Raw genomic sequence first — 288,358 nt, forward strand, 5'->3', positions numbered from 1 at the left:
GCCATGTCCATGGTAGCAGTGGAAGAGGTGATGTCATTGGCCCCCTCAGGAGGTGATGGAGCTCCTAATAGTAGGGGCAGATGGTAGGTCCTGTCCCTGACCTCCAGCCAGCATCACGGGCCCAAGTATACTCCTGCCTGAGTTCTTTAACCTGAGCCTGCATCTCCCTCCATGGCACGGGCAAGATGGCTCTGTTCCACCAGGGTGGTGGCCAGCCAGGCATATGCACCTCTTGGCAGAGGGGTCCAAATGGCAGGATGGAATGGCTCTGGGAGTGTTGAGCAGAGCATCATGCTGCTGGGCTGCTTTCCTGCTCTCCACTTCCTGTTCCGGGATTTCCAGGGCTACCTGCACCTTTAAGAATGGCCGGAGGTAGGGAGCATACAGCTGTGATTGCTGTAGGCAGAGTGTCTCTGCCAGGCCAGCTGGCTAGTGCCATGGAGGACTCTTCTGTCAACAGCAGCCGCCACCTCCCCCCCAGCCCACTTCTCCCTGGAATGTCCCCACTTGCTTTCTGTCATCAGATTCTGGGGAGTGGCAGAATGATCTCAACAGAGGTGCCACATTCTGTTAGTTTACTGTTGACAGAACGCATCTCTAATGTGGACGCTCCATGAGTTTTGCTAACAAAACTCTCTAGTGTAGATGCAGCCTTACAGTAGGGTACAGAGAATGGAAAATGGAAAATAATAAAGGACTGACATGCAAAACAAATCTGATTTTTTATTAGTATTTCCAATTTTGATTCAAGGTAACAATTTAATGTTTCTACTTTTAAACACGGGCTTAATCAGTCACCACAAGGCAAACCATTAATTTTCATGAATTTGTTCCTCTGGAAAAATTAAGTAAGTTGTATGTAGGTGCATAGAAAAGCAAATGGATATGAGAAAAATGAACATCTTCCTTAACAGTTTGAAACCCCCTGAACTGCCAATGCACCAAATAATTATAGAATTATTTCAGGGTGTGGGAGAGAACATCTTCTTAGAACACTGAGATTTCTCTTACTCTACCCCCAGCACCACTTTTCTTTACTTGGGCCAACAAAAATTGTTATCAATTATTATTATTTCCCTCCATTGCCATTTGCAATAAAATTCTGTTTCACTGCCTCATAATATTACTTTCCCCACTGGTAAAGAACTTATTAGGTAACGACATTAGGACTTATACAGCTCTGTATTTATCTGGATTGCCTTGATGACAACTTCTGAAATCAATGCTTTACTCCTTAAATCATTTATCAAGAATGATGCTTAAAATTTCCACTCCTTTCCAAGTTTACACTCACCGGCATTCTACTGTCTTTTTTCCATAATGTGCTTGTGAGGTTCAGGCTTAAGCTTGCTTGTAACTCTCATAAATGTAGAATGGTGCTACTTAGTACAAGCACCTATAGTCCCTGGAAATGTTTCATTTATCACAATCCTTTTATGAAGGACACTTGTTAACATTTTTCGCCCTAGGAGTTATTTTCACCATATGCCTATTGATAATCACCTAAAGCACCTCTTGAGAGCTTAATGTTAATATCTCAGGAACACCAGAAGGCTCAAATCTTCGATCTAATTCATAATTCTCATAGTAGTACATCACTTCTTATCTGGATTATTCAAACATCTTTGGTGCAGATTTGAGATCATTTACAGTAAGTCCAGCAAATGCACAGCCACTTATAGCTAAAATTGCACTTCTGCAAATCAGCATGTTATAGCCTTAGTGCACACCCCTTCCCACTCCCACCCCACAACTTGTTGATTCAGTTGTCAATTGATGTTTAAAATCTTTTTTGGTCATCCAGGTGGGTAACCACGCTGCACTTGTGGACCTGTTTCAATGCAAAGGTTTCACTTCAATTACGATTAATGCCTTGTAAGGTAGATGTGGCTATCACAAAAGATGCTTCAGTCTCCCAAATGGTGGAGACTGCTACACAGTTCACAAGTTTATTCTGGCAGGATTACACACAGAAGAGACCGGCAAATGAATGTATCTATGGTGGAATGAAAGGAGTGATATAAAAATTTAATAGGAAGATAATGAAAATGAAATCTAAAAGGCCCAGAATCATAGCAGACTTAAATCTCAGTATTGTCAAATCACCCAAAACCCTCTAGGCCGGGAAAGCTATTTTTTTTCTCAGTAACTGAAGCCATACCAGACAAATAAAGCCTGCACTTACAAACAGGGACTGGTCTTTACCTCCTTACATTTATTTTTAAAACCTAGCTTTTGCCTCTAGTCCTACAAATCACTATTACCTGGCATTGGTTAGACTAGCAGCCATCTCTTACTACTTAGACCATTATGGTCATACACTTGACTTGTTACCTTCTCCTCTTCTCTTCCTCCCTACTTCTGTCACTTTACTCATTCACTATGCATTGTCTAAGATGCTGGACTGTTAGCTCTCTGGGGTGGCACATATTCATGGACTTTATTTGTACAATGTTTAGCACAACAAACCCTAATCCTTCTTTGGGGTCCACAGGCATTACCTCAACAGAAATAATAATTATTTATCCCAGCAATCAGGTAGTAAGCTTCCAGGGTGGCAGATGGCAACTAGCCCTGGCTTCCACTATGTAAACAAAGGGGCTGCAGTGCTACAATTCTGCAAACACACAGTGCTGGTTAGCTGGGGAGACATGCTGGAGTACGGGCTGACTAGAGTAGCTGTACATGGGTACTACAGCCCCAAGCTAATTGAGTAGGATCAGTTCATGAGCTGAAGGAATCCTGATCCAAGTTCCTTCTGCAACTGAGAGAAAAAGGGATTCTTTGTCCAAAGAGCTGCAACTCATTCCTGTCTGAGGACTTGTCTATACTAGCACAGGTCCATCAACTTACATTACACAACTTCATCTATGTGAATAAGGCAACTGAAGTCAACATGCTTAGGTCACAGCAGGTAGTTGATGCTCTCCCACTGACTCTGCTTATTCTTATAATTTTGGTGGAGTACTGGAGTTGATGGGAGGGTGCTCAGTGGTCAATTTGTCTTGTCTATACTACACATGACAAAATGACCCCAGTGCATTGATCTCTGCCCATTGATCCAGCCCGTAGGAAACACATGCTCTAACTTTCTGGTTGTTCCAGATTTCCTTTACTACCAACGCCAAGGTGTGCCTTTACAGTTCATTTGTCAACTTAGCCCTTATCCATGGAGTTGTTCCAACCCAGCATGGCTCTGCTACTTAAGAGTACCTTCACATTCCCATTCATGTGTTTTAGCATGAATCTGAATCTGCTTCAGGTTCCTGAAGTTCACACAGGAGGACTGTGTTCAACCCTGTGCTCCCTCTGAACTTTTTCTCTTTGTGTGATTTCCTTTGGTGCTTCTGGTTCAAAATCACTTTTACAGTTTGCCTATGTATGGATTCCTGTGCTATTGTTGCTTGTTTCTGGTGTGGGCACCTGAAAAATTTTTGGACACTACAGCAAATGTACATTATGGGTGCATCTACACTTCCATTCCTCTTTCGAAAGAGGTATGCACATGAAGTAAATTGAAAATGCAAATGAGGTATAACTTTGCATATTTAGCACCTCATTTGCATATTCTAGTTTCAAAAGTGCTTCTTTCAAAAGAAGAAAGCCAGTGTAGATGCTGCTCTTTTGAAACTAAACCCCATCTTTGAAAGACTCCTTCTTCCCATTAAATAAAGGGAAGAAGGATTCTTTTGAAGATGGGTTTACTTTCAAAAGAGCAGCGTCTACACTGGCTGTCTTCTGTCAAAAGAAGCTCTTTCAAAATTAGAATATGCAAATGAGGTGTCAGCTATGCATGCCTCATTTGCATTTTCAAATTACCTCATTTACATGCCTCTTTCGAAAGAGGAACGCAAGTGTAGACTCACCCTATGACTTGAATGTAAAAGGGATGTGTGTGTGTATGTGTGTGTGTGTAAAACCCATGCTTATTTATACTCTGGAATGATGCCAAATGCCTGCTCTCATTATGTTTATGAAATGATCAAACAGTAGAATTCACATCCTGATATACATAGGATGTGTTTACTGTGGAATCCAGGTATAATTCCAAACATTCTCTCTCTCTCTCTCTCTCTGTGTGTGTGTGTGTGTGTGTGTGTGTGTGTGTGTGTGTGTGTGTGTGTGTGTGTGTGTGTGTGTTTTGATAAGGACTATCTCAAAAAAGAATGAAACAGGTACAGAGAAGGTAACAAAAGGTATTAACAGGATGGAATAGCTTTAATGTGAAGAGAGATTATTCAGCTTGGAAAATAGATGACTAAAGGGGAATATGACAGAGCTCTATAAAATCATGACTGGTGTAAAGAAAGTGAATAAGGAAGTGTTATTTTCTTCTTCATGCAAGACAAGAGCTGAAGGTCAACCAATGGGAAAAAATGGGCAGCAGGTTTAAAACAAAAGGAACTGTTTCTTCACAGAACACACAGTGAACCTGTGGAATTAATTGCTGCAGGGCAATCCCTAGGCATATGCAAAATACACAGCTGTGTAGGACACATGAAAATTTGGGCACCTGAGAAGGGCACTGACCAGCTCTGCTGGTTCCTCTCCAGCCTCTCCCCATGCCTGCTGGAAGGCTTCTCCCTGCCACTCCCTCACGTGCTCCTCTTGGCCAATAGCATCCAGCTAGTGTATGCTCCCTGCTGCCAGATTAGCCCCCAGCCTCTGCCGCTCTGCTCCAGCCCCAGGGAAGCCCTTGAATTCCCATCAGCTGTGTGAGCCCCAGGCCCCCAGCAGAAGTTGAATGTGGAGGGGAGGGAGCAAGGCCCCAGTAGAAGCCACACAGGGGTGGGAGGAGGAACCACCAAGCCCTAAGCAGGAACCACGCCAGGGTGGGGGTAAATGAGGGAAGCACCATGCCCTTGGCAGGCAGCCATTCAGGGCAGGGGGAGGAAAGAAACACCAGGATCTATAGCACAAGCCACATGTGGGTGGGCAGGGAAGCATCTGGACGCTTGCAAGAGCTGCACAGGTGGGAAGGAAAGTACCTGGACTCTGTAGGAAGCTGTGGGGGTTGGAGGGGCAGGCCTCAGTTATATAAGGCCCCATAGTTTGTAAGGACAGCCCTGCATTGCTGGGTTTGCTGGGAAGGGCAAATCTATAACTGGACACAAATAAAGTGCTAGAAAGGCAAATGGAGGACATGACCATCAATTGTTATTATTCAAGATGATCAGGGATGCAGACCCTGCTCTGAGTATTCCTAAACCTCTATCAGATGTCAGGACTGGGTACATTATTCAATGATTGACTTGCTCTGCTCATTCTGAAGCATGTTACAGACACTGTGGGAAGACAGGTTAGTCAGCTAAAGTGGATCACTGCTCTAACCCAGTATGGCCATTTTTATGTTATGTGAAATATCCTATGTGTAAAAAGGGCAACTTTTTTAATTTATGCTAAATACTGACAAAAACAGCATGAGAATTATTATGTGTAAAACATATAAACCTAAATATTGTGTGTTTCATGAATTTAATTACACTGATTTTTCTAAGACTACTTTTAAAATTGCTGTAAGAGAAGTTTGGTTTTCTCTATAGTAATAAAACAACTTGTACATGGTGATTGAGTAATTTGATCTTTTTTTGTTAGCCTTTATTATATAGATTTTTACATAATCATTACTCATAATGTTCTGACAGATGATGTTATTACTAGTGTTACTGTCTTTGGTATCTTCAGGCTTTGTAAAAATTTTAATTTATCAAAATGTAATAAAAGCACGTCTAACATGAATCATAATTTATGAAAATTTTAGATGTCCAGCTTGACACTCATACCAATGGACCTCAAAAGTTTCACATCTGAAATGTGAAATTACACAGATTTTTAAAGATTCTGATTCAGCCTGTTAACGAGCACTGTCCTCTGTAAAATGTGTATGTTTTGCTTTAAACAGACAGGCGTATGCAATTTTAATGTCAACACTAGCATCTCCAAAAAGTGCCCTGGCAATCAGTGGAAAGGTTTAATAGGTTTCCTGTCTTGTTCTTAATTTGCTGAAATTACAAAATCAATATGTTCAGTTGTAGCTGCAGCTACCTGTTTTACTGCTTTAAGATAAAGTCTACAAGAAAGTAACCTTCACTTTCAATTTGCAATACAGAACATCAGGGTGTTCTTGGCCACTAACTATTCTGTTTTCGCTTATCCAGAATCAGACATTCTGGATGTGCTCGGTTACCTTTAAAAGGAAAAGATACATATTGACGAGGGTTGTGATTAACAGGAAACAAACGTATATATTTATTTTGCTTGTTTTAACATCTCTTCCCTCTGGGTCCTTGGACTAAACTTCCCTCCACATGGCTTGCTCATTATCACTATCTCTTTCTGTCATGCACTTTGGATTTATACTAGGCACACTCCAGTGGACCTAAGATTTGTTTTGCCTACATCAGTAGGCCTTTTTACCATCTTTTATTCCAAAGGAAAATGACTGAGGATGATATAGAGTCAGAAAGGAATAGAACCCTGTGTTTACACATGCTCCTTCCTTTCGAAAGGAAGGGCCCTTCCGAAAGGACCCCTCAGTTTTTGAAAGCCCTTCTTAAGGGAGACAGCGCAGAGAGGGCAAAGAGTCCTGTAAAGGATCTTTGTAACCTCAGTGGATTTTTCCCTGTTGCTCTCCTGGGTGAGTTGGCCTGATCATTCTCTTCGGCTGTGTCTACATGTGTCCCTTCCTTTTGAAAGAGGCATGTTAATGAGCGGGTTTGAAAGATGATAATGAGGCACTGCAATGAATATGCAGCGCCTCATTAGCATAATGGCAGCCACCGTGATTCGCATGTGTGGCTTTTCAAATCACGCGCCACCCACGGAGATGGGACCTTCCGAAAGGACCTCTCCAGTTTTTGAAAGCCCTTCTTCCTATAAGCTCTATAAGAAGGGCTTTCAAAAACTGGGGGGAGTCCTTTCAGAAGGTCCTGTCTCCATGGGCGGCGCGCGATTCAAAAAACTGTCATTATGCTAATGAGGTGCCGCATATTCATTGCAGCACCTCATTAGCATCTTTCAGACCCGCTCATTAACATGCCTCTTTCGAAAGGAAGGGGCACGTGTAGACCCAGCCGAAGAGAATGATCAGGCCAACTCACCCAGGAGAGCAATAGGAAAAAATCCACTGAGGTTACAAAGATCCTTTACAGAACTCTTTGCCCTCTCTGCGCTGTCTCCCTTACACTGCATCCTGTCTTGCCACAAATCTCTTTGAAACAACACCATTTAGATGATCATACCCTTCAAGGTGAGTGGGAATCCCTAATGCATGGTCAGTCTCATCTCCCATCTGGAGTCCTGTGGAAAGATTCTCTCCCTCATCAGGCCTGACTGATAAAAGGAAGATTCTTCCTGTCTTCTCACACTCCTCTGGCAATGTAAATATTTTCTGCTCAAAGAAGGCTACAAATCTTTCTGGCCAATGGTCACATAATCTGGCTAGGCAACGTTTTGAATCTGTAAGGAAGGGAAAGATGGTTTGGCCTTTTAAATGTCTCTTGCTAAATCACATGAGTACTGTTAAGCAACTGTCTCCAAAAGATTACAGTGTAGGATTTCCCAGTGCTATCCGGCAATGCAAAATGTATTCTTACCATGCAAAAAGAGCTCTAACACCTGCCACCATGAATGCTTATGAGAATACACACTGCTGAGATGGTTAGCACACTTTTCAGCTGCAGCACTCTTATTTTGGAAATTACATTTGACTGCAAGTGAGGGAAATGATGTAAATAGAGGATATATAGGTTGAGTACGGCAAATAGTAAACTACCCACAGAAAACCCAAGGATACCAAATATTAAGGCTTCCTTGCTCACATGGTGAGTGAAGCTTACTTTACTAACTTGTGCAAAAGCTGCTTGAACTACAAGTCTGCTATGTAACCTGCAACAGATTCTTTTTATATTTAGTCAGATTTTTAATTTATGAACAATCTTCTGTGTCAGAAAACAAAAGGCATTCATCCATAAAAGAGTCAAGAGCAATGCCAAATGACTCAGTGAAGATCGCTTGTGTCACTCGTGTTTGTTTTGAATCGTCCTACAATGTTTACAACAACTCAACAGGCTCAGAACCCCAAATCTATATTTAATTTAAAACTCTGCACCATCAGTCAGAAACCTTTCAACTGTCTCACTCCAGTCTAAAGAACAAGGGCAAAGGGACCTGTTTACAAGGAGCACCTTTTATGTGCTTGAAGGGATCATAAAAGAGTTTTCAGTATATTTTGTGAAAAAAAAGACTAATCCCTGAAGTGTTTCTACAAACACAGTATTATGAAGTAAAACATGTAGTACTGCTTTTAAGATTTCATTTACATTATCTCTTTTTAACCACATATCCCCCAGAGTGACATAGTAAATAAAATCAAAAATAAACCAAAAAGTTTTTAATTCTATAAAGTAACAATTCCCCTTAGCCTTAATTTTTATCATACTTGTATGACAAGACAGTATATATAACTTAGTATAAAATCTATATAACAAAAGCTTTGTACAACTTTCCCATCAGTCTGTTTAAATAAAACAGCAGTACAATTATAATTCTTCAAACATAAGTGAGTAAGGTGATATACCTGCATCTCTGTCTGTACAAATACTACTAGTAAATTTTAAAACAATGAGGGGGTTGAGCATCCACAGGTTCTAATCACTTCACTGAGAATTTAGGTTACTTGATCCCTTGCAGAATCAGACAGTGCAAATGAGTAATTACCCTAGCTGAAGAGCTAATATTCAGAACGTAGCAGAGAAGGTAATATGCATTAAGGTAACACTATCAACAGCAGTTTTTAACCTCAAGTTGCTGACACTAATTTTTCAGTAAAAATACAGAGAACTCCTAAGGAAAAACCAACTTTGAAAACTGTACATGGTTCATTGTACACAGTTCTTCCCGTCTGGTGGGAAGAATTTGGTCTCATGCAGAGGTCATGAGATTCATGGGGAAAACTGGTTCTTTCCCCTTGGATCTAAGAGCTGCTGTGCACAGATTCAAACTCATCACTGACTACTCTCCAGGCAACATAACTGTTTCAGGAGCTTTGCTGCAAATGGCTATCCTGTCTTTGGTTGGGCCATAGCTGATATGGATTTGAAGTTGTTGCTACTCTAATAGCATCACTTGCAAATCCCAAGCCTGTCAACCTCAGTGTGGACTTCTTTGGAAACAAAGTACCCTGTAGTAATGAGCTCCCTCCTTGATGTCCCACCCAAATGTTATGAGACCTCTGGTCTCAGAATATTAGAGTACAGAATTTAAGGCCAGAAGGAACCACCAGATCATCTCATCTGACTTCTTGTCTATCAGACTAGAGCTGTGTCTACACGTGCACGCTACTTCGAAGTAGCGGCACTAACTTCGAAATAGTGCCCGTCGCGGCTACACGCGTCGGGCGCTATTTCGAAGTTAACTTCGACGTTAGGCGGCGAGACGTCGAAGTCGCTAACCTCATGAGGGGATCGGAATAGCGCCCTACTTCGACGTTCAACGTCGAAGTAGGGACTGTGTAGACGATCCGCGTCCTGCAACGTCGAAATTGCTGGGTCCTCCATGGTGGCCATCAGCTGGGGGGTTGAGAGATGCTCTCTCTCCAGCCCCTGCGGGGCTCTATGGTCACCGTGTGCAGCAGCCCTTAGCCCAGGGCTTCTGGCTGCTGCTGCGGCAGCTGGGGATCCATGCTGCAGGCACAGGGTCTGCAACCAGTTGTCGGCTCTGTGTATCTTGTGTTGTTTAGTGCAACTGTGTCTGGGAGGGGCCCTTTAAGGGAGTGGCTTGCTGTTGAGTCCGCCCTGTGACTTTGTCTGCAGCTGTGCCTGGCACCCTTATTTCGATGTGTGCTACTTTGGCGTGTAGACGTTCCCTCGCAGCGCCTATTTCGATGTGGTGCCGCGCAACGTCGAAGTTGAACATCGACGTTGCCAGCCCTGGAGGACGTGTAGACGTTATTCATCGAAATAGCCTATTTCGATGTCGCCACATCGAAATAGGCTACTTCGATGTAGGCTTCACGTGTAGACGTAGCCTAGCAGCACTACTCCAGACCCTTACCCTAATCAAAATTAGACAAATTCATTACACCCCTCAGAAGATTTCACTATTATATGTGACAGGCAATAAACAGAGGGACCAAAGTGCACCAGTGTCTGAGACCCCTGAAAAAGCTGGGAAATGACTGAGACAGACATACTCAGATAATCCTAGCCAAGGAGACACACCCGCACACAGCAGAAGAAAATGAAAAAAAATAAGGTCCCTCTTGATCTGACTGGGGGAAATCCTGTCCTGACCCCATATATGGCAATCAGGCAAACCATGAGCATGTGTGTAAGAACCAGCGACCAGTCAGCCAACCACCCGAGAAAGAGAGAATGCTCATTGCCACCTAAGTGCTCTGTTTCTTTCCATCCCCCGCCATGACTACCCCGATACTCAGTGGAAGGAGCTTAAAAAACAACCACCACAAATGGAATACATTGCTGAGGCATCAGGGGTTGAGGGAAACCCTTCCTGACTCTTGAACATGGTGGGCTGAAACAGTGAAAAAATGAACTTATGAACACAAGACATGCATTGGCAGGGAAGGGCTGATTCTGACCACCACCCCAGCACCCATGTGGTGTTCAGGGTGCCCATAAGGTCAAAAGGCACCAGGGGAATATTTCAGGACTAGCATAAAGTCAATGCAAACAGCCTAATGCCATTGCAGGTGCCAGAGGAGACAGTAGGCTGGGGACAGTTGGCCATAGCATTCTGCACTACAGAGATTGTGTGATACAGTAGAAGCCGTAGGCAGCCCTGGGGAGGCTGCTGTTAGTTAAAGTAACCCTTGGGGCTGCTCTAACTAGGCCAGATAGTATTTCAGTCTCCATGGCAGCCTAGAATGTGGAGGGACAAAAGTGTTTTAAACTGAGCTGTGCCTCGCCCCTACTCCCCTGGGGCTATACCTTCACTGCTGCATCTCTCAAGGCACAACACTAAATCATCCCTGGAGAGTTTTCTCTAGGCTTGAGAGAGGGACACAATGCTGTGCTGTCCTGCCTCCCTCCCTCTCTCTAGGCTTACCAGACATATTTGTCCAGTGATCTCTGGTCTCTTCATCCCTTTCTGCCTCTCCGCAGACAGAGTGATTTATCTCAGAAGATATTGGCTGTTTAGATCTTTTTAAAATTTTGCAAGTAATTCTATAGTACTTACTAATGTGGTGTCCACTTACAGTATCAGATGTCCTCAGATACACAGCAACAAGTGCATGGGTTATGCTCAGTTCTGCTTGGTGCACAGTTTCACAAACCTCAACGTAGACTTCCATGTTGGACAGCTTGGTCCTATCACATCACCCTGGAATATAGTTCAGAAATAGGCGTTACTTTTGAGGGATTTCTTGGTTCAACTAACAAAAATTATTCCAACTTCAGTTTTATTCTAGCTTACTAGCACAGCACTAAGTTTAAGTTAACAGCGATCATCTTTCAAGTCTTTTATAGAAGATTTAACTCAGAATATTTTGGGTCTTGCCTCTTTGAGAATGTTTCCATGAAACACAGAATAGCAACATTATATTGGGATAACTGAAATAGGAAAAAGGAATTTAGTACAGTAAAAAGGTATAATGGGACAAAATTAATACTGGAGTATTTGGACTGAATGTCAGTGGGGGAAACAAAACCCTGACAGTGAGATCTATCAGACTGTGGAATAATCTCCCTAAGGAATCAGAAAATGGCACAATGCTACTAACATTTAAAAGAAGGAACTAAACATTAGCAAATATACAGTGGGAAAAACAATTCTGCATTGGCAGAAAGAGGGGACTGTGTGACCTTTCCGTCTTTTCTGTCTCTTGATTCTATGAAAGTGAGCAAGTAGATTGAGCTTCTTGATTGACAAATGTTGTGAAATTCTGAATGATGGCTGATCTGAGCAGATTGCACTGCTTTTCTCCGTGCCAGTGTCACCAGGGTCATATTCCTCTTTTCACTGAAAAATATATTATTGCTTGGGATGATTAATTATATGTAAAAGTATTTAATTATTATTTGCTCACTCACAGAAAAATATGTTAATGATATGACTAACAAATTCCAGCATCTAACAAAGTTTATAGAATTGAAGGATAAGCCTTATTAAAGCTTTTCAGATGCAATATCAGAAGTATAACTTGATAAGGATAAAGATGTTCAGAACCAAGACCTGTACGCTGTCAAATATGATGTAAGGCTACCCATAGGAAACCATAGGAACTAAAACATTGGTACCAAAAAAGTGACTTAACGAAGACCTCAAGTTTCAGAGGGGCAGCTGTGTTAGTCTGCTTCAGCAAAACAATGAGGAGTCCTTTGGCACCTTAAGGACTAAAATTTCTTGGGGCATAACCCTTCATGGGCTGGAAGCTATTTCATTAGATGTTAGTCTTTAAGTGCCACAAGACTCCTCGAGAACAACAAGAGGTCCTGTGACACCTTACAGACTAACAGATATGTTGGAGCATAAGCTTTTCGTGCACCAAAATATATGTTAGTCTATAAGGTGCCGCAGGACTTTTTCTTGTTCTCGAAGATACAGACTAACACAGCTACCTCTGATACAAGACTCCTCATTTTTTGTAGTAAGACATAGCAGCCTTAGCATAGGAGTTTTGCATTTTTGTAGTAGCATTTATGTCTAGTTTTTATATATTCTTCATGTGCAAGTTAAAAACTAGCTGACATACGTCAAATAAACAGAGTAGCCACTATAAGACACCAAAACTTGCTCAACAAAAGGGACCAGAGCTGTCTCCTCAGGATGTACCTTTAACTAAGGGTTAAATTAAACTATACAAGAAACTGTAGAAATATTAGATTGACTAAATGCAGCGGATAACTTATTGTAGGTGATCTGTAATGCAGGTCTCATTGCACACAGTCTAAAAACTTGGTCATCATAGCAACCTGAAACACTAAAACATGGTTAAAATAAAAAATGAGTCTTCTGCACAGCATGCAGACTTGTGTATAATTCAGTGTGAATTTCCCAAGTAATATATATTATATTGTATGCCAATGCCTGCGCATACTAAAATATTGTCAGAAATGGTTTTGCATATCTCTTTTAGACATTCATTTGCTTTTAAAAATATTTCAATAGTTCATATTACAGTCTTGACTCATACTAACTTCCTCTCCATTTTTAAAGTTGTCATTTTTCAACAATATAGCAAGTATACAAAACTCCACAAATTATTTTTTTGTAAATCTGTAAAACAAAAATAAAAAAAAAACACCACATCACAACACACAAACTGATTTTTGGTATGTTTCTAAACTCGATCAGTACTGACGATCTGCGTGTCAAATTTTAACCTGATACAAATTGAAACGGCAAAGTTACAAATCTCTGGGGAAAAAAAAAAAAAAGAGTTGAAAATGGAAACTCTGACAGGTTCTGTCTATAGTAGCAGAATCATCAATGGCTGTAATTTTATAGAATTAAATATGATCTAGTTTAAATTGTTATATTGTTGTGGCCAAAGCAGTGTAACTTTTGGTTTGTCAGGACTACATTGCAAGTTTGATAATCTGATGTTCAGTAAAATTTTTCTTCCTCTATATTTATGTTGAGAATACTGTGATATGCACTGTAGCTAATAAGAAGCTAAAAATATGTTTCTATCCTATAACAGTCAACTTTATAAGTGACATGATAGTAAAATCCCTAAACAAATAGAACATAATCAGATGGTGGTACGGCAATAATATCTTTTATGAAGTGAAGTGCAAAGCCATTAATATGACTCTTCTAAATATAATTTTAACCTGCATAATTCTTATGTTTAAGATTTTTATATCATTCATGAGTGGATTAATTTCCTGGCTACAGATTTTCCACAGGACTGTGATTTCCTTTCTGAAACAATAGTGTGATGTGCATCCATTCCTTTTTTACACTGAAATAAAAATAACTACAGTATTTTTACATCTTGTGACTACAGTATGTGTAACATGGAATTGTGAAAAATTTAGGAGGATGTGTTATGCTGATATAAGCTACAAAGGCATTGAAATGAATAAAAAGGCCAATGTATATTTAAATCATATTGCATAATTTAACATCAGTAAATTGTTGTGCTCGGAATTAAATAAAATGTTTTTCCTACTTCCAGGGTCATCCCTAATACACACACCGATTGCAGAGTTGTTAATTAAAACACCCAGAATGTATTCTTATTGTACATATGAGGGTATAGTCTCACATGTAAAATGGTTGAAGGTAATGCATAAAGGAAATAATCTGTTACATGCTTTCTCACTGCTGCTCAAACATTTTAGAATAAATGAAGCATAATTAATGAAATAATATATTAGCCACTCATTTGTGATGAGTCAGTGCAATGCTGTTTTTTACCTATCGCTATCACTCAGCATTTACTGAGAGGAAAAAGTCAATTGATTCACTTGTATAAAAGTATTTAGGGTGAAGTGGAAGTTAAGGGGATGCTTGAAACACTGTGCCACTTTGGTCTCCAACATATCCTGTGCATATATGAGTGCATGCATGCAAATTTCGATATCTATCTTTGCTCTCTGAATATTGTTAGCATCCACACCTGATACAAAACATAGTTCTTTTATGCATTCTGATGCTTATTTCATCTGTATATGAAATTCTATAAACTATACCAACATTTCAAGTGCAATAGCTGCTGCTTTAAGTTGAAAACTTCAGACTACTTAGTATCAGTATATGCTATTTATATCCTGCTTTAGATAAAAAAAAAGTATCTCAGCATACTATTTTCCATTGCACCTTCCTTATAGTCGTACAATCAAGTATCAGTATTATTCCTAGAAATTACATTTTCATTTTCTAGAATTAAAAATATCATTTATTCAAACATAATATAAAATTGGTAACGTGTGAACATAATATTTGCACAGAAACACTTTAGATGCTTGTATAGATTTTTCCTTCTAAATATCAGTTATACCAAAATTAAATGTAGATGAAATTAAGGTTCATTTAAGCCATATTTTATATTTGACAATACTAGCTACCTGTTCCATTTGGATTTACAAAAATAAAACATTCTTTATATTACCCTTCAGAGTGCTCAGAATGTCATCTCTCTTACTTTTTGTTTATCACTGTTCTTTTTTTAGTATCTGTGGTTATTAAAGCAGTTTTATTAGCCACACATTCTAGATCCCTTACAGTTCCAGGAAATACACAAGCCATGACATGGTGAGTAGCTAGTCTGCACATAATGACACAGCACTGTACCCCTTAATCAGGAAGGCAGATAAAGGGACACAGTGTCATCACATTGTGTACCTGTAGACACAGAAGTGGCATAAAGCTAAGTTTGGGAACTTTCTCTCAAAATCTTATTGAGTTTTATCACTCTTAGGCTTTCTTGAAGATAAATATTTCAAGTTAAACATATTAAATGCCACAAATGTTTGCAAACTACAGGTTTCTATTATGCAGGGCAAGAAAAGAATTCTGAAATTTAGACATTCATTTCATGAAAATCTACTGCTTTATTTTCAATAAAAGAAAATGTTTTTCAATGAGTCATTTGTTTTAATACTGTACCTGTACGTGAGCTCTCATGTATAATTTTGTTACTGAGCTTTTACCTTTATTTGTATTTGTGCTAGTTCCAGAAGGAAAACCTGCAACACTCATACCTACAAAGGAAATATAATGGGGATATAGGGAGGTAGCAATTTAGATTCTATAGTAACCTTTCTATAAAATTTACATTTTCCATAAAATATAAGTAGCCACCATTTTGCTGTAATCCCAGAGCAGCAACGAAATGGTGGTACAGAACAAAACTACCCTATCAGACACATTTCATCATTGCTTCTATCCATCACTATCTTCCTTCCACGGCATGATTATCATTTACCTTTCTTCTTCTTACAAGTAACTTGATATTTTTTAGATTAAAAAGGGATATAAAATAATAAACATTTAATGGTTAATTATCAAACTGAGATCTTAATCCTACTACAAATCATTGCCTTTTAACAAAACTGCAAAAAGTACAGCATGGTGTTGCTAGCACACGCTGACGAATATGTTTCTTGGAGCTGTACTGTATGAAAGCTGTGTCCTAGAAGTAGAGCACATGGTATGGAATATGGCAGCTGCATTGGTCAGTATATTTTAATTATTCTATGATGAAATAGGCGTATGAATAAACATTCAAATGACCAAAACAATTTTAGCTAATTAAGATATTCTTAATATGTATTATACATTTTTGTCTTTTGTTAAGTCTTATGTTTTAAATTAATAAGCATATTGGTATATTTGGAAATGTCTATTTATATATCTGTCTTTCTAAGTGGTGCCACTCCTAGTTTGGTTTACATATCCCTTTCTGTAAGATATGCATAAGAAGAATTCTTGCATGCAAAGGGAAAATAAGATTTGTAGACTAGTTAAAGAATATATTGGTGATACAGTTCTGTACATGCTAAACAAACTCTTAAGGTTTATACAGTAAGTTTTATGGAAGTACTATACTCTAGATCTTATAGTAAGTAGATCCTACATTTTTAAATTGAAAATGTCCAAAAATGTTTCTCACTCTTGATAATAACGTAGTTGCTTACTACTATAGTTCATGAAGTGGAAAGTGTCACTTTTGAATAAAGTATACTACAGAAAATTTTGTTGACTTATTTTCCAGCTATAAGCTAAATATTTTGAATTCTAGAGTAATATTTTATTTAATAATCACTGTACAAAAAAAAAGCTTATATGAAGGATGGATACTTAAACTCTCTTACAAAAAGTTTTCTAAAACATCCTCTACTGTATTAAATTTGTTTCATTTTATATATATATATATATATGCAATTATGCACAAGTAAAACACATCATGTTCTTCTTAAGTACTCCAGTCTTTTTCAAATTCAGAGAAAAGAGCATTTAGGTAACACTGCCACCTATTGCTTAAATATTATAGTACCTACAATTGTTGACATTGTTGTCACTCATCCTTGCTGCTGTGACTATACTTGTATGATTTCTGATTGTCTCTCTTTTCCATGTTGAAAGATATTTAAAGATGTAAATATTTATTTAAAAATAGCACAGACATAATTTACTTAACTTGATTATAGAACATAACCTGTGAAACCTTAAAGTAAAATTTGAATTAATATTACTTTATTTAAAATGTAGTTACAGAAAAAGCATGTTCGATACATGAGAATGTAACACATCGAATCAAAAGTCTATGTGTTAAAACAGCTAAGCTAAAAATACCCTATGCTAGCCAGACATCAGAAGATTTTTTTATTTCAGTTTTTTAGGTGCTAATTTAATATTCAAAGTAGGGACTGACACCTGCAACTGTTTCTCAGGCACATATAAGGCTATTTAAGTCAATCATTTCAGAATTGGGCAGCAGTCTTTTTAACAAATAAAGCAATGTTTCCATGACAGCCCACAGTGAATCACCACTTCTACATCCAAGAGAAAAAACAAAAATAAAACCATTAATATCATTAAAAAAGAAATAGCGCAATAAGTATTTATATGGATTTATTTTAAAAAGGTTGAAAATTTTATAATACTACCTTTCTTAAATATTTATGGTGAGGGATCAGCTCATAATTTCTTTAATATCACATATCACAAAGTTATATGTATTTATGTAATATAAAGTATCATTTAAATTCATTGCTGGATGAATAGAAACACCTGAAATAGCTTACAATAAAAATTACTGAAATGTTTATAGTGTCCAGAGAAATCTTCAACCAGTTTTATATTTCTAAGAGGGAAAGAGTAAAATAAGTTTACTTTACCTCACCTCCTACTGGGTTAGTAAGTAGACATAATATAGTATGCCATGTATTTCTCTTACTACTGTTACATTGAAGCCTACAATAAAATGATGGCTGTGCCTAAAAATGTTCAAGGTCATCTAAGTGTGGAATGTTAAATCACATTTTTCTTTAATTTTTAAATTTATGATTCTAGTTGTATTTCAAAGGTTGCTGGCACACGAGGCAGATCAAAACGTCCAATCCAATGAGGAGCCCCAATGGGGTTTATTTAAAGGGACCAGTTTAAAGTAGCTTTTGATTACATACAATACTTTAAGTTACTTTCAAAAAAAAAGTAATTAAAACCTTCCAAATAGCACCAGGAAACTGCATTTATAAAGCAGTTGTGGTAAGGCAGATGCAAGAAATTCATAGGTTTCCATATGTCATAAACTAGTTAGTAAGCACACCTTGCTCCAAAATTAAAATTACTGACAGTAATATATAATTATTACACAATAACCCTGAAAATGTAGGGATAGCTCAAAAACATATTTAATTTGTACATATTTATTTTGTGACTTTTTAAAAACTGTTTTACGGCTACCACATTACTTATCAAAGGCAGTCACCCTATCAAAGCCAAGTGCTGTACGGACACAATGCAGCAATGTATCTGTGGTAAGCTCCATAATGACTGGTCTCAGAAAAGCAATAGACTCCCCCCCCACTTTTTCTATATTATACCATCAATGTTTATACTGCATAGCTAATGAAAATGACCATACACAGAATTTTTTTAAATAAATGGAGTTCATAATACCTAAAACATACAGTATTAAATACCAGAAGAAAGAAGGATATTTTTCAGATTACATTAAACATTAATGTACTTAAAACAATTTGGCATTAGCATCTTCTACCTTAAATTCACACAGCTTTGTGTCGTAGGATAAATTATTAATGACCTAATTGATAAACACTGATTTGTAATGTAATTATTTAATTAATTCACCAGTTTATGTAAATATCAGACCAAGAACTAAAATGCTAAGATTTGTACATGGAGAACCATGGTGAGATAAAACATTCTTTGATTTTTTTTAAAAAAAAGTCACTTATTAGAGATAGAGATACAGATTAAAGATACAGATAAAGAAGTCTCATCATTAACCAGTTTAAGAAACAAACTTTATTCATGAAATAATAATCCTATTCTTTCTCAAATGATTTGTAGCTACAAACTTCAGATGTAACTCTTTACTCCTGTAAGTTACCTAAATTATGATATACATCATCCTGGAAGCCTTTTAAGATATTTGAAAATGCATAAATTCAAATACCAAACTAATCAGAAAATAAATAAATGAAGAGAACATGCCATAATATGACACATACTTAATAATAAATGTTAAGAGCATAACATCCAAAAGAGACTGGGAATGAAAAGTCTAAGATATATAGTACAATACACAAACAATTTCTTAATTCTTCTTATTTTCTAAAAGCCTGACACATCTACATTTAGAATAACATGATATTTTCTGTAGTCTAGTGCACTTTGGCCTACTCTACGCTGTAAGAGTAACAAATAATACACATTCATACTGAAAGCTCACGAGAACACTAGGATGCTTTGAATGTCATCATTTTCCATGTTAAAATACACATGCACTAGATAAAGGTAGAATTTAATAGAAATAAGAGAGTACTTTAACCAAGAAAAAGACCTTTTCACCTACATTCTCTTTAATTGGTTAAATATACACTGTGTTAGGATGCATGTTACAATGCAAAGATGGTTATACATCAACAGCTAACATCATCATTACTTTTATATCTTGGCTTTGCTAGATCATTGTTTTAAATGAGCATCACAAAACCAATGGAGCTTTAGTCTCCACATTTTATTTTCTCCATCATCATTTTCAATTTATTTTTTTTCCTGCATGTCATCATTTTAATGTAAATCTTTCTTTTTCTTTTCAATAAAATGAAATGATTAAGTAATCCTGCTTTTTGCATGATTAAAGATGACGGATAAGCTTGGGTGGATAAAAATCAAGGCTCCTAGCAGAATCTGTGCACCTCACATGTCAGAATCCTTCTAGCTTGCTCAGTGTTAATGACAGGAAAAATTAGCATGTCTGTGTATCACCTAAAAAGAATAACAAGTTATCTTTAAGGGACCTAGCATATATCTCTATTCTAAATTTTAAATGCTTTTAATAATTTTCTATAATTAAGCCTTGATTAATTGTTTAGTAAATATAAACAAAATCTTTGTTTAAAACAAAATGTTCATCTGAAGTCATCCAGTCAGGAAGTGTTATTCTGTTGTTTAATAAGCACACTTGTATCACAAATCTAACATTTAGAGATAGAAATATGTAAGAAATAAAAGGACTACTGTATATAACAAAACTGGTGAAAAAAATCACTATTTTTATTTCTTTGTTAAACATGACTCAGTTTTAAAGAAAATTAAAAAAAAAAAACCTATTGATATTTACCATCGTCTTTCCTTTCAACAGCCCTATGCAATATGTGTTCATCCTTTTTTGACTCAGACAAGTAAACTAGAAAGGGGATATTACAATATAGCACATACATACTTCCATAGCCTCTAGACATATGACCCAAAATGATGCTAAGAAGTCTCTCTCTGACCTCCTGCTAACCAGCCTCTTGTGATTAATTCAGCATGTCCTTGAAAGTATCTGCTAGAGATCCTTGGGTTTTTTTTTTTAATTTAAGAGTTTCTGAAGCCCACCTATAGTTTCACCGATGGATATTTTTATTTATTTTTTTATCAGAGGAAAACCATTAATCTATGGACTGAGGTCTGCGGTAACAGAAAAGCACCACCTGCCTCAGCATTTGCCAAATAGGACCATAAATACCACAACATTTCCTGACCTAAGTTTCGTAGACATCTGTATCATGGTAGCACTGCATTTCCCTTCTTTGACAGATGAAATTACTATTCTTTGATTTCTCTCTCTCTCTCTTCTGATTATGTTCTGGATGGCAAAATTTGGGACACAAAATGCTAATTTCTACCCTAACACCATGACAGCAATCACAGCCATCACAAGGATGGAATAAAGAGAGCAATCTAACATCCAGGGATATGAATTTCTGATCAGTGGCTGGCAGACTGCCGTGAAAGCTTACAGTAATCCCATTGGACAGCTAGGGTTGATGAAGCTTGGGAACAGGCAGCCACAATGTAGGTAGTTCACAATTGCAAGCATTTGTCCATAATTTAAAGCTATATGAGAAGTGGAGAGTATTCATCTGAACAAGCTGTAATTTAACTAGAGTAACATTTACACAGTTTTTAAACCCATTAAGTCCACCTACTCTCACACTGACATTCCCTCTTTCCAATGCCCTTTTGAATAAGAACAACAAAAAAACCCTACATACTAAGCATGCACGTGTGTAGGATTTGAGAAGGGGGTACATTTATGATTAATTTAATATTTGAGAAGCCCCGTATAATTCAGAGCTATCAACTTTTATTGTGTAATGTTAGGGAAAATGAACGGCTTCATTTAAAAATCTCAGAATCTTGTCCTACAAACATTCACTCAAGTTAGTAGTATCATTGAAGACAATGGGCCCTACTCTGACATCCTTCCTCATGCTGAGTAATACTGTACCATGGGCAATTCATATGAGTAATGTACTACTCTGTGGGTTTCATGGCTCAATTCTGCAATCAAATTCTTGGAGGAGGACCTATATGACTGTGCAGAGCTAGGGCACGTTTAAGTAAACGAGGTTATGCTAAGGGCTGACTGGGGATGCAAGATGAAGGAATACACGTGGTAGAATTGAACACCCGGTGAGTAAGGATTTTCTAAATCAGACCCTAAAACTTAGCAGCTTGTAGCATGAAATATTGTTGTGTGTTTGAAATGCATCTTTCCCATATAACAGCCACTCTCTAAACGGATCTGTCTCTAATTGTCAGTGTTACATTTTGTCACTAATTCTTTACTCTTTAGGCAAAGCTGCTGCCAAGACTTACAAGGCCCCAAATAAGATGCGGGAGCCACTCCCAGAAAACATGGTACATCAGGGAAATGAAGAGAGGAGCCAGCTGAAAGGAAGTATGTGAAACAGACACTGCTGTATTCAGAGCCTAATGCAAGGAATAAAGATCATATTGTACTTCCCGAGAGTTTAGAGGCAAGCACGCTCAGGCGTATTTTTGGAGGGGTTCTATAGAAACCACAGAAAAGGGAATAGTCCCAGGAACTGTACTGCACGGTATTTAGGTATAAAAGGTTAAAAAACTTGGGCCGGGTGAAGTCAGTGGTATTTTTGCCATTGATTTAAATAGGGACAGGATTTCCCCATTGGCATTAAAGACTTAATTTTCACCACATATGAAAATAGGGGGAGACAACCTATGAAAAAATAGCAGGTACAAGACAGGATTGCTGAAAATGCCAAAAAGTAAACCCAAGATGAATTTTATTAAACTAATGGGCGGGGGGGGAGAGGGGAAGAGCAACAGGCCCAAACCCCTTCTGTGAATCTCTGACAGAGAAAGCTTTTTTCTATCATTTTAACCTTTCAGAGAGGCATCAAATATAAGCAAATACAGTAAGATGTCAGATGGACATGCTTCATAGTATTGCTCTTAATTCATAAAATAGCATTAAAATGGATGTGTGTGGTGGGTCTGCAACATGTTTTGAAATATTCCACTTTCTTGAGATATTCCACATCACTGAAATGGGGAACTACCATCAAACTAGATGTCAAAGGAAGACAGTGCTGAGGGGCCATTAAGACCATTGTCTTCACTATATTTTGTTCCCCCTCTTGTATTTTCCCCCTCAGTCCACATTTTTCCCTCTCTCCTGTCTAGCATTTTACTTTTCCCAGTGCTTTTGGTACACTTTCTTTTCAATTAACTTTTATTGTCTCCTCCCCAGCACCAAAAAAAAAAAAAACCCTAGAAATTCTCTGTGTGCTTCACTCACTCTCCCTCCCCTGCCCACCCCAACACACACACACACACACACACACACTTTCTTCTTGCCTTTAATCAACTAGTCATATGGGGCTCATCACTGCAGAATCCTAGCATCCCACATTCTTCAATGTATCTATCAACACCCTTACTCCTCTGAGGTAGGGAAGGATTATTATTCTCATTTTACAGACAGAGGAACTGCAGCCTAGAGTGGCTGACATTGCCACAGTCACAGAGGAAACTTGTCCTAGATCAGGGAATTGAACATAGGCATTCTAAGTCAAAGGCTTCTAACCAATAGACCCTCTTTCCTTTATCCAGGTCACCTCTGCTCTCTCCCCTAACCTGCCTTTGTGACCATCCTTCTCCCTTCGCATCAGTTCCTCCCCATTCTCTCGCATCCCTCTTCCCTTGGGCAACATCTACACTACAGAGATCTTTCGAAAGAAACCCTTCTGGAAGATCTCTCCCAGAACTGCCTCTTTCGAAAGAGTACATCCACACACAAAAAGCAGATTGAAAGTGTCTCCACACAGCCCCTGCTCTTTCAAAAGAAGCACCATGCAGAGTGTCTATGCATGTTTTCTTTCCAAAGAAGCTTTCGAAAGGGGCAGCTCTTCCTGAAATGGGAAAGGAAAAGCCATTTTGAAAGGAGCACCACATGCTTTCGATTTACTTTCGAAAGAACACTTTTTGTGTGTGTAGATGCTCCAGGGGAACTTTCTTTTGAAAGAATTTGCTAGTGTAGACGCAGCCTTGGTGTTTCCACTGGCAGAAACGGACCTTCACTGACTCTTCTCCCTCTTGGTGGGATATCATGGAGTACATGTAGAGCAGCTCACTGGTCCTTACTGCTGCTTTTCTAATGGCAGTAGTCTGCTGTGACTTGGGCCTCCCACTTCTGCTGAATTCCATTCTCACTATACAGCATTCAGAGCTAAACAGCACCTGCTCCCAGAGAAGAGACACCCTATGACTACAGAGCTGAGGGGCTACTCAAACTCTGACCAGGACAGTCACTGATGGGGTGAGGATACTAGACTGAGGTACTGGGACTCTTTCAGTTGTGGTCCAGGGTCAATACTGCACACCAGTTTGAAACATCCAAAACTGTAATAGAATTATACCTGAACCACAGTGCAGAGAAAGCAATCTCACTATAACAGACTTGAAGTGTATTTTTGACATCAAACAAAATATATGACCATGGGAGATGTTCCTTTTCTGGCAAATGGCATTTGACATTAGTTCTTATAGATTTAAAAAATTACCGCTGGTTTGAACATTGGCCTTGTAAACCCAGGGTTGTGAGCTAAATCCTTGAGCCGGCCATTTAGGGGTCTGGAAAAATAGATATAAAAAAAAAATCTGCCAGGGAGGGGACTTGGTCCTTCCGAGAGGGCAAGGGGACTGGACTTGATGCTCTCTTGAGGTCCCATCTAATTCTATTAAATATATGTAACTATCTCCAGTGAAGCAGAGAAAAGAGAAGCAATATCCCAGCTAATCCAGCCACAAAGCATTCCATTCACTTAAACAATAGGTGTTAGTTTGGGTCAAATATACAGGCAAAGTTTGTCTTGTATAATTATTGCAGAACAGCTGGTCTTCTCTGTCCTTACTAGCAACACAAGGATTACCTAGCTGATGGAGGAACTACTTTTCTTGAGCTTTCCTTACCAGAGACACGCATGTTCTATTTCCACTTGGCTATTTCATGAATTTTACTTCATTGGTGGCTTTTGCAGGGTAAGCAGTTCCCCAGGGGTGCCAGATAACAGAACTTTTACTGTATTAAGAGTAGACTTAAAACATGTTCAGTGATTTATTCTCTGCATAGCACTCGAAACAGACTTCACTGGGTCCTGGGTAATGTAGAAGAGGCTTGGCCCTGGACGGGGTGTGGCCCTCGGCAAAAGTGGCAGGGCTAGGGCAGTGGCAAAAGTGGCAGCCCTCATTGCTGCCTGGACCACACCATGCCTCTCCCAGCCAGCCTTCATGGCTGCCCAGACCAGGTCACACCCTTTTAAATGGCTGGATCTCAGAGCAGCTGTCCACTTTGCTCTTCTCCCCCATAAGTGGGTCTGTCTCTGCACCTTCCTATATCTCAGAAATGTGTATTGCTGATTGAGGTAGTTTGCATATTGTTGGACATAACATTTATTGGAACATATGTGCTACACAAGCATAGTCTTGTGATCTTGGAGGATTTCCAGGCAATGTTCACATTGTCAGTAAAAAGAAACTGTGTGCATAAGATTAAACACAATCTTGAATGAAATGGAATAATAGCACAGCGGTGACAATTATAAAAACAAATATGAATTGCTCTATAGAAAAGCATTAATCTGATATTGAGAAGTTAGGCTCTCAGAAGTCAGGTAACATCTAATGGTAAAATTCCAAATTCTTCTTCCAGTTATGCCCATGACACTCCATTATCCCCACTGCATAGGTACAGTTGTATCAAGCCAAAGGGGAAAATCAAGCCAGAGAAGGTATACACATCTCTTTACAAGAACAATAGTCTTTTGAGTAAGACACTGGACAAGAACCCAGGCAAGCTACCTTCAGTGTCCAGAACTGCCACATATCCTCTGTGACTTCTGATGGTTGTTAATCCTCCCCATCTGTTACATGGAGAAAATAATACTTCCTTGTCTCACAACTGTGTTGTGATGTTAAGAACATTAATGTTTGTGAAGAGCTTGGATACTTTTGTTGCTCCGGTCACCATTGTATCTAGATAAATACATACAGAATTGTTACACAAGCATGTAAAATTTCATCACCAAAAATTGGTCGAGCATCTTCTAAGTTAATGAATTCCAGCCGAAAGAGAATATGCTGCAGAAGGTTATAAAATGGAAGCTACAACCATTTGGACATATTTGCAGAATGAACGATGAACGAAAAATCAAGACCCTAGTATTCGGCATAACAGATGGTTCGAATAGGAGAGACAGACCCCACAGAGAATGGATAGATGATGTAGTAGATTGGTGCGGAGCTAGTCTACAGAAACTAAGCCTCTGCATTGGATAGGGAAAGATGGAAGGAAATTGTGAGAGAGGCATCAGACACCAACGGGCACTGAGCCCACGGTTATTAATGATGATGATGATGATGATGATGATGATGAGCTACAGTGGATGACATCATGCATTTTAACTACAGAAGTTGCTGGTGGTGACCACCGTAATATAGTTCTGCTCTTACCCTTCCAAATGCCTACAAATCTGAAAAAGTATAACTCTAAATTCCATATTGACCCATCATTTCCCCAGAAGTTCTACCATGATTAACTAAAAATTCCTTTATATACACAGTATGTATCCTCTTCCTTTTCACTTCTCAGCATATGAAGATTTCTCATTAACTCTAAATCGAAAACCACTGTATAATGATAAATGTTTTGACTCAAAGCTGAGAACTCCCAATACATTTATCATCCAAGTACAACTGTGTAAGTCTACATGTTCCTTCATATAAAATTGTCACTCCCTAGAACTCCATTAGCCTGAGGCTCTTCAAATGTTAATCAGCAATTAAGCTTTACAACACGCCTCTGAGGTAGAAAAGTATTATTTCCATTTTACAGACAGGAAAACAAAAGCAGTTAAAAATGTGTACCCCAGACCACATGGCCTCCCTAAGAAAATCATGCAAGTATGATGAAAAACAATAAATCACTAGAGAAATTCCAATTAAATGGACAAGATCTACTTCTGATCAGGCCTTCGGATTATATTATCATTCTAAGGCACACAGTAAAATCATATTTGTGTCCAATTTATTGGATGAACAACCAACACTAATTTATGACAATTTGTTTTTTTTTAAACAACAGTCTTCTAATTTGGTTCAAATTACTCTAAACCCCATTAGATTTCCAACCAGTGTCAGTAAGAGACAAGAAGGCAGAATTGTTGTTAACATTCTGGGTCTAATTCACAAAGAGCTTCAGCAGGTACAGCTAAATTAAAGTGAACAATATTCACCAAATATATTGATGGTGATTTTAACCCTATAGTTCTATAAATAGTATGTTCAGTTTCTCTCTCACACATAAAAGAATTTTAATTTCTCTACATTTATATGTTATTCACAATTGAGCATCAGACACTAATATTATTTGTAAAGCAATCATAAACATAGGAGAAATATGGAGATGAAATGCCAACTAACAGTATGTGAAGATACAGGAATATAGGATGAAGTCAGTGGCTAAAATGGGTGATAGTAAGACAAATATCTTACATAAAGGCATGAGGACAAAAAGTATTTACATGTTGATATTTAATAAATGAATTTATGATTCAGTTCTATTTTCTGCTTAACAAAATCTGAAGCTACTCACAAATATTTTGTATTTCTTTGGAAAACAATCTATAATATCCATGTCTGAAAGAAAAGGCATTTTCACAATTATCTGCTTAACTGTTTATATATGTTATTTTCTATATTTTTTAGAAAATCCTCTGCACATCTTATCAATGTACTTGGTTACGTGTTGCAACTAACTGCTTTAGCTACTCATGCTTGGCACTTTTAAACAATCTGAAAAGCCCTACAGACCACAAGCAATAGCTGTGAAAGAGAGAGGCTGGGGAAGAAAGAAAAATAATTAAATATCTTAGAAACTAAATATTTCTTTGCACGGAGGAAACATTGCTAATGTCCCAGCTAAACCTAAGAAGTTGATTCCTGGAACAATGTGTTCTACATTCTGATTCTTCAAACCATGGTCAACAGATTTATGCAGAAAGTTCTATATCAAGCTTAATTATATTTGATAACCCAAAGTCTTACCATTAATTTTCTTCCATTTCCTCCTGTAGTATGTCTCTGACATATGCAAAAGGAATGCAACGGCAATTTTATTACTAGCATCAGCCGTTTGATTGTACAGTTAGCACCTACCTTAAAAAACCTATTTTATCTTTATTTTAGGTAAAGTCCTGAAAATTTCTACTCATGAATCCAAAGAAAGTGTAGAATGCCATTTCTCCTGGCATTTTACGAGCTAGCATTTTAAGGTCTGGAGCCTGTAGTCTGCTAAACCTCAGGATATTTCAACTCCTGAGTGCCATTGGACAGGTCATGAAATAGCAGACTTGAGAGTGGTGAGTTTTTGGATTTCAACACTACCAAAGGAAGTGTTCTTGAAGCTGTTGTCTCCTTGAAATGTGTTCAAATGACCTTTCAGCACTGGGTTGTCACAAAATAATGGTCAATAATGGAGGTTCACTGTAGGGAAGCCGTCCACTCTGTCACCATTGTTTCCAATGCTGAGAAGCCCATAAGAATAAAGTGCAGCAAATGGGGCAAAAATCAGAGAGGGTGGATGTAAACAGCCCTGTATACATATTAAAGCCATGGCAGACAGACAATCTACAGTATATACAATAAAGTTATATGTTAAAGCTCAAACCAAAATGCATATCCTAGCATGTAGTTTCTTAAATAAGCATCATGGAAATACATGGTTTTACACTGTTTAGAGTATCTATATTATTGTAATTATAAACAAAATAACAGGAATGTCTCAGTTGACTAAATTCTTATCAATTATGAACTTAATTTTTACACACATTTAATACTTATCTCATTTCACACTTTTCTATACTGAGAAATTTTCTTTTAAAGAAAAATGGTTTATACAGTTCACTTCCTGCCATAATCAAGGTCTTTCTAACCTGATATCTGAAGGTTATGCTTCAGTGAATAATTCAGTAGGTTAGTGAAACTGTGGCAGCAAAGAAAGTGCTAATCTTAGATGGAAGCTGTGAGGGATATTAAGAAACAATTGCAAAAAGTGACATATTTAATAGAGAAAGATTACTCTGTGCTACATCTATTTAATTTGAATTGAATAAATTTTGCCAGTATTTTATGAGATGCACTCTGCAAATTATGTGAAACTTCATAGTGTCACTGAAGTCTAGGGGAAAGAATAAAGGGTTTTTTCCCCTTCAACCATTTTATGAGTATTGTGATTTTTGAGGACTTCTCACTCTTTCAAAAGAAATTTCAAAGGAACTGAAGAATCATTCACTGCAGGACTTTATTAATTTGAATTAAGAAAGAAGAAGGGGCAGTAAAAGGTAATAGTACTGAAAGATAAATAACAAGAGGCAATAGAAGGATCTTGCGTAATGAGACTTCTTGAAATAACTGAATTCCTTCTGGACTGTGACTGAGTGTGGCCGGGTACGTTTTCAATCTTCCAGGGGAAATTTAGTTGATCTAGCTGAGACAAGTCTGAAAGTATGAGTAAATGCAAGTGTGAAAAATGATAGGGGACAGTTTTTGGCCTTAACCAAAAAAACAGATTCTTAAGATGAATGTAGTCCTGACGGAAATAATTTATTCTATGTTCATATAAGACTTCCCGTGAAGTAGGCGGGAAATATGATGCCACTACTAACAACATTAACCTCATCAGAATATCTTATTGTATATGTTGAGTTTATTGAAAGCTAACTGTTCTTGATTCCGCTAAACATGAATATTTTGCCATGAATTATTATTTAAATTATTGGTTTTCTGATACAATATAGATAGTATAGACAAACTCTACAGTGAATGCCAGTCTGGTAAACAGCTGTGGTAAAAAATTGAAGGTAAAAAATTGTGAGGAATTTCCATATTTAAAACTGCTTATAAGTTAAAACAACTTATATGATGTTGTATTGTTATTTAATATTTATATTACCATAGCATCCATAGATTCCAGTCAAGACTGTGGCCCCATTTTCCTAGGTATGATATAAAAACACATGTAGGCCCAGTTTCTGTCCAAAATTTTTCTCAGTGGGTTCCCTTTTCAGGACCATGTTATTTAACCATAAAATTATTTTTTGCTTTGAAGCTTGACTCAAAATAGCCAACCCTAAAGCTTTCTTGGGGCGGGGGGGGGAAGAGGAGGAGAGGTTTGATGGCAAAAATTTAACTAAATTGGTTTGACTTATTTTGCTATTAGGAATGGGATAGTATTAAAATGCATAGGATTGACTTCAGGGGGAGTTTCGTGAGCTAACCACAGAATAGCTCGACATTTTAAAAATGAAATTTTGCAAGTTATACATCCAAAAAAAAACATATATTAAATGATCCACTGTTATCTATATTCATAGTCATGATACATCCAAAAATGTGGCCTGCTTTGGTTTTTTATACCTTCTAAATGGTCATTTTATTCTACCTGGGGGGAAAAAAGCGTGGTCTGCTTTCAAATTAAGAGGGGGGGAAACTATTAAAAATCCGTATTAAAAGCTAAATTCTGCTCTGTGATCTGCCCAGTGGATCTTGACTCCAATATTTCCAGTGGGAATTCTGGGGTATGTGAAGCAAGAATTTTGCTATTATGATGCAACAATAATTTTGACGAGGCATCCACTCTGTCAGCACAATGTTTTCCCCTCTACTTTTATTCTTAATGTCCACTATGTATCTCCCACATAGAGAGAAAGCTGGAATAGAGACCTACTGTGCTCTGAAAGGAAAATTTCCCTCCTGTGTATGCATCATTAACCATACAGTGGGGGGAAAAAAAATCACATATTAGCATGAATATAGGACATGGAGCCATTTACCTCTGCTATAGATCACCAGGTCAAGTCTGGTTCAGGTCATTTGGTAACCTAAAGACATTACAATCTAATGGATATGAGCTATATTAGCTATATTAAAGGATCCACTGTTATCTACATTCATAGTAAGCAGGAGCGCATATAAAGAAACCACTACCAAAAGTGGTGCCTTTCCTGATAACATTAGCAATGAGTGAATGGCAATGGAAACTGAAACACCCTACAAGCCCTGCAGTTGCTCAGTGGAAAGGGGGTTGAGAGACAGTGGTAGGGAGAAGTGATGAAGCTTTCACTTTGTCATTCTATATGTTATCTGTTATGTATTTAAACAGAAGACATCTGTCCCCAGGCCTGTCAGTTCAGCACCTTTCACAAGCACAAAAAAGTGTCATGTACAATACACAGATGAAATAAAAGACACAGGTGTCAAAGACACCATTACAATATATCATAGCAATGATCGGGGGATCAAGAGCTCCCTTCTAGATTCATATAGTAATAAGTCATTCCTGTGTATTGGACCTGAATCTCTTTCTAACTAAAATGGTGTAACTTGATTCGCTGTCACGGAGGTATTCCCAATTCACACCATGTAAAGGGTGCAGAAAGATCAGACCCATTGTGTGTTGCCTTTTCAAATTACTCTAGGTTTTTTTTAGAAGGAAAAAGCATTGTCTACTGGTGACGTCAGAAATAAAGGCTGTTAGGAACCAGCGCCGCATCTACACTACAGCAATCTTTTGAAAAGGATGATCTTCTGGAAGATCTTCCTTTGATGGGGCTGTGTGGGCATGCTCTTGCTCTTTTGAAAGAACGGGCCAGTGATCAAAAAATCCAGAGCCATGAGGACTGCTCTTTCAAAAAAAGGGCCCGCAGAGCATCTACACATGCTTTTTATTTCCCCCACCGGTAGCCAGACAATGTCTCCCCCATTACAGACCAGTTTGCCACCCCTCTAAGGTGCCTCAGAGCACACAGGGCACCAAATAGCAGCAAACAGCACAGTCTTTGATGCCTTCCTAAGGGGACCCAGATGTGCTAGCTCATCGTGACCCTGAGGAACTGAAAACACAGATAAGAGGGCTAGCAAGCTAACCATTAACAAAGGGACCTCGAAAACTGCCTCCAGCTGGTGCTGATAAGTGATGCACCCACACAGCCATCCCAGGAGAGAAATCCCCGCCCTAGTAAAAGAATGTCCTGTACTCCTAAATTACTTATCTCCCTCTCTTACAAGTGCAAATTAAGCAGAAACTGCCCTTGTAAGAACTGGCGTCACAAAGACAGACCAGTACGATCTGGCACCATAGATAAGAAAGAGAATACGTGACCCAAGGGGTATAAAGATGGGCCCAGCAGCACACTGACTCTGAGTGCATCTTCACCAACTACCTACTGGTTGGGTCAGGTGATTGCCTCCCGAGGTCCACAACTGGGGATGCCCAACCTCGTATTTGGTCTTTCTGCGGAACTGAGAGACCGATACTGGCTTGGCTATGCTGGTATCGAGAGACACAAGGAGGGTAAGAAGCACCCACATTGTCTCCTTTCTCTAGTGCCCATATTTGAGAATTAGAGCTCTATAAGTTGATGTTGTTTGTCTGTAACGTAACCTAACACCTGTACTCTGCTAGCATATAAGAAGTAGACAATAGCCTTTTATAATCACAAGCTTAAGATTATAGCTTAATAAACCTGTAACCAGTTAAGCATTTGAACCTGACTATTGCTTCTCTTTGTTATTGTCACACAGCTGGCACAATCAAAAGAACCTTATAGCTATTTGGCTATACTAGCCTGGCCATTGGTGAGAGTGCTGAGAGCCTAGCGTACAGTCATGCTGCCTCTACGGGACAGACGCCTGGGGCGCCCATCAGTCAATCTTGGCTGCCCACTGCGAAGGAGCTTTTCGCTATAGCAGTAAAAGACTTGGGTGTTTAGGACCCTGGGTCATCCGTCAGCCTTGCCCAGGCTGCCCGCTGTGAAGGAGCTTCCCGCTTTAGCAGTTAAAGACTCAGATGGTAACAAGGGCATAGCTGGTACCTCACCGCACATTACCCAGCCACCGGCTAACACCACCCCCAAATGAAGCTTTCGAAAGGAGGCCCCCTTCCTGATCTAGGAGTAGAAGTGCGCTTCCAGAAGAAGAGATGCATTCTCTTGATTTTAGATCGAAAGAGCGCATTTTGTGTGTGGACCCTCAACGTATTCTTTTGAAAAAGGGGCTGATTTTCCAAAAGCACTTGCTAGTTTAGACGCAGCCAGCATTGTTCTTCCATCTTTAACCTCTCTTTAGCCTTTCTGCCCACAAGATGCATTGAAGCATTTAATCTGCAAAATCATGGATCATGCTTAGCTTCTATACACAAAACAGTTACAAGGATATGACACTATAGATGACACTCTGGGTTGTCCTGGCTTTGTGGATATACAACAGAATTTTATCACATCAATACAATTTGTAAAAGGACAGAAGTTCCGGCAAAGCTATAGATCTGAACTAACATAAATTGTGATGGTCATATAGTAACTGTATGTATTAACCTCTGCAATATTCTGCCCAAAGTAGGTAATACACAGAGAATACTTTGTGCAAGATTAAACATTTGAAAGATGGTCAGTACTACTAGTTTTGACTTTAAATGGGTGATTTTAATTTAGTTAATTATCATTCCAATTAAAAATGTCAATTTTAACTATTGAACTTCAAGAATAATTTTGAAGTACTCATATTTGTAATAATTTATTTTAGCCATAACAATGACCTTTAGTACAATAACTACCAAAGTCAGAAAGTTCCATTTACTGTGTTATATTATCATGTTCAAAAGTCAGAAAATTAGTGTGTTTTTATAAATCTGGATACTTGATTCCTTGTGGTGTATAAGTTAGTATAATACTCTCCATAGCTGATTATTCTGTGAATCTAAATTCCTTACTTATTAATGTCCCTGTGTTATTGAGAGGGCCATTAATGCAAACTTGTTAACTTTCAAATAGTCCTGAATATAGGCTTTACAGGGTTCTGGGTGAAGTAATATGTGAGGCTCTATAAATCTCTCTCCTGGGAGTCTGCTCTCCATTCCCAATCCACTCGAGCGTATCAGATAATTTAGGGTCCAGTTCTTCAAGGAGCTTCCGCAGGAGCACAACCCTGCACTTGAGTAAAATAACTTGCAGGACTGGACCTTAAAATAGGGCCAGATCCTCAGTTTATAAAGCAGTTCTTGTCCAGATGCAGGACACAATCTTCAAAAGCCCTAAGTGTCTTTAAGGGGCTGTTGAGTTGCCTGTACTGGACATCAGAGGTAGCCTCTAATTTATGGGACTAGAAGTAGTTGCCTTTTCTTAGGGCTAGGCTTATCTTAAACCAAAAACTCAACAGTGTTACGTACATGTGTACAGTCTACCATGTTCACTTCTATTACTTGGAATTAGTGTGCCTCATACTTATTCATTGCTAACTTTCCCCCTTTTATCATGTTTTACATGTGGATGTTCACCCTCCTGAGTATCTCTCCAGCAAACAGTTAATTTATCAACACCTTTGGTACTATGTAAACAGTATTCATGATAATCAAATTTTAAGCTGTTCATATAGCCTAACCCAGTCTTACTGATAATGTATACAGTTGTAGTGTAGGAGTCTAAGGTTCACAGATTTCTATTTTTCTTTGTCATTTTTTCTGTTGATTCGTTGGTAAATTTTGAGATTTCCCTCCCATTTTCTGTCATCGTGACGCTATTAACCAGCTTAGAAACCTGCTTCACTTTCTTTAAACAAAAATTAATAAATAGAGTTTCAAGTAAACCAGAAGTGTGGAGGCAGACAATCTTTGCTGATACGAGAAAGTTGTGTTAGATCTTTAACTAGTGCCCTTCCTGTTTTCTGTGGTAACCTGATATGCAGTCAGAAACAGCCCAGGCCAGAAAACTCTTTTGGTGTCCTCCCTCCTCCTCCCTACCCTGAGCAGTTCAGCCAAAAAGAGGTATAGGCAAGTGCCCTGCTTATCCTTCCCTAGATCTCGCCCCATAGACATCAGTTCATCTGCCTTGAGCTGCGAATTCAAAAAACAAACAAAAACCCAAGTAGAGAAATGTCTAAATGGATCATGATGCATTTTCATAGAGGATCAAAACAAAGACTTTTTAAGCCCTGGCTCCTGCTGTAATTCCCATACGCTGGAAGAAAGTTACATGCAGACCTCCATTTGCAGTCTAGTAAATACACTAGGGATTGCCATTTAAAGAGTATATAAACCCTGGATAGAAAAATCAGTTCAGAGGAAGGAAATCTGAAATGTTCACAAAAACTCAGGCACAAACTCTGGCCACTCTGTTTTTGTATGATTACATAGTTCCATTTCTTGATTCTGGTTATCTCTAGAAATGGAGGCTTTGGAAAGCCGAGGGATGTCTGAAACAAAGACATTCTGGCAATGCCAGGAGACAAACAGCAGCTTGCATTTTTCCAGTCTCTTGTCTGCATAAATTTGCATTCTTATTTATCAGGCTCCATCTTCACTAGGCAAAGTAAGTCAACTGCAGATATGCAATTCTAGCGACAGCAATTTCATAGCTAGAATTGATCTATCTGCGATTAATTTACATGGCCATCCCCACTGAACAAGGTCGATGGGAGAGTTTTTTGTGAGGAGTACAGATACAGATGTAAATTGCTCCAACACCTAAATAAATATGCCACCACATGCTGCATCGGCTGAACTCCAAGAGGTCTACAGGCATTGGCCAAGCAAAGCACTCTGCAGCCATGCAATCCAGAGGCGACAGTGGATTACATAATGGTGACTACATCCAGAGTCTGAAAGAAAATTTTGCAACCTCCTTGCCAAGCACAGACTGGAATAAAAGCACCTGTCTACTGATCTGGACACAGCCAAAGATCAACAGGATCTTCGGGTTGAAAATTATAGGAAGAAAACAGACGGTCTCACTTACGCAACAGCAATTCTGAAGTTATAATGTGTTCAACTTGAAGGGTGAAAGCACATTTGTGTATATATGCTATTTTTTTACTCACCATGTTAGAGACATCTGCAAGAGGGAGCATCTTATCCCCTTCATGTTTATGATCTTTAAATGTTAGCTTAGTACTATGCAGTGACACATGGGCATTACAGAGTTCCCACTGAAAGTAAGCCATGGAGGAGGTAAACAAATGGAATAGGAGATTCCTTAATGGTTAGCTCATCATTGTCGTGGTTTGAATACTGAACAGTGGGCTTTATATGTAGGAAATCAGTCAAGTACTCTATCTTGATCAGCCACTAAATAAGGCATGGTATTGCACATGCAGAAGGTAGAACACGGCATGGTACCGTTTCAATCCATTCAGGGAAAATAGGAAATACAAAGGAGATAAAAAAAAAACCAGAAGATCAGTTATGTGTACATGCAGAGAGATGCACACATATACACACAACCATATCCATATATCCACATAAAAATGCACAGCAAGACACAATCAAACAGGAAATATGAAAGTGTTTTGAATGTAGCATTAAGGCTAACTAGACATACAACAAAAGACTTCTGAACCTTTATCAAATACAAATTAATAGGAATACATTTGAATTGTTAAGATGAACATTGCCTTTCAGATTGGTTCATAACTATTTTCATGTTATCATAAGCATAGAAAAAATATTGTTGCACCTCCACCTAGTGGACAATAGGAAGAATATACAACATGAAATTGAAGCCTTAAGAGCTCAGCCTTGCCAATGAAAGTCCGTGAAGAAGGCCCCAGACTTTGTAAATCTTGGAAACGAACTCCACTTTGTTTACAGTTCCAAAGGGATGACAGAGGTGAACCCTCAACTTCATATTTGTATTCAGTATGTAATGTTATACATACTACTGAATTCCACAGGCCAACCCTCAAGCACTTTCCTCATCTTATGAATCATAGATTTGCTTTTTGTAACATTCTCTGAAATGGCAATTGCTTTTTATTGTGTATAGAATATTTGTTCAAAGACATCAATAGCCATCAATGTTTTCTAAAAGCTTGGGAGACAACCTTGAAAAAAGTAGACTCTCAAACATTTGTACTCCAAGAAAGAATAATTAGTATAATAAAATTACTAATTTTCCATTACTTCACACCAAGTTAAAACACAACATGAACAGCAAATTGCACATTTAAGGGCCTCACTATTATTAAGAAATATTTATGAATTTAGCTGGTCTCCCTTCCCATTTTACAGATGGAGAAACCGACTTACAGAATGAGCTCACCAGTTTCCCAAGGTGACACAAGATGTCAGTGAAAGAACTGGAACAAGAACCTTGATTTTCTGATGACCCTTCCTCTCCTGATGGTAGCGTGGTGGACTTTGTGAATGTGACAGACTGCTGACAGACGATATCCTTCCTTAGCATGTATATGGATAGGTATTGTGTTCTGTACAGTAGCTTTGATAGTGCTGAATGGAAGAAAACAATGGAACAGTTTCAGATGATGCCATTACCTGGGGTGTTTTTTTTTTCTTGTTTTTGCATTTTAAACACACCCAAAAATGATTAGTTCAAAAACAATATTTGTCTCCTCCGCCCCTTTTTGAATTCAGATCAATCTCGATAGACCTATAATAGAAGAAACTGCATAGTTTGCCTTGCTATCTGTTTTCAGTATATTTCCCCAATATCCAACTCTCTGCTGTTCATACAAGAGCTCTGGCAGAACTCACATTTTGCAAGGCTCTAAGCTTCTGGAACTAAAACCCAGGCCTTGAGTTATTCACCCTCCAGCCCTGCTCAGAGGTGCTGAAATTATTTTTACAGTGGGGTGCTGAAAGCCATTGAACTACACAGTAAACCCCACATATAATGGAAACCCCTTCAGGACAGAATGTGCTGAAACACTCCCAACACAACCAGTTCCAGTACTTATCGCTCTGCTGCCAGACAACTAGTCTGATGCGGAGTTGTTTCCTCCTGCTGGTGGAGGATATATGAAAGACAGATTTTTATGGGATGACAGGCCCCCTGAAAGAGCAGGGATACTTCTTCTTACAGCTGGCTGTGATCTATATATCTGATAGAACTAAATCTTATACACGCTGTATACAAAAATGCTCTCACCAATGTATATCGCATTCTTCAGGTCTGTGCTGAGAGTTAAAATTATTTAAGTACAGTTATTTAAGTGTGAGCTCGATACTGTGATAAAAGGGCACTGCCAAAAGGAATTTACCATGAAAGGCCCAATCCTGTAAGTTTTTCCTGATGTGTTTAAATTTAAGCACATGAGCAGTCCCATTGATATCACTGAGACAAAAGGCTTAAATATTAAATAGGCACGTAAGTACTTCCAGGAGCTGGTCTAGGTAGATGAAACTGAGAAGGGGAAGTCCATTGGAGTAATCAATTGTGTGTTTTGTTTATAAATAGAGATAGATAGATAGATAGATAGATATTTGAGCTTGTTTCTTATTGACTTGTAAATATATTTCACAAGGAAAAATGTGAAAGAACATAGTGGTTGCATGTAAATTTGTGTCAATTATACACAGTAAATTAAGCAGAAAACCTAAAGATCAAATACTGTAGACAAGAATTAAGCTCACTGGTACAGGTCTGTACTCTGTAATAGTTATAGCCAATATTGCATGCACACACACATAATTCAGTTAAACTGCCGTAAGAACATACCATCAAAATCTCCTATACATATGCAGTGCTTTGGAAATATTTCTAAAAATGAGCAAATGTGAACTTTTCATTTTGCAAACTACCATTTTTCTTTTCTCCATCTTGCCCCTTCTGGAAAACAAAACAAAACAAAACCTAAATATAAAGAGAGCATTCACTGTTGTCTTTCCACTAAAGCTTTTACATTTAAGAAATAATAGATGCCTGTCTAGACAACCCTAAAATTGTTTTAGTTACTGATGTATGGATGACTGATAAATGTCATCTTTGCTGCCTGCAGTGCATTTTGCATCCAGTCTACTGACATTTGTCTATAGCTGACCTGAGTCTGCATTTTTCATTTACATGAAGTATTTAAATTTTACAACTGGGAATCTTCAGGAGTCACTGGTTAAAGGAAAATACAATACCATATCCCCACGGCCCCCACAAAAGCCCCTTTATTTTCTTATCACAAAGACGTTTTTTAGGAAACCAGCAGGGAAGATTCTAATCAGACAAAAGTCATTGGAATTCACTCCATACCTTTCCAGGTAAATATTAATTCCCTAGGTCCACATGTCTTACGCAGATAAAAATCTGAAGCCCTGGATACCAAAAAGGAGAATTTAATTAAACAGAAACTCAGATCTTTGAAAACAATGCACATACTTGTTTGCTACTTTTACTAAAACTGTTTGTTTCATTCTCCAGATGTAAACAAATGCTACATAGTTCACTTGCTTTTAAAAAAGGTTTACATTTATTGCTCTTTCAAAATCATTAGGAATGTGACTGAGGAATACTGGGATTTTGTACAGAAGTATTTCATGGTAAAAATATATCTCTGAGTTTTCAGTCTTCTATTGAGCAACACACTTATTGTCTCTCACCACATATTATATCCATTACACCACCCTTATCCAGCATGCTTGGGACCTGAGAGGTGCTGAACAAGAGGATTTGCTGGATGAGGGGTGTTATAGGGCTTCTGTAAGCAGACAAGGGCTGCCCTGGGCCTCCCGTCCTCCCAGCTGCCATGGTGTGAGCGAGGGCTAGGGCTCCCAGGCCCACTCTGCTGTGGGAGCATGGGCTCTTGGGTCCATGGCAGCTTACCAGCCCCCGCACTGCTATGGGACTGGCAGGGGCAGCAGCCTCCTGGTCCCTACTGCGGCAGAGCTGGGAGGGGATCCAGCTCCTGGCCCCTTGGCAATCTGCCAGTCCCTGCTGCCACGGGGCAAGCGGGGACTCTGGCTCCCAGCCGTTTGGTGGCCTCTCAGCCCCTGCTGCAATGGGGAGATAGGGATTCCCACACTTGGCCCTTGCTGTCTCAGGGCAGGCAGGGGCTCCAGTTCCCAGCCCCACTGGGGCTCCTGCACCAGCTGGCTAGTCTCTCATCTGATGAAGGAGTACTGCATCTGAGAGGCGCAACCTGTAGTAGGACATAGATGGTTAAAGTACTGAATATGACCATGAAATTCACTTACCAGAAAACTATAAGCTACCATTGCTAAGGCAGAGATGATTGTCTATACCACAGGTCTCAAACTCAAGTTACAATAGGCTCGGTGCCAGTCCTCAAATCCTCCCAATGGGAACAGTGAGCACCTCTCTGACAAGGCTCTGGAGGCGGAGAAGTTTCTACATGTCCCTCCATATGTCACCCAGCTCTGCCTGCTGGTCCATGCACTCCTCCACCCACCCGCCTGCTGGCCCATGCACTCCTCCACCCTACCTGCCATCCTCAGGCAATTTAAATACCCACCAGGGGTGACACTAACAGGAGCACAGCAGGATTATAGCAGCTCCAGCTGCTAGCTCTACATCACTATTGGCATGTTGCTGTGATCCAGGAGAGGTGTGTGAAGAGCCATCTTGTCTGCAGGACAGTTTGGCATGGCTGCCCCAGCCCCCATGCTTTGGGGGCCCTACAGTGGCCATCCCAACCTACTTATGGGTGGGATGGTCATCAATACTTAGCCTGTGGGGCCCTAGACGGCTGGGGCTAGCAGCAGGGGTTAGGCAATAGGAGTCACGGGAAGGCGGAGGTACAAAGGAGCCTGATCTGCTCTGCCGCCATTTCCCAATCTCATGGGAAAGGTCTTAAGGGAAGGTGTGTGATGAGGGGAAGGGCAGAGCATCAGCTGAAAGAGGCAGGGCATAGGTAGAGCAGGGCCTTGACTTGGGGAAAGAGTACAGACACCACTTCCCAGAGCCACAGGGAATGAAGAGCAGGCAGCTGTGTGGGTCAGATTGCGGAAAGGCTTGGGCCGCAGATGGTCCCTATACCATGTGTCTGAGACCTTGCTCTATACTGCATAAGCCAACCTGCTGGAGAAGATTGGACCCAACCCTAAAATTCCCTGGTTCTGACAGTCCTTCAGCAAAGCAGTCCCATTAGTTTTTATTGGAACATGTATATGAATGAGGTCCTGGGGGAGGGCATAAAGTTTTGCAAAAGGATTGTCTCTGCTTTATGTTATCTAAAATGTTTTCACCAAGGATTTTTTTTTAAATTTTGCATTTTTTTTGGCTGAAGTGTAACAACTTGCAGTAAAAATCCTCATTGCAATACAAATGCAATTTTTTGATGAAAAGATGGGAGGAAATTACCCAAATACTAGCAAAAAAGTCAACAAAAACTACAAGGAGTATTCTGCTTTTATATTGGGTTGACAGAGCGGAGGTACTTAGGTTGGAAGTTAAGTACTGCTCAGACCTGGGGTCAAAGCACAAACCTAGCTTTTGATCAGTAGCCTGAGTCAAGTCTTAGCACGCTTGTGAATTGAGTTAATAGTTAGTGAACACAGAAGATAGAATGTTCACAGAAGTGAAATACCACCAATGTATTTGTAGTGAAAATAGTTTGCACCAAATATCACTTCTGCAAGCATTTTTCACATGATTGAAATGTGTCCTCTGATGCTGCTGCATCAGTGTTTACAATTGCATAAAACTGGACACACCCTCATGGTGCAAATGCAGTGTTCACTTGCACTGCTAGAAGGTCAGAAGGAAAAAATGTGAGCGAGCAAGGGGGGTGCAAGACCCAAGGTAACTAAATCCCACCTCCTGCTGTGAGAGGACTAGGCTACTCACCAATCCATTATTTTCTCTCCCCCTTCCCCCATCCAGCTGCATCCTGCTTGCCCCTCATCTTCCAGGGTTTAGTTTAGTATTTTTTCCCTCTGCTGCACACACGATGATCAAAAACTGTCGGTCTCATACATGCCAACCTAATCACCCACAGTCCCAACATGGGGGAAATAGACTATGCCTTTCATTTTTCGCTTCAGCTCTATAGTAAACAACCAACTATGAACTAGCAAATGGGGAGGAGAAGGGTAATTTTTGTGTATTTCTAGCACATACTTTGCAATTCTTAAATAGAGCTATTTGTCACCTTCTATTCAGACAAAGTTATAATGAACACACCAAAGGAAGCCATGTGCTTCTTTTTCTTTGGTTTATTAGTGAGAAAGCAGTTGCATTGTATGGTATCAAGGGAGCTCATGGGGAAAGCAATATTCAGCCCCAGGGAAAGAGGGACAGACAATAAAAACCTCCCTCCTGCTCGATGTTAGGAATTCAGGTTGCAGATGCAAAATCAAGCATACATTTTGGGACCTACTTGTATCATAATCAATGAAGTCAGAGGGCCCAGTTTGAGTTTCCCTAGAGGCACTGTTACTGAGAGGACATCAGAAAAACAAGGAAATTAGGCAGTTCAAGGTGAAAGCAAAGCAGCCACGTGAGCAGAACAGTGCACAAGGGTCAATCAAGTTCCAATCCTTCAACCTAACCTGCGTTCTGCTTCATTCTTTGCAAATGAAACACTCCTGCCCTGAAAACCAGCTTTGAACTTTTACCTTTTCACCACCCTTTTGAAGCACTGCTGTGATTTCTTTGCTCACAAAATGATGCAACAAGATACATACACCTTTCAATAGTTTCACTTAATCCACTTCCTTGATTTGCAGTTTTATAGTACACCTCCAAACTACCATAAACCTTCTAATAAACTAAACTATCTAGTACACCGAAATGTATGGATTAAATATTCCCATAGTTGAAGCTGCCTACAAAATAACTTTATAGGGCCTGACAAGGTATTATCTCATCAATTTTCAGAACCCATGTAACAGCAGGAAGGGAAGAAAAGAAAGCATGCCTAGAAACATGAAACATATAGAAGACAAAAAGACAGTGAAGAAAAATTTGTTACTTCTTAACTGAGCTGAGGACAAGGAAGAGAAAATGGACAGTGACTTGGCCTGCAGCTCTTTGCTAGAACAACTTACCAGTGATCTGTCACATCAAATAGAAGTAGGGTGCTACTTAATGTATTTTCGTTAATCTGGTTCTGGCACAAATTTCAAGAGTTCAAGTTAATATATAAGAGCAAAAAAGGCTTATTATGGTATTTGAATGCTATATGCCAGATGTGAAGACTCAAGGCATGGAAGTTTGTGGGAATTTATGATACAACGCTGGTCTCTGATCAGAGCTACTTTGGTTAACAAAACAACAATCAGCAAGCTCTTTTTCTAGGTTTAATTTTACAGCAGCTCATTCAATGACAGCGCCCTTCAAATGTCTCACTGCAGATGGACCTGTTTCTCCAGTCAGCTCTGCTGACATCTGTTTGTATGATCCAGTTGCAGAACTAGGATCTTAGAAGTACAAATACCAAAACAAGCAGAGTTCATACACACCCTCATGTTTTCTGAAGCAGGAGCACTATTTTGTTTGTTGGAATTTAACAGTGACATAAGCAATGTCACTAACCTTTTCATTCTAGTCCTTTTGAGTCTTTCTCTTGTGCTCTCTGAAAGAAACAATTTAAGCATTTGATGCTTTTTACAGCAAACACCAGGACTTCATTAGCTTGCCAGAATTTGGAATCATTCTTTTTATTAAAAGTGCCTTCTTATTTCCCCCCTCAGGATTTTAATTCTTACTTTCATAGTTTCAAATTGACTTGAGATAGCGATTAGGATTCTTATTTATAGGACCTGCTCAGGGGGCTTGTCTTTCTCTCTGGTGCTCCCTATTATCACCAGATGGCTCGGTTTAAGCAGTGAGCAACTTGTACCTGATTGGAGTAAGTGCAAAAGTGAAAGTGAACACAGGGGAAATGCTTTGCAGGCTTTAGGGGTTGGGCTCTGGTCTCAGGTCACTAGCTGAAATCCTGACTAACTGTGCTGAAATCAGCTGAGTTGTATCAGTGTGAAGCTGGCATAAGTGATATCAGAATCAGATGCTTAGAACTCTGTAAAAGTGATTTGAGTTAATTTTTCTCCTTATGTAAAAAGGCAGATATATTTTCCAGAATGCTTTTCTTATTGGTCTTATTTCTTAAGCATACCGTTATTACCAGTTGGCCTACAAACCCCTCAGTTTATCGTATTTGCTTATTCTCTGCTTCTCCCACCCTGCTATTATCCCATGTAGTTTTATAATAATAATAGTAATAATAATAATTAAGAATAATTAAGAATCAGCTTCATATTATATCTGAAATCATAATTTATGGGGAATTTTTCACAAATTCTGCATATCAGGTGTCTATTCATATAACACAACATTTGAATAGAGAAATAATGCCATGGTCTTTGTGAGAAGACTGTATCCATCCAATGTTTGCCTGGCTGAGATGGGAGGCTAGACAGAGGGAAATTTGGAAATGGCAGTAAAGAGAGGGTTGAAAATTATTTGATCAATAGAGTGGAGCAAGGAAGAGAAGTGAAAAAGCCTATAACCTATAGGGATAAGAAGGAAGATGAATCAGCGATGAGAATTCAATTGCCAGAAGAAAAGAGATGGAAATGAAAAAGTACAACTTCCATGCAGGGGCAATAATTGCCTTTGCATCCAATGCCTAGTGCTTGAAATAAAACACAAAGCTATAAAAGCAGAAAAATAACATGAATAACAATAACAAACAGCTGGGTGCTGCTGTGACTGTGTAGCTTCTCTGTGTCAATTCTGTCTCTACAAATCTTCTGTGTCCAAAAACGTTTTTGGAGCTGGTCCATGCGGCATCTACAGCCTAGTTCTTACAACTATTACAGTTAATTGTCTTTTCACTCAAATAGTGCTTTGTATCCAGCACTCTGAGCATGTGCCACAAAATGGGTAAATATTACTCTTCCCACTTTGCAAATGGCGTACCTGAGCCCCCGAGAGGGCAAGAGCTACATTCCAAAAGGTATTTAGGCATCACAGCCTGGATGCCTAATGGGATTCTCAGCTTCATGCGAACAGCCCAATGGTCAGAGCACTGCTGTGGTCTATGGGAGACTCAGATTCAAACCTCTGAGGTGCTGCGTTCAGAGCAGAGACTGGAACCCAGGCATCTCAGGTGGCAGCCCTAAGCCTTGCATTATATAACTAATCTCTCTCTCACCCACTGAATACTTACTTACTTATACAGGCTATGTCTACACTACAATCCTCTGTCAACAGAAGTTACTGTCCACAGGGAAATCTCGACCCAACCTCTGTCAACAGATTGCATCTACACACAACTTGCTCAGTTGACAAAGAACTGCCAGACTGCATTGCCCTCTGGTGCTAAAAAGCGGAATGGCAGATCTTCAAAGACAGCTGCCTGCCAACCAGAAGTCCTCTCTCTCAACAGAACTGTCTATGCCTCAAATTTTTGAGGGATAATACTGTCGAGGCAAATGTAGAGCTCTGTTGAGACTCTGTCAACAGAATGCTTTATGTGTGTAGACACTCCGTGAGTTATGTCAACAGAAGGCCCTTTCTGATAACAAAACTATGTCGTGTAGACCCAGCCACAAAGAAGAACAGCTCCAACAAGATAAACCGAACGTTTTCTTGGAATACCCTGGGATTTTGGGTACACTCAAGCCTGAGGACAGCAATTCCAAGTCCCAGTGCAGACCAGTCAGTGGGCCCATTCCCACGCACAAGCCATACCTGCACAGAAGCAGTCTGCCTCACATTTAGACAGAGCTGCCCAGTGAGCTGGCAGCTGTGCTTCTGCTGGATACACTCTTCTGGCACAGCCAGGGCTTCTGCATGCTCACCTGACAGGATTGCCAAAGGTCTAATCACACAAACCCACAGACACTTGCCCTGCCCCCGAGGCCTCATCCTGCTCACTCCCTCTCCCCTTCCTCTGTGGCTTGTACTCCCCCCACTGTCACTCACTTTCACCATGCTGGGCCAGGGGCTTGGGATGCAGAAGAGGTGTCAGGAATTAGGCGCAGACTGGGAGGGAGTTTGTGTGTGGAAAGGAGTGCAGGGAGTCAGAGTACAGGAGGGCATATGGGGTCGGGGTCTGGGATGGAATTTGGCAGTGGGGTGCAGATTGTGGTAGAGAATTGGGTACGGTGAGTACAGGCTCTGGGAGGGAATTGGGTATTTGACTCAGGACCGGGGCAGGGGGCTGGGGTGCAGCAGAACTTGATGGGTATGTTGTCTACCCCAGACTTGTCCAAAAGTACACCGCTGACCACAGGTGGAGTCCCCACAGCTCCTGTTGGCTACAGTTCCTGGCATATGGGAGCTGGGGAGTTGGCATTCAGAGCACAAACAACATGCAGGGACTGTTCCTGGGCCATAGAATTTGTCCAGCTGCTTCTAGGAGTGCCCCAGAGTAAGTGATGGCAGGAAATTTGCATTAGCCATACTGAGCTGCTGGCAGCAATGGCCAGGGGCCACCAAGCCCTTTAAATTGCTCAGGGCAATGGGCAATTGCCCCCTTTATCCCATCAGTGGCCCTGGGTAAACCGCCGGGTTTAAGTTTCTATGCTAAATCAAGCAGAGTAGAGATTCAAACCTGCATCAGCAGCTTAACCACGAAGCCACTGGGCCTCACAACCAAGACTAGCAAGGGAATATACCATTTCACAGCCACCAGAGCTGTTTATTTAGGGCCACCTGCTGCAGGGCTTCTAAGCCTCGATCTAGGGCTCTAAGTATCTCATTAGATGTGGCGCAACATCAGAACTTCAGCAGTTTTGATCTGGGCTGAAGAGATAGAAGCTGAATAATGGTTTTGATGATTTAGGGTCATAAAGAGAGGTAGGCACCTAAATGCTTTTGTGAATCTGACTGTGAACCACTCGTTCTCAGTGGTTCGAGCCACAAATACGGTTTGGTAGATGATTGAAGGTATATAAGATGTGGATCATTCCCACCCACAGTGGAAAAACTACAATGACTACAATCAAAGTTACCAGAACGCAGGGTGGAAGTGGCTATGGTGTTCTATTCTATTTGCATATGTGTTCTGTTAGTGTGCTTTGCCTAATTTTCTGACTGTGAACACTTAATTTTAATAAATATTTTACTTTTTTTTCCCACTCTTGGCAGGCTTGCTGCTAAAATTGCCCCTTCTGCCTAATATCTTTGTGGCTGATTTTCTGTTGTCCTGCACTTTGCATGATCACTTACATCACAGAATCATAGAATCATAGAACGCTAGGACTGGAAGGGACCTCGAGAGGTCATTGTGTCCAGCCCCCTGCCCTCATGGCAGGACCAAGTACTGTGTAGACCATCCCTGATAGACACTTATCTAACCTGTTCTTAACTATCTCCAGTGATGGAGATTCCACAACCTCCCCAGGCAACTTATTCCAGTGTTTCACCACCCTGACGGTTAGGAACTTTTTCCTAATGTCTAACCTAAACCTCCCTTGCTGCAGTTTAAGCCCATTGCTTCTTCTTCTATCCTCAGAGGCCAAGAAGAACAAGTTTTCTCCCTCCTCCTTATGACACCGTTTTCAGATACCTGAAAACTGCTATCATGTTCTCCCTTAATCTTCTTTTTTCCAAACTAAACAAGCCCAATTCTTTCAGCCTTTCTTCATGTCATGTTCCCTAGAGCAAAGAAAAGTGCATGCAAAAAGAAAGTAAAATGCTACCAAACAAGTGTAACACTCACTTTGCAGTTGTTTAAGTGTCTGCACAAGATTCCTGACAACAGCAAATAAGAACTCTTTTTTCCATGTGCAATACTCCATGACCTGCTGCCAGGTGATACTAAATATTGGGCCCACTTTGAAAGATGTGGTCAATGGGCTAGTGACTTGAGCTCCCTAAGAAATGTGATAACCCCAGAATAAATACTCTTCTTTGTGTTACTGTTTCCATCCTCTTTGTTTATTTCCTTTCTTGATCAATTAGTCAATAGTGCCTGACTACAGCTGTGCAAAACCTAGTGGCTTTGGTTTGGTTTGTATTGCTTCTATCTTTAGTAGTATTGATAGATGGCGTGAGATGTTGACTTTGCACGTGTGTATTCTCTATGCACAGTTCAAAATCTGCACAGATCTCAACACCTACAGACTCAGTTCACTGCCAAGACACTTACTCAGGATTATTATTATCATTGTCAATGGAAACACGCTAATGATATATTTTTAAAGCAAAGTTTAAACTAAGCTCCTATAGTCTAACACAGTATATTCAGAAACTGATAGGATATATCTGGGGTGGCCCAAAGCCTATTAAAGGGCTTCATTCTCACTTGCATGGCTCTTGCACTGGTTCAGCATTCTGTTAATAGATTTGGCAAGCTTTTTCACTAACCAGATCCTCTCCAGAGGAAGCAGAGACATGGAATAGGAAGAGGCAGATGGGTATACTTTCAGGCCCAGTGGTGCCCCAGATTTTTGCATGCCCTGTGCAGCTGAATATTCTGCATATGGGAAAGGACAGCTGTGGGAATCGTTCCATGGACTGTAAGGGAGTGTGGGTCAGTACCAAGACAGTACTGATTTTTACCTCAGTCTGAGCTTTTAAATACTCCAAGAGGGCGTCGTATGGTAACTAGTAAAACCCTGGCATACTAAGGTGTGATTATGTTTTCTTCAATGAGAAGGAGGCAGCCTGAAATACAAGTTAATGCCATTTCATGAAAAAAAGAGAGAAACCAGATCATTTGAATTACAAGATTGTTGATGGATTAATTTGTCACAGAAGAAAGTGAAAGTGAGCTGGTGACAAGGGGATTAGTTAACAAGATGCAGAAAGGATTCTAGAAGAGCTGCTCCTGCTTTACAAATACACTAGACTTTTTGAAGATATTGCTAGCTTGACAGATAAAGGGAATGTAACTGCATTATATATTTAAATTTTCCAAAGGCATTTGAAAAGGTACCACACAAATGGCTTATTTTGAAAATAAAGATCCATGTGATGAAGAGGAGGCAACAAAGTGAATTAAAAGGTAGAGAAGAGACATGGGGAAAGGGCATAATGAAGGTAATATTATTAGAATGGAAGTTATTCTCCTGAGAAATCCCACAGATAGAGCTGCAGGTTTGAGTCAGTATAGCTGCACCTTTTTATTCAGTCTGAATAACACCTTGCATATAAACTCTTCTTTGACTGCAAGCGTGAAAATGCTTTGTGACAACACAGATGTAAAATATTTTTTTACCAAAATGTTGAGTATGCAAAGCCTTTTAATTATGACAGAGAAGGAAATTAGCAATGGTCTCGTACTGTATTTATTTAGACATAGTTAATTGTTTTTTCACAGTTCCTTTATCCACTCAGGTGTGGAAAAACTCTTCAACAGTACCTCCCTTATGCCTTGGGCTTAAGCTTGTGTTGGAGGCCTAGATCTTTTTTTAAAAAAGTGGTAGGCAAGAAAACAGTGGTTTAGAGAGATTTCAGTTGTGTTCTGTGATCTAATTTAGCTGTTGTGTCTCTAGTCAAAGATGAGAACATGTATAGTTACCACACCCCTTGCTATCTATTGTATTCCTGTGGGACACATTAGCATAGACTGTGAGCACCTCACAGACTTTATTGTATTTGTCCCTCCACGCACAATGTCCTGAGAAGTAGGGCAGGGTTATTATCCCCATTATCTTGAGAAGGAATTGATGCACAGAGAGACACACTAACTTGCCCAGTGTCACCCAGGAATCCTCTCACAAAGCAGAGAGTTAGTTGGTCATAGATTTCTCAACTCCAAAACTAATGTCCGAAGCAAAGAGCCATCGTTGTTCATGACACAGAGGGAAAGAGGGTATGTTATGGCATTTTGTGTCATTGGTCATAATGGATTTTGAGTGCCTCTAGTTAAAAAGAAGTCATGTTCTCACCTCTTCACACTTCCCAGGTTATTCAGTAGTTGTATGTTTAAAGAAAATAGTTTTTATTTGACAAAATCAATTACTCCTTTTCTTGTTCTGCTTAGCTTTGGGGCTCAATCCAAATCCCATTGACTTCAGTGGGATCAGAATCTCTCCCTCGAGAGTATTTGAAACAGCCTGGAACCCTTCCACACAAAAGGAACCCATCCTTCCAACTCACACTGCTATAGCTGAGATCAGCAGAACTTGACAGTCTGCAGCTTCCTTGGAGCCTGATTCACACTAACAACAGCGGAAAGGCTCCCTCTGAAGGTGTGCACACAGCAACTATGCAATTGCAGCTGGTCTGAGTCAGTTGATTCAGTTTAGCTGGAGCCCTTTCATTGCTGTCTGGACTTCCAGGCTTGGGCTGGAGCTTGAGCTGTGGGACACCTCCACTTCATAGGGTCAAAGAGCCTGGGTTCCAGTCGAAGCCTAGAAGTCTACCCAGCAATAAAACAGCCCTTCAGCCTGAGCCCTTCAAGGTTTGACCCAGCTAGTATGAGCCAGTGGTAAATGTTTCTTTGTTCTGTAGACATACTCACTGACTTCAAAGGAGCTTCATCAGGTTCTATGAGATGTAGGAAAGAGAGCTTCTGGCAAGGATGATTTATGGCCCTGGTTCAGGAAAACATTTAGCTCATGTTTAGCTTTAAGAATCTTCTTAGTCCCATTTAAAGCAACAGGAGCTTTTGCATGGACGTCAGTGGATGCTGGATCATGGAAGCAACATTGACTTTAGTGTGCTTTAAACACATGCTTAAAGCTAAGTGCACGTTCAAGTGTTTCCCAGAACCCCTGAAGCTTTCCTAAAGCCATGGCAAGGGCTTCTTCACTCAAGAATTCCCTCCCCACTGTGGATAAAAATAGTTCTGTTAAGTTTCCAGCCAGAAATGCACTGTCCTTGCGACGTGGTAATTATTTTTGTCCTCAATTTTTTTAGTCCGTGGTCAGCTCCCATGATAGGAATTTACATATGCTCTTAACAGATGAATCATAAAAGTAAAATAGATGTATGTTTGTGAGAGAAAGAGAATGCTAACACAAGATGTTGGTCTCTGGTGATAGAATGCAGCTTAGAAGGAACGTTAGGGTTCTTTTTAGATCTGCGTGAAGCTCAGACAGTGGAGGCCTGTGATTCTGTAGGTAAAGAATCAGCATTCCAGAGTGGTGCTGATGAATATGGTTCCCATTTAACAGAATCCTTTTAAATAAGGAAATCAAGCGAACAAAAATAATACAATAAAACCCAGCAACGATCAGTAGGTCAGAGACAAGGTTGTTGTATCATGATGAAATCCTTATTTCTTTATACATGAAAAGAAATGTGGATTATTATTATGAGGGCAGCGCAACATTTATGTCCTTGGCTTTAAGTGTTTACTTGCCCTAACTTAAATGTTGTGATAGGTAACCATCATGTAGCAAAGTTAACTATTTTTGAAATGTCAACACCTTAAAAATACATCTGGAAACTAATCCAAATCCATTGAATTCTAGGGATAATAGGTGTAACTTCTTATCCCTGAAGGATATATCATCATCATCAATAACCGTGGGCTCAGCACCCACTGGTGTCTGATGTCTCTCTCACTATTTCCTCCCATCTTTCCCTATCCAGTGCAGAGTGGCTTAGTTTCTGTAGACTAGCTCCGCAACAATCTACGACATCATCTATCCATTCTCTGTGGGGTCTGCCTCTCCTATTCGAACCACCCATTATGCCGAATACTAGAGTCTTGATTTTTCATTCATCGTTCTTTCTGCAAATATGTCCAAATAGCTGTAGCTTCCGTTTTATCACCTTCTGCAGAAGGTTCTCTTTTGGCTGTATTTTCCGATGTAATTCTTCATTGGTGACCTTCTGCATCCATCCTATTCTCAGAATCTTTCAATAACAACTCCTTTCGAACACCAATATTCTTCTTTTTGAATCTTTTGTTATCACCTATGTCTGACATCCATACAACATGCTGCTGAATACACAAGTTTTCAAGACGCCCCACTTCGTTCTTAAGCTAATTGATTTGTTTTTCCAGATCTTATCCATCTCCTTCAATCTCCAGATCCATCCATCTCCTCACTCTTGCTTTCACTATTCTAGTTGCTATCTCCTTCTTACAGTCTAGATCATATGTTATGTTGCTCCCCAGATATGTGAACTTCTCTACATTTTCTAGTTCAATACCATCCACACTGATCTTCCTTCCTATTTCTTTATCTCCAAACACCATTATTTTTGTTTTATCAATGTTCATAATCAGTCCGTATCGCTTCCCTTCTTCATTTAACGACCACACCATTTTTGCTAGCTTCTCCTCATCTTCCTCAATGATAACTATATCATCCGTGAACCTCAAGTTGTTAATTCTTTTCTTGTGCACAGATATCCCTTCTACCTCTTCCTTGATCTTGTCCATTGCTCTCTCCAGATGTGTGACGAAGATACTTGGCGATATTGGATGTCCTTGTCTCGTATCTCTACTTGTTTTAAACCAACTTTCCAACTCCCCACATGTTCTCACCGCTGCCTCCACATTATCACTCATATCTTTCAACATCTGTATTAGTCGGCCATCCACTCTGTATGACTCCAACACCACCCAAGTCACTTTCTGATCTATACTATCAAATGCCTTTTGAAAATGGACTAAGCAAGCGTATACATTTTTGTTCTTTCATCGAGCACTATCAGTCTTAGTGCCAATATCTGCTGTATGGTACTTCTATCTTTTCTGAACCCTGCTTGCTTGTCTGCTATACGTTCCTCTATCTGCCATCTTAATCGATCAGTCAGTATCATCATCAGCACCTTACCTACATGACTTGTTAGGGCAATCGTTCCATAGTTCTTGTACTCCAATGTACTTCCTTTCTTGGGTATTGTCACTAGCACAGATTTTGTCCATTCCTTAGGTGCCTTCCCTTCTTTCCATGCTATATTACATAGTCGGTGTATTTCCTGAATCATGCTTTCTCTAACATATTTGATTGTCTCTCCTGTGATCTAGGAACCAATGATACAGCCAAGAACAACTTTGACGAGATCACAGCAAATTACGTAACCCTAGGGAGGAAGATCAAGGAATACGGAGCACATGTGGTCTTCTCGTTTATCCTCCCTGTGGAAGGAAGGGGTCCGCGTAGGGATCGTTGAACACAGAGGTAAATGCCTGGTTGCATAGGTGGTGTAGCAGGGAAGGATTTGGTTTCTTTGACCATGGGATTCTGTTTCGTGAACACGGATTGCTGAAAAGAGACAGAATCCACGTCACTAAAAGAGGAAAGAGCATCTTTGCGGGCAGGCTTGCAAACCTAGTGAGAAGGGTGTGATGGGGTTCTGGGGTCCCCCAAGCTCTGCACCCTGTCCGCAGGCAGGAGAGTCTCTTACTCAGCAGGAAAACAGCAGGTTTATTAGCCTACAGGACACAGCATTGTACAGAGGAGTCAGTACAGCAGGCAGAGACAGCCAGTTCAATCCATGTTGGGGAGAGGAGGCCCCGAGGGGCCCCCAGAGCCGGGGCCTGGCCCCCTCCTTGGTCTCTCTCTCCCTCAGCCCAGACTAACTGCTTCCAACTCCCAGTTCCAATTTAAACCCCTTAGGCTCCACCTCCTCCTTTGTCTGCAGTACAAAGGTGTTACCTGGTCGTCAAGGTTACCCTCAGCAGGAGCCCCACACCCTCTGTGAGCCACTCACACACACACAGGTATCCCCCACTCCATCACATCTCTCCCCCCTTCCAGACCGAACTGAGCGGGGTCACTCAACTGGTGACCTGGGGAAGTTCGGGGCTCTCCCCTTGTGACAGGGCATTGGCTGTACCCTCTGTTTTCCCCTCGATGTGCACCACCTCCACATCATAGTCCTGCTGGGGGAGGCTCCAAGTTAGGAGCTTGGTCTTGGCCCTTTTCATGTGATGCAGCCGGGCAAGTTCCTTTAGTTTCCTTGGGTTGGTTGGTCTCGCTGCAGCACCAACAGATCAAACAGGTCTTTTGTGGTCTGGGTCCTGCCCCATCTGACCACCAGTCCATACAGCTGCTTTAGCCAATGTTTGGAATTCAGTTACAGTCCAGTAACGGAAGGTACAAATGCTTCCATCCTTGGCATTTAGCCAGACCACCACAATGGCTGTGTGCCTCAGTTTCCCCTTCCATGCCACACAATAGGTTTGGAATGTTTCTTCTCATGTCAGAGGTTGTGAGACTAGTTACAGGGAACAATGGTGACATTTCAGAGTTACAGACTTCTTTAGCATACAATTTATGCTTCTACATCAATGTCATTATGTCACATGGCTCTTTTTAAACATTTAGTGCATGGTACAATTCTACAGCTTTTGGTAGCAGCACCCCTTGGTTACAGCAGTTAGCGTGAGTAACAGAACAAACCCATTGCAACTGTACATTTACGTTGCTTTTTGGTAGACCACAACTTTTGTGTAACCTCCTTGAGAATTTGGTATTTTGGGGATAAATGGCTGAGGCCTTTCTTAGCACCATCAAGTTTTAATCTTCTTTTTTGCCCCCTGGGGTGGAAATTTGATCTCTTTGGCTGTGCCCTCTCTTCTAACAAGAGCTGGGCCATTGATGATCTCAGGGAGATGGCTCCCCTCCACCAGTCTGGAAATTTGCAAACCAAACTGCTTTCTGAGAGTTGTTTTGTGAGTCCCAGACGCAGAATCCACATGAAGGAATCCCTGTTTATCCCTTACTGGCCCACCAGGCCCAAAGCTCCTTTGTCCTTCCACCTCCAACTACTGCCTCCCCATGGAATCAGAAGTGGAGTTCAGTATAAGAATATAAGTGTTTTCACCATCTGGAGATGGGGAATTGCTGGCGCTCTCCTGCATCCTACAGAGACTGACTGTGCAGCTGTTTTATTTGGTTCTCACAGGGCTGCTTACATTTCCTGATAGTTTTTACTTTACTTGCACCAACTTCCAATTCCTGAGAAACTTTTACACTGCCTGCTTTGGACCCTTCCAGAGCACAGCCAGTGGTTTCACACTCAGGCAGGTCCTGGCCATCAGGAGCTGAAACAAACTTCTCCCCAGGCAAAGGGCTGCTCTGGCTCTTACAGACAAGCACCTTTCCTGTTCACTCTCCTTCACCTCACTCCCATTGTCTGCAGTCCCCACAGATGGGTCAGGAAAAGTTTCAGGGAAATTCTCTTCCTTAAGAGCTTCCCCAAAACAACAACTCACCCCTGTCTGCCTCCACAGGGGCACTGCTCCCTTGAGCCACAACCAGCTCCTGGGTTTTACCTACGCCCAGGATCACTTCTGGCCCATTAGGCAGATTCCCACGTAATCCCCCTCCAGGCAGACAGCCAGTACCACCGGACAGAAGGTTAGGATCCCTTTCCTCCCTTCTGCTACCAGCTCCTTTATTTCATCAGTCAGTGTAACTCCATTGCCCGTCTGTTCTTGTGTCCTGGCGAGAGGATGACTCTGGTAGGACAGAGTCCTCTCACCCCCTCCCAGTAACACCTCAGCATCAGGCAAAGAACAAGTACCAGAATCGTCTGGTCTCTGGGATTCCCTGATGATCCTAACTGGATTAGACCAAGTTAAAGCATCATCCCCCCTGAGAGACACAGAGGCAGGCCCACTTCCCAGCTGGGCTTCAGCTGCCCTCAGATCCAGCTCTGGGATCTTGGCTCCATCTTGAGCCCCCACAGGCTCAGGCAAAGGATTCACTTCCCCAGAAGCAGAAGCACTTTTTTTGCACCAAGGACCAGTGTCCTTAGCAGGGATACCACTGCCCATCCCAGAGCCATTCCCTCTGCTCCAGCCCCCATGGCTGGATTCAGAGACACACCTGGAATGCTCTTTTCTGGTGGATCCTTCTCCAGCCACCCCAGGCTGGGGAATCTTCCTCAGACAATGGGCTAGTTTCCTCATTGGCACCTTTTCCAAATGCAGGCTCTGCTCTCTCCCCAGGCTGCTGCTGCTGTTCAACACAGACAGACAATGGGAGACACTCTCTCCTTTGTCCCAGCCCCCCGGCTGGTCTCCACACACACACAGAAGGTGGAGCAGCTTCTCTCACAGACAACTTGCCATTCCCAGTGGACAAGCTGCTTTCCTGCACAGACACACAGGCACCTTCCTCGGCCCAGGCCTGGAAAACTCTTCGCAGGTCTGTCTTGGCCACTAGTAGATGATGGGTTGGAATCGCTCCTTCCCTCCTTGAGCTGCGGCAGCCCACTCGGTTCAGAGCTCCAGGCAGTCCAGGGTTCCCTGCCCCAGTCCGGGCTCACCTCTGCAGGATTCTCCTTAACCCTCAGCTCTGCCACTGCACATCCACGCTGCCTTGTCCAGCTCCTTTAATCTCGATTCGGTTTCCAGGTGCTGCCACTTCACAGCGGAGTTGCTCAGTGTGGTTGCAGGCTCTCAGGCTGATGCCCTCTGCACCCCACGATTCCTGGAAGAATCCCTTCAGTGTGCCAGGCTCCTTGCGGGTCACAAACTGCCTGGGGTTAGGCCGTAGGCCCCTCCGCCCTCTGGGACCGACTCCAACAGACTCTCAGAGGAACCCCTTCTTCAGTGTGACACCCGCTCTCAAGGACCATGAGCACCCTGTCTTGGGAAGAACTCATTCAGCGTGTCAGCCTCCTCGTGGGTCACTTGTTCCTGGGGGTTGGGCCCTCGGCCCCTCCACCTTCTGGGGCCGACTCCAATGGACTCCCAGGAGTAACCCCTCCTCGGGTGTGACACCCCCTCTCGAGGACCACGACCGCAGTTGCTTGGGTTCGGCCGCAGGCCCCTCCGCCTTGGGGAACTGCACCTCACTGCCCTTCAGCACACCTGGGTCTCGCAGGCCCCACTTCTTCCGGGGCCCCGGTCACTTACTGCTGGATGCTCCATCCTCAGGGTGCAGAACATCCCACTTCTGACACCAGTGTGATGGGGTTCTGGGGTCCCCCAAGCTCTGCACCCTGTCCGCAGGCAGGAGAGTCTCTTACTCAGCAGGAAAACAGCAGGTTTATTAGCCGACAGGACACAGCATTGTACAGAGGAGTCAGTACAGCAGGCAGAGACAGCCAGTTCAATCCATGTTGGGGAGAGGAGGCCCCGAGGGGCCCCCAGAGCCGGGGCCTGGCCCCCTCCTTGGTCTCTCTCTCCCTCAGCCCAGACTAACTGCTTCCAACTCCCAGTTCCAATTTAAACCCCTTAGGCTCCACCTCCTCCTTTGTCTGCAGTACAAAGGTGTTACCTGGTCGTCAAGGTTACCCTCAGCAGGAGCCCCACACCCTCTGTGAGCCACTCACACACACACAGGTATCCCCCACTCCATCACAAAGGGCTTTAAACTAGGTTTGTCAGGGGAAGGTGACACAAGCCCGGAGGTAAGTGGGGAAGGAGGAGGGAACAATCAAGTAGTTTCCTGGGTGAAGAGGAGAAAGTGGGGTAATCAGCCCCTTCTCTAAGATGCTTGTACACTAATGCCAGAAGCCTGGGGAACAAACAGGAAGAATTAGAGACCCTGGCACAGTCACACAAGTATGAGGTGGTTGGAATAACGGAGACTTGGTGGGATGATTTGCATAACTGGAGCACGGTTATGGATGGTTATAAATTGTTTAGGAAGGACAGATGGGAGAAAAGGAGGAGGAGTTGCGCTCTATGTGAGGGAGCGGTATGATTGCCCAGAGCTCCAGTACGAGGAAGGAGAAAATCCAGTTGAGTGTCTTTGGGTTAAGCTTAGAGGTGGAAGTAACAGAGGTGGTGATGTAGTTGGTGTCTGTTATAGGCCGCCAGATCAGTGAGAAGAGACAGATGAGGCTTTCTTTAGGCAGCTTAGTGAAGCTTCCAAATCACAGGCCCTGGTTCTCATGGGAGACTTCAATCATCCAGACATTTGTTGGGAGACCAATACAGCAGCACACAGACAATCCAGGAAGTTTTTGGAAACTACTGGGGATAACTTCTTGGTACAAGTGCTGAAGGAACCGACCAGGGGCCATGCACAACTTGACCTGCTGCTCAAAAACAGGGAAGAACTAGCAGAAGAAATAGAAGTGGGAGGGAACCTGGGCTGCAGCGATCATGAGATCGTAGATTTCAGGATCCGGACAAAAGTAAGAAAAGTGAGCAGTAACATACAGACCCTTGATTTCAGAAGGGCAGACTTTGACTCCCTGAGAGACTGGATGAGCAGGATCCCTTGGGAAATGAAGATGAAGGGGAAAAGAGTTGAAGAGAACTGGCAGTATTTTAAAGAAGTCTTACTGAAGGCACAGGAACAAACAATCCCGCTGTGTAGTAAGAAATGCAAACATGGTAGGCAACCAGCTTGGCTTAACAGGGAAATCCTTAGTCAGCTTAAATTCAAAAAGGATGCATACAAGAAATGGAAACAAGGACAGTTGACTAAGGAGGAGTATAAACATACGGCTGGAGAATGCTGGGCAGTAATCAGGAAAGTGAAAGCACAATTGGAACTGCAGATGGCAAGGGATGTGAAGAGTAACAAAGGTTTCTACAGGCATGTGAACAATAAACGGGTTATCAGAGAAGGTGTGGGGCCATTACTGGATGAGGGAGGTAACCTAGTGACAGATGATGCAGGAAAAGCTGAAGTACTAAATGCTTTTTTTGCCTCAGTCTTCACGGACAAAGTCACTTTCCCCATGACGGTCCCAGACGATGCAGTATGGCAAGGTGGAGGGCAGCCATCTGTGGGGAAGGAACAAGTTCTGAGCTATCTAGAAAAACTAGAGGTGCACAAGTTCATGAGTCTGGATTTAATGCACCCCAGGGTACTGAGAGAATTGGCAGAGGTCATTGCTGAACCTTTGGCCATTATCCTTGAAGACTCTTCGAGATCAGGGGAGATACCGGATGACTGGAAGAAGGCAAACATAGTGCCCATCTTTAAAAAAGGAAAGAAGGACAATCCAGGGAACTATAGACCCGTCAGCCTTACCTCAATCCCTGGGAAAATAATGGAGGGAATCCTCAAGGAATCCATTTTGGAGCACTTGGAAGAAGGGAAAGTGATCAAAAGTAGCCAACATGGATTCACCAGGGGCAAGTGCCTGACTAATCTGATTAGCTTCTATGATGAGGTAACAAGCTCTGTGGACATGGGGATGTCAGTGGATGTGCTATACTTTGACTTCAGCAAGGATTTTGATATGGTATCCCACAACGTTCTTGTCCATAAGTTAAGGAAATATGGATTGGATCCTTGGACTATAAGATGGATAGAAAGCTGGCTTGATGGGTTGGGCCCAACGGGTAGTGGTCAATGGCTCAATATCTGGATGGAGGTCTGTTTCAAGTGGAGTGCCACAAGGCTCAGTTCTGGGGCCTGTGTTATTCAACATCTTTATTAATGACCTGGATGAGGGACTGGATTGCACCCTCAGCAAGTTTGAGGATGACACAAAACTAGGGGGAGAGGTAGATTCCTTGAAGGGTAGAGAGAGAATCCAGAGTGACCTGGATAAATTGGAGGACTGGGCCAAAAGAAATCTGATGCGGTTCAACAAGGAGAAGTGTAGAGTCCTGCACCTGGGGCGGAAGAATCCCAAGCATTGTTACAGGCTGGGTAAAGGACTGGCTCAGCAGCAGTATGATGGAAAGGGACCTAAGGGTTATGGTGGATGAAAGGCTGGACATGAGTAAACAGTGTGTCCTTGTAGCCAAGAAGGCTAACAGCATACTAGGGTGCATTATGAGGAGCATTTCAAGCAGATCTAGAGAAGTAGTTATTCCTCTATATTCGGCACTGGTGAGGCCACATCTGGAATATTGTGTCCAGTTTTGGGCACCCCAGTATAAAAAGGATGTGGATTTGCTGAAGCAGGTTCAGTGAAGGGCAACAAAAATGATTAAGGGTCTGGAGCACAAGACCTGGGAGGATAGGCTGAGGTATTTGGGCTTGTTTAGATTACAAAAGAGAAGACTTAGACGTGACTTAATAGCAGCCTTCAACTTCCTGAAGGGGAGTTCTAAAAAGGAGGGTGAGAAACTGTTCTCAGTGGTGTCAGATGGCAGAACAAGGAGTAATGGTCTGAAGTTGAAGAGGGAAAGGTGTAGGTTAGATATTAGGAACAACTACTTCACCAGGCGGGTGGTGATGAATTGGAATGCGTTGCCTAGAGAGGTGATGGATTCTCCATCCCTTGAGGTTTTTAAGTCCCAGCTGGACAAGGTCCTGGCTGGGATGACTTAGTGGGGGTTGATCCTGCTTGAAGCAGGGGGCTGGACTTGATGACCTCCTGAGATCCCTACCAGCCCTGTGATTCTGTGATCTTATCATTTCCAGGGCTCTTGTTCTTTAGCCATTTCACTGCTTTTTCTACTTCCTCCTTTGAAATATCGGTCTTGCTCTCAGTGCTATGGGGAGATATCTCTTTCAATTCTTCAATCATTCTCTCTGAGACACTCGGGTCCAACTGTGCTTTGTATAGATCAATGCACTATCTCATCCATCACTGCACAATCTTCTCCCTGTTCATGAGCACTTCTTTGTTCTCATCTTTGATTGCCATCTGCTTCAGTTGCTATTTCCTATTAATATTCCTAATTGTCTTATATACCTCCCTGGTCTTACATTCACCGTAATACCTCTCTATATCTTCACATTGTTCCCCTAACCATTTCTCTTAATCCTTCCTGGCTGCTTTCCTTACCTCATTGCATTTCATCTTATATTGCTGTTCTGCCATCTCAGAAACATCTCTTTTGATCTTCAACGATCTTTTCTCTTGAACTAACTTCAGTGTCTTCTGGGTAATCCACTTCTTATTGATCTTTTCTTCTTCTGGAACAGTCTGCTCAATTGCCTCTTCTATAGCGATGGCTATCCCTGCGATTCTCTTATCTAGGTCTTTTTCTGTGGCTATATTCTTAATCTTCTCTTCGAGCACTGTTCTGTATGCATTCCCTGTTTCTTCCTCACATAGCCTCACCACATCTCTTCTTTTCTTAAACTGTGTCTTACATTTTCTCTTGAGTTTTATTTTGATGTTTGTGATCCCTAGACTGTGGTCTGAGTCTATATCCACTCCTTGGAAAGTTTGGCACTGCTGTACTGATGTTATCCATCTTCTTCTTATCAAAATCATATCGGCTGCGTCTACACGTGCACGCTACTTCGAAGTAGCGGCAGTAACTTCGAAATAGCGCCCGTCACGTCTACACGTGTTGGGCGCTATTTCGAAGTTGAAATCGACGTTAGGCGGCGAGACGTCGAAGTCGCTAACCCCATGAGCGGATGGGAATAGCGCCCTACTTCGACGTTCAACATCGAAGTAGGGACGTGTAGACGATCCGCGTCCCGCAACATCGAAATAGCGGGGTCCTCCATGGCGGCCATCAGCTGGGGGGTTGAGAGATACTCTCTCTCCAGCCCTTGCGGGGCTCTGTGGTCACCGTGGGCAGCAGCCCTTCGCCCAGGGCTTCTGGCTGCTGCTGCTGCAGCTGGGGGTCCGTGCTGCATATACAGGGTCTGCAACTAGTTGTTGGCTCTGTGTATCTTGCACTGTTTAATGAAAGTGTGTCTGGGAGGGGCCCTTTAAGGGAGCGGCTTGCTGTTGAGTCCGCCCCGTGACCCTGTCTGCAGCTGTGCCTGGCTCCCTTATTTCGATGTGTGCTACTTTGCCGTGTAGACGTTCCCTCGTTGTGCCTATTTCGATGTTGGGCTGAGCAACGTCGAAGTTGAACATCGACGTTGCCAGCCCTGGAGGACGTGTAGACGTTATTCATCGAAATAGCCTATTTCGATGTCGCAACATCGAAATAAGCTATTTCGAAGTTGGGTGCACGTGTAGACGTAGCCATCATGTTCTTGGACTTCCCATCATTTGATCACCATGTCCACTTCCTACAGTCCTTTTGTTGGAATCTCATGTTGCAGATCACCATCTCATGCTCTGTAGCAAACTCTAACAGTTTCTCACCTCGGTCGTTTCTTTCTCCATACCGAAACCTTCCCATGACTCTCTCCCAACCTTCATTATGTGTTCCAACCTTTGCATTCCAATCTCCTCCAATGATCAACACATCTTTCTTCGGTATCTCTTAGACCATCTTTGTCAAGTCTTTATAAAATAGCTCAATATCTTCCTCCGTACTGTCTGACGTGGATGCATACACCTGAATGACCGAGATGTTGAACGGTTTTGCTTCAAATCGCACGACCATCATTCTTGCACTCACCAGTTTGTATCCTAATAATGCTCTTCTAGCTGTTTTGCTTAGAAGCAATCCAACTCCAGCTTCATGCTTCATTTCGTTTTCTGACCAAATGACTTCACAACAGCATATATCTCCTGATCCCATCCAACGCATCTCTGCCAGTCCAAGTATACCACATCAATATCTCTCCATTTCCTTCCGAAGCAGCTCTAATTTTTCAGTTGCCCACAGTGTGCAGACATTCCATGTTCCAATGGACATCATGGCTACGTCTACACGTGCACGCTACATCGAAGTAGCTAATTTCGAAGTAGAGACATCGAAATAGGCTATTTCGATGAATAGCGTCTACACGTCCTCCAGGGCCGGCAACGTCGATGTTCAACTTCGACGTTGCACAGCCCAACATCGAAATAGGCGCAGCGAGGGAACGTCTACACGCCAAAGTAGCACACATCGAAATAGGGATGCCAGGCACAGCTGCAGACAGGGTCACAGGGCGGACTAGCGCTTCCGGGGCAACAGCTAGCCGCTCCCTTAAAGGGCCCCTCCCAGACACACTCAGCCTGCACAGCACGTGGTCTGAGGAGCCATAGGCACACAGACCCCGGGCGCCGCAGTCATGGACCCCCAGCAGCAGCAGCAGCAGCAGCAGCAGCAGCCAGAGGTCCACCCAGCCCTCCCGGCAGAAGCAGGGCTTGCCCTGCTCCGTGCCATGCGGGCAGCTGAGCACCTCCTTGGTACACTGGAGGAGGAGATGCCCCCAGGGCAGCAGGGTTCAACCCCTAACCCTGCAGCACCCCACCCCCCCCCCGCCTCACACGCCGGCGGCTGTGGAGCTACCCCACCAGCACCGACTGGTGGGAGCGGCTGGTGCTTGGGGAGTGGGACGACGACCGCTGGCTCAGGAACTTCAGGATGAGCCGGCAGACATTTCTGGAGCTATGCCAGTGGCTCACCCCCGCACTCAGGCACCAGGACACCGCCATGCGGCGTGCCCTCCCTGCGGAGAAACGGGTCGGCATCGCTGTCTGGAAGCTGGCCACTCCCGACAGCTACCGATCCGTGGGGCAGCAGTTTGGTGTCGGCAAGGCCACCGTCAGGGCTGTATTCATGGAGGTAAGAGAACCCACAGGGGGAGGGCGGGGCAGGGGAGGGGGGCCCGGGCAGAGGAGGGCAGGGCAGGGCAGGGCCACGCACACCCTGCTCACTCCTCACTGGTGCTGTCCCATGTGCTTTCTCTGCAGGTTGTGCGTGCCATCAACGCCATGCTCCTGCACAGGCTCGTGAGGCTGGGGGACCCACATGCCACCATCGCAGCCTTTGCCATCCTGGGCTTCCCCAGTTGCTTCAGGGCTCTGGATGGGACTCACATCCCCATCCACACCCCAGAACACAGTGGAGGATGCTACTTAAACAGGAAGGGCTACCACTCAGTGGTCCTCCAGGCCTTGGTGGACAGCCGGGGCCGTTTCCTGGACATTTATGTGGGCTGGCCTGGCAGCACCCACAACGCCCGGGTTTTCCGGAACTTGGCCCTGTGCCGCCGGCTGGAGGCGGGGACCTACATCCCCCAGCGGGAGATCCCTCTGGGGGACACCACCATGCCCTTCTGCGTCATCGCAGATGCGGCGTACCCCCTCCAGCCGTGGCTCATGCACCCCTACACGGGCCATCTCTCCGCTAGCCAGGAGCGCTTCAACGAGCGCCTGAACCGTGCGCGCCAGGTGGTGGAGCGCTCATTTGGCCGCCTGAAGGGACGCTGGAGATGTCTCCTGACCCGCCTGGATGCGGGCCCCAACAACATCCCGCAGATTGTGGGTGCCTGCTGCGCCCTGCACAATTTGGTAGAGAGCAAGGGGGACACCTTTTTCCAGGGCTGGGCTGCGGAGGCCGGCAGGGCAGACGTCCAGCCACCTGCTGCCCCCAGTCGGCAGGTGGACCCCGAGGGGACCCGGGTCCGGGAGGCCCTGCGGGCCCACTTTGATGAAGAGGCCGCGGGGGTGAACTCTGCCCAGGCCCCTTACTGCCCGCCCCTTCCTCCACCACACCCCTGCCCCAACGCCTACACCATGGAGCACCCCACCGCACCCCCCTCCCACTTTTGCTGGACAAATGACAGCACGCACTGGTGGCTGAACTTAAACGTCTTTTTGTTTCAGAACCTTTTTTTTTTAACTGTAAATATTTGAACCACAAACAAACTATGTACAAACGTTGAAAAAAACTAATATGTACAAAAATAAAACAATACAAAGAAACAATTGTCCTGAATAATAAAAAGAAAACCAGGGAGGATAAAGGGGAGAACTATTTACATGGGGGGGGACGGGGCAAACGGGGGGCAACAAATAAATAACAGGGTCCAACTATATACAAGGGGGGGGCCACGTCCCAGGCCCCTCGCCCCTATAGCCCGGCACTGGGCATTGGCAGCCTGGAGCCCCGCCGCGGTCGCAGCCCTGTCCGGGGCTGGGTGGGGGCGGGCCGGACTGGAAGGTAGGATGGCCGGCAAGTCTCAGGTGGCTCCAGGGGTCCCTCGGCGCTCCGGCCCTCGGCGGTGGGTGGCAGGGCGACAGCGGACGGGATGGCGACGGGCGGAGCAGCTGGTGGTGGGGCTGCTGGAGCAGGCAGGGCGGGCGATGCGGCGGCCAGCGCGGCATGGGGGGGCCAGGTAGTCCACCAAGTGATTAAATGTCTCCATGTAGGCCCCCCATGCCTCCTGGCGCCAGGCCAGCACCCGCTCCTGCAGCTGCAGGTGCTGCTCCGCGACCTCCAGCTGCCGACGCTGGATGGCCAGCAGCTGGGGGTCCGTTGCCGTCGGCGGGTGGTAGCGTGGGGTCCACCGTCTAGCCCACCGTGGGGCCGGTCGGTCCTCGGCCGAGGGGCTGGCCTGGAGCGATGGTCCCGGAGGGCTCTCCGGGACGACTGAGGCCTCGCCAGCGCTCCCTTCCGGTCCTTCTGATGGGGCAGGTGCGGGACACAGGAGAGGATGGGGGGAAGAAGAATGGAGACAGGCGTTAGTATGGGCCCCGAGCCGTGGCCTTTGTCCCCCCAGCCCTGTGCTGCAGGTTCCCCATCCCCATCCCCGGGAGATGCTGCTGTGATGGATGGGGTTCAGGGGTCCCCCTGCCCTGCACCCTGTCCCCTGGTGGGAGCAACTCTCACTTCACCCCGCAGGGTCTGACAGCAGGAGCGGTTTCTTAGGCCACAGATGCCCAGTTTCTCCCAGGAGTGACAGCACCAGCTGTCGGAAGAGACAGTCCTTCCAACCCGTCGTAGGGAGAAGACCCCAAGGGGTGCCCCTCTGGGATGTAGCTTTCCCCCTCCTCAGGCTGGCTGCCTTCCAGCTCTCCCTTCCCCTAGCCTCTACCTGTGGCCCCCGCCCTCGCCCCCCAATTCCAAGCCAGCTCGGCTCCTCCCTCCTCTTTGTTCAGGGCAGAGGTGTCACCTGCCAGCTGTAGCCCCAGGATCCTCCTTTGCCCCTGGGAACTATTCGGCTCTTGTTGCTCATATGTAGCCTGAGTCTCCCTTGTGCACTCCCCCCACTCCATCACATGCTGCTGCTGCGGAGTGTCCCACCCCCTCCTCCCGGGGGCCCCTCGAGGTTCCGCTCCCCCCTGGCCCGGGGATGGGGCATGGCACTGTCATGCGGGGTGGGGGGTGGGGGCAGGGGCTGATGCAGTGCTGTGAGGGACATGGCCCTGCTGTCCTTGGGGCCATGGCCATGTGAGCATGTGGGGGGCCCTGGACACATATCTATTACCCCCGCCCCTCAAGCCCAGGGGTGTCCACCAGAGGGGGGTACCTACCTGTCGGTCCGCTCCCATGGTCCGGAGATCCCCGGGGGGCAGAGGCCCTGCTGATGCTCCGGGATGGCAGGAGGAGGATCTGCAGCCCGGATTCTGCAGAGGAGGAGCCCCCCCTCCTCCTCCTCCTGCCGCGATGTCCCGGGGGTGGCCTCCGGGGGGGGCCCCCAGGGTGCGGGGCTTGCCTCCAGGGCGGACTCTGGCTGCAGGGCCTGCTGGGGCTCGTCGGCCAAAGTATCAAGGGTGGCCGGAGGGGAGGAGGTGTGCCGGGGGCCCAGGATGTCCCTGAGCTCCCTGTAAAAGGGCAAGTGACGGGGGCAGCCCCAGATTGGCTGGCCGCATCTCGGGCCTGGGAGTAACCCTGCCACAGCTCCTTCACCTTACTCCTGACGTGGTCAGGAGTGCGGGCAGGGTGACCCCAGGCAGCCAGGCCGTCGGCCAGCTGAGCGAACGCATCCGCATTCCGCCTCTTGCTCCCCATTACCTGGAGCACCTCCTCCTCGCTCCAGAGCCCCAGCAGGTCCCGCAGCTCGGCCTCCGTCCAGGAGGGGCCCCGCTGCCGCTTCCCAGCCTGGCTACCCTTCTGGCTGGGCTGTGAGCCCTGGCTCCCCTTGGGGGGGGTCCCCTGGGGGCGCTGGGGGGGCTGCCGGGCAGCCATCGCAGCTGGGTGGGGGGCTGAGGTAGGTGCAGGCTGGCCGCATGTGCAGGCTGCTGCCTGCACAATCCCTCAGCTTCCTGCACAGGAAGGGAGGGGGAGGGGACCTTTAAGGGGCCGCTCCATGCGGCCACCAGTGAGCTGAGGGGCTGGAGAGAGCGTCTCTCAACCCCCCAGCTGATGGTCGCCATGGAGGACCCGGCAATTTCGATGTTGTGGGACGCGCAACGACTACACGGTCCCTACTTCGACGTTCAATGTCGAAGTAGGGCGCTATTCCTATCCCCTCATGAGGTTAGCGACTTCGATGTCTCGCCACCTAACGTCGAAGTTAACTTCGAAATAGCGCCCGACGCGTGTAGCCGCGACGGGCGCTATTTCGAAGTTAGTGCCACTACTTCGAAGGAGCGTGCACTTGTAGACGCGGCTCATATGTGTTAGGTGTAATTTTCTTTCAGTAGCCAACTTATCAACCCAACCCCGATCACTTCATTGGTATTGCGGACCTTGTTTATCTGAGCGACGTCTGAGCCTGCATCTTTCAACATTTGGTTGTACTGGCATCATATGTCATTTGTATTGTTGTTTGACAATCAGCTCATTGACACACATGTGACCAACCCTCCTGCTTCATCCAGGCTTGGGACTGGCATGGAGCTCTCAGTGGCTTCATGGTGGATTTAGGGTATAGGCTTAGGGTAGGGTATAGGCTTGTAACAAATGCTCTTCAATCACTGCCAATTTCATTCTGCACTAGCTGAAGTTTCTGAATGGCTTTCAAGGATAGCAGCCCTATGTGAAGAGCACTGTGGCAAATAATACCCAGACTGAAGGCTGTAGAGAGGCCCACATGTAAATGGAAAGAACACAACATCACTGCAAAATGGGGATGGAAAAAGGACATGCTTGGCTAATACTTTAACCTAGAAATTCAAGAACAGCAAACAACTTGTTCGATAGCAAACACGAGGTTGAATTACCTTTCTCTGTAGCCTGCCCTGACCTAAGACTTACTTTCTGTTCCTGGCGGCTTCCCCCTGCTCCATCTCCTAGTCAGCCCCTCTTTGGGAGTTCCCCAGAGCAGTATGACTTCACTGGAGCTCTACTGCCATGAAGTGGGAATAGCTACAGAAGTGTTTCGGATAGCCCTAGTAGCTGATGGACTTCAGGGTAGCCACAGAACAGTGGTTTTCAACCAGCGTGCTTCAGCACACTGATGTGCCATGAGAACTGTTCAAGCGTGTGGTGAAATTTCATCATTTTCCCCTCACTGCCCATTTGCACCCAAAGGCAACTGAAGTGCTGCTTCCCAGCCTGAATGAGCTAACAGGGAGCCCACCCCCACCCCTGCTGTGGCAAGGAGGAGGGAGTGAGGGTGGAAACCTGTTGGAGATGGGATGTGGTTTAAATGCCGTGTCCTGGCTCCAGCGGGCTGGCGAGGAGGGGAGCTGCTTTCAGTGGTTATTCATTTACTCAACATCTCTAGCATGGCATTGAGCAGATTTTGAAAATTAAATGTGTCTGTGTTCACTCTCGCAGATGGTGTATCCTGTGGTGGATTTGAAACATTCACTTTTTTGATCCTTGGTTAGCTAGCTCTATGTTCTAGCATGCTGCAGACCTCTCTAGTAAGATTGTAACCTTGCTAAATATAAGTAAATGTGACATTTATGAGTAATCGATTCGGCTGAAAAAAATGGGTGTTCCATGGAATTGTTTGTCTCACTGAAGTGTGCTGTGTTACTGAGAAGGTTGGGAATCTGTGCCATAGAATTTTAGATCTGAACCCCGAAGGAAGACGAAAGAAGCCTTGATCTCCGGAAGCAGTTTCCATCCCCCCAGAAATTCTCTGGAATGGGGTATGGCTCACTGCTGCAGCACCTTCTGCTGGTCACTCAGGGAGTTAGCTCACTCCTCAGCAGAGCACCCAGTTCTGGATGGTCTGTCATCTGTCTCTGTTGTTCAGGTCTGGATCTAGCTCCCAGGATCACAGTGTCCCCTTCCTGACACTGCCCTCTGGTAGTGCCCACTAGCAATCTCAAAACCCCTTCTGGGGTGTCAGCAATCTGCACACCTACCACTGAGGCCAGCTGCAGCCCCAGTCACCCCTACCTCAGGGCAAACCACAGTCCATAAAGGCCAGTCCTTGGTGGCAAGGTGTGGTGTGAAGGGAGAAGGGGGGACTCAGGCCCACCCACTATTCTGAGTCCCAGCCCAGGGACTTCTGGTGGCAGCCTTGCTTGGCTTCCATTCAATCTCCCCTTCAACTACATCCTGTTCCCTGGGCCACTTCCCCTGTAACTGCTTGCACCCTCCTGGGCTTTGTATCAGGGCCAGCAGTCTGGCAGTTGTCAGGATGGAGCCTCTCCCTGGCTCCCCTTAGCCCTCCCAGCATGGCTCTGTGTAAGATGTGTCTCCCCTGCTTGGAGCCAGTCCTGCACCTTCCCTGGCCAGGACCCTGTTATACAGAGTTGCTCCAGCAAGCTGCCCTCTGATTGCTCTTCACAAGCCTCTCTGTGATTGTCTGGGTCACTGTGTGGGCTCCCTCCAGCCTGCTTTAATCCCTTTCCTGTAGGAGTGGGGCAGCTGCCCAGCTACACTTTCCCATGGGCTTTATTGCAAGAATGAGTCAGATTTATATTGCGCTAGGTTGGTTGGCTATGCATTTGATACAACTGACCGCAACATCCTTCCTAATAGTGTATTAGGCTGTGTCTACACAGTGGGAGCTGTTTTGGGATACTTTGGTTGTTTTATTTTCTAGTTTGGGGTCACGGAGGTGGGCGTTTATGGTTTAAAAACCCCCTAATGAACATCTATTCATAGAAATAGGATTTTCTAATTCTCACATCCGGGTCAATGTAAAAATAACTGAGGCTTGTTCATTGCTATAAGGTGTCAATTTCTACTGATTTTAGTTCAGACATTTTAATTATCCAAACCAATTTCAATGAGCATGTGATAAAACATCATAAAATTAGTTAGTTCACATTTAACTTAGTCATCTTCCTACTTCACCATCTCTTCTGTTTCACAAAGCAGAGTTTTCTAAATTGCTAAAGGCACTAATACCAAAGAGGCAGTCAGATTATTTGGCTTAAGAATCAAACTAGACTCCTAAGTCCAGTTATCATCTCTTTGACAGTTTTTGAAACAAACCACCAGAGCTACACTCAAAACTGTCAACAAAAGTTGTGTTTCAATACTGTTGCTTCCCCAAGGCCTGATTACTGTTTGGTATTCTTAACTTACTTATTGAATTTTCCCTCAAGAAGTCTTTGTGCTTGAAGATTGTTGAGCTGTTCCATCACATTAGCAAGAAGTGTGTTTCCAGTGCAGTACAGCTAGGGTAACAAACCTCAACTAGTGCTATGTCACTCCATTCATTTTTCACCTCTCTTCACTGCTGCATTTCATTTCTGACAAGATCTTCAGCGCCTTTTATGATCAAAGTCAGGACAGTTAGTTTTTTGGTACACTGAATACAGTTCAAAGAGGTTTTTATCTGGAAAGCTTGAATTTGTTAAAATCAATATGCATATTTTATAAAACGTTGCAGATTAGTCTCCGCTGCTGCTTGGGTCATTCTTCAATAACGCAGTTATCACATGTTATAGAAAATAGAATCCCTCCCAATGAGGAAAATAATAACTCCACCCAATAAGCATCAGATGTGGCTATTTGTCCAGGTACCTATGAAATTCCCCAAAATTAGTCTTTTGGCAGCAGTAAACATCTCTTCTTTTCTTATTTTAAAAACAAATGATTGAAGTTCAAGAAAGGTACCGGAGAGAAGTAGAAATCAGAACCTTTGCACTATGTGAACGAAATACAACAGAAAGGTTTCACTGTGCAACACACTTCGCTGTAATCCTGATTGCTTTTATAGGTGAGAAAATCACTATGTTAATTCAGGTCATTTTTCTTTACTGAAAAAACAAGAATGTCAGGTTTTGCCAGATATATCAATGGGTCTTAAGGTGTTAACATAGAACTAGTTCTGACTATAAGAACCTAGGTAGAATTGGACTGAGACCGTCACTAACTCATTTCACGTATCAGACAATTATTTGGTGAAGTTGGGTCACTAGCCGCTTAGGTCAGGTTCAAACCAGTGACTTAGAAATGAGTGGTTCCAGATTTCATTACATCTTTGTACAGTTGTTTGTACTTTAAGAAAATAAAAACTGGGAATGAGCAGTGGTTTAGCTTCATTTTGGGGACACTGGTCTCCCAGCCCTGCCCTTTCTACCCAAGGCCCTTCCTCAAACAGACAGACCATCAAGCAAGCCCCCATGTGGGTGAAGGAGCCCCTAAAGATCTAAACCCTGAGCTGCCCTTGGCCACCCCTGCCCCTGTCCAAGGCCCCGAGCCCTGAGTTACCGGCAGCCAATTGGAGTGGAGTTCCTGATGGCTTTGGTGGACAGAAGGAGTGAAGGAGGGACCTCAGGGCAGAGTATGGCTGGGGCCAAGGCCTGGTATAGGGGTGGCTTAGTTTCCTCTCGCCTTTGATACCTACCACCCACGAAGAAGTGTACATAAAAGAACATGCTAAATGGTAGTGTACCATGTTTACTATGGTCATACACCAAAGTTAGGTTTTGATCCTCATCTGTGTGAGGTGTTTTGCATGCAGTGTGTTCAGTTCTCACAGCCAGCAGGGTGGCAGAAGTGAGACATGATGAGCAGCTAGCAGGGCAGTAGTGTAGCGGTGCAACAAGAGGCCAGCAGGGTGGTGGTAGAGAGCAAGAAGCAGGCAGAGGGTGAGTGACCAGTGCTGTAAGCTTGCCTCTTTGCCTCCCCCACCCAGGATGGGAGGAGAATACTGTGGAGGCACCTTTGAACTCTGGTCCTAGCTTTGACCAAGGTCACCAATGGTGCGTGGAGTTCAAAGAAGGGTTGGGCATGTGAAGGGGACAGTTTGATTGCTGGACTTAAGAACCAGAGAGCAGTGCCCTTGTCAGGCCTACGCAGAATATGCAGTTGCATAGGACACCCCTAAATTAGGGCATCTGTGCTGCACAGACCTCTAGTAGTCTTTGTCATTCACTTCCGTTCAATGATGGCAATTACCTAGCAGTCACATCTCATAATCTGAGCCACCTTTGGTTTTTAAGTGTCTTGGCTGATAAACTGATCACCTGATGGTATTTTGGAGATAAAGCTGCTGATAGAACAATTCCTTCACTTCAGAGGATGAGAAAATGTTGGAGCACATGTCCTGATGGTGTTGACAAAGACAATTAAACTAGATATTTTTAATGATCTGATAGGTTCTGATGTTGCAATGTGATACTACACAATGGGATGCAATGGGATATTAAACTGTGGGTGTTTTCACCTGCGGTACTGGGTTTTACTCACAAAACCTCATGACCAAATAAATGTTTAATGTCCATGGTGCCACAGGACTTCTTGTTATTTGTGGAGCTACAGATTTACAAGGCTACTCCTCTGAGACTGTGAATGATAGTGAGTTTTTGACTGATAAACCCATATTTGCAGTATTCCTGGTTTTTTTCCCCCATACCAGAAGAAGGTCTGTTGCATCTCACTAGAGAGGCTGTGTCAACTAGTCTAGTTTCAGAGGTGGCTGCTACATTTACATTAAGTTTCTTCCACCCTTTGTCAGGGATGATGGACCCCTTAGGATGGTATTTCACTGTATGCTACATGTTTATTGTATGATTACTAAGTAAAGGGCCAATTGTTTCTCCTGTTAAATTCAATGGGAGTTTTGACATCGGTTTCAAAGGGCGCAGGTATGGACCGTAGTACCTTGCTTTGAATAAGAGAAGCATTGGCTCCATTGCCACTGGGAGTCATAGCTCAAACCTGCACGTAGGTAGCCTGTGGACTTTGGTCGCTCAACTCTGACCCCGGGACGAAAGAGGAGTTCGGCAGCATCCTAGGTGACTGAGCAGGCCTTTTTAGGAACAGCACTGCTCACCCTCAAAATGAGGGAGGGGACTAGAAAAGGTGTCCCAAAAATTGCTTGTCCCAACCAAAATGGCCAGCATGCCACAGCTGGCAGTTTTACCCTCACAGCGGTCGAAAAACAGTGAAAAGAAAGATGATATTTGCAGCATGGAAAGTTTTCATGGAACCGTCTTGGACAGGGGCTTTGCCAGAGCTGGTCTGGCTGATTGCCTTTTTGACCTCATCCATTGTAGGGGGCAGGTCAAGACTTCCTGTTGTGGGCTTCTGAGGGATCTGGTCTAGGGCCACAGGGTCGACAATGGAGGGTCTGTTGAGAAGGTTGCTGAAGTGCTCTCTCCACCTATTGTTGATGCTGTTCTTCTCCCTCAGAAGGGTCATGCCATCTGCAAACAGGAGAGGTGTAGTACTTGCTTTGAAGGTCCATATATAGCTTTGATAGCACTGAAGAACATCTTGGAGTTCTTGATGTCAGCATAGTATTGGACATAGTTACAAACCTGGAAGTCCTGGACAGAGCAGAAACCACGAGCATGGAAGCCATGATTCTGAAAGCCCAGCTTCACTGGACAGGGCATGTCATACAAATGGTGGAGTCAAGAATCCCTAAGCAGCTACTCTACGGCGAACTCTCCCAGGGCAAAAGGAATCAAGGTAGGCCTCGCAAGAGGTATAAAGACTGCGTGAAGGCCAACATTGCTCATGCTGGTTTAAAACCACATCAGCTAGAGCAGCATGCAAAAGACTGAACAGGCTGGCATGCTCTCGTACAACACACGTATGACAACTTTGAAGAGCAGTGACGTGTACACCTCATTGATGCTTGTGAGAGGCAGCAAGCAACAGCAGCAGCCGCACCAACAGAGTCAGGACAATTCCCTTGCCCTCACTGTGAACGCCCATGCCGTTCAAAGCTTGGACTCCTCAGCCACATGCAAGTCCACAGCCGATGAGCCTGTGCAAGCTCAAGGCATCATCGTCGGACACGACGGACAACGTATTATAATAAAAATCTCTCCTACAGAAGCTTAGGGCATTGCACTGTTATATTTTAGCATCACTGAAAGTCAGATACTCATTTCTACTTCTTATTTTCTGTCTCTTAGCTAGTTTCTGCTCTCTGGCTCAATTCTGACTTCTTGATTGCTTAGTTACCTTTGTAGGCTAGTGAAGGACTTGGACAAAGGATTTTTAAAGTCCAACAAGTTATGGGAGGCCAGTTCTCTGTTTTTAACCACAGCTTTGTTGACACTCTCAAGAGAATTCCAAGAGCTTAGGCCCCATTCAGCAGAGCACTTAAGCACATGTTTAACTTTCTCTGAAACACATACTTAAGGGTTCAGCTGAGTAGGGTCCTTAGTAAGGCATGATTTCATTTTACATAAGCTATGTTGATTGAGACCTGTAATACAACGTTCAGATAGATGATTTATAGTTCTGTTTTTAATAACTGTTTCATCCATTTTGCCCAGAAATGCCATGTGGAATCACTAAATACCTTCCTGGGATGCCATTAGTAGGCAATACCTCCTTGCAAGGACGTGGTTTGGGTATAAAACAGAGCTATTTCATATTCTAACCATGATTTAAACCCAGCTTCACCAGGTATTGTGACCACACCCAGTCATAATGCTTCTTCATGTTCAATGGGGGGAGGCGTGGGAGGATTGAGAGCATAGTTTCCCAAGCTGGGGGCTGTGCCCCTTTGGGGGGGCATGAAGAAATTCCAGGGGGGAGTGTGAGGCAACCCAGCCCCCCACATCATTCTCCCAGCCCCATGAAAAAGCTGGCCCTTGCTTCCAGCTCTCAGCTCCTGCCATTTCACGTGGGCAGCCTGGCACGGCCACTATAAAAAGCAGGCAGCTGGTGAAGGCCTACATGGAGCTACCTGGGTCCTGCAAAGGTGAGTGAATGTGGGCTGGGGAGGGGAGGAAGATGGGCTTAGATGGGGGGCTGGAGGTGCATGGGTTTGGAGGAAAGTGGGGGCTCAGGCAGGCATCTCACGGGGGCTGGGCTGGCTGGCCTGCAGCTCGGGAGCATGGGGAGCTTGTACAGCTTGGGTGACTGGCCCCACCACTGCAGGGCTCAGGCAGGTGGCTCAGGCAGTGGCTGGTGGGTGGGCGGCTGGCTCAGCAGCATGGGGGCTCGGGTGGGTGGCTAAGGAGGCTGGCCTGTGGCTTGGGTGACTGGGCAGCTGGCCCTGGCAGTGTGGGGGCTTGGGGAGGCAGCTTGGGCAGCTGGGCGGCTGGACCTGGGAGCACAGGGGCTCGGGCAGGCAGCTTGGGTGGCTTGGGCGGCTGGCTGGTGGGTGGGTGGGTGGTTTGGGCAGCTGGTGGGCAGGTGGGTGGCTTGGGCCCAGGAAGCATGGGGGCTTGGGTGGGTGGTTGGCCCCAGCAGCGTGGGGGCTTGGGTGGCTGGTCTGCCACTCTGGCAGGCACCCCTGGCAGCCCGGGGCTTGGGTGGGCGACCCCAGCAACATGCGGATCAGGCAGCTGGCCAGTGTGGGCTACTCCAGGCACCCACAAGGTGGCCCATAGTCCATCTCCTAGGATTTCCCAACTTGTGAAGAAAATGCAGCAGCATCTTTCACATTAAATTCATTTGTTTCTGCTGTTCCTGCTGATAAACTGTGTTTTTATTAAATTTTGGGGCCAAGAAAAACTATTTGTGCTTACTTTTAATTTTAAATATTTTGTCAATATTTTGTGTTTATTTTAAATTACAAATTGAATTTTTTGTTACAAGGGGGGGTGGATGATGGTTAAGAAGAGGTGGGGGGGGCGTGAGGCTTTCTCAAAAATCACAAGGGGGGGCATGATGCCAAAAAGTTTGGCAACCACTGATTTCGAGTCTTTTGTAATGAGAGCCAGGGCTCTGACCCATATAAACCAACACAGACACACCGGTGGTGGGGATGGCACAATAGAAGCTAACCAGAGGTGCATGTTAGCCACAGTATTTTTACTTTCTCACTAAAAGCCTGGCATCTTTTCCAAAGTTCATCATTTGATGCAAATACGAGTTTGGCTTCCGGGTGCTAGCAGTTAACAGAAGCCACCTCACGCCGCTATTTCATTTTCACTGTTCACTTGTGAGGCTGCGTTGCAACCAGGCACTCCCATAATGCTGCACAGGCATCAGTCTCTCTCCTAAACACAAGCTGCCATGCCATGCATCTGCACAGGCATTCCACAGCTGTTCACAAAGCAATTTTGCTTGAGCCATCATAGTATGCATCAGACAGCCATGTTATTAAAAGCTATCATTTCTTGGGAGCTATATGTATTTTGTGCATTAATTGTCCAACAAATTTATTGCTCTTATGCAAATTTCATTTTACCAAAATATGTTGCTTTCCCAAATTAATAGCTTACTGAAATATGCTTGCAACAAGTGCTAAGTCTGACTATCCTGAGCAAACCCTCAAATGTAAATGCAAATTGTCTACCAGGAGTCCCTGGCAATAGCAAAGGCCAGGTTCAGTTAGCTCAGAGTCCTTCTTAAAAGTAACAATCAGTTCTGGCTCCAGTACCCTCCCAAAATTTGTGGGAATTCTGCCTTACTAGGTAAGGATAGAGTCAGTGTATGAAACAGGGAGAGTTTTTGGAGGAAAAAGGAAACACAGCATCAATTTTGGAAAACCCAGTAACAATCTGGCTATATGAATGATAAATCACGCTTTCCTGTTGTCATTGTGACAGCATCCAAAGTTAGAGGCTCAACTTAGATGTACATCCCAAATTAAAAACATATAATAAGAGAACCAAGAAAGTGCCATAAAGTGAAAAAAGCAGTGAGGCAAAAAGTCATCCTTTAGAAAGTGGAACTTAAATTCTATTGAGGCTAATAGAAAGGAACATAAACTCTGGCAAATGATGTGTAAAAATATCATTAGGAAAGCCAAAAAAGAATTTAAAGAATAGATAGTCAACGACTCAAAAAGTAATAGCAAAATTTTTAAGTACGCCAGAAGCAGGAACCTACTAAACAACAGCTGGGGCCATTGGACAATCAAGATGCTAAAGAATCACCAATGGATGATATAATATGGTGGCGTTTATGGGCATAGCTAGAGAAATTAATCCAGGGTATCTTCACTTAAAACCAGGTCTCTTAAAGCCCAGGCTGGGATTTCTGTCTCACTAAGGCAAATCCAATCTGCCACAAAAGTACCTCTGCCAACCCCATTGGCCAACAAATATCAACACAGCAAACCCACAGCTATACCAGCCCAGACCTGCGACTCCTCAACTCAGGTGAGCAGTTCTTAAAACCTGTTTCACCAGCTCCACACAGATTCTCCTGGGCCCCAAAAGGTCCAGCCACACTCCCTGCTCAATATATACTTGGATCTTATCTGAACAACAACATGCTTGCCCAAATCCTTCAGAGCTAAACTTCTAAAGATTTATTAACAAAAAAAAGAAAGAACAGAGTTAGAGAGCAAAATAGTTAAAGCAATACTTGACATACATAGGGCGACCATATCTCCCTGTCCCAAATACGAGACAGGGAGATATATGGGGGGAAGGGTGGCTCTTCCAAGCCCCGCAGAGCTGGGAAGGAGGCAGCAGCCACCAGCGATCCTCCAGAGTTCCAGGGAAGTGGCAGCTGCTGGCAATTCCCCAGAACCCCAAGGGAAGCAACAGTCCCCACTGGTCCCTGAGTCTTGGGGAAAGGGAAGGTGCCCACACTCCCCCTGCTTCCCCAAGGCTCAGGGAAATGAGGAAGGATGGCTCAAATGTGGGACAATTAGTCCTTTTTTAAAAATAAGCTCAGTACGGGATGGGTGGTCACCCTATGTATACATCAATTACAGGCATTGATGTAGGCAAGCAATGTTCTATGCTGATTCTTGACGGTCTCTGAAATTACACCCCATAACGAGTGAAGTTCCAGGTTACATAGTTTTTAATTACTGGAGAATTTTAGATCCAGCTAGATGGGGTCAGGATGCTGGAACATGGATCCTTCAAACAGGACCAGAGACAAAAGACACAAGACTTTCCCCCTGCAAGATGGACGCCGCTAAGTCCATTCCATAGTTTTTTCCTGGGTATGGACAAAACCCTTTCTCCTTCCAGTCAGGTACTTGAGGGCCAATGTCATCTGACCCAGCTGAGTTGCTGTGGCAAATTGTCATTGGATGAATCCCAGGAGACAGTTCCCACTCCCTGAGATGTGTATGTTCCCTTGTCTCAATCAAGTACCCTGGCTGGGATGGAGATCCACTTCTCCTTGTGTACTCTTAGCACTGAAACATTCCTTGTACAACTACAGAGCTAAAATCTGTAACTCTACCTACAAACATGACACAGACATATAAGTAGCATACACAGATTCAGGGCTTCATCAGCTTTCATTAGACACCTCACACAGCCCCCCAGCACACTGCTTGGTGCAGATAGATAAAACAGACACATAAAATGGTTTCCATATCCAATATAAAAGGCCACTCATATGACAGATGATAAGGCAATTGTGGAGAAACTGAATGAATTCTTTCCATTGGTCTACAAAGCTGAGGACGTGAAGGAGATTCCTAAATCTGAACCATTTTTAGGTGACAAATCTGTCTCAGGTTAAGATGTCATTAAAGGAGGTTTTGGAACAAATTGATAAACTAAATAATAATTCATCATAGAATCATAGACTACTATGACTGGAAGGGACCTTGAGAGGTCATCGAGTCCAGCTCCCTGCCCTCATGGCAGGACCAAGTACTGTCTAGCCCATCCCTGATAGACATTTATCTAACCTGTTCTTAACTATCTCCAGAGATATTTTCCACAACCTCCCTTGGCAATTCATTCCAGAGTTTGACTACCCTGACACTTAGGAACTTTTTCCTAATGTCCAAACTAAACCTCCTTTGCTTATTCTATCCTCAGAGGCCAAGAAGAACAAGTTTTCCTCCCTCCCTATGACACCCTTTTAGATACCTGAAAACTGCTATCATGTCCCCCTTCAATTTTCTCTTTTCCAAAATAAACAAGCCCTATTCTTTCAGCCTTTCTTCATAGGTTATGTTCTCTAGACCTTTGATCATTCTTGTTGCTTTTTTTTGGACCCTCTCCAATTTCTCCACGTCTTTCTTGAAATGTGGTGCCCAGAACTGGACACAATACTCCAACTGAGGCCTAACCAGTGCATAGTAGAGCAGAAGAATGACTTCTCATGTCTTGCTCACAACACACCCCTTAATGCATCCCAGAATCATGTTTGCTTTTTTTGCAACAGCATCACACTGTTGACTCATATTTAGCTTGTGGTCCACTATAACCCCTAGATCCCTTTCTGCCATACTCCTTCCTAGGAAGTCGCTTCTTATTCTGTATGTGTGAAACTGATTCTTCCTTCCTAAGTGTAGGACTTTGCATTGTCTTTATTAAACTTCATCCTGTTTACCTCAGACCATTTCTCCAATTAGTCCAGATCATTTTGAATTATGACCCTATCCTCCAAAACAGTTGCAACCGCTCCCAGCTTGATATCATCTGCAAACTTAATAAGCATACTTTCTCAGCCAATATCTAAATCTTTGAAGAAGGTATTGAACTGAACCGGTCCCAGAACAGACCCCTGAGGAACACCACTTGTTATACTTTTCCAGCAGGATTGAGAACCACTAATAACTACTCTCAGAGTATGGTTATCCAGCCAGTTTTGCACCCACTTTATAGTAGCCCCATCTAAGTTGTATTTGCCTAGTTTATTGATAAGAATATCATGCAAGACCATACCAAATGCCTTACTACAGTCTAGGTACACCATATCCACCACTTCTCCCTTATCCACAAGGCTCGTTATCCTATCAAAGAAAGCTATCAGATTGGTTTGACATGATTTGTTCTTTACAAATCCATGCTGGCTGCTCCCTATCAGCTTACCGCCTTAAGGGTTTGCAGATGTTTTCCTTAATTACTTACTTAATCACAGGACTGCAAGCTATTCACCTAAGAGTTCTGAATGGGTGGGGTGTAGGAGTGGTCTAGGAGCATGGGGTCCAGGTGACAGGGGTGCAACTTACCTTTCCAGCACCCCGCGATGCACATGGCTTTGTACTCCCTCCTACATGGCTCCCAGGCACTGCCCTTCACTGCTCTGATTGGCTGGAATTCCATCTAATCAAAGCAGCAGTAAGAAGTTTCCAGGTAGGCTGTCCATGCTGCTGCTATTCCCCTTCCCCTTCTCCCAGCTGGGATAACTTCGGTGACCAGATGTGGAGCCCAGAGCTGCTTCCTGCTGCTCTCATGCTACCCTGGCTCCTGACAGAAACCATAGTCTGTATCTAGCCCAGGCCTGCCTGATCTGGCCTCTTAGGCTCAGGGCTCCACAACCTCTACCCCACCCCGAGTCAAATTCTATAGCCTCAAGTCTTAGGGTCTGGATTCCAGACAAACCGCAGTCCGGATTCAGACTGTTGTCCAGGGGTTCCCCACTCCTGCTGTAAGGGCATAACAAGTGGAGTTCACAGGGATTCGTCCAGGGTCAGTATCTTCAGTGATTGAGAAAAAGGCATAGACAGTACACTTATGAAGTTTGAGAACAATACCAAGTTCAGAAAAGTTGCAAGTGCTTCAGAGGATAGGATTAAAATTCAGAATTATCTGAACTGAAGAAAAGGTCTGAAGTAAATAGGATGAAATTCAATAAGGACAAATGAAAATAATCCACTTATGAAGGAACAATCAGTTGCACACATACAAAATGGGAAATGACAAACTAGGAAGGAACACCAGGGAAGGGGATCTGGAGGTCATAGTGGATCACAAGCTAAATATGAGTCAGTAGTGTAACACTGTTGTTAAAAATTGAACATGATTGTGATATGTATTAACAGGAGAATTGTAAGCAAGACATAAGAAGTAACTTCTGCTCTACTCTGCACTGGTTAGGCCTCAGTTGGAGTACTGTGTCTAGTCCTGGTTCCGACAATTCAGAAAAGAGGTAGACAAAGTGCCGAAGTCCAGAGAACATCAACAAAAATGGTTAAAAGAGCTAGGAAACCTGACATATGAGGGAAGACTGAAAGAATTGGACTTGTTTACTCTGGAAAAGAAAAGGCTGAGAAAGAACATAGTTATTTTCAAGCACATAAAAGGTTGTTACATAAAGGAAGGAAAAAGATGTTCTCTTTAATCTCTGAGGCTAAAACAAGAAGCAATAGAATTTTAGTTGGAAGAAGGGCAATTAGGTCAGATATTAAGAAAAACTTCCTGTCAGAGTTAAGCACTGGAATAAAGCACTGCATAAACAGGCTATAAAATCTCTATCAAAGGAGATTTTTAAGAGAAGGTTAGACAAATACTGTCAGAGATGGTCCAGACAGGCCCACAGTTGAAGAGTGGGGATAGCTCAGTGGTGAGTGCATGGGCCTTGTAAACCCAGGGTTGTAAACTCAATCCTTGAGGGGGTCTTTGTCTGGGGCCCATTAGATTGAAAAAAAATCTCTCAGGAATGGTGGTAGGTCCTGCTGTAAGTGGCAGGGGACTGAATTAGATGACATCTTGAGGTCCCTTTAGGCTCTGTGTTGGGTGTATCTCCATCTCTTCACTGACCAGGGTGGGGGAGGACAAAGGTGGCAGTTACCCCTGGGCCTGGTGATTCCATAGTGCCTGGGGCTCCTGACCACCTATACTGCTACCTCAGGAGCCTCCAGCCCTGTGCCTCTCCTGAGGACATCAGGCCTCTGTGGTCTAGTCAATAGGGAAGTCAGTCAGCCTCAGTGTGAACAGTTTGTGCTCACTCTTCCTTGGGGTTACGGGGGTGAGGGAAGGGTCCTTTTGTAAACAGGACTTGAACTGGCAAAGCAAGTGTAACTGTAATGTTTAAAGCAAGCTGGTACAAATCTAATGTGGCATGTTGCTACTGAAGATTTATATTGGCCTTGCAAAGAGACATTTCTGAGACCGAACTTCTGGCCCCTGTGAAAGCGATGACGTTTTTGTTGCTGTTGTTGTAATCTATTTGAAACTAAGTTGTCAGATTTTAAATTCTTTGTCTACTTGATTGTTCAATGTTGTACATAGCTATTTTCTCCTCCATGTATGCATCTGTAGTTGTAACCAGCTGAGTCCATCACTAAGTCAGACTGACTGTGTCTACACTACCCAGTAACTTCGAAGTTGCTTATTTCAAAGTCCAACTTCGAAATAACAGACTTCGAAATTGTGCACCCACACACACAAACACCCCACCTGCTATTTTGAAACAGCAGCTCAGTACTTGAAAGGAAGCGTCTATAAACCCATGCCCTAATTTTGAAATAAGAGGCCAGGAAATGCCGTGGACAGGGTTGCATGGCTGACAAGACATTCTGGGGTCACAGCCAGCCGCTCCATTAAAGGCTCCTTCCATCACTTCTCACCCTGCACGTGCTCAGGGCTGCCAGGCTGTACACACCACAGCACACCCTTTGCACACAGCAGAGCCACTGCAGAGACCTTCGTGGACACTCAGGAGCTCCCTGAGGGGGCTTTCCTCCAAGCCGTGGCCAGCCTGCTGGCAGTGCTGCTGGTGGCTGTCCTCCAGCAGCAGTGCAGGGCCAGCCGCATAGCCCCCATTCTGCAGGCCCTCTGCCAGGGCAGTGGCTGCACCTCACTCCGGTGATCTGGTGACCCTGGTGCTTTCCCACTAGCAGCAACTGGTGGCACCACCTCGTGCTGGAGGACTGGGACAGTGACCAATGGCTGCAAAACTTCAGAATGATCCATCAGACCTTCGAAGAGCTCTGCCACTGGCTTGCCCCCACCCTCCAGCACCTGGACATCAGGATGTGGCCCTCACTCCCTGCACAAGAGGGTAGCCATTGCCCTCTGGAAGCTGGCCACCCCAGACAGCCACTGCTCCGTTGGACATCAGTTTGGGGTAGGCAACGTCATAGTCAGGAAACTCCCGATGGAGGTAAGCTAGGCCAGGGCCACGCACCCACCATGGGGCGGGGGCACCCAGCAAGGTGTGGCTCTGCTCAGGGCCATGGATGGGTGTACTGCACAGGGCCAGGTACCACCAGGCCACACACTCATGGACGCATCTGTCTTGCACCCCATGTAGGTCGTCCAGGCAATCAACACCCTTTTCCTTGCTGGGCAATCACCGTTGGTGACCTGGACATCATCCTGGCCAGCTTCATGGACCTGGGATTCCCCAACTGTTTCTGCGAGCTGATGGCACATACATCGTCATACAGGCCCCAGACCATAATGCAGGGGCCTTCATAAACAGATAGGAGTAGCACTTAATGGTCTTCCAGGCCCTCATCGACATCACTGGCAGGTTCACGGATGTCTGCATGGGCTGGTCAGGCAAGGCCCACGATGCCTGGGTTTCAGGAACTCATGGCTCAGCTGCAGACTGCAGGAGGGTACCTACCTGCCCCTCTCAGGAGCTTCTGGTGGGAGACATCACCATGCCCCCCGCATCATGGCTGATGCCCTATATCCCCTGCACCCGTGGCTCATGAGGCCCTAAACCAGATGCACCGATCCATTCCAGGACCATTTCAACACACGCCTGAACCACGCCGGGAACACCGTGGAGCGGGCGTTTGAGCAGCTGAAGGGGCGATTTAGATGCTTCTTCACAAGGCTGGAGGTCAGCCTGCCGAATGTGCTGGTACAATATTGTGGAGAGAAAATGGGAGCCCTTTGTCCAGAACTGGGCTGCTGAGCCTGACGCCAAGCATGAGTAGCCATCTGCTCCCCCGTGCTGCCAGGCACAAAGAGACGGGGTGCAAGGTAAATATCAGTTTACAGTTGACTCCAGTATGAAACAGCAAAAACCCATAGACTAAAGTTAGGACTTTCAACCATAGGAGTGAGGTGTGTGTGGCCATGAAGCATTGGACCGTGGCCAACAGAAGCTGTCTCCTTCCTCAGGCCCATTCTAATTATCCAGTAAGCTAGCATGAGCACCACAGAGACTGGTAACTATGAAACCAGCTGCAAGACTCTCTCTCTCTCTCTCTCTCTCTGTGAGTGAATATGTATGCTAATTTCTCTGCTGTATTTGCAATAAACATGGCATATTGCTTTTTCCCCTTGCAAAAGATCCTGTGTGCTTCTTATAAGCATAACATAAGTGGGCAGAGCTGGGGGAGAGACCCAGCCCTGAATGTTGCTGGGCTCCTGTGTTCTGAATATTGCTGGAGCCTGGGCACCATGGACACATGTAACTTGCCATCCCTTATGAGGGCATAGATCAAGCTTCATTCTGCATTTGCTATTTGGCCTCACTGAAAGGATGTCAGATCAATGCCAGTTTGAGATGGGTGCATGAGGGCTAGTCATTAAAAACTGAACTGACAGCATTTCACATAAGATTAAAAAACAGCTCTATATTTGACATGGTGAATGGCAACCTAAGGTTGAAAGGCTCTATATGCTATTGCCAATCACCAGAACCATGTAGCTAGAGTTTCTCACATTTGCGATATGCCAATAAACTTTGAGACTGTGAATGCATCAAAACTATTTTTCAGATTTTCCCAATTTTCAGTATTGCCCACTGTCATCATGCATAGATACCTTGTTATCAAAATATTCCTTCTTCTAAACTACATCTGGACATCAAGACATAGCCTTATTATCTTACATAATTAGGCTGTATATTTAGTAATCAGATTTCCAGTACATTTTAAATCTGAACATGCATGTATCATGAACAAAACCCAAAACTGGGTAGATATTAAGGAAGCATGAAAGGGCTAAATTCTGAGGCAACACTAAAAGATTTATGGTTGTTGTGACTTACCACTGTGGCACCTCCTGCTGGCTGTCCTGTGAATTAACTCACTTCACCAGTGTGTCAGGGGAAGGTTTCACTGTTGGTTGTCCATCCCTTTTTCTCTGTGGCTTTTGCAGCCACTTGTCTAGCTACATCCCCAGTGGCAAGGCAAAGGTTGAGGAACCTGGGCCTGTCTACTAAACTAGGTCCTGGCCAAGGGACCCTATAGATAGCAGTCAGCCACATGCTGTGTCTCCTCCAACCTCTCAGTATCTTTCCCTGGACCACTTCCCCAGTGTCCTAGCTTCCTCTTTGTCCTTTTCACGCAACTTTTCCTTTCTTCTGGGCCCTGTTTTCAAAGTGAAAATTTCCTTACTCTGGCTTTTCCATCCTCGGACTAGACTTCTGGCGCTTCCTTTCTTCCCTCAGAACCAGAGAGATGCTGCTTCAATCTCCTGCCTTCCAAAGTGGCTCCTGTTACTAGTTTCCTCCTCAACATTTTTTGCTTGACTGAGGGGAAGGGACTCTGCTCCATTCCCTGACAGTTCCCTATGCTGCAGTAGCTCATCTCCCAGGTGGTCGGAGCAGAGGCAATAGAGGTCCTTTATGGGTATTTCTAATCCACCCATCACCAAGGTAGCTAGGGACTCATCTTCACCTTACAATTTACCCCTCATTGGCAATACAAAAAAGGGAGACATCCTGAAATACATCTCTGACGTAGAGCGGTAGAGGGTGTTCAAATTCCCTGCATGTGCTCCTGGCATCTTATCTCCCCTTTGCATCAGAACTGCATCAGTTACACTTTTCTAACGGTTCCTGAAAGGCAGTTACAGGAGCTTTATTTTTGCGAAAAGTACAGGATCTAAATTAAACTTCTAATAAAAATACCCCTTAGTTAACTTTTCTACCCCACCTAATTACATGATCACTGCAAGATGTGGCTGCATGGTTCACAGCAACAATTCACTTGACTAATTATCCATGAACATATTTAAAGTATTACATTTTTGTTTGTTATTTGAAACAACTTTTTCTCATATGGAACACTACATGTACAGTAACTTATCTAATTTAGCCTTTTTAAATCTACCTTATTGATTTCTTTATAGATTCTGCCTTTTTCAACTGGCAGTTTATTAAAATTTCTTCTTTCATAGAATCATAGTTCAGTGTTATAAAAGACCTCAGGAGTTCATGTAGTCCAACCCTCTGCTCAAACCAAGACTAACCCAATTAAATCATTCCAGCCAGGGCTTTGTCAGGTCTAGCTTTAAAAACCTCTAAGGATGGAGGTTCCACCATCTGCCTAGGTAACTCATTTCAGTGCTTCACCACCCTCCTAGTGAAATAGGTTTTACCTAATATCCAATATGCTAGACCTCCTCCACTACAACTTGAGACCGTCGCTCCTTTTTCTATCTTCTGCCAGCAATGGCTATGTCTACACAGGGAGCCTCTACTGACAGAAGTGACTGTCGGAAGGGATTTCCCTGAAAAACTTTGTTCACAGATTGTGTCTACACATAAAAGCGGATTGAAAGAGCAATCCACTCTGTTGACAGAGAGAAGCCAGACTGCCTGGCCTTTTCTCAACAGAATGGCCAACTGGAGGCTCTACAAACAGGGCTGCCCAGTGAACTGGAAGCCCAGTCTGTCGACAAAAGGGCTCTGGAGCATCTGCATGGCTGTTTTGTTGACAGAACACTGTCGAGAGAGGCATTATAACTGAACATGGAGAGTTATAATGCCACCAGTAGATGTGCCAGGTTTTGTTGACAAACAGTCAACAAAGCGCATTTTGTGTGTACACACTCCATATTTTTCCTGACAAAAGCCCGGTTATCCAGGGAAAAGCCTCCTGTGTAGAGGTAGCCACTGAGAATAGCTTCTCTCCATTCTCTTTGGAACTCCCTTTCAGGTAACTGAAGGTTGGAATCAAATCCACCTTGATTTTTCTCTTCTGCAGACTGAAGAAGCCCAGGTCCATCAGCCTCCGCATATGTCGTGCATCCCAACCCCCTAACCATTTTTGTTGCTCTCCTCTGGACCGGTATCCAATTTCTCCACATCCTTTCTGTAGTTGGGGGGCCCCAAACTGGATGTGATGCTCCAGATGCAGCCTCTGCAATATTGATAGAAGAGATTAATCACTTCTCTTGATCTTCTGGCCCAGGATGACATTCTTGGCAACAAGGACCATTGACTCATATTCACCTTCTTGCCTACTCTAATTCCAAGGTCCTTCTCTGCAGAACTATCGCTTAAGCCAGTTGGTTGCCAGTCTGTAGCAGTGCATGGGATTCTTTCATCCTAAGCGTAGGACTCTGCACTACTCCTTGTCGGACCTCATCAGGTATTTTTTGGAAAGCCTCCAGTATCTTTAGGAAATCCTCCAGTTTGTCTAGGTCACTCTGGACCCTGTCCTTACCTTCCAGCACATCCACCTCTCCCTGCAGCTTAATGTCATCCACAAACTTGCTGAGGGTGAAATCTTTCCCATCAGCCAGATTATTAATGAAGATGTTGAACAAAACCAGATGCAAGGCCAACTCCTGGAGCACTGGGCTTAATACCGCCTGCCAATAAGGCATCTAGCCATTGGTACCCATTGAGCCTGACAATCTAGCCAGGTTTCTATCCAGCTTATAGTCCACTGATCCAAGCCATGCTTCTGTAACTTACCTGCAAAATACTATGGGAGACCATATCAAAAAATTTTGCTAAATTCAAAGTATATCACATCCACTGCTTTACGCAGAGCCTGTTATATCAGTCGTATGTATCAAATGTTTCCATCACTGAACCCTCAGATGTCCTATCCATACCTTCACACAACACTGATCATGAACTTTGACTTTTCAGTTTGAGACAGCAGCCCTGCAACCTTCATTTTAGGAAGATTACTCAGCTTCTCCTCCTGTAGGTACAGAACTGGGAAATGGAGTATCTGGCTCCATTTATTTAGTTATAGGATGAAATTTAGCCAAGATGCAAAAAAGAGGATTAAAAGGGAACGCAGACTATGAAGCAGTTAAATTAAATTTTGCTACTGAAATAAAATATAGATCATTAATTTGCATATTGAAAGAGAAAAATCTGCTCCGAAGCATGAGTGGCAGGTACCACAGGCAGGGGAAGGGAAAGTCTTCCCAAGCTGTCTCACTTGGCTCCGCCCACGTTCCAATGGAGTCTCCCAGGCTCTGTCCTCCAGCCTGCTCTTGTGGTGGTGGCAGAGGCTGGGACAGGATGGGGGGAAAGGTTCTCTGTAGGATGCTGGCATGTACTGCCTGGGGAGGCTGTGGCCATGCATTCCAACTCTCATCTCTGGCACTCCTGGGCCCAGGAAGGCTAGGCAGAGGCCAGCAGCAGTGGTCACAGTGTGGGGTGGGGGCAGGGCTTTGGGCAAAATGGACAGGGTTGTGAGGGCTTGCCTCTGCAAACTGTGGGATCACCCACTGCCCATGCTGCAGAGCATAGCAATTAAGCACATAAACATAGTTCATTTTATAGTACATCTATCTGCACATTTTAAAATACTATTCTATATATTGCATTTCAGATCAAGACTAATTTCATTACAAAAATTGTAATAAGACAAAGAAAATTCTACACAAAATAATTCTATACAACAATTATTTATTGCTATCCTCTCCACTTTTTGGAATCTATACCACATGAGTCTCTGACCATTGTAATCTTAAATATCTCTTAGCACAGATGATGTTGGAAATATAGTGAATGAACTCTGCTGGAAAGACTATCATTGTCTTTTAATGCAAAATCTTCATGTTGAAATGATCATATTATGTAAATTACCAAAAGGAAAACCTCAGAAAAACGGAACTCTTTGTTGGACAGTCATTTCCATGAAAATTCATTCAATCGTAAAGGGGAGGTCAAAAAATAGGAAGAAAAATGGCTTGCCATTAAAATATGAGCATAGACTGCTTCTTTCTATTCATACAATAAGATGCATGGGTTAAATTTAAAAAAATGCTGAAGGATTTCTATATACTTAGAAAAAAATCTAGCTGGATTTTAGTTTTAGTTTTATTGTTCAAACAAGAAAATAAGATAATTATAATGGAAGACAGCAGTATTCTGCAACATTAACAATTCATTGCTCATATTGTTTGGGAGCTGGATATCAAGAGTAACACGCTACCCTTAGGGCTTATTTTCACTGCAAAGTTAATCTGCCTTGACCCTAACTTGAGTTCCAGCCACACAAACACTCTAAGCTGGAGCTTCTAACACAGGTGAGCCATCCCACCAGTGGTATAGACTAAAGTCTGAGTGAGCACCACGCATCAGCTGCGAACTTGACCACTCTGCAGTGTGGACTCCTGCTAACTCCACTGGAGAGCCTGTAGTACTCCAGCATCTTTCCACATTTTCCCCTTTGTGCCCAGAAAGGACAGACTCCAGTGCTCCTTGTAAATTCTGTGCTTGGGCAGCTGCTCAGGACAGATTAAAATGCCACTCCATTGATTAGCCAAGTGTCCATAGCTTGCTTTTTTTCTGTTTGTGGTGCACATTCACACATGCTTCAGTGCACATGAAAGAAGTCCAGACCTGGATAGAAAAGAGTAGAGAGAACAAAGAGACATTTCTGAGCTACAATTCATCTGCAAATTCCACGCCCTCAGCTCTGGCTTAAACAAAGACTGCGAATGGCTGGCTAAAAACAGAAGCACCTTCCCCTCCCTTGGTGTTCACACCTCCAGATCAACTGCTGGTAGTAAGCCTCACCCTTGCTGACTGAGCTAACCTTGTTATCCCCGCCCTTGCTCTGGCTTATTTATACCTGGCCCTGCAGACTTCCAAGACCAGCATCTGAAGAAGTGAGTCTGTGCTCACAAAAGCTCATGCTCAAAACTTTTCTGTTAGTCTGTAAGGTGCCACAGGACCCTTCGTTGCTGTAGAGAGAACATTGTGAGCCTTTGTCAGAGTTTAATGGGGGAGATATAGCTCCCAGAGCAGACAAACTGGGTGCTAATATCTCCCCATTAGACTCTGACAAAGGCTCACATCATCCCCTCCCCACCCCCCACCCCCGTCTGATCTGACTTTTTTTTCCTCTTTTGGTAAGTGCTGTTGATACTGGGCCATTTCCACCTTGCTGAATAGACCTTGTCAGCCCTGGCCCTTCCTTTTTCTGGGACCCCATTCTTTAAATACCCCTCTGAAACCACGCCCCCACTCATGCATCTGATGAAGCAGGTCTTTGCCCACAAAAGCTTATGCTCCAAAATATCTGTTAGTCTATAAGGTGCCACAAGATTTCTTGTTGTTCTCGAAGCTACAGACTAACACGGCTACCTCTCTGTTACTAAAACAAGTCAGGCCTGATGAAGAATCTCGTGAAAAAATTAAGCATGCCTAGGTGAGGCCTTCAAGGAGTTCCCGAAAAAGGAGAAAAGTGCTCCATCCCAAGAAACATTAACATGCTGTTCTGAGGAGCACAGAAGAACAGCTAGCAAACCTGTACCTATGCAAAACCCTATAGCTATACTCATCCCCAACCCACTTCTGGCATGAAGAATAAAGACTTACCTGAACCGCTTGCTCCAGAGGTCTTGGGGAGTGGCATGAAGGCAACCAGCTTGGAGGGGACTGACGTGGAGGGTCCCGGCATGGAGGGGAATGCTGTGGGGGGGACCAGTTCCAGTCGATGGTGAAGAGCTCTGGGCTGTCTGAAACAACTTCCTCTGTCACTTGCTTGTTGCTCCTTTCCTTCTCTCCATTGCCCTCTGCCTCCAGGCCACCCTGCTCCTTTGGGCTCACCCCAAACTCCATAACAGGGCCTCCACAAGTGTCGTAATTCACCGTGGTGAGGCTGTTCCCTTAAGCATGTGGAGATGTTGATAGTAGTGGCAGGTCTGTGAAGCCACCCCTGACCACTGGATGGCTTTCCAGACATTTTGATAGCCCTGATGGAGTTCTTTAACCCTCACTCGACATTGCATAGAGTCCCGGGAGTAACCTCGGGTGGCCATCTTATGCGCCATCTGATCATAGATGGCAGCATTTCTCTTGGCCACGTGAAGTCTCTGACCACCAACTGGTCTCCCCAAAGGCAAGGGGATCCAGAATCTCCTGGTGGGTCCAAGCTGGGGCTCTCTTGCAAGCCTGAGAAGTGCTAGTCAGATCACTATCCTGAGTGCTCATGATTGAGGTAGAGGGCTACCGGTAATTGCTACTGAGGTCGTGTGGTGGCTACCGATGCTGTATGACATGATTGGCACAGGAATTTTTTCATAATGGACACCCTTTTTATTTGCAGGGCTGGGCTGCTAAATTCCAATTCAAATTTTCATTCAAATTCAAATTCAATCCAAACTTTGTGGGTTTAGTTTGACCTTCTTCCTGCACACCTGTCAGCAGTGCACAATGAAGCAGGCATACTTGGAGGGTCACCGTGTAGCTTTTTGGGATACATATGAGACACTTTTGGAGACTAACAAATTATAATTAAATACATGGTGCTCCCACACTTGCCTTGACTTGAGCCTTTAAATTTGAAATAGACGCCATATCCATCCCGTAATATTGATATTCTGTAATTGGCATTATGGCTCAATAAATCAAGTTAACAGTATTATCTGTGAAGACAGTCACATTTTATTATCGAACTAAAGCCTTGAAATTTGAGATTATCTCATAGTGTAGATGCGGAATGTTAAAATGAGAAGGTCCAGGTGCCCCCTCAGTATCTTTTTCTGGAGACCAAATGTGTGCAGCTTTTTGTTTAACCTTTGCTCATAGGTCAGATTTCTAAACCTTTGATCAGTTTGGTTCCTGTCCTCAGGACTACCTCTAATGTATATACATCTTTCTTAAGTCTCTGCCCAGAATTAGACACAGTACGCCAGCTGAGGCCTCTCCAGTGTGTTGCAGGAGAAAAGAAAAGAAAACCCCTTCTAAACATTCAAGTATTACCAAACTAAATTAGACTGTTTAAAAAATATGAAATCTGCAGAATTACAAAAGCCATGATTCAGGAAACTATCCCTATCCAAAATTGGTGGTTCCTTACATGCTTAATATTGCACACAGACTTAAAGTTAAGCATTGGTTTAAATGCCTTTCTCAACAGAGATGGATCTAAGAATGTGTTTAAATGGTTTTCTGGGTTAGGATCAAAAACTGAAAGCTATTGCTACATAGTACAAAAGGAATTTGATAAGCAGAGTCAAGCAGTGTGTAGCTATTATATATTTATTGTGTGATTTAATATAGTGAAGATGCAAATCTGTTAAATTTTCTGTATTTATTTATACGACAAAGAATATAAAATGATCTCAGTGTTTTTATGTAATTATATAAATAGTCAAAGATTTACTAAATACATAGTTTATCTGTTTATTGAGCATTGATGAAAAACCATACATCTGAAATATTTCAATCACCCATTATTCTGAATGTTCAACATACAAACACGATGTCACAGTTCAGACATACAAGAGATTTCATTTTGATATAATTTAAGGTTTAAGAAAGATATCATTTTTGATTGTTGCATAATTAAGTTTAAAAAAATAATGTTACATTTATAAAATAAATCAGCATATCCCAATAAATTACAGTAGTGTTTTCCTTATTTGAAAAAAAATGCAATGTACTGTATAAAATAGATAACATCCTTGAGTAAGATAAAATACTACGGTATATGCTTTTATCCAGTACATTCGGGCAGCTTGTGAAAACATCCAATTGTACATTCTTGGTCTAAAATACAGTGTAAGACCCAAACATATTAAGCTGTGCTCTGCGTCAGTAATTCTCAAAGCATACCTGGGAAAATGAATCCAAAATGGGTGAGGCCTCCATTGTGAAATATCTGGCACCTTCAACTCAATAGACCTGAATCTGTTCCCAGCGAAGTTAATGGACCGTGTTAAATGGGAGTTGCATGTGCTCAGCACCTATCAGTATCTAAATACTGAAGTACAGTTTCAAAAAGGACTCAGTTCCCTCTAGAGGTGCCGATATTTTGTTTCCTGCAGGGATGCTGGAGCCCTGCTCTGCTCCAGGCCCCGCCTCCACTCTGTCCCTTTTTCATCCTGCTGTGCTCCTGGCTCCACCTCTTCCTTTTCCTCCCCCTCCTGCATGCTGCTAACCAGCTGATCCCTGGCAGCTTGGAGGTGCAGGGAGCAGGAACAGAGAGAGGAGCTGCTGCATGGGTTCTGTCAGTGGGCAGGAGGTGCTGGGGGCCAGAGGGAAGACCTGATTCAGGGGCTGATGGTGAATTCTGAACACCCACTATTTTTTTCTGTGGGTGCTCTAGACACAGAGCATTCACAGAGTCAGCAGCTCTCTCTCCAGGGGTTTTCAAGGGACACAACCCTGCCTCCGCTGAAATTAATTGCAAACCTCCCCTAGACATCAAAGGGAAGTAAAATCAAGACCATCAAGAAGTGACTCATACATATCATAAAGAAGATAAGACAGGAGACATTACAGCTCTGCAAAGCAATGCAATAAAGGCTTATTCATAAAAAATGCAAAATATCCAATAAAAAGGAAAACACTTTTTAAAAAAGCAAAAGGTCACCATTATGAGCTACTATATCCAGATTTAACTACAAGTACAACTGTTGCAGAAAACCCTAAGGGAACACACGTACTGCTTAGGCCTATGTGCACCCCATTAAAGCACTCTGAGTTTAAAAGTCAGCACTCACACTTTTTCTAATTGTTTCACATTATTTTGTGTCTTTATATTTTTTACAGTAGAGTGTATACCACTTTAAGTGTCAGGGAGTTAGGGGCTCCATGATGATTGCATGAATTTATGATATTATAATAAACCAAGGTATTTGGGCCAGGTCACATCTCTTTGCTGAATCTCTGACTCCAATGTGTTATTTCATTAAAATAACGGAACAGACCACATTATTTGGCACTTTTTAGCAGCTTTTGGGGAGAAAGTCTCCATTAAAGAGAAAATCATTCCTCTTATGAACAACCAGACTGTGCGAAGTAGCAATTTTCTTGTGATGTCAATAATTCATGAATGAAAGTGCAGCACAAAAACCTCTCTCGGAGTCAGTAAATAGATCATCGTAATACATTCCAAATGTGAGCAAACACAGTGTGTGTGCATGATCAAAGTCATTCCCTATACCCATGTTTCATTTTTAGCACACAGCTGCATGTTGTGGTTTCTCTCATTTTACCATATTCACATAAACTGATAGGTGAACATGAGAGCCATCATTCAACACATTTAACTCTTGTGGTACAGCCATACTTCATCATCATGGAATCTCCACATCAGGGTTTATTTTAATGAACTGAATCCTCCTACCCATTAAGTATTTTCACTCTAAATGTATTACGCCTGTTTTATTTAGCAACCTATTCTTTCATTATTTATGAGCACTCGGCTTGTGTTAACCAATGTCTTAAGTTATAGCATTCATAGCTAAACAAGCACAATTAGTGCCAACTGACAGTTCAAAGAGGAAATTACTTACAGATCTAAAACAAACAATATCAAGATGACAACTACAAATGGGAAATAAAAATGAACCTGTTCAATTTAATGATCCAAAGGCATTACCAAAATATACATATGCTGTAAAACAACCCGTATGCACAAGTGTATGGAAAATCCATCATTCATAATTGCATACCTTGGTTTCTGAGTTTTAACAGAAAAGAATTATAAGACAAGTCCCTGACTTGCTTGGGTCAAGGAATGGCCTAATTTTCTACCCTGAGTTTTGCACTATCTGGGTGTCCTAACAATTCATACAGTGCATGTAAGAGAAAAGAAAACAACATTACCCCAACATTATCACAATGATTTTTGTTTTAAAATTGATTGCTGTGTTATGACAGTAGCCTGGTTTGTAGACATTTTGTATTCTTGCCCAGATCCTTGAGGAGGGGAAGGTAATGGAGTTTCTGGAGTTGCTGAAAAAAGAATTAAGAGAAAACTATGTAGCATTATGTTCTTGACCAGTCTAAATAAATATTTATGATATACATGCTACTACGGCTGTCAAGGGATTAAAATTAATTGTAAATGCATTATTAGAAATTAACTGAGATTAATTGTGCAATTAATCATGTTATTAAATAATGATAGATTACTATTTATTTAAATATTTTGGTTGTTTCCTACATTTTCAAATATATTGATTTCCATTACAGCACAGAATACAAATTGTACAGTGATCACTTTATTTTTTATTACTCTATTTGCACTTTAAAAAAAGAAACGAACTTGTATTTTTCAATTCACCTAATACAGATACTAGAGTGCAACCTCTTCATCATGAAAATTGAACTTACAAATGTAGAATTAGGTACAAAAGATAACCGCAATGTACAACTTTACAGGTTACAAGTCCACTCAGTCCTACCTCTTGTTCAGGCAATCACTCAGGTAAATTTGTTTACATTTGCAGGAGATAATGATGCCCACTTCTGGTTTACAATGTTCACCTGAAGTATGTGCATTCATGCTCCAAGTACATTCCAGAGCACATGTGTCCACGCTGATGATGGGTTCTGCTTAATAATGAACCAAAGCAGTGCAGACCAATGAATATTCATTTTCATCATCTGAGTCAGGTATCACCAGTTGAAGATTGATTTTTCGCTGGTTCAGATTCTGTGGTTTAATCATCTGAGTGTTGCTCTTTTAAGGTTTCTGAAAGCATTCCCATGCCTCATCCCTCTCAGATGTTGGAAGGTATTTCTGATTCTTAAACTATGTGCCAAGTGCTGTAGCTCTGTTTAGAAATCTCATTTTGGGACCTTTGCATTTTGTCAACTCTCCAGTGAAAGTGTTCTTAAAACAAATAATGTGCTGAGCCATCAACTGAGACATCTATAACTTTAAATACATAGCAAAATGAGGGTAAAACAGAGCAGGAGACACACAGTTGTCCACCAAGGAGTTCATTCACAAATTTAACTAATGCATTATATTTTTAATCAGTGTCACCAGCATGAAAGCATGTCTTCTGAAATGGTAGCTAAAGCTCAAAGGGGTATATGAATGTATAGCACATTTGGCACATATATAGCTTGCTTTCAGATGACATTGTCTTAAGCGTTGGATGAATAACTAGGACTGAGAGGACTTAGAAGATAAAGTTTTATGTTGTTTTGTTTGTGAGTACAGTCGTGTAACCAAAAAGAGCTATATTTGTGAACTGCATTTTCACAACAGATTGTACTACAGTATTTTTGAGGCGAACTAAAAAATACTATTGTTGTTTATCATTGTTACAGTGCAAATATTTGTATTTAAAAAAATATAAAGTGAGCTTGTACATTTTGCATTTGGTGTTGTAATTGAAGCATTGTATCTGAAAATGTAGAAAAACATCCAAAATATTTAATGAATGTCAATTGGTATTCTATTGTTTATCACCACAATTAAAACTGTGCTTAATCATGACTATTTTAATCACAATTTTTGAGTTCATCCCATCAGTTACATGAAATTAATCAACAACTCTGCATACTACTGTACTATAAAGAAGCATCTGCTTTGTTGCTCAAGGCAAATATTCATTTTTAAATATCAGAAGCTGCAAGTATTGCAAGTATCATGAGTGCAATGTGTTTTAAATTAAACAAATCAGACTGTATTGCTCAAAGGGGAAGATTCCATGTATTTTTTTAAGGAGCATGACAATTTAAACACTTTTGTACACTAGCTTTCAGAGGTCACCATTTTATGTTAACTAAAGCTAACAGACGTTATGATAGAAAGGTAATGTGCAAGTGCTTACAGATCTGTTCTGTATGTACAGGGGCAGACATAGAACTTATCAGAATAGTCTGACCAGTTAATGGATCCTGTGCTAAATGAGGATGTACCGGATGATGAAGATGACTGGCATCACTGGATGTACCTGCAAAAATTACAAGAGCACATATCAGTTTGAATGAACATGTTGCTGCCAGTGATTTACACATCAGTAATTACATTCCCTTAGAGCAAATATTTTGATTGGCAATTTGAGTAACTGCCTTTTGAGTATTCATTAAACAATTTAACGAGACATCAAACAAAATAAGTATGACATTTGTTTTTACTGCTTGAGTTGCATTAACAAGGGATTTCATCCTTACAATACTTAAAAAGGATTCCCTTGTCGGTCTCTTTGGGGAATTTTATGTCCAGGTATTCAGTTGTGAGTGAGGACCATAGGGTACACCTAGAGGTGGAGGGACAAGATGGTAGCCATGTTATCATGACTTTGACTTATTTTTATGTTCCCCTTGTCCTGGGCCAGACTGGCTCTGATCCAGTCTCCTGGAAGAAGCATGAGCAGCCATGGGCAGGGAGAGGATATTTTTTCCAAAGTGCGTAACAAGTGGATAAGGAAGAAGAATACAGAAAACAAATAGCACATTACCCCCTAGTAACATTTCCTGAAGCAAACTGTCAATTTTAACCATTCCGAACAGTTTGACAAGCTGTATTTGCTCTATCATTTGCCAAGTGATGCTCTGAAGCGTAGGCAGTAGAAGCAGAAGTTCTCCAAACCTCCCCCTGGAGTCATACTGACGGTCATTAATGTAATCCTCTAAACTGATTTGGACTTGAAACCGCATATTCTTAATCTTTAATGGGTTACTCAATCCCTTTGCATCTTGAAAAAATGAAAATACTTCATGTTAAAGCATATTCCTTTAGTGAAAAACATTCAGTTCAAATATGTAAGCTGTTAATGAATGCTACATCACCAAAGATAAATTTTAGTGTATTCATACAGAAAATCTGAAAGATTTTTTGGAAGATGTACCTGGATCAAAAAACACAATTGCTTTCAAGCAAGCATATTCATTGTCATCTATCTGAATTTCCTGGAATGGTCGGATTAGCTCATCTAGAATCCGATTGGCCACTCGGCTGATCTCAACTTCAGAACTGTTGCGATGGATGATGTAATTGTTACCTTTAGGAGAAAAAAAAAATGTCTGAACATGGACTGATGTTAGATAAAGGTTTAAATTTATAGGCCTAGGTAACCAAATGTTCATAAGCCATTTTTAATTTTGCAACATCAGATTTTTGTATATTGAATTTTCATAAAGTTCCCTGCTGAAAAACTAAGTTGCTATAAAAGGAAAGCATGTGTTCAAAGTACAGTCCTGTAATGCTTTAGGAATGTGAGGTAATCCCATATTTGTAAAGGTACCGATTAATGTGTCTGCAGGATCAAGGCTTATTTGTATGCACAATCTGGGGAGTAATCCAATTATCCATCTAGCCATATAGTTTGGGCTCACAAGTCTTATGGAAAATGGAAAAAAAGTCCATGTGCTGTTTTAGAGGCTACAAAGAGGCCACTTTGAAAATATGGTCTTCAGAATTATTTAAATTTGTGGTACAGAATATAAATCCCCACTTCTAGTATATTTGGTTTAGAATTCTAAATCCTTCTAAGACCAATATACAACTTTCTAACTGACTACTACTATTTATGAAAGCATAATCTTATATACTTCATTATACATTTATACTACTGTGACTCTTGGGAATACCAGTCATTGCACCCATGCCCCACTGTGCAAAGTATTACAGGTTGAACCTTTCTAATCTGGAACTCTCTTGTCCAACAATATCCATAATCTGGCATGATTTTAGTTAGCCGTACAATCGCCTATCATGAGTGTGCCAAGTTTCCCATAGTCACATAAAATTTATTTAGAGACACTAGTCTTGGCTCTCAGTGTTCTGTGCTGTTATTTAGCTGTAATTTCCCCAACATGTCTTCTAAAACACCAGTAAGCAGTGGAAGTGTTGGTAATGCTTCTAGACAATATTGAGCTCACATAGTCCGGCAAATGCTCTTGTCTGGAAACAGTCAGGTCCCGAAAGTGCCAGATTAGAGAGGGTCAACCTACATATAGACACAGAACAAAGATACAATCTCTGCCCTAAAGAAATTACAATCTTGAACTGTCTCCATCATTATAGATGCTATTGAGTTATCCTGGTATAAAAAACAATGGGTGAAATCAGGGCCTTACTAAATTTAATAGGAATAAATGTTTGAATAGAAAAAAAATAAGATGTAGTTTTTAAATGACATATTGCAGTAGCAGATGCTTGTGTTGTATTGATATGAAGTACTACACACTACATGTTGATTTAAGAAAATAACAGATCCATTTTGTTGACTAAGATATTTTTGGTATGCTTATAATTTAAAAAAAAACCCTAATATTTCTTTCTGTCATTCCACCCAGACAGGGAATTCTTCAGAGACTTTCCCTGCATAATATATGGAGTAAGTATGGGAATTATGTTTATCAAACAACATTGATAAGTTATTAAATGGGGTGAACTTGTGGCAAAACCTTCTTTCCCCAACAAGTGTCATATTCTGGGCTACATGATTTTCCTTTAGAGAGGGTTGATGGAGGCACTCCTTCCTGGGAAGCAAGTGCTTCTGCTACGTCTAGTGGTGACAAAACCCAGAACCTTCCCATTCAAGTAACATCTTCTTCCAATGTGTGCACTTCAGATAAATCTTCAGCTTCCTAGCAGAGAAGAAGTAGAGAGAGACTCCCCTGAACAAAGAAGGGAAGGGGAAGCTCTTCCTCTGCCTTTAGCGAAAAACAAAGGCACTGGCTATGTCAGCAATTCACATTACTTTAGCCTCTGACCAAAAGGTTCTCTCTTTATTGAAATGATCTATGAGAATAACAAATAAGAGCAAGAGTTTTGTCCATCCATATGGAAAGGACGGAAGAGATTTAATAGGGGTTTAATTAGCTACAACTTTGTTATTAGACATTTGAGATTACCTGGAAGATACCCCTTCCTCCCATTTTATTCTGTAATTACCCATGGGGCTTCCACCCCCTCTTCTCTCCCCCACAGGTCCCCCCAGCAATTCCATTGCCCAGTGGGAGGGAGAAGGGAGTTACCAACTCCCTCTCATTTTCCATTCAGAAAATGGTCCCTCCTTAGCAAACCCCCGTCCCCACCCCCACCCCTTGTAGGAGGGGTAAGGCAGGCTGGCTCCCTGCAGTTACAATTATCTGAGCCCCAATCCCTGTACCACTTATTTGCCTGCGGCATGGAGAAAGGAGATCCTCATCCCAGTGATTATGCCTATCAAACCTTCCACCTTTACATTCCCAGAGGGTGAGCCAGTGCTGCAAAGCTGACCGCCACCCACCTTTCTAACCCCCTCTCCACACACACACACACCACCTCTGCCCTCCTCTGGCAAGCGTATATAAGGCTGATGCACCCAGGTCACGGGCAGGAGGGAATGAACCTGCAACCGAAGGGGCTAAAGCCCTGTGATCTACCACATGAACTAAGAGCCAGCTGGCTCTCACCCAAGGCTGAAGAGCAGAGACCTCATTCTCCCTTGCCAGTGGTCTCAGTGCCTCTGGGGTTACACCTATTTTCAGCGCAGGGCTGTCAGCGTCAAGAACAAAGCTGATAATTTCCCACTAAACCAGTGGTTCATCAGCTATACCAAATTGCTTCTTGGAGAGCTCAAAGTAAATTGTTCCTAAATTGTTCCTTTGTATGGCATATACTTGTCTTCGTCAAGCTAGCCACCATTTTCATTCACACCAGTTCTGTTCATTACTGAATGTCCTAAGAATAGAGCAAATACTTACATCTTCAGTAATTTAATGGGTAGGATAAGTCAATAATACACTTATCTAGGCAGTTTATTCCAGTACAACTGCATTCAGGAAAAGAACTGGCCCAGGAACAGGAAGGCGCTTCTAATAGGAGTAGCATTTCTAGAGCAAACACTTTCCATTCCCTGGATGCTAGGGTTGGTACAATCATACTCAGAATGAGTCAGCTAGCCAGACCGCAAGAGTGGGCATAGAAGGCAGTGGAACGTCCCAGTGCTTGGTATCACAAAGTTGCTAAAGAAAAGCTGACAGACTGTGTCTAGACCCTATGCTGTCCACAGACACCCAGACAGCTCCTTGCAAGAAGGCCAAAGTACTGGCACAGACCGTGTCCGGTGGTGGATTGTGACATAGGTCATTGGTGCCACCCACACAGGGTACAGAACTAAGTAGATCCATTTGGCAAGGACTGCCTATATGGGTTTAGGCTTATGGTGACAGTAGAGCTGCAGCCTTTTTCATTGGCAAGAGAATGCCCATCTGCTTTTGTTGAAACCTGGCATGTGACAACATAGTAAACGTACCATAAGTTGAGTGTTTACCTATGCCATGAGTGCAGTGTTCAGAGCCATCAGACTGCAATGTGCTCACTGTGATGTGGCAACTGTCCCACTTAAATGATGGCACTGTTTATCAGGATGGTACTTATATGGTTGTTGCTGAGCTGTAACACAGTTATTATCAATTAAAACAAAATAAATGTTTACCTAAAAGTAAAATGTCCTTATACACCATGGACCGTTTTGCTGCTCCAAGCAAGAGCTGTTCCCCAGCATGCGCTCTTAGTAGGGCAACCTTAAAAAGAGGAAACCCAGAAAATAATATAATGTTTTATAACACCAGCATATATATGCAGTTGTCTGCAGTGGGCAAGCTGAAGGCCTCAGAATGTGGTTGTTTGTAACTACAGTACTCAGACTACTGGATCCATTTTAAATGAATATCTTAGTATTTCTAAGGAGTTGAGTCAAACTGTTTAACTTTGTCTCTGTTACCATTCAGCGATATATACAAACTGAATTTATGATTTTGGAAATAGTTTAACATTGAATACATTTATGTGCATGCCCTAGTTCCCAGTTTCTTCTACACAGAGCTTGTTCTTGGATTTTAAGTCAACACGGAAGAAACCAATGGCAGGAAGGCTACCATGACTCATTTTAGTGAATTTTGCAATATCCAGTACAGTATTTTGCTCAGTCTGATCCAATAAAACACAAACATACTTGAGATGTCTCTTTCCCACACAAAACCAGCTTTCTGGACCTCTGTTTTTTTATTTGCTTTATTTTGTTATGTTGGGTGGGGGGAAGGTGAGTTTTCAATTTTTTCCGAATGACATACCAGACTATCTATAAGCTTTCAAATGACAGAGTAAGTTGGTAATTCAATCGCTTTTGCTAAAAAATACCCTTCTTCTAAAGAGTGAAATACAAGAAAAAAACAGCATGCACAAAGCTGAAAATTCACATCATGGAGAAGTACTCCATTTTGCTATCAGAGAGGCCTATTTCAATACGAAATACAGACAACAATATCTTTGGAAAATATGTAGAACAAGATCTCTTTATGATAGAGAATAAAGGAGAAACCTGATTCACACCAGAAAAGCAGTTAAACAATTTTCTCACTAGTTTATCATTTTATGTTCTGTATTTACATTCCATTATTCATAATGCCCTCTTAGAAGTTTGGCAATGAAATCACTTTTCTGGGGGGGTTTGCTTGTTTCCACTGAACAAACGTGAATTTTTCTCTTGTGTTTTTTTATGCTGGGATTTTCAAAGCCAGAGAAGGGAACTGAGCAACCAAATTAGAAAGCTATCTGAGCCTCAGCCTTCATAGAGTTAATACACTTTTCTCTGTTTGTTACTTTATTTTCTGTACACCAGATTGACCCTGAAGTTAGGAAGAATATGTACAAAACAAGGAAGCTTTTATTTGATAAATAAATGCTATCTTCCAATTAGCAAGAAGTTATCATACAAATATAGTAACTATATTAAATATGGTTTTAACTTCTCAGTTACAAAGTATGAGGGTTTCCTTTGAGTTTGAGGAACACGTCTCACTTCATATTCTAAATATTATAGGTCAAATTTTAACCATAAAATTAATGGCTAGTGACCCTCTAAAGTGCACTTATACACTGAAAAAGTGTACAACTGGTATGTTCTTAGCAGGTCAGCAGGTCTATTTTTTTTTCTCTTGTTCCATATCAGCTTAAATGTCGAAAGCAAGTTTTATTGTTTCGTACTTCTGCAGACCCTACAGAGTCAACACAACTAACAGACTGTTTGATTACATTCCTCTTTCTAGATCATCAATGGAATTGTTAACTGAGGCTATGTATACACTAGCCCAGAAGATCGACCTGCTCAGGGTCCATCTTCTGGGGCTTGTTTTCACATGTCTGGTAGGGGCATGCAAAATCGATCTCTCAGGAGTCGCAGTCGACTCCTGCACTCCTTGCAAAATGCCAGGAGTAAGGGAGGTCGATGGGAAAACTCTCCTTTCAACCTTCTTCAGTAAGGACGGTTAAGTAAGCTGAATAAAGATACGTCAATTTTAGCTACACAGTTCCCATAGCCAGAATTGCATACCTGCAGTCAACTTACTTTGCCTAGCGGAGACATAGCCTGAATCCTTTTTGTTACATTTGTACAAACCCAGTGTCTGCACAGGTCTTACTGAAGCAGTAATTTGAAAGGGCATGCTTTGGCCTGCAGCACCTTCGTTTCTGTAAAGATGCAGGAGGAGGAATGTCCCCAACTTCACTCTTAGATATAAGACTGGATTTACAGTGCTCAGAGAAGCACCTTACGTCTTTTTAGTGAGGAGGCACGAAGGAGGAATTCCATAATGACATTTTTATAGCGTCACTTTCAGAGTAGAACTATAATTTAAAGACCAAAATCAGGACATGCTTAGTAGTGATTTAACCTCCCAGCTAGCTGCCTGATGACAGCAATGTCCAAGGACATGCACCAGGGGAAGCAAGCACCAGTAATCAGCAGGGACATAGAACTTTTCTGGACCCATGACCTGCAGCAGGGAGAGAGGGCACCGCTGGCCCTGCGGCTGTGGCAGGAATTGACAGCTCCTCCAGCCCCAGAGCTGTGGTCAGGAAAAAGAGCTCTCCCAGCCCTGGGGCCGTGGCAGGAACTGAAAGCTTCTGTGGCCCCAGACATGTGGCAAGGAGAGAGAGCTCCTTTGGCCCTGGGGCTGGAGAGGCTTATTCTCTCCTGAAGTCTCAGAGCTGAAGGAGCTCTGTGATTCTACTGCAGCCAACTATTTGAGGACACATGTATTCAGATGGTTCCAAAGCATATACATTTTGGCTGAAATGGTGAGCATACCACTGTTTCTATCTAATGAATATGATATGTGTGTGTGTTGAGATTCATGTGTATAATATGTGTGTTTAATATGTACCTCCAAAAGCAGTCAAATTTGAGTTCCTGCACATGCCCTACTAACTTCGATTACAACATGAAGACTTGGGGGGTTATTTCATTTTAGACATCTCACTCAAAGCTAACAGATATCTGGCATAGCACTAAGGAGATGATATAGTGTCCACAAAGAGAACTTGAGCATTATTTACATGTCAATTTAGAATAAAGTTGCCATAAGCACATTATAAATGCACTTTGACCTTTTATTATATTATATTAAACAACAAATTATTTTCTACGGATTGTTCTCAGTATAGGTTTGATTTCTGCTCAAAACTAATACTCATGTTTCCTGCAAGAATAAGAAAACTGGTTCAAATTAACTAAGCCACCTCAGGCCTGGTCTATGCTAGGGAACAAAGTCAATCCCAAATGCGCAATTCTAGCTCTGCCACTAGCATAACTAGAATCGACATATCATGATCAACTTCATTCCCTGGTGTAGATGAGAGCTCTTTGGGCCTGTGCTGATGTCCGTTACTCCACATGAGAGCATGGAGTACCAGAGTCAAAGGCCAAGCCCAGAGAGACAGATTTTGTCTTTTCTTCACAGATGCGGGAAAATCGAACCCTGGAGGACTGACTGCTGCACATTGAATGCCAGGTAAGTATAGACATACCCTCAGTCTTTACAAACTTTTATAGCTGAACATGAACCAAATATTCCAAAAGTTTCAAAGAAATTTGGATTTATTTTAAAACTGTGATTAACTCTGGTATGCGTTTATAGTATCTAGTTACAAGAAAACCTGAAAGTTGCAAAATATTGTTTCTGAGATTTCCAGTCTGAGGGCTTGCACACTTTTTTCCAATGCATGAAGCACCCTTCAATCGTTACTATCTATTTGTGGAACGCCTCAAGATCTATTTAAAACCAGGATCTAGCACACAGGGCAGACATGAATTGTTACTTGCCACTACCACCTGACTCTAACAAGAGGAGAATAATTATTATTCTCCAGTTCATTTGCTATATACCTGATCGTCCAATGGTAGTTCACTGAAGGCTGGAATATATTTAGCCCACTCCACAAGGACCAAGAGCTGCTGCTTCATAGATTCACAGACATCACTAATACTGGCAATTTTCTTAATGTTTATGTCAGTACTAGCACCAGGACTTGAGACTGGGATCTATCCATGTTGAGCAAAAAAACAAACAAAAATAAATATACCATGTTAATATTCCATATTTGTTACTGTGTTTCCACTGTCTTGTAGTACATTTAAGCAAAACACAGAAGCAAGAATGCATATTACTGGAAAACTCTCTGCTTATGTAAAGAGGACCAACATGCGTATACATGACAATTTGTATCCCTCCTAGTAACTACTAAGGTACACTGTACCATGATAGTGGACTCTTATTATTATATTTTTAGAATATCTTCTCTTTCTGAAAGATAACTATTATTTGTAATGTTTTTAATTTTCATTATTTTTTTGCCTTTAAAATGGATGACATTTACCTCACATTAAAAAGAAACAGCTGGGAAGGGAAAGTAACAAAGTTATAGGCATACAAAGATAAAAGGGAAATATCTATTTTCATTGACAAGATAAGTATCATTAACCCTAGAAGGTGAATTAGACTTTTTAGATGCCTAAAGCAGAAAGACTTGTAATGATGTGAACCAGTATGGAATGAAGCTGGGATGTTTCAGAAAATGTACTAATAGGAGTGTATAGCAGGCCACCCGCAGTGCACAGTGTTCTGTGAAACACAGAGAGAGGAATCTTTCTGAGTCTGGTACTAGAAAGCTTTTGTATGATCGCTGAGCCAAATCATGACATTCTTAATGACTTTCTAAGGAAAGGAACAATACCTAGCTTGCTATCAAGCAACACAGGCAAGATGACTGAATACAAAAGTAAAGCTGAAACTAGGAAAAACTTCTGCCTTAGACCTATGTCATCCATCATGCTAGAAAAACCTGCACAGGAACAATGCAATGGAGTTTCAAGCTAATCTCCCCTCTGGAGGTTGTGGGGCAGCGTGATTTTACTACTAAGGAGCAAGTAAATGGTTTGGATCACGCACTTTGCAACTACCAAAACCTCATGGTGAATTCTTACTATACTGCAGAGCACACAAGGGATGGGATTTATAAGGCCTGTGGCTTGCACATAAATTTGTATCCTGAAATACTGTGAAACCAAATACAGTAAACTCTTTCACATCTGGCAACCCCAGGAGTGAGAGGTTGGTGGATGTTCAAATGTACCGCTTAATAGAGAGGTGGTTGCAGGATCTCTGACAGGAGGGCAGGGGACCCTGACAGCCCTGCGGCTGGGAGCTGGCTGGGGTGCAGAGCCCTGCTGCCAGCTCCAGCCCCAAGAAGCCAGCTGCCACAGGGGAGAACTCCAGCAGCTCCAGAACCAGAGACTGAATTGGGGTGCCGGGTTAGGGGGAACTCCAGCAGTCCCAGGGCTGGGGGAACTCAGCCGGGGGGCAGAGCTCTGCTGGAAGCCCTAGTGCTGGGAGCCAGCCAGACCCGGGAGAACTCTGGCAGCCTCAGGGTGAGGAGAACACCAGCGAGAAGCAGAGCTCTGCTGGCAGCCCTGGGGCTGGAAGCCAGACAAAGTGCCAAGCTCCACCAGCAGCTACAGCCCCAGGGACCCAGCTGGGGCTTGGAGAACCCCAGCAGCCCCAGGGCTAGGAGCCCCTCCAGCAGCGTGTGGGGAGGTAAGGCAAGTGCTGAGCAGATTGCCCCAGGGGTGATCAGTTCAGAAAAATCATGTTTGTGCTGGTTATTTGAGAGTTCAGGTTGAATGAATACCAGATAACACAGAGTTTACTGTGTGAGCAAGGTGTACTGATATATAACTAAGTAACTGTGGATTAGATTTGCATTTGTTAATGTCTGTAAATATTGATTTCACTACATGCACAAACCAATGGAAAAATATCTCTATTGATAAAACAACATTTACAGTTAGGTGAAGTGAGAAAAAATGCTGCTTGAGAACTTACTGTATTAGGAGTTGATTTAAGGATATTTACTTTGTATATTTTGGCATGTGATGTTGGATCTCTGTGTTTTAACAGTCATAAAGCACTAACTTTTTTAAACTGAATGTCTAGGGTCATTGAATATTGTTTGAACCTCCCATGATCTGACTCCCTCGTAATTTCCATGTAATGTAAATCATTAAAAATGGGAACAAATGCTTAAAAATAAACATCAATATTCCATGAAAATGCTCTGTGGCTACATCTACACTAAGAGAAATCTTCGAAATAGCCATGAAAATGGCCATTTCGAAGAACACTAATGAGGTGCTGAAATACATATTCATCACCTCATTAGCCTGCCACTGGCCGTGGCACTTCAAAATTGCTGGTTTTCGCTCCCGCGCGGCTCATCTAGAGGGGGCTTCTTTTCGAAAGGACCCTGCCAACTTCAAAATCCCCTTATTAGCAGAGCTGTACGGGAGCGAAAAGTGGCAATTTCAAAGTGCCGTGGCCGGCTGCATGCTAATGAGGGGCTCAATATGCATTTCAGCACCTCATTAGTGTTCTTTGAAATGGCCATTAGCATGGCTATTTCAAAGCTTTCTCTTAGTGTAGACATGGCCTCTGTGTATAAAAAAGCTTTTCCTCAGGGCTGACAGACTGATGTCATCACGCAAATGATGTCTGTCTGCTGCACAGGGGGCCAAGGTGCGGAGAGGGGCTGGGGCAGAGCAGAAGGCCCCGGCAAGGCCAGGGCAGGCTGCATGGCTCTCCAACTCCCCCCAAAAAAGCTGGAGGTGGCCACATGACTCCCTGACCTCCCCCCCAGAAAGACTGAGATTAAGCATTCAGCTCCCTGACCCTCCAGAAAGACTGGCACTGACTACACAGATCCCTAAGCTCTCTTTCCATGGAAGAGAAAGGGGTTGGCGAGTATAGCGAGCAGGGGCGCAGCCCCCTAGAGTTTTTTTTTTTTTTTAATTAATTCTGTCAAGACTATAGAAAACCAACTGAACATCAGCTCCCAATCTTATGCTGTAGATAAGAGGGTGAATATAATCCTCGGGTGCATTATCAGGGAAATACCACTTAGGAGTCGGAAGGTAGCGTAACCTCTGCACGTGGCCTCAGAGAAAGCACTGTGGCAATACTGAGCCCAGTTCTGGTGTGCTCACTTCAAAGAGAATGTTGAACAATTGGAAAGGGTTCAGAAAAGAGACACAAAAAGATTTCAAAGTCTGGAAAACGTGCTTTATAGTGAGAGATTTAAGAAGCTCCATCTATGTAGTTTGTCCAAAAGAAGGTTACATGTTTTTGATCATGGACTACAAATACAGAAATGGGAAAGAGACTTCCTGCAGAAGATGGCTCTTTAGTCTAGCAGAAAAAGACATTAACTAGTCCTAATGTTTGGAGGCTGAAGCTAAATAAATTCAGACTAAAAACAAGGGGTAAATTTACAAGTGAGGATAACTAATGGTCTGAATTATTTATTTAAGGGTATAGTATGTACTTCATCACTCTAAGCCTGTGGTGTCCAATACACTGGCCACTCTCCTCATGTGGTGAAGGGGACACTGCGGTGTGGAGAATAAGGGAAGCTGCACATGTGGCTCCGAGCCACACATATGGTATGCCCTCCATCCATTCCACCCACTCTGTGCATGCTCCTCACCACTTGGTGGGAGAGGCGCATGGTGGCAGTGGGGGAAGTTCCCGAGGGCCCAGACCAGAGATGCGGGGCTCCTGAGGCCTGGTGTGACCCCAGTGGCCCTGGCCTGAAGCCACCTGGCTCCTGCGGCCCTAGCAGCCCTGGCTTCAGCCGTGGTGGCTCCTGTGAGCCACCAGCATATTCAGAGCGGAGGCAGAACTGATTTCAGGGCCTAACGAGCTAGTTGGTCACCCAGGCCCTCCACTTTCAAGGGGCTGCCAAAAAGCCGATCTGGTGTGTTGGGCTCAGCTGTTGTCTCAGCCAGCTTTCACCCACACTGTGCACTCCCGAGTGGGAACTACTACTGGGCCAGCCCCTGCCACTCTGTCCGCGCTCCCTGGCAGCCCCCACCATGCTGCACACTATGAGATTGGGCCAGCTGCTGGGCGTGCAGCTGGGATGCAGCACTGGGCTAAGAGTTATTATGGGTGCTATCATTTCCAAGTGGCCGATGAAATTTGCTCAGGGCTGCCAATTGGCTAGGTCCAGCCCTCAGTGGAGCGGGTTGATCTGGGAGTGCCTGGCTCTTGGAGAGTGGGAGAGCATTCAGTTAGAGCAGGCGGAAGCTAGGGAGGCCTGGCTCAGAGGGAGGGAGAGGGCATTTATTTAGAGTGGGGCAGGGGAGGGGCCTTGTGGTGAATATGCAAGGAAAACAACCACAAGTGTGGAGATCCTTGAATTGGTATTAGACTCCACTGCTCTAAGACTTTAAATCAAAACTGGGAGACTTTATAAATGATATGCTACAGCTCACAGATAAGTTGAAGCAGAAATTACTGGGTCAGGTTCTATGGCATGTAAGGCAGCCTGGGATGAGAGCTAAAAGTTAGAGCACACATAGCAATTCAGCCATTAATTAGGTTGATATTGTTGGAAGTGTGTCATAAATGGACATGGGCATGAGCTGCAAACTTTGGACCCAAACATTCCAGAGTGAAGGGTATTTGGATTTAGTGCTTTTGTTTAGAGCCATATGGAGAAAGATGCAACTGGGATAGATGAAGATGAGGACTTTTCCCTGAGTTTGGGATTGTTTACTTGGATGCTTCAGGCCTGGCTGCAATTATTCAGCTCAGTCTTTAGAAAAAAAGAATAAGAAGGCACTATCCTTAAGTATTTATCTTTGCTGATTTGTTTCTATGCCTATAAGGCTACGTCTACACGTGCACCCAACTTCGAAATAGCTTATTTCGATGTTGCGACATCGAAATAGGCTATTTCGATGAATAACGTCTACACGTCCTCCAGGGCTGGCAACGTCGATGTTCAACTTCGACGTTGCTCAGCCCAACATCGAAATAGGCACAGCGAGGGAACGTCTACACGCCAAAGTAGCACACATCGAAATAAGGGAGCCAGGCACAGCTGCAGACAGGGTCACGGGGCGGACTCAACAGCAAGTCGCTCCCTTAAAGGGCCCCTCCCAGACACACTTTCATTAAACAGTGCAAGATACACAGAGCCAACAACTAGTTGCAGACCCTGTATATGCAGCACGGACCCCCAGCTGCAGCAGCAGCAGCCAGAAGCCCTGGGCTAAGGGCTGCTGCCCACGGTGACCACAGAGCCCCGCAAGGGCTGGAGAGAGAGTATCTCTCAACCCCCCAGCTGATGGCCGCCATGGAGGACCCCGCTATTTCGATGTTGCGGGACGCGGATCGTCTACACGTCCCTACTTCGATGTTGAACGTCGAAGTAGGGCGCTATTCCCATCCCCTCATGGGGTTAGCGACTTCGACGTCTCGCCGCCTAACGTCGATTTCAACTTCGAAATAGCGCCCGACGCGTGTAGACGTGACGGGCGCTATTTCGAAGTTAGTGCCGCTACTTCGAAGTAGCGTGCACGTGTAGACGCAGCTTAAATGTTCAATGTGCCTATCACGCCTTCTGAGCATGATCCTACTATGAAAGATTAGTTTATTTGTTTGTAAACCTGAGTTTGAAATATGAAATATGAATTAGTTTGTACAATAAGAAAATAATAATACATCAGGTCCGGCTAAAAGTTACTTAAAGCCTAACATTCTAAAAAATAATACGGGAAATACAAATACCATTGCAGAGGCTTTTTCATTGACTTCTCTGGGCAGGTGTGCTACCAAAGTACCGGCCTAGTGGGTTTAAGTAGCTAATGTTGTTCTTTTAGTTAAGTAAGAAACAAAGAAGGATCCAAGAAATTTTACAGCTTATGGACGTTTCTGAAGAGAAGATCCCTTCTACAAAAGCAGCTTACAAAGGACAAGATTACAAACTTCTGGGGATATATCACTCAGTGTAAAACAGTCAGCACAACTCATGAAGTGAAGATGGTAGCAGTTGCACTCCGAGTAAGTTAGTAAGAGATAAGAGAGTGAGAAATCAATTATTGTGATTTATTTGAGTTACAGGAAAGCAGTGGGTACTGTTCTACTCAACAATGATTAGATAAAAATGAAACCAGAGGAAAATGTAGTGCCAACTAGACAAAAGAGTTCAAAAGCAGGATGAGAATAGGTTCAGTATTTAGACCATTTTTGTTAACCTTATTAGGGTTTAATAAAATGCAAACATTAACATTGGGAGTGCCAAAGGAGCCTAACTAAGGGAGTTAGGTTAAAATGTGTTGGATGTCAGACATTTATCTCTGTTAAGCTCCATTGAAAATCCCAGCCTCAAGGACCAGAAAGAGATCATTGAGTGCCTGAGAGAGTACTCAGTTTGAAAGTAAGGGGTTCATACATAGAGCAATATTAAGGAAGAAAACTAGGACATATTGTACCTAACACATGATGACTTTTCTTAAGTGACCTTTTTACTGGCTTCTTCATCAGAAACAGAAGTATTTTCCTTATTATTAATACTTACTTTAGGAAGAAACAAGTAGATTGTGTTTTTGGAAGCAGACAGAACATTCGTTGTCTCAATAGTCTTACTTTATACAAAGAGAAATAAGAAATATTTAACTATGACAAAATAGGAAAGGGTGTTAAATAATTTCATGCTGGATCACTGTACCTGCCGAGAAAGAGCCTCAGCTTGTGACAATGTGTTAATAGAAGGACTGTTGCTGCCATCAAATGTGCTCCTTCTTGTACTTATTCTGTCCCGTTCATTTTGTACAGCTGGAAAAGAATAATCATGTCATTTATTTGCTCATAGGTAGTGTTGTTGAACAGAATTTCAGAGGGCTGTTATATAACTATGTGAATGTCAAGGTATGACATCCAAAGAGGACCTTGAAGTTTCAGCTCTGAGACAGTCTGGGAAAGAGTGACAAGAAATGATGTACATTGCTTATTCATGTCATAATGTCTGTCACTAAAATTATTATTTTCTAACTATTGCTAGGGAGCACTTTTATGATTGGGCTTTATTGCAGCAGATTTGCATGCTTTCAACTTTGAACTCAACAATACTCTGTAATTTGATTGGTTTGCCCCTCCTCCATTCTTAATTAATGAAGCCTTATGATATAGAGCTCACAGTCCTTTATGTTAAGGGTACAGAACCATCACTGACAGAATGTCTCAGTCACAGAAATTCAGATATGTCTGCTAATGCTTTCCTGTGTGAAATGCTGAAACAAAGGTGAATAATGAACTTTAATCCATCTGTAAGGTAATTCTAAGCCTGTTATATTTGGCTTCTCTTTAGGGACATTTAAATTCCTGCCAGTTTATATAACATTAAGTAAGCAAAAATATTCCAAGCAGGTGGGTTTTGTCTCATAAGGCTCAGGAAAGCTAGCCTAAAAGGCTTTGGATAAGGAACCTTAATGAGCACAGACAGGGCTTATTAAGTAACAAGGCTTACTTTTTAATTCATGTGGAAGAGGATAAATAAAACTATCAATCAGATTTCTGAAAACCTCAAAATATATCCAAGGTTAGATCAAGGAGAGAATGAGCACTGCACTGATGTGCATCTTTCTTTATTGCACTAGGAATCTCATCACCATTTAGGAGTAGCAGTTTTATTTCCAATGATATGTTTGTTATTATGGGGGGGCGGGATCTACATTACACTGGTTCAATCATAGCATGAAAGGCTTCAGTAAAAAATTCTCTCTCTCCACTGCACAGTATCCCATAGTTTATATGATGAATGAGCACACACTATTCCAGGGGTACACTAGCTTTTTTGCCAAGAACATTTACTCATAGTCCTATTATTAGGGTCATAAAAAGAAATGTCACAAAGTGTTCAACACTAATGTGTTAAATGCTCATGTAGAGATGAAACAAGAATTATGACAATTTTTTTAATTGGAGAAACACAAGGCCCATTCACTTAGTATCACAAAAAGGAGGTTACTAAGTACAAAATTAATTACAATAATGTCAACATCAAATGAGACCAGAAGACGCAAGAGGAGAAACTGATGGCCAAATTCTAATGTTAGATTTTGCCATGCCATCTGCTGGCTGAGCATAGAAATGCCAGTACTCCCTTACTCTGTTTCCTTCCCCAGGATGGGTCTCTACAACTGTCCCCACACTAGTATGTGTTGGAGGTGTGGCTTACTTCTCAAACCAAGTCACAAACACATATAATCCCTTCGATGGTAGAGAATTTCCAAGCTAAAATTCTACACAAACCAAAAAGGTTCCTCCATCCTTCAGGGTTTCACTTCTGCCTGCCCTTCGGACTCTGTTCTCAGCCCATTTTCTAAGCTCTCTCTGAATCTCTCCTTACTCCAAGATAGAACACTTACCCCCACCCCATCCAGATTGGTTCCCCAGAATACCCAGCCTCCTGCTCATGCTGGCTCAGGGCCTTCCATAACAGCCTTCCAATTTGTTACAGCAACGAAGGGTCCTGTGGCACCTTATACACTAACAGAAGTTTTGAGCATGAGCTTTCGTGAGCACAGACACTTCGTCAGATGCTGGTCTTGGAAATCTGCAGGGCCAGGTATAAATAAGCCAGAGCAAGGGTGGGGATAACAAGGTTAGCTCAGTCAGCAAGGGTGAGGCTTACTACCAGCAGTTGATCTGGAGGTGTGAACACCAAGGGAGTGGAAGCTGCTTCTGTATTTAGCCAGCCATTCGCAGTCTTTGTTTAAGCCAGAGCTGAGGGCGTGGAATTTGCAGATGAATTGTAGCTCAGAAATTTCTCTTTGGAGTCTGGTCCTGAAATTTCTTTGCTGTAGGATAGCTACTTTTAAGTCTGCTACTGTGTGGCCTGGGAGATTGAAGTGCTCCCCTACGGGTTTTTGTATATTGCCATTTCTGATATCTGATTTGTGTGCGTTTATTCTTTTACGTAGAGACTGTCCAGTTTGTCCAATGTATATAGGAGAGGGGCATTGCTGGCACATGATGGCATAAATTATATTGGTAGATGTGCAGCTGAATGAACCCTGAGTTAGAGTGACTGTGGTGCGGTGTATATACTAACCAGCAACTATACACCGCACCACAGTCACTCTAACTCAGGGACCCATCCATGCAACAAACCTCATTGCCAGCTCTGCCCACATATCTACACCAGCAACACCATTACAGGATGTAACCATATCAGCCACACCATCGTGGGTTCATTCAGCTGCACATCTACCAATATAATTTATGCCATCATGTGCCAGCAATGCCCCTCTGCTATATACATCAGACAAACTGGACAGTCTCTACGTAAAAGAATAAACGCACACAAATCAGATATCAGAAATGGCAATATACAAAAACCCGTAGGAGAGCACTTCAATCTCCCAGGCCACACAGTAGCAGACTTAAAAGTAGCTATCCTACAGCAAAGAAATTTCAGGACCAGACTCCAAAGAGAAATTTCTGAGCTACAATTCATCTGCAAATTCCACGCCCTCAGCTCTGGCTTAAACAAAGACTGCGAATGGCTGGCTAAATACAGAAGCAGCTTCCACTCCCTTGGTGTTCACACCTCCAGATCAACTGCTGGTAGTAAGCCTCACCCTTGCTGACTGAGCTAACCTTGTTATCCCCACCCTTGCTCTGGCTTATTTATACCTGGCCCTGCAGATTTCCAAGACCAGCATCTGATGAAGTGAGTCTGTGCTCACGAAAGCTCATGCTCAGAACTTTTCTGTTAGTCTATAAGGTGCCACAGGACCCTTCGTTGCTGTTACAGATCCAGACTAACACGGCTACCCCTCCTATATTTCCAATTTGTTGTTGTCCTAGCACACTGACAGATCTCTCTTACTCCTTTTATAAGGACCAGGTGCCCATTAAGCTATCATTTGGCTGTGCAGTCTTGCCGTCTCAGGCTGGGAAGTAGCAAATTAATTAAAGCAGAAGTATGGCTGGCCCCATATCCTCTTACAAAGGCTGCGTCTACACGTGCACGCTACTTTGAAGTAGCGGCACCAACTTGAAATAGCGCCCGTCACGTCTACACGCGTCAGGCGCTATTTCGAAGTTAACTTCGACATTAGGCGGCGAGACGTCGAAGTCGCTAACCTCATGAGGAGATAGGAATAGCGCCCTACTTCGACGTTCAACGTCGAAGTAGGGACAGTGTAGACGATCCGCGTCCCACAACGTCGAAATTGCCGGGTCCTCCATGGCGGCCATCAGCTGGGGGGTTGAGAGACGCTCTCTCCAGCCCCTCAGCTCACTGGTGGCCGCATGGAGCGGCCCCTTAAAGGTCCCCTCTCCCGCCCTGACTGCAGGAGGCTGAGGCAACGTGCAGGCTCCTGCCTGCACCCGCGGCGAGCCTGCACAGCCCTCAGCCCCTGACACCGGCCATGGCTGCCCAGCAGCCCCCCCAGCGCCCCCAGGGGACCCCCCCCCAAGGGCAGCCAGAGCAGCCAGGGCAGCCAGAGGGCCACGCAGTCTGGGAAGCGGCAGCGGGGCCCCTCTTGGACGGAGGCCGAGATGCGGGACCTGCTGGGGCTCTGGAGCGAGGAGGAGGTGCTCCAGGTAATGGGGAGCAAGAGGCGGAACGCAGATGCGTTCGCTTGGCTGGCCGATGGCCTGGCTGCCCGGGGTCACCCTGCCCGCACTCCTGACCACGTCCGCAGTAAGGTCAAGGAGCTGCGGCAGGGTTACGCCCGGGCCCGGGATGTGGCCAGCCGATCTGGGGCCGCCCCCGGCACTTGCCCCTTTTACAGGGAGCTCAGGGACATCCTGGGCTCCCGGCACACCTCCTCCCCTCCGGCCACCCTTGACACCTCGGCTGACGAGCCCGAGCAGGCCCTGCAGACGGACTCCGCCCCGGAGGCAAGCCCTGCACCCCGGGGGCCCCCCCCGGAGGCCACCCCCGGGACATCGCGGCAGGAGGAGGAGGAGGAGGAGGAGGGGGGCTCCTCCTCCGCAGAATCCAGCCTGCAGATCCTCCTCCTGCCATCCCGGAGCAGCAGCAGGGCCTCCGACCCCCGGGGATCTCCGGACCGTGGGAGCGGACCCACAGGTAGGTACCCCTCTCTGGTGGACACCCCGGGGCTTGAGGGGCGGGGGGAACAGAGATGTGTCCAGGGCCCCCCACACGCTCACATGGCCATGGCCCCAAGGACACTAGGGCCATGGCCCTCACAGCACTGCAGCCATCAGCCCCTGCCCCCTGCCACCATGCATGACAGTGCCATGCCCCATCCCCGGGCCAGGGGGGAGCGGAACCTCGAGGGGCCCCCGGGCGGAGGGGGTGGGACACCCCGCAGCAGCAGCATGTGATGGAGTGGGGGGAGTGCCAAAGGGAGACTCAGGCTACATATGAGCCACCAGAGCCGAGGAGCTCCCAGGGCCAAAGGAGGATCCTGGCGCTACAGCTGGCAGGTGACACCTCTGCCCTGAGCAAACAGGAGGGAGGAGCCAAGCTGGCTTGGAATTGGGGGGCGAGGGCGGGGGCCACAGGTAGAGGCTAGGGGAAGGGAGAGCTGGTAGGCAGCCAGCCAGAGGAGGGGGAAAGCTGCATCCCAGAGGGGCCCCCCTTGGGGTCTTCTCCCCACGACGGGTTGGAAGGACTGTCTCTTCCGACAGCTGGTGCTGTCACTCCTGCCAGAAACTGGCCATCTGTGGCCTAAGAAACCTCTCCTGCTCTCAGACCCTGCGGGGTGAAGTGAGAGTCGCTCCCACCAGGGGACGGGCTGCAGGGCAGGGGGACCCCTGAACCCCATCCATCACAGCAGCATCTCCCGGGGACGGGGATGGGGAACCTGCAGCACAGGGCGGGGGGCACAAAGGCCACGGCTCGGGGCCCACACTAATGCCTGTCTCCATTCTTCTTTCCCCCCTCCTCTCCCTCCTGTGTCCTGCACCTGCACCTGCACCATCCGAAGGACCGGAAGAGAGCGCCGGCGAGGCATCGGTTGTCCCGGAGAGCCCTCCGGGACCCTCGCTCCAGGGCAGCCCCTCGGCCGAGGAACCACCGGCCCCGCGGAGGGCCAGACGGCGGACCCCGCGCCTGCTACCGGCGGCGGCCACGGACCCCCAGCTGCTGGCCATCCTCCGCTGGCAGCTGGAGGTGTCGGAGCAGCACCTCCGGCTGCAGGAGCAGGTGCTGGCCTGGCGCAGGGAGGCATGGGGGGCCTATATGGAGACCATCAACCAGCTGGTTGACTACCTGGCCCCCCATGCCGCGCCGGCCGAGCCACCGCCCGCCATGCCCGCTCCTGCAGCCCCACCACCAGCTGCTCCAGCCATCGCCGGGCCGTCCGCCGTCGCCCCACCACCTCCCCGCGAGGGCCACCGCGCCGAGGGACCCCTGGAGCCACCCGAGACTCGCCGGCGCCGCTACCTTCCGGTGGAGCCCGCTCCCACCCAGCCGCGGACCAGACTGCAGGCCCGGCGGAGCTCCCGGCCGGGCACGCCCAGTGCTGGGCTGTAGGGGCGAGGGGCCCGGGACGTGGCCCCCCCCCTTGTTGGACAGACTTTGGGGACTGCTTTATGTTACTGCCCCTGTTTGCCCCATCCCCCCCTGTAAATAGTTCTCCCCGTTCTCCTCCCTGCTTTTCTTTTTTGTTGATGGCGCACAGTTCTCTGCTTTGTTGTTGTATATTGTTTTATTTGTGCACATCTTGCTTTTGTTGAACGTTTGTCCCTCCTTTTTGGTTTCTGTTTCACATATGTATTTATTTACAAAAAAAAAAAAAATTCGTTAAGACAAAAAAAACATTTACGTTCACCCACAAGTTCGTGCTGTCATTTCTCCTGGACAAGTGGGGGGGGGCGGTGGGGTGCTCCATGGTGTGGGCGTTGGGGCAGGAGTGTGGGGGAGGAAGGGGTGGGCAGTAGGGGGCCTGGCCAGAGTTCACCCCGCGGCCTGTTGCTCGAAGTGGGCCCGCAGGGCCTCCCGGACCCGGGTCCCCTCTGGGTCCACCTGCCGACTGGGGGCAGCAGGTGGCTGCACGTGTGCCCTGCCGGCCTGCGCGGCCCAGCCCTGAAGAAAGCTCTCCCCCTTGCTCTCCACGAGGTTGTGCAGGGCGCAGCAGGCACCCACAATCTTTGGGATGTTGTTGGGGCTGGCATCCAGGCGGGTCAGGAGACATCGCCAGCGTCCCTTGAGGCGGCCAAATGAGCGCTCCACCACCTGGCGCGCACGGTTCAGGCGCTCGTTGAAGCACTCCTGGCTGGCGGAGAGGTGGCCCGTGTAGGGGCGCATGAGCCACGGCCGGAGGGGGTAGGCCGCATCCGCGAGGATGCAGAAGGGCATGGTGGTGTCCCCCAGAGGGATCTCCCGCTGGGGGATGTAGGTCCCCGCCTCCAGCCGGCGGCACAGGCCCGAGTTGCAGAAAACCTGGGCGTCGTGGGTGCTGCCAGGCCAGCCCACGTAAATGTCCTGGAACCGTCCCCGGCTGTCCACCAAGGCCTGCAGAACAACTGAATGGTAGCCCTTCCGATTGAGGTATCGGCCTCCACTGTGGTCCGGGGCGCGGATGGGGATGTGAGTCCCATCCAGAGCCCCGAAGCAGTTGGGGAAGCCCAGGGTGGCAAAGGCGGCGACAGTGGCCTGTGGGTCCCGCAGCCTCACGAGCCTGTGCAGGAGCATGGAGTTGATGGCACGCACGACCTGAAGAGAAAGCACATGGGACAGCCCCAATAAGGGGTGAGCAGGGTGTGCGTGGCCCTGCCCTGCCCTGGCCCCCCTGCCCTGCCCTGCCCTGCCCTACCCTGTCCTGGCCTGTCCTGGCCTGCCCTGCTCTGCCCTGCCCTGCTCTGGCCCCCCTGCCCTGGCCTGCCCTGGCCCCACTGCCCTGCCCTGCCCTGCCCTGCTCTGCCCTGCCCTGCTCTGGCCCCCCTGCCCTGGCCTGCCCTGGCCCCCCTGCCCTGCCCTGCCCTGCTCTGCCCTGCCCTGCTCTGGCCCCCCTGCCCTGGCCTGCCCTGGCCCCACTGCCCTGCCCTGCCCTGCCCTGCTCTGCCCTGCCCTGCTCTGGCCCCCCTGCCCTGGCCTGCCCTGGCCCCCCTGCCCTGCCCTGCCCTGGCCCCCCTGCCCTGCCCTGCCCTGCCCTGCTCTGCCCTGGCCTGCCCTGGCCCCCCTGCCCTGCCCTACCCTGCCCTGCTCTGGCCCCCCTGCCCTGGCCTGGCCTCCCCCTGTGGGTTCTCTTACCTCCATGAAGACAGCCCCGACGGTGGCCTTTCCGACACCAAACTGCTGCCCCACGGATCGGTAGCTGTCCGGAGTGGCCAGCTTCCAGACAGCGATGCCGACCCGTTTCTCCACAGGGAGGGCACGCCGCATGGCAGTGTCCCGGTGCCTGAGTGCGGGGGTGAGCCACTGGCAGAGCTCCAGGAATGTCTGGCGGGTCATCCTGAAGTTCCGGAGCCAGTGGTCGTCGTCCCACTCCCCAAGCACCAGCCGCTCCCACCAGTCGGTGCTGGTGGGGTAGCTCCACAGCCGCCGGCGTGTGAGGCGGGGGGTGGAGCAGGGTGCTGCAGGGGTAGGGGCTGAGCCCTGCTGCCCTGGGGGCATCTCCCCCCCTGGGGCAAGAAGGTGCTCAGCTGCCCCCAACATGGCATGAGCCAGGGCAAGCCCTGCTCCTGCCAGGAGGGCTGGGTGGACCTCTAGCTGCTGCTGCTGCTGCTGCTGCTGCTGCTGGGGGTCCATGACTGCGGCGCTCGGGGTCTGTGTACCTATATGGCTCCTCAGACCGCGTGCTGTGCAGGCTGAGTGTATGTGGGAGGGGCCCTTTAAGGGAGAGGCTAGCTGTTGCCCCGGAAGCGCTAGTCCGCCCGTTGACCCTGTCTGCAGCTGTGCCTGGCATCCCTATTTCGATGTGTGCTACTTTGACGTGTAGACGTTCCCTCGCTGCGCCTATTTCGATGTTGGGCTGAGCAACGTCAAAGTTGAACATCGACGTTGCCGGCCCTGGAGGACGTGTAGACGTTATTCATCGAAATAGACTATTTCGATGTTGGCTGCACGTGTAGACGTAGCCAAAGAGGTCTGTCCCTGCGTAACAGCTGTCTCTTGCAGAATCAAAGGAAAATACCTTTTTGTTGCATATGTACAGGATTTAATGCCCTGGATTCATCAGTCCAGTAGAGCTTCTTTGCTTACTCAGGCTAATGTTCTTGGTGGTCACTCAATAACGCGTAGGATGTCTTCAAATCACTCTATTTGTGAGTCCATTGATGGCTGATCAGCCCAGTTCTGGAGCCGTAGGTGCACACAGAAGGGGCAAACAGAAGGGGCAGGTGTTGGTACCTGTTGGAGGGGTATGGGGCATTTTTTGCCACTCTTTTCTTCTTCTCCACCTCTCCTCGTCTACACTGCAGCGGAAACTCTCAAATTGAGCCACCCCCTCACGGATAACCGCTCTCCACTGGAGATGATCCTGGTCTAGGTTCTCCCAAGTGTCAACACCAATGATGCACTTTTTCATGTGTGCTGTAAGCATGTCCTTATATCGCATCCTCTCGCCTCCAACACTCCTCTGTCCTTCCTCCAAGTCAGAAAACAGAATCTGTTTTCGGTGGCACTGATCAGATATCCGAACCATCTGACCAGTCCAGTGAAGTTGTTGATAAATGATAATTGCTTCAATGGTGGCCATTTTCCACAGGCTAAAGCAGTGGTGACCAATAAGAATTCAAGAATCGCCACACTTGTGGTTCTCGTTTTTCCATATTCACCACATTCTATTATACCAAACTTTATAGAGCCAGGTACTCCCAGCCCTCCCCAATATAAATAAATTCCCTCCTCTGCCCTGAGAGCCAGATACTCCCAGCACCATCCCTTCCCCCACATCGCACTCTAACTGAATGCTCTCCCCCAGAGCCAGGCATCTCCAGCCACCCTGTTCTAATCCAATGCTGGCAACTCACCGCCGCTTACTCCATGCAGTTTTCACACCAAGTGGTGGGGCGCATGTGAGGAGTAAGTGGATGGGCACTCCTTGATGCAGCCCTCAGGAGGAGCCACATTTAAAGGCTTCAAGAGCTGCATGCAGCTCAAGAGCTATGAGTTGTCCACCCCTGTATTCACCACAATGCAGTGTCTTATTTGCCAGATGTGGTGAGCAGCAAATCTATTGGACACCCCTGGGCTAAAATATCCTTAAGTGGGCTTGAGATTCCCAGCAGAAAATTACCTCTAAGTTGGGGCAATCACTAACTAATGTGTAGCACTAGCATAGTCTCCATCAGCTGATTTCCCACATCTCTGGCAGAATAGAGAAAGGGGACATGTTGAGGGAAGATGGGGTGTGTGGCTAAACTGATCTCTGCTTTGCTCAATCCTCTGATGATGGGCAGTACCATATAGAACCAGCCCCCACACACTTTTATTTAGAACAGGTTGTCTCCAATTCTAATCAATGATGGGGTTGGGCAGCTCTGAATCAGCCTAGCTCCAATGTGGAGAACCAGGGCCGATACCTTTTATAGGAAAAAATGTCAGTGCAGAATTGGTAAAAAAAAAATGTGTACCTTTTATATCCATTCATTTCATGAGGTCTGCATGTCCTTCAAATTCTGCTTTTGCAAAATGTTGAGGGCCACAGCAGATAATTCAACATTTTTGTTACAAAAATCCGTCAGGGTATTCAAAGCTTTACTGATTTTAATGGACTGAACAGTAGAGGCCATGTTCTGCACCATTATATCAGTGTAAATGCAGAGCAGCTCCACAGACTTAACAGAGTTATTTTAGATTTATGTGTGTAACTAAGAGCAGAATTTAGTCATGTGGCTGGAAGAAGAAAATACATTTACAACGTCTCCTCACCTTACCATTAGCAAAACCAAACTACTTATAAGCCCACCCATTAATCTACTCTTACTTCAGTAAGCTAACTGTAGAAGCACACTGTAAACCCATGTTGCTACAGTAAATTTAGAGTTGTGCTGTAAACTGGCCTTATTACGGACAAGAAAAAGCATACCCAAACACACTGTAAAACAGTTACATCTCAACAAACATAAATCCAGTGATGTGGGAACCACCAAGGGCTCCATTCTTAGCTGCTTATTTGAATATACACAGAATTCCAATGAAGTCATGCATTCTTTTGTCTCCACACAATGATACCATCGCAAAGAGGACCAAAGATGTAATTCTCCCATGGCACTGAAAACCAGCATGTTTTTTGTTGCTAGTGTTGTCTTCTTGCAGTTGTCAGCTCCCCCACTTTGACAGGAGGGCTATTCACCTCTTCAGCTTGGAAACTGCCACACCAGGTCACTGTAAACCATCAGTTCTTGAATTGTCTGTAAAGGACAATTTCATACTCCCACTACAGAGAAGAGTAGCACAGACTAATCACCGCTGCTGCTTCTGCCAGTATTTTATTATCCGACTGACTCAGTAAAAGCACAGAAACTGCAGTCACCCCATCTAAGAAGATGAGTCATAGAGTTCCTGTCAATCCCCCTGACAACATGGGGTAGACTCAGAACCTTTAATATGTATCACCAGACTTATGTGAGCAATAACAAGCAATCAACTTTGAAATGTAAAAAGTAATGTGAATATATTTGTTGAAGTCAATAAATCACTTGAATTTTACTAAGATTTCACAAACTTTTAACTTGTATAATCTTATCTCTCATTGAGTAGCTGGAGTGTAGCATTAATCATTGCAAAAATTTGTCATCATCTTACAGAATTCAAAACCAGACAACTTTACATACACCCACACACCTCTTTCTGATTTATGCACTTTCAACTTTAAAATTAAATTAAAGAGTTAGCAGATTGACATTGAAAATTATTACAAAGGTTAATACATAGACTCTGGAGGCTACCAAAGTCGATTTAAAGACATGCCATTTCCACACTACCTATAAAGGGTTGGTCATTAACCAAAAGCCAGACAAATATTTCATATCTTTATAATGAGTAGAACCAAAACTCCAAATCTGAACACATCTGAATGTATGGATTCCAAACTCAGATCTGAATTCAGATTTTCAAGCTGCAAATTCAACTCTGAATCTGTTAATTTGCCATAAGCACAAAGATACTATAGCTTCAAAACTTACAAACTTCAAAAATTAAATGAAGTATATAATAGTAAAATCACTCTTTGTGAAGGCACTACAGTTACGTGTTCACTGAATTATTTTAATCTTACATTCTTTTAGTTTTATACTAAGTTTCAGCACTCATTTAGATTTAGTGTTTGATTTATTACTTGACATATAAAGAAAAATAATCTATTACCTTCTTTTTTCATTCCTGCTCGAAAACACTTTCTTAAACGACAGTATCTGCATTGATTCCTCTTGTCCTTGTCAACAACACACTGTCTGTTGAATCTATCAGATGCAAGAAAGGGTAAATACATTAGAGCGTTAATATAGCCCAGTCCTGATTATCAAGAGAGACAACAATTAATGCGGGTTGTCAAAACATCTCCAAATAGCAGGCTTCATGGATCTTTTTCTTTAATTCAGCCTTGACAAAATGTTTTCTGTGTGTTCATCTGGCTAGAATAATTTGTTGTAATGGGCAAGATATCACTAGGTTTTTTCATCGTCACAAATATTTTATGCTTATAAATAATAATATTTAATTGTCAATATTTGGCTTAAGCTCCATAATTTATGCCAGAAGCCTCAGGATACAGGTTGTTGATAAAAAAGGGGTTAGACCAAATGATATTAAGAGTAGCAGAGATCTCAATACCCTGCAGAGCGTATCTTGCTGAAGATCAGAAAGCGAGTGCCAGAGGGCAGTCAATAGTAAAGATTTGGCAGCCCTTTAAAAAAAGAACAGTAGGGGACTATGTTTAAAACACAGAACATAAAGACAATGAGAGGCCTGGAAGCACATGTTCCTTGAGTCTGATGATTCTCAGGAGAGGACAAAATTTTGGAAAGCAATCTTGGAAAAACAAGACCCAAGTTGCTGTCACTGCAAATGAACAGTCTGTGATCCCAGAATTTTGAGACGAGATGGTGCAGTTCAACTACACACTGTGCAGACAACTGCCCAGGTGGAGGTCACAGGATGTGTCCTATTATTCTACATAAATTTTGGCACACCACAAAGGAAAAAGATACGGTGGGATTAGAGGAACAGTAAAGCACCACTTCCAGAAGCACAAAGCCCCCTAGAGAGAATTTATCTCTTGCATGTTCTTCCCATCAGGATTTGAGTCTTAAGCACTTTTCAGAAATTGTCTTTGATAGCAGAAAAACAAATGTTATGTGAGAAATCTCCAAAATGCTGCTTATCACAAACTCAGCAAAATATTTTGGGGAAATTCTCTGTACGTTCACATAACAAAAAATGATGAGCCAGTTCCTCAGCTAGTACAACAATGACTTTGAAAGATTAAGCCCAATGTAATCCATCTCAGGATTTGTCCTAACGTATTTCACCTGTGGCTGGCAACTGAAATAATCAGCACCAAACAGTAATAACGAATTTCCACCAGCTTAATGAACTGAGCACCACAACCTGAACATTTCAAATACCTGCAGGTATAGACATGACTCTTCCGTATGCTGCGTCTAAAGAAGCCCTTGCATCCATCACAACTGGCAGCACCATAATGTTTGCCAGTTGCTCTGTCTCCACATATTGCACAAAGACCACTGACTCCATTGTCCGCAGTGTTCATGTTGAGCGGCTCTACTGGAGAACTGTCTGATGATGGAAAAGAACATATGGGATTATGGTTATCCTTTAATGAATACAATACCATGGGCTTGTCTGCACTTGCCCCCAACTTTGAAGGGGGCATAGTAATCAGGGTGATGGTACATAACACTAATGAAGTGCTGCGGTGAATATGCAACACTTCATTAGGCTAATTCTCCCCTGCAGCAACTTCAAAGCATCAAACTTTGAAGTCCCATCATGCGTGTAGCCATGGGAACTTTGAAGAGCCCACACTACTTTGAAGTGCCTTTGGTCCTCAAAATTTTGGGAAGTAAAGGCACTTCAAAGTAGCGCAGGCACTTCAAAATGCCCACAGCTACACACATGCTGGCACCTCAAAGTTTGACCTTTGAAGTTGCCGCAGGGGACAATTAGCCTAATGAAGTTCTGCATATTCACCGCAGCACTTCATTAGTTATCTTCCATCACCCTGACTACAATGCCCCCTACAAAGTTGGGGTCAAGTGTAGACCCAGACCATGACTAATTTACACTCACATGGAGATTTAACTGGCCTTTTCTCTTTTAATTAGCATTTACCATTTAGTGAACATACAAAGACACTATGTCTAATTACATCTGGTTGTTACACTAATTAATCCTTTCAAATCCATCACATCCGGTTATAAGAATTTACGATGCTCATAACAAGAAATACTTTTTGTCTAAGTCATTGCAGATTCAAAGAATTGGTTTGAAATCAAAGTGTATGGGAGATAACTTAACCTTCTATGTGTGTAACTATTTAAACAGTCCTGCTAACAGAAATCATTAAGATGGACAGTGCAACAAAATGACATTTTTCAGTCAGTTGATAAAACATCTATATATCAATTCGTATGACATGGCAATAGTTGGTCATCATAATTGCTTGCTTGAAAAGAATCTGAGATATTACTGGCATAGGAATGTTTTAAGAAGTTCTGAAATAAAGTTTATTAAAAAATGACTAGAGAGGGTTGACATAATGTTACCTCCATTCAAGAAGAGTTTAATTCAAGGTCCCTGTATTTGCACATAGGAGTGCCATCTGAATTTGACTAACTTTTTGAGACAGCTGAATATCACAAACAGAGAACTTACAGGTGATCAGTCAAATTCAGAAGATCATATGGTTTCACCACGTTTTTTCTCCTTTTATTCGCTACTTGTGACTCCAGATGATTATTTGCAAAATTCCTTTTCTCTGTATATGTGTATGGCTACACAAAAGGAAGAGTCTCATGTCTATGCTTTCAGTCATCCAATCAAGAAGAAGAAACATCTCTGTGATTTCAATATCCAGTCACATATCATGAATAGTTACAGAATAATTTATGGACAACCCAACTGATAAAAATTGTATCGCAAGCTCCTATTATTCTTTGTATTAATTGTTTACATGATCGTAGCATCTACAGACTTCAACTGAGACTGAAGCACATACATCTGGTAAAATACAGACCCTGTCCCAAAGAACTTACATTCTAAACAGACAAATAGCCAACAAGAGTGCAAGAAAGGAAACATTATTAATTCCATTGTACAGATAGGGAATTAGGACAGAGGTCAAGAGTGAAACTGACCAAAGGTTGGAAATTCTAGTTGGCAAAGGACATCAGGATTTCAGAATTTGGCTTTGTTCTGAATTGGAATAAAAAACAAAAATGTCAAAATTCTCTACAAAACAAAGCTTTAATAAATCATTCTGGGCCAATCAGAACATTTAGAGTAGACAAAACCAAAATGTTTAATATCAATTTTGACTTTTTATTTTCTATTACAGTGACTAATGCAAAATTACAAAGATTCTAAATGAAGTCATTTCAAAATGAAAAATGAAATGTTTTATTCCAAAATTGTTGAAACAGGAAAGTTCAACTTTGTCAGAACTTTCTTCCTTTCTGGTTTTCACCTGAAGTAATATTCTGGGCTGCATCTATACATCTCCCTCCCTTCCAGAAGGGGATGGTAATGAGCAAAATGAAAATATTCAAATGAGGCACAGATTTAAATATCTTGCACCTCATTTGCATAGTCCTGTGAGATTTCACTTCCAGAAGAACCCCTTCCAGAAGCTACAGAGCCATGTAGATAGGGCCCTTCTGGAAGGAACCCCTGCTTCTGAAAGCCCCCTTATTCCTCAAACATTTGAGGAACGTCCCCGTCTACACGGGGCTCTTCCGGAAGCGATATCTCATGGGACTATGCAAATAAGGCGTGAAATATTTAAATCGATGCCTCATTTGAATAGTCCCCTTTACTCATTACCAGAAAGGAGGGGGCTGTGTAGATGCAGCCCTGGTGAAATCAAGGCAATTTTGCAAAACATTTCATTATTCACAGAAGTGCATATACCAACAGAATGTAGTTCTGGTGAAGTTCTCTGACTCACTCTGATTAAGATTCTTGTTTAAGTTCACTGAGGAAATATATAGCAGAGCTACAAATTGAAACCAGATCTTCTTTGTCCCCATCAGATCGCCTGAGCTCCATCACAAGATAATCCTTTAATAGTTATCTAAGTTCATAAATGAATTTCAATCACGATGTCTACAATTATGAATGAAAATTTGCCAGCTAATCATTGGATCAAATAATTCAACCATCTGCATTACCAGTATGAACTTCCCTTCCCTAATTTCCTTTTTCCCATGTGTGTATACCCTCATCAGGTACATAAGGCTTATTTTAAGCAAAAATAATTAATTACCAAGGAACTCCTCCTCCTTAAACCACATAAGTGGAGAAATCATCTAAAGCTCGAGTAACTACTGTTTAACGCCTAATATTCACTTAAGGAGAGGAAAATTTTCTTTAATGACACAAGGTCTTTTTAGTTCTAGGCAGAATCAATAATTAAATATGTATTTGTGTTCACTAGTTTGGCTGCAAAGTAACATTAGATATCGAAGCAAAAGTTTCAAGACAAACCTATATAGGCCCGCTTAAGCCCTGTATTGTACATTGTGAAATATGTGGAATGAACATTTTTCTTATAAAAGAAGTTATATACGAATTTTCCACAAATCCTGAAATATTTGCTCTGCCTTTTGAAAAACAAACTAGAGTCAGCAATGGATCAATATTTAGAGTGGAAAAAAATTGGTTAGCCAGTACTAAGTATACTTTCCCTACCAATGAATTTCAGTTCTAAACTTTAAATAAATTAAAACATTAACTTTCAAAGGTTAAAATTTCCTTTATGCTTCTGGGAGAATATTTAGTTATGGTAAAAGTTAAATGTCACATGACACACATTTAAGGCAATATTTTTATGAACTGAATGTTACAAAAACCCATAGTATAACCTAAGTTAAAATTTTACACTCATCAAATGCCAAGCGCCTCTCCCAGCTAAACATTAGCCTGTAGAGAGTCAATGTGATTAAAAACTCTCGCAGGTTCACATATATATAATCTGGAAAGACTGGATTACATTATTCAAATAAAATATGAGCCCATCAATTGTAAACTAGACAGCAAGAGCAAGGAGATAATTTTCTCCATAATCAGTAAAATTTCCCAAACCTCTGAATAATTTTATTCTGTCATTGTAAATGTTATGTGCAAAATATACTTTCATGCCCAAATTGTCGATTCTAGTAATTCATTTGTTTTACAGTAAATAAAACAACTACTGAAAGCATTCTTTTCTTCCTTTGATTAATTGACTGATGACAGTGTTGCTTGCTTACTTTATTACACATAACTGGTATTTTATTTTCTTTAACATAAAAAGTTATGTTATTAACTTAGATTTAGTGATGAAGTGTAAAAAAGCAGATTTGTAGCCATAATATCCCCTCAAATGCTCTATTAATAAAACATTTAACTAGCATCTTACAGCGTTACTTAGTTTTACTTTTTCCCGTTAATTCATAACTTGATTTTGCATTGCTGAGTGGATGAGAACTCACCATTTCCATTATACAGAAACTGCATTGTTTCAAACTCCAAAGCAGTATATGTTGGATCTAAGACTTCGCTGTAGTTTTCCGTGTCCATTTCCAGTATTGGTTCCGACAGCCTCATCATTGAATGGGAAAACAGTAAAAGAAAGCTACTCCGGACTACAAATGTGGTATGATGAGATCTACTCTGCTTTGCTGGCAATCAGTGATTGATAATCCAAAGTTAACTGTAAACCATGTCACCTATGTGCAGCGAAGGGAGGAGCTGTAAAACTGCTTCTGCAGGCCATATTCTGCCTATATCTTTTTTCTTTTATGGTACACCAAAGCAATTCTTGTGATAATCTTGGAATGTTCCATAGATTAATCTTATCAGGAGTAATACTGGCTTGAATGCTTGAGGAAATTAAAAAGGGTGTCCTGTAGATGCTGCTGCTCTTTTTAATAACAGAGAGCCAAATGCTGCCGCTTCCTGGATTCCTACTATACAGCCTCAGTGAGCAGGGAAAGCCAAACTTCATGCAGAACCACTGGTGTTCTTCATGTAGGAAGACTCCATACTTCCATTCCCAATTGCTACCACAACTAATGTTCTGCTTAAGTAGCAGTGGATATGTCTTCATGGATATGTTACACGAAACCACTATGTTAAAGAGAAACTTCCTTCCTCTCAACCCTCATGTAAAGCCACTTTCTGCAGGCTTTGCAAAGATGAAGGAGGGCAGCAGAAATTGGTCCCTAACAAGCTGCTTTAAATGCCGTTTTACAGGATTCTGTTAATGGAGGGAGTTAATTATGGGAACCCATTCTTTGTACAATACAGTTACATTAAAGATTACCTACAGAGAACTGTAAAGCTAACTAGCATGTGTTTAATTAGCTACATTAATAACAGGTTACCCAGTATCAAAAGGGTAGCCGAGTTAGTCTGTATCTTCAAAAACAACAAGGAGTCCTGTGGCACCCTATAGACTAACAGATAATTTGGAGCATAAGCTTTTGTGGGCAAAGGTGCATGAGTGAGGGGTTCCAGAGAAGGATTTAAATATGTGGCTTATGAAAAAGAGGGAGTCCCAGTCAAGAGGAGGGCCAGAATTGACAAGGTCAGTTCAGTCACACAGTATCTATCACAGATTGGCCATCTAAGGCAAGCCAAGCTCAGCCTTGCCTGTCACGACAGCCATCCCACACCCAGTGTTATGAACATTTAATTTTAATGATGACACAGTTATGTGAAATCAGAGAGAGGACTTCTTAATCAAAACTGGGAAATCAGTCTAAGGGAGACAACCCAGCTGCCAGAGTCCCCAAGGAGGGAAAGCAGTTAGGAAAAGCTTGCTGGCAGGAAACAGCATATAGGAACGTCCTACAGGGCCCAGGAATAGGGGCCCTGAAGAAGTACAGAATTTCAGTGTAACCCAAGATGGGCAGAATTATTCATTTAGATATTTATTTGTACTTATATCTGGGCTTTTGGTTATCTCAGTAGAGGACTGAATCTTTTGGTGACCTGGACAAAGGGTGAAGCCATGGAACACTCAGACAGAGAGAGGCCAGCAGGCCTGTAAATGGTCACCCCCAGTGGAAGCAATGAAGTTTCCTGCAAAAGCATGACCTGGAACCAGAGACACTACAGCAGTAAGATCTACCACTTATAGTTTACTTGAATGAAAAGTTATTCAGAGCTGGCTATTCTAGCAGAAGTGGACACAAACCGATCCTAAAACACAATAAATAAGACTAGGGGAAAGGACACACCACCCTGCCAGTACAAAAAAAAAAAAAAAAGCAGGCTAGGAGAACTCCAGGTAGAAACTTCCAAAAATCATCCATTCAATCCCAAAATTCTATGGTTAAACAAGAGTCGCTGGTCTACCCACACAGAACTGTGTGCCTGCTTAATACCTCTGTGACTTCCATTCAAGACAAAGGTCCAACACAAGCTAATGCCTGGAAGTTAAAACTAGACAATTCAGACTGGAAATAAGGCATACATTTTAACAGCCAGGGCCATTAACCACTAGCACCAATTACCAAGGGTCGTGGCAGATTCTCCTTCAGTTGCAATTTTTAAATCAAGGATGTTTGTTTTTCTAAAAGATCTGCTCTAGCAACTGTTGTGGGCAAATTCTGCAGTCTGTGCTCTACAGGAGGTCAAACCACCTACTGATCAAGGAATCTATGGCCTCCCGTCTGTACCCCAGTTAATATGGCTCCACTGGAATCACACTATTATGATATATGGCAGAGCAGGATGCTTCTTGAACCCAGTTTCATTGAGGTTCCCCTAGAGATGTGCATTATTTGGCAGACGTGCACCCTGCATGTCCCCTACTGTCCCATCTAGCTTCCTATTCTTCATTGTGTTACATGGATCCTGGAGCTTGCTGGGAGATTTGTATTGCCTCAGGAATGGGCAGAGAAAGAAAAACTGTAGTAGAAACAACTCACCCCAGTACTATATCAGAAATTTGTGCATAGGAACATACCATATCAAGCCTTTAATCTATTAGCCTGGCTCAGAAGATAGCCAGTGCCAGCCAGATGCTTTAGGAAAAAGCGCAAGAACCCCAGTGTAAAAAAATTATGGAATAATTTCCACACAATGGCAAATCCCCACTCCTTCCAACTGGAAGTTAGTGGTTGGATTATGCCCGGAAGCAACTTCTCTTTCAGAAGCTGATATGTGGCTCTCTTCAGACCAGTGACCTACTGTGGATGGGACAGCACAAAAATGGTTGGGCCTTGATTCCCAGAAACTGATAACACCTATTTTCTAGACATTCAGCTATTTAGCACAAAACATCCTGCAATGTGTGAGTGCCTTGAAGTACATTGCGTCATTAGGCTAAGCCGACTGCAATGCATACTCTGTTGGGGACAGATCCAAAGCCTACACAAGTCAAGGACAGCCTATTGACATCTCTATTCCTTGAATCCAGCCTTTTGAACAAAATCAGAACAAAGCTTCAGTGCCTCTTTCCAGAAAGCAGAATATCAGGCAAAGTATACGATGTGGTCAAGGGACTGACAAACTTGCCAAGCTCCCCTGGGCAAGGTGTGGGGGCAGGGCTGGCTGTGTGCTCCATGAAGAGGCTTGGCCTTGGGCAGAAGGGATGGGGCTGGAGCAGCCAGCTCTCAACACTGCCCCACTCCCAAACCCTTAAAACCACCCATAGTGTACCACATGGAGTTCCAGAGGCAACTTAAAGGGTCAATGACTCCAGCCACCATCGCTCCTGCAAAAGGAATGGTGGTAGACAGAAGTCCCATACACTTTAGAAGTGCCATACCCTGGGACAACAGCCTTTTTCCCCTCCCTTTCCCCTGTTGGCAAGCCTGTATGCAGTGCTTTTATTTGACTTCTCCACTTTCACTTTGCATATGATATTCTGCAAACCATAAACCAGAACAGAAGATTATTATAAAATAGGCTGAATCTCTCTAATCAGACACTCTTGGGACCTGACCATTGCTGCACAAGAGAATTTAGTGGACTACAGAAGGTCAATATTGTCTAGCACATCACCAACACTTCCACTGCTTACTGACCACTTACCAGTCTAAGATTAAGTAGGTACAAAAGTCTGTTCAGAATGCAGACCTTACTGTGCAAGTAGCCCTTCTGATTGGGGACAGGGGATGATTAATTCCACTGGGGCTACTAGCAGAGAAAGGCACTATCCATTGTCATCGCAAATACTGTATCAGAACAGCCAAAACATACTCAAATGATACACTCACAAAGATTTTTTTATCTAGTTACAATAGTCCAGTAGTCAAATTTCAGCCACAGAAAACTACTAGATGTCGTCACAATTAATACAATCTAAAATTAGGAGTACAAGAAATATGAAAAGGAAATCACTGTGTTTTTGGCTGGATCCAAATATGTACCTGGAACCAGAGGTGCTGAGGGTAAATGCACAGCTCCAGATGATAGCTCGCAAAGTTCAACCCACTGCCAGTTCAAGCTTTATAAGTTTACCAGGATTCAGGGCCAGGCACCGTGATATTCTTTTCACATTATCAGATACCCGTGGTGTTTTTCAAATTCTGTACAGCCTTGAAACTTGTAGAATAAGATGCTCTTTCACATTCTGAACCACGTACCTCTGACAGAAGGGAAATATTATCCTCAGATAAGCATAAGTTTAAAATGGCTTGACTAGCTAGGCTAAAAAACCCTCCTTTGAGGTACATTGTTCTGTAAACCAGATTAAGCAATGTGATTTGTTTTAAAAAATAATTTCTGAGTAATTCTAAACGAAAAGGAAAAGGTACAATTAAAAAAAATCTAAATTCATTATCAACTGATACAGGCTGTAGCAGAAAGCAATTCTATCTTATCTATAGGACTGTTGAGCCTGTTAATTGTCCTTCTGCCTATATTAGATTTAATCACTCTTTCAGAATCATGGTGCAAAATAGAACACAAGCTAATAAAATCAAGGTTATTTCCCTAGATGTCTTCCTGAAGAACAAATCAAGCTGTCACTGGTTTTGAAAGCATGTCTTTAAACTCAGCAGTTAGAAATGTGTGTCTGATTACAGCCTTGTATATGCTTATTCCAGATTGACAATGTTAGGTCCCTAAAACAGTGTCAATTCTAGAGAGAAAAACAATGACAAGTCCTGTGGCATCTTATAGACTAACAGATTTTTTGGAGCATCAGCTTTTGTGGGTGAAGACCCGCTTTGTCAGATGCAGATCTAGAGACAGGTTGTGATTTATCCATTTGTTGGGGATGCTGAGTGGCAATCTCGCTGCTCTGAGGAAGGAATAAACTGTGCTGGATCTACACCCAAAGCATCATGTCTGCCAATGCTGCGGCACCCCTCTGTTACCCAGTATATTCGTGGGGATGGATGTTTTACTCTGTCCTTCTCCATCCACAGGTCTGAGGGGTGGGACACAGCTATTCTGCACAGCCTGCATTTCCTCCAGTGCTGTGAGCAGCTGTACACACATCTTGTGCAGCCACGAAAGCGGGGCCATACATGCTGTTCTAAAATGATACACTAATTGAGGGAAAGATCCCTGATACACCCTGCCTCTATTTAGCCCTTTTACGGTCACTGTACAGAAGGCGGCAGAGCAAATTTCCTCACCCTGCTGGTGTGCTTCAATACTGTCTTGGAGGGACAGCCAAGCAGAGGTAGGAGAGAGTAGTCTGGTGTTCTTGCCATGCAATTATTTGCCTCTCAGCTGAAAGACAACAGGGTGCTAGTTAATGACAATCAAGTAGCATGGTTGGTAATGTGGGCATTTTCCCACGAAAAACTGGGTTCAAATCACCAGCTCATTGTGCTAGGGAAACAGTCATGGAGAAAAAGTCCTTTAGTCACAAAGGATCTGGGCTATCTTAAGAGATGAGACATAGCAGTAAAAAAACTCTGTGTCCCATGATCAATCCTCCCATGGACCACTCAGCTTCCTTGTTGCTTTGTGTTTTGCAGTAAAAGGGTACAGCATAGAACCTTCATCAAGGATGTCACAGTTTCACTTTGCCCACATGCCAGTTCCAATTACAATGTTTAGGAAGGGTGTTTCCTGCAAGGTTAAGCATCTTGTATGTGCCAAAAAGCACATTCAACAGGCATAAAAACTAACAATGTGTGAAATTCCACACCAGCAAGGCCACCTACTTTAAAGAAAAATAGGAATCTGTGCCTCATTTTAAGCTCATTTTAAAAATGGAACCATAAATGAGGGGTCATTACCATGTATTTATTAACTTGAGATCTGGCCTCAGTACTCATACCGCAAACAGTCATCACAATGCAAGTACCATTTCAAAATAAAAAGTGAAAAAAATCAATTTTCCATTTCAGAACCCATTGAGGAGTGATAGTTCACATTTATGACAATGAGAGTGATACCCCTGGATGCCAACATTAGCCAGCTCTAAAGACACAGGACGGCGGTGTGCCCCAGTTGTGAGCCATATTTTGCATTGGGGCCCTGTATTTATCATGTGTTGAACTAAGGACATAGAAAATTGAATGGAAAATTATTAGTCTGTACCACATATGAGGGCTGGATGTGATAACGCTGTGACTTAACATAGAATTACAACCTGTTTTGTGATTAATTCACATTTCAAAAATTGACTCTCAGGTCTTAAACAACAATCTTAAATTTACTTGATATGTGCAAAATATTTTTTCTTGTGTATGAAACTATTGTAAGGACTTCTGTATTATGGCAGGAAATTTTTTACAGGCTCCTGAAACATTATTGAAATTCTGTAACACTATAATGCAAAAATTAAATGTTCCAGAGCCAAAAAAGGCTTCTGAGCTAGTTAAAGGAATTTGCAGAACAATTTGTGAATCATGGGATTAAATAAAGAACAACTAATCTAAAGTAAGGAAAACAATGCAAGCTTCTCTATACAGCACCACCACTAGTTAAGTTTAGAGAGCATACAGGAACAGATGTATTCCATTTCATGTTGTATCTTCATTGTGAGTTTATCCTAAAAGTTGCAGGGTGGTAGAGGGGAAGCTCAAAGGAAAAAAAAAAAAAAGAAAAAGAAAACCCAGAACTAGTTACTGAATTTAATGAAATATTTTCACAGGTCACTTATTGGGCGAGACAGTAAGATTAGCTGTAACAACCATACCAGGTGAAACTTAAGTACAAATCTTTGTGGGAAATAAATTTATACAGAGCCTGTTTTCATTACATAGGTTTTTTAAACACTTAGACCACCCTCAAGCATTCTGCAAAGGCTAGACTATTGCAGGTGTTTAACTTACTCCTGTTTTCATCAGAACTAGTGATTCATTATATAAAGCTCTATTGTATCACATGACAAAAATAACTTTTAGTGCAGGATGAGGAGCTTTTTTACTGTAGAGTAACTGGGAACAGACTAATGTTGCGTGTTTCTTAACTAGACACTGAAATTGTCTTCACATTGCTACCTTTGGCTTAATCAAGAATCCATTTTTGAGATCTTTCAACTGTAACCTCCACAGTCATTAATGAAAATATATGGCAACCAAAGAATCTGCATGACCTCTGCTAAGTCACATTTTGTTAACCCTTTGAAGACTGCAGACATGCCCTGCTGAACACTAATTTGGTTGGCAGACTGGAAAATGTTGTCAACTAAGTTCAGGGGATGGCTATATATTTGAGCTCCATGCGATTTTTCCACGCTGACTAGAAGGCTTAGCCACACAGTAACCATTAATTTCAATTTCTTATACTTTTCAACTAACCCCAGATGAGGACCAAGTTGAGAAGACATATTAAAGGAATATGATCCAGGTTTTTATGCTTTAAAACATTTTCCAGACAGATCTGGATAGTTACAAAATATCCAGAAAATGTAAAATTTTCATGAATTTTATATTGAATTGTTGATTACTTTGTTATTGTTTGTGACTGGCCTAGCATTTTGGCAACAGCAGTATATAACAGTGTTTCTTAAATTGTGTTCTGTGAACAACTTATAGGTGTGCCGCAAGTATCTAACACATTTTTGACATCATATAATGATGGTATATATTTTCTTTTATTAAAACCAGATACAATGTTACTTCTTCATTGCTAGGATACCTGACGAAATTACTTCATTTTGTTTTTGCTGTATATGTTGCTGTTTGCTTGGTTTTTTAGTCTGACAATTTTTAAGAATATTTCCACAGGTGTTGCACATAAAATTATTATTGTTTAGTGTTCTGGGATCACAAAAAGAAGAACCACTGGTGTGTGTGTGTGGGTGTGTGTGCATAAATGTTGTAACAACTGTGTAAGATAAGATAAAGAAAAATATCTGCTTTGCCTGATTTTAGTGATCACAAACCAGTACAGAGAAAGTCTGTTAAGCAATAACTTCAAAAGCATAAAGTTATGTTTTGGCCTGTGGTGTTTTTTTTCCTTTTTCTTCCAGTTTACTTTTTTCTTCCTCTAAATGTTTGATTCATTCTTGATTATGGACTGTTTTGGTTTTCATCATAAGTAGGGATAGTAAGACAGTTAACCAGTTAAATGCTAGCGCTTAACCAGAAAACTGTTTTAACTTAGGGTCTGATACCAAGCCTCACTGCAGCTGCAGGGTCCTGATGCTCAGCCCATTTGTCCCACCACAACCAGGGCTGCTCTGGTCTGATATGGCTAGCTGCTCCCAGAGTATGCCAGAGTTCAGCAGCAAGGGGTGTTTACTGGTAAGCACACCACTAAGCCTCATGCTTACCGGTTAAGTGTTTAACATCCCTAACCATAAGGTATTCACCCCAAGTTCTAAAGAGGCCAAAGTTATTAGGATAAACCCTTTTTGCTGCTGCTGATTCACGAACACACATGCCCTCCCACCTTCATCAACTCTCCATTGCAATCAGTCCACTGCTAAGATTGAACCAGATACATTTTATATCCTAACACAAAGATTTTCAGTCTGTGGGCCGGGGCCCCAAAATGGATCATGACGAAATGGGAGCACCAAGGCTGGCATTACACTTGCTGGAGTTTGAGGATGAAGTGAAAGTTCAAGAACCACAGTCCAGGGCTCAAGCCCTCAATTGTTGGCACCCCCCATGGGAGCAAGACTTGGGCTTTCGCTTTGACCCCCACTGCCAGGCTTGGGCTTAGTTCTCCCTTTCCAGGTTTGTGTAGACGTATTTGGTGTCAAAATGGGTTCATAAACCGCAGTTTGAGAAATCCTAGGTTAGCAGTTGCCTAAACCTCTCTAGAACAGTTGGCACTGTAACACTGTTGCTAGAAAATACATTTGTGTGTGTGTGTGTGAGATTTTTTTTAGTTCCCTGACAACTTCTTTTCCTCAGTAGCAACATGTGCAGTATTATAGCAATCTGTATTTAATATGAAATTGTAGGTGTTATGTCTCTACTGTCTCCATAGTAAGCACTGGTAGGAGACATCCCCTGACTAAACAACCACAGTCATGAAATTTTATTCATTTTATTCATGTTTCAGTGTCTCTTTTCAGGCAAAAAGATTCAGTCAACTCCCTTTCTTTAGTTAGAGCAGCGGTTCCCAACCTTTTCGAGATGGTGACCCATTTTGACAATTCAGTAAGACTTTGCAACCCAAGGCAATTCAAAATGGGGGAGGAAGAGGGAAGAGGGAGGATAGGTTCTCCCCGAGAAAACTTTTTTTATAAATTTTGATTTTCCCCCCACCCCAGATTTAAGCCCCTCACAGCCCCAAAACGACCCCCACCTACCTCCCACAAGCACCACTGCTGCTCCCCACTGCTCCTGCTCCAGGCCACTGCCACCGTCTCCTCTGCACAGCTCCCCCCAGCCCGCCTACTCCCTTCCACCACCTGCAGCGTTCGCAGTTCCCTGCCCTACTGTGCTGAAATGGGACTCATTTTAATTGGTTTAACAGCTGCATCCCTCCTACGAGCCATTAAGACAATTAAACTTAGTTCCATTTCAGTGTGGCAGGGCAGGGACTCAGAGCCAGAGGAGTGAGCAGCAGCAGCAGCGGCGGAAGGTACAAATGGCTCCTTAAAGAGCCACATGTGGCTCGGAGCCACCCAGCTGCTGACCCTTAGAAAATCTAATGGTGACTCATGTTTGGGTCCTGACCCATAGGTTGGGAATCCCTGAGTTAGAGGAAAACACTTGGAGAAGAGTATAAGGTGCTTTCTCTTTTCCGGGGCAAAGAGAACCTGCTAATGAAGAATGAAGTTCATCATTAAGAGCCTTTATATTACCCCTTGATCACAGTTAAGCTCTGGTTTAATAATCTCTTCAGATTTTAACCAAATTACTTACTAAATATATTACCATCTCTTCAGTGTATACATTACATAAGACATTTCCTTTGGAAATTTAAGTAAAATAATTACTACATCATTTGCAGCATTAGCACACCCTTCTTGCGTTTTGCTTAGCAGCAAGATTATATACTCTGGTCTAAATTGTCTTTTAAATGTTTAAATCATCATAAAGAAAGGAATAAGTTTCCTTGTACACAATGCATGGTGGATCCTTACTGTAGTGACTATGACATAATCACCTGAGCTTGGCAACCAGCACTCACAAATGAGGGATTAGCATTTTAAGTTTGTGACAAGAAGGGAATGTGACAGAGCGGGAGAGAGATAACAGGTGTTGAGACCAGGAAACTTTTGCCTGAGATTACACATCCCCAATGTTGTAGAAGAGGAGGGAAAGGATTTAGTTAAGAGAAGCTTGGCAATGCCCATCCCGGGGTTCCTCTGTGAAGGGAGACGAGCACAGTCAGAAAAGGACAGCCTCCTCTCAGTCCCATTCATAAGGTCCATATGGGGAGAAGAAAGGTAGGCAGGACACCGGTCTTCCCCTCTTGCGGTTACTCTCAGGCCAATGTGGAGGAGGTTACTCAGATAATCGGCTCTCTCTTCACTTTCACCATATGCTTATGGCCACCTCAGGCATGGGGCTGTTATTCAGACATTTGTAGCTCCTCTCCCTACAGTCACTTCATTCTGTCCCAGCAATACTAATGGATTTTAGGACTGAGTTTCCTGGTGAGCTCTATGACTTGCCAGATCACTTTTTATGGGAATCAAGAGAAATTTTCCCCTTGGGATGAGATTGGTTCTCTGTGTGTGTTTCCCTGTCTCCCGGCTTCACTGAGGCCAAGCATGTGATGACTAAAAGGATACCAATATTTGGGAACTGAATGGCATTAAAAGCAGAACAAAACACCTGGCTGGCCAGGGAAAGCATCAGTACACATGAAGATATTGCTGTTGTCACAATTTGTAGCCTGTCTTCACAGCGGGTAAGAACGATCAGCTCCTTGGGTAATCCTCAGAGACCGTGGGCATAGCTGCCCCTGGATTGGGATTCAGTAAGGAAGTCCTAACTCTCACATGGGGGGGGAGGGGGTGTCACAGTTTCCGGGTCCCTGGGCAGTGCGGGGTGGGAGCAGCTCTGAGCTCCTGGAAGAAGGGCAGCAGGGGTGAGCCGAAGGGACAGATGGGGCGAGCCAGCCCTCAGCACTGCATGGGGAGTGCAGCACTCCCCAGAACTGCCCTTGTGCTCCTGGCCCTTTAGAATGGTTGAGCCCCCGGGGCAGTTACTCCCTGTGCCTACCCCTCATTGTCCCTCCCCTGTTCGTAGGTCTGCTCTCACATAGATGGACCACGTACCTCTAAACTATAGCTACCTTCTTCCTTTGCGCATATTGTAAAAGGTCACTGAACTCATCAGCAGGGCTAACCCCTGTGGATGGATCAGGGGATTAGGCTGACTGAGCTGTCCCTGCTGTCCTGTTGCCTATCTCTCGTGAAGGGGTTAACCTTGCCCTGGACCCAATTGATTTTGGCACAGCTACTGCATCAGTGATTAACATTAGTAAAGTTGCACCCTACCACTTCATTCTATCTTGTGTCTTCATTGTCATGATCAATCATCAGTTTGTTGCCATATCTGTTGAGCCAGGCACTGGTAGCCAATTATAGATCAGACGGGAGGGGTACTTAGAGGAAGTCAGTTGCATTTCCCTCTACATATGGCAATAGTAACAGTTATGTACGCCTTGATATCGAATATTAAAATACCTTCCCTTTAACAAACTATTGTTTTATGTAATCCATTAAGTATTTTTTGTGTGGAAGTGACCTAGGAGTTTTTGTGCAATAAAATTTTGCAGTCAGCTTGGGACAGCTTTTCCGAGTTATAGTTAAATGACATGTGATTGGTGAGTTTGTTAATTATTTGCTTAGATCAAGTAACTTATTCTTTTCTGATACACGTTGAAAAAATTAATTGGAGACTCACTCAGGAGAATAGACTGAAAAGAGGAGAGAGTTCAAAAGTAAGATTAAAAACAACTGCATCATGGTATTTCTAAGCAAGATAAAAATCCTAGTTTAACAATATCTAGGTAATTAGTAGACTGATAATAATCCTTCTCAGCAGGCTTTTACTCATACTAGCTCATAAACAAGTTTTATATAGATAGATAATGTTTAATGCGTCTTAGCCACATTTACCTTGAGAAAAACAGTGTAAGAATGTAGTACAATGGCATACATTTTCAATTATCCCCTCACAGATCAGAAGAATAACTTGCTTTTTCTCTACAAAACAAAACAGTTCTAGAAAACTCGAAGTTGGAAAAGGTGGCTTTATTAGCCTCTCTAGAAGCAATCTTTCCTATGTAGTAAATTAATCATACCAAGTTCTGATTTCTGTAATTCATCCTTTGCGGAATGAGTTAAAATCTGTTTGAAGGAACGCTCCAAAACAACTTCAATAGAATTCTATTTAATTTTGTAACTATGTAACTCTGGGTCTTGTAGGACAGTCAGCTTAAATCACTTGAGTAGTCAACATGATCCATTAATTCCACTTACTCTGCCTAAATTTTTTAAATTTTAACTAGTGCCTAAACTGACTCATCACATTCTTGCTTAAAAGATTTAATCTCAGCATTGACTGCTTAACTCTTACACAGACCTACTGAAGTGCAGTTGTCAATAATTTCAGAGCTTGTCCTTAGCTGAACATATCTCTATTTTTTTATTAGCAAGAAGATCAATAATGAACAGCTTACAGCATTACTGAGACTATAAATTTAAGGTGCAAACACAGTAAAGTAATAGAAAAGTCATATTTGTCACTTAGACAACGAAACATGAAATCAGATGGAATCCAAGCATAAATTTCCTAAATATTTAGGACCAGTATTTCAAAACTACCCAGTAGCTTCCATGTAAGCACCCGAAGGGTAAGTGTAAACTAGGAAAAAAGAGTCGATTTCAGATACACAATTCCAGCTATGACTTTTATGTAGCTAGAATTGATGTATCATAATCAACTTACTTCCCTAGTGAAGTCCGAGCCTCTACAGTCTTGCATCGATGTCCCTTGCTCAGGTTGATGACTGAGCCCAGGGAGGTCAATTTTGCCACATCTTCACCAAAATCGAACTCTGGAAGATCGACCGCCAGCATGTCGATCTTTCCGTAAGTATAGACAAGCTCTTAGTAAGCATCCAGATTTTCAAAACAACTCATTAACCAATTTACACATGAAAATATAGTGGCCTGAATGTCTAAAGAGTGCAAAATCAAGCTGTTTCTAGTGCAATGATAGCCCAGCATTTTGAAAATCTGGCCCTTAAAACACTGCAGTGCTCCCTAAGAACTGGATACACTGTTGCCAACCCCAAACATTCAAAAATCATAAATCTCCCCTCAAAATACCAGGAGATCAAAACTCATAAATATTCATTAACAATGTACTACATTATTTACCCAGAGCTAATAAATATGTAACAAAGTAATTTTCGTTTTCATCAGACATGTAACCTCAGCAAATCTATATCCTCTGGAATGTTCAGAAGAATCCTATTAACTGTAATAGGTGTTATGCATTCACTTAGAAAGAAAAGAAACTGTAATGATCAAACTTTACCATATAAATATTTAGAAATCTCAATATGAATTTAAATTTAGATTATCCCTATAAACAGCATTTCCATTAGTTCAAAATCAGCAAAAGTTTCTCTTTAAATGTTGGTCGGGGATGGGGGCATTAGAATATTAAATTACCTACATCACAGATTAATAAACCACAGGCTGAGAAATCTCATACTGAGCAACAAGCCTGGGAACTTCACTGACATGGAAACTGTGGTGAGCACAGTGGAGCAGAGAAAATCTATTCATAGGAAACTTGTCAAAGCTTCCATGTGATAGTAAAAAAGCCAAAACATAGTGTTAATCGCTGAGTTACTATCTGCTTAGTCATGCTTAAATAGCCAGTGGTGAGTGCAAAGAGGCCAGTACTCTGCTAGATGGGACATGTCACCCTGCTAGGATGTTTTGGAAAATAGGACACATCCAGATGTTGACATCAACAGCCCTTTTATCATATTCTGTCTAAGATATGCATGTAGCCTAACAGTATTTGAAGACCTTGCAATCTTTATTCTGACACCCATGTGTGGTAGGAAAACAACAATGAACTTTATATTATGGATTGAGAACTGAGGCAGAGAAAGATAAGTTGTCTTGCCCAAAATCACACAAGAAGTCTGTGGCAGAGCAGGGACATGAAGCCTTGCCTCCTGAGTCCCAGGCTACAGCTCTAATGAGTGGATCACACTTCTTCTGTTTTCCTTGAATACTTCGTAAAAGTGCTGACAAGATAAATGCTACCTGAAGACACTCGCTCAAAAATCCTGGGACTTTGGGAAAAGAGGTTTCCTAACAAATATGATTCTTCATTTCAACCAAAAGTTGACCCTGTGTTAAGTGCTTAGTTATAAAACCAGAGAGTGATGTTTCTGTTGGAATAAATTTAAAAAAAAAAAAAGATAAAAGGTGATGCACATCAGTAGTAAAATTAAGTGATGAGATATATACAGATTGAAATGTGGACATAGTTTACAATGTATTTAAAAGAAACAGTTTTCATCTAGAAAATAAAGGTATCCTGTTAACTATGCCATCCACCTTGATCACAGGGGAAAAAAGCATACCTAGGTAATTTGAAGTGCTTTTGGCTGGACACCCAAAAACTGCAGCAACAAATATTTTGGTATCTTTTGAAAATGTATCTGTAAAGATGTATGAGTAATCTATGTTGCACAGAGGCCACATAATTAAACCAAAAGGGCTGTTGTATACGCTGTATTCTCAGCCCACTAGCTACCTTAAGTAATTCTAACTAAAAACTCTGATTTCCTCCGAATAACAAAGCCCAGCTTCACCCTGATATGTGAGCACTCTTCCTAACATAACACATTTCAGATACTTATTTCTGTGAACACATACAGAGGCATTTAAATACTCCAGAACTCTTTTGTAAAATATCCTATTTTGAAAAGAAAGGAAAAAAAAAAAACCCTGTGTTTTAACTTCCAAAAAAGAGAAACGGAGCCAAGCCAAATAATGGTCTAATAAGCAAGAACAGCAAAATTTGTTTGCTTAACAGTCAGGAAGACTTGAGTCAGTAGGGTCTGAGCGCAAGAAAACTGAGATCTCTGCACCCAGTAAAGTGAAGGGAGGGTCACTACAGCACGGCTTATCTCATGCTGATGTTTTATTAAAAAAACAGCATGCTAACTATTCAAATCATCTTAGAAGCTGGAGGTAGACAGAGGGACAGAGAAAGCAGGGACAATAGGATTTTCTTCTTTTCTTATGGGTGATTTTGTTTTGGACATACTACAGACCACTTGGAAGGGGCACCACAATATACATTTTATAAATTAAGAAATACTGAAGTCAGCTCCAGTCTAGATTTGGCTTATACCAATGGGTCTGTTGTGTATAGTTTAAAGTCAGGTTTGTTTTCAGAAAACTGTTACGAGACTGCTGGTTTTGGTGTTCCTGCCACCATTACAGAAAAGTAGCCTATAAAGCAACATTTATGGTGGTTATTCAGAGGTGAACAGCTAGAAAAATCAGGTTAATGGGACATTTATGGACAATTTCTAATTATTTTAATTAGAATTAAATTAAATAATAAATTATTATGAGGTATTTATATAATGTTGGCCCCAATGTGGATCAGAGCCCCATTGGACCAGAAACCGTAAGAAGACATGAAGACATAATCTATACCATGTAGACTTTAAAGTCTAAAAATGTGTTTATGGTCTAAGAAATATGTTTGGTACTGAAGAACGCAATGAATAGATTGTTAGTGGGGCAGAAAGATGTCCAGCCTCCTTCCGCTTGTTGGCTTGATGCTGAATAGAAGTGGAAGACAGCAGCTTTTAAAGTAACACTGTAAAAGTCAGGTTGGCATTCTGTATTAGGTCAGGGGTTATAAAACAAATTATTTGTTTGACATGGCATGTTTTCCTCCAATTCCCAAAGTCAAACAGAGTCAAAAGGAAGAGATCTGAAACTGCATTTTTACTTTTCATAGGCTGACAATAGTGTTCAAGTAGTCTCTTTTGGAGTTCCAGGCCCCTGCTATCACTCCTACACCTTGGATGGCCCCAAAAGTTGGTGGTGGCCCACTTGGAATCCATAAATCTAATGTTTCTGTGTCCAGCTGAACAAGTGCTCATGGCAAAATATAGGTGTCCAATAACATGTTGGAAGTGTATTAAACCGTAGTAAAGAATGTAGAATTCTTCTGCTTAGGTATGGCATGGGGGTATGCATTATGTTTCTTAACTCTTTCCTAGGATCCCATTTTGTGTCTAAAATCATGCTTCTCTAACCCACTCTGAAGGGACTACTGCTCCATTGGCTATTTGTGAAAACTTTCCTAACATATGCACATAAGGATGGTCCTGACTTGGATGGACTGTTCTGGATCTCAGTTAGTTTACATCTTCCAAACATCTATGAGAATGTAACCTACAACTCACACCTGTCAGATGTCTTTCATCTGATCAGCTGAAAGTTAGATCTACTTTCAGCTATGGAAGAAAGTTGCAAATACGGCAGGTGTAGCAGGAACTAAACAGCAGAAATGGCTCCAAGCTCAGTAAGAGGATGTTCTTCAGAATTGTATGCAGGCCTTGATCAGAGGAATTAGAATGAGAGGAGACATGGATCAAGCTAAGGATGTGGAGGGAGGCCTATGAGAAAATAAGGGTGGAGATGGAACCAAAAAAAAAAAAATCCCAATATTGTATGGGAGAAAAGAAAGTGGAGAATGAGGGTCTGGAGAGAAATATACCTTGAGGTATCTCACAAAAGGAAGGAACGGAAAAAAAAACAACATACCACTCAATCAATCAAACAAACAAACAAAAAGACACGGGAAGAGGATACAGATAGCATACACACATGGAAGAGTACACAGACCGAAAGGGAAAAGCAAGAAGAAAGGCCTAACTTGGAACTTGATAGATGGGCGAGGGAGGTGGAGGGAAATAAAGTTAAATGGATAAAATGACAGGGACTTAGGAGACGGAGTCAGAAACATCACAGTAAATTAGGGCATGTTATGGAGAAACTAACAGGAATGTAAGGATAGATATATGATACAGCAACAAAAGATTTTGAAGATCCAGGCAGAAATATCTTGTCTAGCTAGAAATACGAAGGCGCTAATAGGCTGTGTCTATGCTACAAAGCAACTTTGAAGTTGCTTACTTCGAAGTTATACTTGGAAGTAAGCAACTTCAAAGTAGAGTGTCTATGCAAAAAATGCACCCTCCCTTATTTCGAAGTAGGCTCCCCCCTACTTTGAAGTTAAGTGTCTACACACAATTAGCCCTACTTCAAAGTAAGGGGCCAGGAATGAGGCAGACATGGGATTGCACGGCTGACAAGCCCTCCCGATCTCGCTGCCAGCCAACCCCTTCAAGGGCCCCTCCCAACACCCCCACCCTGCATGAGCTCAAGGCTGCCAGGCTGTGGACAGCAACAGAGCATGTGCTGGGGAGAACAGTCAAACAACATGCCCGCTCCCACCCTCCCCAAGGATGAGGCCCTCTCTACCCTGGCCAGCCTGCTGGCCATTCTGGTCGCCCTCATCTCCCAGTGGCACAGCCAGGTCACCTGCCTGGGACCCAGCCTGCAGGCCCTGGCCACGATACTGCTGCCACTCCCCCAGGCCACCCCAATCCAGCGCTGGTGGGCCTTCACCACCACCAGCGAGTGGTGGGACCAGCTGGCGCTGGAGGACGGGGACAACAAGCAGTGGCTGGGGAACTTCAGAATGACCCACTGGTCTGGCATTCATGGACGTGTCTTCCTTCTCCCCTGCAGGTTGTCCGAGCCATCAATAGGGTGCTCATGCCATGAGTCATGACCCTGAGGGACCTGGACGCCACCCTCACTGGGTTCACAGACCTGGGCTTCCCCAGCTGTTTCGAAGCTCTGGATGGGACACATGTGGCAATCTGGACTCTGGACCATGGGGCGGGGGGGCCTACATTAACAGGAAGGGGTACCACTCAGTGGTATTCCAGGCCCTGGTGGACATGAGGGGCCGTTTCTTGGACGTGTGCATGGGGTGGCCGGGCAGGGCCCATGACGCTTGGGTGTTCCAGAATTCATGGCTGGGACGCCAGATGCAGGAGGGCACGTACGTCCCCCCCCTGCATCGTGGCGGACACTGCGTACCCACTGCTCATGTGGTCCTATACCAGATGCATCATGCCAGCCCAGGACACCTTTAACAGTTGCCTCACCCATGCCAGGGGCACAGTGGAGCAAGCATTTGGGAGTCTAAGGGGGAGGTTTCGCTGCCCCCTCACCAGCCTGGATGTCAGCCTCCCAAACGTCCCCTCAGTGATTGCCACCTGCTGTACCCTCCAAAAGCTCATGGAGGGCTGGCAGACCCAGGGGCTGGGTACGAGCAGTCGCCTGCTATCCCATGCCATGAGGCACAAAGGGATGGGGTCAGGGTTTCGGGAGGCTTTGTGCCAGGTCTTCACACAGGGCCTGCCCTGACTCTCCCAGCCACACACCGCACCATGGTCCCCCCACCCCCATCTCTCAGGCTCCCCCCAGCCCCAACTACTCTCACACCAAGCACCGGGGACACGGGGTTAGGGTGGGAACATCAAATTTTAGTATTAGGGAAATAACCTTGTTTTGCAAAACCAAACAGAACAACTTGTGAAACTATTTACAGTGCATGGGGGGAATGGTCCACAGGGGGGAGGCAGGAGGCTAGGTGAGGCGACTGAACTGGGAGCAGGGGGTTGGTGGGGGAAGACTCAGTCGCCCAGTGGCGTGGGTGGGGGCTGGGAGTCGCATTGGCCATGGCTGCCCCTACTGCCCTGGGTCTGGGGCACCCTGCAGGGCTGCAAAAAGGCTGGGACCACAGGGTGGTAGGGCTGGGGTAGGGGTGCCACGGGCTCGGCCTCCACAGGGTGTGCAGGGCGTGCCACTGGGACTGGGCCAGGTGCACCTGCCTCGACCAGCAGCCACTTAGCCAGCTCCAGGCGGGCAGATGGTGTCAGTTCTGCCAGGATGTGGACAGCTGCAGGTAGGGCGGCTGCCAGAGGGGCAGTTGTGGGAGGGGAGGCAGCTGTGTGCAGGGCTGACGAGGGGGCAGGCAGTTGGGTTAGGCAGGCAGCCAAGCCTTGGGCCACAGCATCCAGGCTGCTGGTCAGCCGCACCCACATGTCCCACTCCATCGCCAGCCGGTCCTGGAACACCCCTGTCATCTCCCGCATGACTGCCTGTTTGGTAGCAGCCTCCTCCTCCTTCCAACACTGCCTGTGGGAGGCCCTGCCACAGCCACAGTGGGATGCAGGCTGGGGCAATGGGGCAGCCACCCGACCCCGTGAGGCTGCAGCCTGCTTCGGTGGGCTGCTGTGCCTTCCTGACGATGGACCTGTGGAGATAGGAGGAGACAGGGGGATGGTCCTTAAGTGCTGGGTCCCAACCCCCTGGGGGCTAGGGCCTCCACTGTGCTGGCCCCCACCTCGCTCCCCTGCCGCTTGATGACCCTGAGCCCTGTGGGATCCCAGGTGCCCAGAGGTTCTCACCCAGCAAGGGTTGGCCCATGTTCCCTCCCCTTCCACCTTCCTCAGGTGTGTGGGCTGCGGGTCTGTTCCAGGTGGGCCCTGTCCCCATCCCCGTCCCTGGTGACATCCCGCTCGTCCCATATGTACCAGCTGTGATGTCCTGGAGCTCAGACTCGGCTCGGCTGGAGGATCGGCTGGGTGTCCCGGAGGGGAGGGTGATGGTGAGGGTCCCGTCACTGGAGCCCTCATCGTCAGTCTCTGGCAGCCACTCCCTGACCAGGGGGCTCATGGTGCTGGAGTGGCCTACCTCGTCCTCACTGTCCACAGGGGGTGGGGGAGCTGCGGTGTCCACCACGTGCTTTGAGGTGATCACCTCCCTCAGCCCCAGGAGCCTGTACAACTCCTGGTAGTGGGGGCAGTGGACAGGCCGTGCCCTCAACCGGCTGGCAGCATCCTCGGCTTTCTTGAAGGTCTGGCTGAGTTCTTTTACTTTTATCTGCACACTGGTGCCAGTGCAGTTGGGATGGCCCCGGGTGGCGAGGCCACTGGCCAGCCAGTCAAAGGCCTCTGCGTTCCTCTGCTGGGTGCCAGTTTGCCGAAGGACCTCCTCCTCCCTGCACAGTGCGAGGAGGTCCTTCAGCTCGTCCTCAGTCCAGGAGGGTCCCCTCCTGGCACGGCTCTTGCCCGGGAGCTGCGACCTCTGATAGTTCTCTTCTGGGGCCCCTGGGGGGAGGTCCTAGCGTGCCTTCATGGTAGCCAGGGGGTGTGGAGGCAGGCTGGTGCTTCATGAAGGGGCAGTCCGAGTGAGAGTTTGTGCTGCCCCTGCTTGTGACATAGTCTCAGCTTCCTGCCTGGGGTTGCTGGGGAGCTGTTTCCTTTAAGGTGGCCAGCAGGGACCATACAGCCCTGGCTGGACTGGCCAGAGTTTCTCCGTCCTTCGGGGGGGGAGGTGCCTCCTTGGTGGACTCCTTACTTCAAAGTAAGGCATGCAGAGCGTATACAAAATTAAACTTCAAAGTAAGCCACTACTCCATTCCCAGTAGTGACTCCGAAGTTAGCCTCCCCTACTTTGAAGTTAACTTTGAAGTAAGGGAAAGTGTGTGTAGATGCTCTGCACGCTACTTGGAAGTTGCAGATTACTTCAAAGTTAACTTTGAAGTATAGACACAGCCATTGTTACCAAAATATTCGCTGACGAGGACAGAATGGTTGCACACTCACTCGATTTGTGTCTTTGTAAATTGTCACATGTTCATATCATAAAAGGGATTATTTTTAGGTCACAGTCATCATATTGTTTTTAAACATCCCAGTGACAGTTTACAATTTCTGTATAACATAGGTTGAAAGCTAATTTTAAAAAAAGTGAACAGTATATTTTGTGATTATTCCAACGAATCTGGAATGACTCACTAAATGGCAGCATTGTGACTTCAATCTGATTTGCAATTAACCAAAATGATGTTGTTATTGTAGCTGATATGAAATTAACCAGTGTAGTAAAATATGTTATCTAATGAGCTTAGATTGGGACTGCATTATTCTTATGCATGTTTAGCAGATTCTGCAGTTAAGCAATTGTGGCAGACCACAGGCTGGAAGAGTCTGGTGGAGGGGCAGTCTGCTGGGAGCTGGATTAATGCCCTTCTGTTCCCACCTAGGCACACAGAGTGTGCAGGCCTGTGGCCAGTGCAGGCAGCTGGGGCTCATTAAGAAACAGCCTGCAACAAAGGCTAATCAGGCACCTGTTGCCTGTTAAGGCTCCCAGGCTTCCTATAAAAGACTTCCACACAGGAAGAAGGAAGGATTTGGGAGATGTACAAGGAAGTGAGGCCAGAGGTTCAGAAGAGCAAGGTGGTGCAGCCAGGTACTGGGGATGCTGTTAGAGGGAAGTGGTGGGGAACTGAACCTCTGGGCTCCAGCCAAGGGGTCCTAAGTAAGAGGAAGCTGGAGCCCAGAGTATTGAGCAGGCCTGGCTCCCCCCACACTTCCCCTTGAGTGATGCCCTACTGGAAGAACAGGCACATCCAAACCTGCTGTAGGGAGCTTTGCCCCTCCCCCAAACTTGGGACTTGCCTGTAATAAGAATGACTCAGTAAGCAGGAACCCTTGCCTTTGGAATGACCCAAGGCAGCAAAAGGATCACCAAAAGTCTCTGAGGCACACTAGGCTCTGCCAGGAAGTGCAGAACCCTGAGAGGGGCTGACAAGGGACTTGTCACACAATGTGCACTTCAGTGAAGTACACTCTCCTTGTAAACTCAGCTTCAGAAAACACTTATTAGAACTGCAAATAAAATATATACTGGTAACACTTCCTGCTTTAATCACATCCTCCTCTTCACAGCCAACCTCAAAAGAAAAAGCAAACTGCAACAAGTCCAAGGAATGCTGTTCAAAGTTGAAGAATAATAGACAGTTGTTATACAAAGTTACATGCTTATTTGGACAGAAGTGGGCATGTTTCAAACAAAATACTTAAAAGAAATATAGATATAGATACACATACTGCCAGCAAAACCACGTGCAGCTCAGCAATACCCAAGACTGGTCCTTAAAGAACAGCAAGTGCAATGCAATTAATGGTTGCAAATACCTTAGCAATTGAAAAGCAACAGCTTAAATAAAGCTTGATAAAATCATGAAGACTGAGTTTTAGAGATGAACTGAGTCACTTCTAGCTTTGGGGTTCAACCCTCTCAGGGGGCTAGGGGAGAATTCGACAGCATAAGGAAGAAAGGATTAAAGCTCAGGGCTTAGTAGGAACCCTTATGTGGCAACCTACAGCATGACAGAGAGACAGTAAATGTGTGCATATTAGTTCAGCCAATCTGTTGCTAATGTCACCAGCTAAGACAGCCAGCAGCTCCTTCATGTGGCTTCTCCAAGGAATTTCAAAAAACTTGAGAGAAAGCACCATTGCCATCAAACTCAGAAAATGAAACTGGACTTTAAAAGGGGATACTCATGTTTTTGAGAAACACATAATTAGCTTCACCACCTCCTGACTTCTTCCTTCACACTAAATGTTCATTATCTTCAAGAGGAGAGCCACATGAGCATCCATGACAAACACAATAGTAAGTTGTCTAGCTTCTAGTAAGCTAATAGGTTACTGAAGCTACACAGCTATTGACAAACAGCGTTCACATATTTAAGAAAAAAATGAGAGAGGACACTAGATTCTGTTAAGTGTAAACTGATTACGTAGGGCTGGCTCAGTTTCCCAAGGCTAATACTGGTAGCTGATTATAGTAACAAATTAAAAGAGTTTTACTGAACGAATGTTTACAACCAAACAAAGCCAAATTGCACAGGATAAGAAAGAAAGCACATCTAAGTCATCCGCAACACAGAGGTGGGTTACAGCAGTAACAAACACTTAACATTGTTAACAAGTATACATCATAGCCCGCCTTGTCTGGGATACATATGTTTTGTGAATTATACTTAAGCCAATAAGTAAGTAACTCCTAGACAAACCTTCATAACATGTAGCATAGTCTTAGTCTATCACCATAAGTAAATACAAAACAAAAAAAGTAGTCATATAGCACTTAAAAGTACCTGACAGCTTTTTCGTTTTGATAGAATTCAGACTAACATGGCTATCTCTCTGTTAATAAGTAAATACAGTAATGGATGAATTTGCCCCTCTAAGTCCTAAGATTTAAAAAAAAAAAAAATTAGCTCAGTCCAGTTTAACTCCGTCCATCAGGTATGAAAGCCAATGCTTCCCCTGTCATGGTCTCTCATAATTTTCAGTCATGCCCCTCAGTGGGTGTCTCTCATCCCTCAGTCTGGTTCTAATCAGTCTCCAATATGGTCCCTTGTTGTCCTCAGTCATGTCCCTTGTCAGTCATCTCATGCCCTTCTGTCCAGCTGTAGTCCATTGAAGTACTGGCAACAGTCTCCTCTGTCACCTGAGAGGGAATAAAGTCCTCAGGGGGAAAGCGGTTGAAGCCCTGGCTGTGTTCCTTCTCGGTGGCTGTCTAAGTAAAAATACCACAAAAACAGAGTCTAATTGTTGGTCAGGCAAAGCAAGGGGAATGATCTCCGAACATCTCCCTCGTCGGTCATCTGTCTTTGTCGTGGTCACAGCTGGTCACCATCCTGCTGATGCTACCCTCTCAGGTAACAGAGCAGACCAAGGCCTCGTGGGGAGGGAACATAAGAACAGCCATACTGGGTCAGACCAAAGGTCCATCCAGCCCAGTAGCCTGTCTGCCAACAGTGGCCAGTGCCAGGTGCCCCAGAGGGGGTGGACCAAAGACAATGATCAAGCGATTTGTCTCCTGCCATCCATCTCCAGCCTCTGACAATCAGAGGCCAGGGACACCATTCCTACCCTTGGCTAATAGCCTTTTATAGACCTAACCTCCATGAATTTATCTAGCTCTTTCTTAAATTCTGTTACAGTCCTAGCCTTCACAGTCTCCTCTGGCAAGGAGTTCTCCTCTGGCATGGGAGAGGAGTGGTTGAGTTCCTGGCCATGACCCTCCTAGATGACAGTCCAAGCAATGCTTTGTAAAAGCAGAGTCTGTCAGGGAGGGCACCGGTGGTGGTCATTGAACGTGCCCCTCAGCAGTCGTCCGTTTTCAGTCACAGCCGCAGTCAGTAGCTGTCCCATGGGTCATCTGCTCCAGCACCTGTGGAAGGAAACAAAGTGGGGGGAGGGGAAAGAAAGAAAGATGTGCCCCTGCTGAATCCATCCTTGGTGGGTGACCAGGCGAAGTCTATTAGGGGCAGAATCTATAGCTCCAGGAGGGCCCCAGGAGTGATCCCTAACCATATCCCTGGTTGAAGTCTCCGTCATCATCCAGAGTCCCTCACAATCCAGCGTCTGTGGGGAGACACAGCCTGTGGGGTGTAAAAGGTTAGAGTCCCTGGCAGTGCCTTTCTTTGGTGGGCAGACCACTCAGTCCTCTCTTAGTCAAAGGTTGCAGTCTGTATCCATGGAAGGGGAGGGTCTGTGGATCAGGAGGATGTAGCAGCACGCGTTGTCAGGGGAGCAGGTTGCTTACTTCTCCTGGTACTGGTGGTGGCCCATGATGTGCTCTGTGTAAATGTCCTGGGACCACCTGATGGCGTCGGACACCATCAGCTGACGCATGAGGTGGGCAAAATGGTGGCCTATGCCACAGGTCTCCAGCACCACCTCATTGTGGGTTCCCAAACCCCCAGTGCCCCCACCAGCAGGGCATAGATCTCAACAATGTAGCACTGAGATCGCAGAGTGTTAGCCAGCAGGGCATACTTCTTGATATTTTTCATTCAGGCCTCTAGGAAAGCTGCTGTCCAGTTCTTGAAGGGGACAGTGACGTCCACCATGGCAATCTTTTTGACCCACTTATTGGTGATGATGTTGTCTGGTCTAAGCAGGGTGTTGGTTACCTGGATGGGCAAGTCTACAGTGACGGTGCCCAGTTCCTTTGGCAGGGCTGCAAAGAGGCCAAACCAATTATGCTGATAATGTAAAATCCTGCTATTTCATTTGGATTATGGCACCTACGAATGCAGCATTTCCACTCTGGTATCAAGTTATAAAAGCACTTCAGAAGATTAATAGAGAAAGTTAAAAAAAAATGATTAAGTCATCATACAATGTTGTCAGATTTTCTTCCACTTGGGGAAAGAAAAAAAGTACGGTACTTCTGTCATGCCGTGAAATAGTATCTGGAAGAATTATATGTAGTGAAGAAGAGGCAAACTATTTGTTAAGAGCACAAAACTGTTGTCACAAAGAAGAATATGAAAAAAATAACTTCTGCTCTTTTGAAGACCGTAATGCTTAGATGCTGGGTAATCTACATTTTGAAAAAGTATTAGTAGTAAGCCCTCACAGAAAATCAGGTTTAATTTGTTTCACGTACAGAAGTTTCTGAAATTTATAAAGTTGTCAAGTTAGATGACAAGATCATTTCTGTTCTTTTCCAAAAGGAAGGGCCAAAGCTGTGATACCGCTGAGCAGTACTTTTCAGCTTGCATAGTCCCACTGGCATCAATGGGACTATGTCTGGTGTAAATCAATATTCAGCATGAGCAAAGGTATCACAGCTAGGCCCTACATGGAGAAAACATTCTGAAGCAGTAGTATTGTGAATTTATCAGCAGTTTCTAAAAAAAGAACACACAGACCACTTCTAAATTTCTGAATAATTCCATGGTACATACTAAAACAACCTATTCTATTCTATTAATAACCTAATCAGAATGCATCAGCTTCAGGCTTCCCTAGTAATTACCGTCCTCTAAGTTCGCCTAACACACTATCCCGGCTTAAGTATTAAGTATTTACATTTTTTTTAATCTCACTAGAAATCTTACACTCCGTTCAGTGTTCTCTTTCCCCTTAGAAGTCAATGACACAAAGAAAATCCCATCTGTACATTGGGGCAAAAATATCTCCCCTTACTTAGATACAACAGGACTTCAGTCATGGACAGATAGTCTAAATTGTAGGGCCACTGAGACACTATATTCTTTATTGATCTGCTACACTTTACTGCATGCAAAAGAGAAAACAGTAAATTTATTAGCCCATCAGTGCTCTCTGTCCTCAGAAGTGAAACGACTACACCAATCTCCTAGATTGATTTGAGCAATATCAGAGATGAGCAGGGTTTTATTTAAGAGGTAAGATACAAAGTTAATTCTTTGCTGCATATTTTCATACATAGAAGCATGTGCCATTTCAGTAACTGTGGAGGGGAAAAAGGTGTAGTTGTAATAACAGTCCCTCCCACTGGAGCCACTATAAACTCACATAAAATCACCAGCTGTACCAAAATGAAGATAGAACCCAGGAATGGATTTGGTTTTTCGGTTCCTCTGGGCCTCCTTCCTGCACCCCCTATTACTGAGTGCAAGGTAAATCAGCCTTTCCATCTATGGTTAGGAGAAGTTAAAATCTCTGTGGGAAGCATGCACTTTTCACATGCCTGTTTGGTTTGAACACTTTGAGAACTCTCTTACACACCTAATCCTATCGCCATTAGTAGGGCAATAAAAGGACATAAATAGAGTGAACAGCAATAAAGTGATCATATCCCAGCTTGTTTATTTAGTTGTGGACCTTAATGACAGAGACCTTCGTACCTGGTGATACCTGGGGCTTGGCATCACTGCTAATAATTCTCCTCTGTCAGGTTCCAGTGTTTTTGCTAGGACTTCCAATGTCATTAGCAGCCTAATACTGCAAACCCTTACTTATATAAATCAGGCAAATGAGACATCTTACATATAGGAGGATATTATCTTAATGAAAGATTTTGGAATAACATCACAATTAACACAACAGATAATACCTGCTATTTTTGTTTAAAATTTGAAAGCAACTGTGAAAATATCTTGAGAAGGAGAAACAAATTGTTCACCCAATTCAGAGCTGCACCTTGTGATTCAAAGAACTCCCCTTACCAGTAAGAGGCCACAAGAACAAAACAAAAGAGACTTGGATAGCTCTGTATGGAAAGTCCTTACTGCCTGAACTTGTGTGAGGAAAGGCTTGCAAGTTCAGACAGCACATTTTTTTATGTAGAACTAAGTCTCTTTCTTTTCTTTTGATCTTTTATGAAGATAAATAATTTGTTTTTCACGTCCCAAAATAGCTTAAGGACAGTCAAATTCAAATTTTAAACAAAAATAGGGGGATCTGTTATATTCACTGCAATGTTGTTCCAAAAGCTATCATTAACATGATATCCATTGCTCTCTGATTTAGAGGACCATATTTAGCTATTAACTATTTAGGTTCAATTACACCACCTTCATTTCACTGTTCATAATATCCGCTAAGACGCTTTCAAATGAAGTTCTTGTCTTCTGAATTCTTTCTTCACAATTTGTCAGACATTGATATCCTAGATTAATCCATTTTAAGATCAGAAGGGATCATTATAATAATCTAGTCTGACCTCCTGCAGAATACAGGCCATAAAACTTTACCCAGTAATAATTCCTGTGTTGAGCCCATAAACTTGTGGTGATTCTACAGGACAGCTTTTACAAAAATCTCTAAATTTAAGAACAACAAGTGACAGAATCTACCAAACATCTACATTCTTTGATGAGCGTGCTCCAATAATTACTTACCCTCAGAGCTAAAAATCTGCACCTTATTCCAGTTTGAATGTTTCTAGCTTTAGTTTTAGCTTTTGTTCTTGGCCTCTTTTCCCACATCAGTTAAAATTAACCTAGCTCTTCGTTTTCTGGAATACATCTTTCTTCACCCGTTTTACTCATGCTACACACTATTCCTTCCTGTAAAATCATTTAATTTCAGCTACTCACTTTCCTTTAATGATCCCCTGTCTCTTTCCTTATCTCTTTCTTCCTTTCTTTCCTGCCCTGTCCCCTCTCCTTCTATTTGTGTTTTGGTTTATATGTTATAAAACACCAGTAAAAGTAATTATACAATTAATATGTAATTCAAACCACAACCCATTCACTCCACTTGTGTGTTTTATCCCTTTACTGGCACCTTTTGGTGCCCTGTGTCTTTAGAGATTGTAAGTTCTTTGGAGCAGAGACCACACTAAAGTATGTTTGCACCAAATCCAGCACAGTTGGGGCCTAAAGATTCTACTATCATACAAAGTAATGCCAATAACAACTATAACAATAGAAATCAGGTTGCATTCAGGCCTTTTCTTGCATGCATTTTTTTAAAGGAGCGATCAGGCATGAAACTTTTGTCTCCCTTTTCTCACATCTCCTCACACACATTCTCCGTGACCAAATCTTTCAAGGATATCTTCCAAAATAGGGCCTATGGTCAAGCGGTACTGTCCATTATTTTTAATGCACACATATGGTAGCTTCTTTATGCAAGCTCCCCTGCTGAGAGTACCCAGGTTTCTAGCCTGACTATTTTTCCCTGAGATTTGTGCTTCCATTGTATAGGCACTCCCAGGATGGCCTGAAGCTGCTCTTTCTCGCATGCTTCAACAGCTTTGTCAGTATTTGTACAAAACCTGTTATCATACACACAAACCTTTCAAAGTCCCATAGATTGGGCACCTGAGAAGGTGCTGGTAGATATGCAGATGTTTTAAGAGACCGCTTCTCTGCACTCACCCATGTTGGCTATGTCTACACTTGCCCTCTTCTTTGAAGGGGGCATGGTAATCAGGGTGATGGGAGATTACTAATGAAGTGCTGCGATGCATATGCAGCACTTCATTAGGCTAATTCTCGCCCATGGCAACTTCGAAGTGTCAAACTTTAAAGTGCCAAACTTCGAAGTGCCAGCATGTCATGTAGCTGTCATGTCGTGTCGAAGTGCCAGCATGTCATGTAGGAGTAAGTGCCTGCACTACTTTGAAGAATGGGGGCAAGTGTAGATGTAGCCATTGAGTAGCATGTTACTCTGTCAATATATACTACTTACTTGAACAGATCTTGATCATTTCTAGAGCTGGGCAAATACTAAACTGAAAAGTAATGTTGAATATGGTACTCAGCACATAAATTTTCCTAGGTTACTCCATGATTTATTCCCTACACAGTTTATTCAGATCTACTGTGGATTATTTTAAAGTTAGATGGTTTCTTGATTGGAACCAAGTTTAAGTGCTATAATTTCATTCTATTCCCATGCTACAAGATGCTGTATCATCTAATCCAGGAGTCTGCAACCTGTGGCTCTGGAGACAAATGCAGCTCTTTAAGAACTCTATAGCTCCTGATTCTACAATTGCAAAGTTTAAAAAAAAAACCCAAACACTCCTGATTATTTTTGATATTTTAGTGAACATCTAAAAGCCCAACAATGAACAACTCATATCAACATAGCAAATTATATGCGATCTTGAAACACTGGATAAATCCCCCCTTAATATTTGTAGTGCATTGTGGGGTGAGTGTGCACCATTCTTAAAATTGTGGTTACAAAAAGTATGGTTTGATGTTCGTTATTAAGGACTGTCTCATATTCACACACATTGTAGCACGTGAATTATTGAGTTTTTCACCAATTTCAAAAAAAATGGCTCTTCCTGTTCATTTTGGTTGATGACCCCTGATCTGATCCATCCCAGAGCAATGACAAGATTTTATTTAATCTTTCCCAGAGGATTTCTAATAAATGTTTATTTTAACAGTGCTTGAATACTTTTTGTGATATGCTGGCTTGGAGTGTTCCACTGTGTTAACCTTCTTAAATTATTTTAATTTATATTTTCCCCACAGTCTTTTCAGCAAAATATTACTTGTTCTTTCCTTACTGACTAATGAGCATAATTAGCCCAATTCTCTCCATAACACCCTTTCTTGTCTCTTTTCCATCTTTCACGTTTGCCTATCCTTTCCTGAAACATTGTCATTAGGACCTTCCAAGCATTTTTGGTTCCTTCTCTGAGAACCTGTCTCTTTCAAAATGCAGAAATTTGCACTAAGTACAGTAGACCAACTCGTACCTAATAAGTATTAAGAAAAGATTAATTATCTTACTTGGTTAACAAATACTTGTCCTTTTAATAGATAAGCAATGACAGAATGTGCATTAATCAGCAAATACACATATCCCTTGGGAAATCATGTGGTTCCATAATACAGCCAACATGTTGCAGAGCTGGTCAAAAACCATCTTGCAAAAATAAAAAGTACATTTTTCATCCAAATACTTGAAATTTCCAAAGTTTTCCAACAAGCCCTACTCTGGTGTGTGATATTGCGCATACAACATGATGTGTTAAAATAATAAATAAATAAATAAACACAAACAGACCTACCCTCACTTCCCCTTGTGAGCTGAACATGGTCTTATGCAGATCATAATTTGGCATACCACCCAAGAAGGGACTGTGCTTCAAAGGAGGAAAGAATAAAAGACGGAATGAGAATTGACGGGGCACTGTGTGATTGGCTCTATTTTACTGAACCTCAGGTTTCAAAGGTTTGGAAAACAATGGGATGACCAAAATTAATATACTTTTTATGTACACTTCTTGGGTATACATAGTTGACTTACAGTATAACTTGCATTCTTTTGTAATAAAAATCACAATCAAGCGGGTGTGTTTGAACCAAAAGAGTTTGCCTTAGTAGTCACCACTCCCAGTCAGCACATGCAGTGTGTAAATAGGCCAGATTTTGTGTCTTTAAGGAGGTGGAGACACAATGGAAATGGAATCGTGTGTAATTCTGCCACCTTTATCCATCCTTAATTTTGGACTGGTCAGGAGTATCAGGATAAAGTAACTAAAGAGCAATCAAGAGAACCAGGACGAAGCATAAATAATAGACAAGAATCATTTGAACAAAGCCTAATTAAAAGCAGTTTTAAATTTAAACAAAATATTCATATGTCAATAACAAGAGTGAAATCTGAGTTGCAATGAAAAATGAAATAGCTTTGGGCTAGCAGCTCTCTACCATAAAGGAATTCTTTTTTAAAATGACAGTGTGTATACATACAGTAGCTTTACATTTCCCTAAATATTTGACCTGTTAAAACTGTTCACAGCTAAAATGAAATGCTGGCAACATGTACCTCAGCTAATCTTAACAGCAAATATTGGCACTATATCCTTGGGCAGGCCGATGTGTTCACATAAATATTCTGTAATTTTGTGAATAATTACTTGGAGCTATGTATCTACATATCCTGAAGGTTTACAAGGGTGTTAAAAGGATAATGAAATATATACACGAAGGAGTGCTTGAAAGTATATAATAGAATTTTTTAACAATATATGAATTTGTATAATTTGGGCTTGTGAATATTTTATGCACAGAATTTAAAGTATGATTCCTTCCTATTCTTTTAAAATAAGATAGTTTTTTTATATCAGCATAAATGGGAAAGTGTGATATCCAGAATGTTACGTAAAGTTAATGTAAGTACTTGTGGGCTCTCTAGGAATAGAAGTATGCAGGGAAGTGTGCATTCACAAAAGTTCTCCAATGTTCTGTGAATATTAAAAAAATACTATTTTCATTGGTCAGCAAAGTAGCATTGCCATGGCTTTAGGGAACTATAGCGAGATTTAAGGAAGAAACATTGCCCATAATTTTATGTTGTCAATGATTTCAGTAGTATTTTTATTGGCAGCGATCAGTCAAGACAGAAGGTGAGCATACATTTTTGGAAGCCACTGTGCAAAATACTCACTGGTCTTTAGAAGACAATTATGAAACTCAAAGGCTGTGTCTACACTACAAAAATAACTTCAAAGTCGCTTACTTCAAAGCACAACTTCAAAGTAGAGCATGTACACACACCCTACTCCAAGTTAAACTTTGAAGTAGGGCACTACTGCATTCCCAGGAATGGGGTAAGGACTTCGAAGTTCAGCCCCCTACTCCGAAGTTAACTTCAAAGTAAGGGAAAATGTGTGTAGACTCTCTGCTGGCTACTTCAAAGTTAGCTCCTAGTGTAGATGCACCCAAAGAGTACTCTTTGGCTACAGTTACAGCTAACCAGATTCTTGAGCCAAGGATAATTAGTTACAAAAGAATTTTATGTCATTACGATGGCTCCCATTTGGGTCAACACCTAAGACTGAACCAGTGACCTACAGACCTGAAAGTATAAGCAGAGACTTCTTAAGTTGTAACTGCAATTGCAGACTTACAGCCTCTATGGATTAGTCACACAAAAGAGTTAATGATAGATAATGACAGACACATCAACACACAGACCAGGAACTTAGAACTAGAGCAATAAAACTGATCAAATACTCTCATAACATTTTTCTTGCTTGCATACAAAGTAGTTGGCAACATACTAAACAATAAACTAGAGTCTCTTTACAGAAGCTGCATGTAACCACCTCCTGAAGGACGGTCTTCCAGGTGGTCAGGAGGACACTAGTTCTCTCATTCTTGAACACAGGCAGAGTATTCTTACAGTGAGAGAAGTAATGCACGCCCATCAACACATAATGAAGAACATGAAAAGCAGCAACCTTGGCATCAGGAGGTAGGTCCACCTCAACAGCCAAACTAGCCTCTGCAAAACAAATTACTTTTGAAACAAAAAGTGGCTATATTATCAAAAAGCCATTGAGTCTCAGAAAGGTTAGATCCTGCCAGATGTCCAGTAAATAAGCAGAAATAATCCTCTTATCAGTAGCCTGGGTCCTTCCCTGTTTTTACTAATTTGTTTGTAGCTGCTATGTTTAGATAGTATAAATAATTTCAGGTGCTATTTTTGCATAGAAAGAAAAGCAACTGGAAGAATTTCAGTCTGTACTAGGAAACTTAAAGAAGGTATTTCATACCCAAAAATGTAAGAATTATCTAACTTCACAATGAAGAATTTGTTTTCTGTGCAAACCAGTTAGACCTATGTGATGATAGTGAGACAAAACACTGGTGAAAATGGGACTTTCTGGTTCTTTGCAAAGGCATTTATGTTTTAAAATGTTATTCTTTATTTCTGTTGACATCAGCAGTGCAGGCTTCTCTTCATTACCACAACAATTGCATTAATTCACTTCCTGTAAGTGCAAGAGGATAAACTTAGGCTGTAAACAAGGATGCCAACTGTGAAGGTGGTTTCTCCACTAGCAACTCAACTAAGACCACAAATTAATGTCACGTATGACACAAAGCAGCTGTTAGATGGTAAAAACAAAAACAAAAATCAATCACAACTACCATGAGGTGATAGCAAACAAGTGACCTTCCCATATTCCATTACTAGTTCTCAGCATTTATCAGCACTCCTCTGTGTTGCATATTTTATAATGTACACCTTGCTGAAAAATGTTTAGTTTGCATTAATTTTGGCCTGTTATGCCTTCTTTCTTGAAAACAAAAACCCAAGAAATTCAAGACTTCAGTGAAATTTTGACAGTAAAAATGAAAAATACACACTGAAGACTACACAGAAAATACAGAACTTGAAATATATGCTGCAAGGAAACAAACACAGACATACAATACAGGAGAAACAAGATCATGCCAAAAAAGGTCATAGGAATGAGTTGCACAGCAGAAAGCTGGTATGTTATAAGAACATAATCTAAAGCATTTGCTTTCTAGTGTTTAGTTTTCTCACATCTTATTTTGCAAAATGGATGTGTGTATATACCATAAAAATGAGATGGTGTAGTGATTTAACACTTAATTTATCAGTTTTGTTGTTCTCACCTGCCAACATATAATATTTAATTAATAACCATCAAATTCATTAATCATTCAAAGATGAGTTAAATAGACTTGCATGATGCTATTTGCTTGAATAGAGATTTTTTTTGCTTTCTTATTGATAAGGAGAAAAACATAAACCAGAATAGGGAAAGAGATGTTACTCACCTGTATAGTAATGATGGTTCTTCGAGATGTGTCCCCGTGGGTGCTCCACAGTAGATGTCGGGCTCGCCCCAGCACCGCAGCTCGGAAAATCTTCAGCAGTCTCCGTTGGGTCATGCATGTGCCGATGCACGTCGGCTCTTCGCGCGCTTACGGTCACGTGCGCGATCCGGTCCCCGCCAGTTCCTGATCAACCGCTCCGGACGCCCCTGAAAAACACACAAACAGAGCTCTGACGTGGGGAGGAACGGGTGGCTAGTGGAGCACCCACGGGGACACATCTCGAAGAACCATCGTTACTACACAGGTGAGTAACTTCTCTTTCTTCTTCGAGTGGTCCCCGTGGGTGCTCCACAGTAGGTGACTACCCAGCAGTAAACCCCCCCCCCGAAAAAGGAGGTGGGTACCCGATTTATGCGCAGCTTGCCCGTGAAAGGACTGCTGTCGACAGGCGTGTATCCTCATCAAGCATCCTGTGCATGGCGTAGCGCTTGGCGAAGGTGTCATAGGAAGACCACATCGCCGCTCTGCAGATATCTCTCAGCGCGATGCCTTTGAAGGAGGCCGTTGACGCCGCCATCGCCCTAGTAGAGTGGGCTCTTGGCGGAACTGGCAGAGGAGTCTTGCAAATCTCGTAACACAGTCTTATGCAAGACACAATGTGATTTGAAATCCTCTGTGAAGATAGCGCTTCTCCTTTTGACCTGGATGCAATGGACACCAGGAGTCCGTCCGTTTTTTGAAAAGGTTTAGTTCTATCGATGTAGAAGGCCAGTGCCCTTCTTACGTCAAGTAAGTGCAACCGTCCCTCTTCATTTGAGTTGTGACGCTGAGGATAGAACGAGGGCAACACTATTGGTTCGTTGATATGAAAGTCTGAAGAGACCTTCGGAACGAAGGCTGGGTGTAATCGTAAGACCACCGCTTCTTTTGAGAAGATCGTGCAGGGTGGTGTGGACATTATGGCCGCGAGCTCACTCACTCTGCGAGCTGACATGATTGCCAGGAGGAAAGTCGTTTTAATAGTAAGTAGTCGAAGGGGGACCATAGCCAATGGTTCAAAGGGCGGTCCCGAGAGGGTGTGTAGAACTAGGTCTAAACTCCATGATGGCGGTATTGGTTTCCGAGGTGGGTACAGATTCACCAACCCCTTTAGGAAACGCGAGACAACAGGATGGGCAAATGTGGTTGATCCATCCTCTTCATGCCGAAACGCTGATATAGCCGCCAGATGCACCTTTATAGAGGATAGCGAAAGTGTGTTTTGTTTGAGATGTAGCAAATAATCCAGAATCGTAGGTATGGTGGCATCCTGGGATACTAGTTGCCTGGAGGAACACCATTCGGAAAAACGCAACCATTTGTGCTGATAAGTCTTTCTGGTGGAAGTTCTCCGACTACATTCAAGGACTTGTTGTACTCCCTCTGAGCATGTAGTCTCTAAGGCGCTTAGCCATGGATTAGCCATGCTTGTAGCCGAAGTCTCTTCGGGTGCAGGTGCAGTATTGACCCCCGAGCCTGAGTGAGAATGTCCGGTACTGTTGGTAGGGGAAATGGCCGATGTTGAGCCATGCGCAAGAGCAATGGGAACCACTGTTGCTGGTCCCAGGTTGGGACTATGAGTATCATGCGTGCTTTCTCCCTTCTGGACTTCTCCAAGACCTTGTGTATAAGTGTCGTGGGAGGGAACGCATAAAGTAGAGGGCCCTTCCATGGGATCATGAAGGCGTCCCCCAAAGACTCCTGTCCCATGCCCGCTCTGGAGCAGTATTGGGGACATTTCTTGTTTTCTCGGGTGGCGAACAAGTCGATTTGGGGAAAACCCCATCTGTGGAACACCTGGTGAAGCAGGTCTGAACGGATCTGCCACTCGTGAGTGGGCGCAAAGTGTCTGCTGAGTTGGTCCGCCTTGACGTTGTGGACCCCCGGTAGGTATGAAGCCTTTATAATTATATTGTTGACGATGCACCAGTTCCAGAGTCGGACTGCCTTCGCACAAAGCGTACGAGACCTGGCTCCCCCGTGTCGGTTTATATAAAACATGGTGGTGGTGTTGTTGGTATTCACGCTGACTATTTTTCCGCGCAGATAATTGTGAAAATGCCTGCATGCATTGAACACTGCCCTGAGCTCTAATATGTTTATGTGCAGTGTCTTCTCTGCGGGGGACCATAATCCTTGAGTGGTTTTGTTGTCCATGTGAGCCCCCCATCCCATATGGGAGGCATCTCTTGTAATGAACACAGTAATTTGCGGTTGGTGGAAGGGCACCCCGTTAGGAGATTCTTGGGGTTTCCCCACCATGTTAGCGAGCTTCGTGCCTCTGTTGTAAGTGACACCCTCTTGTGGACGGTGTGGATTGAGGGTTTGTATACTGTTGCCAACCAATGGTGCAATCCTCGCATATGCAGCCTGGCGTTTTGCACCACAAATGTGGTGGTTGCCATATGCCCCAACAGTTGTAAGCACATGAGAACTGGAACAGTTGGGCTGTACGTTAGTAGTTGTACGAGAGATTCGATGGCACGAAAATGAGCCTCGGGTAAATACACCCTTGACGTGACTGAGTCTATCCAAGCCCCTATAAACTCTATATTTTGCGTGGGGTCGGTCTTTGACTTTGAGAAATTGATGATGAGGCCCAGTGAAGTAAATGTTTTTGTGGTGATGTGTATCATCCGTAATACCTCCGCCCGGGAAGTTCCCTTTAGCAGGCAATCGTCCAGGTACAGGAAAATGAAAACTCCCTGTCTGTGCAGGTATGCTGACACCATCGCTAAGGTCTTGGGGAAGACTCTGGGTGCTGAAGAGAGTCCGAATGGGAGGACTCTGTACTGGAAATGATCTGTGCCCACAAGGAACCGGAGGAAACGCCTGTGGGCTGGATGAATTGCGATATGAAAATACGCATCCTGTAAGTCGAGGGCTGCAAACCAATCGCCATGGTCTAGTGCCGTGATTATTGAAGCCATCGTAGTCATTTTGAAGCGCTGTTTGCGTAGGTACTGGTTCAGTACGCGTAGATCCAAAATGGGTCTCCACCCTCCTGTCTTCTTTTCCGTCAGGAAATACCTGGAGTAGAACCCTTTGCCTTGAAATTGTTCCGGTACTCTCTCCACCGCCCCTATGAATAGGAGGTGGTCCACCTCCCATCTTAATTCCGGTAGGTGAGAGGGGTCTCTGAGAAGGGGTGCGGTGGGAGGATTTGGTGGAGGTAAAGACTGGAAGGGGATTGTGTATCCCGTGTTTACAATCTCCAATACCCACTTGTCCGACGTGATGCTTTTCCATTGTGGGTAAAATGGCTTGAGTTGGTGATGGAACATGTACTGAGATTGGCACTGAGGTACGGTCTTGGCTTCGCGGCCCTCGACATACCCGTCAAACTTGCTGTCTTGCACTTTGCCCTGCGGAGGCGTTGCCCTGCTGAGGCCGGCGCCTAGGGCACTTATAATGTGTTTGCTGATGACGTCCCTGATCATACCCCCGTTGAAATTGGGTACGTTGCTGTTGGTAACCATAATGGCGTTGCTGAAGATAAAATTTCTTCCTTCTGAATGGTGGGGTATATATCCCCAAAGTCCGAAGTGTCGCTCTGGAATCTTTGCTCGAGTGTAGGACTGAGTCGGTCGATTCAGCAAACAATTTTATTTTGTCGAAGGGGAGGTCTGCAATTTTGACCTGTAACTCCTTTGGAATGCCGGATGTGTGAAGCCATGACTCTCTCCGCATTACCACTGCAGTGTACACGGCGCGGGCCGCTGTGTCCACCACATCCAGTGCAATCTGCACGCCCGCTCGAGAAGCCGCGTAGCCCTCTTGCACAATTGCCTTAAGAATTGGCCTTTTATCCTCCAGAAGGAAGTCCATGAGGGCAGTAAGCTTAGAACAGTTGTCGAAATTGTGATTCGACAAATGAGCGGCACAGTTGGCCATGCGGAGCAACAGAGTAGAGGAGGAGTAGGCTTTTCTACCCAGAAGATCCAGCTTCTTTATGTCCTTGTCCAATCCCCCAGATTTGTACTGGGACGATTTGGACCTGTGTTGGGACGATTCAACCACTAGCGAGTTTGGCTGTGGATGACTAAATAGAAATTCCATACCTTTCGCAGGGACGAAGTACTTTTTGTCCGCTCTTTTGTTGGTAAGAGGAGCGGATGCTGGAGTCTGCCATATATTAGTGGCTGCCTCCATGATTGCATCGTCCAGAGGAATAGCAATTTTAGAAGAAGATGGAGGCCTGAGGTTTTTAAGGAGTCTGTGGTGTTTCTCCTGCACCTCCACCACTTGAATATCTTGGGATTGAGCTACTCGTTTGAACAGCTCCTGGAACTGTTTCAGGTCATCTGCGGGAGAAATGTCTCCAGGGACCACGGCCTCGTCTGGCGAGGATGAGGAGGCATCACTATGGTATCTCTCCTCCAATTCCTCTGGATCCTGGCTGTATTCATGTGATTGCCTTTGTGGAATTTCGAGGTGGGGTTCAATGTGTTTAGACCCAGCCTCTGATTGGAGAACTCATGGTGTTCCCCCAGGTGGAAGCAGAACACTGTGGCGTTGAGGGGTGGTCGACGGGGATCCATAGTGAGACGTCGACCTCCTATGCTGACGCCCCACATAATGATGGCGGTCGTAGCAACAGGGACAGGGGCCCGGCGATGGGGACCTGGACCATGACCCAAGGATGTAAGGGTGGTGCCTGGAATGTCGAGACCTCCGCGATGATACCGACGTACGAGGAGAGCCTCTGTGAGAAGACTCGTAGGGATCTCTGCTAGATGATGGAGAAAAGCATGCAGACCCCTGGGATGGACTCCGAAAAAAAGGAGAAGGACGTCTGTGGCAGGCTGAAGGTGTTGCTGCCCGTCGAATCTCCGGTGGTGATCGTGGTGACAGAGGCAGCGCAATTACCTCAGGAGAGAGGCTGCGGTGCCTGGTCTTCGTTTTAGCCTTTACCCTCTCGGGTGGTCTTGTCGGTGAATTTGGTACCGGAGCAGGTGTCATGCTGATTTCCACTGCTCCCGGTGCCATCGTCGCCGGTGCCGTCGTCACCGGTGCCGTCATCCTCGGTGCCATCGATCCCGGTGCCGTCATCCTCGGCAGTAGCTGCAGGGCCTTGAGTGGTTGCATGCGCCGTGGCTTTACCAGTGGAGGAAGCCAGCGTGTGTGGGCCCTTTCTTACACTCGTCCCGCTCCCAACAGTAAGGGGCAGGGATCGAGTAGGCGAGGCTCTTCTTTTCTTCTGCGCAGAGGAGGTCAAAGAGGCAGCCTTCCTCTTGTGCGGTCCTGAAGAGCCCTCCGCATGCGTTGCCTCCGATGAAGCAGGCTGAAGTGCTTTGTCAACTAACAGCATCTTCAGCCTCATTTCTCTATCTTTTCTAGCTCTATTAGTCAACTTGGAACAATGGGAGCACTTCTGGGGAACGTGCGTCTCCCCAAGGCACCGTATGCATCTGCTATGGCCATCCAAAGCAGGCATGGCCTCCCGGCAAGATTCACACTTCTTAAAGCTGGGGGATGGCATTGTTAAAACTTAACTCTGAGTCCTTAGGTGCTAATAGCACACTTAACAGTCTGTTAGGTGATGTTAATAACCGTTGGCTTTTGAAGGCCGACAAACAAAAGCAGCAGGCCCGCCCGGAGGCGGTCGCTGCGGTTTTAAGATAGTCTTTAACTTTTAACAACTTTTAACAGAGTAACTAACTATAATAACTATAGAACTGCTAACTATGAACTGTTAAAAACTATTAACACGAGAAAAAAAAAAAAGATTTATCTGTCTCAGGCGTTGGAGCCGGAGAGGATTCCGTCTGCAGCCGTTAGCGGTTGAGAAGGAACTGGTGGGGACCGGATCGCGCACGTAACCGTAAGCGAGTGAAGAGCCGACGCGCATCGGTGCATGCGCGACCCGACGGAGACTGCTGAAGATTTTCCGAGCTGCGGCGCAGGGGCGAGCCCGACACCTACTGTGGTGCACCCACGGGGACCACTCGAAGAAGAACATCAAGTTAAGACTATATAGATAAATTAAATGTACTCTTATTTGGTTATAGGAATAAGGGGATTTCAAAATGTGCGGGGTCATTTCGAAAAGGGCCCCATGTAGACAAGCTGAGCACGATCAAAAACGGCACTTTCAAAGTGCCATGACTGCCATTATACTACTGAGGCACTGCCTAGTAACTGCAGCACCTCATTAGCATATCCCAAAGTGTCTCATTAGCATCCCCCTTTCAAAAGGGGGGGCTAGTTTAGACACAGCCATAAAGGAACATAAATTGAACTTGAGTGGGCAATTTCATACAGCCATGTAAAAGAATGTTTTAAAAGGAATGGCATACATAAAAATTTAGAAATAGGCTAATATTTTCAGGTGCACTAAGAGGAGTGTCATTATCAGACATGGTGGTAACTATCTCATTCTGCCATTCTGCTTGGTACTGGAGAGTCTGCAGTATTTTGCCCAGTATAGGGATCCATACTTCAAAATAGAGAAGGAAAAACTGGAGAAAGGAAATCAACAAAAGTTATAGAAGGTTTAGATAACCTGATCTGTGAGGAAAGGTTAAAAAAGCCAGGGCATGATTAATCCTGAGAAAGGAAAGCTGAAGGGAACATGATAACATATTTGAAGTCTGTTAAGGGCTGTTCTAAAAAGGATGCTGATCAATTGTTCTTCATGTCCACTCAGGTAGCTCTACATGGAATCAACTTAATCTGAAGCAAAGGAGATGTAGATTCAACATTAGGGGGAAAAGATAAGTTTCTAAAGATAAAGCTAGTTAAGTACTAGAACATCTTATCAAGGGATAATGTAGAATCCTTGTTACTGGAGATTTTTAAGACATATTAGACAAATACCTGTTAGGAACAGTTAAGGAACACATGGGCCTGTCTCAGAATTAATGATATAGACTAAATGAGCTTTTAACTTCCCTTTCAGCACCACATTTCTATGATTCAAGGCCCTTTGCTGACCTGCAACAGATTTCAAGGCTTTGTAGGCTTGTTCCTTCTAGAGAAGAAATTAATTGCATGGAATCTGGGTATTTCCGGCATAATTTGTTATATTTATACATATATAACAGTCTTGAAATAAAAACTGGTCTGTCTTTCAGGAATCTCAACCCCAACAGCAAAGGTCAGTTTTCAAGAATTGTTCCTAAAATTGACTTTATATTGGTGGTGACATTAAGACAGAGTTCCAACTACCTTGCTGTTTGCAACAGCTTCCCTGAATGTGGAAGATGCATCACAAATCTAACAACAGTACAGTCCTCCTTCAAACACTGAATATTTGTTGCACCCCAGGAAATAAATCACCTGTAAATCTTTACGTAACAGTGCCATCTGGTGAGTGCACCATAATCATATCACAGGTGGCTCCAATATTTCGGCAGGGTGCACAAGTAGGGTTTGTGTCAGGGCTGGTAAGTGCATTAACAATGTTGAAGGCTGAATTATAATATTAATTTAAAATTGGTATGGAGACATGACTTACTTTGAAATTAAAACTATTTAGCAGTAACTCATGCAGTGTTTTTATATTCAAGATTGCATGAGGAAGAGACAGTAGCCTTGACTAGCTGAAAATTTATGAGTGCTACGGAGAGCATAGCTACTTTTTATGGCTGAGAATGTAATAGATCCTAAACAAACACTGATAAGTCCTCCATTCTTCTGAGAAGTCTCCACCCACACAAGTATCCTGACATTGGAAAGCCCCACTGTTTTGATAAGAATGAAAACAAGCTAACTGTAGAAAAGAGTTTCATTTCCAAAGTCAGTTGAAAAACAGAGAAATATTGATCAAAATAAAGGCTCTTTGAGACATAGCCTGTACTTCCTGTTTGTTTGAATAATGGCCAGCATAGTGAATGCTACCACAATACAAACAAACAAGTAAATAAATAAAGAGAAATTTGTGAAGAAAAGTATCCAATCATGGTAAAATCCTTCTTTCAAAGTGTTTAATCTTGTCTAATAAAAACCAATGCATTTCCACAAAGAAAACCTAAGTTTACAGTAAATTGTTATAGCTAATTGACCAGTCACTATGAAAATAATTGAGAAAAAACTGGATGATCAAATCTAAATTATAGCAATTTGTGTTTGACAGCAAAACCTGACAACAGCTAAAAGACTCACAGGACTTATCTAGGCTGTTTGTGACTATGATGTTTGTACAGGATGCCATTAAGAAAGTGTTCTACTAACAGCTTAATAAAATACTGCCCCAATCAAGTTATAAACCTCCTATAAGGATCATTACTTTCACTCTCACTAAACATACCTCATCACCTTGTGCTACCCAAGATGACTAATTAACTTCTGTGATATCACAATTTTAAAGAAATAAACTTGGCTGTCTTGCTTAACAGTAGGAGAGGGGCAAAGTGGGTAAGGCAGTGTCTCATATTTGATCAACTCATATTTGACTATGGAGCTCATATTCAGGTCTGGAGAAGGAAAACAGAGTGTTCAAGTTAAATACAAATTCAGACAGATTGCTAAGCCAATTGGGTTCATCTGTGTTGTAGGAGACTACTTAAAATGAAGTGGGAAATTAAGGCAACCACAGTCCTAGAAAAACAGAAGGTTAGTAGGCAGCAAGATATAACACAACTTCTTGTAGTGGGCTATAAGTATCTGTAAGTTCAAATTTTTACTGTCCAGCAAAGTTATATTTTCTTTCAGAATTAAAAGTGGAAAGTCAAATAGGAAGCAATCATTTTGTCAAGACTGTTCAGATGGGTCACAGAGTATCATTTTTCTCTGTGACTATATTCAAGAACATAGTGATTGGTTTCACCCACTTAGTGGTTGGTGGGGCATTTGATGAACTGGATGAATATATCACTTATTGTGATAAGTATGTGTGCGACCCATGGAACTTGAAAGGGAGAGGGCATTGATTACTGTAGCAGTGGAGCTGTGTCAGCAGGTTTTCCACCTGTTGCTCTAACAGGGTCTGGTACTGCTTTGGACTTTGTGTGTCCTACTCTGTGGGAAATTCACTTCTGATGATCTTTTTGCGTTTGCGAGTTTGTTAGAAAACCAGAAGGCAGCATTCAAGAAATATTTATTTCAGGATGTGGTTCCTATGAAGTATAGCTTTTAATAGTACTTGATGACACCACATATGGGTTGCAGTGCAGATCGGTAGGTAACAACTAGTAGTGTGCAGTTGATGTTTGTGGTTGAAGCAGGTTCTCATGCTATTTAGTGGCCCACTCCATGATGTAATCTGACAGCATATGCTTGATGGGCGAAGGCAGTTTTAAATGTGTTAAGGTGGGTACCCTTGACTTTCTTTTCATACATATTCCATGGGATCTGAGCACCTGGCTGTGGATAATAGATCTGTTGTTGATTACTGGTAGTGTGGTGATCCATGGGTTTCTGGCATATAATTGTATGCAGGGTTTCATTGTTGAGGATTGTTACTGAATTCAGGACGTTGATGATGGTGTGTGAATGTTCTAGAGAGAGACTGTTTGATGGATGTGTGACTGTTGTTTACCTTGTGGTACAAATCTATGTGGCAGATCAGGTGCCTAGAGGGCAGGTGTATCATATGTATCCCAGCAAAGCACAAGGATTCAGTAAGAAATCAGCAGAGATACCCAAAATCTGCAAAGTCCAGTGAAGTTATTATGTATGTTGTTATGGGTATATTGAACTAGGTGGATATTACAAGGTCTGGAGTTTACAGACCTCCAAAGATAAGCATAAGCCTCATCCAATATATCTACCTAATCTCTAATATATCTACAAAACATCCAAGCACCAGCTTTTTCCAGAATAGAGGTACTTGTGCTTCCCCTGGCCAATAAACTAACCCCCAATTATGAATGGCCATATCAAGCTGTTTGCTCAGCTATGTGACAAAATGTGTTACAACAAGTTTCAAAACCTCTCCTTTTGCAAACTGTCATCAGTTAACTCAGATATTCAAAACTTCAATCCCATGCTGGCATAAGACCACAAGTGGGAAATGCAAGGGAGATTTGATTAATTTTTGCAAATGAAGAGGTAGGGAGAGGCTATGAAATCTTAACTATGCAAATAGTACCTTCAACCACTAAAGCTCTCTAATGTAGGGACTGCCCCTATACCAGGTGCATACAACATTGATTTTTGACTGAAGCCTCTAGAAACTAGTGTAGTACAAATAAAGAAAGAATAACAACAGCCCCGTTCTGTGTTACTGCAAGTTCTCCTTGGTGTACCAACAGAAGGTGAGAGAGTAGCAGCCAGAGCAAGTCAAACTACAGATTCTCAGACTGGCCAGCGTAAAATGTGCTTAATTTGTAATAAAGAAGGTGCAGGGACTCAAGCAATGTTTTTATTTACTGACGCAACAAATTCAGAGGTGCCAGGCCTATGAACTGCAAAGCCTAGAGTTGCTGAAGCTCAGCCCTGGCAAGTCCTGGACTAAGTAAGCACTGAGTGTCAGCTGAAGGCATCTGTGACAGAGTGCTGGGAACCAGCAATTGAACCAGTACTCTGGCCATTGTTTAATCCAGGGGAGTGCAAAGTGTGTGGGGGGGTCCTTAAGGGGGGTGGTTGAAATTTCATAAGGAAGTGCAGCACACTCGGCTGGTAGGTCTCAGGTTCACCTGTCTTATTAAACTTTTTGAAATGTGCTACTGTTTTTGTGTGTGTTCACATTTATATACCTATTAATAATGTTTGTTGCATTTACATGCTGATTTTCGTACATGTGCCGAAAGGTTTTCTTTAGTTTTTTGTATTAACATCACCAAAATTTCCATTGGTTCGGATTACATTAGACAGGTGTGGGGAGCTCAGTTAACTGCGAGGACAAAAAGTGGAGCTTGACTTAAAAAGTTTGCTCACTCTTGGTTTAATCAATTAAACCCCTGGGAAGGGACAAGAGTTCCTGATTACTATATTATATTGGGGCTGGGTAGCCAATGAGCCAATTAGACCATTAACAAAGAGATGGCATAGAAGAGCCCAGGAAGAGGAGAAGAAGGACAGCCCTTCAGGAGAAAGATGAACAAAGTTGTATCTGACAATGGGAGGTCTCCATAAGGAGAGACTTTTCCCATCCCTTTGGAGGAGGGTAGTTAAGCTGAGTTAATGACTATAAATATTATGTCTGCATGAATACGTAAAAGTGGTGAGATGAAGCTCTGTAAATAACCTCCACAAAAGGTAGGCCTCTGAGTAGTCCATGTGAGAGCAAAGAAGATGGGAGCAGAGGGGTCCTGCACAAGCCTGTAGACTGATCTAACTTGCAACGGCAGGTTATATCACCCAAAGGGCCATATTCCAGTTATGAACTGGAACACGAAGGAGGAAACACAAGTGAATATAGAAGTTAAACACAACAAAACCAAAAAGTACATCTCTTTTTGGGTGTAAACCATTGAAACAAATTAGCAGAAAAACCATTGCCATTAACAAGGCGTTTTTCCTCAAGGATTAAACTTTGTGGGTCTGACCCAAAGTCAATAAGAATCTTTCCACAGACTTCAGATCAAGCCCTGAAATAAGACTCCTCACTGTAAAATTCAGGCCTATCTTAGGAGCCAAGCATTACCAAAAGGTACTCTCCTTCTCCCCACTACCCATACCCCCTCCCAAGACATCACATTTAAAGCTTCTCCCTGAACACTTTGAGCAAGAGGAGAAGGAAGCTGCACTGAAATTAATCCCTTGCTAACTGACAACTGAAGCTACATCTACACTATACAAAGTCAGTTGACTGCAGATACCATGGCAATTGCGCAGCTAGAATCGACATATCTATGCTCAGCTTACTTGGCCATCCTTACTGAAGAAGGTTGACCAGAGAGTTTCTCCCATTAACCTTCCTTACTCCTTGCATCTCAAGAGGAGTACAGGGGTCAACTGCGACCCCTGAGAGGTCGATTTTGTGCGTCCCTACCAGATGCATGAAATCAAACCCTGGAAGATTAACCTTGAGCAGGCCAATCTTCTGAGCTAATGTAGATGTAGCCTCAGTAGTTCCTCAGCTCCCAGTCACCTTGGAGTGTGAACAGATGGCTAGCTAATTTTGAAACAAGGAAGCTCTGCCAGCAATACTGGCTATTTTAGCTCAATATGGTATGTTTGTGTCATTGCTGGAGCACAGCAATGTTAATGCAAAGCTGACTTTATTATTCTAGTCAAATGAGGTATTTTACAATGCTAAGATTAGTTCACAACTTCCCTCAGTTATTCCAAAGAGTAAAAAAAGAAACAAATACACTAGCATTCTTATTAGAAAACCAGCAAGAGACACTGATTTCTCCGTGCATCCCTAATTTTTCCTCTACATGCCTTCAAGAAAACTTTTTTGATGGCAAAGTCCCATAACAAAGAAAAAATACGTTGCTTACACACACACACACACACTTCCTTAAATTGTTTGTATGCCCCTTGGATACTAGTTTCACCCACCACCCTCCAATTTGGCTGCAGGTTTTGAGCACAAAACAATGAAAAAGTGTGACAAATATTTATTTCTATGTTAATCAAGTTTATGCTTGCTATATCAACAACTGCTGTTCAAACTAAAGCTAGCTCAGAAAAAAGAGTCCCAACCTCATTTCCCAGAAAACTTAGTTATTTTATCTATCTCAACAACCAAGCCATTCTACCTTGCCATTTCAATTTTCACATATTTTCGGTTTGTGTATTAGGTCGATGATTCAGTGAAATCTCATCTCTCCAACTGACTGCCATAAGTTACTGTCCAGAACAAAGCTCTCTCTCAAATTCAATCTCAAACAAAATGAAAAAGAGAAAATCACAAATTAGACAGTGGACCACAACCAATCCTGAGAGTTAGAGGAGAGTTATTGCATCTCTGCCATTGCTGAGTGGGAGTGTTAATCAAAATGAGATCTACTGAGGTATGGTGCACCCTCAATGCTAGTTGCAATTCGGCACAGTTGAACAATGCTGTTTGCCCTGAAATCTACAAAAAACAATTTTTGGCTGAGATTAATTTAGCACCTTTTAATCTGAATCGGGGAGGAAGCATCCTTTTGCTCAGTGGGCAAAACAGTTGACATGGGATCATGATTATCATTAGTCGTAAATATCTGTATTATGGCAACACTGAGAGTCCAGGCCACCACGGGGCTAGCCTGAGTTTTGTTTGTTATAAAAAGTATCAGACTCAAAACAACTTCAGTAACCAAAAGGGAACTGCCACTGAAAAGCATTTACTCTTAGGACTTGCTTATGTGGGTTTCCCCCAAAGAGAATCTTATGGTTAGCTGTAAAACACTGAAACATTTATGTGCCACTTTTATGGACTGGATGTGTACCATTGCTTCAGAAGTTTTGAGCAAAGGATCCTTGAAAGTCCACATTACAATTAGTAAACATTTTATTTGACAGTGGTGCCTGCCAGTAAGTTTACAGTAAAGATCAAGTGGCCCTGACACTACTCTAGTGTTTCTCAACAACTGGTTCATGGATCTCCTTTCAGGTCCCTGATATTTCCCTGACATATTATTAATAATATGGCTGTCAAGCAATAACAAAAATTAATCATGATTAACTGTGCAATTAAAAAAATTAAGTGTGACTAATCATGCCTTTAAACAATAAAATACCATGCATTTATATATTTTCATTGTTTTATACATTTTAAATATATTAATTTCAGTTACAACATACACTAACAAATGCATAGTCCTCATTTCATATTATTTTTATTACAAATATTTGCACTATAAGAAATGAAATAATATATTTCAAATCCCCTAATACAGGTACTGTAATGCAATCTCTTTACTATGCAAGTTGAACTTACAAATTTAAAACTATGCACACAAAAAAAACCTGCACTCAAATAAAACAATTTAAAACTTTACAGCCTACAAGACCACTCAGTACAACCTCTTGTTCAACCAGTCACTCAGACAAGTTTGTTTACATTTATGGATATAAGGTTGCCTGCTTTGTGTTTACAATGTCACATAAAAGTGAAAACAGGCACTCATATGTCACTGTGGTCACCAGTGTCACAAGATATTTATGTGCCAGATCCAGTAAAGATTTATATGTCCCTTCATGCTTCACCAACCATTTCAGAGCATGTATCTATGCTGATGTAAGAATGCTATTTTTTCTGTTTTGCAAGCACTGTTTTTTGGTTTACACTGTAAGTTGCACTTTTATGGGAAAATGATTGTACTAAAGTTCTTGTATGAGACGAAATGCAAAATAAAAATTTGTCTTTATCTTTTTATAATGCAACTATTTTGAATAAAATATGAAGTGAACACTGTATACTTCATATTCTAAGCTGTAACTCAAATCACTATATTTGAAAATGTAGAAAAACATCCAAAATATTGATAAATAAATAAATTTCAATTGGTATCTTACTATTTAACAGTGTGACACAAACCAACAGAGCTGACATTAGCTCCCACAGTGCTAGTGTTAATATGCAAAGCATGTTCATGTGCATTTGTTGAAGGAAGTAGTTAAAAGAAAATGTTGAATTAAATTTAAGTTTTACTAAAACTTGTACCTCATCTAAACCAGACAATGTCATTGTCAAAACATTTAACTCTAGACTTATTTTTTGGAACTAAAAATAAGCTCAGAAAAACAAACTAGAAATAAAAGGAAATGTACAGCCTTCAATCAATAATATGAGTCGTCATACGTATGAGTTTGTTGCAAGTGAGAATGCAGAATGCCTGGAAACTTTCTGTGTTGTGTGGCATGACTCTGAGCAATGATGCTATGAAACTTTCAACAACCTGAAACTAAGTATCCAAATGTAAAAGTAAAGCTAGTGGAATTCTTCCAGATGAAGTGAAGGGGGGAAAAAATCTACTGCACAATACCATAACATCAAATGAAGGTACAGGGAAAAAATCATATATGCTGTCCCTATACATAATTAAATGCAAATTGCCTTTTACGGTTGGTGAAGAACTGATCATGCCTTCAATAGTGATGCCACCTGCAGATTCCCACTGCAGAATTTTAAGTGATGCAGCTGCTAAAAAAGTGAGTTGCATTCTACTGTCAAATGATACTGTCACACCAAATCACTGATATTCACAAGACAGCAAAGGTCAGCTGGTAAGAGCATCCAGCTGGTTTGCAGTTTAGCTGGATGAGTCAACCGACTTTTCTAATGCAGCATTTCCTGTGTATGTATGCTATGCCTAGAAATGCACATTTCATGAAAATCTACTCTGCTGTGAAAAACTTTCAGGAAACACATGAGATGCTGAACTCCTCCATGTTCTAAACAAGTACCTGCTAGGACATGAACCTCAGCAGGACTGTTGTGCTGGAATTTGCACAGAAGGAGCAGCTGCAATGACAGGCAGACATTCAGGTGTCATGGCAAGAGTGAGGGAACACTGCTTTATTCATCAAGAGACCTTTGGCAGCCAAGAAATTGTCTCTAGAGCTTAATGATGTCCTCTGAGAAGTGGCTAAAAATGTGAATTTTGAGAAAGCCAATGGACTCAATTCTCACATCTTTGTTACCGTGTGTGAAGAAATGGAGTCCAAATATCATCACTTGCTGTTACATGTTGAAGAGTGCAGTGTTTAACCCACTGCAAAGTATTAAGGTGAATGTATGAAAAGAAATGTGAACAGGAAGCCTTTGTCTCAAAAGAAGTCTCCACTGGCAGTATATTTTCATAATGTACAATGGCTCACCAAATTTCCACATTTGGCAGATACATTTGATCACTTCAATCAGTTCAACCTCTGTTCAGGGAAAGTATGTTGAGTGTCTTGGTACTGGCTGACAAGATCATGGCCTTTGAAAAACCAACCATCTCCAAAGTCTGGAAAGACACAGTCTTGTACAATGGTTACAACATGTTACCATCTTTGACTTGTCTCGCTAATGATGACAGTAAAAATGTGGATTTGCCTCTTCTACACAAAATCCCATCTAAAACTCAACTTTCCAAAAGTTCAGGAACTATTTCCCATTTCCTTTTTCTCATCCACAGAATGAAAAGCAATGTGTTTATGATACATTCCCCTCTCTAGAAACTCAGACCTCTCTGTCACTCTCATTGGAGGACACGTTGCTGGAACTGTCAAGTGCTGAGGGTCTGAAATTACAGTTTCATGAAGTGACTCTACCTATTTTCTGGCTCAAAATCAAAAGCGAATACCCATAACTCAGTGAACTCGCTGTCAAAATTTTGCTCCTATTCCATTCCACATACCTCTGTGAAATTGGATTTTCAATGATGACTGCAACGAAAACAAAGTCACTCCGACTATCCTTGTCAAACATCTATCCTCAGGTCGAAAGACTTGCATCTACAAGACAAAGACAAAACTCTCATTAACAGAAAACTCTTCTGATTTATTATTTTTTTAATTAAATCAATTGAATTATATTTAATGTACAAAATGAGATACATAGTTGTAGACAAAATTACTGGTACCCTTCATTTGAAAAAAAAATTAAAAATCAGATTGACATTTCCATACCACAGAATGGGTTGCAGTGGAGTTTATTTCCACAACTAAACAGAACTGGGGCAGTGGCCTGGTATTGGTAAGAAATGTCTTGCATGCAGAAAAGAGCACACGTAACCTATACAGAAAAGAATGCCTAACAGTACTGAAAAAAATAGCATGAAGTGACAGTGAAATACTTATTCATTCTTTCATTTTTTTTCTCTCAAGTATTCCAGGACAGTTCTGGAAGGCAGCAAGCTCCCAGACTTCAGCATTATGAGATTGCTGTTGCTCAACCCTCTCACAAATACAAAGAATCATGAAGTCACTACCAACCTAAAATGACTCCACTGGCTTCCTAGTCACTTCAAGATCCACCTTTAAAAGTTCTTCCTGATCTTTAAAACCTTTGATATGCTTGCTCCGGCCTCTTTTACATGATTTCTCAATAACTCCCTCTGTTTCTTACGCTTCTCTACTACTGGCATCCCTGGCTATGTCTACACGGCAGAGCTATGTCAGAATACCTCAGTACCCATTTTTTAAATTATTTTTCAAACCAATGGACATGCTATTTCGGCATCCCTGTAGTCCTTGTTGGAGGAGGAGTAAGGGATGCTTTGAAACAGCACATTATTTCTACATTTGGCATTGTTTAGACAGCACCAAGTGCCTAAACAACCTATGCAATTTGCATACCTTTATTTTGAGTTTAGGGTGTTCTGTAGACATAGACTTTGGATCCCTTCACACTATCCCAGACACACTAGCTATGTCTACATGAGCAAGTTCTTTTTTAAAAGATGGGCCTTTTCCGAAAGAACCCACAGAGCAGCGACACACAAAATGCGCTCTTTCAATCTGAAATTGAAACAACATAGCGCTTTTTCTGGTGGCCTTCTTCCTCCTATCCCAGATGAGGAAGAACACTTTTTTCTAAAAGATTCTTCCAGAAAAAACTGGTGTAGGTGCCCCAGTGCCCCTTTTTTTGGAAGAGCAGTCTTCATGGTGCCATATTTTTCAATCCCTGCCCATTCTTTTGAAAGAGTGGGGGACTGCATGGATGTTCGCTATTGAAATAGTGGATTGATTTTTTTTATTTGATTTTTTTGTGTGTGAACACGCTCCTTTGAAAAAAAAAATTTCAGAAGAGATCTTCCCTAAGAACTCCTTTTGAAAGACCACCGTAGTATAGCAGACTGTATTGGGAAGAATGGGCCAGGGTAACCCCAATATACCCTTGTAAATGGTAGACTGCATGCATTTTTGCTTAGCCAGCTCAGAAAGAATTCTCCTCCAGCTTTCTTTCCAGATCTCTTCCCTTCCATCTCTAAAGTTGTAAATAGGTTCTGTCAGCATAGGAACAGCATGGCATCCTGCATTTCTCATTCTGCTGCTAACACATAAACAAGTTCCTACTTCCTCTATCTCCCCTGCACAGGTTGGCTGACTGCTCAGAAACAGCATCAGAGAGGTAGCCGTGTTAGTCTGGATCTTCAAGAACAACAAGAAGTCCTGTGGCACCTTATAGACTAACAGATATTTTGGAGCATAAGCTTTCATGGGCAAAGACCCACTTCATCAGATGCATGAGTGGGGTGGGGGGGGGCGTTCAGAAGGGTATTTAAAGAGTGGGGTCCCACTAAAAGGGAGGGCCAGAGCTGACAAGGTCTATTCAGTCAAGGTGGAAATGGCCCATTATCAGTAGTATGTATCAAAAGAGGAAAAAACAAGTCAGATCAGACAGGGGGATGTGGCCCATTGTCAGAGTCTAATGTGGAGATGGTAACACTCAGGGCAGAGAAGCTGCTTTGTAAGGAGCCAGCCACTCCCAGTCTCTGTTTAATCCTTGGTTGATAGAGTCAAATTTGCAAATAAGTTGCAGCTCAGATATTTCTCTCTCCATTTGATTTTTGAAATTTCTTTGTTTTAGGACTGCTACTTTCAAATCTATTACTGAGCGTCCAGGGAGATTGAAGTGCTCTCCCACAGGTTTCTGTACGTTACTGTTCCTGATGTCTGATTTATGTCCATTTATTCTTTTACATAGAGACTGTCCAGTCAGGCCAATGTAAATTGCACTGGGGCATTGCTGGCACATGATGGCATATATTATAGTAGTAGATGTGCAGGTAAAGGAGCCCCTGATGGTATGGTTGATGTTAGGCTCTGTGATGATATCACTGGTGTGGATACGTGAGCGGAGTTGACAGTGAGGTTTGTTGCAGGGATTGGTTCCAGGTTTAGAGCTACTGTGTTGTGATCTATAGTTGCTGGTGAGAATTTGTTTAAAGTTGGCTGGCTGGCTGTAGGCGAGGACAGGCCTGCCTCCCAAGGTCTGTGAGAGTGAAGAATCATTGTCCGGGATGGGTTGCAGATCACTGATGATTCATTGGAGAGGCTTTAGGTAGGGGCTGTACGTGATGGCCAGTGGTGTTCTCTTGTTTTCCTTGCAAGGCCTGTCTTGTAGCAGGAAGCTTCTGGGTATTCATCTGGCTCTGTCAATCTGTTTCCTCACTTCCTTAGGTGGGTGTTGTAGTTTGAGGAAAGCTTGGTAAAGGTCTTGTAGATGTTTGTCTCAGTCTGATGGATCGGAGCAAATATGGTTGTACCTTAGTGACTGGCTGTATACAATAGATTGTATAGTGTGGACTGGATGGAAGCTGGAGGCATGTAGATAAGCATAGCGGTCCATGGGTTTTTGGTATAGGGTGGTATTTATGTGACCATTGATTATCTGCACAGTAGTGTCCAGGAAGTGGATCCCTTGCATGGACTGATCCAGGCTAAGGTTGATGGTGGGGTGAAAACTGTTGAAATCACGGTGGAACTCTTCAAGAGCCTCCTTCTTTTGGGTCCGGATGATGAAAATGTCATCAATGTAGTGCAGGTAGAGGAGGGGCACTAGGGGATGAGAACTGAGAAAGCATTGTTCAGGTCAGTCATAAACATAAAAATGTTGGCATACTGTGGGGCCATGTGGGTGCCCCTAGCAGTTCCACTGATTTGAAGGTGTAAATTGTCCTCAGAAACAGTTATCTATGACCATCTTATGTCAGATAAAAATATATTTTAAGTAGCTGTACATCTTACCTATTTCTTAATATTAGTTCCTAAGGTGATTAACATATACACACAGCTTGAATCAACTCTGAAAAGACTGTCAGTCAATTGAAAAATATTTCTAAAAAATCAAGTGTTGACATTGCATTAATTAAGGTACTTGAAAAATTATAACCCTGTAGATTTGTTTTCCTTTTATGGAGGTGGATGTGGAAAGCAAAACACTATTGAATATTGCTCAAGTGTACCAAGATCCAAAGGTGGGATGCCATGTGACAAAGAACCAAAATAAAGAAACACAAAACATCATCTAGACAGGCAACTTTAGAAGCTGTAGGATTTGTTTCCTCAGTACATTTGTCTACAACATCAGTTTTGTCATTCTTTATTGTTGATGTAAAAGACTGTCAATAATGAAAGTTGTGGGATAACTAATTTAGGTAGGACAGAGACAATTTATTTTAATCCCAAAATTGTCTCCTGAAATGAGGTAAATTTGAGAGGTATGTTACCACGTACAAGATTATCCAACAAGCTCAGCTAATTAATTTATTTTAAACCCCAAAATAAGAGTCCTAAATTATGAGATTTTTAAGAACACTAGCATGGCCATACTGGATCAGACCAAAGGTCCACCTAACCTAGTATCCTGTCTTTTGACAGTGGCCAATGCCAGATGCCCCAGAGGAAGTGAACAGAACAGGCAGCGATCAAGTGATCCCTCTCCTGTCATCCATTTCCAGCCTCTGAAAACAGCGGCTAGGCACACCCTTCCAACCCATCCTAGTTAACAGCCATTGATGGACCTAATCTCCATGAATTTATCTAGTTCTTTCCCAAACCCTTTTGAAGTTCTTGTCTTCATAACATCACCTGTCCAAAAGTTCCACAGGCCTACCATGTGCTGCATGAATAAAAACTTCCTTTTGCTAATTTTAAACTTGCTATCTATTAATTTCATTTGGTGACCCTTAGTCTTTATGTTATGGGAACAAATAAATAACTTTTTCCTTATTCAGTTTTTCCACACCTGTCATGATTTTATAGACCTCTATCATATCTCCCCTTAGCATCCTCTTTTCTAAGCACAAAAGTCCCATTCTTTCTAATGTTCCTTCATATGGCACCCGTTCCAAAACCCCTAATCTTTTTGCTGCCCTTTTCTGAACCTTTTCCAATGCCTATATATCTTTTTTTGAGATGAGGCGACCACATCTGTACACAATATTCAAAATGTGGACGTACCATGAATTTATATAGAAGCAGAAAGATATTCTCTATCCCGTTTTTAATGATTCCTAACAATCTGCTCGCTTCTTTGACTGATCCTGTACATTGAGTGGATGATTTCAGAGAACTATCCACAATGATTCCAAGATCTCTCTCGAGTGGTTATACCTAAATTAGTCCCCATCATTTTGTGTGTATAGCTGGGGGTTCTTTCTTCCAATATGCATTACCTTACATTTGTCAACATTAAATTTCAGTTGTCATTTTGTAGCAAATCACTTAGTTTTGTGAGATATTTTTGAAGCTCTTCAATCTGCTTTGTTCTTAACTATCTTGAGCAGTTTAGTAACATCTGCAAATTTTGCCACCTGTATACCCCTTTCTCCAGATCATTTATAATGGGGTAAATGGGATTGGTCCCAGTATGCACCCTTGGGAGCACCACTAGTTACCACTCTCCATTCTGAAAACTTACCCATTTGTTCCTACTCTTTGTTTCTTGTCTTTTAACCAGTTATCTATCAATGAGAGGACCTTTCCTCTTATCCCATGACAATTTATTTTATTTAAGAGTCTTTGGTGAGTGACCTGATCTAAGGCTTTCTGGAAATCTAAGCACACTACATCCACTGGATCCCCCTTGTCCACACACTTCCTGAGCCCATAAAAGAACTCTTGTAGATTAGTAAGGCAAGATTTCCTTTGACAGAAACCATGTTAAATTTTCCACCACAAATTATGTTCATCTTTGTGTCTGACAATTTTATTCTTTACTATAGTTTCAACTAATTTGCCCAATACTGACACTAGCCTTACTGGTCTGTGATTGCCAGGACTGCCCTGACAGCCATTTAAAATACTGGTGTCACATTAGCTATCTTCCAGTCATTAGGTACAGAAGCTGAGTTAAAGGATAAGTTACAAACCAGTTAATAGTTCTGCAATTTCATATCTGGTTCTCTCAGAATCTTGGGTGGATGTCTCTGGTCCCAGTGACTTGTTACTAGTAAGTTTGTCAATTTGTTCCAAAACCTCCTCTAATCACACCTCAGTCTGGGATAATCCTCGGTCTGTCACATAAAAGGAATGGCTCATGAAGACTGAAGCAAAGAATTCATTTTTTTTCTCCACAATGGTCTTATGTCTCTGAGGGCTTCCTTAGCATCTGGATCATCCAGTGACTCCACTAATTATTTAGCAGGATTCCTGCTTTTGATGTACTTAAAAATATTTTGATATTACTTTTTGGCTGTGTCTACACTAGCCCAAAACTTCAAAATGACCATGCAAATGGCCATTTCAAAGTTTACTAATGAAGCGCTGAAATACACATTCAGCACCTCATTCGAATGCCGGCGGCCACGGCACTTCGAAATTGACACCGCTCACCGCCGCGTGGCTCATCCAGACAGGGCTCCTTTTCGAAAGGACCCTGGCAACTTCAAAATCCCCTTATTCCTAACAGCAGATAGGAATAAGGGGATTTCGAAGTTGCTGGGGTCCTTTGGAAAAGGACCCCCATCTGGATGAGCCACGCGGCGGTGAGCCACAGCAATGAGGAGCTGAATATGTATTTCAGCGCTTCATTAGTAAACTTCAAAGTGGCCATTTGCATGGCCATTTCGAAGTGTTGGGCTAGTGTAGACATAGCCTTTGAGTTTTTGGCTAGCCAGTTTTTGTCTTTTAAATTCCTTTTTGCCTTTTCTTTTATGCTGCTCCTGTACAGCACTCCCCTCTGAAAAGAGAATGTAAACTAGTGAGATTGAAAATGCAAATGAAGCATGGATTTACATATCACATCTCATTTGCATATGATCGTGCTTCCAGAAGAGACTTTTCTGGAAGTAAAAACAGACATGTAGGTAGGATTCCTTTGGAAAAAAAGTAAAAAAAAAAAAAAGAATATTTGAAAACTCTTCTTCTGTATTCATTTCAGGAAGAAGGATTCTTTCAATTTTTTTTTTTCTGAAGGAATCCCACCCTAGACCAGGGGTCAGCAACCTGCAGCTCCAAGGCTCCCACTGACTCCTCTTCCAGTTCTGGAGGCTGCCGCCGCTTAAATGGAATTTAGTTTTTTTGTTTAAGTGGCAGCAGTCTCCGGAGCCACTGAGCAGTCAGCTGCAGCAGGGAGCTGCTCCACATGGAGGAAGTCAGCTTAGAGGAGAGCTGTACAGAGGGCTGGCTGGCCCTGCGGGAGCTGCGCAGCCACATGTAGAAGAAGGTGAGAGAGGGCAGCAGCGGAGGGAAGGCAGAGGCCATGGAGGAGCAGTGGCAGATCATGGAGCTTGTCGGCTAAGGCTGGTAAATCCTGGGGCTGAAGGGATTAAACCTTGGGCTGGGGGGAGGGCAGAGTTAGGGCTGAAAGATTTAAACCTGTGATTGGGGTGGCAGTTTGGGGTTTTGGGGGAGGGGGGCAGTTTGTGGGATGGGAAGTAAAGCTTGGGGATAGAGGAGTGGATTGGGTGGGTTGAGGCAGGTAAAAGCCTGGAGATGGAAGTAACAACTTTCTAACTGAGACAAATAATTTTGTGTGCTGTTCTTAAAATAGGGGTAAGAAAAATTACAATTTGACTTTATTTATTAAGGATTGTCTTGTATTCACACGCCTTTTGGCTCTTGAAGTATTGATATTGTAAGTGAATTTGAAAAAATGGCTCTTCTTGCTATTTCAGTTGCAGACCCCTGTGCTAGAAAATATTGATCTCCCATGGTTCGGCAAATTCTCTCATTCGGCACCAGTCAGGTCCCACAGTGCCAGATGAGAGAGTTTCAACATGTATTCAAAAGTTTAAAATGAACAGGAGAAAGATTTAATTTGAGTTTGTGTACTGTAGTTAGCATGGTTCAATTATTAAAAGGAAATATTGATAGGGTAATGCTTCTAAGTCTACCTAACTGAACTGTTTATTCAAATGAAAAGTTTCATTTGGGGATTAGAGCTATATTGTTTTCTTAAACTCAGAGGCAGCACTATGTTCTCAGTCAGGTCTTAGTTCTACAGCAAACCACATTGAATTCCATTCATTGAAGCAAAAAATGATTGAATACTTTTTCTCCATCATTGCATCCAGCAACCTAGACCAAGATATTTACCCAGAAAAATTAATAGTTTTTTCCCCGCGACGTTCACCTGCTTTTGTTGCTGTACATATAAATAGTGACAAATTCCAGAGGAGGTACCATGTTACCGACCAGAAATGGCACACCTCCACCATGAGCTTCATGGTCTCTTTAAGTACCTCTGTTCTCTTTACTATGTGAACTCAAAAGTTTATAGACTATCAGGTATAGGTAATGTTATCAATACCTCTTCTGGCTGGAAAAACAAAAATAAACAAACTGAATACACTGACAGTATATTGTTTAGAGGACTTTTCCCCCTTAAATTGCATGACAAATGAGGCACATAAAATGGTTCTACATGGGTTTAGGTCAAAAAGTAAGGTTCCTGCTATAAGCAGGTTATTGATTTTCAACAGGAATCTGTCAGATATCATTAATGGAATTAAATGCTTTTCGCCAGTGTGAGAAGGTGGGCAACTAGCAATCTCATATTAATAACCAGTTTTACCCATAGCTATGGCATGCAGGATTCAGAAAAACAGTGACTCTCAAACCTTATCTATCTTTTAAGGAAAATTTGTCATTGTTTCTCAACATTGAAGGAATCACATTACCACAATAAACAGACTACAACACTGATCAATTCTTGATCATCAGCAGAGTGAAAATCATCCCAAAGAAACTCTATATGACAAAGGAATGCAGTAAGCCAAAGAGCAATACCCGTGATACCAGAGATGTGCTGAAATACTCTTGTCTTCGCAGATGATGTTACTCACAAAATGGAACACAAACCAGACCAACAAACTGTTGAAACATGGTCCACGCTCAGAGATGCAATATTCGATTGTGCCAAATCTGTCTTTGGAACATGTAAGTTTTCCAACAAAGACTAGATCGATGAAAATTCTGGCATTCTTAGGCCTCTTCTCAAAGAAAAGCACAAGGCATTTCTGAATAACATAAAGAACCCATCTCAAAGTACAAGAGATCAACTTCAACATGCAAGATCTGTTCTTCAGAAAGAATCTACGTGGTATGCAAACAGGTATTGGGCTGATCTATGTTCTAATATTCAAAAGGCATCTGATTTGGGTGACCTGAAAACTATGTATGATGGATTGAAGAAAGTCCTCAGACCAAACATTACTAAAGTCACCGCACTGAAGCATTTAAATGGACCGGTGATCACAGACAAAAAGCTGTAGATATCCAGATGGGTGGAACACTACCTAAGTCTTTATTTCCCGAGCACACAATACAACCTGAACTTGACAGCCTCATCTCAACCCTTCCAGAAATGTCTGAGCTAGATGCAGAGTCTATGGAGGATGAACTTTTTTAAGCTCTTGATGGTCTCTCTAATGGAAGAGCGCCAGGAAATGAAAGAATCCCAACTGAAGTCCTGAAGGCAAACAAGGCTGTGCTCTTCCCCTTCCTCTGTGATTTACTACTAAAATGTTGGAGAGCAGGAGATGTCCCACATGATATGAAGGATGCAAACATCACCACTCTCTATAAAAACAAAGGTGACAAGGGTGACTGCAACAGCTACAGAGACATCTCGCTACGGAGCATCACAGGAAAAGAATTTGCCCATGTCATTCTCAAACTCCTGCAAAAACTCGCAGATCGAATCTATTCAGAAACACAATGTGGCTTCAGGGCTGGCAGTTCAGCAATGGACATGATTTTCTCTCTTCAACAACTACAGGAAAAATGCAGAGAACAAGGAAAACCGTTATTCATAGCAATTGTCAACTTAAAGGCATTTGACACAGTTAGTAGATCAGGACTATACAGAGTATTAACTAATATTGGCTGCCCACTGACCCTACTCAAGCTCATAACATCCTTCCACAAAAACATGAAAGCAACAGTGCAATTACGATGGATCTACATTGGAACTGTTTGCGATGAACTGTGGAGTCAAACGAGGGTGTCTGCACCCTCTTCAGCATATTCTTCTCAGTTCTACTAAATTGTGCATTTCAAAACTCACGCAGCAATGTATTTCTCCACACAAGATTAGATGGCTCTCTCTACAACCTGGCAAGACTGAAGGCCAAAACTAAGGTCAAGAAAATCCTCATTAGGGAACTCCTCTTCACAGATGATGCAGCTCTCGTCACTGACAATGGAGACACACTACAGTCACTGTCCAAAGCCTACAAGTTGTTTTCCTTTGACATATGCATGAAGAAAACTGTTGTATCCACTCAAGGCATACCTCAGCAACCCAATGTAATTCTGGGTAACGGCCCATTACATGTGGTTCAACAATTCTGTTACCTTAGATCTACTGTCCCCACAAACCTATCCATGGATGAAAAACTGAACATCAGAATCAGGAAGGCAGCTACTATATTTGGCAGACTTCCGAAATATGCATGGAACAATCCTAAGCTGATAGTGAAAACAAAGATATTAATCTACCAGGCATGTACATTGAGTATCGTGCCATATGGTTCTGAGGCATGGACCACCTACTCGAACCAAAAGAAAAAAATGAACAGCTTCCATCTTCCCTGTCTCTGCAGCATTATGAATATCAACTGGCAAGATAACGTTTCAAATGCAGATGTCCTGTCAAGATCTGGCATACCCAGCCTCGTAGAAATCCTCAACAGCAGAAGACTAGGTTGGCTTGGTCACATGAGAAGAATGGGTGACAAATGTCTTCCCAAAGAAATCCTCTTCAGTGAACTGTCATGTGAGTTGAGAACAACAGGAAGACCAAAGCTAAGATTCAAGAATACATGCAAAAACACCATGAAAAAATTCAACATTGATCCAAAATCCTGGGAATCTACATCATCAGGTCAAAATACCTGGCCATTACTGCTATGACAGGGCACATCATACTTCAATAGTATATGTGCAAGCAACGCAAAAGAATTTCGTCTTCAAAGGAAAAGTTCTCAGACTCGAGAATTCAGAATTAGACTGAGATGCGGTTTCTGCAGTCAACCGTGCAAATCCAATATTGGATGGATAAGACATGAGAGAAGCTGCAGACTCAAACACTGCCCATAGAGCCTCGTCGCCACTGCTAACCACTGTCTCACAAGATGAAAAGGGGCCACATATATGTAAACTATGTAACAGTAGACCAAGTGGAACAGTTACATGCTGGTAAAAATGCTTGTGCTTAGCCTGCACCAATGCCAGAAAAATGTTTACATATTTTCTTAGTGACAATGCAGTCTCACTTGCAGATGTTTCTGGCTCCTTTTGTGCTTTCACATACACATAGGTTTTTGAGATGGCCAAAGATCCACATGTATGCAACTTCCTCATTAATTTGGCCCATTAGCTTGGATTGTCACATAAGATTCCTAATTCCCTCATAAAACTGAAGGATAAGCCTGCCTATACAACCACTTCCTCTTACAGTGCGTATTCTCTACAAACTATAATATCTTTAGTGTCACTGCCACTCCAAAAGACTTTCACTGGGCCTGTGGTCATATTAAGGGCCAGTCCTGTTCCCACTAAAGTCAATTAGAATTTAGACTTCAGTGGGAATGGGATCAGGCCAAAGATAAATTGTTAAGTAAGAGAATTTAGTCCTTAAGACACCCTAGCCTCATTTGATGTGGAGGAAAGCATAATTGAAAACAAAAAAATCTTGAACAGTTACTGTGGAAAGTAAAGTCATTATACAAGTAAGAAAGCTTCCTAAATACCTGAAGAAATATACGCTCTCTCTCTCTCTCTCACACACACACACACACTGAAGGACTACAGGGTAAATCAGGAGCTTGATCTAGGTGATAATGGGGCTACTGTACTCATCCAAAGTCAAATGAACTGTAGTTGTTGGATAGTGCTTAATCTACAAATATAGTTTGTAAACAAAAGTGCCCCACACAACCCTGCTTCAAGAGTATTTATTATTGGACTGCTTGGTTATACCTAGAGATGAATTTTCCTCATAATCACATAGACCTGCTGGAGAGGACCTTTTCCACAGACTGATGATAAAATACAAAAGCTATCACTCTGATTACCCACAGAGATCACAGCTACTTAATAAGAAAATGCCATTTTATAGTCACTCTTAGCAAGCAAAACCACACTTCCACAGCTCCTCCAGATTGCTAGAACCAAATGGACAGCAACCTTTCCATGTCCTTTAAGGTACCTGGTGTTGAGTGACTGCTGACTCACCTTTATGCCATGAGGGCTTCTGCCCCCTTCATCCCTCTCAGTACAACAGAGTTTTAACAATTAGACACTGAGTTGGCTAGGGCTGCTCTTTGATGCTCCTTGATCAGCTACTATCTTATCGGGGAAAAATAGTGGCTCTAGCTTAAAATATGAAGCAACTAAAGGTGTAGAGGGCCAAGGGTTAAAGTATTTGCTTCAGTAGGGTGATAATATGCTCTGAACCAACCTAAAATGTGCTCATTTAATTCCTACCAAGGATTTTGCTACATTATATAACAAATTTAAAACATTCATTTGACTCTATGTCGAATACATACTTAGAGAGGTCTTTCCAGGGTACTAGCAGAGTATTTCATTTTGTAGCTTATTGTTTTCAACTTCAAATGTATCTTAGGAAATAAATTACACGACCTACTAAAGTAAAATAAAATAAAAAACTGATTAAATTTTATAGCTATGAATCTTACAGTGAAATTTTTGTTAAAATCTGAATTCCTTTTTGAGCTGCTTCTTACATTTAGTAACCCACTTAATAGCTCCTTGTCCTTGGGCTTGGAAACTTATCGATTTACAGTTTCCTATATTTATTCAATTTTAAAGGGTCCTTTATTCCCTTCCTATTGAAAAAAAATACTAAAGTAGAACTGCTTATTCTCTGATGTTACCATAAACCAAAATTGAAATTGAGTTGCTGATTTCAATCAAGTTTTTCATGGACAAGTGTCCAAATAATAAAATGCACCTTTACTTTTTCCTTTTTGACAGCTATAGAAGGATGAAGAGCAAATGAAGGTATGAAGATTGCATTACCTTCTCAGCCCTTTCAGCTGAGGATTCAGGCCTAGTTTGAAGAAGAATCTTGCACTGGTCCTATCTGTGTTATATCAACTCTACAAACACAGGTTCTCATTCTCCAAGTTACCAATTTGCCATTTGCCTACAAACACTATGATTTGACAAAGAAACCACCAACCACTAAAGAAAGCAAACAAAAAACCCTTTACTTCTAGAGAGGTCTCATCTTCCTAACTGGGCCCAATCCTATGAAGTGCTGAGTAATATCAACTCCTGTATTTAATCTAGATTAAATTATTCCTTGGAGCAGGATAGTGACTTTATTCTCTATAGTGCTATATTCAATATTATAATATTAATAAAATAATTATTAAAAGAGTATATAAATCAGTTTGTTTTGAATATGTTACAAATAATTCAAGAGTAGATCCTAATTCTACCACACTAAAAACACCCACTCTGAAATATAATGTTCAGAAGCTAGGTAGAATAAACAAATGGAATTGCATAGTGTCACATCAATAAATCCTTCACCCCATCCTTAAATCCCCCCTCCCCATTTTTCCAGTCATCTCTCATCTGTATCATTTTCTGGGAAAATTCTAACACAATACCTTCTGTTCTGTTTTTGTGTATATTCCTTTTCGGTTTTGGTATAATGACTAGACTTTTCTTGTATTGACTTGATTCTTACTGCACCTTTGTGATGGGGTATTTATTTATCTACAAGATTTTAAAACAATAAACAGAATATGATTCTGAAGCCAATGGTTCTCTGTCTCTGTCTTTGTTCTTATTATTTCTTTTGTCAACAGCCTTGTCATGGTCAAAATTATTTGTTATGCTAGTCTTATGCTCTGGTTTGAATTCATGGCAGAACAAGTTCTGGCAATTCAAATCCTTTTGCTACTAAAAAGTGTGTCTCCAAGTTTCCTGAAACCACATGTTAAAGTTATATGTTTAATATTTAATACACAAATTTACTGAAGCTCAAAGCAAAGATCAAGAATAATAGAAAAATATATGAAAGTCAGAAGCAACAACAGAAGAATGTGAAAATATTAAAGTGAACAGTGGCAAGAGACTCAGAAGACATTGAAAGCTTCTTAAAATATAGTTTGTTATGAAAAGTGCAATGCATTTTGGGATCTAAAACAAACCAAGTAACTGGTAATAGACAGAGAGAAAACACATTTATATTACATGGCATCAGCTATCAGCTATGTCTGCCCAACAATAAAAAAAAAACAACCATAGTATTTTCATAGCTCAAAAAATAAAAAGATTACTAATCTAGTTTTCCTGGTAACATGTTGAAAAGTGCAGACTGAAATGCAACTGAACAAACATCACCAAAAATTACTGAAGTGGTAGCTAATCCTAAAGGTATCAAATCAATCTGATGTGCGTCTGCTGACCAAACCCTCCAAAGGGAAAGAGCATGAAAAGATTTTAAGAAACCACTGAACGTGATGGCAGTACTGAAATGCAGTAGTAAATGGTGTATACGGTTCTAGCTTGGCTACCAATTTAAATCCAGCCCAGAGTGACAGCAAAATTAATGACAGCTAGTGTCTGTTTTGCAGCCTGTATGAAATGAGTTGATATCAGCATAGTTCTCAACAGATAAATCACCCTAACACAAACAAATGCCATACAGTAAACCCCCAAAATACGTGCAACCATAATGCATTAATGTAACTGCCATCCCTGACAGGAGAGGTTTCCTGGTCACAGGAGTAGCTGGGAGCTGCAAACCAGGCAGCTGCTTGGTTCCCAGCTCCCCTCCACTTGCAGAGCCAGGAGACTGACCAGGGAAGCAGTCCTGGTCAGTTTCCTGATTCCAAGGAGTGGTTCCTGGCTCCCTGCCACATGGCTGGTCAACTTCCAGGGTCCCGCAAGTGATGGAGAGATGGGAAACAGGCTGACCCCCAGGTTCTGGCTCCCCATCACTCTGGGAGCCAGGAAACTGAGCTGCCCTGGTGGACTGGTCAGTTTCCTGGCTCCTGCAAACCCAGGGGAGCCAGGAACCAGACAACAGCCTGGTGCCTATCTCCCAGCTGACTTGTGCAAAAATTTGAGTTACAGGGGAGTTGCAGGAACACAACCCCCATGTAACATGAGGGTTTACTGTACTTGTGAACAGCCTCAGCAAAGTGGTCAAAGATGCAATGGACATGGATTTCTTACTCCTTTGGGTCTAGAATGAAGTATGGTTATATAATATAACTTCAAAATAGAGGTTGGCTTATTTCAAAATTAGTAAAACTCATTCTATAAGGAATAGCTCCTATTTCAAACTAGCTGTTTTGAAATACGCTCTATTACTTGTCTTAACAGCATATTTCAAAATAAGTCACAGTGCAGCCAATGGCTCTATTTCAAAACAGGCTCTATTGTGTAGATGCCTGTATTTTGAAATAGCTAAGCGCTATCACCTGCATCTACACTAGCAAGTTTTTTTTAGAGAAGCCGGCCTTTTTTGAAAAAACCTGTGGAGCGCCTACACACAAAATGCACTCTTTCGATCTGAAATCAGAAGAATGCAGCCCTTTTTCCTCTTCCAGATGAGGAGGAGCGGCTTTTTCCGAAACATTCTTTCAGAAAGAAAAGAATGTGTAGATGCTCAGCTGGATTTTTAGATCCCTGTCCCATTAAAAGAGCAGGGGCTGTTTGGATGATCTCTATCAAAAGAGTGGAGTGATTTTTTCGATCCACTTTTTTGTGTGTATGCACACTCTTTCTAAAGAAGTTTTTTTGGAAGGTTTCTTCTGGAAGAACTTCTGTCAAAGTATCAGAGTGGTATAGATGTAGTCATTGCAGCTGTGTCTACACTAAAACATTCTTTCAAAAGATTTTTTAAAATCAAAAGATTTTTTGAAAGAAGGGGGCACTTTCAAAAAATCCCACAAAGCATCTATACACAAAAAGTATTTTTTCAAAAGTAAATTGAAAGAATGCAGTATTCCTTTCAAAATCACTCTTCATTTCCTGTTTCAGGAAAAGCACCCCCTTGTGAAAGAAAACATGTGTAGATGCTCCACAGGCCCTTTTTTCTTGAAAGAGCAGTCCTCATGGGGCCCGATTTTTCGATCCCTGTCCTGTTATTTCGAAAGAGTGGTGGCTGTGTGGATGCACTCTTTCAAAAGAAGTTCTTTTGGAAGAAATCTTCCAGAACAGCTTCTTTCTAAAGATCTCTGTAGTGTAGATGCAGCCTGTGTAGAAGCGTTATTTTGAAATATGCTATTTCGGAATAGCTCTTCCTGAGTAGCTTATTTCAAAATAAGGGTGCTGTATAGACATGCCCTGGGTGGCCAGGGCAACTAAGGAGTAGAAAATATTTGGCTGAGTATTCAGAAAAAAAATCTCTGTCTAGTGAATGCTGTTGCTTGTGTTAGTTGGTTTGGTAATTCTCCTGACACTTCCAGCCAAAGTGATAGTTCCCTTCCTAAAATTGCTGTAAATACTAGATAGAGATCCTGCCCTCTTACTTCATGGGCAATTATGGGCACAGGATCTGGATTAAGACTCACTAGGTCCTTCCCAATGGTGTTACATAGAAGGAAGGATCTAGCCCTGAGACTCTTAAATTTCATGGGCTACCATGTCATACTGTAAACTAAATCTCATACAATTTATCACCCGAGTTTCAGAAAAACAGTCCAGGAGTTCAAAATAATGAATTCTGTCATTTCCAATAGAAGTGTGAAGGGAGAATTATGAATGAACCTTTTAAGAATACATATGTGGTGGGAGATTGCCTTGCTACAAAATGAAAGCAGCATGTTTACGTTTCAATGGCCCAATCCTGAAACCAAGACCTTTCATTTTCACTTAACTTAAATTGACAATTGGAAAAGATTTGAAAATGTAGCTTGGGCCTTTCAGTTTGATAGACTTCAGCTATAACATTCTACATACACTGCTTCAACTTGCTTTTTAGGGTTTTTTTTTACTGAAATTTTGAAATGAAAAATAATTGAATCAAAGCTGTTAAAGGATGCATTAAAATGTCCCACATATCAAATATGCTGCTAATTAAGCACTTTCTGATTGTGATGCAAATCATCCCAACTTTACAAAAATACAGGATATTTTAAAAAGGTAAAACATGTTGGAATGTTTCAGAATAATGTACACCCCGAACAAGCTGTGTGTAATGTGTGTACCATTGCTTAATAAAACTTGTATGTTACAAACACGATTTGCTTATGGAATGCTTTCTTCTAACACAGTGTTTCCCAAAGTGTGGTATCTGTAACACCAGTGGTATGCAAAAGGATTTCAAGGGGTATGCAGCAGAAAATAAATTATTAAAAAATCAGGAGATAAGCACTGGGATGGCACTAGGGGGAGAGGGATATACCAATAAGGCTGCAGTCCCAAAAGGGGTATACAAAGGTTTTAAGTTTGGGAAACACTGTTATAACAGATGTAAAAATTAAAAATCCTACTAATTATTATAACAAGTGATAATTTATCACAAAATCATACCAAACTTTGCCTTCTAATAATGTCTGTATAAACAGTGGAACAACATAGCCATGAAACATTACGTATCAGACAGCAGTAAACAGCAGTGCAGCATAAGACACAGCATTTACAACTCTGCCTGCATTTTCCTCCTTCAGGTCACCATCAAGAGGATCTCTTCACCTGCTTTTGAACTTAATTACAAAGCAAAAGATAGCCTTCCATTCAGCTGAGTTGATCAATTAAATATGATAAAAGAAATCAATCAAGGCACCTTTAAACCCTTATGAGCTGTAAATTTAGCTTGCAAAGTGCCCTTACTACTCCTGAAAAATAAGGTTGTGTCATTCCTACGTAGCCTAACCAGTAAGGTATGATACAGCTAATCCATAGACTGCTTTGCCAGAAATAGTTATATTACTTTACGGCAGACTGAAAGGGCGGGGTGGGGGGGAGAGTGTAGAATAGAGAGTCTGGAGCACAGGTACAGCAATTAAACAACTGGAGTGCAGCTGTCCACTTAACATTAAAGAGATCTAAACCAAAATCTATTTGTCTCAGAATGACAGTAAAATACTAGTGAATGATTCCTAACTCAACTATCTGCATACCAGACTTATTATTGATATAACTGTTTTTTTTTCATATAATGAACAAATCACAGTGTTTTACTGACTGCTCTGAAATTCCCCAGATGGAACAACCTTTTTGCAGAAGATGTTATAAGTAGAAATGCTAGGTATTGTGTTACTACGTTGTGGATGCCTTGAAAAAAGTTTGGTTTTTTACCACTGATCGCTCCTTATAAAAGAATTAGTAAAAGCCTAAGGAATCTGTTTTCTCCCTATCTAACAAAAGGCCAGTGTAGAAAGATGTATGATGCTGGATATAGAAATATGTAACATCAGAAATATATATTGGGCCTCTCTTTTTCAGGCTGAATACTGAAAAATTTGATTGCCTCCTGAAAGAAAGGTAATGGTGTACTCAAACCGTTACAGGATCATGCCTATATAAACAAAGTCAGTAGCAGATTAGAGTAGCTGCTCAGTTTGTAGCTAAGTAAACATATTCACCAAAACACTGAACAAGTCATTTCAAGCAAATGACACCCAAGTTTGAATTTCCACTAGTTCAAATGCACAGCACTATTTCTTAGGTCCAGTCAAAGAGTACCAGGCACAGGACGTGAAAAAGCATGGGGGCAAAGACGTCTTTACACAACCTTGAAGCACGCTCGCCTTCTGCCGGGTCAGGATCTGAATTAAACTTCAGTATAAATTAGAACAGTCTCAGGATTGATCTAATTTATGCCCGTTCACTTCTGAAAGGGACAGGTCAAGTAATTAAGGATTGCCACACATACTATTATCATACTTCCTTTTCTCCAGCCATGCCTTCTATACTGGTGGTTACTTAAGGAGAGTGACAATGAGCTACTCGACTGCTACCTCCCATTACGTGGAGATTCATCCTATGCTGAAAAATATAATTAGAAAAGTGGCTTTATGGCACAAAAGAGTGACAGCAAAATAGTGAATTAGACCTATTAGTTCTTCTGTATTTATACCAGTATAACCGAAAGCAGAATTTGACCCAAATATCCATTTTCTTATGAAGAATAAGGTTTACGTACAGTTATGCTTTGTGCTAAAGAACAGCAGAGGAAACTTTATATGCTCTGTATGTGTGAGCTGCTCAGATGAAAGGTAACGTTCTGCACACCACTGCATTATGATCTTTTCCAACACCTGATATTTTTATGTGTTTGAGGTGAACCTCAGGCAGCACAGTGAAAGAGGAGGAGAGGGACAGGAAACTGAGTATCAGACAATGAATAGCCCTTTTAATTTTTTTTTTCCTTTCAAACCTTCAGACAGAGAAATGATGTGAAGAGTAAACTGAGTTACAAAGGACCATTTGAAAGGTTTTCCATATTTTCTCTCATCATAAAAAAGGAAAAATAATCAATAATATCTTGTTCATAATATTATATCAACACCTGTGTAGAACTGAATATTTCAGATTTGTCTGGGGCATGTTGCATAAGCTGCACATTAGTACCTTTAAGAGATATTAGAATTATTTAGTGCTTTATATTTTTCTCCAGTAACCCTTAAGTAAATCCTAAAATCAAGACATTTAGAAACCTGTAAAGCTATGCGATCCAATCATTCTGTCTCACTCAATAGATTTTCAGAAACTCAGTAACATGGGTGACACTTTAAAAGATTTTATTGGCTTCATGACATAGACAGGAAATCACAATACCTCAAAAATAAATATAATAAAATCAACAAAAGGTTTTTGATAGCTATATGCAGTGAAACTGTCTACTTTAGCATAGCCAGGGAGGATAACTGACCATAGCAAATGTGATAACTAAACCTGAAGGATGATGTTAGTTTTGCTCCTCCATATATGTTGAATTAAACTATCTGAACCTATTTGTCATTCTAATTACCCTGGATGGAAGCTAGTATCACAGACCACAGCATGACACTTCCCTCTGTCTTTTAGACCAGTGTTTCTTAAACTAGGTTCTGCAGAACACTGGTGTTCAGTGAACAACTAGCAAGTGTGCCCCAAGCATTTGACACTTTTGACACCCTACATTGACGGTATATATTTTCTGTTATTAAAACCAGATGAGCTATTACTTCTCCACTGCTATGATACCTGATTTAATTACTTCAGTTTGCTTTTGCTATATGTGTTGCTGTTTGGGTTTTTTGGTCTGAAAATGTTCTCAGGAAAAGGTTCGCAGGTGTTCTGCAGAAAAAAATTGGATTGTTTGGTGTTTGGTCTGGTCTCAAAAAGTTTAAGAAACACTGACTTAGCCTGCAAGCTCGAATAGGGCCTAACACTTGCTCTGTGCGTGAAAGCCAGGGCGTTCTTCGCTTTCCCCGCTGGCTTTAACTTTCCAGGAGGAGTTGTGTCTTCTACCACGTCCCGATAAGGCCGGCCCATAATTCCCAAGTGTCTTTGGGGTGGCCAGCCCTACCATAACAATCCAGCCCACTTCACGTGGGCCCACGCGGCTACAGCCTAGAAACCAGCGAGGCACCGCACGCCCTGTACGCAGCTTCCCACCTCTCGCGGGGAGGGCAGCGCGGGGGAGGGGGCACGCCCCGGCCGGTGTAGGGCTATCCCGGAGCCCGGCTGCCTCCCTCTGACTCAGGCAAAGCGCCCCGGGGGCCTCCCGCGGCCTCCGACAGACCTGGACTGCCTCCGCGCGCCCTTAGGCACGTGACCCGCCGCCTCCGGAAACCATTGTTCTCCCGCGCGCCGCCGGACCCACTTTTTCCCCCTTCGCACTTGGCTGGGCGTCCGCCCTCGCGCCGGGCGGCGGCCCCCGGGGGCGCTGGGCTGGTCGGGAAGCCGGGGGGCCCGCGCCGGGCTAGGGGCGCTCGGCCGGCCCCGGTGCGCAAGTGAAACTTACCTGCCGGGCAGCGCCGCTGCTTTGCCTCCGGCGTCGCCGCTGTGGCCGAAGTCAGCGCGGCGGCAGCAGCAGCAGCATTTCCCGCCACCCGGCGGGGGGCCCCTGGTACGGCCGGCCTCGGCCCCCGATCCTGCTCGGGCAGAGGCAGCTGGGCCCGCGGGCAAAGCCTTCACCCTACGCGCCGGCGGGGGTATTAACTTTGCTCAATGGCGACGGGGCGCCAGGCATCGGATCGATTTACTAAACAAACTGAAACGTGGGTGGGGATGTTAAACAGTAACCAGCCGCCGCAAGGAAAACTGAAAGCGGCTCCTGCTGGCTGGGCTGCTCCCACGGCCCGGGCCCTGTCAGCGGGCGGGGCAGCAGCGCGCCCGGGTCCTGATACCGAGCAAGAGGCTGGATCAGCTGCAGCAAACCCCGCGCCCAGGGCCCGGGCTGGGAGGCCGGGCGCGCACGTGCTCGGCTCCCGCTTGCCTCGCCAGAGCCAGGGGGAGCTAGGCTTGGTGTGGGGGCCTTGCTTCCCCACCAATCTGCCATTCACCCCACTGGCATCGGGGGGGTGGACAGCCCGAGCTTCCGCCACCCACCATAGGGCCAAGTTGGTGGGGCGGGAGGCGAGAAAACGATTGGGTGGCTGGATTTAAAGGCCGGCGCCGAACCAGGGACGCGTGGGCTGTGCCCGTTCGCCCAGCACCGCAGTCTTGCTGGGGCGATCCCACTGCCCCCACCAGCCCCCAGTCAATAAGATCCCCTTCACAAACGCAGCGCAGCAGTACCGCTGGGGGCTCCGGGCCAGCTTATCCTGCCGAGCTGGCAAGGGAAAGGCAGAACAGGGCTCCCCATCATGGCAGTGAGACCGCTGTAAACTGGACAGGCGGAGCCGCACCGTGCCCAGCAGATAGAAAAGGGACAGATCGCGGTGGCCACTTTCATCCTACCCATTTGGATAACGGAAGTTGTTCCCATTTTGGCAAAGGCGCTGCCACGAGGACGTCAGCGAAAGGAAAGAGGGATGTTCGTCACCCCAGCCCACCACCCAAATAGCTCACCGGTCCTTTCGAGATACCTCCTGCGGGGCAGGCTTGTTGGCACTGAAATAAATAATTTTTATTCCGCCCTGGGGTGTGAGGAAATCATGTGTAATATCACTGGGACCCAAGACATCTAGCTGATGTTCCCTTCTAAATGCTTTCAGACCGGTGTGAACGGTAAATAACAGTGTGATCCTCGGAATTCATCAGAACAAGTGAAACGTGTTAATAACCCGGTACACAGTCATTTAATCTTCTTAAATGTTCCCTTCCCCGATGGCTCTGTATTAACAATGTCCTGTAACTCTCAGGGCTAGTTAGACCTTTCTCTCTTGCACCAGAAGTTCTCTTAGGTTACGCCTCTTTGTTTCACTGAATCGCTTTCGGAATGCATCTCTTTTCTTCAAACAAGCTGGATTTCAAACAAATGTGGACAACAGCAAAGTGTCTTAATGAAAACATCTCGGTTCCCTCTGCCAAAGCTCTTAGTCAGAACTTCAGCGCGGGTGCTTGCTAGGGGAGAGGTTATGACACAAGGAAGTAAGCCATTAAATAACAGGCGTTGGTCTGCTAAAGTGCAAATTTGCAGATTTCAAATCATAATTCACGGCTAGCCTGGCTTGGAACCAAACTCTCCCTTCCATCACACCCGTCACGGCCGCGCTAACCTCAAGAAGATACATAATAATCTGGATGCAAAATATGGAAGGTTTTCCATATCACCGTTCCTCGGAGGTCGCAGGGGTGCGTCTGAAAACAGGATTTGACAAGTAGTTTCCAGGCAGGAAAGCGATCTTCTTATTGAGTTCCTGGGTGGGAAGGAGGTCTTCCTAACGGAGGAAAACTCAGTGTTTCCCTCTGGCTTTTCTTTGTTAGCACTTCTCTGTCCCATCGCAATAGATAAATGCACGATACACTGTCACAACGGAGAAAACAACCAGTTGCAAGTAAACGGGTGAAAACAAGGTTATTTTCCCACTCTCTCTCTATTAGAATGCGACCAAACACGGTTATTTTTCCACTGTCCATTAGAATGCGACCAAACAATGTTATTTTCCCACTCTTTCTGTTTGAGTGCCATCAAAGATTATTAATTTAACCCAGTAAGGAAATGGACAAGTTTGCTTAATTTTCTTACTATAAGAAGCGCGCCACGCCTTTTTATTCTCGTACTGATTAAAAATTGTTCATTTCTAGCGTTCTGCATGAATCTCCTCAATCAAAATATTGCCGGCATTGGCACTTAACTTTGAATGCGTTGGACTGCATATGACAAGTTTACCATTTCGGGAGCATTATTAAAAGCCAGAAATAGTTATCCAGACATGCGACAAGGAAGGTGTAAACAGCTCCCAAGAAGTCGGGGGCCATTTAAAGACTATTTTTCAAAGGCCAGATTTGGGGGCGGCGTATGCGATCCATATCCTGCCTCAAAGTCCTAGGGATTGTGCGTGCCCGCGTGAGAGTATTAGTAACAATGAAATAAACGCAACTGCTGCCAGTTTAAACGCACTTGGTGGCCATTTGCATTAGCAAATGGTCAGTGTACAAAGTAGCTGCTACTGACTGGAAAGTGCAAACCACATCCGAGAACCTAAGCCAGTCATTAGTGGTCCCTTCTATGAATAAAGCGAACGGGCGTAATTTGCGGGCTGTCCAAATTAGCGTGGGAGCTTTTCGAGGGAAGCCCCTTGGTCACCAGAGGCAAATCTTTGGCGCGCGAATGCGGTACAAGTTGCCTTCACACTGGTTCCCGAGTTGCACATGAACGGGAGGATTTCAGAAGCTGCAGGCTGCCGCGGGAATTACTCTGTTGGGGGAAAAAAGGAAGTAGGTGCTACTCGGTCACAAATCCCAGTGCCTGGCAGGAGCCCGCAATGGGCCGTGAATGTTTATTTGCGCGCCGAAAAGATTTCTGGACGCGCAAGGCCACGTTTGATGCCGTGGTGAGGCCACTCGGGGTTTTCTTCCCCGCTTCAGGTGCTTTCCCGGGGCCGGCTCGCCCTTGGCGCTGCCGAGTTTCGTCCCCCCTTCCAAGCGGAGCTCTGCGGGGGCCCTGCTGCCCCGGCTGCGGCCGGCACCGCGTTCTGTTCCCGGGGAACGCAAGGGCGGGGGGGGGCAGCGTGCCCAGAAACCAGAGCCGAGGGCGGTGCGTCCGGTCATTTCCCGCCACCCAGGCCCGGCGCGTGCGGCTTGGCCGCCGTGGAGACGTTTCCCCCACGTGGACCCCGGGATCGCCCCCCGCCCCCGGGCTCAAACCGCATCACACGGCTGGGGAGGCTGGAGCGAAGGTGCAGGGCAAAGCCTCGGGAGCCCTGAGCGAGGGCACCGAAGCGAACGGCTGCGCCCAGGGTCGGACCCCCGGCAGCAGAGCGCCCCTGCCCCAGCCCCGCCACCGGGGGCTCTGGCAGACCGCGGCGGGGGCGGATGTCGGTGGAGCAGCTCGCTCCCTGCACCCGCAATCGGGGGGCAGCCGCTCACTCTTTAAAACGCGCCCGCACGTTGCCCGGGGAGCCGGCTGGGCTCCCCAGAAAGGCTGCAGCTCCGCCCGCGAGCCGCCCAGCCTTGGCGTGGGCGTCGGGCTTAGCCGGGTTGAACTCGCCGATTTTTCCCTGTAGGTGAAGCTGCTGCCGGTGCACGACTCCTGCTTCCCTGGGCTGGTTCCCTCCCCCCCCGCCACCCCTGCCAGCCAGCCAGCCAGCCAGCCCGGGAAATCAGCCCCCACGGCCGAGCTTCTCTTACTGAAGTCGTCACAGCAGCCTGGGCTGTTTATTACCCCGCCGCGCTGCGAAAGGCGCTATGTAAATGGGTGGCAAGAAGAGCCGCAGCCGGCGAGGGTCACGGATTGCCACTGCCTGGAAAAGTGCAATACAGGAAACGATCAGGCCCAGACCGGTTCCCAGAGACAACTGTTTGTGTTTAGTTACGAAACCGTCAGCAGAAACCCTGCCCTGACCTAGCAGGTTGTTTGGGGCGTTCAGGTTTGCTGCTTCCAAAGCACGTGGGATCCCTGCACAAGCCGTTCTGCCTCCTCTTCCCCAGGAAAAATTAAATCTAGGCTATCGGGGCAAATGCTGGAAACCGTTTCAGGACATCCAGCCAGCGATTACGCAGCCTCGTCTAAACCGCTCCGAGGGACGTTCAAGTACAGCACAGCAGTGGGAAACCGGGTTTTCTGTGAAGGTCCCTTCCTGAAGTATTGATTACCCCGCTCTGTGAAAGATTTGCAGGTTTTACAGTCATTTATGGCACATGCAATAAAACCCAGGTGATAGGAACAGACTGGTTCAAGGTGTAATGCAAAGATGTATTAGGTGCCCTTGGCAACTATCTGTGGGTGCTGTTTGTATTTGCAGAACACACCCTTCTCTGCAATGAACACTTCTGCAGCCTGGGCTTTGGGTTCGTTTCCAGAGCCCTGGACAGCCACAATGGAGCCAGCCAGAGTTTTCAGGCGAAAGGAACCGAGTGATCCGAAAGCAATTCCACTCCCCGCATTATTTCAAATCCAAGAGCCTGACGTCAAAAATTGGGGGAAAGGAAACTTCAAAGCTAATTACTTGCTCCATCCCCAGTCGTTTAACAAACAAGCTGTGGGTAGCAACGCGGAGTATTCAAATCTTCTGACATGCGTCTGACGAAGCGGGTCTTTGCCCACGAAAGCTCATGCTCCAAAAATATCTGTTAGCTTATAAGGTGCCGCAGGACTTCTAGCTGTTTGCAAATCTTCTGTGCTTCCTCGCCCCCTTTGAACACAGAAATGGCATTATTGCCTCGATCCCGATTAGGGACCCCTTAAGCAAGACTCCCCAAAGGGGAGGACAAGACTAGAATGATTTTGTTCTTAAGAGTCTCGCAAGAAAGGATCCCGGGGATTTTAAATGCATTTTGGAAGAGTATGCCAAGAACTGCATCTTGCAAGGGTTGATTGTACGAACACGGAAATAAAACAGTCCCACGGCTGTTTCTTATGGTAATCGGTATTTGTGGGTTTTTTTAAAGATTAATTTTAAAATCCCTATTTTCCAGCATTAGCTCTGAAAGGGAAACGAGCCATTCCCTTCTCACCCACCCCGTTGTGTAACGTTAGGAACTTTGAAATTCAGCTATAATCGTCATAAGACAGTTCATTAACTCCACGTCAACGCCCAGCGGTTAGCTGAAGTCTGACCAAGACTCAAAAGGGGCCAGAGCTCGCACGCTTCAAGGTATTCGGAAACCTATACATGCCATCTAGTGGGCACAATAGAAAACGGTATGCCAGCTTTCTCAAGCTTATCCCCCCCTCCATCCTGCTGCAGGCACACACGCTATTAACGTTCTATTTAAAGGAAGTTAAACACCTACTTAAAAGGGCACATTCTGATCATACTTGGCCATGCTCAACCTTTAGTTTTTATTTCATTGGTGGATGAAAAATACAAATAGGAAGAAGCCCCAATTCATAGTTTTGACCATAGGATAATGAGGGGAGCAGAAAGGAAGAAGGGGAGGGTGTCTTTGTCCCTAGAGAGAGAAATTTTCAAAGTAATGTTCTATATTTATCTATAGATAAATCTACCTTCAGGGTGTGTGTGCAGGATCTGGAGTATGAATCAATGCCACAGAACCACTGGGTCATGCAATTTCATGTTAGAGCAGTTACAGCAGTTTAAAAAAAGAAAACAACCCAGCCATAGTGTAATAATAGGCAGAGCCACAGAAGGATACTGATTATTGGTTGTTTAGATATATTCACAAATAAGATAAATAAGATAGAAATAGACAAAGCCTTCAATCCTTCAGACATTTAAGGGTATGCCTAACTTCGCCCACCTGGTAGTCCCATCAGTTCCTGCCCCAGAAAAAAGCGTGACTTCAGATGATTCAAATAATGGGGTCAAATTCTCACCTGACATAACTAGTATGAATATTACTAGCAGTGACATGCTTGCATGGAGAATATATCCATTGCTATTGCATTAAATACCTCAGAAGGCAAATACTGTTCTTTGGAATAATGTTATGAAGTACCCATATAATTTTATATTGAGAGGGACTCTGGTGGAAACAATTCTTTAGGTAAAAACAATTATAAATATTATTTGACATTGTCTGTTGATACTGTTGTTTCATCCAAGGAAGTCAATACAAGCTGAATGGTAAAGGTGTATTTTATACAGCTGTATGAACAATAAAATCTGCAATAGTAATTCAAAACATCCAGCAAAATGTATATGGATTGAAATATTTTTAATAGCAAAATCTCCTGGCTATGCAATTACTTTTATTTCAAATGCTTCAATGTTTCATTTTTAAAAACACTGATAATGTTATCTGCCACAGATTATGTATTGTTTAGCCACCCTAAGGACTTGTACCTTTGTGTACATTGAAAAACGTACTTTCTAAGAACCATTTGGTGCTATAGCTAACTGTAAAACACCTTGGCCATGTCTACATGAGCAAATGCTTTTGAAAGAAGAGTCTTTCAAAAGATCCCATGCAGCAGCTACACACAAAACAGTGTCTTTCAAAATTATTTTTGAAGGAACGCAGCTTGCCTTTCAAATTCACTTTTCCGTTCCCATGTGAGGAAGAGCACCCTCTCTCGAAATCCAGTTTCAAAAGAGGATGTGTGTAGACACTCCACAGGCCACTCTTTCGAAAGAGTGGTTCCTCCATGGTGCTGGCCAGCTGGAGTGTGGAGACGCCCCTGCCACTACAAGTGGGACTCTATGGTCTCTGTCTCCAGTCAGGTTTGAAGACATGGGGTGTCTGAAACCCTGTGGCAGGAGGCTGAGACCATGCTAGCAGCAGGGAGGACATGAGCCCATTCCAGCATGCCCTCCTCCCGATGCTCCAGCTCCACAAGACACCCCATCACATCCATGGCCAGCGGCCAGGAGCCCTGCACTCCTCAGGAGTCCTCCTTGGAGCAGTCAGAAGCTTCCCCGGAGTCCATTCAGGGGCCAAAGAAGAGAGCCCCCTTCTGTTGTGAGGCAGAGATCAAGGCCCTCCCTGGGACTGTAGAGGGATGAGGAGATGCTCCTGCACACTAGCAGCCAGCACAGGAACACAGCAACTTTTGCCCAGCTCTCGATAGGCACACCACCCAGGGCTATCCCCACACCTTGGCAGACCAAGTGAGGTCCAAAGTTAAAGAACTCAGGAAAACTCACGGGCTGCCCCCTTATAAGGACATTGACCAGCTCCTCAGGCCAAAGTAGGTGGCTGATCCTGATGCCCTCATGCACGCTGCAGGGACCGACCCCAAGCCACAGCCTGAGCCCCAGGACCAGCTGGGGCTCTTGGCCATGACTCCTACAGAAGAGCTGGAGGCATCATCAGGGAGGAGGGCTTGCTGGTGCTTGCCATCTCCTCCAGCTCCTCAAGCCAGGCCTCCTCCAGCTGGGCCTCCCCCAAATTCATTGTGGGACCACCAGGTAGGTAACCAGCAAATAGGACACCCCGGGCGGTGGGGGGGGAGTGCCTGCCCCATTTCAGTTGGCAGCAGGTGAGCCCCAGGCAAGCCAGCACCTGTCTAGATGCATCCTGGATGGCCACATCCCCAGACCATGGAGCAGGCGGCACATGGCCCCCAACACCTGTTCTGGTGGACAGTACCACTGTCTGCATGCCCAGGAAGGAGAAGTGGGGCGGTGGACCACTCCCAGTATGTGCCCCACACACGTAGGGCCCCCTTGGTGCCTGGGATCGCCCAGGGCAGTTGGGCCAGTGGATGGTGGGGCGGGGGCTGGCTGGGGAGGTGGGGGCAGGGCCCCTGGAGCCAGGTTGCAGCACTGGGTCACTTCTCTCTCCCCTTCTGTCTCCACAGCTCTGCCAGCTGAGGGTCTGGAAAGCCCCACCCGGCAAGAGGGGAGCCCTGCACCAGGCATGGCCATGTGCAGAGGCCATGCCACCACCGATGCAGGGAACCTGAGGAGGTGACACTCACCACATCATGGCCATCCAGGAGCAGACTGCAGTCCTTCAGCAGTGGCTGCAGAAGGTGCAGGAGGACAAGGCCTGGCAGTGGGAGGGGTGGGCTGAGGTCACGGTGGCACTCCAGCGTCTTTTCTAGTCCACCCCGGTACAGCTGCCCCCACCTCCTGTACTCCCCACTGCTGCTCCTCCTGTTAACCCCCGCCCCTCCCCTTGCTGCCTCCCCTGCTGCTCCCCCTCTGACACCTGACCCCACTGCCCTGATCCTACCCAACCTCCCCCACAGCTGCCCAGGTCACACTGGCCCAGTGGCTCATGGCCACTGTGGGCCAGGCAAGCCAGCTCCCCTTACACCCCAGTCCTGCCCCCACTTCCTCCCCACCAAGGTGGGGGCTGCAGCATGTTAGGAGGCACTGAAAGTGCCCCTTCAGGCACCTGAACGCCTGCTCCATGGTGTTGCAGGCCTGGTTCAGGCGCTTGTTAAAGAGGTCCTGTGTTGGTTTGGTATGTCCCATGTAGGGCTGCATCAGCCTGGCTGCAGGGGTTAGGCAACATCGGCCACAATGCAGGGGAGCATGGTGAGGTCCCCAAACGGGAACTCCCATAGGGGGATGTAGGTCCCCTCCTGCATCATACAGCCATGCCGGGGGTTCTGGAAGACCCAGGTATTGTGGGCTTGGCCGAATCAGCCCACACAGATGTCCATGAAACACTCCTTGGTGTCCACGAGGGCCTGCAGCATCACGGAGAGGTACCTCTTGCAGTTGATATATCACCCTGTGCTGTGATCCAGGGCCTGGATGGTGATCTGGGTCCCATTCAGTCCACTAAAGCAGTTGGAGAAGCCCAGGGCTGCAAATCCCGTGATGGCGGTGTCAAGGTCCCCAACCTGGACAGCCCTCTGCAGAAGGACAGTGTAGATCGCCCTGATGACCTGCATGGGAGGGAGGGCATCTGTACTTGTGACTGCATGGCAGGGTGCCTGTAGCCCCTAATGCCCCACCCTAGTCCCTTCCAGGGCCCCCTTTCCTGGAAGGCCCCTCCCGCCCATGGTGTGTGTGTGACCCGAGCCTAGATCACCTCCATGAGGATGGTCCTGACAGTGGCCTTGCCCACCCTGAACTGGTGGCTGACTAACCGGTGGCTGTCCGGGGTGGCCAGCTTCCAAAGTGTAATGGTGACTTTCTTCTCCGGGGGAAAGTGGGCTGCATGTGGGTGATGTGGTGCTGAAGGGCAGGGGTGAGCCAGTGACATAGCTCCAGAAATGTTCGCTTGGTGATGAAGAAGTTCTCGAGCCAGTGGTTGTCATCCCACTTGCCCATCATGAGCCAGTCGCACAGGCCAGCATTGGTGGGGTAGCTCCACATGTGCCAGATGGCACAGGGGACAAGGCATGGACAGTGCCCCATGGTGAGGACCTGCAGGACTGCAGCATGAGGGGTCAGTGGCTGGAAGACTTCCAGGACAATGAGGATCAGCGTGGCCAGCAGTGGCACCACTTCACTGGGGGTACCCCTGCTGGGGAGCTGCAGGGGCTCCATGGAGGTCAGCACAACTGAGGCTTCACTCCATGCACAGGGTCTGCAGCACTCTGTGTTGCAAAGCAGCCCTCAGCGTGTGGAAGGCAGGTTTGTTTGGGAGGGACTCTTTAAGGGAGCATCTGACTGTGGGCCCCAGAAGGGCTTGTCAGCCATGCGACCCCGTCCACAGTGTTTCCTGGCTCGTTCTTTTGAAAGGGTGCCAGTTGCTATGTGGACACTCTCTTTTGAAAGAACGCCTCGATATTTCAAAAGACCGGATTGGAGGTGCATTCTGCTTTTGGCATGATGTGGTCTTCAAAAGCCAATCTTTCAGTGTGTAGCTTTCAAAAGTTGTCCTTTTGAAATTATGCTCTAATGTAGATATGCTCCTCATGTTCATACACCAAAAGCAATCCAAAGAGTGTACAGGCATGTCACATATCTCGTGTGTTAGTCTTGTTTTCAGTATAGATAAATACCTAATTTGTCCAGCATGGGTTGTGCTGAAATGATTGAGCCTGAAATGATTTAGCTAATTCCCCCCACAACTGTCTTACAGTACACTGATTGCCTGTCAAACCTCTCAGGATCTACAGGATCCTAAGAACTGGGGTTGGAACTGTGGAATAGGTACCTAGAGGACAAAGCAGCTGAAACAGAAAACAAAACAAAACTGCACTAGTATAGAAGCATGACAAAATTGCAACCATCTAGAAGAAAAAAATGCACACACCAAACAAGTTGTGCTTCACCTGGTTCGATCTCACTGGCTCAGTTAGAAACAGTTTCATAAGTAATACAAACACACCTAAGAAAAATTAATCTGCTGATAGTGGGGCCTTGTCTACACTAGAGAAAGGTACCATGACTAGGAGGATAATGGAAGCATTATAAGGACTTGTTGAAAGATAACTTTAAAAAGTGCAACATTGGCATTGACACTTGGGAGACACTCACCAAGAATTGCTCAGCATGGAGAGAAGTTCTACGCAATAGACACCTGCATTTTGAACTTGACCACTGACAAGCTGAGGAGGACAAGACGGCAGACTGGCATCCAGTCACGGTCAACATCCTCCTAATAGCATTTCTTAAGGCTAGGCCTTATCAGCCATCTGAGGAGCCACAACTCCCATGGAAGATGATCATACTCAACAAGCGATTGCCATCCTCTTCCTACTCCTACTCCTCCTCCTCATCATCATCACACTAAAGAAATAAAATAGCTCAGATGGTATGATAACCAGTTAAAACAGGCTACCATTCAATCGGAACTTAGTTGCTTCTTTGCAACTATTTTAATGCCAGTGTGGATGCAGCAAGTTGAAACAGTTCAATTTGCCTCACGCATCAAGCACTGTCTCGCAATGCATTATGAAGTTTCTCCAAATGCACTGCTTCTGGGAGCTGATCTTCCAACCGTGAATTAAAAGTTAAACAGTTCAGAACAATGCCGGTGTGGATGTGGTACAAAACAGACTAGTTAAGTGTAACGTCATAGATGCACTAAGCTGTAATTGAACTGTTCAGTTATCAGGAGTTCAATTCTTTAGTACAGCTCAGGCCTGAGTGTCAGCAATGGGCTTCACTGGTGTGGACTGTGACTTAACTACAGACGTAGACTAGGAAAACTGCAGTGTCCCATAGACTAGTCCCATTAAATAGTTTTGGAGCCATCTAGTGCACCTCCCATTCTCTTATAGAATCATAGAATACTAGAACTGAAAGGAACCATGAAAGGTCATCAGGTCCAGTCCCCATTGCTCATGACAGGACCAAGCATCATCTAGACCAAGGGTCAGCAACCCCCAGCACAATAGCCAAGAAAGACACGTGAGCTGATTTTCATCAGCACGCGAGGTGGGAGCTCAGCCCTTCACCTCCTCCCCCATGCAGCGGGGAGCTTGCTCAAAGCCATGCTGCTTGCGGATTAACAAAAGACCAGCTAATGCTGCCAACCATCACCTAAACAGTAAAGCGCTGCATCTTTATTTATCTATTAATGAAGCTGTTATAAGTAGGACTATTAGTGGCTTTAAAAAGTATCACCAGCACTCAGACCGTACACAGAGGTCAAAAGATCAAATTTCAGCACTCCACCTCAGAAAGGTTGCTGACTCCTAATCTAGATCATAATCATACCTGACAGGTGTTGGTCTCCCTTGCTCTTAAAAATAACTCCGATGATGGAGATTCCACAACTTCCCCAGGCAACCTATTCCAGTGCTTAACCACCCTGACAGGATGTTCTTCCTAACATTCAGCCTAAACTTCCCATGCTGCAGCTGAAGCCCATTGCTCCTCTCCCTGTAATCAGAGATTCAGGAGAATTATTTCTCTCCCTTATCCTTGTAACACTCTTCTAGGTATTTAGAAGCTGCTATCATGTCTGCTCTCACCCTTCTCTTTTCAAAACTAACTATACCCAATTCTTTCAATCTTCCCTCATAGATTATGCTTTCTAGATCTTTAATAATTTTTTCTTGTTCTTCTGTGGACCTTCTCCAATTTGTTCTCATCTTTCCTGTCACGTGGTGCTCAGAACTGGACACAGTACTCCAGTTGAGACCTAATCCGGGTGGATTTGAGTGGAATAATTGCTTCTCATGCCTTCCTTAATGAATCCCAGAATAATATTTGCTTTTTTTTTTTTTCAGTGTCATCCTGTGGACGTATATTTACCTTGTGGTCCATCATGACCCCCTTTCTGCATTATTGCTTTCTAGACAATCATTTCCCATTGTGTATGTATGCAATTGGTTGTTCCTTCCCAAGTGGAGTACTTTGCATTTGTCCTTATTGAATTTCATCCTGTTTACCTCAGACAATTTCTCCAATTTGTCCAGAGTATTTTGAATTATAATCCTACCCTCAAAAGCACTTGCAACCCATCCCAGCTTGGTATCATCCACAAACTTTACAAGCACATTCCTTATGCCATTATATAAGATATTGAGCAGAACTAATCCCAAAACTGATCCTGGCAGAAAATCCCTTGTTATTCCTTTCAGCATGACTGTGATCTATTGATAACAATTCTGCGGGAATGGTTATCCAACAGCTTATGCACCTATGTTATAGTAGTCCCCATCTAGGTTGCATTTCCTAGTTTATTAGGGAGGGTCAGCTGAGACAGTATCAAATGCTTTACGAAAGTCTAGGTATACCACATCTATGGTTTCCTCCTTATACATAAGGCTCCTTATCCTATGAAAGAGAGCTGTCTGATTTGTTCTTTACAAATCCAAGCTGTCTGTTACTTCTCACCTTATTATTTTCCAGATGCTTGCAAATGTATTCCTTAATTATTTGCTCCATTATCATTCTTGGCACAGAAGTTAAGCTGACTGATCTGTAGTTTCCTGGGTAATCCTTTTTTTCTCTTTTTATAGCTGGTCATTAAATTTACCCTTTCCCAGTCTTCTGGAATCTCTCCTCTCCTCCATGACTTTTCAAAGATGATAGCTTATGGATCACATAGCTCCTCTATTAGCTTCTTGAGCATTCTAGTGTGCATTTGATCAAGACCTGTTGACTCCAGAACATCTAACTTTTCTAAGTAATTTTTAACTTCTTTTCCTATTTTATTTCTAAATCAACTTCATTTTCTCCAGTATTCACTATTTTAGGCATCCAATCAACCAGTCTTTTTTGTGAAAACTGAAAGAATGAAATCATTAAGCTCCTCTGCTGTTTCCATGTTTTCTGTTATTGTTTTTCCCCTCTTCATTGAGTAATATGTCCTGGTCCCTGGTCTTCCTCTTGCTTGTAGAATGTTTCTTGTTACTCTTTATGTCCCTAGCTAGTTTGAGCTCATTTTAGCTGCGTCTACACGTGCACGCTACTTCGAAGTAGCGGCACCAACTTCGACGTTAGGCGGCGAGACGTCGAAGTCGCTAACCTCGTGAGGAGATAGGAATAGCGCCCTACTTCGACGTTCAACGTCGAAGTAGGGACCGTGTAGACGATCCGCGTCCCGCAACGTCGAAATTGCCGGGTCCTCCATGGCGGCCATCAGCTGGGGGGTTGAGAGATGCTCTCTCTCCAGCCCCTGCGGGGCTCTATGGTCACCGTGGGCAGCAGCCCTTAGCCCAGGGCTTCTGGCTGCTGCTGCGGCAGCTGGGGATCTATGCTGCAGGCACAGGGTCTGCAACCAGTTGTCAGCTCTGTGTATCTTGTGTTGTTTAGTGCAACTGTGTCTGGGAGGGGCCCTTTAAGGGAGCGGCTTGCTGTTGAGTCCACCCTGTGACCCTGTCTGCAGCTGTGCCTGGCATCCCTATTTCGATGTGTGCTACTTTGACGTGTAGACGTTCCCTCGCTGCGCCTATTTCGATGTTGGGCTGAGCAACGTCGAAGTTGAACATCGACGTTGCTGGCCCTGGAGGACGTGCAGACATTATTCATCGAAATAGACTATTTCGATGTTGGCTGCACGTGTAGACGTAGCCTTTGTGTCCCCACCTTTCCCATTTTGCTCCTAGATACTTGAGTTATTGGTTCATATTCATCCTTAGTGATTTGACATAGTTTACACTTTTTGTAGGACTAGAATACAATCCCAGATTCTTCATCTGTTATCCAGTCTGACTCTACAGACAAAAGGTTGCAATAAGAAGTGAATCCGTCCCCCCAGTCCCTTGCTTCCTATTCATGAAGCTGACTATGAGAACATCAATCTACACTCCGTGTACTCTTGCATGAGGTAGGGAACGGAGAAGTGAAACATGTGGCCCATTACCTGTAGTTGCCTTGCATGCCACTGAAGCCAAACCTCAGATGTAATCCAGTGCCATCTACTTCTGATTAAGTTTCCAAGGAATCTTCTCCTTTTTGAAGGCCTAATGTCTTAAATAGTAAACAAGAGAGACATGCAACTTACTGATCAGACTGGAATGGAAAGAAAAATTTTGAAGGAAAGAGTTTTTTTCATGGTTTGGTAAGAGTAGGACTTATGTGAATAAATACCTTTTGACTAGTATTCCTATATCATTCATTCATCTGCTGCTGCCTTAGACAGTTGATTATTTTTCAATAATAGACCACATGGAACAAAGTTTGAAATTAATTCTTAAGACATCTGGGCCACATCTCCACCAGCAAGTACATTTGAGAGGTGCTGACTGGACCACACCAGCGATGACAAAGGCTCATGAGGGACCCTTGCCATCAACAATGCGTCCAGGCTGTCCAGCCAGGCCCCATACATCTATGCCTTGCCTGAGTTCCTGGAGGGACCCACAGGTAGGTGGTGAGCATGCCAGTTACCCCGGGGCCTGGGGAGGTGGTGTTTGATCCTGCCTGCCACCCACATGGCCGCTGGCCCCAGTGTATATGGAATCCGTAGGGCCATGCTCCCCAGGCCCTGTGGGGCCAACATGCAGCACTCAGCACCACGTGGCCAGGGCAGCACCACAGGCCGCTCAGCTGTGGAGGAACTGCGGCAGAGGAGGTGAGTCCGCACTTGCGGCACCCATGAGGGGAACCCCAGGATGTGGGCATTACAGAGACCCCAGAATGGTGGGGTGGGCAGGGACACAGGTGCCAGCATCCAGGACTAGTGGCCTGTTCCTCTCTCCCCTTCTCTCTCCACAGCGCCAGCAACTGGTAGCCAGATCAGCCCCGTTCTGGGCCCAGGAAGCCCCGCCACCGAGGGCCAGGGGGAGTGGACCAGACCCCAAACAGGGACGGGGCTGCCATTGGGTCATCCGCTGGTGCCACCAGGGCAGGGAGGAGGAGGTGAGGGACACAGCCCAGATCATGGCCCTGTGGGACCTCACCAGCAGGCTGTGGGAGTGGCTCGCCATGGAGTGGCAGGCTTGGGACTGGGTGGCAGCCAACCTAGACGCCCTGGTCCAGGCTGTGACCAACCATCTGGCTGCCGCTGCCGCCCCCTCACAAGCCATTCCTGCACCTGCCCCTCCCACCCCAGCCCCACCGTCCTCATCTCCTGTCTGCCATCACACCTCCTGCCCCAAACAGTCCCCGCTCCAGACCCCCTCCTATCCAACCTCTCACAGTGAACGCACGCACGAGTCTGACCTCGCTGCCCTGGTCCCAACCCACCAAACCCCATGCTGACCCCGGTGAGACCACGGGGGCCTCACCCCAGCCGTGCCTCTACCTTCCTGTGCTACTGGCCCGGGCCCAGCCCCAGTGGGCCCCCCACACATGGGAGGGAAGAGGTGAGCATGGGCAATGGGGATCCTGGCCATTGACCCCCATTGACGGGTAAAGCCTCCTTCCCTGACCCTCAGCCCTCCTGGAGCTTGCAGGGCGCCTGCCACGCCCCTGTATATAGTTCCTCCCAGCTCCCTGTTTGCAGTTCCCCCACCTGCCTTCATATAGTTCCTTGGAGTTGGCAGAGGCACAGACAGGTTTCAGGTGCAATTAAACAGGTAATTGTTGAGGTTAATCCCATGTCCCCTGTGCATATGTGGGAGTGGTCATGGTTGTGGTCTTGGGGGGAGCATGGGGGTGGTGGTGGGGAGTGTGTGTAGGGTGGGGGAGTCACTGTGACCCTCAGTCGAAGGCCTGGCACAAGGCCTCCCATATCCACACCCCGTCCTGCTGGACCTGGCAGCACAGGGCGGCAGGGGGCTGCTTGTACCTGCTCCCCACCTCAGTGGCCTACCCCTGCATGAACAGCTTGTGTTTCACCTTCATGAGTTTGTACAGGATGCAGCAGGCCCCACCACCGCTGGGATGCTCTGGAGGCCCACCTCCAGTCTGGTGAGGAGGCATCTGAAGCACCCCTTCAAGTGGCTGAATGCCTGCTCATCAGCGTTGAGGACCTGGTTGAGCCACTCATTAAAAAAGTCCTGGCTAGGCTGCTTGTGTCCTGCATACAGCCTCATCAGCCAGGCCTGCAGGAGATAGACCGTGTCTGCCAGGATGCAGGGTAGTATTGTGATGTCCCTGGTGGGATGAAGGTTCCCTCAGCCATCTGGTGGTCCAGTTCCAGAATACCCTGGTGTCATGTGTGTGGCCAAAGCAGCTCACGCAGATGTCCTGGAAATGACCGTTGGTGTTGATAAGTGCCTGCAGAACCACGGAGTGGTAACTCTTGTGGTGTACATAGGCCCCGCTGCTGGGCTCCAGGACCCGGATGGCAATGTGTGTGCCATGCAGTGCTTCAAAGCAGTTCGGGAACCCCAGCTTGTTGAAGCCCAGGATGGCATCGTCCAGCTCACCAACGTGGCTCAGCTGCTGCAAGAGGACCTTGTTGTTGGCTCGGATGACCTGCAGGGTGTGTGTTTGTCGGGGGGGGGGGGGACAAGTTCGTGAGTGTGGGGTGGGGTTGGGGTGCAGGTGCAGTGTGCCTGCCCATCACCGCCCACGTCCCCTGCAGGGCAGGCCTCTCTGGGGCACCCACTCCTGCCCTCTGCATTCCTACCCATCCCCATCCCCACCCTCATCTCTGGTGGAGGCCGCCTCCCTGGTTCCCAATGGAGCCCCTTGGCAGTGTTCCCCCTGCCCCCCACATGCGGTGTGCATGTGACCCGGGAATGGCTTACCTTGTTGAGGACAGCCCCAATGGTGGCCCTGCCCACCCCAAACTGGTGGCTGATGGATTGATGACTGTCTGGGGTGGCCAGTTTCCAGAGGGCGATGGCCACCCTTTTCTGGAGTGGGAACGCTGGCCTCATGCAGGTGTTGCAGTGCTGGAGGTCTGGGGCAAGCCAGTAGCACAGCTCCAGGAATGTCCCCCTGGTCATCCTGAAGTTCTGCAGCCACCAATAATCGCCCTAGTCCTCCAGCACCAGCCGGTCCAACCAGTTGGTGCATGTGGGGAAGCCCCATAAATGGCAGATGACCCTGGGGGATTGGGTGGGGACATCGTGCCCTGAGAACGGCCTCAAAGATGGTGACTACCACTGGTGAGCCGAGGTGCCTCCTTCACTCACTCTCATTCTGCTTCGCAAGGGACAGCGAGCTGACCCTCAGCATGTGTAGGCCGAGGCTCGGGGCCAGGGGTGGGCTTTAAGGGGGCAGTGGGCGGTGGCCCCGGAAGGGCTCATCTGCCATGTGAAGCTGCCCACAGTGTTTCCTGCCCCTGTACTTTCGAAAGGGCACCATGGGAAGTGTGGATGCTGTCTTTTGAAAATGCGGTGGGGGCCTTTTGAATGGGTAGGTCGGAACTTCTCTCCCTATTTGCTGGTTTGGACACTCCCTTTCAAAAGCCATCTTTCAACGTTTAGTTTCAAACACTGTCCTTTTGAAAGTGAGCTGTTGTGTAGACTCAGCCATGGGGGACAGTGAGATGGTCCAAATTAAAACGATGACCATAGGCACAGAGTCAGGACACTTCAGAAAGCCATTGACTATTGGAGAGAATTGACCAATTCAACAGATAAGTCAATCTTCACCTCTTTGCCCAAAATAAGTGAACTTATTTTCCTAACATCATTCATATGGTGAACTTATTTTCCTAATATCATCCCTTTATATGCAGTAGCTTTGATAACAAAAAGTGACATTCTTTGTAACAGTTTTCACATCTTGCATTTTGCCATAGAGTATGTATAATGTAAACTTTATTTTATTTCTCAGTAAATGTTAGAAGAGCATAAATCAATAACAGAGCAGTAACTATGCAATTAACTCATATGTCTCCTGTACCTGCGCATTAGCATCACTGAGAGCAGTACCATCCTTTCACTGACCTTAGTGTAAATAATAACATCCTTTTCTATTAAAATTATTTTTTTCTGAAATTGAGCTTAATGCTCCTGAAAGGTGATGGATTGACAGTCTTTGAAACTGAAGTTCTCTATCTACTGACCAGGTACTGCATGGGCACAAGTAGTAGCTTGTACTTCTCCAAGATGTCCACCCAGCTCTGTCTCAAAGGGCTGCAGATTAAGTCTACCCTCCTTTTTCCTTCCCTGAGACATAGAAGCAGCATTGGCATCTTTGTTAGGATATATCTGTAGTCAATTAGTAATCAGAATAAGAACTTATACTTAGGCTCCCACATTCCTTTAATTCCACTTGAACCCAGAGGTGAGAGGGTCTGTATCCCATATCCAATCCCCAGAACCATATAATTTGTAGGAAAGTGTTGTTTAACTACTATCCGTTCACAAATACCTTGACATACTTGAAACAACTGATAGTTAGGAAATATGACATAATAAGAAATCGCTAACTTGGCAGTGAGATCTTGGAACAATTATGGTTACTTCCCAGGGTTTACATCAGTCAGGTCTTCTCCATAGAGTCATAACCTACAATTCCATAATAATATATACACATTTATTCTTAATACAGAGAATTCCTAAGATACTCACACAATTCAGTAAGGTTTAATTTAATTCAATAAGATTTACTTAGGATAAGGCAATAAATTGCCATATCCGTCATACTGATTTCCTCAGAGTAGTCTCATAATAACACAGGGTGTGTCTACACAGCAGTTAGACACTCCTGACTGGCCTGTGCCTGATGACTCAGGCTTGGACTGTGGGTTTATTTCATTGTTGAGTAGATGTCCAGGCTCAGGCTGATAAGTATTGTGGCAAATCTGTGTGCAGTTCCTGCTCCCATGAAAGTTAATGGCAAACCTCTCATTCAGGACCAGGATCAATTCCTTTTTCTGGTGGCAGAATCAGAATTTTCCCTATTAAATACACTTACAAATTTTTGCAGACATATATTTCAACACATCAGCTATTGGCTTTTATAACCCAGTCCTGAGGAGTACTGAGTGCCCTCAAGTCTCACGAGCTCTAGTGAGCTGCAGTGAATGGAAGATGAAAGCTAACAGAACCGTGAAGAATTATACTTTTGTTCAGCTCCAATACATTTTACTCAAGTGAAAAGTCCTGTTATCTTCAGTGGGACTTTACATGTGAATAAATCAAGATTTTTGGGCCTAAATAATAAATACTGGAAATATGAGAATGTATGGTGAGATTTTTGATGTAGCCATAGGGATCAAGACACCCAGCTCCCATTGAAATTCAGTGTAGTCACCTAAGTCCCTTAAGTTCATTGGAAATTCTGTTGCAAGGTGTCAATATGTACAGCCCTGCACGCCCGCAGATATCCGCTTCATATCTGTGGACCGTTTCCATGGATACTTCATTGGACACCCATACGAGGCTCTCTCACTGCCTCCACTTGGCTTCTGGGTGGAAAGGAGGGTGCCAGTGGGGAAGGGATGCTGGCCCTGCCCATACTATTCCCTGCAAGCCTGCTGAGCACTGACCTGAAGGAGCCTAAGGCCTTGGTCCTGCTTGGGGACACATGCTGCCCATCCACCCAGTGCAACTGGGAGACTCTGTGTGGGGGAGGTGACTCACATCCAGGAGAGGAGACGGGCTCCCAGCAAAGCAGCAAGCTGCCCTGTTCAGAGTGGGGTGGGGAGCTGACTCTGTGGGGATGGAGCTGAAGCTGATTGTGTGGGGCAGTGCCCTGGAGACGAGCTGGTTCCTGCGCAGCAGGATCCCTTGTCTCTTTGGCAACTGAAGCCAACAGGACCCCCAGGCTGTACCTTGCTGCCTTGCTGTGATCTCGTGAGCCCCCAGCAGCAGTAGCACACGATGCAAGTCTATTCCCTTCCCTCCATCCCTCACCCCTTCTTGAGGCCCTCACCCTGTCCCCGTGCTATCCTTTACCCCCATTCCCTGCTCTCATGGTTCCTGCCTCTTCCTTGCAAGACCCTGCCTGGCTCCACTCACCTCTGCTCCCTCCCCTCTTCTTTCCAGAAGGCTTCCTATGTGCAGGGCCATCCCGAGGGCTGGGACCCAGGGCAACCCTCCCCAGTGCTTCAGGCACAGGCCCTGGGCGATTCCCCTCCCCACACGTGTCAGAGGTCCCGCCCCTCCCATGCTCCACTCCCAGCTTGCTCCTCTGGGCTGTGGATTACTTGGGGCAGGGCATGGTGCCAGGCAGTGGCAGCAGCAAGGAGTCACCTCCCCTCACTCCCCCATGCACTCACCAGGTGGCACAAGCCTACTCTACTTCACTGCAGCACACTTTCTTGGCCTTCTGAGCCTATGGGTGTTGGGGAGCAGAGGCCATTTTCCACTGCCATGGAAAACCAGGGTTCAGTGGGCCGGGAGGGAGAAATTGGAGGAAGGTGTCTTTCTGCTGCTGCCACTCAATGCTGATCCCTGCCACAGGTAATCTTCCCCTGCCCCATCCATAGGACAGGTGGGGCAGCCACCACAAGGCCCCCACAGTGCGGGACCTGGGAGAGCTGCCCCACCTTGGCCTATGGATGGGACGGCTCTGGCTGTGCAGATGCAGATGAAAGAAATATCTGGGTCGTGGAGGATGAGTTGAGCCTCGTGGATGGACATGAGATGTGGATTCACATTTTTATATCCACACAGGACTCTATCAATATCCATACTGCAGAAGCATTTGGCTACCACAATACAGAGCTGCTCTGACAGTCTAAACAGAGAGAGATGCAGTTCATAGGAACAGAAGTAACTGAAGTTATTAAATAAACATGTTTTCTCTGAACGTCAGTGGTACAGTCTGGATGGTGGAAATTCAGGCACCATTGAAGTATTTTTACAGTTATAGAAAGGCTATAAAAACAACAAATGACGTTAAGAAAAAGAAATTGCTGAGCTGTATTTCTCACAATGAGCACTAGATGGCCACATGGGCTTTTTCTTGTTTTTGTCATATTTTAGATTATGATTAGCAAATCTTCAGGCTGACCATAAATAATATTGTATTAGGAAATTTCTCTCAGGAACTGTAATGCCTGTTGTGCTGATTGGGGAGATGGTAAGAATTATACAAATATCCACTAGAGCTGACTATCACGTAGTGTGTCCCACGGGAAATTTAGCAGAAATAGTTTTTACAAATATCCTAATGTGGAGAAAGAAAAATGTGCTGCAATATACCTTGTTTTGATGAATGAGAATTAATTTTATGGCATGAACTAATGTCCACACCATACTGATAATCTCTCTCCTGAAAGGCATGTTAGAACACTAGCTCCATAGCAGGATCATGAGTGCACTATGGTCATTTTAGTTCAAAATTAAATATATTCTTACCTGGTTTCATTATGACTTACCACATTAAGCAGCCTGTATAATGCAATCAGTTTGTCCAACAAATGACACTACAACTTGTTTTTAATTTGAACCTGTTTTTTTTTAAAGGGACTGAATTCGATTATATTAACTATTTTAAGTATCAAACATAATTATTATATACTAGTTTGGATGGTCTTAAATATAGCTTTTAGACATACAAATAGTTTTATAAATATATAAAATATAAATATTGTTTTAATCTTCTTGGCTGTGTCTACACTAGCTCCCTACTTCGAAGGGAGCCTGGTAAGTAGGGTGTCAGGAGATTATTAAGGAAGTGCTGCGGCGCATATGCAGCACTTCATTAAGCTAATTCTCCCCTGCGGCAACTTCAAAGTGTTAAACTTCAAAGTGCCGGCTCACATGTAGCTGCGGCGAACCTGCCAGTACTTCGAAGTGCCTGGGCAACTTCGAAGTCCCTTTACTCCTCAAAACTACACGCAAGCCAGCACTTCGAAGTTTAACACTTTGAAGGTGCCGCGGGGGAGAATTAGCTTAATGAAGTGCTGCATGTGCACCGCAGAACTTCATTAGTAATCTGCCAACACGCTGCTTACCATGCTCCCTTCGAAGTAGGGAGCTAGTGTAGACACAGCCCTTATGATTAATTTTACCTCACAAGCTGAAATCAAACAATGTCCTACTAAAATTTCTAATAATGTTCAGTAAGAAGAAAACTACTGTTCCCTTGAGGACAAGGAAAATGTATCTAATCTGACATTTGACATACTCTTAATGAATAAAAAACAAATGAAAATAAACTCCAAATATGGAATTAAAAATACAGAGGTACATCTACAAGGAGAGGAAATTAAAGAAACATGTTTTAATAACATTTCTAAGGCTCTGAGAGGCAACTGCAAGAAAACCACTGTGAGCTCACCTTCTGCTCCACAGGGTTTAAACAAGTCCTCAAGACATTAAGAAAGAACACTCGGTGTTACAGTTGATAATTTATTTTTTCATGGGGTAACTGAACGGCAGGGACTCCTCATGGGATGAAACTGGTTCTGCTGCACTTGTTTCTTTTATAATCAGGAAAAGAAGCATCATAAAACGCGATAACTTTGACCATAAACTGAGCAAAAGCTGGGCTGCTCTAATTAAAAAATGAATGTTTCTCATGTTTTACCAGAAAAATCCCTTTTATAACAAATAACCTTTTGATGGGAAAGCCCACGCTGTTTGCACACCAAAAAGTAATTTCAAGTCTCACGTTGAATTGGTGCCATGGTAAACAGGTGCTGGAGCTTCTTGCTCTCCATCTCCTTTACCAAGAAATCACAACAGATGTATTTCAACTAGTTTGAACAAATATTGTACTGTAAATTCAACTATAGATTGCAGGAAAGTGTCTCCTAATGACGTGTTTTAGAAGCGCTGCACACATGCTTACTTTCTGGTGTGTAAATAACGCTGGGCCACATTTACCACTGTCAACCAAATTTGTGCATCCCCACGCTGTGTTTAACTTTCATAGAAAAACCTTCTTAGGCCTGAAATTTCTCATGTTTGTTCTTAAATCAGAGAAAAGCAATTTTATGAAAACTTGAGTTTCCTTGGTGGGTTGTTTTTGAGTTAAGGAACTCAGAAAAGTCTACGGCTGCAATCTTGTTTGAAAAGTAATGCTTGTTATGGGTCCAGTCCTGTTCCTGTAGAAGCTAATGGAAAAACTCAAATAGTATTGGTTCCTGGCTGCTGTTGTACTTACACTGTCAACAGGACAGAACCAGTTCATTGTAACAAATATTTCAATCTTGCATACCACAGAAACTATAGCACAGTAACTTGCAAGTCTTAGTAATGTAATATATATCATATTGTATATGTTAAATAGAATGGACAGACAAACCTCTTTAAGCACCCAGCCAACATTCGAGGTATTTTATACCATTAAGACATGTTAGGATATATTATATCCACTATATGTTTTAGAAACTTCATATATGTGTATGTTTGCCAGTCCATTTTTTTCAAGAACTCCTAAATGGTCAGAGCTAGGACCACCAAATTTGGTATGCAGCTTCCTCTTGTCATAATTTAAAACAAGATAAGGGTTTAGTTGTGCTAGGACAATGAGATATGCATGGAATTTGATTGTTTCTCATGAAGTAGAAAGGGAGAGGTCTGGTAGGAGGGGTAGTTTAAACTGCAGAATGACCACAGGGAGACAGCAAGGTGCTAGAAAAGTTGACCAGGACAGCTATTACCTCACTGGCCCAGCAAGTGGGAGTGATGGAGAAAGGGACACTTATCTACTATATATTTCAGATGGTTTGTCTGTTTGTGTGTCTGTTTCTGTGTGTGTGTGTGTCCCTTGGCTGGGGGACATGCAACCCGATCCCAGATGTGCCCACTGCAGATGTAGTGGCTGTGAAGAGATGCTTTTCACCAAGCCCTAATCTACTGTAGTCAGAGGAGGCTGAAGGTGTCCTCTCTCCCTGGGGCAGCCTGCATAGTGAATCCCTCCTCCCCAGCCCCACATCCCAGAACCATGGTTTAAGTGAAGAAAAATAACTCTTATCTGAGTTAAGGATCCGAGTAAGGCTAGGAAAATCGTCTAGTTTAATTATATAAATTTCTGTCTGTAGTTTATTTTAATGCATACACGCACTTAGTACATGCAATAAAGATTAGATTCAACTCTGAGTTACACCAGAAGAAGAATTATAGAATCATAGAATCACAGACCACTAGACTGGAAGGGACCTCGAAAGGTCATTGAGTTCAGTTCCCTGCCCTCATGGCAGACCCAACTACCATCTAGACCATGCCTGATCGATGTCTATCTAGCCTACTCTTAAATATCTCTGGTAATGGAGATTTCACAACCTCCCTAGGCAATGTATTCCAGTTTTTATCCACCCAGACAGTTAGGAAGCTTTTCTTAATACCCATCCTAAACCTCTCTTGCTGAAGTTTGAGCCCATTGCTGCTTATCCTATTCTCAAGGCAAGGAAGAAACATTTTTTCCCTCTTCCTTGTAACACTCTTTTATGGTCTTGTAAACTGCTATCATGTCGCCTCTCACTCTTCTCTTTTCTAAACTAAACAAGCCCAGTTCTTTCAGTCTTTCCTCATAGCTCATGTTCTCTATACCTTTAATCATTCTTGTTGTTCTTCTCTGGATCTTTTCCAATTTCTCCACATCCCACTTAAAAAAAAAATCTGTGCATATCAGCACAGCTTCATCAACTGATTTAAAAGCACTCTGTTCTTCCTTATCCCACCTGAGGAGTTTCTGGGCTTTCACTGGGAAGGCAATAACCAAGCACTGGGACTATACTGGTGCTAGAGAAATGGAGGGTAAATCTGCATGTGCTTTTTCTCTGCTCATGTGCTCCTTTGCAGATTGTGGAAAACTATCTCATTCCAAGACCTATTCCACAGACATTCAGCCACTTGAATGGAATAAAACCACACTTTTGCATAACATTATGAAACAGTTAGAATAAGCATTTTTTCAGCACAGAACATAGCATTTTCACAATCCTGCAATTAAAGACTACTGTAGAATTTAGAAACAACAAACTATTGTTGCATATTGAATGTTGTTTGTCCTCAGAAATACCTTTTAGCAGTAGTATGTCAACCTTTTAGCTTATAGTCTTCATTATTTTGTGGTCATTTTGTGGTTTGTATTTTGTGAACACTGGGGATGCCTGCAGGCTTTGGAATTTCACTGGGATCAGAAAGACCTAGAGAAAACCCAGAACATAACTAAAGAACAAGGATTGTCATTGAAATCAGATTTTTTCGCTTTTGCTTTTACAATAAAGTTCTCATCCCCCAGCAAAGGATATTGAACACAAACTAAATGTGCTAAAACAACAACAAGGACCTTATTAAAACATACGCCCGCATTCATAAAAATGAAAGTTGTGAAACTTGAGAACTACTGTTTCACCTTACATACAATGTTACATATAATCTGGAACAATAGTACAAATTAGTGGCAGCTTGGGAAAATGTAACTACATTTGCTGGTGTATTGGGGACTCAAAATCAATATTTGTTCAGCTTTTTTTTTGTCTGTGCATGCACGTGTACTTCATTGGTAAAAATGATAACTTGTGGGCTTTGTATATGAAAAGTTTGTACAAAGTAATGTAGTAGATCACTGAAATGCAAATATTTTACAGGCAGTTACTAATGAACATAAGACATACTATGTAAATACACACGTGAGAGATTGCAACTGTAGAGACTTAATGTAATGATTATTCAATAATTAGACTTTATAATTTTAGGGCTCAATCTTACTCACTATTTGCACACCGAATAGTCTCATTAAACCAGATTTTAAGAGGTATTTAGGCACCTAAATACAGAGTTAAGTGCCCAGTCAGATTTTAAGAAGTTAGATGTCTAATTCCCACTGAAATCAATGTTGCATCTTCTAGGCACTTTCAAAAGTCTGCTAGGAATCTATCTGCATCGCTAGATGCTGAGGTACCTTTCAAAATCTGGACCTTAAACCTCGATTATTTCAGTGACACATGAACTTAGAAGTATTTTTGGCCAATTTTTGTAGAGGTACGTAGGTCCCTATTGCGGTGGATAGACACCTACTGGGATTTTCAGAAGTGCCTTGACGTTGAACTTCCATTGAAATTCATAGAATTATATACTTAGATGTCTTCTCTCTATTCAAAAAAATCCCCCTGGATGGCATAATGACATCCTCATGTAATTGCATCAGTCTGATACAGGGGGTGGAGGGAATGGACGCTGAGAGAGGAGTGGAGGAATGGAGTGGAGGCAAAGAAAGGACCCAGGGCAGGAGGAAGGCTCTGGAAGGCCAGGAATGGCTGTGTGACTCCCCAGACCCCTAGAAAGCCTGGGACTGGACTCCCCACCATGTCCCAGCCCCTCTCCTTGTCTCCATGCCCCCAGGCCTTCTCCCTGCTTCTACTCCACCCTCCCTACCCTGGCCCCTTTCCCCACCTCCACTTTTGGTAATGGCAGGTGTAGGCAGCTAGATCTAGATTTAGGAGCTAAAGTTTATGCTCCTGTTTTTGAGAAGGCTCCTGTGAGTGAGATCCAGAAGAAGTAGAATAACTTTGCAGCTGAAGTTATGGAAGCATCATTCCAGAAGATAGTTAAAATTAGATTGGACAAAGCACTTTTTTGGGAAGAACAAGCCTTCATAGTCAGAGGAATAGATTAATTCCAGAATTTAGAGATGGAAAAGACTGATGAGACTAAAATAGAAAGACGTGATGGCCAACATCTCTTTTGAATGTTTACATCTGATGTCTTCAATATTCTGTGTTTCACTTAGCTGGATATTATATTCTTTGTCCTTACAAATAAGCAAAAGTGTAAGAGCCTAGTCAAGATACTGAAATCCTCCTTGAAGTCAATGGAAGTCAAAGATGCTCATGATGTTTTAAGAGGCACACAGCACCTTGCAAAATGGAACTTCACGTTAATAAAGGACACTAGTGGCCATACCACTAAAACAGACCATTGCCAATGTCAAATAGGACCTAATTTGATATGTAGGGGATGCACTAAGAAGACTCAGATTTGGAGGTAGCCCACAGCTCATAATAGATGTTTCATCTCATGTTTTGGAAGAAGGTATCTGTATCTCTTTCAGAGCTGTGATGTAATTCCCAGAAACAAAAATGCAGCAGGTCATAGTGCCAGGGATGTTGATTTGACAGCCTGGTGACTACCTGGATATAAGGAAAGAGGCTGCAGCAGCCCAAGTATTTTAATATTCACACATCTCTATATACTATTGTATTTCACAGGCTATTCTGCACATTAAACTTCTGATGTCTTATTATCAGGACAAGACAAAAATTGAAAATATCATGGAACTGCAGGTAATCTATTTTCATGACAAGTCTGCAATGTGAACGAGAAATAGCAAACATAAGCCCTTCTCATTACTGTCTCAAGTTTGTAATCTCATTGTCCTCCATAGATGTCATACCTGGGGTAATCAGTTCAGTTATTTTTAAAGGATCATATTTCATATTTCTCGCTGTTCTTGAGCAGTCCAGTTATCAGATCCAGCTACATCAAAAAATGAATGTAATTTATTCTTGCCCAGGCTGTTCAAGAAATGCTTGTCAACAGTGAAAAACAGTTATAAATGTTTATGAAACATTTATATACATCAGAAAAATTAAAGATGTTCTTTAAAAGTTACTCAGATCACATTTTGATGGACATGCAAATAAGTTTACACTTATGCTGGTATAAAGCATGTTTTTTAATGAATTGTAGAATATACATATAAGCCATAATTAGAACTCTTGGGAGCTTCAATACCTAAATCTAATTTGCTGACATGCCAATAAAAAGTCACATAAGTCTTTAAAAAATTCTCAAATTAGCAGAGATCAAAGACCTGCATTTTTTCCATGGTGTACAGTTACATATTCATGGATATAATTTAATGAAACTTTGAGGATGACAAAGGCAACTGCACACACAGGTGAAACCATTGTCCAATGAGGAGTTTGTTATACATTAATGGATATTTTAAATGTGGTCTTGGAATTATCTTTGTCAGAACCCTAAAGAGAGATCGATTTCAGGATAGGATATGGAAACCTATAAAGTGGAAGCTAGGCCTTGCCTCTGATTACTCTTTTGCCCTGACAGTTATGAGCTCAGTAATTCTCAGGAACATTTCTCATTTCATAAAAATTACTCATTTCCTTCTCATTGTGGTTGCTGTTTATACAGGTTTATGTATAATATGCAGATGCTTATGGCTATATAGTACGGTGGCCACTTTTTGGCAGAGCTACTTTTTCTTCTCATTGTGGGATCTTTCACTTAAGTAAATAAAACATTGAAATGTAAATTGCCTTGATTTCCTGTGTGTTTTGCCTAACAAGTCTCCAGGTAAAGTCTGGGAAAGCCTCTTTAGGAAAACATTAAGGAATCTAGGTGAAAAGTCTTTAAAATAACATATGGAATTTCCCACAAAGAGGACCACAGAGGGTTATAGTTCAATTTAGCAGCTGAAAAGGGAGCTCTAAGGTAAAGCATAGAATACAGTTACACAGAAATACTGCTTGTTGACATTTCGATTGCACAACTAATAATTATGATGAGAAATGCTGCACTAGCCAAAATTTTAAAAAATGTCGATAACAAAAGTTTGAAATTTGGAAATAAAAATAGTGACAGATAAATGTTAGTCTATATGTTATCAAAACAAAGAAAGCAGTCATATAGCACTTTAAAGACTAACAAAAGAATTTATTAGGTGATGAGCTCTCGTGGGACAGACCCAAGCTCATCACCTAATAAATTATTTTGTTAGTCTTCAAAGGGAATAAAAATAGTTTCAGGTAGTGATAGTGAATAGAAACAATGGACCTTATGTTCTGTTGTTAAGGTATTTACAGCAGCCGATGTTCTTGATAACACATGGAATCAATTAGATTTATTATCAATTCATTCATTTATTCATGCACTTGGAATATACCATGCAAATATCTGACATTAAGGAATATACAGTGTAAACATCTGAAATTCAGGATTCATTCACAGCAATTTTTGAATATGGCAATTGTGACCAGTTTAGAACTTTAATAGTTTCCTTTTCAGCAATTTATTTGTTTTACAACACTGCCTGTAGGCCCAGCCAAGATCAAGTTCCCAAAACTATACAAAAACATAGTAAGAGAGAATCCCTGTCTTAAGGAGATTACAGTTTAAATGGGCAAGACAGACAACAGGTGGAAGGAAGGAAGTTGCACTAACTCAAAGGTTGAAGCAGCCCCACCGAGAACACAAATTCTGTATGGCTTGTTGATATTTTAAGTTCCGTGACTGAACATATTAGCCTGTTGAGATAAAGGCATTGTGAGTACTGTGGTCTTCCCCAAGCAGTCCTACAAAATCCATGCATTATTTCATCTTTATTTAAAGGGTTTTCTGTGCTGTACTGTGAATGGTTTCTATTATAGAAAAAAAATAAAAAGCCCATCATAAACATTTTAATGAAATCAATGGAAAAATAATTATATTAATAGTAACGAATTGTGGTGGATTTTCTGATCTAGAAGGGGCTAATTATTGTTGAGGAGGTCACAACCCCTTTCCTTTGCAATGGAATCACAATATAAAGGTCAGTAATTTAGTTCAGTCGGCCCTTACTGGAGAGGATAGAGGATGTGGGTTGTAGGCTTCCATTTGAGAGTTGTTGGAGCCCCAAACCACAGGGGCCCAGTTGGATATCCAACTTCACATGGAAATCCATGACGAGGCGTCATCGGAAGCTTTGCCTGAGAGCTACTAGAGAGCCAGAGGATCTGTAGACTACAGAGCCACAAAGCAGGGTAGAAAGTAGCCCAGAGGATCTGGTTGTGTTACTGGGTATGAAGTCAGACTGTTTCTGAGGGATCCCCACTGACCCACTGTTGATAGGCTCCTGGGCTGTGACCCAGTGGAGTACAGAAGGCCTGGATCCCCTTCTCCTTGCCAAAGTACCCATGAGTTGTGCTCTGCCACCTATTTGGTCACAAGCGCATACTGCCTGGTCCTAAAGGGGCCACAGTAGGACACAATAAGCCACTAGCCTTTGCTGCCCTGAATCTAAGGATAACCGCCCTGACTGTGATCATTTTGATATATTGCCCTGAGTTAGAGGGCCTCCTCAAAGACACAGACCACAAGGCTGCACTGCTTGGAATCTAAGGACAGTCCCTCCGACTCGGACCATTAGATCATATCAGCCTAAAGAGAAAAGTGGTTATTTGGAGTTTGCTGCAGGACCATAACATCCCACAGTGGTGTTGTGGTATACCTGCCCCACAAGACCAATCTACAAAATAATCAACTGTATACAAATTTTAATGAACATAACAGTGCAAACAGAACTCAACCTGCAACAGTAAGAATATTTCAAATACACCAATTTTGCAGGGATGGAGAAACATAAAGTTGCAGGTGGGTTTACACCTCGCCTCTGACCCTTTCTGTCCACATGGATTCTCAGGTAGATAGTCATGCCTCAACATTGTCAGGGGCACTTAGCACCCAAAAGAACTGGAATTCTAAATGCAACTGCCCAAAGGTTGTATCTGAAAGGTGAATAGGACACACTGACAGTACTGCTGAGTGGATGTGGTTAGGGGTGGGTGGTTGTGGTGGTAGCCAGCACTGTCCAGGAGTGGAAAGACACATCTGGGCCTCAAATGACAGGACCTGCTGGCTTTCAGGAGTGCATTGTCATTGAGGATGGCATCAGTGAGCTGTCACTGCATCTCTCTTCTATGCTCTTTTTCACCAGGATGATGATGTCCTTAGCCACCGCCATACTTTGCCTGGCCATCTAATATTTTTGATACAGACCATAAAGTGAGTCTGAAAAGACCTGTTGGGAGTCTTCCCTGGGGTGCTGATCATGCCACTGACACCTCCTTTCCTGCTGTCTGGAGCTCCCCACTGAGACACCCCAAGAAGAAAGGCTGTTAACCCAGATCAGAGGAAAAGAATAGTTCTGGCTTGAAGATTTTACCTGACATGAGAACAGTTCTTGAGGGTCAGAATCTGTATTTAATAAGTCTTCTATGGAAGTTAGAACTAGACATGCATTTTCATTTCTTTTCATTTTCGTAACTTAATGTTGCTCTGTCTGTTTTGACTTATAACCACTTAAGTCCTAACATTTTTGCTTAATAAAAACTAATTTGTTTTTGATCAAACCCCATGTAAATAATGCTTATCTGGAGGAGGGCTACCACTGTGCATAGCTCCCTCTCATTGATAAAGGGGCTTACTTGACAGACCCTGTCCGTGTAAAACTTTGCAAATACAGACATGAATTTATTTGGGGTTTTAATCCCTTTTGCAGGTTGGTTTCCTGGTTGTTGTGCCCTAGAGCCGCATCCTCTCAGAGGTGAAGTAAATCAGCACCTGCATTGCTCTGCAAGGGGGCAGTAACCTCAACTCTGTGCCATGGCTGGGGCAGACCAGAGGATCTGGTCTGGCAGGAGAGGGTGGTGGACAGCTCCAGAAACTGAGAAGGTGAATGTCAGTGGCATGATCAGCACACTGGGAAGCATTCCCAATGGGCCTTCTCTGACTGCCCCTCATCACAAAAGGCTCACTCCACCAGGGCTGTAACTAGGGTGAGGTGACTGAGGCTCTTGCCGCAGGCACCACACCTCAGGGGGCACAGTTAGCCAGCTGGGCAGCTCCATCCAAGTTGCATGTGGCTCTTTAAGAGCCATTTGCAGCTTATTATGCTGCCCATGGCTGCTACTGCCACTGCTGCCTTTGCTGCTAGAGGGACAAAGGCAGCTGCAGCTCCTGTTGTACAGGGGAGAGCTTGAGTGGGGGCTGTGGGCTGCGGCTAACATGGGCAGCATAAAGAGCTGCAAAGGGCTCTTAAAGAGCCACATGCAGCTTGGACGGAGCTGCCCAGCTGGCTAACTGTACCCCCTGTAGTGACCCTGCCCTGGCTGCAGCTTCTGCAGCTCATGCCCCACCCCTAGCCTGGAAACTCATCAGCTAGGTTTGTAGGGATGTCAGAGGACTGCCGGGTGAGTGGGGCTTGGGGGAGAAACTAGGTTTGTGTGGGTGTCGGGGGGCTGCAGGTTGAGTGGGGCTTGGGGGAGAAGCTGGATTTGGGTGTGCTGGGGGATTGCTGGCTGAGTGGTGCTTGGGAGAGAAGCTGGGTTTGGGGGCTGGGGTGGATGTAGAGGAGAGGAACAGGCTGGGATCAATCTGCCCCATCACTCTCTCCTCTTTATCTCTGCTACCTGTTGCCCTGGCTACTCCTCCCCACCGTGATCCATGGACAGCCTGCTTAGCCACCCCTCCCAGCTGCTGCCCAGGTGTCTGGGTGCCAGTCTGTGCAGCAGGTGTGAGGGAGAAGCAGGCACCAGTGTCACCTGAGCTGCCTCCTGCTGGGTGTGGCTGATGCCTCTTCCTGTGACTCACTTTACCTCCCTGCCTCCTTAACTGTATGACAGATCAGCTGGGACTCCTGCCTGTGAAGGAACCACACTGGCACAGTGGGGTTCAAGCAACTGTTTACTTACTGTGTGTGTCACATAAGGCCTAGCCACATATACACACCGCTGCTCTGGCTGGCTGTTAAACAGAGAACACACTGAGTACCATTGGCATGCTAATGTACTATTTACAGAGATACTACCCAATTTTTACACCCCAGAGCTTAATACTTACTCCTGGGGTATTGCAAGTGGTTTGCAAAGAGCTATAAATAGAGAAAGCCCTATGGTGTCAGACCTGCTCTCTGCATGTACAAGATAGCACAATGTCCTTGTAAACCCAGGGTTGTGAATTCAGTCCTTGAGGGGCCTTTCAAAGTTCTGGGGCAGGTTAGATTTTCAAAAGTGGGTCAAAGATGGTGATAGGTCTTGCTGTGAGGGCAGGGGACTGGACTTGATGACTTCTCAAGGTCTCTTCCAGTTCTGTGAGATATGTATACCTCCTTCTTAAGATTTTCTTTGGGAGTGAGGGAGGATGTGGCAACATCTGGATGGCTGAGCTACCAGCACATACCGACAAAAGTATGATTTGACATTATTTATTGAGGACTGTCTCGTATTCACATGCACTGCAGCTGATGGATTGATTTTGTAACTGAATTTGAAAAAATGGCTCTTCTCTCTGTATCGGCTGCAGACCTCTGCTCTAGGCTCCGGGGTAAATAATGACCCCCTCACTAGAGCCAACACACAGATAACATTCTTACACTTCTTTTCAGGGTGCCACCTGGGAAGAGAGCTCAATCTCTTTCTTGCCTGAATCTCCCAAAACAAATTGTCTGCCACAGTACTACTGCTGGCAGGGTCATTCTGATAGGCCGTGTGTCCAATCTGCTGTCTCCCCACCTGGACAATGCACTTTCTCTGCAACTGTAATCCCTGCCAGCCAGCTCACTTGGGCCTCAGTGTACCTACTGTCCTACCCATTTCTCCTGGGCAGGCAAGGTGCTCTCCTCACTTGCATCTGTGTTGGCATGTTTTGCACCTACTCAACCTCCAGACAGATTTTACACAGCTGGCGCCTTCAGATCCTGGGCAGGCACGAGGTCCCAATAACTGTGAAAATAAACATGTTATTTTTAGCATTTATTATGTATCATTTATTATTTATTTATTATTTACTATTTTTCTTTTTTCTACTAAATAGCTACTATGAATTTATAAACATGAGGGGGAGCAATTTTATATTCTTGCCTCAGGCGCAAAATTAGCTAGTTACAGCACTGGCCTCCCCTGATGATAAAGAGAAGAATTTTCTGTCTTCCCTGAAATTAATCACATCAGTCAAGTCACATTTTGCAAACTCAGCTGACTTCTACTTTGCTCCACATCTCCATAGATATAGATCTAAGAGCAAAGTTTCAGCATTTAAGGCCCTGATCCAGAACAGACTCAAAATTACCTTGCCAGCTGCAAGCTTCAGGATAGCCAATGCTATATTGTGCTTCCTGCTATTTCAGTGTGTCATTTAACAACCTAACCACTTCTTGAATAAAAACCCAGTTCCTTACTTTAACATGCAGAATAGACATTTTCAAGTCATGGAACTATATATAAGATGAGGCACAACTTAGCAGTAAAAAAGGGTTTAAAGATCAAGAAGGAATAGTTTGTGGATGGAAGTTCTGTCCTGAAAATAGCATGGCAGCCTAATGAGTTCCTTAAGACTATTTCTGATCAATTCATTTTTATTAAAACCAGCATTGTAAAGTGAGCTGCATTGCCCAGACAATCGCAGTGGTTGAAAGCTGCAGGCTTCCTGTTAAATTACTGTTAATTATTGTTACATAAAACATTTAGAAAAGGAATCCTGCTGTACCATTGCATAGATCAGGGAATTCTTTGCACAGAAAAGGTAATATTAACCATTCACTTCACCCACCCCCAAATCTCCATAATCATACCCCTCATTTACTTATTCCACAAATATTTATGCTAGCTGTATTTTATTTACAGGACTTGGGTACAATTAGGCATTCTAAAAATGGGCAAGCTCAGAAGTCTATGAGTAGAGGCATGCTGCCATTATCAGCCTACAAACAGTACAGAGACTGCTTCAATGAAAGGAAAAAAAAACCTGATAAAACTCCTAGTAAGACAATCAGGGCACTCTTCAACTTCCTTCCCCTTCCCCTTGCTGCTCTTCTTACACATGGTTTCAGGACCATCATAAAATTCTCCTGACAGCTCCTGGCAGTTGGGTTCTCCGACTGGTGGCATGGATAACTGGATTTGGTTTGTGAATTCTTAGGATCTCAAGAAGATTCTTGTGAGGTACTGTCAGAAGAAGCTAGGGGAGATCTCATTCTAATGCAGAAGGTGTGGCGAATGCCTGACACAGTACATCTGATAGGACTGATATGGAAATCTATCTCTCAGTGAAATAAGCTGTGAGGAATTGTCCCCCAGTTATATTTCAAAGATTCCTTGTAGCATTACTGTAAGTTTGGTATATGCCTTACGGCAAGGATGGTGGAGATGGGACAAACACTTTCTGTAGTTCTCTTTTGTAATAAATAATGGAAAAGAGAATCAGTGGGGAGTGGAAGGGGAAAGAAAAGTACCACCTTAGGCCCTAATCCTGCAAGAATTTACACTTAATTTTCCTACTGTGACCCCTTTGCCCATGTAATCTGTGGAAATAGATAGAGTATATTAAAATGGAGGAATGTCCTTTAGTTAGTATTATTACAATGGCATAATTGAAAAATGACTATACCTTGAACACTTACATCTCTGAGGTTTGATTATGGTCCAATCCCAGCACCAGATTGCTGCAGCAATTGAAGCATGAATTTCCTGGAAAACAGAATAAAAGTCCTGATTTGTAGTCCTGTAGACCAGCTAGCTGATGGGAAGGTCAGGTTAAGTATACTGTCTTAGCTTCAGTCAGAGAGAGAATTGTTTTGTTAATAAACACAAAAATAAAAGTTTTAGCAATTTAAAATGAGAATATTTCTGAAAAATAATCCTTATTCAGGGAAAAAGCTTGCTATTTTTTATATATGGTCTGTGACCTTAGAAAGGACATTGTCAGCTCAGGCTTAGAAAAACACTGTTTATTATTCTTATTTGTTAGATGCCAACTCTGTGCTTCTGATAGAATAAACCAAAAGGAGACACAAAGAGCTTACAGTCTAAACATGCAGACAAGATCAATCACTGCCAAAATGCACTGGGATAGCACCAGAAAAATCTACCAAAGTATGCTATTGGCTGGGTAATTTGATTTTTATAAATGTGGATTAGCATTAATAGATTTCTTGATAAGGGTTTTAAGGAGATCACTGAATGAAGAGAAGCAAAATGGTGCACAGGGCTAGTTCTAAGGATAGATGGCTCCAGAGAGAGCAAAAAAATTATGCAAGCCACTGTGATGCACAGAGATATGTTGTCAAGCCTGCTGTTGTACCCTTGCATATATAAATGATCACGTCATACGAAAGACACCATTTGTTTGTGTGTTCAGGTGCCGAACAGGACCATTGAATGGGCCTGGCTAGTCCTGGGGCTTGAACGCATGCCTAACATATGAGAACAGCACACCACTAGTGATGAGGACACAGTGGCGAAAAAAAGGCACTGAAATGAGTTAAAAGGGAACAACAAGGGAGAATAGGGATGAAGATGAAGATGAGGCAGAGAACCTTGAACGTGATGTCAAAGGCAAGAGGAAGGCAGTGAAGGAAATCAAAAGGTGGGTGAGAGAGGGGGAGTGACAAGAGCTTAGATTCACTAAGGTTGTGACACTCAGGAACATACTGCAGTTCAGAAAGCCTGAATTGGGAACCAAAATGAATGTGGACAGGCAGGTATCTTAAACAGTGTTTCATGACAGCCAACATGCTTATGGAGCCAACAAAGCCAGACAGTTAGAAGGGTGTGAGCTAAGATCCACTGTCTCAGGACTAAGTGTCTAAGGCTGAGCTGCAGAGAATCCCTTATCTTTGACAGTATCTCTCAGCTATAAACCCTGTATTTTGTAAGTAAATGGAGAGAAGGAACACCATCATCATTTTTATCCCAGTGGTCAAGGTACTCATGTGGGAGGTGTGAGCCCCTCCAGTTTAAGTCACCACCTCTCCCCAGTGAGAAGGGTTCTCTGCCACATCTCAGGTAAGTGCCCTAGTCATCAGGCTATGGGATATTCTGAGGTGGAATCTCCTCAGTGTATCCTGCTGAAGGTGTTCTACTGTGGGTAGATCATTGTAGTAAGTGATTGGAGCAGGGGGGACATGATCCTGGTCACAGGTGAGTGCACATATTGAGGTCGCAGGTGAGTGCACCAGGCTGCAGAGACGTTCTCATGCTTTTGCTCTCTCTGGCCCAAAGGGCCAGTATTTATACACAGTGGAATGGCGTAAACAAGAGAGAATGAAGGAGTCTCACATCAAAGTCTCTCTTTTCCCAATACCTAGTGCGCTCAGTAGGGATATGGCAGAATCTTGTCAGATCCATTCTCCCTCTCACGGGGAGAAGGGATTTCAGCCAGAGGCTTCATATATCCCAGCTGAGTACCTAAAAGTTATTGTGGAGGACTGCTGTGTCCTTTCCCCTTCCCTCTGCTGTTTTGTGTGAACCAAACGGCCTCATATGGCAGATGGTCTCTGAGGACACCTTTTGGATCAACCCTTCTCCCCACTCCCAAGTTAGGTGGCCAAACATGTTTTCCTCTGATTGGTGCATCACTCTGGGGCTTAAGCAGGAGACAGGTTTCTGGACATGTGGAGTGACCAGAGGCAGAAACATAAGCATCCACGAAAATTTGGGAGCTGAGTTTAGGCACTTACAGCATTCAGCAGAGAGGGGCGGTGGCTTTGCTTGGGGTTCTTACTTGGTGTCCCCTGATTTTCAGTCTCTGACTTCGCCCCCATTGCAGTTTTCTCCTCTGCTGTGCCCACTTACCACCTGTAGCCTGAGATTAGTGGTTCCTTCCTCTTAATTGGGAAGGCACATCTTTATTCTTGGGCAAGCCTAGATCCACCTGTCCAGCACTTCAGAGTTCAGCAAGAGTTCTGTGACTGACATTGTAACCTAAAATGTAGCCACCAAGTTTAAGGTTTAAATGAATCTGGGACATAGACCTTGTGTGGATGAGAGATCTGATTTTAGCCATTGATTTCTGGATAGACTCGAGCAGAAAGTTTTGGATGAGAGACAAATAAGAAAGAGTAATCCTTGTAGATGTTAACCAGAATTCTCTGTAGATTTGGATAGTCTCTGGTAATGATCAAGTTATTTAAAGAATCATGACAGTACAGTGTAGTTACAGGATAGTTAGCAGATGAAATATAGTTTCTGTGACAACAAGGAAGTAAAGTATTTGCATTGCATATCCTGTACAATAAAATAACGCAAAGACATAACCACTGCTTAGGTAATGTTAGAAAAATGGTGTCAGGGGTTGTTTTTACTGGCTCACATTGTGCAATATTTCATTGAAGTTATATTAAATTCTGTCTCCAAATGTCTTGAAAAAGTGAACCGTGGTTTAATCTAGTTTAAAGCAATTTTTCACTCTGGTACATGAATTAAAACATTATTCCAATGAGAAGAATCTCTTCCTTTTATTTTTCTTTAGGAATAAGAAGTTATAAACCTCTCCCGGTTTTAATAATTAATATAATCTTTGCAAAGCTGCAGGTGAGCAGCCAGTTTTATTAAAATAATTAATGCTCAGTGATTACTATTATAAACTATGGGTCAGGATATTTATCATATAATAAGTTTCTGTAGCATGATGAAGGCATCTAGTTTAGAAAACAGTTTGTTCCCTAGCTATTAATAAACCTGGGCCGCTTTAATTGTTTTTGACTGTCATTACAGTAATACTGAATGCCTACTGTGTTACAGTCAATTTCATTTTAAGAACCAAACTACAATAACTGCTTAACTAAACCCCACCCACAAAATAACAGTTTCAAGCTGACTCTGTCCTTAAAAATGGAATAAAATGACATTGCACCACAACATCGTTAACAACATGGTAAGTTTACAGATGAAGGGGATTTCTCCAGTCCATATTAATGGGACCAAGCAAACAAACCATTGCTCATATGAGCTGTGTCTACACGTGCACGCTACTTCGAAGTAGCGGCACTAACTTCGAAATAGCGCACACGCGTCGGGCGCTATTTCGAAGTTAACTTCGACGTTAGGTGGAGAGACGTCGAAGTCGCTAACCTCATGAGGGGATCGGAATAGCGCCCTACTTCGACGTTCAACGTCGAAGTAGGGACCGTGTAGACGATCCGCGTCCCACAACGTCGAAATTGCCGGGTCCTCCATGGCGGCCATCAGCTGGGGGGTTGAGAGATGCTCTCTCTCCAGCCCCTGCGGGGCTCTATGGTCACCGTGGGCAGCAGCCCTTAGCCCAGGGCTTCTGGCTGCTGCTGCGGCAGCTGGGGATCCATGCTGCAGGCACAGGGTCTGCAACCAGTTGTCGGCTCTGTGGATCTTGTGTTGTTTAGTGCAAGTGTGTCTGGGAGGGGCCCTTTAAGGGAGCGTCTTGCTGTTGAGTCCGCCCTGTGACCCTGTCTGCATCTGTGCCTGGCACCTTTATTTTGATGTGTGCTACTTTGGCGTGTAGACGTACCCTCGCAGCGCCTATTTCGATGTGGTGCCACGCAACGTCAAAGTTGAACATCGACGTTGCCAGCCCTGGAGGACGTGTAGACGTTATTCATCGAAATAGCCTATTTCGATGTTGGCTTCACGTGTAGACGTAGCCATGAATAGTCTAACTGAAGTCAACAATACAGAACAGCAGGCATGAAGCACTTTAAAGACTTTAAAGCGCTACACGACTTCTGTTTTGTTTTGTTAGAATACAGACTAAGACAGCTACCTCTCGGAAGTCAACAAAGCTAATTGTGGAAAGATTACATCAGGTCAGTAACTGTTGGATTAGGTTATACATTTGGGACTTAACAGTTTGGAAACTTCGTTCTATGATACTGAAGACAAACCTAAGCATTGTAGTGGGCTTCTGGTTGTGCCTGTCATATTTCAGGTCACAGAATAGTTTTCATTTTAGCTGGTTACCTGAAACTTTGGTATCAAGATCCAAATTCTAATTTCATTTCTAGAGATGTAAATTTGGGGTGACTTGAATCAACAGAGTTACTTCAGATTTGTGGTCTTGTAAGTGAGATCACAATCTAGCTTAGTCTGTGATAGAAGTAGGGTTACTGGCCTCTGGGGATGGTGGGAGGGCTGCTGTCCCATGTCAGGGCTCCTTAGCCATGGGGGCTGCTGCTCCAGGGTGTGGCACCAGGCATTGGGGCTCTGCAGCCCCCAATAGGGGGCACCAAGGGTAAAGGGGAGTGGAGGATGGCGGGGGGTGGAGAACTCCCTGCTGTGTGTAGGGATGTTCCAAAGCCTCCAAGGTGGGGGATGGTGGTGGTCAGGGAGTGAAGCAGGAGCTGCCTCCCTGAGGCATGAGAGGCCAGGGAACAAGGCAGCCAACCATTGGAGGGGCTCCCAGGCAGCAGAAGCACCCTCCCCTAAATGGAGGGCACCAGGGAACAAGGCAGCTACCCCCTTATGGAGTTTGCTGGCAGCAAGGGTGGCCACCATGGGGTGACAGGGAATGGGAGAGCTGCCCCACAGAGGAGCTCCCCTGCAGCAGGAGCTGCTGCCACAAGGTGCAAAGCTGTGGGGAAGAGGGCAGCCACTCAGTGGGGGAGAGGCTGCCACCCCAAGACACAAGGTACCAGGGAACAGGAGCCCCACAAAATATGGAACAATTGTTTTATTTTCTTTAAAAAGTTGGGAGGCATGTGAGAGAGCGTACATAAGGGACTTTCCCCATTAGAACAGGATGAATGATCACCCTTGGTAGAAGGGATACTACTTTAAAACAAAACAAACAAACAAACAAACAAACAAACAAAAAAACAAAAAACAAAAACAAAAACCCAAACCCTGACCAGTGGAGATGTTAAAATTTCAGGAGGGCAGCTTATCTGCAACATTTTTGAATGCATATTATCATGGTGTTTATCATGGATTTCATTGCTGTCTTCTCTTGATTGTCAAAGATTTGTTTTAAGCTGCTTTTGGACCATTCCAACTCCCCGGTGCAGATAAAACACTTCAGGAAGCCACCAGGAGGCTACTTTTGCCCTTCCTGGGGTGTGGAATGTCGGTGACAACCTTCTTTTCTCTGGTGAACCAGGTTTCTGTCTGTGAGAGTTTTCCTGTAAATGTTCCAATTAGAATGCTACTTTTGATTTAGTTTTGTAACAGGATAGTTTTAGTATGATTTAATAGTTATTAATTTTATCATCCTAGGGTATAACTGCTGGTAAAGGCAACTTTCAGTGAATGTCTGTATGTGAACCATAATTAAGCAATTCATCCAGTCCTGCGTATATTGTGGATGCAAAGGGGAAGGTATAGAAGGTAAGAGTTTTTGATAGAAAATAAATACTAATAAAAAGTGCACAATAATAAATTACAGAACCGAAAAGAACACTTGGTTCAACCATGTTCATCACTTGCATTTAGAAGATTAAGTCCCTTTATAGTTTCTTCTGATATTGTCTAGGATCATGTGCACTAAAGCAAAATATCTCTTATGTCTTGGAAGCCCATGCAGGAATTTTATGCTAGTTTAACTCTCAGCCTCACTTTGTATTTGTTGTTATAGCTCCATTTGTAACTAAAGCTAAACGTTTGCTTTGTCCACCTGATGTTTAAGGGTTGTGTTATCATTAAGTGTGTGACCATTACTCTACACAGTTTATTTAAAAGGGGTTTTGCATGTGGTGCGCATCTGAATCATCTACTTACAGAGGTTTCACAGTTTAGCCTACTTAAACCCAAGAGAAACAGAGAACCATTGTGGTGATGTATGACACAGTGTTATCAGTTGATATTATAATTAAATCAAAGGTCATAGAGTTTCATTCTCCTATACATATTAATTTATTTGGAAAAAGTGATGTCAGTGCTACAGGGCACAAACTGTTTAAAAGAACTGTAGACTGAGTAAAATATAATAAACCAGCTACGCAACTTAAATATTTACAGATTAAGGATGAATTTCCAAAGGCATATAATGTTGGCTTAACTCTGCTGTCGCAGATGGCAATGGTCAAACTCTGGTTAATTTTAATGGGAGCATTGTTTGGGCCAAGACTGAGTACTTCTGAAATCCTTATGGTTAGGAATAATTACTACATTTACATTATAAATTCAAGCATTCTGTTTTCCTATTTATTACATATTGGAATTATTTAGTTGCTAAATTGCCCACATGCAGTTGGTTAACCATTTCCATCATCACTCTCAGGTAACCAGTGGGTAAGTCTGCAAGTAGCAAGTCATTATTTTCATTTTATTTTGACTTTGGGGCTGAAATTTTCCATGCTTGCACTCAACCCAAAGGCGATCTCATAGATTTCCCCCCTTTGCTTTCTGGAAAATGGGTTATAAATATACATATGCATAACTCAGGGCTCATCTACACTTGCCCTCAACTTTGAAGGGGGCATGTGAATCAGGGTGATGTAAGATTACGAATTAAGTGCTGCGGTGAATACACAGCACTTCATTAGGCTAATTTTCTCCCCCTCCTCCCTGTGGCAACTTCGAAGTGTCAAACTTCAGAGTGCCCGCACTACTTCGAAGTGCCTTTACGCCCCAAAATTTTGTGCCTGTGGCTACACACACACCAGCACTTTGAAATTTGACCCTTCAAAGTTGCCACGGGGGAGAATTAGCCTAATGAAGTGCTGCGTATTCACCACAGCACTTCATTAGCAATCTCCCATTGCCCTGATTACCATGCCCCCTTTGAAGTTGGGGGCAAGGGTGGACAAGCCCTCAGAGATGCTTTGGATATAATATGTCTTGTAACTTACCATTTCTCTATTTATAGCTCTTTGCAAACTGCTTGCAATACCCCAGGGAGCAAGTACTAAGCTCTGGGGTGTAAAAATTGGGTAGTATCTCTGTAAATAGTACATTAGCATGCCAATGGCACTCAGTGTGTTCTCTGTTTAACAGCCAGCCAGAGCAGCGGTGTGTATATGTGGCTAGGCCTTATATGACACACTCAGTAAGTAAATGGTTGCTTGAACCCCAGCTGATCTGTCATACAGTTAAGGAGGCAGGGAGGTAAAGTGAGTCACAGGAAGAGGCATCAGCCACAACCAGCAGCAGGCAGCTCAGGTGACACTGGTGCCTGCTTCTCCCTCACACTAGGCATATGCCTGGGCCAAGCATGCAGCTGGGTGCTCAGGGGCAGTGCCCTCCAGCTGCCACCACTGCAAAGCCCTCACCTGGCTGCTGGGGCTCAGGGACATTGCCAAGCCAGAGGCCATGGTGAACACGGTGGCACCAGAGGCAGAGGTCCAGCTTGTTCCGGGTGAGCAGGCCACACCCTAGGGCATGGACCATGGCCAGGAGCAGGACTCGTCCTTGGACAGGGAGGGGGCCCTGGTTACTGAGATCCCCTCAGGCTCCTCCAGCCTGGACCCTTGCACCTGGGCCATCCCCAAAGTCCTCAAGGGGCTGTCAGGTGTGTGACTGGTGAATCAGACCCATCCCCATGTCAGGGGTGGGGGGCCACCTGTCACAGCTGGCATCAGGCCAGCCACCCAGCCGCCTGCCCCATCCTGACACATTCTGTCCGGCTGCAGCCCACAACCTGTGGGGCAGAGCACACACAGCACTCAGCACCCCGTGCTGTGGACAGGGACCTGGAAAGGGGACCTGGGAGGGGGATGGAGCCTGCCCAGTATGCAGCCCACCGATGCGGGGACCACCAAATGGCCATGATCATCCAGGGCCCACCGGCCACCAGCAGGGGGGGCTGGCCATGAGAGGGTGAGCAGCATAGACCCTGGGGCTGGCGCAAGGGAGTGACAGGTCACCCCCTTCCCACTTGTCTCCACAGCACCACTGCCCAAGGGCCAGATGAGCCCTGTCCAAGTCCAGGAGACCACCCCCACCGAGTGCTGAGGGGGCTGGGTCCAGAGGCCATGCCACTACCACCACAAGGAGGATGAGAAGGAGGCTGCTTCCCAGACAGTGGTGATCTGGGAGCAGACAACCATTCTCTGGTGGTGGCCGGAGCTCAAGGAGGCAGACATGGGGTGGTGGCATGAGGTGTGGGGTGAAAATGCCAGAGCCCTCTGGGTCCTCACCTGGGTCTGTCACCCCCTCCCCCCCACCCCCGCCTCCTCCCTGGCGCCCTCCCTGGCACCCCCACCACCACCTCCCATGCCACCTCCCCAGCTGCCTCCTACCAGTGCCCTTGCCGCCCCGACCTTGCCGCCCTTCTCCCACTCGATGTTCCCCCAGCTGCCCTGCTGGAGCTGGCACAGCTGCTCCCGGCCAGGGTGGGCCATACTGTGCCAGCCCCCCGCACCTGCCCGCAGCACCCAGGCTGAGGTCACCATGCCCCTGGTATGCCCCTACCTCCCCATGGTCCTCTCCCCATCCCAGCCCCACCAGGGTCCCCAGATTTGGGGCAGTAGGGCCCCCTGTGTTTGCTGTGGGTCATGACCACCCCCCCGACCCCCATGGAGGATTAAAGCCCACCCCTTCCAGGTTCTGCTGCCCCACCCCCCCCACTTTGTAAATAGTTCCCTCCCCTTTCGCACCTGTATATAAACCCCATTTGTATCATTGGTTCAAGACAGTTAGTTTTAAGTTTTAACATGTTTATTTGAAAATACCTCCTGTGTCTCATGCAATAGTTGGGGGAACTGGGATGTGTGCCCTTGGGGGGCATTGGTGAGGAGCGTGCGTTTGGGGGTGGTGGTGGGCCATGCGTGGAGAGCCATGGTGGAGGGTGCTGTGGGGAGGGTCATTGGGGTCCCTCATCAAAGGCTGCCGTGAGACCCTCCTTTGCTCATACCCCATCATTGTTTGCCAAGCAACATGGGGCACTGGGGAGCTGCTCATAGTCATGCGCTGCCTCAGTGGCCCACCCTGGATTACAGTGCTCTTGCTTGCTCTCCACAATATTGTGGAGAGTGCAGCATGTGGCCACCACTACAGGCACATTCCTGAGGCTCCAGCCTTTTGAGAAGGCAGTGGAAGCACCCCTTGAGCCAGCTGAAGGCCTACTCCACTGGGCCTCAGGCTCAGTTCAGGCACTCATTGAAGCACTCCTGGGTGGGGCTGGTGCGTCCCATGTAGGGATGAATGAGCCACAGCTGGAGGGGGTAAGCAGCATCGGCTATTATGCCTGGAGGCATGGTGGTGTCCCTGATTTGGAGGCCCTGTGGGGGCACATAGATCCCCTCCCGCAGTCTGTGGCCCAGCCAGGAGTTCCAGAAGATCCAGGCATTGTGGGCCCACGTGGACCATCCCATTCAGAGGTCCAGGAAGCAGCCATGGGCATCCACAGGGGCCCAGAGAACTACCAAGTGGTATCGCTTTCTATTAACATAGTGCCATGAGCTGTGGCCTGGGGCCAGCATGGGAATATGGGTCCCATCCAGGGCTCCGAAGCAGCTGAGGAAGCCCTGGCCAATGAAGCCCTCCATGGTGGAATCGAGGTCAACACTGAATTGCATCTCCCCTCAGGTAGCCCAACACCCAATTTTGAGAGATCCCTTTGTAACTCTGTGCAGCGAGCTTTGGACATAATTACTCTGAATAATTTTGTATCATTTGCATCCCTGCCCTCACGTAGCATCCCTGTGATGACGGCAATTTCTCGTACGTGCATGGAAAGTAGCTTCAGAAAGTATTTAGCGTATTTTAAAGTACTGGTGAATGCAATTTACATGACAACATGCTGTGACCATAATAAAGTGCTCCATGTATCATGATAGGTCCCGAGATCACTGTTCAAAAAGTATTGTATTAAATCAAGATGAAGTTCTTCCAGCTATTCTTGAGCTAAGCCGGGGTCAGCAATCTTTCTGAGGCAGAATGCTGAATGCTGAAATTTGACCTTCTGACCTCTATGTATGGTCTGAGTGCTGGTGATTCTTTTTAAAGTCACCAGAGCCGCGTCTACACGTGCCGCCTACTTCGAAGTAGTGGCGCCAACTTCGAAATAGCACCTGTCACGGCTACACGTGTTGGGCGCTATTTCGAAGTTGACATCGACGTTAGGTGGCGAGACGTCGAAGTCGCTGACCCCATGAGGGGATGGGAATAGCGCCCTACTTCGACGTTCAACGTCGAAGTAGGGAACGTGTAGTCGTTGTGTGCCCTGCAACATCGAAATTGTGGGGTCCTCCATAGCGGCCATCAGCTGAGGGGTTGAGAGACGCTCTCTCCAGCCCCTGAGCTCGATGGTAAAGCTCTCTGCCCCCTGCCTTCTTGTGCAGGAAGCTGAGAGAATGTGCAGGCGGCAGCCCAGACACGTGGCCAGCCTGCGCGTCCCTCAGCAGCCCCCCACACACCCCACCGCTGCAATGGCTGCACGCCAGCCCCCCAAGCGCCCCCAGGGGATCCCCCCAAGGGGAGCCAGGGCTCCCAGCCCGGGAGCCAGGCGGGGAAGCGGCAGCGGGGCGCCTCCTGGACGGAGGCCGAGCTTCGGGACCTGCTGGGGCTCTGGAGCGAGGAGGAGGTGCTCCAGGTAATGGGGAGCAAGAGGCAGAACGCGGATGCGTTCGCTCAGCTGGCCGAGGGCCTGGCCACCCGGGGTCACCCTGCCCGCACTCCGGATCATGTCCAGAGTAAACTCAAGGAGCTGTGGCAGGGTTACGCCCGGGCCCGGGATGCAGCCGGCTGATCTGGGGCCTCCCCTGTCACTTGCCCCTTTTACAGGGAGCTCAGGGACATCCTGGGCCCCCAGCACACCTCCGTCCCTCTGGCCACTCTTGATACCTCGGCCGACAAGCCCCAGCAGGCCCCGGAGGTGGAGCCCACCCCAGAGGCAAGCCCCGCACCCTGGGGGCCCCCCCAGGAGCCCACCCCCGGGGCACCAGAGGAGGAGGAGGAGGAGGAGGAGAAGGACTCCTCCTTGAGTGATGCCGGGCTCCGGATCGTCCTGCCATCCAGGAGCTCCAGCCGGGCGTCCGCCCCCCGGGTGTCCCCCGACCGTGGGAGTAGACCGTCAGGTATGTACCCCCCCGGTGCACACCCCCGGGGTTGAGGGGCAGGGGTAATAGATATGACCAGGGCCCTCCACATGCCCAGATGACCATGGCCCCAAGGACAGCAGTGGCATGTCCCTCAGAAGAGTGCATCAGACCCTGACCCCCCCCAGCACTACAGTGCCATGCCCCATCCCCAGGGCTGGGGGGAGCGGAACCTCTAGGGTCCCCCGGGGGGAGGAGGTGGGACACCCAGCAGCAGCAGCAGCAGCAGCATGTGATGGAGTGGGGGGAGTGCAAATGCGAGACTCAGGCTACATATGAGAAACAAGCAGACTAGCTCCCAGTGGCTAAGGATGATCCTGGGGCTACAACCGGCAGGTTACACCCCTGCCCTGAACAAAGAGGAGGGAGGAGCCGAGCTGGGTTTGAATTGGGGGCGGCAGTTAGAAGCTAGGGGAAGGGAGAGCTAGAAGGCAGCCAGCCTGAGGAGGGGGAAAGCTACACCCCAGAGGGGCACCCCTCGGGGTCTTCTCCCCAGGCCGGGTTGGAAGGACCGTCTCTGACTGCTGTACTGTCGCTTCTGTGAGAAACTGGGCATCTGTTCCCTAATAAACCTCCTGTTGTACCTGCTGAGTGAGAGTCACTCCTGCCAGCAGACGGGGTGCAGTGCAGGGAGACCCCTGAACTCCATCACAGCAGCATCTCCCAGGGATGGGGATGGGGAACCTGCAGCAGAGTTGTGGGGGGACAAGGGCCATGGCTCGGGGCCCACACTAACGGCTGTCTCCACTCTTCTTCCCCCCCTTCTGTGTTCCGCAGCTGCACCATCGGAAGGACTGGAGAGCACCGGCGAGGCGTCAGTGGTCCCGGACAGCCCGCCGGGGCCATCAGTCCAGGCCAGCCCCTCAGCGGAGGACCGACCAGCCCCATGGCGGGGAAGACAGCAGACCCAGCACCACCAGCTGACGGCGACGGACCCCCAGCTGCTGGCCCTCCACCGTCGGCAGCTGGAGGTCGCCGAGCAGCGGCTGCGGGTGGAGGAATGCCGCCTCCAGCTGCAGGAGTGGGCGCTGGCCTGGCGCCAGGAGGCATGGGGGGCCTTCATGTGGACCTTCAACTGTATCGCAGACTACCTGGCCCCCCATGCCGCGCCGGCTGCCGCTGCGCCCGCCCTGCCTGCTCCACCTGCTGCTCCACCTGCTGCCCCAGCCGCTGTGCCATCCGCCGTCGCACTGCCACCGAGGGCCCTTCCGCCGAGGGGGACCTGGGGCCAGCTGACACCCGCCGGCCGTATCTCCCGGTCCGCCCGGCTCCCAGCCAGCCCCGGTCAGGGCTGAGGCCAAGGCAGGGATCCCGGCCGCCCACCCCCAGTGCTGGACATTAGGGGGTGTGGGGCCCAGGACGTGGCCCCCCCCTCCCTGTTTGTATATAGTCCCCCCAGTTTTATGTGAGTTTGTATATTTGACCCCTGTTACTATGCTGATCCTTACCCCCCCATGTAAATAGTTCTCCCCTTCCTTGTCTTCCCCTTTCATCTTATCCCTATTTATAATACATATATATATGTTAGATTTTGCCTGTAAATAGTTAGTCTTGTTGATAATAATAATAAGAGTTCTACAGATATTTGAGTTGACGAACAACTGTCTGCTTTTATTTACAAGAAAAGTGTGGGGGGGTGCTCTTGGTGCTCTGTGGTGTGGGCGTAGGGGCAGGGAGTGTTGTGGAGGATGGCGGGGGAAGTGGGGGTGGCCTGCCAGCATTCACCCCGCGGCCTCGTCGAACTGGGCCCGCAGGGCCTCCCGGACCCGGGTCCCTTCGGGGTCCACCTGCCGACTGGGGGCAGCGGGTGGCTGCACATCGGCCCTGCCGGCCTCCACTGCCCAGCCCTGAAAGAAGGCCTCCCGCTTGCTCTCCACGAGGTTGTGGAGGGCACTGCACGTGCCCACAATCTGGGGGATGTTGGTGGGGCCCACATCAAGGCGGGTGAGGAGACACCTCCAGCGCCCTTTGAGGCACCCAAATGAGCGCTCCACCACCTGGTGCGCATGGTTCAGGTGCTGGTTGAAGCGCTCCTGGCTGGCAGACAGATGGCCCATGTAGGGGTACATGAGCCAGGGCTGGAGGGGGTATGCTGCATCTGCGATGACGCAGAGGGGCATGGTGGTGTCCCCCACAGGAATCTCCCGCTGGGGGATGTAGGTCCCCGCCTCCAGCCGGCAGCACAGGCCCGAGTTCCGGAATACCCGGGTGTCATGGGTGCTGCCAGGCCAGCCCACATAAATGTCCAGGAAACGGCCCCGGCTGTCCACCAAGGCCTGGAGGACCACTGAGTGGTAGCCCTTCCTGTTTAAGTAGCGTCCTCCACTGTGTTCCGGGGTGCGGATGGGGATGTGAGTCCCATCCAGAGCCCTGAAGCAACTGGGGAAGCCCAGGATGGCAAAGCCCATGATGGCAGCATCCGGGTCCCCAAGCCTCACGAGCCTGTGCAGGAGCAGGGCGTTGATGGCGCGGATGACCTGCAGGGGAAGCACATGGGAGAGCACCAATGAGGGGTGTGCAGGGTGTGTGTGGCCCTCCCCTGCCAGGGCCCCCCTCTCCCCCCGCTGCCAGGGCTGCCTCCTCCCCCCCCCGCTGCCAGGGCTGCCTCCTCCCCTCCCCTGCCAGGGCTGCCTCCCCCCAGCCCCGTGGGTCCTCTTACCTCCATGAGGACAGCCCCGACTGTGGCCTTGCCAATGCCAAACTGCTGGCCCACGGATCGGTAGCTGTCTGGAGTGGCCAGCTTCCAGACAGCGATGCCGACCCGTTTCTCGATGTTGAGGGCACACCGCATGAAGGTGTCCTGGTGCCTCAGTGCGGGGGTGAGCCACTGGCATAGCTCCAGAAATGTCTGCCGGCTCATGCAAAAGTTCTGGAGCCAGAGGTCGTCGTCCCACTCTCCAAGCACCAGCCGCCCCCACCAGTCGGTGCTCGTGGGGTAGCTCCACAGCCGGCGGTGTGTGCAGCGGGGGGGGGGGCGGGGGGTGCTGCAGGGTTGGGGGTTGCGTCCTCCTCCCCTGTGGGCAGCTCCTTCTCTGTGGCAAGGAGGTGCTCAGCTGCCTCCTGCATGGCATGGAGCAGGGCGAACACTGCTCCTGCAGGGGCGGCTGGGTGGACCTCTGGCTGCTGCTGCTGCTGCTGCTGGGGGTCCATGACTGCGTCGCTCGAGGTGTGCATGCCTATGGCTCTTCAGACTGCGTGCTGTGCAGGCTGCTTGTGTCTGGGAGGGGCCCTTTAAGGGAGCGGCTAGCTGTCACCCCGGAAGCGCTAGTCCGCCCTGTGACCCTGTCTGCAGCTGTTCCTGGCACCCTTATTTCGATGTGTGCTACTTTGGCATGTAGACGTTCCCTCTCAGCGCCTATTTTGATGTGGTGCTGCCCAACGTTGACGTTGCCAGCCCTAGAGGATGTGTAGACGTTATTCATTGAAATAGCCTATTTCGATGTCGCTACATCGAAATAAGCTATTTTGATGTAGCGTTCACGTGTAGACGTAGCCCAGTCGTCCTACTTATGTCAACTTCATTAGTAAATAAACTGAATTTCAGAGCTTTCCTGTTTAGGTGGTGGATGGCAGCATTAATCGGTCTTTTGGAAATCTACATGCAGCATGCCTTCGAGCAAGCTCCGAGCTGCATGGGGGAGGATGGGCGGGGCTGAGCTCCCACCTTGCTTGCTGATAAAAATCAGCTCTCGTACCAATCTTGACACCCGCACCGGGGGTTGCTGACCCCAGAACTAGCCTTTTCTGGTCAGAGAGGAGCCTCTGCCCTATTCATGATTTATTCTGAAAGTTATAGGATTTTTTAACCAATCTTATTTACTCCTTCTGCTTGCTCGATTCTCTGCTATTCACCTGCTTGCATTCCATAGGCTTCTGGTCCTGGAACTATGCACTGGTCCTGTCCTGCTTTCAACATGCTATGGTTTAGATCCTGACAGCCTTCCTTGATTATTGGGTTCTGGGAGTGTTCCTTCACCATGCGGAAGCACCAAGGCTTCCTAAGATGTTCTTTAAACGTTATAGTGTTAATGTCAGCATCTACATGATAGACAAAGGCAAATTCGATTACTTAGAATTTTGAGGAGTGAAGGGACATTGAGGTAGCGCGGACACTTTGAAGTACTCACAGCTGACCCACAGCTACAGGCAAGCCGGCACTTCGAAGTCTCACACTTCGAAGTTGCTGTGGGGGAGATTTTGACGAATGAACAGCTGCATATGCGCTGCAGCACTTCATTAGTAATCTCCTGACACCCTGATTACCACACCCCCTTTGAAGTCTGGGGCTAGTCTAGACACAGCCTTAGAGTACTATATATGCAAATGAGAACAGTGGAACTAGAATAAATAGCACTGTTTATTTTGTTTATTTACCATTTCCTCTTTTCATATCTCAGCTGTTTTTTTCCCTTTCTTACAGCATAAGTAATCACCTTTCGCCATCTGAAACAAATTAAGTCCTGGGGAAGAGATGTTCTGAGAGCTTTCCTACGGTCCCTGTTACCAGGGAAACTACTTCTTTTGTCAGTATGTGTTCTGTAACTCGCAGAAAATGTAGATTGCTTTGTAACATTGGATGACAAGAGACAGCAAGAACCAACTAGTTTGCATGTGGTTTTTGAGCAGAAAAAAAAATAATTAGAGGGTCCCACAACGCAGGACATTATTTATCCAAGATAGCTCTTCAAAGCAAAGAGGTGTGCAAAATTGTTTGATTTTTCTGTGTATTTCAGGGAAATAAATGTTTTCCTAGAAACATGGTGTGTAAAATATTGCTCAGAGCTGTGGCACCCTCAGATGGAGGTCAACATGTTACAAAAGCATGGACACCACAGGATGGAACTAAGAGTGTTACAGAAGCTTCCTACCCCCAACAACAAATTATTTCCCTTTGGGGGTTTACATTGGTGTCTGGATGAATCTTGCTTTAATGATGTGTTACTTTGCTTTGTGGTCCCCTCACCAAGCAAAATCTTAATGAGTCATTTATTTTTAAGATGATGAAGCCAAATACATCCATATCCCAGGGTAACATAACACCTGAGGCAAACACATGGGTTTTTTTCTGTCCAAAATAATAATGTTTTAAAAGTTTGGAGGTTTTTTCCTATTTCAATAAGCAAAAGCCATCTGTATGGTGGTGGTGGGTTATCGGAAAGGCAGAAGTATAAAATTTGGATATTTTTGTTTTTCTACCCTTACCTTTCTCACAATGTACATTCCACAGTCTTCACAGCACAGTGCTTTTCTGATGTCTTTCACACCCTTTATTACGTGAATGCAGTTCATACAGGCTACGTCTACACGTGCAGCCAACATCGAAATAGTCTATTTCGATGAATAACGTCTACACGTCCTCCAGGGCCGGCAACGTCGATGTTCAACTTCGACGTTGCTCAGCCCAACATCGAAATAGGCGCAGCGAGGGAACGTCTACACGTCAAAGTAGCACACATCGAAATAGGGATGCCAGGCACAGCTGCAGACAGGGTCACAGGGCGGACTCAACAGCCAGCCGCTCCCTTAAAGGGCCCCTCCCAGACACAGTTGCACTAAACAACACAAGATCCACAGAGCTGACAACTGGTTGCAGACCCTGTGCCTGCAGCATAGATCCCCAGCTGCCGCAGAAGCAGCCAGAAGCCCTGGGCTAAGGGCTGCTGCCCACGGTGACCATAGAGCCCCACAGGGGCTGGAGAGAGAGCATCTCTCAACCCCCCAGCTGATGGCCGCCATGGAGGACCCAGCAATTTCGACGTTGCGGGACGCGGATCGTCTACACGGTCCCTACTTCGACGTTGAACGTCAAAGTAGGGCGCTATTCCTATCTCCTCAGCTGCGTCTACACGTGCACACTACTTCGAAGTAGCGGCACCAACTTCGAAATAGCGCCCGTCGCGTCTACACGCGTCGGGCGCTATTTCGAAGTTAACTTCGACGTTAGGCGGCGAGACGTCGAAGTCGCTAACCTCATGAGGAGATAGGAATAGCGCCCTACTTCGACGTTCAACGTCGAAGTAGGGACCGTGTAGATGATCCGCATCCCGCAACGTCGAAATTGCTGGGTCCTCCATGGCGGCCATCAGCTGGGGGGTTGAGAGATGCTCTCTCTCCAGCCCCTGCGGGGCTCTATGGTCACCGTGGGCAGCAGCCCTTAGCCCAGGGCTTCTGGCTGCTTCTGCAGCAGCTGGGGATCTATGCTGCAGGCACAGGGTCTGCAACCAGTTGTCAGCTCTGTGGATCTTGTGTTGTTTAGTGCAACTGTGTCTGGGAGGGGCCCTTTAAGGGAGCGGCTGGCTGTTGAGTCCGCCCTGTGACCCTGTCTGCAGCTGTGCCTGGCATCCCTATTTCGATGTGTGCTACTTTGACGTGTAGACGTTCCCTCGCTGCGCCTATTTCGATGTTGGGCTGAGCAACGTCGAAGTTGAACATCGACGTTGCCGGCCCTGGAGGACGTGTAGACGTTATTCATCGAAATAGACTATTTCGATGTCGCAACATCGAAATAAGCTATTTCGATGTTGGCTGCACGTGTAGACGTAGCCCTCATGAGGTTAGCGACTTCGACGTCTCGCCGCCTAACGTCGAAGTTAACTTCGAAATAGCGCCCGACGCGTGTAGACGCGACGGGCGCTATTTCGAAGTTGGTGCCGCTACTTCGAAGTAGCGTGCACGTGTAGACGCAGCTACAGTTAGCTAAAACCTTTCTGCCTTCAACCTGGGAATATTTTCTTTTTTAATTTCAAATGATTAGTGGCTGGGTTGCAAAGGACAACCCAGTCTGACTAATATTGTACAATGAACACAATGGATAGCTTCTGCATATCTTAGCCAGATTTCCTATTTCAAAACACAACCACTAAAAGGACTCATGTAAATTCCAGGTCAACTTTTATCAAATCCAATCATGCTGTTTTTGTCGTAACCTAACCTTTGCTTATTATGCTATCAACATAAATTGTAAGCCTTCTAGGGCCGAGACTCTGTCTTCATAGCTGTATGCAATGGTTCTAGCCAAATAGCGGTGCTATACAGGTAATCCCTGTAGCTTTCAACACTTCTCTTCCTCTTTTTGTGATCCTTGTCTATTTTCCTTCAACCTGGCTTCTGTTGCTTACTGTTGATTTTATTTGTTTTATTGAATCTCCCTTACTGGGTGATCTGGTGTGGAAATTGATATATCATGACTGGTATAAGAGATCAGTTAGTTGAGTTTTTAGGAATTTCTTCTCCCATCAGCCTTCATCTGTAGATTCCACTGACATGAACATCAATTATAGAGGGCATCCAGCTAAGAATAAAACTCTATTCAGTATTACTATTGCAATGAAGTTGGAAAGACATGGTTAAAAGGGAGTTGATATTTCCGTTCCATGTGTCCTTGGATTTATTTTTTTCCCTTCACAATATCAAAAATGGATTGTCCAGTTCGATGTTTATTTTGAAGAAAATTCCGGACCCATTAGCCTAAACTTTATTTCCAAACCAAAGCACAATACTTTGGCATGCATTCTAGGCAAAATTAATGCAGGAAGACAACTCAGACCACTGCACCAAATTATTAAAGACCTACAACCTATCCTTAATCAGGATGCTACACTCCAGAAGGCCCTGGGTGACATGCCTGTTCTCTCCTACAGACAACCTCCCAACCTCATGAGGATCCTCACAAACAGCCACAGTCTATACCCCAGGAATACCAGTCCTGGAACCTTTCCCTGCAACAAAGCCCGCTGCCAGCTTTGGCCACATATCTTCTCTGGAAATACCATCACTGGACCTAACCAGGTTACTCACAGAATCATGGGCACTTTCTCATGCTCCTCTACTAACATCATATATGCCATCATGTGCCAACAATGCCCAGGTGCTTTGTATATTGGACAGAGTTCTAACTCCCTTAGACGAAGGGTCAATGGGCACAAAACAGACATCAAAACACTCCAGATCCACAAACCAGTTAGTCAACATGTTAATGGAATGGGGCATTCTGTCAATGACCTAAAGTTATGTGTGTTACAGAAAAGGAATTATCGCACCGTTTTGGAAAGAGAAACATCTGAGCTGGCTTTTATATTCAAATTCAGCACATTAACACATGGTTTAAATCGTGATGGGAACTTTCTGAGTCACTATAGGGGCTCGTCTGCATACTTGGCTCAATCTAATTCTTGACCTTCCCCCCCACCCCTCCACTCTCTGATTTGCTCACCTTGATTATCTTTTTCTGATTTGTCCTCCTTGCTTACTGTTTTTGGTTCTCTGTGACTTAAATATTGAGTCTGTTCTGGTCTGGCTATGGTCTGAAGAAGTGGGTCTGTCCCACGAAAGCTCACCTAATAAACCATTTTGGCCGCGTCTACACGTGCACGCTACTTCGAAGTAGCAGCGCCAACTTCAAAATAGCGCCCGTCACGGCTACACGTGTTGGGCGCTATTTCAAAGTTGAAATCGACGTTAGGTGGCGAGACGTCGAAGTCGCTAACCCCATGAGGGGATGGGAATAGCGCCCTACTTCGAAGTTGAACGTCGAAGTAGGGCACGTGTAGACAATCCGCATCCCACAACATTGAAATAGCGGGGTCCGCCATGGCGGCCATCAGCTGAGGGGTCGAGAGACGCTCTCTCTCCAGCCCCTGCGGGACTCTATGGTCACCGTGTGCAGCAGCCCTTAGCCCAGGGCTTCTGGCTGCTGCTGCGGCAGCTGGGGATCCATGCTGCAGGCACAGGGTCTGCAACCAGTTGTCGGCTCTGTGGATCTTGTGTTGTTTAGTGCAACTGTGTCTGGGAGGGGCCCTTTAAGGGAGCGGCTTGCTGTTGAATCCGCACTGTGACCCTGTCTGCAGCTGTTCCTGGCACCCTTATTTCGATGTGTGCTACTTTGGCATGTAGACATTCCCTCGCAGCGCCTATTTCGATGTGGTGCTGCCCAATGTCAAAGTTGAACGTCGATGTTGCCAGCCCTGGAGGACGTGTAGACGTTGTTCATTGAAATAGACTATTTCGATGTAGCGTGCACGTGTAGATGTAGCCTTTGCTAGTCTTTAAAGTGCTACTTGACTGCTTTTTGTTTTGATAGTGTATAGACTAGCACGGCTTCCTCTTTGTTATTATTAGCTTTAGTGTTTTACAGAATAGGGATGGGATTGCACACTTGCTTAACAGGTCTTCTCTGAATCAGGAGAACTGCAAGAGAAAGAGATTAAGGCAGCAAAAAGGAATGTGTCAGAGTGATTTCTAGGTATTTGGTGTTACAGGGAAAAAGCCTTGGAGGTGGGCATGGTAGAAGGACAGGAAGGTTGTTAGTTATGGAGAGAGTTTCATAAAATAAATTGAAAATAAAGTACAAGTGATCTTCAAGTGAAACCTCAAAACATAATATTTGTAGCCTGCTCAGGCCTTGTTTACTGTACAGGGGAAGGTCAAATTAAGGTATACAATTTCAGCTATGTTAATTACATAGATAGTCGATGTTCCTTACTTTGGGCTTTTGCACCATCTCCACTAAGGGAGGCTGAATTCCCGTTGACTTCCCTTTCTCCTAATAAGGTTCAGGAGTACTACCCTTGATGGGAGCACCCTGTAAATTCACTTTAGCTCATGCCACACAGACCTGCTAAATCCAACTTCAGAAGATTGATTTTGGCATGGTAGGGACTTCCCTGTAGTGTAGCTGTATCCTTAGACAGGCCCCTCATTGCCTTTTGATAATCTGGATTTCCGGGCCTGGTTTCTAGATGGCAGGGCTATGTGAGCATTTTGAAGACAGCATGCCCAGATCCTGGGGGAAGAAGGAGGGTCTCATCTCATTCAGTAGCCACTTCCCAAGTCCCTTAAGGAATGCAATCCCCTACTAGCAAGGAGAGTTCTCTCAAGACCTGGCATTAAGGTGCTTTAAAACTGGTATAGATTAACAAGATTAGGGAGTGGTGGAGGCAGATGAAGAAAACAAAGACAAATGTTAGGGCATGAATTTGAGGTACTGAATTCAATCAAGTACTTCTTCCTTGATGGGTTTAATTTCAGAATTCTTTGCTTTCATCATTAAGATTAAAACCCATTCTCATTCAGCGGGACAGCAGTCTTCTTAAAGAAAGTTGCTATATTGGTCTGATAGAAACAATCACATTTTTTGAGATGAGCTATTCGGTTAAATTCAGGAGGACCATTAGATCATCTAGTTTGACCTCCTGTGTAGCAAAGACCTTTATATAGGGGTATCTAGGTGAAATTCTGATCTCACAGAAGTCTTTGAGCTCAGGGTATTTCACTCCTCATTGAGTGTGTATGCCACAGGAAGAGAACAAGAGAAAGCAAAGTGCCACAATATCATGCAATGGCAGGAAATCAGATGTCTTGCCTTGATGAAAGATGCAAAAATCTTGCTTTTTAATGTTCTGAGCTATCCTGAAGTAACTACAGAATCAAGGTCAGATTGTCAAAACCTAGAATTCAAGATTAGGAAATCTGGATTTTTGTTTCCACAGACAGCAGGATACAAGCAGGATTTCACCCTAGCTGTGCAACCTGGGTCTAGTCAGTTAGCCCTGCATTTTCAAAAGGGCCCATGACAGTGCACCTTGAGAACACTGAAACGGAGGCACCCTAGGTTATCAGACTGTTTTGCAAATGTAAGGCTTAGTAGAGTTCTGCCTCAGATTTTCCATGAGCCAAATGGGCATATCTACTTCGGACTGAGAAGCTTTATTTATTAGCATCTGCTAATCAATATGCAATCATTGAAAGGACAGTTCTCGGGTTCATATTATAAATAAATATGATATATAAATATCAATTAAATATTATTTAAAAGGCCATAACTCGAAAAGGATGAGATCCAGATTTTTCCATTCTGCAGGCAATTCCATAATTCTGGTTTAATTTTTTGTTGCAAAGAAACCTTGAAGCGTCCCATGAAACAAAATTCAGGAAAAAATAATTTTCAATCAAAGTGTTTTGTTTCAATAAAAATCAAAGAAAGTTTTTGTATAATATTACATGATGCAAAATAAATAATGAATTAAAAGCCTTATTTTGAAGTGGAAAAGTTGAGATGCATCAATGTGAGTGAAACATTTTGACCTTATCAAAGTGCTCTATTCAGATTTTTAAAATAAAATTGCATAGATAGCCAAGTGTCATAAAATGTTTTTCTTTTTACGAAATAGTGTTTTTGAAGAAAAAAAAACATTCCATCAGAAGATTTCCAGACAGCTGTAACAGAACAAGAAACATGAACAGGAACCACCAAATTCTAACCTTCAGAACATATCTAAAGAAAAAAAAGTTGGATTTTTTTCATATGCAGAAATATTGAAGCATAAAAATATAGATAAAAAGTTTAAACTTGCTGCCAACATCAATATCAATGAAACCATACAGGTGTCTGGATTGGGAAGTGCCCCACAGCTGGGCTGGGTGGCGCGGGGCAGGGAAATGAAGGGATTGTGGTTATTCAGGCTCCAGGGGGCCCCAATAAGCCTTCTCCAGCACCTCTGAAGTGAAACTGGGTTGTCATTGAGGTTTCTTTAATTCTGTACTCCTGGGGGAATCTTTTTGTAGTTGTCTGCATTGTTAACAGGTATTTTGAAATTAAATTACCAAAATAATTAAAACTGAGTGATGATATTGTGATATTTTGGCAATTATGATGTGCAGAATTGTATAGATATTGTGCGTAGAATATTTAATTTTTGGCACCCATTTCCCCCTGGAAAAACATACACTTGGAGCTGTTGACTGACCTTTGCAGCCCGAAGCAATTACTAATGCCACTGCAGAAGACATTTTATTCACTTTCATGAATTAGGTTGGACAGAGGTGCAAATTTTTCTTTTGAGTCACAGTATGAATTAATATCATTAGCATACATTTTGATGCTAGGTCCCCTTGCACAATGGGTATAATTTTCACTTGACATAGATACTGAGAATCTTAGCAGGAAACAGGCTGAGCCGTGGTAAGCATGAACTAGAGAGGGTAAATTCAAGTTTAGCAAGGCAGAAAGAAAGTGGAATGAGGAAGTTCCTGCTTGGCATGAGACTGACTCAAAGTGCATTGAAAAGTCATTACAGTCACTTCACTGGGCCCTGGTCTACACTCCAGAGTTAAGTCAATGCAACGCTCTGTTGCCCTAACTCTAAGTGACTGAATTAAAGTGTCACTTTTGCTGATGTAACTCACCTGCTTCGCCCACTTAACTCTGTCTCCAAGATGGGCCTTAGCACTTAGGTTGATGTAGTTAGGTCACTTCTAGACACTGAATTGATTACATAATTGTTGCTGGCTTTCAGCTGCCTTCCCACAATGCCCTCACCAACAGCTGAATTGGTGAAAGTTCTGGCGGAGGACATGCACTGCTGACAAAAAGACGATAGTGTGGACTTGCAAAAGCAGCTTAACTACTGTGGTGGCCATACGTCAGTAAAACTTGGGCAACTTAATTATGTTATGTAGACATAACCTGAATGTCGCATTAGGTCAGTTGTCTCCAGAGTCATTCCATTCATATCGTGGAACAAGAAAGTCAACATCAAAAAACAAAAACAAAGAAAAAAAAAAAGCAAAAGCAGATCAATAGAGAAAAAAATCAGCTAGAGCAGACTTGGCTTTGTATGAAGTGGACAGTCATGCTACATAAGAACAGCCACACTGGGTCAGACCATAGTTCCATAAAGCCCAGTATCCTGTCTTCCATCAGTGACCAATGCCAGGTGCCCCGGATAGAATGAACAGAACAGGTAATCATCAAGCGATCCATTCCCTGTCGCCCATTTTCAGCCTCTTACAAACAGAGGCTAGGGACACCGTCCATGCCCAGTCCTGGCTAATAGCCATTGAGGGACCTATCCCCCATGAATGAATCTAGTTCTTTTTTAAACTCTACTATAGTCTTGGTCTTCACAATGTTCTCCAGCAAGGAGTTCCACAGATTAACTGTGTGTTGAGCAAAGCGACCCTAATAACAGCAAAGCTCCCATATGTTGCTGCTGCTGAGGCTTTTGAAGCATAATGACAGCAAGATGGCTCCTGAGTGCCAGGAAGGCTGTAAGTTAAGAAGAAGGGAGAGGTGCAAGGAAGTTAAATATCCTAATCCAGGCTTCCCACACAAGTTAATGGGAGGCAGAGAAGCCTTTTGCCCAGGCACACTCATGTGCCCTTAGAGACACAAGGAGGGGAGAGGCACCAGCTTGTCTGAGCATGAACTCTTCCCCATGTTTTCAAGACCTAACCCTCTCCCTGCTTGTCTGGCTAAACTCTCAAAACACTCAAGTCAGGAGAAATATTCACAGGAGTTTGTATCTGAACTGACACCACATGAAATTAGCTCAGAGAAAACATCAACGCATTTGTAGTACAAGCTTTGGTCTGTTTTATTTCTTAACCAAACACAGTGCCTCTACTGACAAAAAACCTCCTCACATCCTACCGTGCTATTGGATCAGAACTGAGTGAGTGCATACTGCCTTCTAGTCAGTTATTAGTGTCACTGCTTGAAGTAAATATAGCCCTGTAGAATACCTGCTTAATGCCCTTGAAACAGCAAAAGGCTTCCCCTTTCTCCTTAGCCTGAGGAAGATGTTGAGGAATCATCACAGCACAGGGTGGCATGGCTTATCGGTAGGCAAGTCTGTAATACATCCATACCAGGTGGGTCTGACTGGTGAGTTCCCACTGAAAATTCAAAAGGAGCCATTCCACTGCCTTCAGTGGGTCCTTGATTAATGTTGTATATAAAGGAAAGCAATCTCTCTTACTCTTGCCTTTTTAAATGTTTGTTGCAATGCATTGTTGTACAGAAAGTAGGGGAAAAGGCAAGAGCCAATATCTTGTGAGGATTAATTGAAAAGAGAATCACAAAGTTAACAGTCACTGTGCTCTGACTATAACTTTGTCTTGAAATCAAGTATCAGAGGGGTAGCCGTGTTAGTCTGGATCTGTAGCAGCAACGAAGGGTCCTGTGGCACCTTATAGACTAACAGAAAAGTTTAGAGCATGAGCTTTCGTGAGTTAACTCACTTCTTCAGATGCTGGTCCTGGAAATCTGCAAGGCCAGGTATAGATAGGCCAGAGCAAGGCTGGGGATAACGAGGCAGCCTGCCTGACTGAGCTATCCTCATTATCTCGTTAACTCACGAAAGCTCATGCTCTAAACTTTTCTGTTAGTCTATAAGGTGCCACAGGACCCTTCGTTTGTCTTGAAAGACACACAAAAAAGGAACAAAGGTTTTTTTTTCCCCTGAGCCATTCTTTGACAAATACCAAGCTAAATAAAATTAATTCCATTCTTCTGGATTTCCCCCTTCCACGTACTTTACCTTTGAGGTATTAGAAAGTATTATAATTTTTTAACCATCTCAAGGCAGAGGGAAGGGAAAAAAGGATATTTTTCCCCTCTTTCTTTGCAACAGGATGACAATGGTGTATTACTCACATATAATATGGGGAAATGCATGTTTTACCTCCGATTATAATTTCAAATCAGTTCTTACATTTTATTCAAATGTTTCATTATATCCCCTATGTTATTGTGAAAGTGTGTCACTAACCAGTGTGTCCTCGGTGGCTGGGCTTGGCATTGAGGGGCTTCTGCTTTGGCACCTACTGCTTACTGCTGCTCAAGCGCAGAAACGGTCTTCCACTTCTCTTGACTCAGTCTTCCAGCCATGCCATGTGCAGTCCCACCCCTTCAGTGGTAACAGAGTCCACATATCAATCGCTCAACACCATATCCACAGCCCAGTCCTAGGGCAAATTGTCCTTATGCTCAGACTTCCATGACACCTTCCTTGATGGCAGATGAGGGAACCTAGGGCCTCCTAATCTGGCTTTTTTTGCCAAGAGATGTTATAACAAGTAGTTTAAGTTTGTTCCATCAGACTCCTCTTTTCTCAGCCTGACTCAAGGCACTTTTCTCCAGATGCTTCCTGGGCTTACTCCTACCTAGTGCTACAGAGTTTCTTTCTGCTCTAGAAGTGAGCATAACCTCCCAGGGCTTCCTCCCTGGGAATCAACCTCTGTATCTCCGCAGGCTGTCTGCATGTCTCTTTCCCGCAGAAACCCAACCCCGAGCTGCGTCACTGGGATCTTGCCCATTTATCAAGGCTTTACTACAGGTGCTCACTCCTCTCCAAGGTCTTTAACAACACTCAATTTGTGGGAGAAGAAATGTTCCCCCCTGAGCATCCCTCCTCCCTTCTACACCCCTGAACTCCTTCCTTCTTTAGTCACCCCATTCTTCTCAGCTGAAATCGCTCCCTAAACCAGACAACTGTCTCCTTCTCAGTTGGCTCTAATCCACTGTAGATTGTGTCAGGCACCCCAACTGGCTGAACTGAGTGTTTTCCAGCTCCAGCTAATTCTTTCTCTGTTCATGTGGAGTATACACTTCATTAAAGCTACATTATTTTTTGTGTGTGATGCAGCTTTGTTATAGCTGAAATGTATTCCCAGTCTGTTATATTGTTTACATCCTTCCAGCTTTCCAGGATAATTTCTGGGAATTATTTGAAGATAGAACTGATTTTTTTCTAACAAGGGTTTGCAATTTTCCCTTTTAAGAAAAAAAAAAAAGCAACACCCTAAACACTTGCTATACTTGCTTTATTTTAAAATATTGCCCCTTTGTAGCACTGTCCTTTTGGACTTCCAACATCCTTGCACATTTGAACAGTCTTCAGTGGCTGTGTCTACAACAGACATTTACTTTTCAGGGGATTCATGTAAATGCCCATTTCTTGTACAAGCTATTTCACCACTGGTTTTTATACAGCTTTGTAATATTGGCAAAAAGCTTTCAAGAACCTTGTTTAAGGGACTGATCCTGCATCTTTAAAGTCTATGTGTATTTACAATTGATTTCACTGGGAGTAGGATGTACCCTCTAATTTTTTTACATAATGTTATGCTCACATGCAGCTTTAAGCCCTTTTCCCTGCTTTGTGACCCATATAAATTCACTGCTCCAATCCCTGCAAGCTTCACTGACTGCAGTGAAGATCTACTCTTGTGCAATAGTACCCCTGTATAAATCACAGTACCAAAATTTTGGAAACATGTTTTAATGTAAACATATAGTGAAATTTCATAAACATGCCTTATTGTTATGGAGATCACCTAGCATAAGTAAGTGTTCCTTTCTGTCTAAAAGCAATGAACTTTGTTATGAATACACTAAATTGCTCTGACTGATTAATTTAAAACAATGTTTTTGTTTCAGGGAGTTTCAATACATAGTAATTTGGAAAGATTAATTTATGAAAGCTTAAGAATGTACTTAAAACATAAAATCATCTTAGAAATACTGATGCAGACTTGGAAAACGGAGAAGGGCTGCATCGTGTATCCCCTAACATTTAATGATGTATTCAGCAGGTCAGCTGACTTGCCTTTACTGCAAAGCTTTTTCAAACCAATCTCAAACAAACTTCAGGGCATATAAAAAACCTGTGATGACCTTTTTATTTCCAAGTTTAGTGTTTTTAATTAAGTACCTTCTGCATGTCCACTCTTCACAATCTGCCATGCAGTAGAAAACATCCTCCATGTTCTGTAGAAAGGAATTTTAGAAAAGTATTTTTAATTTTTTTTCCAAATGTCATTTACTACATTTGTGTTGAGAGATTTGGCTGGAATGGGCAGGCAGTGACAAGCAGGAGATAGTAGGGTAGGAATGTGGGGAGCCGGATGGGCCTGTGTGGAGCAGGGACAGACTATGGGCGTGGCCACAGCTCGAGGAACTTGCTTTCCCAAGCAGCAGTTTCTCCCACCACCAAATGTTCCAGCCCTTTCTGAACGTTCCACAATATGACTGTTAATTCTGCTTTCCTACTCCAGCTGTGTCTACACTAGCCCCCCACCTTTCAAAAGGCAGATGCTAATGAGACACTTCGGGACATGCGAATGAGGCACTGCAATGAATATGAAGAGCCTCATTAGCATAATAGCAGCTGTGGTGATTCAAAAGTGCGGCTTTCAATTGCGTGCGGCTCATCTACACGGGGTCCTTTTTGAAAGGACCTCATGCACTTTGAAATCCCCTTATTCCTATTTGGTTACAGCCATGCACAACTGAAAGCAGCACTTTCGAAGTGCTGCTCCTGCCGTTATACTAATGAGATGCTGCATATTCTTTGCAGTGCCTCATTAGCATATTCCGAAGTGTCTCATTAGCACCCCCTTTCGAAAGAGGGGTGCTAGTGTAGGGCTACGTCTACACTAGCCCCAAACTTCAAAATGGCCACGCAAATGGCCATTTCAAAGTTTACCAATGAAGCGCTGAAATGCATATTCAGCGCTTCATTAGTATGCGGGTGGCCGCGGCACTTCAAAATTGATGCACCTCGCCGCCACGCGGCTCGTCCCAACGGTGCTCCTTTTCGAAAGGACCCCGCCTACTTTGAAGTCCCCTTATTCCCATCAGCTCATGGGAATAAGGGGACTTCGAAGTAGGTGGGGTCCTTTCGGAAAGGAGCCCCGTCGGGACGAGCCGCGCGGCGGCGAGGCGCGTCAATTTCGAAGTGCCACAGCCGCCCGCGTGCTAATGAAGCGCTGAATATGCATTTCAGCACTTCATTGGTAAACTTCGAAATGGCCATTTGCATGGCTATTTCGAAGTTTGGGGCTAGTGTAGACATGGCCTAGACATAGCCTCTGAGTAGTGAGCATGGCCATCCCAACCCCACTGCAGGCAGTTGTTAGATCAGACTTACCAAATCTATTACACCGATATTTTCTTAGGTATGTGGTTTAAAATTTCACTTCCTGTTCATTTTTGCTCTACCACTGCAGTCTAACCACTAACACTAGGTGTCAGTATGGGGCCATGCATAGCAAATGTATCCATTGTTACAATGCAGTCATTAGGCAAAGAGTTTTAAAGTTGTTTTCCCTTTAGTGCCTTTGCACCACTTTCTTATTCTTCTCCTGACATCCCCAGTCTTCTTTATTTTCAGTATTCAGGACTGAGGCAAATTGGCACCTACTGTGTTTTTCTATGTCAGATATGTTGCCTGTGGCAAAAGCCATGTTACCAATGATCAGACCTTCCTTTCACTTGAACTTTATTACATGAAACTTTCAGCATTAAGGCATGAAACATAGAGGAGTTAAACAGGCAGAGAATCCCATTGAAACATAATTCCTGAAAAATATAGGAATACAATATTCTTTTTTTTTTAATTTGGTGTAATAATCTGTTATCTTTTGTCATGCTTGTTAAAGTGCTTTTATGCATGAATGGAAAAGATAGATGATTTTTTAAGAAGCTCTATTCATCTTACAGAATAGGCTATAGTTTGAAATTGACGTGTTTTTAAAAGAAATACAATATTTCAGATCACAGTTGGACAATATCTTCTAGGTTGCAGCTTTATTAATGGTGCTCTTTTAAGAAAACAACTACAAAAGACCACTTAGTGCGGCTTTATTCACATACTACATAAAAGATCACTCTAATGAATGATTCAGCCAAGATCATTTTCTGTAGCTCCTGCTCCAGCCTTTGTATTGATTTCCATTATTCAACTATAATTATGCTACAGAGCATTATAAAACAGGATTTCAGTTTGAAATATTGCCTAGAACTGTCTACCCCTCAAAGTTTGAAAAAATTAGAGTCGGTTTAATTGTATCACCCTGTCATCAAACTTTTGTAGGTGGTTTAGTAGAATTTTTAAACTCATTAAAATATGACTATATTGTGACACCTATGGTTCTGCTCTAATTAACTCCCTTTGCAGTAATGATAAATCACCATTCAGTGAGGCTCTTTCTAAATTGTTAGCACTGAATAATTTGAATGTTGCTGCCAAGGCACAACCACACATATTAATGGAAAGCTGATTAATGAGGCTTGCTCTGAACAGAAGTGGTGAAAGTAGAGGTGCAAACCTCTGTAACTTAATGAGATGGACTATCTTATTTAACGAAAGCCTCCCTGTGCCAAAGTCAGAGGTTTTCTTAAGGAACTGGTTAAGCTGAAAAGTGTGTTCTTTTTACAGAATAGGTCCCCCAAATATACTAAAACTTAATCCAGCTGCTTTTCTTTTACTTTTTTCAATATTGGGTAGACTTCAGAGCAACATGAGTATAAACTGGAAGCTCTAGTGGAAAGGTTGGGTAGCTGTTATGACTCACCCAACCTATACACTTAATTTTTCTCCCTAGGTGGCTGGAAATCCACAGTCTTCATCCCTACTGCTGTGAAATACAGCCACTGAATGAAGAAAAGGAACTGTGTTTCAATATTCTATATATTTGACATTGGATGATAGTTATTTTTTTCAAAGGGGGGGGTTTGCAATGTTTTTTCTTTTTTTCCTTTTAGTGCATCTAAATCACACCAGAAAGATTTCAACATATAAAAATGCCAAGTTTTTCAATAAGGGGCATTGAAGCCAAAGGGAAAACACAACCATTCTAAGGTTCTAGAGCAGTGATGGACAACCTGTGACCTGCAGGCTGCATGCAGCCCACTGGGATTCCACCTGCAGCCCACAGACTCTCTGGCTGCCCTGCTACCCCCTAAGCCTCTGATGAGCTGGGGCACTGGAGCCCTGAATTTCCTTGCTCCTTGCCCTCCCTCCCAGCACTTTTGGAGTGCACAAATTGCCTGATTCATGCTCTGCCCCTTGCATAAAAAAGCTGGAACAGCCACGAAGAGCTGATTTGCAGCATTCAAGATCTGGGAAGTAGGAGGAGGAGTGGGGATGGAGTGTGAATCAGGTGATATGTGCACTACGAAAAATGAGAGGAATGAGGGAGACGTGCAGGTAAGTGTGGGGCTCCATTATCCTGATGCACGAGATGTGTGTTGGGGGGTGGGAAGTCCATGGGGCCACATGTGGAACCTTAGTGGGCCATGAACTGCAGCAGCCCACTGAGGTGGATGAGGGCTACTCATGAAGCCCACTCACCATTCATGGTTTTCCATCACTTTTCTACAGTATTACTATCAAGGATTCCAATATACCTGGGGTATGCCGAGCGTGAGTTCTGCCAGACTGCTGGAAGGAGCAGAGACTTGCTCCTGTTCTACTGAGAATGTTGTGTCACCAACCTTGGAGAAGTCTACCTAGATTGGCAGTGAGAGTGATCCAGTGGTTCTCCTGCAATGGCGTACTGAGTCAGAGATGAACTTTTGTATAATTCGTGACCAGGGTTTCGATAACCAGCATCTTGATTTGCACTGGGAAACGAAAAGGTACCAGGAGCACACTGCATTTCACTTGTCTTTTACACTTACAGGGTGCGTCTGCACTAGCCAGCTACTTCAAAGTAGCTGGCGCAACGTCAAAATAGCACGCGTTGCGTCTACACGCACTGTGTGCTATTTTGACGTTGAAATCGACGTTAGGCAGCAAGATGTCGAAATTGCTATTCCTATGTGAAGATGGGAATAGTGCCCTACTTTGATGTTCAGCATGGAAGTAGGGTGTGTGTAGATGATCCACATCCCGCTACTTTGAAATAGCGGGGTCCTCCATGGTGGCCATCAGCTGAGGGGTTGAGATGTGCTGTCCAGCCCCTGCGGGGCTCTATGGTCACTGTGTGCAGCAGCACTTAAAGCAGCATGGACCCGTATTTCCTGTGGCAGGAAGCTGAGAGCGTGCAGGCAGCAGCACACGCACTTGCTAGCCCTGCACGCTTTCCAGAGGCCCTGATCTGCACTGCCACCAGCCATGGCATCAAGCCAGCCCCCAGAGCACCCCCAGGGCTCCCCCCCGAGGGGACCTAGGTATCCCTGGCAGCCAAACAGGGGGCCACAAAGCGGCGGGGCCCCTCTTGGTCAGAGGCTGAGCTCTGAGACCTGCTGGGGCTCTGGGGTGAGGAGGAGGTACTCCACGTGATGGGGAGCAAGCGGCGGAACACGGAAGTGTTCACCCAACTGGCCGAGGGCCTGGCCGCCTGGAGTCACCTTGCCTGCACTCCGAATCATGTCCAGAGCAAGGTGAAGGAGTTGTGGCAGGGTTATGCCCAGGCCCAGGACTTGGCCAGCCACTCTGGGGCTGCTCCCGCTGCTTGCCTCTATTACAGGGAGCTCAGGGCCATCCTGGGCCCCCAGGACACCTCCTCTCCCAGGCTACATTGGACACCGCAGCCGAGGAGTCCCAGCAGGCCTTGGAGCCAGAGTCTGGCTTGGAGGCCAGCCACACACCCCGGGGCCCACCTGAGGAGCCACCTCTCAGGATGGCAGAGGATGGGTCCAGCATGGAGGAGGGGGGGCTCCTCATAGACCTCCCCTCCTGGAGCACCAGCCGGGTGTCCGTCCACCGGGGTTCCCCCAACCACAGCAGTGGATGGTCAGGTACATACACCACAGGGCACACACCCCCGGGCCACGGGGTGGGGGCACCAGACGTGACCAGGAGCCCCACACACCCCCAGCGGACCCACAACTGCCCAGCCACAGCATGGTCCCAGGATGGTGGCATGGCCATCAGCACCCGTCAGCACCCGTACCTATGGACAGCACTGTGCCTAACCCCGGGTGCAGTGGGACCATGCAATGGGGCACCCAAAAGGGACACCACACCCACCAACGGGGATGGAGACCCAGCACCCAAGGGGGGACAGGGGAATGGGCCCCGGGCCAGGGCACAGTACTAACAGCCTTCCCCTCCCTCTCTCCCTCTCCACAGCTGCACCATCTGAGGAACCAGGCAGCCAGGCACCCTTTGTGGTTCCCAAAAGCCTGCAGGAAGTCAGGCACCATCAGTGCTCGGGGACACCTCCAAGGCCAGCAGCACAGGAATGCCACCGCCAGATCCGGTAGATGGCCCCCGTGGACCCCCAGCTCCTGGTGGCTCTCCAGCGGCAGGCAGAGTTGGTCGAGGAGAGGCTCTGCTTTGAGCGGGAGGAGACCACCCAGAGCTGTGCAGTGTGGCAGGAATTCATGGGTGTCTTCTGAGATATAGCCGGGTCGATCAGGGAGACTGTTTTCCGGCTTCTGCCCCCCGCTGCCACCCCTGTCCCCCCGCTGCCCTCCCTGCCACTCCACCCGATGCCCCCCCTTGCCACACCACCTGCCTCACCCACAGCCCCACCTGCCATGCCACCTGACTCACGCCTGCCGCCCCACCTGCTGCACCGCCTGCTGTGCCGTCTGCCAGCCCCCCAGGACTGGAGCCCACTAGGGCTGAAGACAGGCCAGTGGAGGCATCCCAGCCATACCTGCCAGTCCTCCCGGCCCCCAGCCGGTCACACTGGGGACCGCAGACAAGGCAGGGGGCCATGACCCATACCCATCAGGGGTCGCACCCCTCAACACCTACCCCAGATTGATGGGCCAATGGCTGAGCCATCCGCTGGTCCCCCCATTTGTATATAGTTGTCCCCCTTGTGTATAGTTGTCCTTCTTTGTATATTGGTTCCACTTTTTGTTGTGCACATAAGACAGTTTACCAGTTTTTCAATAATCCAGTTTTATTTTCCAAAGAACCTGAGACGTGTGCTTGTTGGGGGATGGTGTGCAGGCGGTGGGGGCGGTGTGTCAGGCAGTGGGGCTAGTGCTTGGGAAGCCCTCCGGGGAAGGCCAGGGAGGTGCTCAGGGGTCTCCCTGATCAAAATGGGCCCACAGGGTCTTGTAGACCTGCACCCCCTCACGGTGGGCCTGGTGACTGGATGCAGCAGCCGGCTGGGGGAAGCCTGTGCCAGTGTCAACTGCCCACCACTGGATGAAGGCCTGCCCCTTGCTCTCAACAATATTGTGGAGTGTGCAGCATGTGCCCACAACCTGGGGGATGTTCTGGAGGCCGGCGTCCAGGTGGGCAAGGAGGCACCGGTTGATGTATCATCCCCCGCTGTGGTCCGGGGCACGAATGGGGATGTGGGTCCCGTCCAGGGTCCCGAAGCAGTTTGGGAACCCCATGGCAGCAAATCTGGCATCAGCTGCATCCAGGTCCCCGACTTGGATGACCCTCTGGAGCAGCATGGCATTGAGTGCACAGACCACCTGTGGGGAGGGAACATAAGTGCCCATGAGGGTGTGCAGGGTGCCCCAGGCCCCTCCCTCCAGACTCCCCTCCCAGGCATCTCCCCAGGCAACCCCCCACCCAGCACCTCCCTCCCCAGGCCCACATGCGGCCCCCTGCCCAGCCCCCAGCCCCCCTTGGGTGCATGCCCAGGCCTCCTTTCCTCCATGACAATGGCTCCGACTTTGGCCTTTCCCACTCCAAACTGGTGTCCCACGGAATGGCAGCTGTCTGGAGTGGCCAGCTTCCAGACAGCTATTGAGACCCTCTTCTCAACGGGGAGGGCGCGCTGCATCCGAGTGTCCTGGTGCCTCAGTGCAGCGGTGAGCCACTGGCAGAGCTCCAGGAAGGTCTGCTGGTGCATGCGGAAGTTCCGCAGCCACATGTCCCACTCCCCCATGACCAGCTGCTCCCACCACTTGGAGCTGGTGGGGTAGATCCAGAGTCGGCAGAGCACCCAGCGGGGGAGGAACAGGGGAGCCCAGTGGTCAGGGGCATCCCCATCTGCCCCCTGGGAGGACCCTCCTGCCAGGAGCTGCTGGGCGGCCTCTCGTGCAGCACCTAGCAGGGTGCTTGCTCCCTGGGTGACTACCTGGAAGGCTTCCAGGTGCTGCTGCTGCTGCTGCTGCTGCTGCTGGGGGTCCATAGCTACTGTGTGTCAGTCTGCAAGAGTGTGGCAAGCACTCTGCACCCCTCGTGCTGTGCAGCCTGGGCGTGTCTGGGAGGGGCCCTTTAAAGGAGTGGCTTGCTGTTGCCCCAGAAGGGCTAGTCCAGGCTGTGACCCTGTCTGTGGGCTTTCCTGGCCCCTTATTTCAATGGGGAGCGCTTGTGTGTGTGGACGCTCCACATTTCCATCTGGGGTGGCTCCTTTCAACATTCCCTGTCTCTACTTCAATGTTGAACGCTGGCAGCAGCAGCCCCGGAGGATGTGTAGACAATATGCGTCGAAGTAGCTTATTTCAATGTTCTTACTTCGACATAGGCTACTTTGATGTAGTGTCCCAGTGTAGACGTAGCCATAGTGACTGGCTGTAGAGAAGAGAAAGTTCTCTACATAGTGCGCTAGTGGAAGCTTTTAGATATTTTCAATGAGTAGTCTGAAAGAGGGTATTTCACATTCTTCTGGCCTTGAGAATATAAAATTCAGGATCACTGTGGTAAGTTCAGCATCAGAAGGCACAGTTGAAGCCCCTGTGCCAAAGATATGTTAAAAAAGCCACTCTTCTCCACAAGCGGATACCTGAAGTTTCACTCTGAGCTACAGGTGGCAGCCTGAACTGACAAAGGCTGAATACACAATAGAACAGAAGGTGCATTTACAGCCTTCACATGGAATCTTACACATGCATTCTCTGAATTACTTCAACATTATCCAGACTGAGCCTAAGCTAGTTCAGATACATCCACCAAGTATTCCTTGTGGAGGAAGAACAGAATGCAGCGAAGAACTACCTTTCCATCTACTTCTGCCACATTCCGCCTCAGTGGCTAGACTGAACATTAACAATGGAAAGATCAAGACAATGTGGATCAACCAGTCAAAGAACACCACCATCACACTGAGAGGGGATGACCTGGAAGCTGTGGAGCAGTTTACCTACTTGGAGAGTATTATGGGCAAAGATAGAGGAAAAGATAGGGATATCAATGCCAGTATAGGGGAAGCAACAGCTGCATTCAAGACTCTCCATCCCATTTGGAGTTCACAAATACTATTTGTAAAGACAAAACCTTGGCTCTTCAACACAAATGTGAAGTGTGTTCTTGTATGGAGGCAAGGTCTGGGATACTAAAACGTCTTCACATCACAAGCTACAGACATTCATAAACAGATGGCTGAGGTACATCCTTCACATCAAATGGCAAGGCTTTGTCACAAATGAGGAGCATTGCAACAGAGCAGGACAAGAACCAATTGACAGTGAAATCAAGAGAAGAAAGTGGGGATGTCTAGGCCACACTCTCAGAAAACCAACATCCAGTATAGTCCATCAAGCTGTCACATGGAACCTGCAAGGAAAATGCAATAGAGGAAGACCTAGGACAATGTGGAAAAGGTCTACTGAGATTGAAGGACAACAACTGGGGTACTCCTGGAGCCAGCTTGAAGTTTCATCCCAGGAAAGAATGAAGTGGAGGAGACTTGTAGATGACCTATGCTCCATACGGAGTACAAGGGTTGAGTAGTAGTCAACCAAACCTCTACTGAAAAGCTGAGCTATGGTGTTAAAGACTGTTGCATATTTCTAAAAACACATTTTGCCTCTGCCCATTGCTATCTGGATCTAGGCAACACTATACAGCTTCAGTTCCATTTTAAACCTCCACCTTAAACCCAGGTAGTAGGTATTGAGGGTAATTGTTTCAGTATCCTCTCCATAACCTTTCCTCAAAATGTGAGTAGTAACAGAGAGATAGCCATGCTAGTCTATATACTATACTATTTTGTTAGTCTTTAAAGTGTTACTGAACTACTTCTTTGTTTCAAAATGTGATGTTAGAGATGGCAGCTTAATTGACAAGGTTGATAATGCCAAATGATGGTTTAATCAACTGGCATGCTGCCTTCACAAAAAGAAGTGCTAAAATTCCAGTCACCAATGGCAGCAAAATATCTGTGCCGATGTATCCCTGAGGATCAAGAGGTCAGTCAATAGGAAAGTCAATGCACTTTCCTTGGTGACATTAGTGGGGTGTTCTTCCAGAATAACAGGAATGCATTTGTCAGTGAACCTGGGCTGCAACCTCCAGTTCGTCCTTGTTGCAACCCCCCCGCCCCCGAGTCAGAAGATGAAACTGGCCATATCTGAATGTTGTGACCATTCGTGGTGGTTGGTGAAGGTCCTGCTCAAATGATCTGCCACATATTTTTTGCCCTTGGAAGGAAAGCAATGCTGAAGTGAGTGGAGTTGACTGTGCAGAACTTCCACAAGAGCACCATGTCTTGGCACAATTGAGAGGAATACACTCCTCATTGTCAGTTTCCATAAAACCTAGTTGTTGTGTTGTCTGTTAACCCTAGCAAATTTTTTCATTCAAAATATGGAAGGAAATCGGAACACACAAGGTAGTCCGCTCTCAATTCTAAGACCAAAGACCCCAAATCTGCAATGACACCATGTGTGTTTCCCAACCAAGGGAGGGAGGATGCATCTGTGAGTAAAGTGAGCACTGGTTGCCACAGTGTGAAAGGAATCCCATACAAATTTTTAGAGGGTTGGTCCACGAGTCCAAGGAGGACAAGACAAGCATTGGTACATGAACTATCATGTCTAGGTGATGTGAAAATGGGGACTACACCTAAACAAACGAGCCTGGTAGCCTTTTGAGTTGCAGTCTTACACGCTGCACTACATAGGTGCATGCTTCCATGTGCCCTAGATGCCTGAATCAGCTACATACCATGATGACCGGGTGTGTTTTTTCTCCCCAAATTAATCCCTACAGCATTTTGACCCTTGATTATGGTAGAAGTGTTATAAGCTTTATAGATGACAGGACCACTCTAATAAATTCTGTTCTCTGTACTGATTTCAGGATTGATTTGTACACATTGACTAGGTGGAGTAGCCAATGGGTGGACTGCAGGCCAAATATAGACCACCAGACACTTTTGAATGGATCATGAAATCTTTTTATTTACTTATTGTTATCACTATTGTTATTGTGGTATGAAACCGTTTCTCTGGAGTCTGGACCAAGAAATTTGGACCTTGACAGAAATAATTGACTACCCCTGGATTAGAAAGAAGGCAGACTGGCTCACAGCTCCACTGGACACTACTGGAAACTTGAACTAGCCTCTCAACAGCCAGTCTTCAGGGAAGAAAACCACTGATATTTGAAAGTGCAACCACTACCTTCTTCTTATTCTTCTTCTCCTCCTCTTCTTGATGGTCACTCAATAATAAGTAGGGCATCTTGTCACCCTCCTATTTGTAAATCCGTTGATGGTTGATCAGCTTGATTCTGGAGCTGCTAGTCTTATCAAACGGACTGGTAGCTGTTGGAGAGGTATTGTACAGTTTTTGCCACTCTTTTCTTCCTTTCTGCTTCTCCTCATCTGCACTGTGGTAGGAACTCTCAAACTGTGCCACCTCCTCACGGATTACAGCCCTCTACTGGGCATGGTCCTGGGCAAGGGTCTCCCAAGCGTTGACGCTGATGCTTCACTTTTTCATGTGTGCCTTCACCATGATCTAAAACCACTTCCTCTGGCCTCCAACACTCCCCCCTCTTCTTCCTTCATCCTTCCTATACCTGCTGATAGGTGCAATGGAAGCACTGTAAATTGGTTTCAGATCCCTTTTGCTACTAATCTGAGAAATTTCCAGTGGTTCTGGTAGATTGCCATGTGAAAATAAGCACCTTTGAAGATGAAAGAAGCATACCAGTCCTCTTTCTCCAGAAAATGAATAATAGAAGCTAGGCTAGCCATGAGGAATTCTATTTTCTTCATGAATTTTATTTCACTCTTTTAGATCCAGGATAGGCTTGAGACTCCCTTTTGCTTTCAGTATGAGGCATCCATCCCCTGCAGGAAGAGAGGAGCTTCCTTTGTGGCCCCTATTTGAAAGACTTCCCAACAATGGATGGTTTCATGAGATTAGTGTCTGAGGGGGAGTGGGAAGGAAGCATGAAAGAAGAGAAGAAACAAACTGAAGTGTACACCCTAAATCCACTGTACTGACAACCCACTAATCTGACGTGACATGGCACCAAACGTTTGGAAAGCAGGATATACTATTGACACCACTCTAAGTAGAACAGGGTATAGTTTACAAGGGATGAAGAAAGCTCTGGGAGTAACAAGGCCCTAATTGTTCCAACAACAGTTCCAGGCAATAAGAAGGAACTGAGCAGGGGAGCAGTGGGGTGCCTTCTCCCTTGATGACTGCTCTCAATGGAACTTGAAAGCTACCCTGATGTTTCTGCTAAGAGAAAATAATTTCTGACAACCATCCACCAGACATGCACTCACCTGCAGTGGAATGGACATGTGCAGTCACTCACAGTAGACTCCAATTCTCCCTGAGAAGCCACAGCAGTGTGTGGAACACTGTGCTGATTTGCTCATGTGAAAAGGTGTTGCTTTCCAGAAAGACCACAGTCCTGTATTGTATTTGAAACATCATCCAGTACCTCACAGTCATTCTAAGATACACTTTATGCCTGAAGATCACAGGAATGTTAGGCCAGGTCTGCACTAAGGAAATAAGTCGATTTCAGATATGCAATTGTAGTTACAGCAATTTTGTAGCTAGAATCAACTTATCTGAAATTGACTTACCTGGCCATCCTCACTGAGGAAGGTCGATGGCAGAGTTTCTCTCTTCAACCTCTCTTACCCTTTTCAATAGCCAGGAGTACAAGGCTCTACTGCCAGTCACAATAGGTTGATTTCATGTCTCCCTAGCAGACGCGGTAAACTGAACCCTGGAAGATGAACCCTGAGTGGGTCAATACTCCAGGTAACATAGATGTGGCCTCAGTATCTGTGGTCAGGTCAGAAGCTGTCAAGAGGAGGTGCAGTCTTGGAGCTAGACTTAAAATAGAAGGCATTTTTGACAGATTTTGTCCTGTGGGTGTAGTGAAGAAGACCCTAACTGCACCTATTTTGAAAATTGAGACAGTCTGTCCATTAATCAGCATTGATACTATAGTATTGGTGAGTTCTCCAAGATGTTTTCCTTTGCCTACGAACGGCACCTTTGTTCTCACTGGCTATGGTTATAGGAAAGAGTTTTGCTGACAAAATCCCAGTTTTGTCAACAAAACTCATGGAGCATGCAGACACAAAATGTGTTTTGTTGACAGTTTGTCGACAAAACTCAGCACCTTTTGCTGGCATTGTTCTGCCTCCCAGACAAGAGGCATAACATTGCTGTTGGCAGGTTCTGTTGACAAAAAAAAGCTGTGTGGATGCTCTGGGGGCCTTGTCTCGACAGACAGAGTGCCCAGAACAATGGGAAGCCCTGTCTGCTGTGCTTCCAGGTGCCTGTTTTGTTGAGAGAGCAGCTGTGCAGTCTGACCGCTCTGTCGACAGTCGAGTGCTCTTTCAATCTGCTTTTAGTATGTGGCTGCACTCTGTCAACAGAAGCTTTGTTGGGAAATCTCAACAGTGATTTCTCTTGATGGAGCACAGTAGTGTAACCATAGCCATTGGCTGGGTCTACACGAGCCCCTTCCTTTCGAAAGGGGAATGTTAGTGAGCAGGTTCAAAAGATGCTAACGAGGTGCTGTAATGAATATGCAGTGCCTTATTTGCATAATGGCGGCCGTGGCAATTCAAAAGTGCGGCTTTTCGAATTGCATGCCACCCATGGAGATGGGACCTTCCGACAGGACACCCTCCCAGTTTTCGAAAGCCTTGATGAAGTGGGTCTTTGCCCACAAAAGCTCATGCTCCAAAATATCTGTTAGTCTATAAGGTTCCACAAGACTTCTTGTTGTTCTCGAAGCGACAGACTAACTCTGCTACCTCTCTGATATTCCTCAATTTAGGTTTGTCCTCTCCTGGCTCAGAGATGAGGCCTGAACCCAAGCAGAGTAATCTTTAGCCATAACAGGTCTGAGAAGAACTCCCTCCACTGTGTCAGATTCAGTAACACTCTAAGAATAGTGTGGATCTGAAATGGCCTCAGAGATGGGTTGCTACGAATGCTGATTTCTGTGAAGGAATCTTGGCGCTATGATAAACAATATAACCCATGTCTGCCCCACTCCATGTTATTGAAACCTTTTACCTAGTTTCCAAATTGCATTGCCCATGCAAGTGTGCTGACTGAACCGTGTCACTGGCTGATGCTGATCACCAAATAAAACACTCTATGGAGTTGCTGCCTTTTTATTAGGGAACAGTTTAAGTCACTGTTTAGCTTTGTTTAGCTTTGCTCTTCACTTCAAATTATGTATGAAATGTAAAGCTGCTATGCAGCCAGATATATTCTGCAAGACAGTGTCCTGCTTATAGCTATGTGCAACCCAGCAGGATGATGTAATGTTGTTGGACTGTCTCGTTTCACTAGAGTGAGACAGGCTGGAACTGCCCCAGCTTTCAAAGATTTTTGGCCCTTTGAAATGCACAGACAGGCCAGACTTATTTGAAGACCAATTGCCAAGGCCTCAGTGTCATCTGGAACAATTTGCTTCAGTTGTTTGGTGAGCAAGGATAAACAGCTCCCCAAATTCCAAGTTTAACTGATGCCCCAAAAATATGATAGTCTGTGCTAGCAGAAAAAAAAATACAGTAAGGCTGCGTGCTGCCTCAATCCATTCAATTTTCAGCATCTTCACCTTCCCACATGCGCCCCACAAAATCAACTTACTGCTGCCATACACAAGTAGCTTAAATCAAGTGCTGCTGCAGTGTATCGTGGGAACCTATCCCACAGTTCCCTGAGTCCCTTTGCATTCCGGCCCCACAAGTAGACGTGGGTACATGACACCATCTTTCCACATTTCATTCCCCTCTTTCCCCTGCCATGTTAAGTATGTTTAAGTAGACACAGCTGCTACACTGAAACTCAAATGATTCACGGAAACAGTTACAGCTCGGGGCAGCTAAAAGACCCCAGACTACAGCCAGGTTTGGACCTGCAAAAGAAGACCCTTGGGACAAGAATATTCCCCACTGCAAGCCTTACTTTGAGAACTGTGGTAACTGTATAGCTACTACATTGCCTTCATTTAAACATGTATGGCTCAGAGCGGCCAAAAGATGTCCGGCTACAGCCAGCACCCAAATATCATGATGTTTGACAGCCTTGAAAACCGTGACTGCCCAGGGAGACCCACCACCTGCCCCTATGAACAACATGCCTAGGCTTTATTTTGGACTTGGATACTGATTTAGGCCTTCTGGGAAAGAGGACTCAAAGTAGACACTGAAACTCTAATGAATCATCAGTAATGGCTCAGGGTGGCAAAAAAACAGTAGAATTTGACAGCCATGAAAATTGTGACCACCCACGATCACCCTTTCAGGAACTTGAATCTGGATTTAGGCCTCCTGCGAAAGAAGCCCCTTATGTTTAAGTTGACATGGTTGCTACACTGAAACTTGGATGATTCATTGAAACAATTACAGCTCAGGGAGGCTAAAAGATCCCAAACTATAGCCAGTTTTGGACCTGCAAAAGAAGACCCTTAGGACAAGAATATTCCCCACTGCAAGCCTTACTTCGAGAACTGTGGTAATTGTATAGCTACTACATTGCCTTCACTGAGACATGTATGGCTTGGGGCGGCTAAAAGACCTCTGGCTACAGCCAGCCTCAAAAAATCATGACTGCTGAGGGAGATGTCCCCCGGGTGGCTAAAGGACCCCCAGCTATAGCCAGCCCCCGAAAATTGTGACCTCCGAGAGAGACTTCCCTCAGGTGGCTAGAAGAACCCAGGCTACAGCCATCCCCCAAAAACCATGACCCTGACCGCACACAATCTGCCTGGAACCTTGCACAGCATGTCCTTTTATTGGTTCGGGGTCAAGACACATGATGTGGCTAGGTGCAGGAATGTTCTAGACTGTGTGGTGCCTCCAGGGGGAGGGATGGGAGGAGATGTGGGGGTCAGGACAACATTTAAATGGCTGAGAAGAAGTTTCTCATACTACCAGACAAGCACAACCCACATCCGCAGCCTAGCTGACACATGGTATTGGGGGAGGGGGCAGCGGCTGGCAACAGGCAGTGCAGAAAAAAGGGCAGCTGGTAGGGGTACACACAGAACCACAGACCCCACAGCTGCACTACTAGCAGAGAAAAAGAAAGGTTTTTCAGACTCTCAAGACTTTACAGCCATGGGCTTCCAGGTGCCAAATTGTAACGGTCTTCCGATTGCCTTCTCTGCACCTGAGAGCCGTGGAGATGTAGGAGGCCAGAGCAACAAACTGTGGGGCATTGTGGGGCACACATGGGACATCTGTGGAGGCTAATGAATTTGATTTAAAGACATGGCACATCCTCACTGCCCTCCATCTGCAATTTTAAATTTGAACTGAATGCTGCACCCATCCAGTTACTATGATTTTAGGATTTCGATATTATGTCAATTTTAGTGTTCCATAAATTGAGCTAATGGAATTTACAGTGAGGACAGATCCTTGAAAAAATCAGACTAACTGACTTAAAATTGATTCTATCTCATAGCATGGATGGAGCTTGAGAGAGATCTCAGAGATTTGACAGGACTGAGACACAACTTCAACAACATACACAGAAGAATTTGCCTGCCTGGCCAGTCTAATGGTAAGATTCTAGCTTTCTCTCTGGATCCCAACAACAGTATTCTCAATAGACCAAGACAAGGGTATGTCAACTTTCTCAGTCTAGCTCTATGGCTATGTCTTCACTACAGCAATCCGTTGCCAGAAGTTGGAAGGTATCTTCCGACAAAACTTCGGTCAACAGAATGCATGCACACACAAAAGCTTATTGAAAAAGCGATTCATTCGATTGACAGAGAGCAGCCAGACTGCCCAGCCCTCTCTCGACAGTATGGCCAACGGGAAGCACAGCAGACAGGGCTGCCTGGTGACCCAGAAGTCCTGTCTGTTGACAGAGGGCCCTCCCCCCGGAGTGTCCACAAGGCTTTTTCATGGACAGATTCTGTCAAGAAAGGCATTCTGTCTTGAGGGGGAGTGGCTGAAGTCTGTCTACAGAAGTTCTGAGTTCTGTCGACACTATGTCAACAGAATGCATTTTTAGTGTGGCCATGCCACAAGTTTTGTTGAAAAAATGCCTGTTTTATTGAAAAAAAAACCTCCAGTGTAGACACAGCCACACAAAAAAAAAATGGAGGAGGGGTATGTGTCAGCAACAAATACGAACTGAATTTGCTGGAATAAGTACATTTTTTTAATAATCAGAAGAATGCTGTGTAGAATAGTTTATGTCATTATTTTGAAACTCAATAGCATATCACCTATGTTTACTTTAGGGAGACTAATGGCTAGCTGTAAGTCAGCAAGAAAATCAATCCATGAGCATAGCCTACTGGATCTTAGAGACATTACATTGGAAGCAACTGATGTTAAAAATAATTTTGGAACGTAGACATTAATAAGTGCTAATTTCTCCCTTCTTGATTAATTTCTCATAAATCTAAAGATGAAATAAAAATAAGCTGCTGAACATGCAATTAGGAAACCAGCTCCATCAATAATAACTACTTCATAACCACCCCCCCAACCCTAAATGTAATTTAAATGATATTTGTAATTTAAATTACATTTGCTTATGTTATTTCAAGAAATAACGGCATGGTTTGAGTAATGCACGTATACCAAAGAATCTTCTGATGACCCTTTGAGCTCAGAGACCAGCTCAACTGTTCTGTCATGGTGCCTATTAAAATAAACTAAGAGTGACAGAGTGACCCACAACCTAAGATTTAGTATGGAAGCACTAAAAGCCAGACTAATATATTTTAAAGGAGTTCATTATTGAAGGGAAGTGAAATTGTTAAAGGAAATCTAATTCTATTATGTGGCCTAGATTGTAACTGAATTAACTGTCTATAATACTTAAATACAAGCTCACAGTATGGAACATAGTGATACTAGCTCAGAAGTTTGGGAGCTGTCGGGGTCAGTCTTTGGTTTAGGAAAAAACCCTTTCCTTTGCTGTGTATGCTTCCTATGATCCTTCAAGTCTGGACATTTCTTAGTTCATCTCCAAGTAGAGCAAGCCCAGATATCAGCAAGAAAAAGAGCTCTCCATGCTTCATAGGTTTCTGAGATGTAGTTTGAGCCAATGTGCCTTTGTGGTCATGTGTTCTTGTGTTACCCACTATTATCTCTCAGTAACTCCTTGTTTCTATCTAAATAAACATGATTTACCTTTAAGAGATCCCATTGTCTGTCCTAAACCTTCTGGATCTCTCTCAGGTGCATCTCAGCTTTGCTGGGCAGTCTACAGTGGGAAGCATAGGCTCAGACTGCATTCAAATGAAAAGGCAATGGAGGTAGGGGAAGTGTGGACTTCACTGAAACAAACCTAAAAAGACAATGCAGGCTGAAGAAGCCTTTCACTTCAGGCCTAGCAGATAGCTGTGAGAGGGAGACCAATCCTTTGCAAGTTGTGTTCTCAAAAGGCTTGAATAGCCATAGTTTATGCGAACTGTGCTTGTTTAATAAATATTTTCTATAGTTGCTACTGCTTATGCCTAAGAAAAGTATACTGTATTTTATTTCATTTACAGAATACTTGCCAGAAACTTAAAGTTGTTCATATAAAAGTAAGGTCATATGCTTAAAAAAGTAAACCACCCCTGGACATTAAGGGACAGAATGACATACTAACCAAAGGACATTCACAGCTGTTATCAAATCTCTCAGATCAGATGGGAGGCTGATAACATGCTTGTTGTCTCTGCCTTGTTTTAGTTTCCTTAGTTTCAATCTTGTTGCTGATCTCCAGCCGCTTCTCTGCTTGCAATTCTTATTTGACCTTTTTGTTGCAAAGTTATTGTAGAGACTTTAAACAGTTCTTTATGAGCTCTCAGTGGGCATTTCAATCTGAAATTCAGGAAGAGTTCTTGTTGTAATCCTAAGAATCAGCATATACAAGCTGACCTGCAGCTTAGTGTTCATTCCAGTCCCAAATGTCTATTGTCTCTCACAGCAGGTATAGAAGAGCACAGTATATGGAAGAAAACTGTTTATTAAAACTGCTGTGAAAGAAGAATTAGAGGTTTAGAATGGAACTTCAGATTCTTCAATCAAGATGTCCTTGTTATCATTTTAAACTTTTCAGCTAGTACTCATGCTGTAAAGATGATGATTCTTTCTTTGAAATCTTTTGCTTATCTCAAAGAATATTCTGTATTTTAAATCTTTTATGTGGTTATTTCCATGTCCTTGCAGTTTTGGTAACACAAACGTGAATGGATCCTGGTTTTGCTTAAAGAATAGGGATTAGTCTGTTTAATGAAAACACATTTGTGCTGCAGGAGACTAAAGGTGGACTAAACATATCTCAGAATATCTGCTAAAAATCCTGATTTTGGTTTATTTTGCTTATAGATGTCCAGATTCTGTCTGTGATAGCCATGCTGAGTAGTAATTTACTGGGCTTGATTCTGAGATTTTTAGTCATGTTGAGTAACAAGGCTATTAGAATTTGTTCCTTTGATTTCAGTGGGCCTACTCATGGAGCAATAAGGCAGCAGAATAAGATAATAAATATCACTGTCATATATTAGACAAAGAAAATTAAAAGACACAAGAAGAGCCAGATATTGAAGTCTTTGTTTTCAATAGAGACTTCTAGAATTAGTGTATGTTGAGGGAGTTTGTTCTTTCAGCAGGAAGAGTCTGAAAACCCATATGTCTGCACAGCAAGGTAGATGAGATATAAATAATTGCTGCTATTGTCACTTTCACCATGTTCCCACTTTTATTTTTATTTTTAAATTGACACTTTTGCTTTTGTGGTTCATTCTATCTACAGCTCATAATTGCTTCACATTTCAGAGACAGAAAGAAAAAAAATGTTCATAGCAAAAAAGTTAAGCTACCGGGATTTGTACATCTGTTTTGCTCAGTAATGCTTAGAGGCTCAAAGAAATAAAACACCATTTGTATGGAAACACGTATTAGCTTAATATCAGGCTGGGAAGAAGTAAATACGTTTTCTTAAAGAGTCTTTAGTTCCAGCAGCAACAATGTGAGGATTTCATTTGCTTTACAGACTTTTTCCTCTAAGTTTTTCTTTTAGAATTTCTCCCACATACTAACTCACAAGAGTAAAAAAAAAAACAACCCTTTGTTTAATCACCTTTCCAAGGCAACAATTTGCAGTGACACAGTGGCAGTGACCCAGGAACATCATCCATGAGTCATGAAATCTCAAATGATTTCAGGCAATATGATGCAATAGGTTGTATTAGCAATGGTGCTCTTGTCCCTGCTAATTTCCGTTATTTTAAATAACATTGGGTTATCTAATGACAACCTCATCCTTAACCTCTACTGTTTTAACTAGCACGAGTAGATGTTCTATAACTTTACCCATCATTTCATTCTGAGTTCAAAGAATGCACAACACTCATCTCATATTTAAGTCACTCTGGGTACATCTAACCAGTAGGTTGACCCACTCGGGGTTTATCTTTCAGGGTGTGATTTCTCACACCTAATGGGGATATACAAAATTGAACTATCAGGGGTTGACAGTCATCCCCTGTGTTCCTCAATCTCATGAGGAGAAAGGCAGGTCAGTGGAAGAGTTTCTCTCATCAACCTCTCTCAGTGAGGACAGCCAGGTAAGTAGATCATAGATACATCGATTCCAGCTATGCAATTGCCATAGTTGGAATTGCATATCTACAATCAACTTTAATGTCTAGTGTAGACCTGGCCTTAGATCTATAACCTGGTGCTAAGAAGCTTGAAGTTGAAATGCATGTTGCACCTCACCACACATATTCTCTTCCCTTCCCAAATTAGACTGAGACCACCACCTTTGTGACTTTCTCATTTCTAGCTCCAGATGTGAATCTCCTGAATGGCACTGCATAATATTATTCTATAGAGCGACAGGTCAGATTTAACATACTCTTTAAAATGACTATACTTTGCAGTTCATTTCTACAGTGATGACCAAAGTGCTCAAAACAGTCTTTGTATACTATAAATTAGCACAAGCTGCCTGAGTTTTGGGAGCAGAAATGTATGACTAGCAGTACTGTTAAACTGAATGACATAAATCACCGGGATGAGCTGATCAAAACAGGACTATGTATTCTGCATTTATTAACTGAAGGCTGTTTACTCTGATAAGTCAATAGGTAGAGAAAATTCTAAAAGAACAGTTTGTAACAAAAAGACTTGGGCTGCAAATATATTCAAGCTTTAGCTTTCATATTGGTCAGCCTTTTGTTTTCATCTCTCATACCAGCAGGGAGGTGGAAATCCTATTTCCCAGATAGCACAAGCTGGCTGAGAGAAATCATTTTCTTCATGTCATTTAATTTCTTGTGCAGAATGTGCTAAGGAGATAGCCTGGAGGCACCCTAGGGTTCAATGTACTAAGATGCCAAAGCACAAAATTGAACAGGAAATTCAGAATGAAAACAAATAGCCACAAAAATCTATGTGAAATGCAGAAACCATAATTCAGGTATCTTGGAGTACTCAGTATTATCGTCTTTCTACCTTCATATACATTACTCTATGAAGAATATATTTCAGCAGTTAAGAAGGTGGTGACAGTTCCACCAATCAAAATAATTGAGGGTAGCCAAAGGTTATGCTGGCACTCACTTCCTGCTCTAATCTATCATATCCACGTAGTTGCCTATACAGCACATAAAATATCCTTCTAATTGCAAGTCTCTGTAATCATTGTCATAAAAATGTGGGGTTGAAGGGATCTTGAGAGGTCTAGTCCAGCCTTCTATGCTAAAGTGAGTCCAGTATACCTAGAGCATTCCTGACAGGTATTGTCTAATGTGTTCTTAAAAACTTCTCATGATGGGGAATTCCACAACCTCTGTTGAGAGTCTATTCCAGTGCTTAGATTTTGAAAGATTTTCCTAATATCATACCTGAATCTCCTCTGCTTCAGATTGTTTCTTGACCAACTTTCAGTGGACATAGAGAATAAATGATCAAACAGACTCTGTCTCGGTGGCAAAGTTATCTCAAAATAGTGGGTGCCTTATGAAAATTCCAGTAAACCTCATTTCACAAGAGCTATGTCTACGCTACAGCACTACTTCAAAGAGCATCTTTCAAAAGAGAGAGACTGAAAGATGCTCTTTTGACATGTAGCGTCTATACACAGTCTGGGGCTGGCACTGTTGATAAGCGATGGTGAAAGGGCCGCGTGGCATGTTGAAAGGAGCCACCCCGGACATAGAAAGAGAGCCTCTACATTTACCAGCGGCCTCTTGAAAGAAGGGGCCAGGAGAGGATGCAGACAGGGTTGTACGGCAGCCAAGCCCTTCTGTGGCTGCAACAAGCCACTCCTTTAAAGGCCCCTCCCCAACACCCTCCGCCTGCACAGCATGAGGCCTGCGGAGTTATCATAAGCCCTTTTGGGACAGTGTCCGCAGGGACAACAAAGGAGCAGCAGCAGCTCAACACTCTGCTGGCCACCACCAGCGGAGTGGGTGTCCTGCTAGCTGCAGCCCCAGTGGCTGCCCAGCAGCCCCTGGCAGGGGAACCCCCACCCCACGGCAGAAGGGGATGCCCCAGACCATTGGGCCCTCCTGCTCTCCCCCACCCTGTGTGCTCCACCAGCTCTAGAGCCACCCCACCAGCTCCAAGTGGTGGGAGCAACTGGTCGTAAGGGGAGTGGAATTTCCGCATGAGGCGGCCGCCATTCCTGGAACTCTGCCAGTGGCTGAGCGCCACCCTGAGACACCAGGACACCCGGATGCGGCACGCTGTCCCGGTGGAGAAGAGGGTTGTGATAGCTGTCTGGAAGCTGGTCACTCCAGACAGCTACTGTTCCTGCAGAGCTGCTATCAGCCCCACAGACACAGTGCCCACCAGACAGAACATGAAGCTGCAACAGCTGGAAACCCTGCTTGGTATTGCCAGCAGAGTGGTTGCCCTGCTGGCCACAGCAGTGGTGGCCACCCTGCAGCTCCTACTCAGGGGGAGGCCCCCCAGGGGCAGCTGGGGATGCCCCAGACCCTTGGTGCCTTCTACGCCACCCCCCCCGCCAGCTGCCCTGATGCCTCTGGAGCTACCCCAACAGCTCAGAGTGGTGGGAGCACCTGTTCATGGGGAAGTGGGATGACGACTGGCGGATCCAGAGTTTCCGGATGCCGCAGCAGACTTTTAGGGAGCTCTGCCAGAGGCTGCCCCATGCGCTGACACATCAGGACACCCAGATGTGGTGCGCCTTCCCTGTGGAGAAGAGGGTCACAATTGCTGTCTGGAAGCTGGCCACTCCAGACAGCTACTGCTTGGTGAGACACCAACTCAGTTGGGCGAGGCCACAGTTGGGGCTGTTGTGATGGAGGTAAGGAGGCCCAGGCCACACACCCACCAAGGGCTGGGGTTCTCAGGACTGGACACATGCAGCCCTTAAACCCCCTGCACACTGCCCCCCACCTTCTGCACACCACCCTCCCCACCAGGCACACAGCACAACAGGGGTATGGGCATCCCTGGGGCCCAGAATGCTCCTGAGCTCCCCGTGATAGGGGCAGGCAGTGGAGGTGGCCCCCTACTGGCTGGCCAAGTCCCAAGCCCAGGCATAACCAGGCGTAACCCTGTCCCAACTCCTTCACCTTCCTCCTGACCTGGTCAGGAGTGCAGGCAGGGTGACCCCACGTAGTCAGGCCCTTGGCCAGCCAGGTGAAGGCAGCCATATTCCGACGCTTGTTCCTCATCACCCAGAGCACCTCCTCCTCCTGCCAGAGCTTCAGCAGGTCCTGGAGCTCATGGTCGGTCCAAGAGGGGACCCTGGGCATGCTCGGAGCGGGGTCCCTGGGGCTCTTTATGGAGCTGGTGGGTGGCCATCCTGCTCCAGTAGCCCCTGGCGGTCTTGCTGAGGCGTGCAGGGGCACCATGTGCGATGGCTGCTGCCTGCATGCTCTCAGCTTCCTGCTAGGGGGTTTCTGGGTGAGTGCAGCTTTAAGGGCTGCTGCACACACAGGCCATAGAGCCCCAGAGGTACTGGGTAGCACTTCTCTGCATCCCAGCTGATCGGTGCCGTGGCAGACCCCACTCTTTCGAAAGAGCAGGTCGTGGAGCATCTACACAGGCCTTCTTTTGCAATAAGTTTTCGAAAGGGGCGACTTTTCCGATTTCATGTGTGGAAGAGCAATTTCGGAAGCTGGGCCACATTCCTTCCATTCATTTTTGAAAGAGCACGTGGCGTGTGCAGACGCACCATGCACTCTTTCAAAAGAGGGCCTGGACTTTCGAAAATAGTGCCTAGCATGGATGCAGCTTAAGTGATTTTTGTCTACAGGTTTAGCAAAATTAAGGTTTGTGATAGTAAGTGCATCCAGGCACTTTTCAGACAACCATTGCATGAGCTTCATCACAAAGCTGTTAATAGGTCATGAGTTTCCAGGGTTAAAGCCTACTTCCTCAGATGAAAGAAATGGGTTTTGCAGACCAAAGCTCATGACTTAATAAATTTGCTAGTTTCTAAGGTGCCACAGGACTGCTTGTTGTTTGTGTGTGCCATATTAGTTTTCCTCTTCTTCTTCTTCTTCTTCTTCTTTTCAGATCAGAGACTGTCTTTTATTGTATGTCTCTATAGCACAAAGGAGTCCTGACCTGGTTGGAGCTTTAAGGACCTCCAGTAATACAAGTAACAAGAGTGAAGCATGCACATTCCCGCAACAATTAGTAATTGTAACAAGGAATTACTGTTGAGGAATTAGTTGAGGGATTATGACTTGGAGGCCCACATCCTTGCACTAGAGAGGGCCTATCACCTGCTGGTACATCTGCACGGACATAATTCCCTCTAGCACTTACAGTAGACAGTAAGCTGTATATTGCATACACAATACTAATAACAGAGAAATAGATTCGCACAGTGAAAAGGCTTTTGGGATTGCATATAACATTTGAGAGTTTAGCTCTCTTGTTTATTTATTTAGTTATTTATTTATTGCTCCTTTTGGCTAAGGTTCTGTTGTACTTACCTTAAATGATATAGGAGTAACAGCTGTGATGAGTGTGCCCATTCGTGTCACAGAGCGGGAGATGTGGTGGGATTCTTAGTAATCCTGATTTTTTTGTATTTGCAGGTTAAGGCCTTGTAAAAACAAAATGACCTTACATATAATTTTGGAGCGGTGTAAAGGAATTCATAAGTGGATTGTGGTTTTAGACGTGAGACTATTTCAGAAGTGGGAAGATTTCTTTATGGACATATTCCTGGTACTTATCGAGATTCAAACTGTGGAGAACAAGGTTTCCATGATTTTCCGTCTTTTTTCTTGACTTCCTTTCTATTCCTTTTAAACCCCATCAGGTTTAGAAAAAGACACTACCCTCCACAGAAAACGCCGTCTTTTCCTCTCCTACCCAGCACAAAGGGTAAAAAGAATATTCCGTCTCTGTGGCTACATCTACATTACAGCAATCCTTCAAAAGAAGTTCTTCTGGAAGATCTCTTCTGAAAAAATCTTCTTTTGAAAGCACACATCCACATACAAAAATGTGGAGACAAAAAATCGATCTGCTCTTTCAAAAGAAGGGGCCAAGGATCAAAAAATCCAGAGCCATGACTGTTCTTTTGAAAAAAGGGCCCCCCGGGGGCATCTACGCACACTTTTTTTCAAAAGAATATTTTGAAAGGAGCTCTTCCTGATCCAGAGTGGAAGAGGGCTTCCAGAAGAAGAGCCGCATTACTTTTGATTTACTTTTGAAAGAGTGCATTTTTTGTGTGGATGCTCCACATGTTCTTTTGAAAAAGGGCTGGATTTTCCAAAACAGCTTGCTCGTGTATATGCAGCTCGTGTGTCTGTGTGTCTGACTCTTGTAAAATATATGCGGAAAGTTTCTGTCTGGACACACAGTTACCATCATTAATAACAAATTAGCATTTGATGTAAGAGACCACCTCAGCATTGCCAACAGATTGAGGGATATAGCTAAAGTGGAGAGTGTCTAGCGAAGGGCAGTGAAAATCATTAGGGGGCTGGAGCACTTGACTCATTAGGAGAGGCTGAGGGACTGGGCTTATTTGGTCTGCAGAAGATAAGAATGAGGGGGGATTTGATTGCAGCTTTCAATTACCTGAACGGGGATTCCGAAGAAGATGGAAAAAAGCTGTTGTGATTGGTGGCAGATATCAGAATGAGGAGCAATGGTCTCAAGTTGCAGAGAGAAGTTTAGTTGGAAATTAGGAAAAATTAAAAAATATTTTACTAGGAGTGTGGTGAAGCAATAGGATGGGTTACCTAGGAAGGTGGTGGAACCTCCATCCTTAGAGGCTCTTAGGACCCTGCTTGAGAAAGGCCTGGCTGAGGTGATTTAATTGGGGTCGGGGTCCTGCTTTGAGCAGGGAGTTGGACTAGATGACTTACTAGTGGTCTTTTCCAACCCCAATCATCTGTGATTCTATGATCCTATACAGAATAGCTGGATTATATCAGATACCATTTTGGGATTAACTATTGGGAAGTTCTGCCTTTTTTATTTCAGTAACTACACTTCCAGATGTGGAGTCGGCAGCCTTTCCAAGACGGTATACTGAAATTGGACTTTTTGACCTTTATGTATGGTCTGAGGGCTGGTGATACTTTTTAAAGTCACTAATAGTCCTACCTACAACAGCTTCATTAATAAATGAAGATGCAGAGCTTTACCCTTTCAGTCTTTAAATCTCCATCTGGCTGTTTTTTTTTTCTTTTCAATTTTGAAAAATGTCTGGGATTTTAATACAGTTTGAACATCTCTTATCCGGATTTTCTGGTCCAGCAACATCCCTGGTCTCAGCAGGTCCAGCAGGCAGCCCCATAAGCAGGGAGTGGATCTGCCACCGGCCAGGGGCAGGGAGCCCCCCGGCAGCCATGGGCACAGAGCCACTGCTGGCCTTGGGCAGGGGCCCACCACTGGCTGCAGGAGGGGGCAGTGATAACGAGATACGGAACCACCCCTTCACTCACCCTGCTCCCACATCTCCTCCTGCCCAGACCCTCCCTCCTTGACTGTGCTCCTGTCCAGACGTCCACCCTCAGCCTGTTCCTGCACCTTCCCTCCCACTCAGACCTCTCACCTCCAGCCTTCTCCTGAAACCTCCACCCACTTCTGCACCTTACCTCCCACCTAAATCTTCACATTCCACCCTGCTCCTAGCACCTCCCTTCTACCCAAATCCCAAACTCCCATCCCCCACCCTGCTCCTGCACAATCCCTCCCACACAGACTATACACAGACACCCCAGAGATAGGGAGAGAAATCAACCTGAAGCAGGTTCTGCATGGCTGTGCAACAAGGGCTCTGGCCCCAACCCCATGCCCCAGCGAGGGCTCCAGGAGGGAGGGTCCTCCACCCCAGCCCTATGGCAGGGGCCTGTGTGTCAGGACCTGGGGTGGTAGGGCTCCGCCCCCAGCCCCATCCTCTGGCATCCTCTTGTGTTGCATGGGGGCAGAGGGGTGATGCTGAGCTCAGGCTGAGTGCAATTTAAAATCAGCTTGCATGCTAATACTGGCAGTTGTGCTGGGGGTTGTCAACCCCTGCTCCAGATTGTGCCACTGGAAAGAAGCATAGCTAAATTTACTCTGTTATCTCTGAAGGGATCAGAGACGATTGTACTTAAGGCAAAACTACCACAGAAACTCTTTAGCAAGGGGTGTGGAAAGTCTTTTCTCTATATCATTCTCCAGGTCCAACAAAGTAGGCATTTCTCTCCAGGGACCTTTGCTTCAGGGCCTACAAGTGAAATGCAACTTCTGACCTTCACTTGGAAGAGTGCAAAGGAGTAACAGTAATTCAGTGACTTGGAGCATGGAAGAGCTAACGGCTTCTCCCTGTGGTTGTGTGGCAATGAAATCAGTCATGCAGCAGTTACCAGGGAGTATACAAAGAGCTTTAAGTTTAAACAAAATTTAAGTTTTGTTTGTGCTTTAATACAAGATATTTCCCAGCTATAGGGAAATGTAAAATAAAAAAGAGAGATGGGATCTTGTTAACGTGTTTAATCTAGGCTCTATTTAGTGATGTCTACTGCAAACATTTTAACGAATTGTTTTCAAAATGGAGAAGAAAAATCTTAAAACTCAAAAATGATCTTGCCAATTTTTAAGCCAAAAGGAGAATTCTTGCCAAAGTTATCCATTATGGCCAACACAGGCCTTATAAATAGGACCTGAGCTGTTGCATTAACTATTGTGCTGAAAGTGGAGTCTCTATTCCTTTGGGCTAGACTGTGCTTTTAGCTTTTATGCAAAGACCTGAATAAGCAGCAGTTTCTAAGCTGCCACCCCCACACACATCCCTTTTGGCCCTGTAGATAGCACTCTGAGCCTCTGTGACTCAAGCTGGGTCTACACTTACCTGGAATATCAAGGGCTGCTATGCAATTTTAGGGATGCCAATTGTCTACCAAAAATCAATTTTGCAGCTGTCAATATTTGTCCCTGTCCCCAAGGTGGAATGCCAACGGGAGCACTCCTCCTGTCGGTATTCCTTAATCCTTGCAGCTCACAAGGGCTACATCTACACGTGAAGCCTACTTCGAAGTAGCTTATTTCGATGTAGCGACATCGAAATAGCCTATTTCGATGAATAACGTCTACACGTCCTCCAGGGCTGGCAACGTCGATGTTCAACTTCGACGTTGCGCAGCACCACATCGAAATAGGCGCTGCGAGGGAACGTCTACACGCCAAAGTAGCACACATCGAAATAAGGGTGCCAGGCACAGCTGCAG

General features: G+C 44.3%; 1 protein-coding gene across 3 annotated transcripts; it reads right to left on the reverse strand.

Moving 5' to 3' along the window:
- Positions 1 to 90,641: 90,641 nt before the first annotated feature.
- Positions 90,642 to 197,659, reverse strand: HNF4G (hepatocyte nuclear factor 4 gamma). Of its 3 annotated transcripts, XM_074985725.1 has the most exons (12): positions 197,429 to 197,659; positions 195,353 to 195,465; positions 176,949 to 177,045; positions 123,025 to 123,196; positions 121,766 to 121,860; positions 110,201 to 110,307; positions 103,518 to 103,673; positions 99,789 to 99,876; positions 96,210 to 96,362; positions 95,820 to 96,056; positions 95,190 to 95,312; positions 90,642 to 93,354 (listed from the first exon to the last, which is right to left on the reverse strand). In XM_074985725.1, exons 2-12 carry the CDS (start codon positions 195,359 to 195,361, stop codon positions 93,236 to 93,238), a joined length of 1,356 nt encoding a protein of 451 aa, XP_074841826.1. In that variant the 5' UTR covers positions 195,362 to 195,465; positions 197,429 to 197,659; the 3' UTR covers positions 90,642 to 93,235. The 3 variants fall into 3 exon arrangements, with proteins under 3 accessions (XP_074841826.1, XP_074841827.1, XP_074841828.1); XM_074985726.1 differs by lacking the exon at positions 195,353 to 195,465; XM_074985727.1 differs by lacking the exons at positions 176,949 to 177,045; positions 195,353 to 195,465; positions 197,429 to 197,659 and adding an exon at positions 127,111 to 127,228.
- Positions 197,660 to 288,358: the final 90,699 nt, after the last annotated feature.

Source organism: Carettochelys insculpta, chromosome 2 (genome assembly GCF_033958435.1).
Source record: "Carettochelys insculpta isolate YL-2023 chromosome 2, ASM3395843v1, whole genome shotgun sequence".
Classification (NCBI taxonomy): Eukaryota; Metazoa; Chordata; order Testudines; family Carettochelyidae; genus Carettochelys; species Carettochelys insculpta.

Coding starts and splice junctions, on each gene's coding strand:
- HNF4G (XM_074985727.1), bottom strand. CDS start 127,228: ATGATGAGGCTGTCGGAACCAATACTGGAAATGGACACGGAAAACTAC. Junction 123,197..127,110: donor GTTTCTGTATAATGGAAATG/GTGAGTTCTCAT, acceptor TTCCATCATCAG/ACAGTTCTCCAGTAGAGCCG. Junction 96,057..96,209: donor AATTGTGTTTTTTGATCCAG/GTACATCTTCCA, acceptor CATTTTTTCAAG/ATGCAAAGGGATTGAGTAAC.